Source organism: Aulonocara stuartgranti, assembly GCF_965226115.1.
Source record: "Aulonocara stuartgranti genome assembly, chromosome: 15".
Classification (NCBI taxonomy): domain Eukaryota; kingdom Metazoa; phylum Chordata; class Actinopteri; order Cichliformes; family Cichlidae; genus Aulonocara; species Aulonocara stuartgranti.
The window spans coordinates 22083402-22366786 of NC_138951.1; the positions used below are offsets into that span (position 1 = coordinate 22083402).

At 39.4% G+C, this 283385-nt stretch overlaps 22 protein-coding genes and 7 long non-coding RNA genes across 54 annotated transcripts; 16 read left to right on the forward strand and 13 right to left on the reverse strand.

Moving 5' to 3' along the window:
* Window positions 1–218: 218 nt before the first annotated feature.
* Window positions 219–20885, reverse strand: LOC309689080 (uncharacterized protein). Of its 5 annotated transcripts, none has more exons than XM_082505245.1 (9): window positions 20743–20885; window positions 2111–2446; window positions 1690–1962; window positions 1530–1553; window positions 1279–1365; window positions 1147–1193; window positions 804–860; window positions 604–678; window positions 219–519 (listed from the first exon to the last, which is right to left on the reverse strand). In XM_082505245.1, exons 1-9 carry the CDS (start codon window positions 20801–20803, stop codon window positions 409–411), a joined length of 1071 nt encoding a protein of 356 aa, XP_082361371.1. In that variant the 5' UTR covers window positions 20804–20885; the 3' UTR covers window positions 219–408. The 5 variants fall into 5 exon arrangements, with proteins under 5 accessions (XP_082361371.1, XP_082361369.1, XP_082361370.1 ...); XM_082505243.1 differs by having other exon boundaries at window positions 2111–2449; XM_082505244.1 differs by lacking the exon at window positions 20743–20885 and adding an exon at window positions 2648–2790.
* LOC309689079 (uncharacterized protein) lies at window positions 15949–30807 on the reverse strand. 4 transcript variants are annotated; one of them, XR_014271242.1, is made up of 11 exons: window positions 30539–30806; window positions 29988–30332; window positions 29587–29865; window positions 29251–29421; window positions 28692–28778; window positions 28485–28513; window positions 28208–28264; window positions 27997–28065; window positions 27734–27875; window positions 16805–16912; window positions 15949–16369 (listed from the first exon to the last, which is right to left on the reverse strand). XR_014271242.1 is itself a non-coding variant. In XM_082505241.1 (10 exons), exons 1-9 carry the CDS (start codon window positions 30597–30599, stop codon window positions 27759–27761), a joined length of 1203 nt encoding a protein of 400 aa, XP_082361367.1. In that variant the 5' UTR covers window positions 30600–30807; the 3' UTR covers window positions 15949–16912; window positions 27734–27758. The 4 variants fall into 4 exon arrangements, 2 of the variants coding, with proteins under 2 accessions (XP_082361367.1, XP_082361366.1); XM_082505241.1 differs by having other exon boundaries at window positions 15949–16912; window positions 29599–29865; window positions 30539–30807; XM_082505240.1 differs by having other exon boundaries at window positions 15949–16912.
* Window positions 30808–32223: 1416 nt separating this feature from the next.
* LOC309689082 lies at window positions 32224–34163 on the reverse strand. The gene is made up of 4 exons (XR_014271244.1): window positions 34079–34163; window positions 33335–33424; window positions 33209–33237; window positions 32224–32923 (listed from the first exon to the last, which is right to left on the reverse strand). It is a non-coding gene; the product is annotated as an uncharacterized lncRNA (long non-coding RNA).
* Window positions 34164–35109: 946 nt separating this feature from the next.
* On the reverse strand, window positions 35110–36364 carry LOC309689818 (uncharacterized protein; the record flags this gene model as incomplete). Its single annotated transcript, XM_082506481.1, has 4 exons — window positions 36127–36364; window positions 35580–35924; window positions 35227–35457; window positions 35110–35144 (listed from the first exon to the last, which is right to left on the reverse strand). The coding sequence occupies exons 1-4, from the start codon at window positions 36185–36187 to the stop codon at window positions 35110–35112; spliced, it is 672 nt and encodes a 223-aa protein (XP_082362607.1). The 5' UTR covers window positions 36188–36364.
* A 1447-nt stretch (window positions 36365–37811) lies between these two features.
* Window positions 37812–41993, reverse strand: LOC309688609 (uncharacterized protein). Of its 3 annotated transcripts, none has more exons than XM_082504464.1 (7): window positions 41756–41993; window positions 41209–41550; window positions 40808–41086; window positions 39671–39793; window positions 38927–39016; window positions 38801–38829; window positions 37812–38511 (listed from the first exon to the last, which is right to left on the reverse strand). In XM_082504464.1, exons 1-7 carry the CDS (start codon window positions 41814–41816, stop codon window positions 38434–38436), a joined length of 1002 nt encoding a protein of 333 aa, XP_082360590.1. In that variant the 5' UTR covers window positions 41817–41993; the 3' UTR covers window positions 37812–38433. The 3 variants fall into 3 exon arrangements, with proteins under 3 accessions (XP_082360590.1, XP_082360591.1, XP_082360589.1); XM_082504465.1 differs by having other exon boundaries at window positions 40820–41086; window positions 41209–41553; XM_082504463.1 differs by having other exon boundaries at window positions 41209–41553.
* A 6469-nt stretch (window positions 41994–48462) lies between these two features.
* On the reverse strand, window positions 48463–51373 carry LOC309690069 (uncharacterized protein). The gene is made up of 7 exons (XM_082506919.1): window positions 51304–51373; window positions 50178–50276; window positions 49975–50091; window positions 49736–49822; window positions 49561–49622; window positions 49197–49262; window positions 48463–49095 (listed from the first exon to the last, which is right to left on the reverse strand). The coding sequence occupies exons 1-7, from the start codon at window positions 51362–51364 to the stop codon at window positions 48958–48960; spliced, it is 630 nt and encodes a 209-aa protein (XP_082363045.1). The 5' UTR covers window positions 51365–51373; the 3' UTR covers window positions 48463–48957.
* A 4051-nt stretch (window positions 51374–55424) lies between these two features.
* Window positions 55425–57107, reverse strand: LOC309689258. Its single transcript, XR_014271313.1, has 4 exons — window positions 57025–57107; window positions 56771–56799; window positions 55858–55926; window positions 55425–55741 (listed from the first exon to the last, which is right to left on the reverse strand). It is a non-coding gene; the product is annotated as an uncharacterized lncRNA (long non-coding RNA).
* Window positions 57108–57329: 222 nt separating this feature from the next.
* On the reverse strand, window positions 57330–58497 carry LOC309688610 (uncharacterized protein). 2 transcript variants are annotated; one of them, XM_082504466.1, is made up of 3 exons: window positions 58447–58497; window positions 57964–58296; window positions 57330–57857 (listed from the first exon to the last, which is right to left on the reverse strand). In XM_082504466.1, exons 1-3 carry the CDS (start codon window positions 58481–58483, stop codon window positions 57517–57519), a joined length of 711 nt encoding a protein of 236 aa, XP_082360592.1. In that variant the 5' UTR covers window positions 58484–58497; the 3' UTR covers window positions 57330–57516. The 2 variants fall into 2 exon arrangements, with proteins under 2 accessions (XP_082360592.1, XP_082360593.1); XM_082504467.1 differs by having other exon boundaries at window positions 57964–58254; window positions 58447–58490.
* A 12784-nt stretch (window positions 58498–71281) lies between these two features.
* LOC309689252 (uncharacterized protein) lies at window positions 71282–73849 on the reverse strand. Of its 2 annotated transcripts, XM_082505543.1 has the most exons (8): window positions 73784–73849; window positions 73261–73569; window positions 72849–73127; window positions 72573–72719; window positions 72348–72437; window positions 71967–71995; window positions 71591–71653; window positions 71282–71501 (listed from the first exon to the last, which is right to left on the reverse strand). In XM_082505543.1, exons 1-8 carry the CDS (start codon window positions 73842–73844, stop codon window positions 71388–71390), a joined length of 1092 nt encoding a protein of 363 aa, XP_082361669.1. In that variant the 5' UTR covers window positions 73845–73849; the 3' UTR covers window positions 71282–71387. The 2 variants fall into 2 exon arrangements, with proteins under 2 accessions (XP_082361669.1, XP_082361670.1); XM_082505544.1 differs by lacking the exons at window positions 73261–73569; window positions 73784–73849 and having other exon boundaries at window positions 72849–72867; window positions 72993–73130.
* Window positions 73850–90380: 16531 nt separating this feature from the next.
* Window positions 90381–100738, forward strand: LOC309688733 (cysteine-rich protein 2-like). The gene is made up of 8 exons (XM_082504670.1): window positions 90381–90683; window positions 95116–95210; window positions 96839–96896; window positions 96986–97117; window positions 97888–97956; window positions 98104–98198; window positions 99445–99502; window positions 100089–100738. The coding sequence occupies exons 1-8, from the start codon at window positions 90422–90424 to the stop codon at window positions 100151–100153; spliced, it is 834 nt and encodes a 277-aa protein (XP_082360796.1). The 5' UTR covers window positions 90381–90421; the 3' UTR covers window positions 100154–100738.
* Window positions 100739–108183: 7445 nt separating this feature from the next.
* LOC309689027 (proline-rich nuclear receptor coactivator 1-like) lies at window positions 108184–114168 on the forward strand. Its single transcript, XM_082505161.1, has 2 exons — window positions 108184–108814; window positions 111352–114168. Exons 1-2 carry the CDS (start codon window positions 108479–108481, stop codon window positions 111820–111822), a joined length of 807 nt encoding a protein of 268 aa, XP_082361287.1. The 5' UTR covers window positions 108184–108478; the 3' UTR covers window positions 111823–114168.
* Window positions 114169–117938: 3770 nt separating this feature from the next.
* LOC309688611 (uncharacterized protein) lies at window positions 117939–123378 on the forward strand. Of its 4 annotated transcripts, none has more exons than XM_082504469.1 (5): window positions 117939–118456; window positions 120297–120614; window positions 121773–121865; window positions 121953–121981; window positions 123269–123378. In XM_082504469.1, exons 1-5 carry the CDS (start codon window positions 118336–118338, stop codon window positions 123347–123349), a joined length of 642 nt encoding a protein of 213 aa, XP_082360595.1. In that variant the 5' UTR covers window positions 117939–118335; the 3' UTR covers window positions 123350–123378. The 4 variants fall into 4 exon arrangements, 3 of the variants coding, with proteins under 3 accessions (XP_082360595.1, XP_082360594.1, XP_082360596.1); XM_082504468.1 differs by lacking the exon at window positions 123269–123378 and adding an exon at window positions 122401–123045; XM_082504470.1 differs by lacking the exons at window positions 117939–118456; window positions 123269–123378 and adding exons at window positions 119984–120073; window positions 122401–123045.
* Window positions 123379–126609: 3231 nt separating this feature from the next.
* On the forward strand, window positions 126610–132646 carry LOC309688734 (uncharacterized protein). The gene is made up of 2 exons (XM_082504671.1): window positions 126610–129654; window positions 129834–132646. The coding sequence occupies exon 1, from the start codon at window positions 127224–127226 to the stop codon at window positions 127959–127961; it is 738 nt and encodes a 245-aa protein (XP_082360797.1). The 5' UTR covers window positions 126610–127223; the 3' UTR covers window positions 127962–129654; window positions 129834–132646.
* Window positions 132647–150079: 17433 nt separating this feature from the next.
* LOC309689257 lies at window positions 150080–171735 on the forward strand. The gene is made up of 4 exons (XR_014271312.1): window positions 150080–150543; window positions 171235–171352; window positions 171469–171602; window positions 171709–171735. It is a non-coding gene; the product is annotated as an uncharacterized lncRNA (long non-coding RNA).
* LOC309689254 (uncharacterized protein) lies at window positions 153028–164248 on the reverse strand. Of its 4 annotated transcripts, XM_082505547.1 has the most exons (9): window positions 164203–164248; window positions 162296–162510; window positions 161904–162171; window positions 161590–161759; window positions 156690–156789; window positions 156231–156595; window positions 155874–155942; window positions 155619–155765; window positions 153028–155510 (listed from the first exon to the last, which is right to left on the reverse strand). In XM_082505547.1, the coding sequence occupies exons 2-6, from the start codon at window positions 162502–162504 to the stop codon at window positions 156482–156484; spliced, it is 861 nt and encodes a 286-aa protein (XP_082361673.1). In that variant the 5' UTR covers window positions 162505–162510; window positions 164203–164248; the 3' UTR covers window positions 153028–155510; window positions 155619–155765; window positions 155874–155942; window positions 156231–156481. The 4 variants fall into 4 exon arrangements, with proteins under 4 accessions (XP_082361673.1, XP_082361672.1, XP_082361674.1 ...); XM_082505546.1 differs by lacking the exon at window positions 164203–164248 and having other exon boundaries at window positions 153028–155765; window positions 162296–162631; XM_082505548.1 differs by lacking the exons at window positions 161590–161759; window positions 161904–162171; window positions 162296–162510; window positions 164203–164248 and adding an exon at window positions 158244–158369 and having other exon boundaries at window positions 153028–155765.
* Window positions 164245–166871, reverse strand: LOC309689262. Its single transcript, XR_014271317.1, has 3 exons — window positions 166772–166871; window positions 164473–164538; window positions 164245–164268 (listed from the first exon to the last, which is right to left on the reverse strand). It is a non-coding gene; the product is annotated as an uncharacterized lncRNA (long non-coding RNA).
* A 307-nt stretch (window positions 171736–172042) lies between the features above and the next one.
* Window positions 172043–173715, forward strand: LOC309689260. The gene is made up of 3 exons (XR_014271315.1): window positions 172043–172327; window positions 173081–173199; window positions 173518–173715. It is a non-coding gene; the product is annotated as an uncharacterized lncRNA (long non-coding RNA).
* Window positions 173716–173987: 272 nt separating this feature from the next.
* On the forward strand, window positions 173988–179363 carry LOC309689255 (uncharacterized protein). The gene is made up of 5 exons (XM_082505550.1): window positions 173988–174225; window positions 174654–174754; window positions 174845–174866; window positions 175221–175273; window positions 178435–179363. Exons 1-5 carry the CDS (start codon window positions 174216–174218, stop codon window positions 178879–178881), a joined length of 633 nt encoding a protein of 210 aa, XP_082361676.1. The 5' UTR covers window positions 173988–174215; the 3' UTR covers window positions 178882–179363.
* Window positions 179364–179483: 120 nt separating this feature from the next.
* Window positions 179484–187858, forward strand: LOC309689253 (GTPase IMAP family member 9-like). Its single transcript, XM_082505545.1, has 2 exons — window positions 179484–179755; window positions 186789–187858. The coding sequence occupies exons 1-2, from the start codon at window positions 179731–179733 to the stop codon at window positions 187712–187714; spliced, it is 951 nt and encodes a 316-aa protein (XP_082361671.1). The 5' UTR covers window positions 179484–179730; the 3' UTR covers window positions 187715–187858.
* Window positions 187859–194427: 6569 nt separating this feature from the next.
* LOC309689548 (uncharacterized protein) lies at window positions 194428–199376 on the forward strand. Its single transcript, XM_082506066.1, has 10 exons — window positions 194428–194541; window positions 195261–195596; window positions 195721–195990; window positions 196154–196243; window positions 196563–196673; window positions 196802–196891; window positions 196983–197011; window positions 197427–197483; window positions 197573–197647; window positions 198456–199376. The coding sequence occupies exons 1-10, from the start codon at window positions 194487–194489 to the stop codon at window positions 198570–198572; spliced, it is 1230 nt and encodes a 409-aa protein (XP_082362192.1). The 5' UTR covers window positions 194428–194486; the 3' UTR covers window positions 198573–199376.
* Window positions 199377–201017: 1641 nt separating this feature from the next.
* On the forward strand, window positions 201018–205693 carry LOC309689423 (uncharacterized protein). Of its 4 annotated transcripts, none has more exons than XM_082505817.1 (9): window positions 201018–202560; window positions 202654–203110; window positions 203192–203521; window positions 203641–203880; window positions 204468–204554; window positions 204656–204684; window positions 204793–204849; window positions 204945–205029; window positions 205216–205693. In XM_082505817.1, exons 2-9 carry the CDS (start codon window positions 203050–203052, stop codon window positions 205341–205343), a joined length of 1017 nt encoding a protein of 338 aa, XP_082361943.1. In that variant the 5' UTR covers window positions 201018–202560; window positions 202654–203049; the 3' UTR covers window positions 205344–205693. The 4 variants fall into 4 exon arrangements, with proteins under 4 accessions (XP_082361943.1, XP_082361944.1, XP_082361945.1 ...); XM_082505818.1 differs by having other exon boundaries at window positions 201018–201472; window positions 202815–203110; XM_082505819.1 differs by having other exon boundaries at window positions 201018–203110; window positions 204945–205013; window positions 205203–205693.
* Window positions 205694–206187: 494 nt separating this feature from the next.
* LOC309688942 (uncharacterized protein) lies at window positions 206188–208798 on the forward strand. 2 transcript variants are annotated; one of them, XM_082505037.1, is made up of 6 exons: window positions 206197–206491; window positions 206675–207010; window positions 207138–207404; window positions 207556–207654; window positions 207827–207916; window positions 208006–208798. In XM_082505037.1, exons 1-6 carry the CDS (start codon window positions 206428–206430, stop codon window positions 208011–208013), a joined length of 864 nt encoding a protein of 287 aa, XP_082361163.1. In that variant the 5' UTR covers window positions 206197–206427; the 3' UTR covers window positions 208014–208798. The 2 variants fall into 2 exon arrangements, with proteins under 2 accessions (XP_082361164.1, XP_082361163.1); XM_082505038.1 differs by lacking the exon at window positions 207138–207404 and having other exon boundaries at window positions 206188–206491.
* Window positions 208799–210472: 1674 nt separating this feature from the next.
* On the forward strand, window positions 210473–214240 carry LOC309689654 (uncharacterized protein). 2 transcript variants are annotated; one of them, XM_082506222.1, is made up of 8 exons: window positions 210473–210824; window positions 212501–212599; window positions 212707–212767; window positions 212869–212946; window positions 213098–213187; window positions 213271–213296; window positions 213891–213959; window positions 214066–214240. In XM_082506222.1, the coding sequence occupies exons 2-8, from the start codon at window positions 212588–212590 to the stop codon at window positions 214159–214161; spliced, it is 432 nt and encodes a 143-aa protein (XP_082362348.1). In that variant the 5' UTR covers window positions 210473–210824; window positions 212501–212587; the 3' UTR covers window positions 214162–214240. The 2 variants fall into 2 exon arrangements, with proteins under 2 accessions (XP_082362348.1, XP_082362347.1); XM_082506221.1 differs by lacking the exon at window positions 210473–210824 and adding exons at window positions 211467–211616; window positions 212030–212365 and having other exon boundaries at window positions 212501–212767.
* Window positions 214241–217512: 3272 nt separating this feature from the next.
* LOC309689849 (uncharacterized protein) lies at window positions 217513–220025 on the forward strand. 2 transcript variants are annotated; one of them, XM_082506508.1, is made up of 7 exons: window positions 217513–217599; window positions 218335–218670; window positions 218798–219064; window positions 219221–219337; window positions 219476–219565; window positions 219638–219666; window positions 219877–220025. In XM_082506508.1, the coding sequence occupies exons 1-7, from the start codon at window positions 217545–217547 to the stop codon at window positions 219943–219945; spliced, it is 963 nt and encodes a 320-aa protein (XP_082362634.1). In that variant the 5' UTR covers window positions 217513–217544; the 3' UTR covers window positions 219946–220025. The 2 variants fall into 2 exon arrangements, with proteins under 2 accessions (XP_082362634.1, XP_082362635.1); XM_082506509.1 differs by lacking the exon at window positions 219221–219337.
* Window positions 220026–224697: 4672 nt separating this feature from the next.
* Window positions 224698–225501, reverse strand: LOC309689819 (uncharacterized protein; the record flags this gene model as incomplete). The annotated part of the gene is made up of 2 exons (XM_082506482.1): window positions 224698–224887; window positions 225138–225501. 2 exons carry the CDS (start codon window positions 225499–225501, stop codon window positions 224796–224798), a joined length of 456 nt encoding a protein of 151 aa, XP_082362608.1. The 3' UTR covers window positions 224698–224795.
* Window positions 225502–244041: 18540 nt separating this feature from the next.
* LOC309688972 (zinc finger CCHC domain-containing protein 12-like) lies at window positions 244042–247765 on the reverse strand. 2 transcript variants are annotated; one of them, XM_082505075.1, is made up of 3 exons: window positions 247599–247765; window positions 247457–247523; window positions 244042–246932 (listed from the first exon to the last, which is right to left on the reverse strand). In XM_082505075.1, exon 3 carries the CDS (start codon window positions 246343–246345, stop codon window positions 244684–244686), a length of 1662 nt encoding a protein of 553 aa, XP_082361201.1. In that variant the 5' UTR covers window positions 246346–246932; window positions 247457–247523; window positions 247599–247765; the 3' UTR covers window positions 244042–244683. The 2 variants fall into 2 exon arrangements, with proteins under 2 accessions (XP_082361201.1, XP_082361202.1); XM_082505076.1 differs by lacking the exon at window positions 247457–247523.
* A 225-nt stretch (window positions 247766–247990) lies between these two features.
* On the forward strand, window positions 247991–258106 carry LOC309689424. 2 transcript variants are annotated; one of them, XR_014271361.1, is made up of 5 exons: window positions 247991–248152; window positions 248229–248270; window positions 255931–256218; window positions 256337–256595; window positions 257570–258106. It is a non-coding gene; the product is annotated as an uncharacterized lncRNA (long non-coding RNA). The 2 variants fall into 2 exon arrangements; XR_014271362.1 differs by lacking the exons at window positions 247991–248152; window positions 248229–248270 and adding an exon at window positions 255097–255821 and having other exon boundaries at window positions 255898–256218.
* LOC309689425 lies at window positions 249908–250854 on the forward strand. Its single transcript, XR_014271363.1, has 3 exons — window positions 249908–250002; window positions 250094–250123; window positions 250536–250854. It is a non-coding gene; the product is annotated as an uncharacterized lncRNA (long non-coding RNA).
* Window positions 258107–266187: 8081 nt separating the features above from the next.
* Window positions 266188–272987, forward strand: LOC309689251 (uncharacterized protein). The gene is made up of 8 exons (XM_082505542.1): window positions 266188–266771; window positions 266848–267168; window positions 267292–267564; window positions 269692–269778; window positions 269880–269908; window positions 270093–270149; window positions 270245–270313; window positions 271019–272987. Exons 1-8 carry the CDS (start codon window positions 266609–266611, stop codon window positions 271109–271111), a joined length of 1092 nt encoding a protein of 363 aa, XP_082361668.1. The 5' UTR covers window positions 266188–266608; the 3' UTR covers window positions 271112–272987.
* Window positions 272988–283385: the final 10398 nt, after the last annotated feature.

Here is a 283385-nt window from a genome sequence, read left to right on the forward strand (position 1 = left end):
GAAAAAGTCAAAAGACAAACGTGCTACTGAGGTCTGGTAATGTTCATGAAAATGCTATAAAAAGCTCAGTTTACACAGTCTTTTAACTATCACTGGCTTTTTTTACACAAGTTTCTGCTTTTGTTTCTCTATTAATTACAAGAAAGTAAATTAGCAGCACTGCAATAGTTCTAAATTCCAGTAAAGCACAGGAAAGAGCACACGTGTAATCCAATGTATTTAATTATTCATTAATTTATTTATTTTCCAAAACCATAAACAACAAATAAACAAAATAGACAGTAAAATAAACTAGATTTATTTTATAAACCCTTCAGTATACCCATGTAATGTTGAAGTAGACGATATAACTCTAAATATAAGATCCAAATAACAGTATTAAAACATGTAATCTTTAAATACAGTATCTTATTTGGTGATGGTGGAATACAGGTTGCTGGGATCAGTGGAGACTTCAAGAGAAGCTGAGGGAGCTTTCACTGTGCTGTATGTCACAGTGGTACCTTCATCATCGTGGACCTAAAAGGAAAAATGACACAACAAATTTTACCCAACACAAAACCTCATCATGCTGTGAATAATGTCACTCTCATAAACACTTACCTGAGCACTGGCCTTACTGTTGGCCTTCTTAGTGTAGTTGATGGAAGCATAGTTAACACCATCCTCAAGATCATCCTACACAGTGGACACAACAGAATGACACCTTTAAATAATTATATTAAATCGTTATCATCATATATCGAACAAAGATCATAGTTACTCTGAGAGTAACTATAACTCCTGATACTGTTTGATCTCACCATCTCCTGACTGTTTCCTGGATCAGACTGAATCTCAGCTGGGTTTAAACCTAATCCCTGCACAAACACAGGTAAGTAACATATGAATTACATATTTTATTCCATTACATACGTACATAAATATCAGTCCTGGGTTTACTACTACACCCAGGACTGGTAAAACATTAGAATTAGCTGTATTACGGAGGATTTAACATACTGATAGGCAGCTGTTTGTGATGTTTTACTTTGTTTATTTTACTTTGTTTGTTTATTTACTTTGTTTTTATGTTCATAATTGTATGTTCACATTATCTATTATGCCCATGTTTTTTACAGTAAAGCCATTGCCATCTTTACTTACTTCAGTGTTTAAACCAACAGCATTGTCTTCCCTTTGTGTTTTTTTCCCTGAAAAGAAATTTAATTTTCACACTGAAGTCTAAACTTTATTAAACAGTTGTTGGTGATATGTTTAATCTGGAAATGTTCGCACCTTTCATTTTCTTCCATATGACGAATGCTACAATAATTAAGAGTGCTACTAAACATGCAAGAACAATAATATACAGCAATGATGAACCTGTAAAACAAAATGATAATGTTAATGTGGTCACTGGTGCAGTTATGATGAGCTGAAAGCAACAAATTGTAGCAAGAGACTGAAACACACTGAGAGTTACTGAGCAAGGTAAAAAATGAATGATAAGACAAAGAGATGGACAGAAAGAAATATTTTGCCATTACCTCCATCTGATGATTCATCCCCATCTGAACAAATACACAAATTTAAAAAGAAGAGTGTGTTCACGTAATACAAACTTTGTTATCTTTACAACAGTCATGACAAAAACAGGTGTGATATTTCTATTTTGTGTTATTGTGTTATTAAAGTTAATATTCTCACCTGTTGTCCCACCTGAGGACTGACGGCTGAAAGGAAACAGCTGCACTTTCCCATTGTTCATATTCATCACATTACACTTTAATGACTCAAAAAACTTCTGATTAAGGTGAGATGTTGTAAATGTCACAGTGGCAGTGCAGCCTGGTGGTGATATCTGCATGTCTGAGGATTTCTCTTCACCCTCATAGATCCACTGTACTGTGTGTGTACATGGATCATACTCCAACACAGAGCAGGACAAGATGACTGTACCATTGTTCTCATCTTCAGTCACTTCAGTCGTACAGATGGAGACATGTTGAGAGAGAAAAACAAACAATAAAGATAATTAGCTTCATCACTGTGGTCATACTTACTGTAACATTTTAGTTTGTTTCTCTAACAGGACATTTTGATGTGAAAGGATGATGTAAATACTCACTGTTGATGATGGACAAAGAAGAACAGGATTTTCCACAGCGTTGTTGGTCTTGTGATGTGTAGTGTCTGCAGGTGTAGTGACCAGCATCATGAACTGTGATGTTCTTTATGACCAGAGAGCAGTTTGCTGTAACACTCAGTCTGTCTGATGTATTTTTGTGCTTTTCTTCAATCAAACCAAGATGAATCAGCCTGACTGTGTCAGCAACATACAAACGTCTGAAGATCCAGTCAGTTCTGTTACACTCAGGCTGACCAACTGTCACATTTTGACAAGGCAAAGTGACCTCATCACCAAGTCTGATCAGGAATGTGGGGCCATGTTGTCCAGTCACTGCTGCTGTGGAAAAGAGAAATACATTTGGAAAATAAACTGTAACATGGATATGACTGTGATGTTCATAGTTAGTGTGAGAATTAGCTCACCCCTGGTTTCAAAGGTTCAACAGAAAGTTGCAAACAAAACATGGCTGCCTCAGTTAGAGGATGAATGATGTAACATCAGGTTATTCATTTATAACGTGTTGTGTGTTCTTACCTTTAAACTGAAGCGTCAGTATCAGGAACAGAAACATTTGAATCCATCTGAACTCAGCCATCGTGCTTCTCCGTCTCTCTCAGTCTCTACTCTTGCTCTCACGTTCACAAGTGAGGCAGTAACAAAGATGACTACAGCACTGACTTCCTGCTCACTTCCTCATAGTGACATCAACAACACACTTGCTGGATGAATTTGGTTCTCAGTACGGAAGATCTCTAACTTGCCTGTGACGTTTAAACATCAAATATATGAAAAAGCTTTTCCACATTCTACGTTTATTCGATGCAATTTGCAAGTTTTTTGTTATTTCAGTACGTCACAGGGAGGACTCCAGTAGAGGAGAATAGAGGAAGTTAAACGTGTGAAAACTAAGAGCTGAAATAAATGTTTGCATGAACGCATCTCTTCTGTAAATGTAGTTTATTCTGCAAAAGCAGAAAGTGTGTTTGATCATGTTTCTCGCAGCACAAATTAGTTTGTGATGGAATTCAAGTCTTTACGTCCACAATGAAGCATAGTGATACTGCAGCAGTCACCACTTTGAGCAGCTAGATAAAAACACAGATAAGATGTGTTAGTGGTCTGAGACCTTTTGGCACCTCATTGCACCAATGAAGTCATTTATTTCTGAGAAATGAAGGGGAAGTGTTTTGTTGAGACGGTTGGTACAACAGCAGCAGAGCTCTGGAGGGTTGAGCCTGTAATGATGACCAGATAAACACCAGAACCACAAATGGTTAACACACTGACGAGTTTCTCACTGGACTGTCTTTAGACTTCCCACCATCTTAAACACAACACGCCTGTTAATGTTGTTTCGAGATGTTTTACTGCAAGTGGTTTTTGATTTTTGTGAAACTATAGTAACTTAATTTCAAACTATGAGTAATGTTCACATGAAGCTCTGTTCCTGAATTACGCCTCGGTATGATTTGTTAAAACACAACAGTTACATTAATTACGGGTGCATTTATATGTTTTAGATAAATATCAGAGCTCATCACAAACAAATGTAGCCTCATCAGCATTAAAATAAAATAAATACACAAACAAATGAATAACTCTGTCATTATTATTTTTTATTTATCAATATATTCAACTAGAGTCCTGTTTAATGTATTATTTTATTGTTCCTGTGCTTTAATCATGAAATAATTTAGCTAGTGAACAGACCGTAACATCTGATTGGCTACATGCACTTTAGGGCGTGGACCTTCCCTCATAGTAAACCTTTGTATTATTGCTGTTTCTGTGTCACTAAATACACTGTGAAGAGTTGTTAGGCGCAGAGTGAAGAGGTGTGATCTTTAAATATCCGGTTGATTTGCCAACATAGAGCCTGTCTGAAAAAAATCTCCAGTGTTCTCGGAGATGTCAGGTCCCGTTAGTGTAACAGCTGCCTGGCTCTGCTCTGCTGCGGTCAGCTGACCTCATGATGTCCGCGGAGAGCAGCCCGCTCCTGGTGTTCCAGATGAACCGGTGAGGGTGAGACAGATGTGCTGTGGACTCAACTTTTCAGGAGCTGCTACTAAAGTAAATACTGAGAATACTTTGTGCACAAACAAACAAACAAACAAACAAACAAAAAAACATTTCTTAGGATGCTTTAAAGACGACAATCCTCACAACTAAACTATGGCGCCATCTATGGCAAAGTGCCATTCACTACAGCTAGATGAACCTGTGACACATCTGGAGCTGGTTTCATTCTAAGCTGAAAACTTCCTGTTTCATGTTCAATACATCAGACATGATCTTTGTATTCTGCATTCTGCTTTTATTTACTGCTGCATTATAAATGGTCTATAAAATCAATCAACACAAACATCTAAACATTCTATTCAGATTTTTACAAAATCAAATATATTTGTTTAATAGTTTACAGCACGCTGCTCATTTTTCTTTTTGGATGTAGACACAAAATCAGCTCAGTTTCAAGTACAGGTAGAATGCATTCATTACAATGATTAATGGAAGTTGAAATAAAATTTTTCAACCATGTGTTAATTATTATTATTGTTATTATTATTATTATTTGACTATTATGTGAAGGTGACAAGGTTCAGTTAACTTTGCAGCTTTTTGATACTAAAATTACCCTAATTTCAGTAGATAAAACCAAAAACATACATGATGACTGTTACGAACTTGTATGTCCGTGTGTTTGTTTGTGCAGGTGCTGTGTTTTTGTCTATGTTAATTCAGCTCTGCCAGGGCCCTGTTCCGATTGGTGCGTGGACTTACTGCCCCGGCGTGATTGGATCCAGCTGGAGGACCCGCCCAATAAAAGGAGGCTGGAGCGCTACAGTGGGAGAGGTCCTCGCATTTCTCCTCATCACCCAGCAGTAGTCCTGTGGTAGCCGCTGGCTGCAGTATACGTGCGAAAATTGTGGAAGTGGAGTGGGTAGGGGTGAGCTGCCGTTTATTTTGATCACCCGTTTTCTCCTGTTTTGAGTTAGTTAAGGAGGTCAGACTCTGTCTTTATTTTTGACTTTGTTTTGGTAAGGTCAGGGGTGCGGGATTTGTGTAGGTTTGTTTTGTTTATTGTTTTGGCCTTGGCTCACCCTGAAGTGTTGACACTCCCGTTTTGGTTCTCTTTATTCACATTGTAAATAAATCACCTCATATCTAACGGATTGGTTTCGTGTGACTGCTTGGGTCTTGGGGGGGAAGCGAGTGCCTCGCTCATGTTATGGCCTGGCCCTAGACGGGTCGTAATAAAAACAGCTGCATAGGTCGTGTCTGGTGAACTGAACATGAAACAGGAAATTCTTTTTGCTAAAATCTGGTCATAACTAATCGAGGTGTGGATGTTTCACAGGTTAAAGTGATTGGACTGTCACTGCCACTGACCTTTTAAAACTATTTCACAGTAATGTGCCTTTTATAGCTGAGCATCCTACCAGTGTGCTCATAAAAATGTAAATGTATTTAAACAGAACAGGCAGTTAAGTATTTCATGTGATACTTTTATAGTAAAACATAATAATGAGGGCAAAATGGCAATAAAGCACACAGTGAAGTTAAACTCTTGTCATCAGTTACATTGCTGTCACAACCCATATGGAAAAGAAATAGTGAAAACTTATAAAAGACTTGCATAAGATGTGGCCTACTTCATATAATGGATCATATAAAGCTTATATGATTTACTCATGAAAGTGGCCACTTTCTCATTACTTTCATATATTGTTTTAGTAAGTATCCAAAACATACACGTTTCATTTATATGATTTTTCAAGCAATCTTATATCTGTTTTCACTCTTGTATGCTTTTCATACAAGTTTCACACAAGACAGATACAAACTTTATAAGATTTATATATATATATATATATGTCTTTTCCATATGGGAATGTGAGCTGTCCACACACAAATGTACACACATGATAGAAAATGCTTCATAAATACTTTCAGTTATATTTTCACGAGTTATAACAAAAACAAGTTGTTACAGATCACATAACGCAGAGTGACGGATGATTTAAGAACTATCAGTCATTCGGACTCTGACAGGTAAATGATGCATCTACATGTTCATGTTAGATGAAGGTGAGATCAAACTGTTTCATTCAGATTTATATGCAGGTTAGAAATTACATTTGCTTTTTGATTATTATTATTGTTAAACAGAAGAAGTGGACTTTAAAGCAGGCTGTAACACTGGAATCAGGTTGAGAGTTTTATGACAAAGACTTTGAAAATGCAGGCGAGGGTGAATGGTTCCAGCTGCTGGGTTTGGTGAGTGGTGGAGGAAGAGCAGGCAGTTATTCCAGAACTGAGTATTTGATCAGGAGGAGGAAATTTAAAGAAATTTAAGATTAGTCAGAGGAGAAAACAGGAAATGCAAAGAAGTCAAGGTTCTTCTATGGAGACTGAGTGATGCTACAGACACACCTAACACAACAATCTAGAAATGACTGAGTGGATGAAAGTGTGTTTAAATGGCTGTGATTAGGTATTTGAGAAAGATGTAGCTGATCAGTCTCTCTCTCACAAACACAACATATGGAGAGACAAAAAGAGTAAAAGCAGAGGGAGAGAGACGGTATGTAAAATCCTCATCTTACTGGATGAAAAGTGGAGTGTAAGGACATTGAAAATATTAAAATGATCTTGTGAGTCTGTGTTCTTCACATATAAAATGTGATGAGATGATCTTCAGCAGAAGTCACCTTGTTTCTTTGCTGAGTTGATGTTAATGATCAGTGGAGTCTGACAGAAGCAGAAGGGTCTCGAGAGTTTTCAAAGGTCACTGTACCTTCATCTTCATCATTCTGCACCTGTGGAAAACAACACAACACACTTTAGATTCTCTCATATAACTGATATTCATATGTTTGGACTGTTTGGAGTTTTCAGGTTTGTGTCTGCATCATCTCCGTACACAGATTATTTTTTCTTTAGAAAACCGTCACCCCCCCCAAAAAAATTATTTCCTGAGATAACATGTAATTTCACTCTAACAGTGAGCACAGTGTATTCTTCTCTTTAGTCTTCTCCTGTGTGTATGTTCACAGTTCATAGGAACAAATAACTGCATTTATCAGCTGCAGCGACCCAAAAGCAGACTCTACAAAACAAGCAGGCAGGATTTAACATGACATATTTACACGTGGTTGACAGCAGTCCAAGAGTACAAAGCTCCAGTGAAGACAAACAAAAAACAGAATCCCACTTACTGAGAACACACGGTAGAAAACAACAGAATACCTGAGAAGGAACAAAGAGGAGATAAATACACACAGGGAAAACTTGTGGAAGTGGAGATGCGGTACGGATAAACAGACACAATCACAGACAGGAAGTTTAACTGAAGCACGAGATTAACAAAATAAAACATGAAGTATATAAACAAGTAAATACTTAATGCAGAGATGAAGACTTGACTAGATACAAGAGAACACAGAAAACTAGGGCTGGGTATCGTCTCTGATTTCTTCTATTTAAGTCGATTTGAATCAGGGAAATTTTACCTCAGTCAAAATTGTTACAATTCTGACCACTTATCCATATTTTTACATCTATAAACAGAAAGCTGACACTTGTGAGACTTTATCAGAAGTGTAAGCATCACAGCAAATGCCTTTGTGTCCAAGTAACTGAGGATAAAACACAGAAAAACATGAAGGAGAGTTTCCTGGCCTGGCTAAAAATATTCTGCAATAGAACACAAACTGAAGAAAACCATGAATCCGCATATGAACATTACCAAATGCTGCTGAAGTGAAGCAGAGCAAAGTTACAGAGGTATTAATAGGGACACAGCTAAGCATTTCGCAATTTGGCAGAATTTTAAAAAGTTTAAATTTCTTCTGTATCGAACACCAGAAATGTGGCTTTCTTGTTGGAGGTCATTTTTGAAAAGAAAACCAACAACAACAACAACAACCAAAACAGCGGCCGTCAGCACTGTACACAATGGTAGGCTGGTGCGTAATAAGCAAACGAATAAAGCAGAAAACAGAGATTTGAGATGGGAAACACTGAGAGAGAGCGAGAGAGAGAGAGAGAGAGAGCTGTGTAGGAAGTGTGATTTTATCGTGGTGGGAATTAATAACAATATTTATCAAATGTGAAGCGTAGTTTGTATCTTCTTTCAGTGAATTTTGGTCAGAAAGTAATGAAACCTGTAGCATTAGAATCTGTGAGCCGGCGACGTGTGAGAAAGCTGACAGCTCGCTGATTCTGATGTTTCAGGTCCGCACTTTGTGTGGAATCCATTATCTGCTCTCATTTACTGTTTTTGCTGTGTGGTGGTTGTTGAAATTAAAGTTTTAACCTGAGCTTCTGGTGTTTCTGGCAAAATACATTTAAATTTAAAAAGTTATTTAGGATTTTAATGAATCGATATCACGTTATTCAAGCTAAAATCGATTTTAATTGGAAAATTGATTACTGAAACCCACCCCGACACAAAACACAAAACACTTGGAAACAAAAAACTCCAAATAGATTTAAATGTTGTTTAAATGTAAACTTGTGGAAATTCTTTAAAATTATCTTTATGTTGCATCCAATAAATTACAATTAAAGAAGATTTCAGAATCCAAAAACATAAAAACCATAATCATGATCAATTATCTGAATATTCAGTGTTTATACTCACAGTTCTTTTTTCCTTTTGCGGTTTGTTTACTAAAAGAAAAAGAGAGAGTAAATTTCAACTTCATCAACGCGTCTCTGGTATAAAAGTTTAATCTGTGAATGTTTTCACCTTTAGTCTTTGCCCACATGTTGACTGTAACAGCAGGTATTAAGAGCGCTGCTAAACCCACAGACACAATGATGCATCTCAACAATGATGGAAAATCTGAATCTTCAGGTTTTGTTTCAGATTTTTGTTTTATGGAGAAAAAACAAAGATTTCACATATTATAAATACAGACAGTGTTATAGGTTGTAGTGAGTATATGTTTTGTGTGTTTACCTTTATATTTGCAATATTTAAATATCATTACAAAGTCTGGAATTGTTCTCACAAAAATAAACACTTAATATAAACATTTAGTACACCTTCAGCTGTACAGCTCCAGCAGAACAAATACAGATTTTTTAAAAAGGTGTTCTTTTAGAAAAAGCTTTGTTACCTTTAAAACAATAACGATATTGCTGCTCTGTGTCACTGTGTGTTATTAAGGTTAATATGCTCACTATATGTCACACCTCACACATTACACAGTGATAACTCAAAAAAGCAGATGAAGGTGAGATGTTGTAAAGGTCACGGTGGCAGCGCTGCCTGAAGGTAATATCTGCATATCTGCGGATTTCTTTTCATTTGTTAAACTCCTTTAGTTTTCTTCCATGTGATGAATGATGAACAATTAAGAGTTTACTAAACATAGAGGAACAATAACAGACAGATATAATGAACCTGTAAAACCAAATGATAATGTTAATGTGGTCACTGGTGCAGTTATGATGAGCTGAAAACAACAAATTGTAACAAGAGACTGAAACGCACTGAGAGTGACTGAGCAAGGTAAAAAATGAATGATAACACAAAGAGATGGACAGAAAGAAATATTTTGCCATCTGATGATTTATCCCCATCTGAACAAATACACAAATTTAAAAAGAAGAGTGTTCACTTAGGACAAACTTTGTTATCTTTACAACAGTCATGACAAACACAGGTGTGATATTTCTATTTTGTGTTATTGTGTTATTAAGGTTAATATTCTCACCTGTTGTCCCACCTGAGGACTGACGGCTAAAAGGAAACAGCTGCACTTTCTTACTGTACTTATTCGTCACATTACACTTTAATAACTCAAAAATCTTCTGATTTGAGAGAGAGCCAGGGACACAGAGAGCCGGGGACACAGAGAGCCGGGGATGCAGAGAGCCGGGGATGCAGAGAGCCGGGACGCAGAGAGCCGGGGACGCAGAGAGCCGGGGACTGGGGAATTTGAAAGGTAAATAAACATGCAGACAAGACTGACTAGGGAACGCAGGAAGAGATGCAGGGAGAAGAAGAAGATAAGAAAGCGAACTGACTAAACTAAAACAGTAGACTTTAAACTAACATTTGATACAAAAATGTGTATATATAAATTTATATCAGTTTATGGAGAACATGATTCAAGAAATCATGCACCAATGCCCATGAGTACCATTCACAGAGAGTTGGGGAATGGCTGCAATCACAGCATTGTAAGATGGTGACAGATGTACTCTTAGGCCCCCTCCTCGATTCAGAGATGATATTTCCCTTTTCACGTAAATGACCTCCTTGACTCTGCGATCAAACCAGCGTTCCTCCCTGTCTTATCCTTGAAAGACTGTCCACTGGCCTATAGGTGTGAATAGACTTCAGTCCTGGCCTGACGAGGTAGTTCTTCTGTGTTGTGCCATCCACTTCGCCAGAGGTTGTTTGGTTTCCCCGATGTATAATAGATCATATATATAATATATCATAGAAATCCTCCTGGCACTCAACAGCACTATGGCACTATGTTATAAAATATGCAAAAACTGGTCCACCTCTAGGATCCAGTCCCCTAGATTTCATCTGAGACAGCTGCACTCACCTCCTTTAAACATGCATTATAAACAGCAAAGTGTTTTCTTTACCTCTATCACTGATACAATATCTGTTGTGCTAAAACAACCCAGCATGTGTGGAGGGGAGTAGGTGGAGCTGGATAACATGCAGTGAATGTTTTCAAATATGAACTCTGCAGGCATGGACGTGCACGCTCCGGTCCGTTGATTCTTCATGTTTCCAGTGATTGGCCAAATGGAAAAAGAAAAAAATCCACCTCAGCGTAAACTGTACATTCAAGTCATTTATTTCAGTGCAACTGTAAAACTGCAAACACACACAGCATGTAATTAAATAAATAACATGTGCTGCACAGAGGTGTGCAGGACTGTATTTAGCAGCCAGCCGTCATCTCTGGTCAGACTGGATCGGCTGTTTGGAAGGCGTCATTGTTGACTTCAGTGCGGAGTAGATGACCCCTGGCTCTGGTGAAGGATCTGAACAAAAACACACAGATTAAAGAAACTTTTAAATTTCAGGTGATAAAAACTTCTGGGACACATCAAAAAAATAACTGCACACGCAACATTTTCCACAAAGAAAACATCCACTGAAGTGTAACAGAGCCGGGACACTTTTAGTCTTGTACTCACATGAATCCTCACAAAGATCAAGACAATATATTCATTTTTTCACTGACTTTGGATTTGATAAAGTAGATCAAATTAACCCTTTAAAGAGACTCAGATTCGTTAGCTTTGACTCAAATGAACTGTTTTCATAGGCCCTGGCTGCTGGGGGTTTCCCATGATGCACTGAGAGTGACTTACTCACTATGTGTGTATAAACCTCTCTGCACTTAATTATCAGTTATTATTAATCTCTGACTTTCTTCCACAGCGTGTCTTTTTTCCTGTCTCCCTCCCCTCTCCTCCAGCCAGTCACCAGAGACTCCCACCCCTCCCAGAGCCTGCTTCTCGTGGAGTTACTTCCTGTTAAAAGGGAGTTTTTCCTTCCCACTGTCTAAAAATGCTTGTTTATAGAGGTTGTCTGATTGTTGCTGTTTTCTCTGTGTTATCCCTGGGGGTTTTTTTTTTTTTACCTTGCAATATAAAACATCCTGAGGTGAATGTTGTTGTGATTCAGCACTATATAGATAAAACTTAATTGAAATTACATTATAGAGCTCACAGTTGAATCTGACAGGACAGTAAACTGGTTTAAATAATGGAAGAATCTCATCACTTTGTACATTTCACGCTCTACTTTTAGAGCAGAATGTCAATAATAAACTGCTGCTTATTTCTAAGATTCATTTTCAGTCTAAGAATATAAAACTATTACAGTTACTATTACACTCTGTGTCATAAATGCAGTTATAACATCTGTACCAAATCAAACCCTTGAAAATTCAGTGGAGCACTTTAGGGACGTGTTGGATTCACATCATCAATGTACAGCAGCTGTGTGATGCTATCATCTCTATATGGATGAAAACCTCAGAGGAATGTTGTCGAGCACCATGCTGAGTCTGTGAAGGATTAAGACAGTTCTGACGGCAAAAGTGGGACTGATCCAGTAATAGCAAGGCGTACCTAATAAAGTGGCCAGTAAGTGCAGTGCATAAAAATAAGAAAAAAAAAGAAAAAAGAAAAAAAAGAGAAAAAAAAAAATCTTCTGATTAAGGTGAGATGTTGTAAATGTCACAGTGGCAGTGCAGCCTGGTGGTGATATCTGCATGTCTGAGGATTTCTCTTCACCCTCATAGATCCACTGTACTGTGTGTGTACATGGATCATACTCCAACACAGAGCAGGACAAGATGACTGTACCATTGTTCTCATGTTCAGTCACTTCAGTCGTACAGATGGAGACATGTTGAGAGAGAAAAACAAACAATAAAGATAATTAACTTCATCACTGTGGTCATACTTACTGTAAGAGTTTAGTTTGTTTCTCTAACAGGACATTTTGATGTGAAAGGATGATGTAAATACTCACTGTCGATGATGGACAAAGAAGAACAGGATTTTCCACAGTGTTGTTGGTCTTGTGATGTGTAGTGTCTGCAGGTGTAGTGACCAGCATCATGAACTGTGATGTTCTTTATGACCAGAGAGCAGTTTGCTGTAACACTCAGTCTGTCTGATGTATTTTTGTGCTTTTCTTCAATCAAACCAAGATGAATCAGCCTGACTGTGTCAGCAACATTCAAACATCTGAAGATCCAGTCAGTTCTGTTACACTCAGGCTGACCAACTGTCACATTTTGACAAGGCAAAGTGACCTCATCACCAACTCTGACCAGGAATGTGGGGCCGCGTTGTCCAGTTACTGCTGCTGTGGAAAAGAGAAATACATTTGGAAAATAAACTTTAACATGGATATGACTGTGATGTTCATAGTTAGTGTGAGAATTAGCTCACCTCTGGTTTCAAAGGTTCAACAGAAAGTTGCAAACAAAACATGGCTGCCTCAGTTAGAGGATGAATGATGTAACATCAGGTTATTCATTTATAACGTGTTGTGTGTTCTTACCTTTAAACTGAAGCGTCAGTATCAGGAACAGAAACATTTGAATCCATCTGAACTCAGCCATCGTGCTTCTCCGTCTCTCTCAGTCTCTACTCTTGCTCTCACGTTCACAAGTGAGGCAGTAACAAAGATGAATACAGCACTGACTTCCTGCTCACTTCCTCATAGTGACATCAACAACACACTTGCTGGATGAATTTGGTTCTCAGTACGGAAGATCTCTAACTTGCCGGTGACGTTTAAACATCAAATATATGAAAAAGCTTTTCCACATTCTACGTTTATTCGATGCAATTTGCAAGTTTTTTGTTATTTCAGTACGTCACAGGGAGGACTCCAGTAGAGGAGAATAGAGGAAGTTAAACGTGTGAAAACTAAGAGCTGAAATAAATGTTTTCATGAACGCATCTCTTCTGTAAATGTAGTTTATTCTGCAAAAGCAGAAAGTGTGTTTGATCATGTTTCTCGCAGCACAAATTAGTTTGTGATGGAATTCAAGTCTTTACGTCCACAATGAAGCATAGTGATACTGCAGCAGTCACCACTTGGAGCAGCTAGATAAAAACACAGATAAGATGTATTAGTGGTCTGAGACCTTTTGGCACCTCATTGCACCAATGAAGTCATTTATTTCTGAGAAATGAAGGGGAAGTGTTTTGTTGAGACGGTTGGTACAACAGCAGCAGAGCTCTGGAGGGTTGAGCCTGTAATGATGACCAGATAAACACCAGAACCACAAATGGTTAACACACTGACGAGTTTGTCACTGGACTGTCTTTAGACTTCCCACCATCTTAAACACAACACGCCTGTTAATGTTGTTTCGAGATGTTTTACTGCAAGTGGTTTTTGATTTTTGTGAAACTATAGTAACTTAATTTCAAACTATGAGTAATGTTCACATGAAGCTCTGTTCCTGAATTACGCCTCGGTATGATTTGTTAAAACACAACAGTTACATTAATTACGGGTGCATTTATATGTTTTAGATAAATATCAGAGCTCATCACAAACAAATGTAGCCTCATCAGCATTAAAATAAAATAAATACACAAACAAATGATAACTCTGTCATTATTTTTTTTTTATTTATCAATATATTCAACTAGAGTCCTGTTTAATGTATTATTTTATTGTTCCTGTGCTTGAATCATGAAATAATTTAGCTAGTGAACAGACCGTAACATCTGATTGGTTACATGCGCTTTAGGGCATGGACCTTCCCTCATAGTAAACCTTTGTATTATTGCTGTTTCTGTGTCACTAAATACACTGTGAAGAGTTGTTAGGCGCAGAGTGAAGAGGTGTGATCTTTAAATATCCGGTGGATTTGCCAACATAGAGCCTGTCTGAAAAAAATCTCCAGTGTTCTCGGAGATGTCAGGTCCCGTTAGTGTAACAGCTGCCTGGCTCTGCTCTGCTGCGGTCAGCTGACCTCATGATGTCCGCGGAGAGCAGCCCGCTCCTGGTGTTCCAGATGAACCGGTGAGGGTGAGACAGATGTGCTGTGGACTCAACTTTTCAGGAGCTGCTACTAAAGTAAATACTGAGAATACTTTGTGCACAAACAAACAAACAAACAAAAAAAATTTCTTAGGATGCTTTAAAGACAAAAATCCTCACAACTAAACTATGGCGCCATCTATGGCAAAGTGCCATTCACTACAGCTAGATGAACCTGTGACACATCTGGAGCTGGTTTCATTCTAAGCTGAAAACTTCCTGTTTCATGTTCAATACATCAGACGTGATCTTTGTATTCTGCATTCTGCTTTTATTTACTGCTTCATTATAAATGGTCTATGAAATCAATCATCACAAACATCTAAACATTCTATTCAGATTTTTGCAAAATCAAATATATTTGTTTAATAGTTTACAGCACGCTGCTCATTTTTCTTTTTGGATTTAGACACAAAATCAGCTCAGTTTCAAGTACAGGTAGAATGCATTCATTACAATGATTAATGGAAGTTGAAATAAAATTTTTCAACCATGTGTTAATTATTATTATTGTTATTATTATTATTATTTGACTATTATGTGAAGGTGACAAGGTTCAGTTAACTTTGCAGCTTTTTGATACTAAAATTACACTAATTTCAGTAGATAAAACCAAAAACATACATGATGACATAAAAACAGCTGCATAGGTCGTGTCTGGTGAACTGAACATGAAACAGGAAATTCTTTTTGCTAAAATCTGGTCATAACTAATCGAGGTGTGGATGTTTCACAGGTTAAAGTGATTGGACTGTCACTGCCACTGACCTTTTAAAACTATTTCACAGTAATGTGCCTTTTATAGCTGAGCATCCTACCAGTGTGCTCATAAAAATGTAAATGTATTTAAACAGAACAGGCAGTTAAGTATTTCATGTGATACTTTTATAGTAAAACATAATAATGAGGGCAAAATGGCAATAAAGCACACAGTGAAGTTAAACTCTTGTCATCAGTTACATTGCTGTCACAACCCATATGGAAAAGAAATAGTGAAAACTTATAAAAGACTTGCATAAGATGTGGCCTACTTCATATAATGGATCATATAAAGCTTATATGATTTACTCATGAAAGTGGCCACTTTCTCATTACTTTCATATATTGTTTTAGTAAGTATCCAAAACATACACGTTTCATTTATATGATTTTTCAAGCAATCTTATATCTGTTTTCACTCTTGTATGCTTTTCATACAAGTTTCACACAAGACAGATACAAACTTTATAAGATTTATATATATATATATATGTCTTTTCCATATGGGAATGTGAGCTGTCCACACACAAATGTACACACATGATAGAAAATGCTTCATAAATACTTTCAGTTATATTTTCACGAGTTATAACAAAAACAAGTTGTTACAGATCACATAACGCAGAGTGACGGATGATTTAAGAACTATCAGTCATTCGGACTCTGACAGGTAAATGATGCATCTACATGTTCATGTTGGATGAAGGTGAGATCAAACTGTTTCATTCAGATTTATATGCAGGTTTGAAATTACATTTGCTTTTTGATTATTATTATTGTTAAACAGAAGAAGTGGACTTTAAAGCAGGCTGTAACACTGGAATCAGGTTGAGAGTTTTATGACAAAGACTTTGAAAATGCAGGTGAGGGTGAATGGTTCCAGCTGCTGGGTTTGGTGAGTGGTGGAGGAAGAGCAGGCAGTTATTCCAGAACTGAGTATTTGATCAGGAGGAGGAAATTTAAAGAAATTTAAGATTAGTCAGAGGAGAAAACAGGAAATGCAAAGAAGTCAAGGTTCTTCTATGGAGACTGAGTGATGCTACAGACACACCTAACACAACAATCTAGAAATGACTGAGTGGATGAAAGTGTGTTTAAATGGCTGTGATTAGGTATTTGAGACAGATGTAGCTGATCAGTCTCTCTCTCACAAACACAACATATGGAGAGACAAAAAGAGTAAAAGCAGAGGGAGAGAGACGGTATGTAGCTCGACACGGGAGGTTTATGTGAACATGGCAGGAAACACTGTATGATAAAATCCTCATCTTACTGGATGAAAAGTGGAGTGTAAGGACATTGAAAATCTCGTGAGTCTGTGTTCTTCACATATAAAATGTGATGAGATGATCTTCAGCAGAAGTCACCTTGTTTCTTTGCTGAGTTGATGTTAATGATCAGTGGAGTCTGACAGAAGCAGAAGGGTCTCGAGAGTTTTCAAAGGTCACTGTACCGTCATCTTCATCATTCTGCACCTGTGGAAAACAACACAACACACTTTAGATTCTCTCATATAACTGATATTCATATGTTTGGACTGTTTGGAGTTTTCAGGTTTGTGTCTGCATCATCTCCGTACACAGATTATTTTTTCTTTAGAAAACCGTCACCCCCCCCCAAAAAAATTATTTCCTGAGATAACATGTAATTTCACTCTAACAGTGAGCACAGTGTATTCTTCTCTTTAGTCTTCTCCTGTGTGTATGTTCACAGTTCATAGGAACAAATAACTGCATTTATCAGCTGTAGGGACCCAAAAGCAGACTCTACAAAACAAGCAGGCAGGATTTAACATGACATATTTACACGTGGTTGACAGCAGTCCAAGAGTACAAAGCTCCAGTGAAGACAAACAAAAAACAGAATCCCACTTACTGAGAACACACGGTAGAAAACAACAGAATACCTGAGAAGGAACAAAGAGGAGATAAATACACACAGGGAAAACTAGTGGAAGTGGAGATGCGGTACGGATAAACAGACACAATCACAGACAGGAAGTTTAACTGAAGCACGAGATTAACAAAATAAAACATGAAGTATATAAACAAGTAAATACTTAATGCAGAGATGAAGACTTGACTAGATACAAGAGAACACAGAAAACTAGGGCTGGGTATCGTCTCTGATTTCTTCTATTTAAGTCGATTTGAATCAGGGAAATTTTACCTCAGTCAAAATTGTTACAATTCTGACCACTTATCCATATTTTTACATCTATAAACAGAAAGCTGACACTTGTGAGACTTTATCAGAAGTGTAAGCATCACAGCAAATGCCTTTGTGTCCAAGTAACTGAGGATAAAACACAGAAAAACATGAAGGAGAGTTTCCTGGCCTGGCTAAAAATATTCTGCAATAGAACACAAACTGAAGAAAACCATGAATCCGCATATGAACATTACCAAATGCTGCTGAAGTGAAGCAGAGCAAAGTTACAGAGGTATTAATAGGGACACAGCTAAGCATTTCGCAATTTGGCAGAATTTTAAAAAGTTTAAATTTCTTCTGTATCGAACACCAGAAATGTGGCTTTCTTGTTGGAGGTCATTTTTGAAAAGAAAACCAACAACAACAACAACAACCAAAACAGCGGCCGTCAGCACTGTACACAATGGTAGGCTGGTGCGTAATAAGCAAACGAATAAAGCAGAAAACAGAGATTTGAGATGGGAAACACTGAGAGAGAGCGAGAGAGAGAGAGAGAGAGAGCTGTGTAGGAAGTGTGATTTATCGTGGTGGGAATTAATAACAATATTTATCAAATGTGAAGCGTAGTTTGTATCTTCTTTCAGTGAATTTTGGTCAGAAAGTAATGAAACCTGTAGCATTAGAATCTGTGAGCCGGCGACGTGTCCGTGTACGTGGCGTCGGGTGAGAAAGCTGACAGCTCGCTGATTCTGATGTTTCAGGTCCGCACTTTGTGTTTACGTCTTTGTGTGGAATCCATTATCTGCTCTCATTTACTGTTTTTGCTGTGTGGTGGTTGTTGAAATTAAAGTTTTAACCTGAGCTTCTGGTGTTTCTGGCAAAATACATTTAAATTTAAAAAGTTATTTAGGATTTTAATGAATCGATATCACGTTATTCAAGCTAAAATCGATTTTAATTGGAAAATTGATTACTGAAACCCACCCCGACACAAAACACAAAACACTTGGAAACAAAAAACTCCAAATAGATTTAAATGTTGTTTAAATGTAAATTTGTGGAAATTCTTTAAAATTATCTTTATGTTGCATCCAATAAATTACAATTAAAGAAGATTTCAGAATCCAAAAACATAAAAACCATAATCATGATCAATTATCTGAATATTCAGTGTTTATACTCACAGTTCTTTTTTCCTTTTGCGGTTTGTTTACTAAAAGAAAAAGAGAGAGTAAATTTCAACTTCATCAACGCGTCTCTGGTATAAAAGTTTACTCTGTGAATGTTTTCACCTTTAGTCTTTGCCCACATGTTGACTGTAACAGCAGGTATTAAGAGCGCTGCTAAACCCACAGACACAATGATGCATCTCAACAATGATGGAAAATCTGAATCTTCAGGTTTTGTTTCAGATTTTTGTTTTATGGAGAAAAAACAAAGATTTCACATATTATAAATACAGACAGTGTTATAGGTTGTGGTGAGTATATGTTTTGGGTGTTTACCTTTCTATTTGCAATATTTAAATATCATTACAAAGTGTGGAATTGTTCTCACAAAAATAAACACTTAATATAAACATTTAGTACACCTTCAGCTGTACAGCTCCAGCAGAACAAATACAGATTTTTTAAAAAGGTGTTCTTTTAGAAAAAGCTTAATAGGTTAATATGCTCACTATGTGTCACACCTCACACATTACACAGTGATAACTCAAAAAAGCAGATGAAGGTGAGATGTTGTAAAGGTCACGGTGGCAGCGCTGCCTGAAGGTAATATCTGCATATCTGCGGATTTCTTTTCATTTGTTAAACTCCTTTAGTTTTCTTCCATGTGATGAATGATGAACAATTAAGAGTTTGCTAAACATAGAGGAACAATAACAGACAGATTTAATGAATCTGCTCAATGTGGTTATGATGAGCTGAAAACAACAACTTGTAACAAGAGACTGAAACACACTGAGAGTGACTGAGCAAGGTAAAAAATGAATGATAACACAAAGAGATGGACAGAAAGAAATATTTTGCCATTACCTCCATCTGATGATTTATCCCCATCTGAACAAATACACAAATTTAAAAAGAAGAGTTTGTTCATGTAGGACAAACTTTGTTATCTTTACAACAGTCATGACAAACGCAGGTGTGATATTTCTATTTTGTGTTATTGTGTTATTAAAGTTAATATTCTCACCTGTTGTCCCACCTGAGGACTGACGGCTGAAAGGAAACAGCTGCACTTTCCCATTGTTCATATTCATCACATTACACTTTAATGACTCAAAAAACTTCTGATTAAGGTGAGATGTTGTAAATGTCACAGTGGCAGTGCAGCCTGGTGGTGATATCTGCATGTCTGAGGATTTCTTTTCACCCTCATAGATCCACTGTACTGTGTGTGTACATGGATCATACTCCAACACAGAGCAGGACAAGATGACTGTACCATTGTTCTCATCTTCAGTCACTTCAGTCGTACAGATGGAGACATGTTGAGAGAGAAAAACAAACAATAAAGATAATTAACTTCATCACTGTGGTCATACTTACTGTAAGAGTTTAGTTTGTTTCTCTAACAGGACATTTTGATGTGAAAGGATGATGTAAATACTCACTGTTGATGATGGACAAAGAAGAACAGGATTTTCCACAGTGTTGTTGGTCTTGTGATGTGTAGTGTCTGCAGGTGTAGTGACCAGCATCATGAACTGTGATGTTCTTTATGACCAGAGAGCAGTTTGCTGTAACACTCAGTCTGTCTGATGTATTTTTGTGCTTTTCTTCAATCAAACCAAGATGAATCAGCCTGACTGTGTCACCAACATACAAACGTCTGAAGATCCAGTCAGTTCTCTTACACTCAGGCTGACCAACTGTCACATTTTGACAAGGCAAAGTGACCTCATCACCAACTCTGATCAGGAATGTGGGGCCGCGTTGTCCAGTTACTGCTGCTGTGGAAAAGAGAAAAACATTTGGAAAATAAACTTTAACATGGATATGACTGTGATGTTCATAGTTAGTGTGAGAATTAGCTCACCTCTGGTTTCAAAGGTTCAACAGAAAGTTGCAAACAAAACATGGCTGCCTCAGTTAGAGGATGAATGATGTAACATCAGGTTATTCATTTATAACGTGTTGTGTGTTCTTACCTTTAAACTGAAGCATGAGTATCAGGAACAGAAACATTTGAATCCATCTGAACTCAGCCATCGTGCTTCTCCGTCTCTCTCAGTCTCTACTCTTGCTCTCACGTTCACAAGTGAGGCAGTAACAAAGATGAATACAGCACTGACTTCCTGCTCACTTCCTCATAGTGACATCAACAACACACTTGCTGGATGAATTTGGTTCTCAGTATGGAAGATCTCTAACTTGCCTGTGACGTTTAAACATCAAATATATGAAAAAGCTTTTCCACATTCTACGTTTATTCGATGCAATTTGCAAGTTTTTTGTTATTTCAGTACGTCACAGGGAGGACTCCAGTAGAGGAGAATAGAGGAAGTTAAACGTGTGAAAACTAAGAGCTGAAATAAATGTTTGCATGAACGCATCTCTTCTGTAAATGTAGTTTATTCTGCAAAAGCAGAAAGTGTGTTTGATCATGTTTCTCGCAGCACAAATTAGTTTGTGATGGAATTCAAGTCTTTACGTCCACAATGAAGCATAGTGATACTGCAGCAGTCACCACTTTGAGCAGCTGAACATGAAACAGGAAATTCTTTTTGCTAAAATCTGGTCATAACTAATCGAGGTGTGGATGTTTCACAGGTTAAAGTGATTGGACTGTCACTGCCACTGACCTTTTAAAACTATTTCACAGTAATGTGCCTTTTATAGCTGAGCATCCTACCAGTGTGCTCATAAAAATGTAAATGTATTTAAACAGAACAGGCAGTTAAGTATTTCATGTGATACTTTTATAGTAAAACATAATAATGAGGGCAAAATGGCAATAAAGCACACAGTGAAGTTAAACTCTTGTCATCAGTTACATTGCTGTCACAACCCATATGGAAAAGAAATAGTGAAAACTTATAAAAGACTTGCATAAGATGTGGCCTACTTCATATAATGGATCATATAAAGCTTATATGATTTACTCATGAAAGTGGCCACTTTCTCATTACTTTCATATATTGTTTTAGTAAGTATCCAAAACATACACGTTTCATTTATATGATTTTTCAAGCAATCTTATATCTGTTTTCACTCTTGTATGCTTTTCATACAAGTTTCACACAAGACAGATACAAACTTTATAAGATTTATATATATATATATATGTCTTTTCCATATGGGAATGTGAGCTGTCCACACACAAATGTACACACATGATAGAAAATGCTTCATAAATACTTTCAGTTATATTTTCATGAGTTATAACAAAAACAAGTTGTTACAGATCACATAACGCAGAGTGACGGATGATTTAAGAACTATCAGTCATTCGGACTCTGACAGGTAAATGATGCATCTACATGTTCATGTTGGATGAAGGTGAGATCAAACTGTTTCATTCAGATTTATATGCAGGTTAGAAATTACATTTGCTTTTTGATTATTATTATTGTTAAACAGAAGAAGTGGACTTTAAAGCAGGCTGTAACACTGGAATCAGGTTGAGAGTTTTATGACAAAGACTTTGAAAATGCAGGTGAGGGTGAATGGTTCCAGCTGCTGGGTTTGGTGAGTGGTGGAGGAAGAGCAGGCAGTTATTCCAGAACTGAGTATTTGACCAGGAGGAGGAAATTTAAAGAAATTTAAGATTAGTCAGAGGAGAAAACAGGAAATGCAAAGAAGTCAAGGTTCTTCTATGGAGACTGAGTGATGCTACAGACACACCTAACACAACAATCTAGAAATGACTGAGTGGATGAAAGTGTGTTTAAATGGCTGTGATTAGGTATTTGAGACAGATGTAGCTGATCAGTCTCTCTCTCACAAACACAACATATGGAGAGACAAAAAGAGTAAAAGCAGAGGGAGAGAGACGGTATGTAGCTCGACACGGGAGGTTTATGTGAACATGGCAGGAAACACTGTATGATAAAATCCTCATCTTACTGGATGAAAAGTGGAGTGTAAGGACATTGAAAATCTCGTGAGTCTGTGTTCTTCACATATAAAATGTGATGAGATGATCTTCAGCAGAAGTCGCCTTGTTTCTTTGCTGAGTTGATGTTGATGATCAGTGGAGTCTGACAGAAGCAGAAGGGTCTCGAGAGTTTTCATAGGTCACTGTACCTTCATCTTCATCATTCTGCACCTGTGGAAAACAACACAACACACTTTAGATTCTCTCATATAACTGATATTCATATGTTTGGACTGTTTGGAGTTTTCAGGTTTGTGTCTGCATCATCTCCGTGCACAGATTATTTTTTCTTTAGAAAACCGTCACCCCCCCAAAAAAAATTATTTCCTGAGATAACATGTAATTTCACTCTAACAGTGAGCACAGTGTATTCTTCTCTTTAGTCTTCTCCTGTGTGTATGTTCACAGTTCATAGGAACAAATAACTGCATTTATCAGCTGTAGCGACCCAAAAGCAAAAGGCTAATGTCAGACTAAAAGACCGGATTGAAGTGCAGCGATTATTAATAGAAGCTGAAATAAGGCTCATATTTTCTTGCATTAATATTATTTTACTATTACCCTCCTCTTTATTTTCAGATATTTAGATGTGTCATACTTGTTTATGTTAGCTTTTTTGTTTGTTTTTTTGTTTTTGTTTTTTAATTAAAACTGACGTTAGAGTATTTAAATGCAGGGAGAATAGTCAGAGCATTTTCAGCCAGAATAGAAACATCTGGATCAGCAAGTTGATACGGTTTGTTGAGATCCTGAAGACTGATGTCAAACATGCTCCAAAAATGTTAAAATTGTAAACTCCATTGTAAAATATCAGCTGTCTCTTAGCTGTTTTGTAAGTCTACTAGGTTTAGGAAGTTCATTTTGGAAGTCTAAGTTCCAAAGCTAAGTCTACTACAGGGAGTGCAGAATTATTAGGCAAATGAGTATTTTGTCCACATCATCCTCTTCATGCATGTTGTCTTACTCCAAGCTGTATAGGCTGGCCCTTCTGCCTGCTGTCCATCAGGATATATCCGTTAGGTTTAGGTCAGGTGTCTGTGGAGGTCAGGCCATGTGACACAGCACTCCATCACTCTCCTTCTTGGTCAAATAGCCCTTACCCAACCTGGAGGTGTGTTTGGGTCATTGTCTTGTTGAAAAAGAGGACTAAGGAGGACCCTGAAAAAGAGGTCCAAATAAGCACAAACCGGATGGGACAGCATGTCACTGCAGGATGCTGTGGTAGCCATCCTGGTTTAGTTTTAAATAAATCCCCAACAGTGTCACCAGCAAAGTACCCCTACACCATCACACCTCACACCACTGTGAAGCACCTCCATGCTTCACAGTCGGAACCATGCATGTAGAGACAATCCATTCACCTTATGTGCTTGGCACAAAGACATGATGGATGGAAGCAAAGATCTCAAATTTGGACTCATCAGACCAAAGCACAGATTTCCAGTGGTCTGATGTTCATTGCTTGTGTTTCCTTGCCCAAACAAATCTCTACTGCATCTTGCTTTTCCTTAATCATTGTTTCTTAGCAGTGTCGTGAAATCGATCAATGTAGAGCAGTGTCACAAACCACGGAGGCCCCAGAAAAGTGCAATCAAACGCTGAGTTTATTAACAGCTCGGAGAAAACATCAACATATGTCTTCTGACCAAAATACATGTTGTGGATACTTATAAAGCAGTGGGGTACACGCCCCCATGGCCTCAATTACAGATTAAAATAGGTTCCAGACATTAGTCACAGTTAATGGTACATCTTGTACATCTTTAATGGCTATAAACAGACATAGAACTTCTCATTTTGATAACACCTTCCATACAAGGTAATAATCTCAAGCCCTCAGAGTGTCTGAGGGCTGGTTATCACCTCCAGTCATCTGTTACCAAGTAGAATAAAATATAGTAAGACACCAAATGAGTTGAGGCCTCAGGCCGGACACATTCCTAGATTATATGTATTATATGTACTGCAAGCATGCATTGCAGTTATCCTTCTATGTTCTAGTTTCCCTCAGCATGTATCACCTGGACAGTCACGCCAGTGAAGCTTAATGAACCGAACATCAACTCAAAATAAGCGCAGATATGCAATGTGTATAAAATACTTCCAACCGTACTTGTAATAAAAGTTAACATAATGGAAGGATCCTCAAATGGACATCTTTAATCAACAACTTTAATGCAGTATCAATACTGTGAGAAATATTATTAAATGGAATAATGCTGTAAAGAATGTTATTAATGCAGTTATAATGATGCAGATTATATGTCAGCAATAATAGAATTTCTGTATCTCCACAGCAGCTATTTGACAATAAAGGCCTGGTTTACACAGTCTCCTCTGAACAGTTGATGTAGAGATGTGTCTGCTACTGGAACTTTATCTGGGCTCTAATCTGTGGAGATGTTAACTTGCAATTTCTGAGGCTGGTAACTCAATTCATCCTCAGCAGCAGAGGTAACTCTTGGTCTTCCTTTCCTGGTGTGGTCCTCATGTGAATCAGTTTAGTCTTAGCATTTTATTGTTTTTGCGACTGCACTTGAGGACAGATTCAAAGTTTTATCAATTTTCCTGACTGCATGCTAACTGTCTGGTACATTGTTTTCATTTGTCTTTTTACTGGAGCTTTTTTGGATGTGTTTTCATTAGAAAACATAAAAGACAAGGAGAAACTATTTATAGATTATATGGCAGTTCTGCAGCACTACATACATATATCAAAAATAAATAAGGAGTTTATATTTACACTGTGGCTTTACTGCATATATTAAATATTGCACTGTAATGATGGTAATTTGCATAGTCTGTGTATAGAGCGGAGTAGTCAGCGCATGTTTAAGTTCAGGGTGGTTATGGCTTTTGGAAAGAAACTATTGTTGAGTCTGTTAGTCTTTGTACTTTTGCACCCATACTGCCTCCCTGAGGGCAGCAGGTTGAACAGGTCAAAACCAGGGTGGGAGCTGTCCTTGATGATGTTTGTTGCTCTGCTGAGGCAGTGTGAGGTATAAAGGTCCATCAAGGAGGGAAGGGGGCAGCCAATGATCTTCTGTGCTGCCTTAACTACTCTCTAAAGACCTCTCTGTCTGCCATGTTGCAGTTGCCGTACCTTACTGTGATATAGCATCTCAGCAGGCTCTCAATGGACGAGCAGCAGAATGTCAGCAGCACGTTTGAGTCCAGGTTATACTTCCTGAAGACCCTCATGGTAAGTAAAGTGAATTGCCAACATTGTGCTGTCCTAGTAACGAGTTCCTCTTCCGTTATCAAACTCTCTCTTTGACAACATCAACACGAAACTGTGCAAGAGGAAGTTGTAAAAATCTTAAAAATAAAGCACCTAACCATCCATCTATCTATTCTCTTCTGCTTATCGTTATCAGGGTCTCAGGGAGGAGATGGAGCCTGTCCCAGCTGTCATCAGGTGAGAAACGAGGTACACCCTGGTCAGGTCACCAGTCTGTTGCAGGGCTAAAACACTTAACTGTCTTAAATTAAAATTTAAGAAGTTTAGTTAAATGCTTTCATTATTGCAGCTCTTTTGTAGAAAGCTTTTGTGAGCACACATGGAAACAGAGCAAAAGTCAGTCTCATTACCCTCAAGAATTTATCTTACTCACTATCAAACATTGCAATACTGCTGCAGTCACCACTGCTAGCAGCTAGATGAGAGCACAAAAAAAGATGTGTTAGTGATCTGTGGGCTGATGCTTCCTCATCGCACTTCTGAAGTTTAATTTTATCTTTTTCTGAGAAGTGAAGGGGGAAGTGTTTTGGTCAGAATGTGGGTACAACAGCAGCAGAGCTCTGGAGGTTTGAGCCTATCATGATAACCACATAAAAGTCAGAAACACAAATGGTTAACACACCCAGTAGTCTATAAGAAGCGTCTTTAGGTCCTCATCATTTTTCTGGAGTTTGCTAAATTGCTAAGACTGAATAAATGTTCACTACAGTTCAAAATTCAGATTAGCAGCAGTTTTTCTTCATACAGCTTTTAGTGAATCAGGCTAAACAATACTTAACCACTGCCTTTAATGTCCTGTTTTCAGTCACATTGGTTAATGTGACTGAAAACTGACTAAAAACATTTTTGTTTCTATTAGTTTTAGTGTTCTTACTATTATAACCAACAATGAAAAAAGGAGACTGGCCATGTGTTGGATTTATGTAAGCATCTTTGTCATATTTAACACCTCATTTTAAGTTGATTGTTTAAGTTGCTGCCAAAGCAAAGCATCTGTGTTTATCCAATGTCCACTATTAAATTAAATAAATCCAACATTATCTTTTTTCAGTGAACACTTCAATATGTGCAGTTGTAACAAAATGACACAGGCTCTAAAGTGGTTTCTTCTTAAAATGAAGAAAGTATCTGGATCCTTTATTTAAAGCATTTATTTACAGTGGCAAAAAAAAATTTATTAGTACTTTTTCTTCTTTTTGTCCGCACTGTTCAGGATGCATTTGAAGCTGCGCCTTAGACAGTAATGATGTCATGTACTGTGATAGGATGCTATCAGCTAAACTTTTATGACCAGCAGCAAACAGAAAAGGTTTCTTGGAATAAAACGTCAACACATACCCCTCTGGCAGAAACAGTTTAGGTCAAAACAGAAATATATATGTGTGGTAACATGTCTGTTTTTGAAACATAAATGATTTTCAGTTTGGTGTCTGTAGCTCAGGTGTTAGAGCAGGTCAGCTACTAACCAGAAGGGTGGTGGTTTGATCCCAGTCTGCTCCAGTCTGCATGCCAAATATTCTTGGGCAAGATACTAACCCCATGTTGCTCTCCGATGCTTCCATCGGAGTGTGAATGAGTATTAATGTTAGATAGGGAGCACTTAACTGCTTGGGTGAATGAATTTGTTGTATAAAGCACTTTGAGTGCTCTGAAAGAGTAGCTATATAAAAGTGTTATATAAGTCCATTTACCAAAACAATATTATGTTATTAGTTCAAAACAACCAATACGTAAGACAAAAAAAAATAACCCATGACTTTTCACATTCACTCTCTCATCTAAAAAGTGAAACAGCATCTACCATATCTCTTTTCATGAGCATCATCCTACTTCTTTACATCATTGATGGTGGAATAGAGGTGGTTGGGATCATCTCCAGCAGAAGAGGAAACAGCTTTCACTGTGCTGTAGGTCACAGTGTCACCTTCATCATGACCACGGGACTATAGGAAAACATTACAGAACAAAAAAAAAAAACCATTACAGAGCAAGACAAGACATAAGGCTCTTTGAAAATCATGGTCTTACTGCTAACATCATCCCCACAAATATTAAAAATCTCACCCGGGTTTTACTCCTGGTCCTCTTGGGCAAGCTGATGGAGACGTAGGAAACACCATCATCAGCTCCAGCCTACACAGTGAAGACAAAATAACATCTGCTCAGTAATGTCAGTTTAGTTTAATGCAGTTCAGTTCTGGCTGTATTGACTTTTCTGTTAAAATGAAACAAATATTTAGTGCAAATTTATACTGAGATTAGTGTGCAACCTCACCCTGGTTTGATTGGTTCCTGGTCCAGACTGAGTCTCTGCAGCGTTTAAGCTCAGTCCCTGCTCACAAACAGAAGAGTAACTGTGTAAAGATCTAAATGTTACTTAAATAGTTAAACATTGTCAGTGAGGAGCTGATTCAGCTCACTTGCAGCTTTGTCAGCTGTTCTGTTTCTGATGGTAAATCCTGTATTTTATTTAGTCATTTAGAGGCATGAAGTCACCTCTAAAAGTTTATTAGCTCAATCTCATATGAAACAATGGAACTATTTGAACTCACAGTGTTGCCGACCAGCTGCCCTTCTTTTCCTGAAAAAGAAAAAAAACAAAAAAAAACCCACTGCGATTAGTTTCACATTAAAAATCCATTTTTTGCCTGTTTGCTAACGATCCCAATCTACAAAATAAGAAATCTCTTCAATTCACCATTTTCACATTCTTAACATTAGTTATATTATGTTAAACTATAATCTGGGGATGCTTTTACCTTTATGTTTCTTCCATCTGATGACCACAACAATTATTAAGAGTGCTGATAAACCAACGGGAAGGATAATGAGCCATAATAACAAACCTGAAAAGAGAAAGGTACACCTTGAAGCTGTGAACATACATTTTCCCGTAGTGACCACTTCCTGTCAGCGCTCACAGTCTGTAGGCCTGTGTGAAAGAGCTCTAACTAAATGTCCACCCAAAGCCCAGAGTCCACCTGACATTCAGACTTTAAATTTTAAAATCACAACTGTCACTGAATGTCTCCACCCAAGTGTCAGTCGGATATTCAGACATTTGCTGTTGATTTTGACTTTGTGACGTTTTCACCTAAAGAAATGTAATTACAAAATCAAATAAAGAATGATTGTAAGAAAAAAATAAACACCAAGCTGTTTTTAAAAGAATAGATAATGTGGAGAGGTGCAATATGTAACAATCAAACCAGTCAAAGCATCACTGTGAGGGGATTTGAACACATTCTTAACAGTTTATTGCTCGACAACTTGAATTTAAAGGGTCTGAACAATAAAGCAAATTTCAGATGTCTCTACCTTGTGAGGATTTTTTTGATTCTAGAGAAGATTTTGTTGATCTCATTGTTGTTGTTGTTGTTCTCATTGTTGTTGTTGTTGTTGTTGTTCTCATTGTTGTTGTTGATCTCATTGTTGTTGTTGTTCTTGTTGTTGAGGTAAATTTTGCAGTCGTTGATTTTGTGTTTTCACCTAAAGAAAGAAATGAAATAACAAAATAAAACAAAAGTATTCAAATAAAAAAACCTGCAAACTACATTTACAAAAACAGATAATGTAGAGCGCTGCTATAATTAATAATCATGTGAGTTAAACACGTCTGCTCATCACTGTGAAGCGATTTGAACATAATCTCACCTGTTTTCTCACCTGAGGACTTGAGTTTGAAGGGAAACAGTTGTTCTTCTTTAGTGTGTTTATCTGTCACTTTGCACTTCAATGAATTATAAAACTGTGACTTCTGATCACGGTGAGATCTTTTAAATGTCACAGTCACAGAGCAGGAACCTGGTTTGATCTCCACGTCTGATATTTTCTTTTTACCCTCATGCAGCCACTCCACTGTGTGTCTACAGTGTCCATGTGTCAGCACAGAGCAGTTCACAATGACTTTATTGTTGTTCTCATGTTCAGTCACTGGTGAAGATGGAGATATGGAAAGAGAAAAACAACAGAGCATCATCACTGTAATAAATACTGCTGTAATATTTCAGTTTGTTCCAAGTTTGAACTAAAAACATTATGATGTAAATACTCACTGTTAATAACAGACAGATTAATCATATAGTCTGAACCTTCTTGTTGTCCTCCTCTTGTTTTGTACTGTCTGCAGGTGTAAAGACCAACATCCTCAGCTTTGACCTTCTTTATAAGCAGAGAACAGTTCGCTGTAACACTCAGTCTGGTGTATTCAGCTTTAGCATTTTCATTAATCTGTCCATGAACAACCAGCTCTACTGATCGTGTCTGTCTTGAATCAGTGAATTCCCAGGTAGTATAGCTGCAGTCATGTTGACCATCTATCACATTTTCACAAGACAAAGTGATGTCATGTCCAGCTCTGGCAGCTCTGAAGGAGGACAAAGTCTGTCCTGTTGTTTCTGCTGAGGATAGGAGAGTGAAATGTGACAAACTATAACATGAACACTGCAGTTAGATTAACAGTTAGTTTAAGGATTATTTTACATCATTTATTTCTCATCTTTTCTTTCCAAGAGTCCAGAAAACTCAAAGTTACAAAGCAAACACGTCTCTCTCAGTTAAAGGAAGAACAGACTATTGTGTGTGTGTGTGTTCTGTGTTTCCTTACCTGTAATCTGAAGCATCAGCAGCAGGAATGAAGACATTTGAATCCACATGACTGCAGCCATCGTACTTCTCTGTCTGTCAGTCTCTACTCTCTGCTCTCACATTCACAAATGAGACAGTCTCAGACATGAACACAGCTTCAACTTCCTGCTCACTTCCTCATCAGTGGTTTACTCTTCATCACTTGTTCTGAATTAATTTGTTTTGCTGCCTTCAAATGTTATTGTCCTCCCTCTCTCTTTATTCATAAAATGAATAATTGAGCTTTTAACAAGAATGTGTGTTGATGCCCACAATGAAACATGTTGATACTGCAGCAAACACCACTGCAGCAGCTGGATAAGGAAACAGATAAGATGTGTTAGTAGTCTGAGGCCTGAGTTTTTCTGAGAAGTGAAGGGGAAGTATTTCTGTGAGAATGTGGGTACAACAGCAGCAACGCTCTGGACGTGTGAGCCTCTAAAGTTGACCACATAAACATCAGAAACACAAATGATTCACACACTGATGGACTAACAGAGCTGCCTTTAAGTCCTCACCATTTTATTTTTGCTGAGCTGTGGATTCGAAAACACACATTATATGACACACACGAGTAAAGCTTTGAACGTTTTTTTGAATTTGCAAAACTACTTAGACTGATTAAATGTTCACAAATGACAAATGTTAACACACTGATGAGAGAGTGACTGTCGTTATTGTCGCCGTCATTTTGAACGTGTGGAAAGTTGATTTAAATCAGTCAGTTTTTAGAATACAAATTCATTACATTAATTTCAAGGTGTTTTAATATTGTGTGAGTATAAGTTGGAATCATCTGATAGGAACAGTGAGAGGAGATGAATTTGTTTGTTATTTAGACAAATGTCAGCAGTCAGTACAAACAGAGGAGCTTAAACTAGTAGAGTCAATGTTTTATATGGAGATGAAAGAACAGGAAGTTATACTGGGGAGAATAATAGAAGCACACTTGTACTGTGGTCAGCACTGCAATGCTGTGGTGTGTGTGAGGTGTCAGAGAGAGACAGCACTACAAAACACAATGATAGTCATCACAGCTAAAGTGTAACACATAATGTTAATGGTTTAATGTGGAGCAACAAAACGTGGCTCCTCATCCCAGCTGAACAAGCGAGGGAGAGAGAGAGAGAGAGGAAGGCACCTTTTGATAGGATGAACCTCGTACACTATGTGCACATCTGTGCCACATCAGTAATCACTCAGTCTTCATTAAGGTTCAGTCTTCCCTGGGTGACTGTGATGAGGACGTGGTCAGTCTGTCCAGTTCTTGTCAAGCTCCAAGTATGTGTTTTTCATTTTTACATTGATCTGGAGGTTACTCTAATAATAAGAAGATAATCAAATATTTTTTTCTCTCTTCAATTAAAAGAAGATTCATTTAAAAACAAAGAAAAAATGTAGTTTGACTTTCCCATTTTCTTGTTTTCTCTTGACTACATTTCACATGTCTTGGTGATTTTATGCGACGTAATGAGAGACATGGAGCCTGCGAGGAAGAGAAGGTTCTGTTTATTCCCAAACAAAAACCAAATAGAACAACCTTATGTGTGTTATCATTTTTATTTTACCCATTTATTAGTAAATTTATTCTACATCTCAGGTCAAAACATACATAAAAACACACTACACATACATTATAATATTTTATATATAAATGTGCCTGTCAACTGGTTTATTTCCTTAACATGTGGAGGTAGGACCTCACAAACTTTATTCCCAACCTATTAAAGGATTGTGTTGTACATTAATTTGAAGAATGTTTTTTTTCTTTCTTTATTTTGTTTACAAATATCAAGAAGTAACAAGAAAAGAGAGACCACACCCTGTATATGTTTAAACAGAACAGTTTATGATATCACACAAAAGCTGTCAGCTGAGCTCTGTAGAGTGAGCAATCATGATGAAACAGTTGTAGATTCAAGCTGCTCTTCAAACTTTTGTCCACCAGATGTCACCAAAGACGACTGTGTGCACTTCAGAAAGCTTCATTTAGACGTCACTGCCACCTGTTTTTCTCCTGATCTGTTTGACTTGTCACCTCTTGTGCAGTTTGCTTAAAGGGTTTTATTGGCTGAGTGGATTGTTCTGTGATTCCTCTGTGTACATACATCGATTATCATGAAAAAGGAATAAATGATTATTTGAAGTTATTTTTCTTAATAGTTGAAGCTAAGTGCACAAAGAAAAGAATTTTGCTCCTACATATGAGATAAAATCAAAAAGTAAATGTCAGGAAATATTAAACATATGATTCATTTTTGTGATGAGTTGATGTTGAAGTTGTTGATCAGTGGAGTCTGACAGAAGCAGGAGAGTCTGCAGTGTTTTCATAGTTCACTGTGTCATCATCTTCATCGTTATGCACCTGTTTAAAACAATACTACACACTTTAGATTCACTCTTTGAAATGCTACTTTTGATCAGCTCTCTGATGGTTTATCTTATTATTAATTATTTATTATTTAGTCTCAAAATTCTCCACATTTCTCAATAAACAATAACAGTAACAAAAAAGGTTATAAGTGTTTCTGCAACCTGGTTAAAACTGTGTATTCTGTTTTTTTTTTCATTTGTACATCCACAGTTAAAAAAGAATACATATCACTAACGTGTTGTTTGCTCTGTGAAGTTATAACAGAGTTAAACTCACAGTGTTTCCTTCCATCTGTGTTTTTATTCCTGAAATGACAAAAATCACAAAAGAGAGCTGAAATAATTAACCTGCAAGTTTATCAAAGCTTTTCTTGTATAAACGTTTCATCTGTGAAGTTCTCACCTTTGGTTTTTGTCCACATGTTGACTGTAACAGCAGATATTAGGAGTGATGCTACACCCACAGACACGATGATGCATCTGAACAGAAAACCTAAAAACAATGAAACCATTTAGATTTCAGCTTTTTGTTCTGTGAAAAGAATAAATGCTGTGATGAAAACATTCAGTTTTGATATTTTTGTTATTAGATTAAAATATTAAGCCTGCTCTTAAGACCGATAATCAAATACATAAATAAGTTAAATGTCCTTACAAGGCACTGAAAAATATTTTTATTTGCATTTAGTTTCTTTTTTAATTTTTCTTTCTTTTTTTTTCTTTCATTTATCTCAAATTGTTTGTGATGAAACAAAAATATAAAGATGCTGAAAAAGTGATGTTGATCAAGGTTCACAGAATTAGAGTGATAATCTGTTTTTGTAGGGACAAATCTGCCTCAGTGGTTTCTGGCTGTAACTTTGTGAGATCACTTGCAAAGAGAGCGCTGCAGCAAAAACCTCCTGGTGATTTCTTTGGTCACTCACAGTTTTCATAAAGACAAACAGAAGCAAGCATTTGCAGACATGTCTGCATCTTCTATGGAAACTATGGCCAACTGTGTTAACCTGCTAGTGACCAAAGCAATCACAATGAGGTTTTTCAGTACAGCACCATAGACTGATTTGAACACAGTCTTAACAGTTTATTGCCCGACAACTTGAATTTAAAGGGTCTGAACTATAAAGCAAATTTTAGATGTCACTACCTTGTGAGGATTTTTTTGATTCTAGAGAAGATTTTGTTGTTCTCGTTGTTGTTGTTGTTGTTATTGTTCTCGTTGTTGTTGTTGTTGAGGCGAATTTTGCAGTCGTTGACTTTTTGTTTTCACCTAAAGAAAGAAATGAAATAACAAAACAAAAGTATTCCAATAAAACAGCCTGCAAACTACGTTTACAACAATCCGGTTGTTCAGTCTGACGTCACTAGCCGTGTCTGGACCTAAACTCCACTGCAGGTCCATATATCAAACGATCACTATGGCATTACTGAGAGTTGAAAAACTGTCTAAAGTTTTCATCTTTAATAAAATGATCAGTGTTCTGCTCTACCAGGTGTAACAATTGAGTTTAACATCCAGGCATCCATGAAAACTGAATTTATGACATTTAACGGAGTTAGAAGTTAGTAGGGAATTAGCTCGCTAGCTTCTATCTAAATACAATATAGCATGTCCTGACTGCGGGGTTTTGGAAACAAATTAAAACGTACAGCTCTGCTATCACTTCCAACATAAATGAAGACAGAAAACTAAACAGCAGTGACGTTTGTAGGGTTACTGAAGTTGGGCTAGCTGGTATATAATTATGTGCTACGTGACCGCTAGCGACACAGCTATGTTAGCATAATATAAACAAGCTAACTTTTTTCCACTCGATAAAAGTTAACGTGAGTGTTCTCGGTGGTCAGGAACAAATGTAATCGCATGGCAGGATGCTGTAAAAGGACCAAACTTCAGCCAGGAGAACAACTGAGATAATCCATCCACAATACGAGGTTAGTCATTCATATACTGCTTCATGTGCTGGGCTGTAGTTACATCGTAAGGTTTTAAAAACTGAGCTTAAATAAATGATTAGCGGTAATAAAAGCCGAGGGAAGTCAACAGTGATCACTGACTGTTTTAGGAGCTTTTTGAGATCAAATAGAAGAAAATACATAACATTAAACATGTTAACAACACAAAAGCCATATTAAACGCAGACTACTTTAGGCCCGGAAGTAGGATTCGTCGCGTCATCACTGAACAACCCGATAGATAATGTAGAGCGCTGCTATAATTAATAATCATGTCAGTTAAACACGTCTGCTCATCACTGTGAAGCGATTTGAACATAATCTCACCTGTTTTCTCACCTTTAGTGTAATCATCTGTCACTTTGCACTTCAATGAATTATAAAACTGTGACTTCTGATCACGGTGAGATCTTTTAAATGTCACAGTCACAGAGCAGAAACCTGGTTTGATCTCCACGTCTGATATTTTCTTTTTACCCTCATGCAGCCACTCCACTGTGTGTCTACAGTGTCCATGTGTCAGCACAGAGCAGTTCACAATGACTTTATTGTTGTTCTCATGTTCAGTCACTGGTGAAGATGGAGATATGGAAAGAGAAAAACAACAGAGCATTATCACTGTAATAAATACTGCTGTAATATTTTAGTTTGTTCCAAGTTTGAACTAAAAACATTATGATGTAAATACTCACTGTTAATAACAGACAGATCAATCATAAAGCCTGGACCTTCTTTTTGTCCTCCTCTTGTTTTGTACTGTCTGCAGGTGTAAAGACCAACATCCTCAGCTTTGACCTTCTTTATAAGCAGAGAACAGTTCGCTGTAACACTCAGTCTGGTGTATTCAGCTTTAACATTTTCATTAATCTGTCCATGAACAACCAGCTCTACTGATCGTGTCTGTCTTGAATCAGTGAATTCCCAGGTAGTATAGCTGCAGTCATGTTGACCATCTATCACATTTTCACAAGACAAAGTGATGTCATGTCCAGCTCTGGCAGCTCTGAAGGAGGACAAAGTCTGTCCTGTTGTTTCTGCTGAGGATAGGAGAGTGAAATGTGACAAACTATAACATGAACACTGCAGTTAGATTAACAGTTCGTTTAAGGATTATTTTACATCATTTATTTCTCATCTTTTCTTTCCAAGAGTCCAGAAAACTCAAAGTTACAAAGCAAACACGTCTCTCTCAGTTAAAGGAAGAACAGACTATTGTGTGTGTGTTCTGTGTTTCCTTACCTGTAATCTGAAGCATCAGCAGCAGGAATGAAGACATTTGAATCCACATGACTGCAGCCATCGTACTTCTCTGTCTGTCAGTCTCTACTCTCTGCTCTCACATTCACAAATGAGACAGTCTCAGACATGAACACAGCTTCAACTTCCTGCTCACTTCCTCATCAGTGGTTTACTCTTCATCACTTGTTCTGAATTAATTTGTTTTGCTGCCTTCAAATGTTATTGTCCTCCCTCTCTCTTTATTCATAAAATGAATAATTGAGCTTTTAACAAGAATGTGTGTTGATGCCCACAATGAAACATGTTGATACTGCAGCAAACACCACTGCAGCAGCTGGATAAGGAAACAGATAAGATGTGTTAGTAGTCTGAGGCCTGAGTTTTTCTGAGAAGTGAAGGGGAAGTATTTCTGTGAGAATGTGGGTACAACAGCAGCAACGCTCTGGACGTGTGAGCCTCTAAAGTTGACCACATAAACATCAGAAACACAAATGATTCACACACTGATGGACTAACAGAGCTGCCTTTAAGTCCTCACCATTTTATTTTTGCTGAGCTGTGGATTCGAAAACACACATTATATGACACACACGAGTAAAGCTTTGAACGTTTTTTTGAATTTGCAAAACTACTTAGACTGATTAAATGTTCACAAATGACAAATGTTAACACACTGATGAGAGAGTGACTGTCGTTATTGTCGCCGTCATTTTGAACGTGTGGAAAGTTGATTTAAATCAGTCAGTTTTTAGAATACAAATTCATTACATTAATTTCAAGGTGTTTTAATATTGTGTGAGTATAAGTTGGAATCATCTGATAGGAACAGTGAGAGGAGATGAATTTGTTTGTTATTTAGACAAATGTCAGCAGTCAGTACAAACAGAGGAGCTTAAACTAGTAGAGTCAATGTTTTATATGGAGATGAAAGAACAGGAAGTTATACTGGGGAGAATAATAGAAGCACACTTGTACTGTGGTCAGCACTGCAATGCTGTGGTGTGTGTGAGGTGTCAGAGAGAGACAGCACTACAAAACACAATGATAGTCATCACAGCTAAAGTGTAACACATAATGTTAATGGTTTAATATGGAGCAACAAAACGTGGCTCCTCATCCCAGCTGAATAAGCGAGGGAGAGAGAGAGAGAGAGGAAGGAACCTTTTGATAGGAGGAACCTCGTACACTATGTGCACATCTGTGCCACATCAGTAATCACTCAGTCTTCATTAAGGTTCAGTCTTCCCTGGGTGACTGTGATGAGGACGTGGTCAGTCTGTCCAGTTCTTGTCAAGCTCCAAATATGTGTTTTTCATTTTTACATTGATCTGGAGGTTACTCTAATAATAAGAAGATAATCAAATATTTTTTTCTCTCTTCAATTAAAAGAAGATTCATTTAAAAACAAAGAAAAAATGTAGTTTGACTTTCCCATTTTCTTGTTTTCTCTTGACTACATTTCACATGTCTTGGTGATTTTATGCGACGTAATGAGAGACATGGAGCCTGCGAGGAAGAGAAGGTTCTGTTTATTCCCAAACAAAAACCAAATAGAACAACCTTATGTGTGTTATCATTTTTATTTTACCCATTTATTAGTAAATTTATTCTACATCTCAGGTCAAAACATACATAAAAACACACTACACATACATTATAATATTTTATATATAAATGTGCCTGTCAACTGGTTTATTTCCTTAACATGTGGAGGTAGGACCTCACAAACTTTATTCCCAACCTATTAAAGGATTGTGTTGTACATTAATTTGAAGAATGTTTTTTTTCTTTCTTTATTTTGTTTACAAATATCAAGAAGTAACAAGAAAAGAGAGACCACACCCTGTATATGTTTAAACAGAACAGTTTATGATATCACACAAAAGCTGTCAGCTGAGCTCTGTAGAGTGAGCAATCATGATGAAACAGTTGTAGATTCAAGCTGCTCTTCAAACTTTTGTCCACCAGATGTCACCAAAGACGACTGTGTGCACTTCAGAAAGCTTCATTTAGACGTCACTGCCACCTGTTTTTCTCCTGATCTGTTTGACTTGTCACCTCTTGTGCAGTTTGCTTAAAGGGTTTTATTGGCTGAGTGGATTGTTCTGTGATTCCTCTGTGTACATACATCGATTATCATGAAAAAGGAATAAATGATTATTTGAAGTTATTTTTCTTAATAGTTGAAGCTAAGTGCACAAAGAAAAGAATTTTGCTCCTACATATGAGATAAAATCAAAAAGTAAATGTCAGGAAATATTAAACATATGATTCATTTTTGTGATGAGTTGATGTTGAAGTTGTTGATCAGTGGAGTCTGACAGAAGCAGGAGAGTCTGCAGTGTTTTCATAGTTCACTGTGTCATCATCTTCATCGTTATGCACCTGTTTAAAACAATACTACACACTTTAGATTCACTCTTTGAAATGCTACTTTTGATGAGCTCTCTGATGGTTTATCTTATTATTAATTATTTATTATTTAGTCTCAAAATTCTCCACATTTCTCAATAAACAATAACAGTAACAAAAAAGGTTATAAGTGTTTCTGCAACCTGGTTAAAACTGTGTATTCTGTTTTTTTTTTTTTTCATTTGTACATCCACAGTTAAAAAAGAATACATATCACTAACGTGTTGTTTGCTCTGTGAAGTTATAACAGAGTTAAACTCACAGTGTTTCCTTCCATCTGTGTTTTTATTCCTGAAATGACAAAAATCACAAAAGAGAGCTGAAATAATTAACCTGCAAGTTTATCAAAGCTTTTCTTGTATAAACGTTTCATCTGTGAAGTTCTCACCTTTGGTTTTTGTCCACATGTTGACTGTAACAGCAGATATTAGGAGTGATGCTACACCCACAGACACGATGATGCATCTGAACAGAAAACCTAAAAACAATGAAACCATTTAGATTTCAGCTTTTTGTTCTGTGAAAAGAATAAATGCTGTGATGAAAACATTCAGTTTTGATATTTTTGTTATTAGATTAAAATATTAAGCCTGCTCTTAAGACCGATAATCAAATACATAAATAAGTTAAATGTCCTTACAAGGCACTGAAAAATATTTTTATTTGCATTTAGTTTCTTTTTTAATTTTTCTTTCTTTTTTTTTCTTTCATTTATCTCAAATTGTTTGTGATGAAACAAAAATATAAAGATGCTGAAAAAGTGATGTTGATCAAGGTTCACAGAATTAGAGTGATAATCTGTTTTTGTAGGGACAAATCTGCCTCAGTGGTTTCTGGCTGTAACTTTGTGAGATCACTTGCAAAGAGAGCGCTGTAGCAAAAACCTCCTGGTGATTTCTTTGGTCACTCACAGTTTTCATAAAGACAAACAGGAGCAAGCATTTGCAGACATGTCTGCATCTTCTATGGAAACTATGGCCAACTGTGTTAACCTGCTAGTGACCAAAGCAATCACAATGAGGTTTTTCAGTACAGCACCATAGACTGATTTGAACACAGTCTTAACAGTTTATTGCCCGACAACTTGAATTTAAAGGGTCTGAACTATAAAGCAAATTTTAGATGTCACTACCTTGTGAGGATTTTTTTGATTCTAGAGAAGATTTTGTTGTTCTCGTTGTTGTTGTTGTCGTTATTGTTCTCGTTGTTGTTGTTGTTGAGGCGAATTTTGCAGTCGTTGACTTTTTGTTTTCACCTAAAGAAAGAAATGAAATAACAAAACAAAAGTATTCCAATAAAACAGCCTGCAAACTACGTTTACAACAATCCGGTTGTTCAGTCTGACGTCACTAGCCGTGTCTGGACCTAAACTCCACTGCAGGTCCATATATCAAACGATCACTATGGCATTACTGAGAGTTGAAAAACTGTCTAAAGTCTTTCATCTTTAATAAAATGATCAGTGTTCTGCTCTACCAGGTGTAACAATTGAGTTTAACATCCAGGCATCCATGAAAACTGAATTTATGACATTTAACGGAGTTAGAAGTTAGTAGGGAATTAGCTCGCTAGCTTCTATCTAAATACAATATAGCGTGTCCTGACTGCGGGGTTTTGGAAACAAATTAAAACGTACAGCTCTGTTATCACTTCCAACATAAATGAAGACAGAAAACTAAACAGCAGTGACGTTTGTAGGGTTACTGAAGTTGGGCTAGCTGGTATATAATTATGTGCTACGTGACCGCTAGCGACACAGCTATGTTAGCATAATATAAACAAGCTAACTTTTTTCCACTCGATAAAAGTTAACGTGAGTGTTCTCGGTGGTCAGGAACAAATGTAATCGCATGGCAGGATGCTGTAAAAGGACCAAACTTCAGCCAGGAGAACAACGGAGATAATCCATCCACAATACGAGGTTAGTCATTCATATACTGCTTCATGTGCTGGGCTGTAGTTACATCGTAAGGTTTTAAAAACTGAGCTTAAATAAATGATTAGCGGTAATAAAAGCCGAGGGAGGTCAACAGTGATCACTGACTGTTTTAGGAGCTTTTTGAGATCAAATAGAAGAAAATACATAACATTAAACATGTTAACAACACAAAAGCCATATTAAACGCAGACTACTTTAGGCCCGGAAGTAGGATTCGTCGCGTCATCACTGAACAACCCGATAGATAATGTAGAGCGCTGCTATAATTAATAATCATGTCAGTTAAACACATCTGCTCATCACTGTGAAGCGATTTGAACATAATCTCACCTGTTTTCTCACCTGAGGACTTGAGTTTGAAGGGAAACAGTTGTTCTTCTTTAGTGTGTTTATCTGTCACTTTGCACTTCAATGAATTATAAAACTGTGACTTCTGATCACGGTGAGATCTTTTAAATGTCACAGTCACAGAGCAGGAACCTGGTTTTATCTCCACGTCTGATATTTTCTTTTTACCCTCATGCAGCCACTCCACTGTGTGTCTACAGTGTCCATGTGTCAGCACAGAGCAGTTCACAATGACTTTATTGTTGTTCTCATGTTCAGTCACTGGTGAAGATGGAGATATGGAAAGAGAAAAACAACAGAGCATTATCACTGTAATAAATACTGCTGTAATATTTTAGTTTGTTCCAAGTTTGAACTAAAAACATTATGATGTAAATACTCACTGTTAATAACAGACAGATTAATCATATAGTCTGGACCTTCTTTTTGTCCTCCTCTTGTTTTGTACTGTTTGCAGGTGTAAAGACCAACATCCTCAGCTTTGACCTTCTTTATAAGCAGAGAACAGTTCGCTGTAACACTCAGTCTGGTGTATTCAGCTTTAACATTTTCATTAATCTGTCCATGAACAACCAGCTCTACTGATCGTGTCTGTCTTGAATCAGTGAACATCCAGGTAGTATAGCTGCAGTCATGTTGACCATCTATCACATTTTCACAAGACAAAGTGATGTCATGTCCAGCTCTGGCAGCTCTGAAGGAGAACAAAGTCTGTCCTGTTGTTTCTGCTGAGGATAGGAGAGTGAAATGTGACAAACTATAACATGAACACTGCAGTTAGATTAACAGTTCGTTTAAGGATTATTTTACATCATTTATTTCTCATCTTTTCTTTCCAAGAGTCCAGAAAACTCAAAGTTACAAAGCAAACACGTCTCTCTTAGTTAAAGGAAGAACAGACTATTGTGTGTGTGTTCTGTGTTTCCTTACCTGTAATCTGAAGCATCAGCAGCAGGAATGAAGACATTTGAATCCACATGACTGCAGCCATCGTACTTCTCTGTCTGTCAGTCTCTACTCTCTGCTCTCACATTCACAAATGAGACAGTCTCAGACATGAACACAGCTTCAACTTCCTGCTCACTTCCTCATCAGTGGTTTACTCTTCATCACTTGTTCTGAATTAATTTATTTTACTGCCTTCAAATGTTATTGTCCTCCCTCTCTCTTTATTCATAAAATGAATAATTGAGCTTTTAACAAGAATATGTGTTGATGCCCACAATGAAATATGTTGATACTGCAGCAAACACCACTGCAGCAGCTGGATAACGACACAGATAAGATGTGTTAGTAGTCTGAGGCCTGCTGTGCATCATTGTATCTATGAAGTCATTTTTTTTCTGAGAAGTGAAGGGGAAGTATTTCTGTGAGAATGTGGGTACAACAGCAGCAACGCTTTGGAGGTGTGAGACTCTAATTTTGACCACATAAACATCAGAAACACAAATGCGCCTGCTTTTGCACTGGTCACACACTGATGGACTAACAGAGCTGCCTTTAAGTCCTCACCATTTTATTTTTGCTGAGCTGTGGATTCAAAAACACACATTATATGACACACACGAGTAAAGCTTTTTTGCTTTGAATTTGCAAAATTACTTAGACTGATTAAATGTTCACAAATGAGAAATGCAGCTTGTGGGGATAGGTTAATCGGTTAATCCAAATTGCCCATAGATGTAAATGTGCAAGTGAGTGTGAATGGTTGTCTGTCTCTGTGTGTTAGCCCAGTCGACAGACTGGCGACCTGTCCAGGGTGTACCCCGCCTCTCGCCCTATGACAGCTGGGATAGGCTCCAGCCACCCCCGCGACCCTGAAAAGGATAAGCGGAAGAGAATGGATGGATGAATAGTTTTATGGCAGCACCCTCTGGTGGTCTTGAAGCAAACTAAGACATGACATCTCTGGTGTCCCTTACTTTTGTCTGCTGGGGGAGCAGGATTGGATCTAGTGATACATACAGACTGAGTAAGCCGATTAGGACAGGCCTGGAGAAAGAAGAGAAAAATACAACCTTGTACAAACCATGCTTTTAATAAAAAAAATAAAAAAAATGCACAAATAGTAGTTATTAATACAAAAACGTTTTCACATGTTATTTGTTTGTCTGTATTCAGTCTCATTATTAGCCATGATGGAGAGTTAAACATATTGCAGGTAAGACCATGACATTCAGATTTAATGTTGTTAAACTTATTTTGACATACGTTTTGAGATAAGTCTTAAAAGTACATTGTTTACCTTATTTATTATTGATTTACTTTAATCAGATTTGGCTGGTATTGTATTTAAACGTATGACTCTCACAGTATGTTTATTTAACTGCCCAAATAAATGGTGAGGATATGGCCACAGTGGCTGCGAAGCAAGAAGTTGTTTTTTCATTGTGAAGCATAAATAAACATACCACAAAACCCCTAAGGGAGGAGCCATATTTGTTTTTTGTGTTTGCACGCACCATTATTGATGGTAACTGTGATATTTACAAGACGAAGCTTGAGTATTATTACATACATGATAAGGATGTAAGCATGTTAGCCTACAACACACAAACTCAAGTGGTGTTACCAAGATAGTTGCTGACTGGCAAGAAAATTCTGGAAGAAATCTGGTTACATTCCAAAGCACAAATATAGAAAAAAAAAACAAATATGAAGATGTAATATCTGTATAAAATAGACTTAAAGGGTTTTCCCCTTTGAGAACTAGCAATAAGCTCCGTGTTTGTTAATGCTCCCTTGCAAGAGCTTAAATTAACTAAAATTCAAGTTTCTGTGTGTCTCAGATTTTGTTAAAAAATTTCTAACTGGTTGTTCTTTGAAAATACCAATACTTATGATAAAGATGGCATTTAAAAGAATAAACATTATCATGCTAGCAATGTGTGGTCAGATGCAAACTCTGTTTTCCCAACTTTTTGCATTGATAACACACAATAAACATTAAGATGAATTTAACCAGCATAATTATTTTATTTTTAGGGAGTTATGTGCAGTGTTCAAAAAATTGAACAGGTGTTATATGAATAATTATCTGCAAACAAAAGCATGACTATCAGAGTTACAGGCATTTTAATTCATCTGCTCTCAACTATCATGTTTCTTTGTCCCTGTTTTTGTCTTTTTTTGTTTCACACTCATCAATGACAGAGTTTGAAATGTTGCTTCTTTTGCAGACTAGAACAGTATGTACTTCCTGTGAATACTAAGGTGTGACTTCCTCATCAGCACGTTTGTCTTTGAACATTTTATTTTTAGTCACAAAGGGGTGGATAAAGTCAATGCAAAAAAATAAAAAATAAATTACATCTGAGAGAAAAATACTTAACATTAAATGCTTGAGATCCAATATAATCTTTTATTTTATCTTTTACTCATACCATTTTAATGTGGCAAAGAAGCATCACTGACCAGCCCGCTCAGAGCAGCAGAGCTCTGATCTCTTCTTCATTGTCACCACTAAGACTTCAGCCACCCCAACTCTGACAGAAAATAGTTGAATCTGATGTGTTTTTGAGGTCACTTGTTTGATTATGAGGAAGAAAACTTCCAGCAGAGTTTGGACTGAATGTTTAGTTGATCTTGCTAAAAAATGGGCAGGCCTTCAGGAAGGTTTGTTTACCTTCACCAGTTTTTGTCTGTGGTCAGATGATCATATGCATTTATTTGTGCATTAATAACTGTCTACCTTGGTTAAAAGGTGTTTAAGCATAAAGTGAACTTAAAGTCTAGTGGGACTGTATATGAGAATGCATAAAAATGTCTAGAGCGATCAAACTTTGCACAGAGAAAGCAATATTTATTTAAGTATCAGAGGCATGGTGCAATGCTCGCATTATGTCAGCGTCCTTCCTTTTTCACCATCTCCACCTGTAGAGGGAGTCTCAGCTTTCTCAGTAGCTTCATGTCTCATAATATCATGTCTGTTAAGGCAGACAGCATGGAGATGAGAGAGTGTTGTGCCCTTAAACAGGGGAAATAGTGAGGAGACGTGAAAGAACGGCACAGACACGCAGCTCTCACTCTCACTCGTCTGTATTGAGTTTCAGAAGCAATACAACCAAAACAATATTCTTATGGATGCACTCAGTCTCAGGACAACTGTATCCAAACTAAGTCACTATTGTTCGCTGCATTAGCTGATGAGAATACTTTAGATAACATGAACTGTAGCATTAGACAAAAACATATTTTTAACTCGCACATGTTAGCTGACACAGTCACCAACTTTCCACAGCAATCAAATAATACTTTAAGTACTGCATGTCTTTCAGTAGTTAACTTATACAGATAGTAACAGAAAAATCTTCACACAATATGGCGGAGTAATAGCGAAAACTAGCATACGCAGCAACAGAGATTAACTGGAACTTCTCAGCAAAATAGTCCGCAATTCACATCTTTCACTACAATGAACAATGATAACAATGTAATAATCAACAGTAACACACATTTATACAGATTTGTGCATGACAGTTACCTTAAACAGGGGAAATAGTGAGGAGAGGTGAAAGAACGGCACAGACACGCAGCTCTCACTCTCACTCGTCTGTATTGAGTGAAGGAGGAAGCGCGCGAACCCACCTACTGGAGCCCTGAGGCATTAACAATGGATCAACGCACAATCAACCCAGGCAAAACTTTCACTGCTTATCTCCCTCTATATTCCCACTGCATATTCTATTCGAAAACATTCAAAGCAACAAATAAAACATTAATAAGGGCATGACATGAAATGTAAGGAACAGAGATGTACAACTTCAAAACTAATCAAATTTATGATCCACCACAAGAGCGGATCCAAATGCAGACAAAGGGGGGTGGAGGTGGACATTAACAAAAACTGAGCAGTTATTTTGGCTGAACAAGAAAACAAACAAAAGCAAAGAATGACTAAAATGGAGGTAACTGTCACGGCTGCCGAGGCGAGCCGTGTGGAATAAATGAGGATCCAATCGCAGGCAGTCGTGGAGAAGTGAAGGTGATTTATTGAACACAAAAAGAATGTGGACAAACAGCAAACGGGGCTCGAACTAAACTAAACTGGGAAACAACTAAACTACAGAGCACAAACCTGAATGAAAACGAGCAGAGGAGGATGACGATGAACAGCAGGGAGAAGACACGGTGGAAACACAGACTGACACTGAGTAATACAGACAAACCGGCAACAGGCAGGAGAACACACAGGGCTTAAATACACACACCAGTAATCAGGGGATGAGAGACAGGAGGGCAACACAGCTGGGAGGAATCTGGGCTGACGGGACAGGGGAAACGTAAACTGATCACACTCACATACGACACGGACCTTCACAATAAAACAGGAAACTCAGACACATGGAACCAGACAAGACATTGAACTAAACAGACAGATTCACAAACAGATGGGGTGACACCATAGACAGACAGATACAGACGCAGACCGAATATAACACAGAACTTAAACAATCATCATCTAGAAAATGATAACAAACTAAAAGCGCTGGGTCACCGACCCAGGACCATGACAGTAAAAAAACATATACAATAAATGGTACATTTACTGTATGAACCGACAACAGACAGATCAAGACAGAGGACAAATACACAAAAGGGTAACAAAGAAATGAGAACCAGGAAAGAAAAACAGCTGGGACTAATCACACACATACTCATTTTCATATCTTAGTACCATCAAAACTGAATGCCTAATTCTAACCCTCAGCCTAAACCTAACCGCAACCTAATTGTAACCCTGACACTAAAACCACATTTTGAGCCTCAAAAATGCCTTCAAATGCACGCGCACACACACACATGCACACACAACACTGCGAGGAAGCAAAACCAAACACACTAAACACATGACGAGGAACTATCAAAATAAAACAGGAAACATGAGACACAGACTGAGAGGCAGACTTGACGCTGGATCTGGGGCTTGGCTAGACGCGACACATGGAACAGACGGGAGGCACAGAGACAGAAACCAAGAGACTAGAAATCACAAAATACTAAAGAATAACTAAGGGAGCCAAGAATACAAAAGACTAAAGCATGAAAATCCACTAAATTTTAGAATATTAATAATCAAAACATAACCACTGGGTCACCATGACAGGACAATGACACAGGTGAAAATGTGACAGGTCATCTGCGCCTGCTTTTGTTTATTTGATTAATCAATTTCAAAACTGCACTGGTCTTCATTAATTCAGACTTAATAATTGTCATTTGCTGTTTAGTAAAGTAATTTCTTGATCTGAAATAGCACAGAGGAAGTCAAACATATCTATGAACTCTTTTCTTTTATAGACCATGTGCAAACAGGCTCTTGGTATATGTGACATAATGGTACTTTACCACACTGGGTATGGAACAGATGAGTCTGAAGGAGAGTTAAGCAGTACATGACCAAAGTAGGCCCTCTGAAAATAACCAGATATGCATGACTTTAACGTGACATAAATTACATGATTATTTATGAGATCTGTCCCAAACAATAAGCATTTTCTAACATATATTGTCACAGATTAGGTTTCTGAGTCTTTATTGTTCTCTTACAACCAGAAAAGTTGCTGTGTGTCTTGTAAAATTCTAAAATTAAAAATTAGAATCATAATATATCTAAAGTAAAATGATATACAGGTATGCAGTGAAATGTCAGAGCTTAGTACAAACAAGAGAGGTTTAATAATAGTGATGAGATAACAGGAAGGGGAAGTGGCAATAATACACGCAGCTTTTACTGCTGCTGATTTATCACTGCTCTGCTCAATAGAGTCCAGTCTTCACTTCAGAAACCACTCTTCTCTTTCACAAGTCTTTTTCCGCCCAGCTGGTAAGTTATTTGAGTTTATTAAATCAAGGACAGCACATGAGACAATGATACACGATAAAGCAATGCAACTGTTGTTTTGTACAGAGGTTTTCTAGCCAAAAGCTAGTGTCATACCAGTTGCCTTGTTCCCAACATCGCCACTGACTGCTCTCAAACGTGCCACCCATGCTCCAGAGTCAGCTGGTGTTTGCATAGTTTCAGTGTTACAGCCTGCCTCCTACATCAGCCTGCTCCAGTATCAAAGTCACAGCTAACCTTTGCATGTTTAGCTTTTAAGTTCCTGCTTGGATCAACCTCCCAAGCTTCTGATCCAGAGTCGTGACTGGACACAACCTTTCCAGTGACAGCATCTGAACCAGAGCTAGTGCTTCTCATTCTTTTACTCCTAAGATGGATGAGGCCTCAGCCATCTGATTCCCAACCTGTGACTGCCTGCCCATGCTCTTCTTCAGTACCATTGCTCTGAAGGGTTTCGCCTCTTCTGTTGGCTTCCTAGAAGCACTCTGCTTCAACAGTCTCACTAAATAGTTCTTTTACTCTCCTCAGCTCAGGTTTTGTTACATTGTGAATCATGTGTTTATTTATTTGTAAGGTAAAACATCAGTATAAATTAAACTAAGTCATAGATGTTATACTTTCTGGTTTTATATGCAGATAGTTAGGTGTTCATTTGTGTTATAGCAGCTTAATGGAATGTGGAAAAGCAGGGATGTTTTTGGGGGGATTTTTTTACATTATATTTTATTTTTTCCACAAAAAACATCTTAATTAGTAGATGCAAAACTTACAAAACTTACAGTTGGAGTAATAATTAATATTATATCATAGACACAGTTAGATCAGGTAATTCAATTGGACTTAAACAAGTAAGTTTTTGTTACATTTCCAAAACAAAGTAACAATATTAAAAAGGCAAAGAGATATAAAATATTGACTTTGCCTACAGTACATGAGCACACAGTATAAAACGTTAACCTCAACCTCTAGAGGGAGTGTCAGTGGTTTCTTTGTTTCACTACCTCGAAAGCTTGGTGCTGTTTGTATTCATGATTGTACATTAAGAGCAAATTTTTTCACAATTGTATACCAAAGAGATCACTATCATTGACATATGATAGATATTAACAACAACTCAACTTAAATAAAAGGTGGGAAACTTTAGCCAGTGTGTCGATCATGTGTGTCATCTTATCAAATGCAGGTCATTTTTTTCTTTCTTTTTTTTTTAGTTAAAGGAAAATGTAAAAATGTTTTTCACATATTTATCATATAATGCAAACAATCAATCATAAAAAAAATGTAACCTTCAGGCTGGAACGTGTTTCTTTTGTTTGTTGATGGTGGAATAGAGGTTGCTGGGATCAGTGGAAACGCCAGCAGAAGAGGAAGGAAATTTCACAGTGCTGTAAGTCACAGTGTCATCTTCATCATTATCATTACAGACCTGGAATGAAATATGATGGAGCACAATTATTTTTTTCTGACCTGTGACAGAAGTTTAAAATTCACGATCTTAATGTTAATATATTCTTTTGAGAACCTTACCTTGGCTTTACACTTGGACCTCCTGATAAAACTGACAGAGACATAGGAGACATCTTCAGCATCAGCCTGAACAGTGAAGACAACATATAGACTGCTCACTAATGCATATGCGGAGTCAGTTTGACAGGTATCAGTCCTTTTGGGGTTTTTCTTGTCCTATTTGTCTTTCATCCATTCTTATAAAGGATAAAAATACATTTCAAAGAATAAATGCAGTAGCTGTGAGAATAATGTCTGTTCACTTTGTTCTGACTGGCTGCTGGACTGGGTCATATCAGGGTTTACACTCAGTCTCTTAAATATGTGCAAGCTGTTCTCATTTTGGGACTTTAAATAAGGGAGTCTTCTAAAAGTAGCTACATACATTTTTTTGGCAGCTGCGTTCACTCGCCACCTTAGTCGCTTCTTCCACCTGTGTTTTGCTTCCTAAAAAAAGATGAAAATACAAGATAAAAGTAAACAAACTTGAGTTTAGAATTTCAAATCCAAGGTTCTCAATTATACTTTCAACTATAGCTGTCATTTTTTTTCTAACTCACCGTTAGGTTTATTCCATGTGTTGATGACTATAGCAAGTATTAGTACCAGAATTCCCACAAGAACAATGATAACCCGTTTCCAAATTTCTGGAAAGAAAAATTAAAACCACAATCACTGGTAATGTTGAGCTTTGGATGCTGTGAGCAATAAAAAGCTTTATGATGGAGCCACAGCTCGAGTCTACAGTCTACAGTTCAGACCTTAGGCTTAATAAAGGTGCAAGCGATGCAGTCAGTACCTGATAAAGTATTTCTTTCAGTTGTTCCAGTTGTTGATGTAGGTTGGCTTGATGGTGATACAGTAGGTGCATTTGTTGATTTTGATGTTGTGGGGATTGGTGTTGTTGTGTGGTCACCTTAAATAAAATAAATGTATTAAAAAAAAAACTTTAGTTCAGCTTTTATTGCCCAAATGTTGACTGTAACAACAGACAGGTGCTACCTGATGAAGTCCTTACTGTTCCATTTACTGATGTAGGTTCAATAATACTTGTATTTTTTGATGTGTGTGTTACTGTCTGTGTTGTTGTTACATTGTTGCCTGAAACAATAAAAAAAATGCAGACAATTAAATAAATACATGCAACAAACTGTCTGACATTAAATATTACCGTGGCAGAGGTTTGGTCCCTGGCTCAGCTGCAGAGAAGGAGTGAGGCAGTGAGGTCAAGGGAGCAATGCCAAGAGGCTGGAGGGACAGACTGGAGAGCTAATTTAACTGATGAGGTTTCTCTCTTTATATATAGTGAAGCCAGAGACCTGAGAGAGGAGTGCGCACTGATAACTGACTGGGAAGTTATTGAACTGTTTACAGAAACATCTAGCCATATGTGTGTAGTGCCTTGATAAACACTCCCCAAGTATACAAACATACCAGTGTGTCAGATCTATGATTACAATTACATATTAATGTTACAGCTACAGTAGCCAAAAGGTGGTGCATTATTTAACTGGCAAATTATTACTTTATATTTTTAAGATGGGGAAAAAACATTTTCAATAACCAAAAAATCATATTGTAAATCAAATACGTCGAGCAATTATATACATCAAGTTGAGGTAGTTCATCATAATTTCTCTGTTATCTCAGCTCTAACACGTAAACACTGCGTGGCGATAAGTATAAGGACGTTGAAAAAATGGTGCAGAAAGCTGCAATCTGTAAGATGGAAAAACCACACAAATGTGGAAGAGTGGATTTGTACAAAATGAAACAGATGGGAGTGGATAGATGCAAAGTTATCAGTGGTTACAGACTCGTTCAATAAAGAGTATTTATGTTGCATCACAAGACAGCTGATCAGTTTGTTTCACTAACTCATCTAAACAAGGCTTTTTGCAGAGAGTATAGCATCCGTGGCAGTTTGTCTTCAAACAACAACCGTAATCTCCACTTTTTGACTTTTTTTTTTTCAAAAAAATCCAAAATCGATTATCAACTTGAATCTTGAAATTCCTTTTTATCAAAATCATCAATATTTTTTCCTTAATGTGGCCATAATACTCCTTCATAGGTAAAGTCATATTACATGTTGATGCAATATTTGTATTTTAATATGTGTCCTTACCTTTACACTGAAGTATTAGTAGAGAGAATAAAAACACTTCAATCCATCTGAATAGGACCATGGTGCTTCTTCTGTACTCATACACACTAATGACACTGCATCTAAAGATTTGACTTGTTAAAGATAAATACTTGTGCTGTGTGGGGTTTGCGAGGTGTCACTTCCTGCTAGTGACTTCATTCTCCTCTGTCACATCTTGGCCAACAATAGATTATAGGAAGTCAAATGTGTGAAGATTGTCAGTTGAGATAAGTGTAATGAGAAATGCAGCTCTCTTTTATTTCTCTTTATTTTGTGATTATTAGAAAAAAAAACACAACCAGGTTTCAGTGTGATGTTTGAGAATGCATATTAACTGACATAAAGAGTTCATTTATTCTGCCACCTAAATTTAACTCCTAATATCATTGATGCAAAACAATGATGCCATCAGAACAAGTGTCAGTAGTCTGAAACCTCTTTAGAAGTCTGATGTCATTTTCTCTGCGTACCAAAATAGGTGTTTTGTTGAGAATGTGGCTACAAGAGCATTTATTGAGATAAACATCATGATAAAATTACAATTTTCCCATCATACTATGTCCGTTTATTTTGTTGTGAAAGTAAACTTTTGCAAAAATTATTTCTTCAAGACAAAATAAAAATCAATAAGCAAATAAGGTCAAATGCAAGACAAATGCTAACACCTGCTGCTCTCTGGCAGCAGCACCATGCTCTCCCTTGTTTTAAATGCACTTTAGAACAACACGCAGCAACACTACACATGAGCAGGAGGAGGGAGGTATGCGGTCTTCACACACCCCCGTTCTCTGCTAGCCATCGGGGCGGGGGGGCTGGGAGGAGATGTTGGCTGTCCGATTGGCCTCCCTGCTGCTGCGGAGCCTGGGACGGTCTGCTTGCCTCCACCCCGGGGGGAAGGGTAACATCTCTTGGGTCTGGGTTCTGTTTCCCCCTCTGGGGGCGAGGGTACCTGGACCCGGGGTATAGAGTATGTTTGGGGAGTGTGATTGTGTGTACATGTCCATTTATGTCAATCCTTACGTTGGGTGAGTGCTGAGTGTTTGTATATGTGTGCATGAGGGTGGGAATGCATGTTTGTGTCTGTGTGTGCCTGTTTGTCTGTGTCTATATGTCAGGTCGGGTCTTAGACTCCACCTCTCTGGGAACTCCCAGGCCCTCCAAGGCCTATCTCCCCTCACCACACTCCCTGCCGGTGACTGATGCCCTCAGGGGTCGGTGCATTGGTGGTTCTTGGTGTCCGGGGCTGGGCACTCAGGTATGTACCGGCTCACTCCCGGTGGCTACCTGGCGGGGCCTGGCGCCTGTTGCTCGGTCAGGCCTCTTCCGGGGTGCGGGGGGCCCTCGGGCCTCCGGCCTCTGGGCCTGCGGCTCGGTTCACTCTGGCACAGCTGGGCGGGCACGCCGGTGCAGCCCCCTCTAGCTTCTGCTCGGTGGCTACTGGATGACGCCTCGTCTGGGGATCCTCAGCCCTTCCCATGAGGGTGGCACGGATGCCCCTCCGGTGGTCCTCCTTGGGCTCTCGCACTCTGGGGCCTCTGGATGTCTGGGGCCTGGATCTCCTCCATGCCTGCTTCACGCCCTGGGGGACGGGGCTATGGCTTGCTACATCCTCTTGCAGACCATTACATGTGGAAACCATTGGAATACAAGCGCGCTGATCCACACAGGTATGCACACGGGTGTTCACTGCTCGTAGACTTAAATTACACCTTTCTTGGCTGCTACTTCAAAGCACATTGTGCGCTGTCTGTCCTGCGTGCTGCACAACAACATTGAATATTTAGTATTTACTGCTGTTTACACTTAGCTAGATTAATGCGATGGTGTTGTGTTTAGTATGTTGCTTTGGTTTTTTTTTTTGCTTGTTTTCTATTCTTCTTCTCTCAACAGGTGATCCAGGAGTTTTTATTTTTTCTCCCCCCCTTTCTCACTGTCCCTCTCCCCTTCTGTTTTTCTTTTCCTTCCTCTTTCTCTCTCCCTTTCCTATCCCTCACTCATGTCTGTCCCGTCTGTAACCTCTGAAAATAAAATATAATAAATAATAATAAATGATAAAAACAAAGGTCGATCAAATGGACCAATACGGCAATGCCACGATAATCCATTTGGCAAAGTAAATCCATTGGGTATCCTTGTTGGTCTTCAGACAACAATTCTGATGGCTAAAGAACCAAATGGGACAGGCAAAAAAAAAAAAAAAAAGAAAAAAAAATGCAAGTCAAATACCAGGAGACGGAGCAGGTGACAGATCTGGGGGTTAGGAAGTTCAGGGCATTTGAAGGGTTTTACGTTGCAATATAAAGCACTTTGAGGCAACTGTTGTTGTGATTTGGTGCCATATAAATACAACTCAACTGCACTGAATTGACCTGGAGGGGGGCAGGCAGAGCAGAAGAACACTTCAGGGGGCCAACTTGAATGCGGGGAAAGTTAGGAATTTTGTTCCGAGGATCAAAGCTGGAGCAGGAAAAATGTCTTTACAATAAAGAGGGTTTAATATAATAAAAAGGTTCTCTACACACCAGAGGCCTGGGAGCTTTAAGGGGTGTTTACCTCTGACATAAATTAGTCACTATGAGGTGTCACTTCCTGATAGTGACTTTAGTCTCTTCTTTTGGAGCTCTCCCTCCACCTTCACCTTCTTGACTAGAGAATGTTGTGGTGGCAGATTTCTTTTCTCATTTATTAATCACATATTTAATCAAATCACATTAGTTATAGTAATATCACTTTCTCTCTTTACTATAGTAAGAGCACTCCTGTCACTAGTTTGCATGCATGGGGAATGTTAACACAGTGAGGCCATTGTAATGGGAGACGTTAAACAGATGGTGAGACTCCTTCTGTTTATCAGGGATGTAAATCCTTAGGTGACAGCCAAGCAGAAAACAAGGTCATAATTCTCTCTGTGAGGGAGAAGGTATAGCCCCCCCCCCCGTGAGAGGGGCCCCGAGAAACACTAGAAACTTATGATCACTAAACTGAGACAGACCTGTTTGTCTGTTTATGTTGCTGTCAGATGGTTTGTTAAAATAAACATTATGTAGAAATCTAACTTATAGCCATCCATTATCTTCCTTCTCAGGGTCACAGTGCTGCTGGAGGCTATCTCAGCTACCAGAGGGCAAGAGGTGAGATCCAACCTGGACAGGTTGCCAATCTGATTGCCAGCCTTATTTTACATATAACTTAACTTTGTTCCTTTTGCTTGTTTTTTTGTTTTGCATCTTAGCCCGGTTTGTAAGTGTAGGATGCTTTGACATTGAAGCTTCTAAGAGTACAATATCCAGTGATTATACACTTGCTTTTTATTGTGGAATGCAGATTTTACCTTTTCCCACCAGGGGGCAGAATTTGTCTGTTTCCCACTAGTTACAGGGCTGTTATGGCGTTGTTTTTGTGTCACTATTCTGAGCGCACGTAAAAAAAAAATTGAGCGCACGTAAAAAAAAATTTGCAGGTGCAAGTGTTGCATTTTCAGGAGAAATTTATTTTGAGCGAAGAAAAGCTAAATTTGAGTGAACAAAATTCATTGCTGCGTGCAAAAAATGTATTTCAGTGTTTGCTATTATCCACACACACACACAATAGCAGCCCCTCTCGCTCAGTTTTTGCACTTGCGTTCGCTCGCAATGTGTTGCTCGCGCGCTCAACATTTCTGCCCGTGCTCGCTCAACTCTTACTGTACACCATTATATTTGTGCCACAAAACCAGAATCCCTCGCCTCAACAAGGAAGAGATGGCTAAGATGGAGATAGAGACCCAACAAAGCAGTGAAATAAACAGTTACTTTTTGATTGTTTAATAGTGGTTATGTTCAAAGCATGCCAAACAAGAAACATGAAACAAGATGTTTTTTTCTTTTCTGAGACCTATTTAGTTTTTATTGTTGTAGATGTAAATAACACAAAAATATATTGAAAGCCATAATTTTATTTCCTAATGCTGAGGACCCAATATATTCACATTCTCTACCTCTAGAGGGAGTCTCTGCTCTGTGGCTTTATGGATGATGGAGGTGATTTGCAACTGCTTTGCTCTATCAACACTAAAGCAGGATGTGTTTTCATTATTCAGTGTAGAAAAAAAACAGAATTATCCTTTAAAAGTTGCATTAAAGAAAGATTACATAATATAACACTGAGATAAGTAAAGACAATTGTCAGGTTGTTAAAAATCATTGTTTTACTACTTAATAATAGCACTAGCCCCTTTAATTTAGATCTAGATCATCGGTAACTGAACAATCAGGCAACATTCAAAGCATTTTTAAATATGTTGAGTGAACATGACTGGATTTATTTCTTTGATTTGTTGACTGTGGAGGAGACGTTGCTAGGATTAAACTCCAGAAGAAGACGAGAAGGCTTTCACAGCTGTAGGTCACACTGTCACCTTTATCATCACCACCTAGAGCTTAGAAGAAGAAATAATTCTATACTTAATAATACTTAAACAATAATAATAATAACAACAACAATAATAACAGAACTGATATTAACATCCTCACTGTAACCCATCACAAAGCTTACTGTGCCTTCTTCTCTGGTGTTCTTGGTGTAGCTGATGGAAGCCAAGGAAATGTCATCTTCAGGTTCAGTCTACATAAGGACGATCACATAAGGATTGCTAACACATTAATCCAAACCTTGATTTAAGTATTAAAGTATTTTGCACATAGACACAGTTCAGAGAATGTGAGTCTCTGCCGTGTTTAAACTCGGTCCCTGCACACAGCTTATAAAATTAAGTGTAGGTATTCTGCTGAAACTTGAATATATGCATTTCGTGAATGGTTGGAGAGTGGTTGTTAGGAGTTGCTGGCATCGGATAATATGACGTTTTTCATAAAGTGGTATATAGTACTGCACCAAAAACCTTCTTACAATTGCTTTGGTCACTAGTAGGTTCCTGCTCCCATGAGCAATTTGGATAGAAGACAACAATTAGCTAGCACTTGCAAACTACACTTGCAAGTGGTGGTAAAAATATGAAAAGAGCACACAAACCGGGAGCAGAGAATGTTCTCTGTCGAAGTAAAAGCTGCACCTTTTGAAATGTGTACTTTATAGTTATAAGGCACAACTTTTCATTTGAAGGTGGACACTCTCTGATGGCAGTTTCCATCGCACTTTTAAAGTTTCACTACATGTCAGAGAGTAAATGGTGACTGCTTGTAGACAAGTCAACATCTTCCATGTGAAATATGACTGAAATTAACACACTCCTTTTCAACCAGTCACAAAGTGACACAGACAACTACAGGCCCGGTTTGTTCATTTTTAGATTCTCCACATTAAATCAACTTTTTCTGTAAAGTTTTACTTTCACTATATTAAAATTTTTTATTTTCCTAGGGTCATACAGGTGTAGAGAACTTAACAGACAATCACCAAAACTCAGTTTTTTATTGAAGAATCAGAATGATCAATGGATGAAACTCACATTGTTCTGTCCATCCATTTCCATGTTCCCTGCAAAGAAGAAAAAATTGAGTTGCGCTTCTAGTTCTGAGTCTGTGTTCTTATAGTTATTATAGAAAACGGTGTTGTCTCAACTGATTAAACTGGTAAAGACTGGTTGTCTAATTTAATAATCTAAGACTTGTCCACATAACTTGAACTTCATCATGTCATGAGTCAGCAAAACACATTAAATTTAACAGTTAAAACGCTGATTTACATTTGTCCTGTTCTCACCTCTAGTTTTCTTCCTTGTGATCATCACCACAGCAGCAACTAAGACTGCTACTAAAGCAGGAAATATAATATGCTCCCATGACCAACCTGGAAAGAAAATTAATCCATGTTGAACTTACTTTTAAAAAATCTAAGGATTAATATTTATTTTTACTGACACATAGTTATTTTTTTTAAATCATAGTGGTGATGAGTACAATTTTAGCACTTTTTTTGTATTTCCCTTCTGATGTAGCCTATTGCAAAATCTAATTATCATGAGTGATCCTGTTTTCATTACTGTTTTTTAATTATTCTGCCTCCGGTGCTGGATTTGGTGTCACTATTAACTTTTTTGCTGTTGTGGATTTTTTTGTTGTCATTGCATTCTCACCTGAAAACACAAAACAGCAGCCAAATCAAATCTGTACAATGAAAATGTGTCTTATGTTCCTTTTCCCCAATCAATGGCAAAAACATGCAGAATATTATGGCTGAAATGGCTGTTTAAACTTAAAAAGATTTACAGATGAAGCTTTTTTTAATGATACTCTTTACTTTGAGGTAATAGCAGCTTGTTTTCTCACCTGATGACTGAGAGCTGAAGGGAAACAGCTTCACTTTGTTACTGGACTCATCTGTCACATTGCACTTCAGAGACTCATAAATCTTTGACTTCTGATTAAGTTGAGATTTAAATGTCACTGCTGAAGAGCAGGAACCTGGTAATATCTTCATGTCTGTATAGATGTTCTCTTCACCCTCGTAGAGCCACTCTACTGTGTATGTACAGGGTTTATATGCCAACAAGGAGCAGCTCAAGATGGCTTTGTTACCGTTGTCATGTTGAGTCGCTGGTGAAGACAAAAGATGAGAGAAAAAATAGTTTAATCACAGTATTGAATATTTTAATGTTTCACGCACAGTTTGAGCTGAAAAAATTATGAATGAAATACTCACTGTTAATAACGGAAAGATAGACATCAAACTCTGAAACTTCATTTCCTGATTTGATTTGTCTGCACGTGTAACGGCCAGCATCCTCAACTGTGACCTTGTTTACAACCAGAGAACAGTCTTCACTAACACTCAGCCTGGCTGACTTAGCTCTAACATCTTTGTGAATCTGCCCATGAGTGGCCAACTCCACTACTGCCGTGTCTGTTGAACCACTGAAGGCCCAGGTAGTACTGTTACAGTCATCCTGACCATGTGTCACATTTTCACAAGGCAAAGTGAGGTCATCACCAACTATGACAATAGAGACAGATTGAAGTAGATGAATTGTTGGTGCTGAGAAAAAAAAGAGAAATATGACAGATAAAGATCACAAATGTGACTTGGCGCAAATTTAGTTTGAGGATTATTTTTGATACGAAACAAGTTGGTCTCAAATGTAGTCTCATTGAGTCAAACAAAGTTGCCAGCAAAACTTGTCCTTACTTGTAAACTGAAGCATCAGAAGCAGAAATACAGTCATTTTAACGCTCCCGAATTCAGCCATCTCTTTCTCGTTCTCGTGCTCACTAATGACACAGTCTCTTGTATTTTCTTAAAGTTACACACAGCTTCTGCTTTATGTGGTTTTTGAGGTGTTGCTCTGTCATAGTGACTTTAGTCTGCCTCTTGCACACCTATCAATTGTTAAAAAATATAAATTTTTAACCAAATTTAGTGTACGTATGAGTAGAGAGACAGTTTTTCATTTAATGTTGTTTTTCTCATATTTTTAATGCATTTTCACAGTAGACAGTGGTGCGTTTTTACCTCAACGGAGAATCTAAAATTAGAATCATAAATGGCATTAAGATAGAGTATACAGGGGAATATGAATATGACAATGTAGTATTATTTTCATATAATTCATCAGCATTAAAAACTGAAATGTTTGCAATGAAAAGTAGGCATCCTGTAGCAGCTACCATGCCACAGTGGTGAAACACAGATAAGATGCTTTTGTGGTCTGCGACCTGCTGGTTCCTCATTGCATGAAGAATTCTTTGACGTGAATGGGAAAGTGTTTTAGTAAAAACAGGGATACAATAGCACCAGAGCTCTGGGCCCTGTTTTAGGGCTTTTATGTGTCTGGGTAGGAAGATACTATTGTGGGTTTGTCAACCCTTGGATGAGGTAAACTCCAAGTTCCAGAGAGAGAGTTTACTTAAACTTTGAACAACTTAGTCCCTCGTTGGCAATTTTTCTTCAACAACCTCTGAGCTCTCCCCTCCTTCTGCATTTGAAAAAAGCTGAGTGATGCTTTATGTCATTTCCTCATTCATAAAGTTTCCACCAACACAGAGTACAAAAAGATAGGTTATACATACTATTTATTGCTTTTATGCTCTGTGTTAACATGAGTAAATGGAAATTGTATCATATCTCCTTGTTTATTTTTAAAACTTTTTAAATGTTAAACATAATGTGTTACCTTGTATCATATAACTAAATATTACTTTGTGTTTAACAAATTAGGTTACCCACATCTGTTCTTTTTAATGTTTTAGTGTAAATACTCTCCCATGACTGAAAATGATATGTTTGACAACTTTACTGTGAGATGGTTTTTGTGCATAATACACTGCAAGACGGAAGACATATTGCACCCACATTCAAATATATGACACAAACTTACATGTATGAAATGATCCTCTCACTGATGTGCTGACTTTCATATTTATTATTTACATGTCACTGTATTTAATTTAGTAATTTAAAAAAATGTTGTCATAATGTCATTGTATTTAAAGTAAGAGCTGGACGTAATATTTTGTTTGTGGCAATGCCACACATACACTAAAAAATGTGGCAGTACTAACTCACTGATTAGTGGCTCAAGACAAGAACATGACCGACTGAGTGCTTCAGTGGACTGTCCTCTGGTTCTGGTACAATACATTTTTGAATTTTCAAATAGTCATTAAAGTATTAAAAAAATCAAATACAGTATTATCTTTATTTGAAAATACAGAGTATAGTTGCTGCCTTCTTATTTGTGACTGGTAGGATGTGATGCCCCATGACTGGCAGAAGGTGGTGGCAATGGTGCAAAAAGCCATGTCCCAGCTTTTTTATTTTCCTACATCTGTGATCATGAAGATGTCGTGATGGTGTCTGAAAATGCTGAAGGCTTCTCCCTCTGTCAGACTTCACAGAATGACTGAAAACTTCAACATCAGCTCACCAAACCAGTACAAGCCCAGATTTGGATGTTTCATACTGTCAGTATGACATGTAACAAAGTGTAAGAATAAATGTTTGTGTACTCAACCATTTTTTCCTCTTGTTAAGAAATAACAAGACAGAAATGAGTTTCATCAGTGTAATTATTTTTAAAATATCCATTTTATGTTCTAATAGGACACAATGAGAAGCAATGATGATGTTAATACTCTCAGAAACAGACAGAAGAACAATAAAATCTAATCCTCAATGCCCTTTCTGTAGGTTCAGTGATCGCCATCATAAATCTTGAACCTTGAATCAGACACCCACTTCCAGTCAGCCAGTCAATTCCGCTGCTGTGTTTCCTTGACTGAAGTCCATGATATTATTATGATAGTTATCCTGACCATCAATCTTACTTTTTGTCATGTGACTGGCAGAATGAATGACCCATTCGCAAAGCAGTGAAAAAAGTTCACTCCAGCACTTGCAATGTAATTAGATGATTACAGTTCATTTATAGAACGAAGAAAGTTGTGGAGAGGAGAAGCTGTACAGCAATACAGCTTTTGAGTAGTAGAGTAATGGACAACATTTTTGGTTTTATTGCACAAAAGGATATGAGTGCGATGGTAAAGTGGAAACAGCATCCAGGACAGAAACAGCCACATTATACTGCTAACAGAACTATGTTTCTTTGGTTGTCTGTTAGTGACTGACAAACACTCATACACAAATATCCATTTCACATAAGTATCTCATTTTATTGCATTTTCAATCTGGGAATATTTTCACCCTCTCCACCTCTAGAGGGAGTCTGTGTTATCTCGGTGGCTTCATGTACGATAGTGCACAAGAAAAGAAATCATAATCCAGTCATATATTTCTTTGGTTTGTTGATGATGGAATAGAGATCACTGGAAGAAGAATATCCAGCAGAAGATGAGGAAGCGTTTACAGTGCTGTATGTCACAGTATCATCTGCACCATTACAGGGTACCTTAAAGAAAACATGAATAAGAAATTCCTACCTTAATTAATCATACATGTCAGAAGTTTTGATAGTTATGATTTGGATGCCAACATCTTCATTGTAACCGATTACAGATCTTACCCTGGCTTTATTCTGGGTCTTCTTGGCAAAGCTGATGGTGGCATAAGAAACACCGTCGTCAGGTTCAGCTAGAGCTGGGCGATAGAACGATAACGATATGTATCGCGATATAACTTTTACTCGATAGAGAAATTAAGCTATCGCGATAGACCTCGCCGCTCTTGTTCTCTTAAAAAAAAAAAAAAAAAAAAAAAAGGTCAGCCGATCCAAATTCAGTAGCGCAGAGCCGAACCAATCACAGCCGCAGCGTCACGTCGCGTGACTTGTTACGTACAGCACAAGTGCCAAGCCGCACGTGTGTTTGTTTGGGAAGCAGCCAGCGGGTAATGGAGCCAGCGTGTAATGGAGGAAATGAGTGTGCCGACTAGAAAAATCAACCGAGCGTGACCGAAGAGAAAACAGATGATGGTTCCAACGCCGGAGAGATTGTCGAACGGAAGAGCCATAGAAGTTCCGTAGTTTGAAGGTATTTCGGCTATTTCAAGTCTGACAAAAAACAGAGTAGCGTGCACTGTAAATTGTGCCGAAAGCAAGTCTGGAAATACAATAAACTGGTGCATGCGTCACACTGCGCCACGTTATTGTTTCGGTGAAATGAATTTCTACAATACTGTTAATTCTACTCTCTGCAGTGTTTAAATGCTTACATATACACACAGTTACTGTCCCTCCACACATACGACTCGGTTCTGCTTCTGTGCCCCAGCTTTGTTTACTTTTTCCCACCGAGGCTTCTAGACTTCTGATTGGCCAACATTTCTGCACGGTTAGGAATCTAGCGCCACCTGCTGCTTTGGCATGTTCATAGCAGCGTTTTCCTTCATTTCTGGCTTTATGTGTGGACGGGATTATTTTTTAAAACGAAAACGTTAAATCTCCGTTTTCAAAAATACCCGTGTACGTGTGGACGTAGCCTCAGTCTCTGACTGGAAGCGCTAATTCGTCATTCGGCTTTTGTCAGACTAAAGTAACTGTTAAAACTGTTTGAAAAGCTCAGCTATACAACAAGGAGAGATTGAGAATTTCCTTTTAGTTCTCAGTTTATTTGATATTGACAAAAGTTAGTCAGTTTTGTCTGTTCTTCTGTAAAACAAACTAAGATTTATTTTTAGAATTAATATTTTGTTTCTAAGTGGAATTGACAATTTAGTCTGTTTCGTTTGTTCTATTTTGAAACTTAAACGCTTTAGCGGCTGTCTTTTGTGTAGTTTGCAATATTTGCCTTTATTTATCTGAAAAAGTCTCATGTTCCATAAGTACATCTACCCTGTTGAACTTATTATGGGAAATAAATATTTAAAAACAAGCTGCTGATTATTTCACATTTTACTTGTGAGCAACGGCACATTTAAATCTTACAAATATAGTTATTTGGCTTATATCGTGATAGATATCGTTATCGCCTGAAATGAAAAAAACATATCGTGATATGAAAAAATCTCATATCGCCCAGCTCTAGGTTCAGCCTATAAATTGAAGACATTATAATGGATACAAAATTATTTTGAATTCAAAACCTTTGTCAAGCACTGGGGTTTTTTTAAACAGACATGTTAGAATGAACAAATACAGCAGTAGGGATGGGTATCGTTTAGGTTTTATCCGATACCAGTACCAAACCGGTACTTTTGAAGCAGTGCCGGTGCTTAAACGGTGCTCGAACCGGTGCTTAAAGAATCAAGAACCTTTCATGTTTAGCTGTTTTTTGTAAAAAGATAACAATGTTAGCCTTTTCTGCAGCTATAGGGTATATATGGTATCACTCTTGGTTGGAAGCAGTGCTTAAACAATGGGGAAAAAAAACACCAACTTTGTCCAAAAACCTCTCATGTTTAACTGTTTCCCACTTTTTCTTTGGTCATTTTAGCCTTTTTGGCCAGGGTGAAGGGAGCATCTGCCATCAAACAAGAAGACAGCCACATGTAACTATGACAGTGTTTGCTAGTTCACCTTACATGCATTCATTTAATAACGTGGTTAGCCTACTCAATGTAAATTACACACGAACAACATTAAGCTACTCACACAGAGAAGAACGGCTGCTGCTGCCATCATCATCCGTCATCATTTCTGCTACACTGGCAGGGCTAGGGGCCAGGACTCTCCTCTTCGGGTGCATGTTGCTAACTCCGGGTCGATAACAGGCACCACACCCGCAGTAGATGTGCACGGTGTGAGGTCTCGCAGCAAGCTATCAAATACGTGCATTTCTCAGCCTTTAAAAAAACGCTATGCGTCACCAGGTGTTTCATCAGATTCGAGGAGTTACCTCCTTTGCACAGTGTCACCTTAAAGCACTTGTTGCAGGCTGCTGAGTTTGCATCTTTTGCTGTGAAGTACAGCCAGACTTTGACCGCTTCACCTTGGGCAGCTAATCTGTAGCTCTGCTCTAAAAGAACGTACGTACCTGGGCCCGCCTACTACACTTGCAAAGGTAAAATGATTGGCTAGAATCCAAAGTGTGTGACATCTCAGGGAAAAAAAAGCACCGAAATGAAGCACCGAAATGTGCCCTGCTTTTCGGTCTGGGTACCGTTTATGTCAGAACCGGTGCCAGATACTGGTACCCATCCCTATACAGCAGTAAGTGTAACTTTGAACTGGGTGTAGTGTGTGTGATCTCACAGTGTTGTGACTGGCTTCTGAACCAGACTGAGCCTCTTTGGGGCTTAAGCTTGGTTCCTGCACAGGCACAGAAACATAGGTGACTCAAATTATGCTTTTTCTGCTGTATATGCAGTCCCTATAAATCGGTTTTTGCGACAGTACAAATATTTAGTACTAATAAACATTGTAGTGTTTAAACTCACCTTATTTCCTTCCTTTTGTTCTTTATTTCCTGGAAAAAACAACAGATATGACATAAGTCAGACACAGAAGTGGGTTTCAGACACTTGCACAAATGACTGATCAGGTGATCTGCTGATCTCACGTCTTTGCCTGCTGAAATTCAAACTATGGTCAGTTGCTAAGCTTTCTCAGTTGTATTTATCATCAAGCCATAAACTGTTTTCCTCAATGCAAAGTCAGCAAAACATATCAAACATGAACGCTGAAACATCCAATATTTTTATACAAAGATCTACACAATGATACAGACAAAAGATGAAACATTTAACTTTTTAATTTTAATGTTTAATTTGTGAATGGTCCTACCTTTCATTTTCTTCCATGAGATGATCACTATGATAATTAAGAGTGCTGATAAACCCACAGTCACATAAACATACCACCATGACCAACCTGGAACACATGGACGCATATTTGGTTTAATTATAAGCAACAGTTTGAGGTCAATTATAGTTTTTACGTTTTCTCACCCGAGGACGGAGGGCTGAAGGGAAACAGCTGCACTCTTTTGTCTTCATCTGTCACTTTACACCTTACAAACAGTAATTCAGACAAAATTGACTTCTGATTAAAGTGAGATGTCTCAAATGCCACATTGGAATTACAGGAACGTGATGAAATCTCCATGACTGAGGATATATTCTCTTTACCCTCGTAGACCCACTCCACTGAATGCCTACAGCCTTCATATGAGAACACGTAGCAGTAAAAGATGACTTTATCATTGCTTTTTTGTTCAGTCACTGGTGATGATGGAGATATCGAGAGATAAAGACAACAACAGAAACATTAGCCTCATCATTTTAATGAATATTTTTGTAATATTTCAGTATGTTGCTCAAAACAAAACACATTAACTTGACAACACTGATATACAAATACTCACTGTGAATAACAGAAAGATGAACAGGTGAGTCTTGTTGGTTTCCTGATATGAACCGTTTGCATTTGTACAGACCAACATCCTGATCTGTGACCTTCTGAATAACTAGAGAACAGTTTGCTGTAACGCTCAGTCTACCTAACTTAGCTCCAGCTTCTTTGTGAAACTGATCATGTTCAAAGAGTGTTACTGTTTTTGCACTTCTTAAATTCATGAACATCCAGGTTGTACTGTCACAGTTACGCTGACCATCTACTGGATTTTTACACGGCAAAGCGACTTCATCACCATCTCTTACAATAAACGCTAAATGTTGCCAGGTTGCTGTTGCTGAAATAAGAGAGACAGAGACAAATTTGATCAACAAACTGATTCAATTCAATTCAATTTTATTTATATAGCGCCAAATCACAACAAAAGTCACCTCAAGGCGCTTCATAGATACAGAGAAAAACCCAACAATCATATGACCCCCTATGAGCAAGCACTTTGGCGACAGTGGGAAGGAAAAACTCCCTTTTAACAGGAAGAAACCTCCAGCAGAACCAGGCTCAGGGAGGGGCGGCCATCTGCTGCGACCGGTTGGGGTGAGAGAAGGAAGACAGGATAAAAGACATGCTGTGGAAGAGAGACAGAGGTTAATAACAGATATGATTCAATGCAGAGAGGTCTCTTAATACATAGTGAGTGAGAAAGGTGACTGGAAAGGAAAAACTCAATGCATCATGGGAATCCCCCGGCAGCCTACGTCTATTGCAGCATAACTAAGGGAGGATTCAGGGTCACCTGGTCCAGCCCTAACTATATGCTTTAGCAAAAAGGAAAGTTTTAAGCCTAATCTTAAAAGTAGAGATAGTGTCTGTCTCCCGAATCCAAACTGGAAGCTGGTTCCACAGAAGAGGGGCCTGAAAACTGAAGGCTCTGCCTCCCATTCTACTTTTAAATACTCTAGGAACAACAAGTAGGCCTGCAGAGCGAGAGCGGAGCGCTCTAATAGGGTGATATGGTACTACAAGGTCATTAAGATAAGATGGGGCCTGATTATTTAAGACCTTGTATGTGAGGAGCAGGATTTTAAATTCAATTCTGGATTTAACAGGAAGCCAATGAAGGGAAGCCAAAACAGGAGAAATATGCTCTCTCTTTCTAGTCCCTGTCAGGACTCTTGCTGCAGCATTTTGGATTAGCTGAAGGCTTTTCAGCGAGTTTTTTGGACATCCTGATAATAATGAATTACAGTAGTCCAGCCTGGAAGTAATAAATGCATGAACTAGTTTTTCAGCGTCACTCTGAGACAGGATATTTCTAATTTTAGAGATGTTGCGCAAATGGAAGAAAGCAGTCTTACATATTTGTTTAATATGTGCGTTGAAGGACATGTCCTGGTCAAAAATGACTCCAAGGGTCCTCACAGTGTTACTGGAGGCCAAGGTAATGCCATCCAGAGTAAGAATCTGGTTAGATACCATATTTCTAGGCTTTTCAGGGCCGAGTACAATAACCTCAGTTTTATCTGAATTAAGAAGCAGAAAGTTAGCGGCCATCCAGGTCTTTATGTCTTTAAGACATTCCTGCAGTTTAACTAATTGGTGTGTCTGGCTTCATGGACAGATAGAGCTGGGTGTCATCAGCATAGCAGTGAAAATGTATGCTATGTCTTCTAATGATGCTGCCTAAGGGAAGCATGTATAATGTAAACAGAATTGGTCCTAGCACTGAACCCTGTGGAACTCCATAATTAACCTCAGTGTGTGATAAATTGACAGGTTTTTTTTAAATACAGTACTTAGTGTGAGGATAATTTTAAATCCACTGCATTTTACACATTTCTGTCTCAGATTTGGTTTACAGTTTAAAATTATTTATGTCATGCATATCTTTGAAAGCAAAAAAAAGCACATTCAATGTATTAAATATGCTCTTGATGTATTGAAATGTATTTGTAATAGTTGCCATTAGGATCAGAGCCATCAACCTGTTTCAAAACCTGCGATTCTTTCATTTAATGCTCACCATACATGTTTGGGACTGAGCCCTACACTTATTTACGGTCCTACTTGTTTTTGAACTGAACTGAACAAACATGCCCCACTGAAGTAAAAGAGAGTAGGTTTCCAATAGATATCAGTGTCTCGTCTCTGTGAGCTGATGGATTTGAACATTTCTACAGAGATCAGGACACAATGAAAACATGTCTGGTTGTCTTTTCTACACTCAGAGCAAAAAAAAAAAAAAGTCTCTAAAATGGGATCCAGGTCCTTTATACAAAGATGGGTTTTAGTAATATGATTACATGTAAACATGACCAGACAGTTTTTGCTTAGTTGCTGCTGTTGAGAAATAGTCTGAAAGTCAAAAGAAATGAAAAACAAACTGATGTCTCACCTTTAGATTTCAAGATTCAAGTAAACAATAACAGCATGGCATTTAAGCATATAGTATTTAATGATGTAACACTAGAATGTTTGCAATTTAATGTGTGTCCTTACCTGCAAACTGAAGCATCATCATCATGAAAAAAGAAATCTTAAACCATCTGCTTGGAAACATCGTGCCTTTTGGTGTCTCCTTGTAACGCTCACTATGCAGTCTCTGAGAGTTCTTCTGAAACACAAATGCAACATGTGCTTCTTGTGGTCTGTGAGGTGTCACATCCTCATAATGACTTAACGTATGCGTCTTCTCACGTCATTCACTTAGCCAACATGAGATTACAGGAAGTCATTTAATATTAATGCAGAGACGATCAGCTGAGATAAGTTGTTCACAGAAATGCAAATCCTTTTCTGTTAGACTGTGTTATTATTAGAAAAAAGAAGAGTCTTTGAGATGTTTAACATGGAGCATAAACCCCCCCAGTCCAACATGGTGACATCACAGTAACTTGGAACAAAGACAGACAAGATGCGTCAGTGCTGTGACGCGTCTTGTCTGTCTCTGACATAACTTTCTCCCCTACGTAACCAACACACAAATGATGAAATTAGCCAGCCGCTGCTGGTCTTTCTGGAATTGGAAACCCTACCTTCGCCTTGGGGAGTGAAAATATGAACATTACTTTTATTAATTTTTTTAATGCACAAAAGCAGAAGAGAATTATAGTAAAGTAGAAACTTCATCCAGAACAGAAGCAACAGCATTATGCTGCCAACACAACTTTGGCTCTTTGCAAGCTTCTGCACTGACAACATCCAAATGCAAAGCTAACCAGGAAAGCAGAGTGATGATAAAGCTGATTTTATACCCAGTCCCAGCAGCCAGACCCTGGACTTCAACCAAAGCAGTGATGAGGAGTCAGGCTTGCAGCCTTGTTTACCTCTTCATGTTTCTAAACTAAAATCACTGAAATGTTTTTATCTTTTCTTTGCATTGTTGCCTTTGTTTTATTCCTAAAATCTAAAACAAAGAGTGTATCTGTGCCCCCATTTGGATGGGTATTTGTGTTGGTGTGTGTAACCTATAAGTTCATGCTGTTAAATTGTGTTAATGTTACAATGCAAAACAAGTGGTGTAACAAATTTCAAAAGTAATGCACTGCAATACTTTTTTCTTTAAAGGAACAAGCAAAATGTGCAATACATGACTTTTCTTGAGTAAGGACCCAAGTAATGGTGATTAGACATTTTAAAAAAAAGCTGTGAAGGCTGAAGTAAGGCGCTCTGGCAGCGATTGGGCCCAACAAAAATATCTAGCCCACAACATCAGAGAAAAACAACAGTAAGATGCAAGAGACAGGAAAAAAGAATAAAGATGGCAAGAAAAATATATCTATTTCCTGTGAGTAATGAGGTGTCACTTCCTCACGGTGACTTCAGTCTTTTTCTTCTGAACTCTAACATTTGTTGAATAACCTTTTTAATCTAACATAATGATAATATAATGATAAAACTGAGTGTATGCCAACCCCAGCCCAGCAACCAAATCCCGATCGTCCACAGGTAACAAATCAATCACTCGTATAACAGTGCAACATCCAGCTCTATCTGTACATGTTTCTACAGTAGAATTACTCTGCGTAGCTGTATTAGGATCGGGATCTGTGTGAGTTTGTGGGACTGTAGCCTTAATAATTGGTAGCTTAGATTATGTTACGGGTTATGTAAAAGTAATGTGATGAGAACTGTAACAAATTACTTTCTCTGGTGTTTAATTACATTACATTAATTTTTAGACAACAGTACTGTGTAATACATGAGTGACAAACCCGGCACTAGTCACTGACCTATGTTGACCAAAAAAAATAAAATTACCAACAAACTACACACCAAACTTTGACTTTTGACCAAAGAAAAATGTTAATGCCACAGCAGAAGCACAGGAAGTAGGTGCTATCTCCATTTGTCAGGGTATTTTTTCTTTACCCTCATACACCCACTCCACAGTGTGTCTACAAGGCTAATGTGTCCTCACAGAGTGGTGACTTTACCATTGTCCTTTTGTTTGGTCAATGATGGTGACGGATATTTTGAAAGAGAAAGACATTAAAAGGAAAATTAGTCTCAACACTGTAATCAATATCAATATAAAATCTCAGTCTGTTGTTCTAAAAACTTTAAGACACTTTAAGACACATTAAGATCTAAATATTCACTGATAGATGAACATGAGAGTCTGATACTTCCTGTCTTCCTGATATGAACTGCCTGCTGTTGTAATGACCAACATCCTGATCTATGACCTTGTTTATAAGACTCAGTAAGACTCAGAATGAATGATTTAGCCCATATTCAAAGAGTGCTACTGCTGTTTATCCCCTTAAAGAATTCAAGATCCAGACAACACCATCAGAATTATGCTGAACATCCTTTACACTTTAACAGGGCAACGTGGCTTCATCACCAACACTTGACAGTCAAAGATAAAAGTTGTCCTGTTGACGCTGTTGAGAACAAGGAAGAGAACTGTTACCAATAATAATATGACTGCTTCATGGATACTTAATATAAGGACCATTTTAAATAAAATTTTGTGTCTCAGCTTTGGTTTAAAATGTACAATTATTTCTGCTGTATATACAGCAAAATCTGCAGACAAATCAGTATAAGGAAATAACACAAATCCATTTGAATGTAAACGTACTTCTTACGCTCTCCAGGTCGCCTCTCTAATGACACATCTCTAAACCTTTTTTGTAAAGACATATAAAAATACATCTGTTTCCTCTGAGTAATGAGGTGTCACTTCCTCACATTGACTTCAGTCTTTCTCTTCCAATCACCAATATTTGTTGAATTAGTTGAGATCACCTGTTTGTTACAATTTAGAGTTAAAAGTAAAAATTTATTTTTTATAGTTTGCCTATTCTAAGCTTGTGTACTTTAGTATTGTGTTATTGTGCTATTACATGTACTCCTGTGTGGTTAGTGACAGAACAGGAAGTTGGAGGTGTGAAGATTCTTAGTGAATTGTCAGGGACCAAGCAATAAGGCATAGAGGACACAGATGTTTAATTCAAAAATAGGCTTTTATTGACCCCAAAACATGAAAGATAATTAACAAAGCCAAATAATTAAACAAGCAGAACAATAAGAGAGACTGATTTCACTTTAATTGTGTTAAGCTTTACACTGATATAAACTTGCATTGTTGTGGTACTAATAATAATAAACAATAAAGACAAGAATGACAAAAACTCATTTAAGTAGCAGATGTGAAAATTATCAAATTATTTTTAACAGAAAAACTAAAATAACAAAGCAGCTAATTCTACAAGACCTTCATTTTTAGGTGATGTTTTTCACACTGTCCACCTCGAGAGGGAGTCTCAGCTCAGTGGCTTCATGCCTGAAGATCTGATATTGTCTGTTCCATCACCCCTAAATCGACTGTGGCTCAGGGGTTTGGGAAGCGCATCTGTAACCGGAAGGTCGCCGGTTCGATCCCTGGGCTCTCTGTCCTGATCGTTGTGTCCTTGGGCAAGACTCTTTACCCTACCGCCTACTGGTGTTGGCCAAAGGGGCCGATGGCGCGATATGGCAGCCTCGCTTCTGTCAGTCTGCCCCAGGGCAGCTGTGGCTACACCGCTTGCCTCCACCAGTGAATGAATAGTGGGATTGTAAAGCGCTTTGGATCCCTTGAAAAGCGCTATATAAATTGCATAAATCCAATCCATTATTTTTGTATATGAACTACAAAACAATTTTTCAGAAATTATATCAAATAAAGACTGCATAAGCTAGCAATGAGATAAGATGAGCTGCATCATACCTTGTGCCCATGACCACAGACAACAAGTTTCAAGCAGTTACAAAGTTAGATTTCCTATTTTAGAGCATGCTTATAGCCCTGTTTACTCTAACCTGCATCTTAGTTGATGATCAGTCAGTCAAAATATGCAACATTTTAAACAACGTCATACATGCAGTAAGTAATATCTTATTTCTTTGGTTTGTTTACAGTGGAGTAAAGGCTGCTGGGATCACAGAAAACTCCAGAAGTGGAGAAAGTTTTCACAGTGCTATAGGTCACAGTGTCACCGTCACCTAGAACCTAAAAGAAAACATGAAAGCTAAATTCCACATACCTTATAATTTAAAACAACACATACTGGTCATGATTTGGATAGAAATATACTTTACCTGGGCTTTCGTCTTACTCTTCCTGGTGAAGTTGATGGAAGCATAGGAAACACCAGGTTCAGTCTGCAATATTATGACAATCAGCTCATCAACTGTCAGCTTTCAAGTATTTGTCTTCATTCACACAGACACATTTCACACAGCACATACAGCAGTGAGTACTGGGCGTAGTATGTGACCTTTGCAGGGTTGAAGTTCTGCTCTGCACAAATACAGGACAGCGGAGTAAGAATCTCACAGTTTTCTTATTTATTTTTGGGCATCGGCTATTTTATATTATCCCCCATGAATCCTTTGTTGCTGCAACTACTTATTTCTACACTACATGTTATACTCACATTTACATAAAGTATTTTATTATTAGTGTTAAACTCACTGTGTTTTCTTCCCTTTGCCTTTTATTTCCTGAAAAGACAAGACAATCATGTTTAGCTTTCGTACTGAAAATCCACAGTTTCAGTTTTGTCTCATTTCTAAAGCAAACAAACAAAAACAAACATCTAACACATGGCAAAACCACAACAGTCAAAAGGAGACAATTACATATGTTACATTTATCATCATGATTTTGTTTCCGCACGTCTTCAAATAGAAATCTCAATGATCAGTGAAACGTTTGCAGATGTGCAACACCTGTAAACAGCTGTCTGGAAACTGCCTTATACATGAAACTCTCAAAATGAAACATATTTCTACACACATTGAAAATACACAATTAACGTTTTTAATTTACCTTTCAATCTGTGATTGGTCTCACCTTTCATTGTCTTCTGTCTGATTATGATTACAGCAATCCCTGTGAGTGTTGCCAAACCCACAAGAACAACAATGAACCACCATGACCAACCTGGAAACAGAATAAAAATCAGCGCAGTCGCTGCCACTGTGAAATGAGCTGGATGTTGTAAGCCTTGTGAGACACACTGAATCAAATGAATTCTATTTCAGCTCTGACATTCGTATTTGTGGTTTTAGTCACTACCTCGTTTTTCTTTTCTTTTGTTTGGAAATGTTATGTAACTTCCATTTGATGTGGTTCTGTCCTCTAAAGTAGTCTCTCCACTTCTTATAGCTGACGTTGGCATAACTGTAGTTGTTGATTTTGTTGTTGCTGTTCTTTCATCTCCACCTGTACAATGAGAATATACACCATGTTGCTTAAGTAGTATTCTTTTTAACACTGCTGTTATATTTAAAGTCAGTTACATAAGATGAACATATATTTGTTGTAATTATGAATTTCAATTTTAGTTCTCACCTGTTTTGTCACCCGAGGACTTCAAGGTAAAGGGAAACAGCTGTGCTGATTTAGTGTCTTTATTTGTCACATTACACTTCAATGACTCATAAATCGTCTGCTTAAAGGTAGATGATCTAAATGTGACAGTAGAACTGCATTCACCTGGTGATATCTCCATATCTGAGTTAGATATTTCCTCTTTACCCTGATACAGCCACTCCACTGTGTAACTACAGTTTTGATGTGGGAACACATTGCAGGACAAGATGAGTTTATCATTGTCCTTCTGTTCAGTCACTGGTGATAATGAAGATGAGAGAGAAAGACACCAAGAGAAAAAAAATGAACATTACTAATTATAATTAATGTAATGCTTCAGCAATTTTTTAAAGACACTTTAAGTTAAAAACATTAAGATGTAAATACTTACTGTGAAGCAAAAATAAAAAAACCAAAGAGTCTGAGTGTTGGCTTCCTGATATGAACTGCCTGCAGGTGTAACAACCAACATCCTGATCTGTGACCTTCTTTATAACCAGAGCACAGCCTGCTGTAACATTCAGTCTGTCTGCTTCTTTCTGTCCATGTTCAAAAAGTGTTACAGTGTTTCTTTCAATGAAGTCATTGAAGAGCCACTCAATGTTGTCACAGTTATCCTGACCATGTTTCACATTTTCACAGGGTAAAGTAGCCTCATCATCAATTCTGACAATCAAAGATGAATGTTGCCCACTTGCTGCTGTTGAGAGAAAGAAAGAGAAATGTGACCAGCAAACTCAGAGTACGGCTGTGTTGTTCATACTTTGTCTAAATATAATCAGTATTTAGTTACAGTAATTAGTTACTGATTACTTTTTTCAAGTAACTTGACCAACACTGCTGAGGACCATTTTAAATAAACACCAGCTTTTGTCTCATCTTTGGTTTAAAATCTATGTCATTTGTATCCTTACCTGCAACCAAACAAATCAGTAAAAGCAGATTATCCATCTGAATCCATCTGACTGTAAACATTGTGCTTCTTCTTATTCTCTTGATCTAATGACACATCTCTGAAGATTCTCCTCAAAGATATCTAAAAATAAATCTGTTTCCTGTGAGTAATGACGTGTCACTTCCTTTTAGTGACTTCAATCATTTCTTCCAGTCAACAGCATTTGCTAAATTAGTTGCGATCATCTGTTTAATCTATCACAGTTTAAAGTTAAACATTAACACGTTATTATTATTGGATACATTTGTTTACTCTAATCCTGTGTAATTGAGAATTGTGTTATTATGGGGTTAGAAATGGCAGTTGTGGGGTTATTAATAAAAGAGGGAGTTGGAGGCTTGAACAGCGTAGTATTTTTAGAAAAAAAACATTAACATCGTGATGTTGTGGCACTGTGTGTCATGGTCTGGAGTCTGTGACTGCGTGTTTATGTTTTAGTTTATTTTTATTCTGTGGTTTTGGTTACCTTGGGTGTTTGTACTCTTCTGCTTCATGTTCCTATGTTCTGTGTCCCCCAGTCTGTGTTAGGTTGGTGTGTTATGTCATTACGTGTATGTGTTTCCTGTTTTACTTTGAAGGTCCGTGTCTGATCTCAGTGTGTCAATTTACTTTTCCCCTGTCTCGTCAGGTCGGATTACTCCCAGCTGTGCCCTCCTTTTGTGTCTCATTCCCTCGTTATCCTTCTGTGTATTTAAACCTCATGTCTGCCTTTGTTAGTTGCTGGTTTGTCTGTGTTGTTCCCCTCGGTCTCCCTGCGTCTCGCCGTACTGCCCTGCATCTTCATTCTGGTTTGTTTTATTAGTTTTGCCCAGTTTAGGTTTACCAGTTTCATGTTCACCCACCGCTTCTGTTTGTATCTTAGTGATGGGCAAATGAAGCATTGAAGCTTTTCATCCAATTGGTTCACCCCAGCGCAAAGCTTCTTGAAGCTTCATTTGCTCTAGTAGGACATCTACTGGAAAATGCAAAAATATTAGTTGGCATGAATTTGAAGAGTGTGGCCTTTTGCACACAGCCTGTAAATGTCAACAACAAAAGGAGTGTGTAAAACATGTATATTGTAGTGATGGCAGTATACTTTGTATATTTATACTGGCAGTATGGAAAATGATCATTTGGAAATGCTTAAAATGGAAATGATCATTTACTGTGAGGTGAGGTGTGGTTGGGGTGTGGACAGTGGTTGTGCTTTTGTAACGTTGAGGTATGGACAGCTACACACTGAGGCGTCAGTCCTGCCCATATTTTATTCAGTAAAAACTAAATTTTCACTGCTTTTATAACCTTTAGTGGGGAGAACATAGTTAGGATTTAATGATTTAACAAATCTTTTGAATCCTTTGTCCTCCACAATGCTAAATGGCTGGGAGTCCTCAATCACCATGCTAACCAGGTCTTCATCTATTTGAGATTGTTCTCCTGAGGAAAGACAATAAAGACAAAGCACAAATATAAATATCACACACGTAACTTATTACAGCTGTATAATATTGTTATATCATTTAGTAACATTACTGCATGCTATATTATCATGGCATTTGATGGCTCACCTGGTCTTGCTCCACATTCGGTGTTCCCCTTATTCTCATGCAAAGCTCTGTAGTGCCTAAGCATGGATGAGGTGTTGTTGTTATATCCCAGCTCCCTGGCACATAGCAAACACTTCACCTTGTACAAAAGTAAAGACAGCTTAACATTAATTGTACTGCACCATCAGTATTATGAAAATACATCTTCTGTAGAAATTTACATACCTTGTTGGGAGGAATAAGATCAAAATGTTCCCACACAGGGTGTAACGTGCGGTGGAGATGAAGCCAGCCGCGGAGGTGTGCAGGTGGATAGCGAATGAGCAACAGCTTCTGACTTTCCAAAAAGTACTCATTTATTTACAATATCAAAAATAAGTGCTACCTCTACCACACATTACTGAAGAGCACACTAGTCCGCATACACACGGGAGCATCCATTACAGGAGGAGTGCGAAGAAGAACAAAAAGGGGGTGACACCAGTCGTGAGACAGGAGGCGCCGCCATGTGGTGATACACTGCATTACGATAGCAATAGTTACATAGTCCCCCCTGGTGAGAAAAAGGCTGTCCTCAGCCGTACACAGCTGAAAAAACACACACCACACCTAACAGTACCCTATACATAGAGGTTACAGCTAAGATTGGTGCACACACACAGGGCAAAAGACCATTTAAAAATGAAATTGGTGAAAATAAGACGAATATGTACAGTGGAAAATCAGTCTTCTTAGTTTTTTCACTTTTTCCTTTTTTTTTGTTTTTAAAGTAAATGCCAAGAATGAACCTTAACGCACTAAAGAGCCATAAAACTGGATTAAGTAGAGCAAACAGAAACATCTACATATCATGACTCAAAGTAGCAATGCAACAAGACAGCATCAAACAGGTTTAACCAGAACATTTCACTTCAGATCAAGCCTGGTTGTGCGAAAATCATTAGTCCATCTTTTGTTGCTCCAGCCAGACGTAACTCTGGGGCAACGTCTGGGCCTGAGATTGTAATGTCCACCAGCAGCTGGGTGCTGGACAGATCTGGGTGAAACACTCTCTGGAACAGCGCCCACACCAGATGAAGAGTCAATGTCCGGTAAATCAAAGGGGAATGGCTCAGAGCCAATGTCAGTGTCTGCAGGGGGGCCAGGGTGGGCCTGAGAGTCAGAGTTCAGACCCTCTGCGGTCTCTCTCTCGGCAGGCGATGAAACAGAATGTTCTTTGGAAGTGAGAGAGTCCCAGGTATGGAACGGTTGCATGTTCACAACATGATAAACACCTGCATCCACACCGGAGTCCACCCAAGTGAGCCTGTAATTAACATCACTGAGTCTCTGAGATACACACAATGGTCCCTGAAACAGTGGTGCAAGTTTAGCAGTAAAGTTAGACTGAGCATCTGACCTGGGGTGTGTCTTAACTCTCACAAGGTCACCAACACGAAACGTGGCATGTCGATGTCTCAAGTCATAGTAATGTTTTTGTCTGTCATGGCTATAGTCCAAAGCTGCTTTGGCGTGGTCGTGAGCTTCCTGCAGGGAGGCTCTCAGAGTCTCAGGGTAAGGCACACCCGGTTCATCAACACCTGCTGTAGAAGGCTGAGTGATAAGGTCAAGCGGGGTGTCTAACTCACGACCATAAAGCATCATGGCAGGAGTCAAACCTGTACTGTCATGAGGGGCGGTGCGCAGAGCAAAGCAAATCTGAGGGAGAAACTTGTCCCATGATGTGTGCTTATCACCTACATAAGCGCGGATTGCAGTTTTCAGAGTCCGGTTGACGCGTTCAGTAGCATTTGTCTGAGGGTGATATGCCGTAGTGAGTCTGTGCACCGAGCCTAATGCAGAAACAACATGTTCAAAAAGCTCACTCACAAAAGGAGACCCTCTGTCAGAAATCAGGTAAGTGGGTGTACCATGTCTAGCAAAAATGTCAGTGACGAATTTACCAGCTGCTACCTGAGATGTAGCTTCTTTGACAGCACTGGCTTCAACCCATTTAGTCAAATAGTCAACAAACACGATCAAATAAGCATTACCAGTGGGGGTGCGGGGAAGTGGCCCAACAAAATCCACACCCACATACTCCCAGGGTTTCTGGGGGACAATGGGAACCATAAGACCGGCTGCTTTTTTCTGACTTGGCTTGGTGAGTTGGCACACTGAGCATGAAATCACATAGCGTTTCACATCAGCTGCCATTTTGGGCCAGAAAAACCTAAAACGCAGTCTAGCCAATGTCTTAGAAACACCCAAGTGACCTGCTGTGGGGTGGTCATGGTAATAGTCCAGCAAGGTGCCTCTCATGGAAGTAGGGGCAAACAGTTTCAGCTCTTTCAAAGGGTGCAAAGCACATGTGGACTTGGGTTCCCTGTGATACAAAAGAGAGTCATACACAACATACTGTAACAAGGTGGCATTGTCCGAGCTGTTCAGAGAGTCTGCTTCAATGTCTCTGAGGAGTGGACCTGTGACGTGATCGTCTAACTGCAGCTGTCTCAATTGTGAACGGTCAGCCAGAATGACGGGGGGCAGAGTACGAATGTCCAGGCTGCCCATAACAGCATGATCTGGTAAAAGATCAGTCGGCCTGTCACAGGTCAGAGGCAAAGGGTTGCGTGACAGTGCGTCGGGAACTTTGTTTCCTTCAAAGTGTCCATGGCCCTTCGACAGCTGTCGTCCCAGTGGAAAGCATTGTCCTTTCTGGTGATGGCGTGAAGAGGTTCGGCATGGCGGGCATAATTCTGAATGAAGCGTCGATAATAGCCAGTCAAGCCAAGGAACTGACGGACGTGTTTCACTGAGGTTGGGGTATCAAACTCCTTAACCGCCTTTACTTTGTCTGGATCGGGCTTAACACCTGATGATGTGATGCGGTACCCGAGAAAGGTGAATTCATCGAGGCAGAATTGGCACTTTTTGAGCTTCAATGACAAGCCAGCAGCCTGGAGTCTGCCCAGCACCTCCTCAAGATCCACTAAGTGCTGTTCAAAGGTAGGTGAGGCGATAACAATGTCATCCAGGTAGACTGCGCACGTTTTGTAAATGAGGCCAGCAAGCACAGAGTTCATGAGTCTCTGAAAAGTTGCAGGTGCGTTGCAGAGCCCAAAGGGCAGCACCCGAAACTGGAAGAGACCGCAGTGAGAGATGAAGGCAGTTTTAGGCTTCGAGTCCTCTGCTACAGCAACCTGCCAATAGCCTCGCGCTAAGTCCAATGTCGAGACAAACTTTCCTCTTGCCAGAAAGTCCAAAGACTCATCTACACGAGGCAGGGGATAAGAGTCTTTTCGGGTAACTTGGTTGAGCCCTCGAAAGTCCACACAAAACCTTGGTTCCGTGGCCGCTCTATTTACAATGACTACAGGAGCTGCCCAAGGGCTTGTGGAAGGTTCAATGATGTTGTCCTTCAACATTTGTTGTACTTGTTCTTCAATCACACGTTTCTTAGCAGGTGACGTGCGATAGGGTGGGAGATTGACAGGTGTTGCATTGCCAGTCTCTATGGCGTGCTCAGTGAGAGCCGTTCGACCAAGTTGACCATCAAACAAGGAGCTAAACTTGCTGAGCAGATTGAGTAAAGCATCCTTGTTGTTCTCTGAGAGACTTGCTTCAGACAGTTTGGCTGTTAAGTCTGAGCGAACCAAGTCCAAAGACATCAGTGTTCCAGGTGAATGTGAGTAATCATTTTGAAGGTCCTCTTCATCGTCTGCGAGTGGGCAGGGGATGTCCTCAATGTAGACGGTTCTAGTGGGAATGTGAATAGAAACAGAAGCTCTTGCCATAAAATCCATTCCCAGAATGAAAGGAGAGGACAAATCTGGTATTATTGCAAAACGCTGGTAAAAGTTCTTGTTCATGAATCCAATATTGAGCCAAATAACACCGTCAGGGATACAGGGAGCATTATTGGCAAGGTTAACTGCAGGACCATTCCACTCACTTGTGTTTCTAGGGTGAGAGTCATTTACTTGAATGAGATCTGTTCGTACAGCCGAGAGGGAAGCACCCGTGTCGAGGGTAGCATCCACAGATGAAGCATTGAAGTTCACTTTCGTTCTTAGTGGGGTATTCCAGTGGACTTGTGAAAAATTGTCTTCCAAGTGTCCAAGACTGTGTCCACCCTGTAGTGAATCGGGCGTGTGAGGCTCCGTTAGTAACTGGGGGAAGGTTGGCCTCTGTGAAATGTCCTCCCCCCCTGTAGTTTCCCGACTGCCTGTATTGTGGCTGGGATGTGGTGCTGCTTAATTCCACCTTTTCATGGCCAGGGTCAGAGGGGCCAGGTGCCGGCAATGGCTGGACTGGGCCATGCCTAGCGGTGTTCGAGGCTCGTTGTGGCAAATGAGGTTGGGTGTTACAGTTTGGGCAGGTGCGTGTGGTGAACCCTGGCTGAGAGCATTTGAGGCAGTAAGGTTCAGGCTTATAGTTGTCTTTGCTACATAAAGCAGGCTGTGGTCTTTGTGGTCCAAGCACTGAGTGAAGCTCATGAGCACGTAGCAGCAGGTCCATTACAGAAGTGACATTAGCGCCATACAGGGCAACTCTGTATTTTTCAAGAGCATGTTTACTAATTAGGTCGATTCTGTCTTTTTCAGGTGGAGGACTCTTCAGTTTGTCAAACTCACTCAACATGTGGGCAACAAAGGTTGGGAGTGGTTCGTCCTGAGCCTGAACACGATCTAAAATTCCTCTCAGGATGCGTTCTTGGTTGTCGGAGGGCAGAAAAACTGTCTTAAACAGTTGACAGAATTGAGCCCATGATGTGATGTGGGAGCTCAATGCCTTGAACCATTTCCTGGGCTCTTTTGCAAGAAAGTGTGGCAGTTCGTTTAGCAATTGCCCATCGGTTAGGTTCAATGAGGCTTTGTATGTGCCAACTGCATTTAACCAGTCCTCAGGTTGCAGTTTGCCGTCCCCAGCATACACAGGAGGCTCCAGTTTTGCGTGATGTAAAGCTGCCGCAATCACTCTGGAAGTGCTGCTGAGCTCAAGTGAGTGAGATGGGAGAAAAGAATTTGTAGGTTGAAATGGGTTGCTGGGCAGGAACGGATTGGTACTGTTGGTGGGTTCAGTTTTGTCTCTCGCAGAAACATGAGGTGTCGATGTGGCCATTGGGAAAACAGGAGACTGTGGGACTGCAGGAGGGGGAGAGCTCCCCATTGTGAGTTGGTCCCACTGCCTTAGTAAACTCTGCTGTATGTTCAGTGAGTCACGTAAACAATCACTAAGCTTATTCACCTCAGTTCTTAACTCCACCACTTGTTGGCTAAGGCTAGGAGTCACATTTTCAACTATCTGGCACATAGGTAACGAGGTAAGTTCCATGTCTGAGTCAGAGTCGTCTGGGCAGTGTGCCATTGTGATTTCAAAAAAATTAAGCCGCTCCAGGGCACAGTGTAGTTATTGATATAGTAGTAAAAGAGTCAGATCAGACTAGAAAGACAAAAATGCAGAGATTAATTTTAAATCGTTTCGTTATACTGAGCCGAAGACCAGCACCAACGGTTGTAGTCGGCCAAGTTCTCACTTACATGTGCTACAGTCAGTCTCAGCAGAGGGAAAGGGGAATGGAAAGCCAGCAGAAATGTTCATGTCCAGGCTCTCCACAGAAGAATTAATCCTTAGAAGACGAAACCAACAGCACGTCCAAATAACAAATCCACGGAGTCCATTCGCGTCGCGGAGTCAGCTTCTCTCTTTTTCTTTCTCCCAAGCAGAGCAGCGGCACACCGCGGTATCCAGAAATTAGTCGGGTCCCACCTGAGCTGAGGCTGCGGCCATGGCTGGAGAAAACGTCCGAGCGTCCGCAAAACTTGGGGGATTTCCGAGACAGTTCACGTGCTAGAAGAGAAGAATCCTCGGCGGGATGCAAAAATCGTCTGAAGTCCAAGGGGAAAAAGTTCGGGCGCCAGTTGTAACGTGCGGTGGAGATGAAGCCAGCCGCGGAGGTGTGCAGGTGGATAGCGAATGAGCAACAGCTTCTGACTTTCCAAAAAGTACTCATTTATTTACAATATCAAAAATAAGTGCTACCTCTACCACACATTACTGAAGAGCACACTAGTCCGCGTACACACGGGAGCATCCATTACAGGAGGAGTGCGAAGAAGAACAAAAAGGGGGTGACACCAGTCGTGAGACAGGAGGCGCCGCCATGTGGTGATACACTGCATTACGATAGCAACTGTTACAAGGGGAGGACATCCTCCTCTTCTTAGCTGGCTCCATTCTCTCCTGACTTTCTCTCCTCACTCTCATAAACCTCCAAACTGTCTCCAAACTCTCACTAACCGCAACTCTCCATCAAACACCCACATTTTGAATGAAGTCTGAGGGGTTTGTATCGCTGTCATAGCTCGCGGCAAAGTTCGAACCACTTCATGAACCAGTCACATGGTACAGCCGGGCAGCGAGGCTTCAGACGTCATCATTTTCAGCTCCTCCCATAAATGAAGCAAGCCTCGATACACGCATCGCGGAAACGCCCCCTCCATTACTCGACACACGCTCCGAAGCCTCGATACAGAACGTCACATCACTATTGTATCTACTCCTGTTCAATAAATACTCACCTGCACCAGAGCTGCCGCATTTATGGAAACAGAATATGGAAACAAGTTTGTTTCTGTCGATATTAAACTATTCATAATGAGGCACTTGAGACAATTGATGTTTGTTTTTCTTTACTTAAAATTTTATTTTTGAGGTTCATGTTGGGATTCTCTTCAACTCTCTGTGAATGGTACTCATGGCTATTGATCAGTGGGTTTTGGTCAGTGGTTGTTGATCAATGGTCATGAGAATTTGCATAATTAAGATTAAGGAACTGACCTCCCAGCCCATTGTTGTCATGGTCCCCGTGTCTGCCCGGCTGACTCAGGTTGGCTACATATGTTTCTTGTTTACATGTACCTCTCTCACGCTTGCCGTGTCTTGCTAGGGCAAAGCTCATTGCGGGCTCCTGCCCCTGGCCCTCGCACCTGAAGTTAATCACACACCTGTGGCTCATCACCTAAACTCATCCACTACTTAAGGCAGTGGCTGGAAACATCTCGTCGCTGGACTATTGAGTAACCTCGGTAGTAAGCTCCGGAGTACTAGTCTCTTGTTGCCTTTTTGTATCGCTGACCCTTTGGATTAATCACTTGTTGTCTGTAAACAGGAATTCCGTTTCCCTGGAACCCTTGGTGTGCGGGCTGCTGGTGTGCTGTGTTTTTTGTGAAGTCCCTCGTGTGTGAAGAGCTCCTTTCCCGGATTTCCCTGTGCCCTGGATTTCCCCCGCCCTCTCACTTGTATATATTTGCACCTGGTGTTGTATAGTAATAAACGGAACTGTATTCTAGCTGCCTTGTCTGCACTTGAGTCCATCCCACTTCGTGACAATTGTTCCTTCAGTGGGCTGGTTTCAGTCACTATGCAAATTTACTGTTTATAAGATTTGGGGAAACCTGCAGTCAGCTGAGACTGAAGAAGTCACTTGGATGAGTGAAGAAACGTTTCTCCCACAAAACGCTACGTCCAGATGAGCAGAATCAAGTTTTGGAGATTTACTTTCCTGCATGATTGAGAATGCATCAAGACCTGTTATCAACCATTTCATAACAACAGAAATATGTTTATATGTTCAAAAAGGGGGACCTAGTGCTAGAGCAGCTTTCATCAGAGTGTTAACACTCAATTTCTTGGCAATTTCTGACAAGAAATGCACTCTAGAAATTGACAGCCACATTAGGGCCATCTTATATCTTCACTAGTAACTTAACATCTCCAACTTTGTCTTACGTCATTTACCAGACCACTGCAAATGTTTGTGTTTAACCCTAAATTGTGATACATTAAATGGATTATTTCAACTAATTCAACAAATGTTGGAAACAGAAGCAAAGTGACACCTCCTTACTCATGCAACACAGATATATCTTTAGATGAAATTTCAGACATGTGTCATTAGAGTAGAGACTGAACCCACATAGCAAAATTGGTATGGCCCATTGATGACCCTTTGGTGGCCCAGACCTGGTTTGCCAGATGTGGCCCACACATGGGCCAGCACAAGGCCAGTTGCAGACACACTGGTGGTCTTGTGCTGGTCCATGTGTGGGCTCTGGCCCCAGATGTCAGCCTAATGTGTACCTTACTCAAGCCATGAAATAACAACATGTGCCGGAACATAACTGTGCAAAAGCACCATGACAAAACTCTGTTCAGACACTGAATGGACTGATTCTTATATAGGACTTTTCTACTCTCCCAGATTACTCAAAGTACCATATGCCACACTCACCCAATTACACACTTTCTACAAACCGAGTGCTTCCTAACTACATTCATACACATTCACACTCTTCACATGCAGACTGGAGGAGCCAGGGATCGAATCACTTACCTTCCAATCAGTAGGGGACCTGCTCTACTTCCTGAGCTACAACCACCCAGTCTTAACTGTAAGTAAACCCTCACTAGGTTTTGGATAAAGTGTACACTCACAAACCTGTCAAACCTGCGTTTGAAACGCTGGCTGCAATATTTGTTGCAATACTATATGTTCCCATGTTCCTATGTTCCTAAAATAGGAACATAGGAACATAAATAGTGCCATCATTGCCAGACCTGGCCCATATCTGGTTAACATACACCCTACCATCACACCAGTCAGCCAGAAGTGCCAGCTTTATTAGCACTTTTAATTCTTATCCCTACTTTTATTTTTTCATGTCTATTTAAGTGCTATTTATGACACTATGTTTGCACTGAAGCACCGCAGCAATTTCCTAATGTTGTAAACCTGCTCAACATTTGGCAATAAACCCCTTTCTGATTCTGATTCTGATTGATGCCGGATCCAGGGAAGACCTGTTTTCTATGAGCCTGGGCCACATAAACCAAACCATAATCGGGCCAGATATTGCATGCCATCACATAAACAGTGCCATCTACGCCAGGCCTGGCCTATATCTGGATGACGTACCGCTTACCATGCCAGAAGTCAGCCAGCAGTGCCGGCTTGACACCAGATATGGGCCAGACCTGTCTGCTATGTGGGAAAGAGAGAATGCACTATCATCACATTCCGGTGAATCCAGTGTATTTATTTCTTTATATATTTTTCCATTTAATGATTTTGAAAATTACACGTAATGGTAAATGGCCTGTATTTATATAGCGCTTTACTAGTCCCTAAGGACCCCAAAGCGCTCTACATATCCAGTCATCCACCCATTCACACACTGGTGATGGCAAGCTACATTGTAGCCGCAGCCGCCCTGGGGCGCACTGACAGAGGCGAGGCTGCCGGACACTGGCGCCACCGGGCCCTCTGACCACCACCAGTAGGCAACGGGTGAAGTGTCTTGCCCAAGGACACAACAACCGAGACTGTCCAAGCCGGGGCTCGAACCGGCAACCTTCCGATTACAAGGCGAACTCCCAACTCTTGAGCCACGATCGCCCGTAATGAGAGATACAGCACACATTATTTTAAAATTTCAACCAAATATGAGACACAAACTGGTAAAAACTTAATTAATTTGCTGGTAAAATATCTCTTTCATTTTTGACAACAGCAGCATCTGGGAAACAGTCTTTTTTCACTGTTTAGAGATGGTGATGAAGACTCTTTGCAGCGTGATGATTGCTCAGCATAACTGCAACAGTATTATATGGCTCTTCACTGAGTTTAGAAATAGTACCACTCTTTGGACATGGGCAGACTGACAAAGGAGCTGAAACTAAATCAGACAGACAGTGTGTTAAAGCAAACTGTGGTCTGGTTACAAAGAAGGTTACACATCAAGATGTTTGTCAGGACAACTACAGACAGTTCATGTCAGGAAGACAACAAGAAACAGACTCCCATGTACATCTTTCTATTGTTTACATCTTAATGTTGTCACCTCAAAATCAAACATGAAAAGTCTACTTTAAATGTGCAGCTAATAAACTTTAAAATTTGAAAAAGAATAAATAAAATAAAAATTAAGAGCTTAAATATACAATACAATCTGATAACAATACAGCTGCTGCAGAAAAATCAGCAGTGTCACTGTGCATAAGAAGAAAAGTACTGTACAGTAGTTTACTCCTAAAAACACTGTATGGCTAAAACTAGAAAATACCTGTGGCAAGTGTAGCTTATGTGAAGCCAGGAAGGAAATCTATGAAAAATGCAGAGATTTTAAGTCAACAGAATTCTTGGTATTACAGCTCTATCATTAAGACAAGGGGGGATCTGAGGAATTACAATTGTTATTGCATAAACTTAATTTTTAGATGTGCATATGACAGCTGTGGTAGTGTTTAAGAGTGTGAGAGTAAAGAATATTTAAAAAAAAATACAATTCAAATGTAGACTTTATGAAAATTTGATGAAAGGTAAGTACAAATGGGTGTATTGTTTTAGAATGATATATTAATTACTTGCTCTGTTTGTGTTTTCTTTTCCAATGCTGCCTGTCTTTTTGTACATGAACACTGAATGTTCTTGAATAAAAATATCTATTTTGGACTTGTTCCCAGTTTTCTGTGCCCTGCGTCTGGGTCCTCACCCCTGTGAAACTGCTAAAAATACTTCAGAAAATGAAATGAGAGAGTCAATGCCTGCTTCAGAACCTTGTTTGGTAAATATTAAAACACAATTACAGTCAATGAGACTTGATTCGATCCTTCAGTTTTACAACACTCCACAGTCACAGACATTTCAAGCATTCAAACTGTCATCTTTATAATCAAAACATCTAAATAAGAGCAGAACAACTCAGAGTTCAACCTCAGGGCAGCTCTAGAGGAACAGATGGACTTCAGTGTCTCGCTCAAGGGAGCAGGAGTGAGAGTTATTTCAGCAGGGTAAAGCATCATTTACCTAAATGTCCAAATGTCTCACTTAAATTAAAATCTACTTTTCTCACTGTTAGACCAATGCAGTTACATCTGTTAAAGCAAGGAAGTCAAATATAATTAAATTATTGAGATATTCTCAAAATTAAGAAAGAATCTGATCACAGTTTTCTATCCATTTCCTGTCCTGTTAGTGTTTGGGATTTTTTTGTTTGTTTGTTTTCTAGTATAATTTATGGTATTCTGGGGTATGTCACACTAGTAAAGCATCCACTTCTTGAGAGAATTGTTCTGTATATGCTTACAAATGCAACATTCAGCACTTGAAATTAAAAATACTTGTGTGTCTCAATTTATGTTTATAGAACGGACAATATACATACACTACAAAAAACCCAAGAAAATCACATCTAATTTTTTTTTTTTGACAAATAATGTCTACCTGAATCCTTGGAATGATGGGAAATACAAGATTTTAAGGCAGTTTCACCACTGATCTCAAAGTTGTGGCGCGAGCAAATAACAACTTTCTGTGTCAAGCTGATTCGACTTGCATGTCAAAAAGCTCTACTGTAACTGCAATTTGGCCCTACTCTCTTCAAATCACAGTGTGCATACTGTGTCAAAAGCTGTGGATGAAGTCGTGTTTCACATTTTGATCACTGATAAAAAGGTGTCACAGGTTTTCACTGGATGCACCTGTAGATGAAGGAGGAAATTAATAGGAAACTCGAGATTTTGATTTAACAGCTCCATCATCCTTTTTTTTTGTTTGTTTGTTTTACAGATCTCGTCAAAGAAGCAGATCCAATGTGAACTATATCTGTTTCCTCCAGAATATTATCCAGAGTATTTGGATGATCTATCTTTAAAGTCATGTTGCTATTGCAGAATGTGTTTTTCATTGTTTCATAGCAACACTTGCACCAGTGGTTACTGTGTTTTGTGTTTATGTTAACAGAGAGCTGCAAAAGTAAATTCAAATAGTGTCCCGTGAGAAATAACACAAATGCTCATCTTAAATTTACTTTCCTCCATAAAAGTAACAAAGTGTCACTGACTGGTGATTTAACCCAGTATTCCTGTATCATAACTTTTAGTTTCTTTTTCTGGACCCCCTTATATAACACAATTGTAGAGTAACACATTCTAAAAATCTCTGTTTCTATCACTTAGTTAAACAAATTGTAGTCCTTTTATTTTTAACAACGTAACAGCAATTAGCTACAAGCTAATTCTTTCTTGTTTTTCTTTTCTTTCTGTATTGTGCTGTATTATTCTCTTCTTGGTGTTATTTTTGCTCAATTAAATTACCTGAACTGGACCTTGCTTTTAATATTTAAACATTAAGCAAAATCATCATCCTTTAAAAGCCAAATGAAGCCACGAGGGCTAACAGTGATGCACAGCTGCCTATTTTTTTGTTGGCAAGTAGTTGCAGACTATTAGTGTAGTTATATTAATAAAATACTGTTGTACTTATTAATGTGTTTATTCCTTGCCCATATTGCACTTGGCAAGCTGAACAACTTGAGCAAGGGTCCAAACAGAGTCAGGAGTCCCACACTTTTAAAATAAATTATATCTCCTAAAAACAATCAGGTTGTCCTTGTGTAGCTTTCATACACATGAAATGCAATATGAGAGCCTTTTAGGTTGATCAGAGACAGAAGCCGCTTCAGAGCTGAGCCTCTGCTTCACCAATGACATATAGTTAATGTGGATATCTGTGCCAAAGGTTTCAGACAGACGCCATCCGTAGGTGTTTATTTTAAGATTAGTGCATTCCCAGGCCCCATTTGGCTCAAGACCAAATGTACTAACCACAGACAAAAAAAACCTGCTACTGTTTCCATCTTTGCTAAAGTTTATGTGTGTTTACACTACGTGTCTGCCAAGGAGACTTAATAAAAAAAGTTTTACTGATGCAGTTTTCTGGTTGAATATTCTCTGCTCACTGTCTCCTAATGCTTTATTCATTTTATGTGGGTTTCAGTAAACTGAATTAAAAAACTTGGATGGGTGGGTTCAGGTGGTGAATGGCTGGGACTGGTTAGCCACCACCATTTTGTCCGTCTGTATCTGGAAGTCCCACAGGATCTTAGCTCGGTCATTCTCCATCACCCTTCGGGGCATCTCCCATTTTGACCTCGGGACTTCCCGGTTATACTCGGCACAGATGTTCCTGTACACTATGCCGGCCACTTGATTATGGCGTTCCATGTATGCCTTGCCTGCTAGCATCTTGCACCCTGCTGTTATGTGCTGGATTGTCTCTGGAGCATCTTTACACAGCCTGCACCTGGGGTCTTGCCTGGTGTGATAGACCCCAGCCTCTATGGATCTTGTGCTCAGAGCTTGTTCCTGTGCTGCCATGATTAGTGCCTCTGTGCTGTCTTTCAGTCCAGCTTTGTCCAGCCACTGGTAGGATTTCTGGATATCAGCCACCTCCTCTATCTGCCGGTGGTACATACCGTGCAGGGGCCTGTCCTTCCATGATGGTTCCTTGCCTTCCTCCTCTTTCTTGGGTTTCTGCTGCCTGAGGTATTCACTGAGCACTCGGTCAGTTGGGGCCATCTTCCCAATGTATTCTTGGATGTTCGTTGTCTCATCCTGGACTGTGGTGCTGACACTCACCAGTCCCCGGCCCCCTTCCTTCCGCTTAGCGTACAGCCTCAGGGTGCTGGACTTGGGGTGAAACCCTCCATGCATGGTAAGGAGCTTTCTTGTCTTGATGTCAGTGGCTTCTATCTCCTCCTTTGGCCAGCCTATTACCCCAGCAGGGCACCTGATCACGGGCAGGGCATAGGTGTTGATAGCCCGGATCTTGTTCTTACCGTTCAGCTGACTCCTCAGGACTTGCCTGACCCTCTGCAGGTACTTGGTGGTTGCAGCTTTCCTAGCGGCCTCTTCATGGTTCCCATTTGCCTGCGGGATCCCCAGGTACTTGTAACTGTCCTCTATGTCTGCAATGTTGCCTTCTGGTAGTTTTATCCCCTCTTTTCTGGCTACCTTCCCTCTCTTTGTTAACATCCGACTACACTTCAGAATTTTATATATATATATATATATATATATATATATATATATGTATATATATATATTCAGCTGGAGCTTTCTTCCTGTTAAAAGATAGTTTTTCTTTCCCAAGTTCTTGCTCATAGAGGGGTGTTATGTGACGACTGTTGTGAATGGCACTACGTAAATTAAAGTGATCTTTTATGCTGCATTTATTTTAAACAGCATTGAAGGATAGCTATTTCACTTTTCCCTCTAACTGCAAATTATTATTAGTTACGTTTGAACTCAAAGATGTAACATCAATGTGCAACACCTGGGTTAGTTGATCTTGAGATAACTTAAATATTGAGACTATTGATGGCACTCTAGTGCAGATGGAAAATATCAAACGCCTGTCAGCAGCTGGTTTGTTTAGTAGAACTAAGAGAAAGATACAACTACACTGTCAATGACTTACCAAGCATTTAAAGAAATATCATCCTATTACATTTTTTCTGTATACACTGTGTTTTTATTACTGTTTCTGTTTTATTTTTGGTTATGTTGCATAGTGTTCCATATCTTCATAATAATATGTTGTGTCATTTTGAGACATTTAATATTCTAAATTTGCCACTTTGTGAGGACAATTTTCATATCCTGGTGATTTCTCTGAATTTTTTGCCCTTTTCTGTCTAAAATAGTCAAATAATTTAGTGTTGACATTTTATTCTTAACCCCACGTAAAAGTCGTTTGTCTGTCAGCTCCCTGGTATCTCTGGGCCAAGAATGCGGAGTAATATACTTGGGAGCTGCGGAGCATCACTTAACATTCCCTGTGCAGAGCTATGCTGTGTAACCTAACAACCACACAGGGGAAACAAACAGAACTAAAAGGCGACACTGATTAATGCAGAAGAGCTAACTTTGCTAGGATATCAGATTAACCAGATTTCCAAACCAGAGGCTGGCACAGCAATGTATATATGTGCATATGGGTTTACAATAATTAATGGAGTAGAACGTGTGCAATAAAAACTTTCTTTAATGCTCTCTTGGTTTTTAAAAGTGTAACTAGAGCCTTGGGCTGATGCTGGTACTATATTGAGAAATTTGAGTGGCAGCAGTGCATTCAGCAGATGTTCTCTGGAAATGATGATAATGTAAAAAGCAATGTGATAATTTGGCCGAGGCTTTTTTTTTTTTTTTTTGAAAAAGCTTTTACAGGATATGCAGAGGCATAAATGTACATTTTTGTCTGGTGGGTTGCGAGCTGCATGATGTCACCCCGAGGGCGGAGTTATACAATTGAAAGAGAAGAAGCAGAGGGTGGATGTGAGGCGCAGTCTCATCACAGTCACCGCCGCCGTCAGCATCATCTGAGGTGTGTCTGCGCCGCCGGAGCTGCAGACAGACAGAAAGGACCAACAGAAAAAGATCCTGTTCCTCTCTTTACACCGACCATGGCGTCAAAATGTCCAAAATGCGAGAAAACGGTGTATTTCGGTGAGTGAGCAGCCGCTGCAGAGGCCGCCCAGCATCATGATTCTAACAGATGCGATGACCGCTGGGTGGGAGTGTTATAGTCAACCGGGCGGTGGTTATAATATGAAAGACTGACAGTGCAGTATTCTTTAAATCGACTTTTACTTATAATCGATAACGTGTTTTCTCGGATACAACATAATGAGAATTTGCGGATACATCACTGATTTTAGAGCTCTACAGAAGATTTCCACCCATTGATCAAAATGGGCATTGTTTTGTTATAAATAGGCTTATCGAGTCTCCCACACACAGAGAGACATAACTATTTAAGACACTCATTCATCCTGTTGGATGATTTTTATTTTTATTATGTGTTAGGTGGAAACAATGATTAGAATCGTGAATTTTACACAATAAATAATTCATTTACACATATGAATTATTTATTGGTAGTACATTAAAAATGCATTCACACTAAATCACTCATTATTTCCTTTACCATTTGCACAGAACAAAGAGATTTTTAACTGGAATCCTTTGAGGTTTTGTGTGATGTTATCTTGTGGGCAAACTAACTAATAGAGTCTGTCTTTATATTCATCGATCACATTCTTGCATCCTTTTTATTGGACCACACATTTACCGTGTTGTCTATCTTTGTTGGGGTAATAACAGCTGATCAGTCAAGCCAGTATTAGTCAAACTAATTATATACAAGTGTCACAACATAATCTCCACATCAGTGATATTTATATTTACAGTGTGAAAATGTTACTGTCGTGTCACTGAGTCAAAGTACTTTAAAATATACAGTATGAATATTATTTGTCTTTATACAGTGGCATATAAAGACAAAGTGACAGAGGATGCCTTATACAGTGGCATCCTCTGTCACTGTATGGGGCATAATTTCACCCACGTAAAGGCATGTAAATTTATTTATTTATCTATTTTAACCTGTCAAATTTGATTTAAAGCTTGAAAGTCTTTTACAGAATATATCAAAATAAGCATGTAACTACATTACAATACAAAACTCTGGGTCCTAAAAGCAGTCCAACAGAATGTCAGAGAAATTCACAGCTGAGTACCACGGACACGTTGCCAGATTGGATGTGAAATCAAAGTGACAGTTTTTCTCTAAAACTGATCCAAAAATTCCCCAGATGGTGAATCTCAGAGTCCAACAGACAACTGGTGAATATCGACACAACCCATATCAGGCAGTGATGGGTTCACTATCTTTGGATAAGATTACAGGGAGCCATTAACAGACCTGTAGTCATAGCCTCAGCTGTGTTTTCTGACAGCTTGTGAAAAATCCTTTTTATGTTGGCTTTTAGAAGCAGGTAGGATGAGTTTAAGCGTGTTAATCCCTGGTTACTGGATACTATATTCACTTGATAGTAAACAATACTGTCAAATAGGGTGAGGTACTATGATACTAAGGAGTTAATTTAACATCTATTTTTAGCTTCTTCTTTTTTCCATTTTGGTGCAATGCCATATGGCATGGTAAATAATTGATTGATTTGCCAATTCGTTTTATGGATCAATATTCTTTTTGTTCTTTCCCCTTCCCCATTTCTCTGGAAAACAACAGCAAAACCACACCCTGCAGGCTCAGTCAAACTGCTGCTCTCTCTCTCTCTCTTTTGAAACTCTGCAGGAAATTAGAAGCTTTAAAAAAAAACGAGGTTCTGGCAAAAATGTATTCCTCCTAGAAGTGGATACTGTTGTTTTGCAGGGGATTTTATTACAGTAGAGATAGTTTAGCCTTTAGGATTTCTGGATGCAAAGTTCTCGATAGCCATAAAGAAGATGATGCTCGAGACACGGAGTCTATAATGTGATTTTTAAATAATAAACTGAGCTAATGTGATTTCTTCAGTAAATTCAGTTCCTTGAGTAAGAACCCAGAAGAAAACCAATGTTATGCTGTGCAGACTGGAGCCCTTCACCATCCAGGCATATTTCTGTGTGTCGGTGGGACTTACTGTCAGATATCACACTGACAGGGAGGCCAGGCATTGAGTCTAAACAGGAAGTGTCATGTTGTATCAGTCTCAGGGTATCAGCTGAGATATTTTGGGAGGAGGACAAACAGATAAGCAACTGTCAGTGAATTTCTCGCTCCCTCTGTCCATCCTCCTGTCTTTTAGACAAAAAAGTCTCTGTGACTGAAACTGCGGGTCTTAAAAAGGGGGTTATGATGTTTTTCTTTTGACTGAACAGAGTAATATTTGTTTTCCCTCTTGACTCACACTGTATGTATTTTTCCCTTGCAGTCACATAAATAACTGGGTAGAAAAAAAAACAGTTCAGTCATGACCGCTGTAGTCCACAGAAGACAGCTCTTTCCATCTATGATAATTTGGTGGTACAGTGTGGTACAGCTCTGTCCTACCATAATGTGCAGAAATTAAAAGTTGGTGGTGGAAAGAGCAACAGCAAGACCCCCTGTACAGAGCAGAGCAGGTATCACATGACCATGGATAATACCTTAATAAGGAGCAGCATGAACGGGAAGAGCATGGGTGGAAGTGGGTTGCAAAGTGACTTGGACAACAGAGTAATTTGAACACACTGTACTATGTGTTATGTTTGCAGCAGGTGTCATTAACTTGCACTCTAGTTTCTGTGATTTCCAACTTGTATTTGTGTCCATTATGCTAAAAGGGATTGCATTCATTTCCAATTCAGTATTTTCATTAAAGGGCTCAATCAAAGTGGCTGTGCTGGATTCAAAGTTGAAAATGATTGTTAACTATCTTATTCTTGGCCTCGGTGAAGTCCTTCACTCCATCCTCCATGTGAAACAAGTTGTTTTAGTTCTTCTCTCTTTATGCCAACTGAGTGGTGTTAGACATGTCACACATATATGTGTGAAAGTTACTGCAGTTTTTGCTTTGTGTGTATGAGTTCCACCTTCGTTAAACACAGTTTTAATGTTAAAGGACTAGTTGGTTGTCAGTTTTGTGGGTTTTTGATATGGTATATATTCACTACTCTGTGGTTTTAAGCATTAAGACTGGAAACAGAGGAAAACCTCCAAAAGTCCCTGCTGTGCTAACATTATCCAAAGATCATCCATTATCCAGACAGGAAAGAGATCAGTTGTTTGATCGACCTCGCCAAATTTTAAAAAAGGTATTTTTTAAGACTTCACATTTAGATTTACCTTCAGATTAAGGTAACTTTAGTATGTGAAGGGATGGAAGAACAGACAGTAGCTCTATTAAAAAAAAGGAATAAATAAGAAAAATGGAAATGTCTGAGTCACCACACTGCCCTTTAGAAAGCAGTGGAAAGAATGTGCTTCAGGCTGATATGAACTCATAAGTGCCCATTAAATGTCGTCTGTCACTTCGACCGTCACTCGGCTGTTATAATTCAGAATACATTAGTGCTTATGTTGTGTATTCAGGTTGTGTCAGAAAATATAATTGCTACTGTACTTCACATGCTGACACACACCCCCACAAAAACCTTAATAACAGTGCATATCATTTCTTCCAAAGGTTGCTGGACCCATATGTGAAGGTTGATTTCATGGCAAAAATAGCTACTTTTTGTATCAAAATAACCTTTTTTTTTTTTAGGACAAAATGTTTCTTTTTCTCATAGAAAAGATGGGTTCTGTTCAAAGCAGCAGCAAAAGGATCCTGCCTGTGGAGGAGTGTTCGCACTGGTGCACAAATAAAGCACAAAAAGAAAGAGAAAAAAAAACGTTTTCCCCTTTCTCTGCATTCAGTGGCAACGCTCTTTTCTAAGCACTAAAGCACTGACCCATAGAGGATGGCTCTTTCTCAACAGTCACTGCATTTATTTTGTAAAAGTATGACTCAGACTTCATTGAGTGCACTTATAATCAGATTTTATTAACATATTCCCTCTGTCAAGAGTGCCATGTGATTGGTACTGTATGATTTGTTAGTTTGTTTATTAGTTTTCAGGATTACTCAAAAGGTTATACACAGATTTGAATTCAAACTTTACCAGAGTTATAAACTGATCCAACTTAAAAGTAAGTAATATTTGTTAGTGTGTTAGTGGGGGCAGAACTGTAGTGCCGCGGTCAGAGCTTCACACCAAGAAGGTCCTGGGTTTGAATCCAGCCTTCTGAGTAGAGATTGCATATTTCTTTTCCTTTGTGGGTCTTCTGGTTGCAGTGGGTTCTTCCCAAAATTCAAATAATCTAAATTGTTTATAGCGTCCCCGCCCACTCACACACACACACACACACACACACTACCAATGAATTATTGCAAACTAGTCCAGATATCGTTTTGGATCCAAAGACTTATATATGCATGCTGTGACAAACTTATGACTTCATTAACTTCATTATATTATAAGAAATTCCAGGACTAAGTCCATTTATTTTATGTTTCATAAACCAAAAGCACGATATAACATCAAACGATCTTTGTCTCTTCCTGTCCCACAGCGGAGAAAGTGTCATCTTTAGGGAAAGACTGGCACAAGTTCTGTCTAAAATGTGAGCGCTGCAACAAAACTCTGAATCCGGGAGGCCATGCTGAGGTAACAGGATGTGAAGAGTGTATATGCTTCATTTTCCTTAAGCAGTTATGATTTGTTTTTGTTTTATGAAGTGCAAATATTTCATGTTCAAAGGTTATGTTGGTAGGCTACATTGCATCAACATAATAAACCGTGACTGCGAACAATAATGTCCCATGCACTCTGAGGCTGTAAGCTGTTTGAGATGAGCCTGGTTTGATGGTAAAATACAGACTTTTTGAAATCAACCAAAAAACCTGATCATTTAACATCAGCAGAAAGTAGCTGGATTTTTTGGACAGTTACTGTGCTGTCTTTGAAAACACGTATGTACTGTGCAGGAAAGTCAGTACCTGTGTATCTTCAGTGCGTCACTCCTCCGAGAAACCTGGAAGCGCCTGTACTTTACTAAGGAGTTTAACATTGTCTGACATTGTTGTAGAGAACCATAAACCAGAAGGCGTAAATCTCAGAGACAACAGGGTTTCACACATCTTAGTGCTTTGATGAGATGGCAGTTTCAACTGTTGATTAAAGAAAATAGACTTGAATCGTGGTTATGTGCATGTAGTGCAAGTTATATGAAAATGAGTATGCTTAGCCTAATCATGTTTAAATAAGCTCGAAGATTTGTACTCTGTGTCCCCCTTTAATCATTGTTATAATGCATTTATATTCACATATGACAGCTCATCATCATTCACAATGCATGATGTTCTTCAGTCTGTTCAGAACAAACTCGGTACAAAATTAGCTGTACATAAAATTAACAGCTCAGCAGCCTGTTATTTAAAACTCATCAGACTTATCAGATTAAACTGTTTGTGGCTCTTGCTGTGTTTTAATTAGATTTTAAGAAGGAAGGGATGTACTGAAAATCACAGATGAGCTGACAATGGTATTCATTGTACGCTGCTAAAATGCATTGATTTAGTCAGTGAGAGCAACTTTATTGTCCATTATCTCCGTATTTTCTTCACAGTGCTTCATTTTGGCCTTTATTGTTCAAGTTCAAGTTCAAGGTTCTTTATTTGTCACATGCATAGTTATACAAGTATAACACACAGTGAAATGTAGTCTTCAGTTTTTTTGGTCTTGTCATGTGAACCACTTTGACATGCATATTTGCTTGAAAGGTTCAATTGAGTTTAGCTGAAAAACACATCCTGTGTGAATGTACATTCCTGGGATGACTGAAAAAACTCCACAGAGTATTTATATAAACGATGACAGTGTCTAGATGACAAGGAGCATTACTTTTACTGAATCAGTGAGGCTTATTTTATGTCTAAAAACAAAAGTGAGATAAGGGCTTTTATTACCATAAAAATAAATGGTTAGACAAATTCAAATGCCTTCAAATGCAGTCCAAGTTTGGAGGATTATGTGAATCCACACAGACTGAAAACAACAGTTTATATAACTGCCGTTTTTTTTTTCTTTTTTCCGTCTGGTTCATAATATTAACAGTTACAGGTATAGCTTCAGTCCATTTGTATCTGCTTGATTTTTTTTTTTTATTAGTATTTAAGGTCAACTGGAATCACAATTTCCCCGAGGGAACCTCCCCAGGGGTTAATAAAGTTCTATTCTATTCTATGTGTTAAGAAATGGATGTTTCCTCTGTCTGTCCCCTTTACACTGTGCAGCATGATGGAAAGCCTTATTGCCACAAGCCATGCTACGCCACCCTCTTTGGACCAAAAGGTGGGGTTTCTCCCTGATGTGCAAATACAGACGATGAACACAGATTCATAAAACTTAGATTTATGAATTCTACCATTTGATGTTTTTAGGTGTAAACATCGGTGGAGCTGGATCCTACGTGTACGACAATCCTGTCAACGAAGCCCCTGCAGCCGTTTCCTTGGAAACAAACGCCAAACCAGAGGAGGAGAAAAAAGCCCCCGCACGGGGACCAGTGAAGGGTGAGAAATATGTGGAGCAGAAATAGAAAAACTGTCATATGGAAGGAGGAGAAACTCAGTGCCTCTGTGGCAGGATACAGTTTAATTCAGGTTTGGAACAGCAAACTAAAGAACACAAAAGGAATAAATGAGCCCCAGATATGTTTTAGGGAAAGTGAGAATTAATGGAGAAAACTAAGGACAGAAATATGAAGAATCAAAGCTAAAGTAAAAATATCAATTAGTGCCGTAATCCTACAGCAAAGTAATGCATTTACGGGCACTGACATGAATTCATTTTCGTTTTCATTTATTTAATTTTACATGTTTTATTATTATTATTGTGACATTTTTAAACATTTTATGTTTTCCTGTGTATTTTCCCAGACATATTTATTTCTGTAGCCATTATTATTATTTTTATTTTGATGGTCTACACGCATGTGTCTTTAATTATCTTTTTGATGGTTTGTTCAGAAAGTGGTGCAGTCCATGTTCCTGTTGGTGCAAAGGTGCTGATCTCACTACAGCAGATTGATCATTACATCTCAAACTAGAGAACTGAGGCAATCTCTAATGCTGCAAAAACTGGCAGGATTAAATTACCTTACTTCATACCTATAATTATTTAAAACAATATTGTTTTCAGTTAGTTTCTAGGCTTCTGGCTTTACGGTACAACTAAAATGATGTAAACCACAAATTCTATCTAATGGCGTTTATTTAAATCACTAAATATCTGATGTAGTTACTATTAAGTTTTTTTGTTTAATTCATTGTAACTTTTGCAGCTGCAAGCTTCTCATCTTTCTCTGGAGGCCCCAACATCTGCCCCAGATGCAACAAGACAGTGTATTTTGGTGAGCAGAATGCTGTTTCATATTTAAATTCTGCGACAAGCATGTATTTGTCCTACATTTCTACATAAGCATTGGAAACTGTCTGTTTTAGTCCTCTGCTCGGTGTAATGACTGTCTCTACCATGGTCCGTGTTTCTGTCTGTGCAGCTGAGAAGGTGTCATCTCTCGGGAAGAACTGGCACCGGCCTTGTCTGCGCTGTGAGAGATGCAATAAGACTCTGGCACCGGGCAGCCATGCAGAGGTGAGAGATGAGTCAGTTTGCAAAGCTGGAAATCAGAGTATTAGTAAAAATGTTAGTGTTTTTGATTAGATACACAGACAGTTACTCTAGTCATATTCAAAATGTATTCGTTTAATCAAGAAAGATCTCAGAGTGTGAAATCGTTGAACACAATTGTAATTTTCACAGAGATACACAACATCTTCGTCTTTTCTCTGTCATACAGTCATGTATTGTGTTTTCTTTACTGACTTAGATTATGTCACAAGATAGAAAAGGACACATTATCACAAGCTCCAGCTACACATTATGATAAATCTCTGATCTCCATTTTTCAATTTATTATTATGCCAAAAATGTTTAGTGAGTTTCTCTTTTTTTTCAGGTTGTTTTTATGGCTCCAGATTATTTTAATTGTACTAACTTAACATCAGTGCTAGTGATGGCATTTTGCTGTTTTAAAATGCACACAATGAGACTGTAATTATATGTGTGTAACTGTGGGTCTAGTCAAGGCGTCATCATGGGTGAAAGACAGAGTCAGTTCCTAGATGTTCTACAGGTAGATTGTCAAAAATACACATATAGTATTTGAGTCACATAAGAAAATGTTTTAGTTAATTCAGCCAAAGAATCAATAAACTTCTAACATGGTGAGACATCAGTGTCTGTCTGTTCACCGACAGTTCACAAGAGTCACAAAATGATCCCCTAATGGCTTTACACCCAAAGCATTCTGAGGGTTAAGATCCCATTTGTCGTTTTATAATCAGTAAACGTGAGCCGTGATGGCTCATGAACCGGATGAGCCACTACATCACTGACATTCATCTTCATGTAATCATCTTTAATTTGTATAGCTGTAATTCAAAGGATTTAGTCTGTCAGGCTAAAGTAAAGGTGAGGTGTAACATCTCTGTGGCCACATCCCCATCCAGTTATTGTGCCCCAGACACGAGTTAAAAATAAGCTGAGCCTGTCTAGTGTTAAAATTCAATCCAGCCATCACATGATGAGATGTTGCTGAGGTGTAAAATGTGTTTGTTGCTGAATTTGATTGATGTCAGTTAATAGAAGCTGTTTATATTTAGCATATTGTGTTCTGGGGTTTTCAGCTGGTAGAAAAAAGAGAAAGCAGATAAATGTTGTAGTTGTTTCTATCTCATGTACACTGAATGTTGCTGAGAGTTAAGGTAGAATGAAACACTAAGTGAAAACATTTTCAAATATGGAAGAATTGAGAGGAATGGTTTTCTCTGTGTTTCAGCATGATGGGCAGCCTTACTGCCACAAACCATGCTATGCTGTACTGTTTGGACCAAAAGGTATGTAATCTGAGTATGGGAGGGGGGGACTGGGCTGCGAGGAAGGCTGGTGCTGGACTGTTTTTTAAAACAATGGCTCAAACCACTGTGTCCCACAAAAATCTGTAAAATATGTTAATTTAGTGACATAAATACATCTGAGGCAGTCGTATTAGTCAGCTTTCAGGGTAGAAATAAATACTCACTGTTTTATGACCTTGAAGGATCAGATTCAATGTGACCTATAATACCAATATCTATGTCGATGTGAAATGTATATGAAGAGAAAAAAAACTGTGTGAGGATTTAAAAAGTCTAGTAAATACTATAATTGACATGGACAGCTAGTTAGTCTTTATTATTTAGTCTACAAGGCTGGAAAACTTTGGAAAATCTTAAGCTGTGTCTGTGTTATCATACTCCAGCTCCATGTTATTATAGCAAAGAAGGATACAATTATATGGAGTCGATGTTTGTATTTTTCAGGAACCAATCCCAAAACCTTTGCAAAGTGAACCATAACCAGCCAAATGGTTATTTCGTGTTAATGTATGTTTTTTGAGTGAACAGACCCTTTAAATTTAAACGTCTGGTCTACCCTTCTCAGGCGTAAACACCGGAGGTGTCGGCAGCTACATCTACGACGATCCTGAAGCTGAAGCGCAGTCTTGAGCTCTGAAGCTGCTTCCAGCACGCAGACAGAGAAACGCCACCAGGACCCTCTGTGTCTCTATGATTTGCCTTCAGTGGTCATTGTGACAAATGATATGTACTACACTCACAGGGATGGAAACTTAGATGTTTATGTTGTATTTGTATATTGTTTATATATCTATTTTTTGTACCGAAACAGGCCTTTAATATGTCCTCCCATGTGACTTTCAGATTTGCCTTTGAGTTTCTTGGTTCTCTTTGCCAAATAATTATTAGCCTGTTACTATAGTGAATGAAGGCTCCTGTATTCTTTTCACTCTGGATTAGTAGATTTTTGACTTTTGTGCACTTAAAACATGTACTGTATGAAAACAAACAAACAAACAAAAAAAAGTACCAGCCCTCCAGTTTATAGTCAGTGTTTTTTGAACAAGTTTGTCTTGGTTCTATAAATACGAATGATAGCGTAGTGAAGATATACATTTTACAAAGGAGTGCATTTTAACGAATGCCATTAAGGTGATTTTGAGGGTTGCTGCAAACAAGAAATGATCTGCTGTTCTTCACATTTTATACAGTAAAAGTGTGTGATAGCAAACCTGAGTTCATTGTTACTGTGTTTCTGTTCGCAGCAAATATGGTGGTTGGGGCCTGTGTGAGTTTCAGATTTTATGGAAACCCACACAGCTCACAGTGGGAAGCCAACTGCAGACCCCTGTACTGGCATGAGAGGCAGGACAGATGGGCACCAGAGGGGCAACACATAGTGCGGGCTGCCCACACTAAGCAGAAAGGAGTCCACAGTACCGCTATGCAGTGTACTCACAGTATGCCCACGCTCTAGGTCTGGGCTGCCATACTGGGGACCATCCTTGGCCTCACAGTGTAAGGCCCACCTGTGCTCCCTGGTACATTACAACCAGCAAATGGTATGAAGTCTGAAAAAAAAACCCACTACTTTCTGCTGCTCTCTTGTTGCACCACATATTTCATTTTTACATGGATGTCCTTCTTGTCACAAACCCCAAGCATTTATATATTTTTCCAGTCTCAAATGGACATTTGGTTTGTCAGGTCAATGTTTGAACTACAACACCATGGAGGCTTTGAATCAGTCGCCTTCTTTCAGCTTCATTTTTCTGACAGTGTAATATAACATTTGGTTCCATCTCCTCCACACTAGTCACATCTCCCTGTATGGCGTTTCTTTAATTATTATTAATGTCCTAGCAAACATGTCTGCACAGCGCCACACTGGGCAGGTGTGGGTGAACTGTTTGCTGGATACACACACAGTCTATTACGAAACAGTCATGTCAAAGGGGAAACATGATTTAGTTGGTTAGCCTTTTATTCTATAAAGTGTTAAAAAGAATTTCAACCAAAATTTGAATTGTGTCTTCATGTTGCTTGTTATGTGTGACCAACAGCCAGAAATGCCATAAGAAAGGCAAGGCAAGTGTATTTATGTAGCACAATTCAACAACAAGGTGATTCAAGGTGCTTTACAGAGACATTAAAAAACAAAAACAAATAAAAAGCATGATTTAAAATTGAAAAAAGAAAAAAAGAAGGAACAGTAGATAAAATCAGTAGTTAAATGTAAGTTTTGAAATTTAAGCTTAAAAGTATGGATTTGGTGTTTTATTCAAAAGCAGCTGAGAACAGGTGAGTCTTCAACCTGGTTTTAAATAAACTGACTGTTTCAGCTGATCTGAGGCTTTCTGGGAGTTTGTTCCAGATATAAGGAGCATGAAAGCTGAATGCAGCTTCTCCGTGTCTGGTTCTGACTCTGGGAACTGATAAAAAAAACGGATCCAGGAGGATCTGGGTCAGGAGGTCGCTGAAGTATTTTGGTCCTAAACCATTCAAAGCTTTATAGACCAGCATCAGAACTTTAAAGTCTATCCTCTGACGGACAGGCAGCCAGTGTAAAGACCTCAGAGCTGGACTGATGTGGTCCACTTTTTTGGTCTTAGTGAGGACTCGAGCAGCAGAGTTCTGAATGAGCTGTAGTTGTCTGACTGATTTTTTAGGTAGACCTGTAAAGGTGCTGTTACAGTAATCAAGCCTACTAAAGATGAGTGCATGGACTAGTTTTTCCAGGTCCTGTTGAGACATCAGATCTTTTATCCTTGAAATATTCTTGAGGTGATAGTAAGATGACTGTGTTGTTTTAAGTTTAAAAAAACAGTCAAACTGCTTCCATCACTACACCCAAATTTCTCGCCTGGTTTGTGGTTTTTAGATGTATAGATTGAAGTTCTCTGGTGACCTGTAATCGTTTTTCTTTGGCGCCAAAGACTATTACCTCAGTTTTGTTTTTGTTTAGCTGGAGAAAATTGTGGCACAACCAGTCATTAATTTCCTCAATGCATTTACCAAGAGCCTGTACAGGGCCTCGGTCTCCTGGTGACATTGTCTTTTAAAGCTTTGAATTGTGATGCCCCTGCTTACATTTATGATCTTTTAGAACCCCATGCTCCCTCTCACAGCCTGAGATCTTCTAATCAAAGGCTGTTGGTAGTCCCTCGAACATATTTTAAAACCAGAGGTGATAGATCTTTTAGAGCGGTGGCCCCCAGGTTGTGGAATGCTCTCCCTCCATCATTATATTGCCTTGATTGTATTTATTCTTTTAAAAAGCAGCTTAAGACTCATTTATTTAGATTGGCTTTTAATTAGATTTGTGCTGCGTGTTTTATTATTAATGTATTGTATGTATTTCTGTTTTATATTACTGTGAAGCACGTTGTGGTTTTTATCCTGTGAAAAGTGCTATATAAATAAACTGATTTGATTGTGATATATATTTGTGTGTCATCTGCATAGCTGTGATAGTTTATTTTGTTGTTCTTTATAATCTGTGCCAGTGGGAGCACGTAAATGTTAAACAGAAGGGGTCCCAAGATGGAACCTTGGGGAACTCCACATGTGATACTTGTCTGCTCAGATGTGAAGTTACCTATTGATACAAAGTATTTCCTGTTTTCTACATATGTTTTGAACCAGTTTAGTACAGTTCCTGAAAGACCTACCCAGTTCTCCAGTCGTTTGAGTAATATGTTGTGGTCAACTGTATCAAATGCTGCACTGAGATCCAGTAAAACTAAGACTGACATTTTTCCACTGTCTGTATTCAGACATATGTCATTAAACACTTTGGTCAGAGCGGTTTCAGTGCTGTGGTTCTGTCTAAAACCTGACTGGAAGGCATCATAGCAGTTATTCTGTGTTAAGAAGTAATTAAGCTGTTGAGAAACTGCTTTTTCAATGATCTTACTTAAAAATGGGAGATTTGAGATCGGCCTGTAGTTGTTCATTTGTGTCTTGTCAAAATTGTCCTTTTTCAGTATAGGTTTAATTACAGCAGTTTTTAGTGGTTCTGGAAACACACCTGACATTAAAGAAAAGTCGACGATCTGTAACAGGTCTGACTCCAAAGTCTTTGAGGCCTTTTTGAAAAAACTTGTTGGCAGGACATCTAAACAGCAAGAGGAGGAGTTCAGTTAACCTAAGATGTCCTCCAGATCTTTACTGTTAATAGGGTGAAACTGTTTCATGGTGTTTAAACAGTTTTTCGGTGGACACAGTACATATCCTGGATCTGCTGTTGATGTACCAATTGCTTGTCTAATCTTTTGGATTTTGTCTGTGAAGATTTGGCAAAGTCATTGCAGGCCAATGGTTGAATGAAGTTCAGCTGCCACTGACACAGGAGGGTTTGTTAGCCTGTCAACTGTAGCAAATAGGACCCGAGCATTATGACTGTTTTTGGTGATGATGTCAGCGAAGTAGGACCTCCTTGCACTCCTCAGTTGTAAATTATAATTGCGAAGTATCTCTTTATGATGTCATAGTGAACCTGGAGGTTTGTTTTTCTCCATCTGCGCTCAGCTTTCCTACACTCTCTTTTTTCTTTTTTCACCAGTGTGGAGTTTCTCCATGGAGACTTCTTCCTTCCAGAGAAAACCTTCACCTCAATGGGAGCAATAGTGTCCATTACATTTAACATGTTAGCATTGAAGCTATTGACGAGCTCATTGACTGAACCCCTGGACAGGTCAGGTGTTAATGGGAAGACCTGGTTAAAGATCTCACTACTGTCTTCAGTTATACACCGTTTTGTGATCACTGCTGTTGATATATTTGTGTGGGCTGAGATTTTACTTTCAAAGAAAACACAGTAATGATCAGACACGCCCACATCAGACACAGTAACCTTTGAAATGCTCAGGCCCTTGGAGATCAGTAGGTCAAGAGTGTGTCCTCTATTATGTGTGGCCTCTGTTACATGCTGAGTCAGCCCAAAGTGTTACTCTGGTCTTTAGTCCCTTTGTCCTGAGGGTTGTCCACATGGATGTTAAAATCCCCGACAATAATTACACAGTCGAAATCAACACAGATCACAGACAGCAGTTCACTGAGATCATTAAAAAAGTCTGTGCAGTATTTGGGAGGCCTGTAAACATTAAGAAACACAGCTTTGGATGGGGCCTTCAGCTGTGAAGCCACATATTCAAAAGACTGAAAACTTCCAGGAGATAGCTGCTTACATTGAAATGATTCATTAAATAGGACAGCAACCCCTCCTCCTCTCCTGCTCACCCTGACCTCACTGATAAAACTGTAGTTAGGGGGGGGGGGTCATCTCGATGAGAACAGCTCCACTGTTATTTTGGTCCAACCAAGTTTCAGTTAAAAACATAAAATCAAGGCTGTGCTCAGTGATTAAATTATTAATTAAAAATGTTTTCCCAGCTAAAGATCTAACGTTTAATAAAGCCAACTTAAGTGTTTTAGAGGTATTACTTGTCCCCTCGTGTTTGGGAGCAGTCTGTGGCACACAAGGTATGTTTACTATGTTTAAAGATCTTTTAGAGTGCAGATCTCTGTGTTTTGACCAGGCCACATGTCTCCTGTCACCTAAAAGTACAGAACTTTTAAAACCTTCTAGTAAACAGGGTCCCAGCTTCTCCTGGGAAAAGTCACCACTGCCATAATCCTCGCAGCCCGGACCCTTCACACATCACGCATCAGACTGCGGAGACAGGGCATGAAGGTGGTAAGGAGGAACTAAGGGGGCGGGGCTGGGCAATGTAACTTTGATTGCACTGTTGAGGGCGGGGCTTGGTGACAAACCTTTGGCCGCTCTGGTGGGGGGTTTATGGGGGACAAAAAGGGATTGGGCTGGGGGGTAGATCTAAGCCCAGCATTGACCCGCTCCATCATCTCTTCAGTGAATTTCAGGTGTGGGGAGGAGGGAGACAAGGAGGGGGAGGAGGGTGATGGCCTGTCAGGGGTTTGGGGGAAGGTCGTGGTCCCTGGTCCTGGTCGTTGGTGTTGTTGAGAGTTGGAAGCAAATAGGGACCCCTCTTCTTACCTCTGATGTCTCTCCTTTCTGAAGCTCTTCCCGGGTGGGGGCAGATGAAGATCCTCGTCAAGGTTTCTGCTGGGCTTTGTCTGTTCTTGCATAGTGACAATGAACTCAGGTTTGCTATCACACAAGTGTCAAATCCTTGCAGTGCAATTACTGTAACTGACATTTTTTTTGTCTTAGCTGATTATTTGAGAACTAAAATGTTAGCTTTTAAAATTAAAAAGACCAATCATAACCTGCTTACAAGCAAAGAACACATTCAAATCAAATCAAATCACTTTTATTGTCACATCACATGTGCAGGCACACTGGCACAGCACATGCGAGTGAAATTCTTGTGTGCGAGCCCCACAAGCAACAGAGATGTGCAAACACAACAACACAAACAAGCAAAATACAAGAATGGCCAACCTGAAACTAATAAATATATGTACAATATATAATAGTGTATGCATTTCTGGATGTGTATACTGAATATTTTCCTACGTGTGTGTGTGTGTGTGTGTGTGTGTGTGTGTGTGTGTGTGTGTGTGTGTGTGTGTGTGTGTGTATACACATTTTTACAAATTAAATAGTAAAAAAAATAAAAATAAAATAATAATAATAATAATAAAATATATAAAATATACAGAGTTGAATATGTGCAAAACAAGTGGCATTTATATACAGTATGGAGTGCATAATGTTGAAGTTCCAGTAGTGAAGCTGAGGTGTCTATGACGTGTTCAGCAGTCTGATGGCCTGATGGAAAAAGCTGTCTCTCAGTCTGCTGGTACGGGACCGGATGCTGCAGAACCTCCTTCCTGATGGAAGCAGTCTGAACAGTTTATGGCTGGGGTGACTGGAGTCCTTGATGATCCTCCCCGCTTTCCTCAGGCAGCGCTTCCTGTAGATGTCTTGGAGGGAGGGAAGCTCACCTCCAATTATCCGTTCAGAGCACCGCACTACTCTCTGGAGAGCTTTGCAGTTGTAGGCGGTGCTGTTGCCATACCAGGTGGTGATGCATCCAGTGAGGATGCTCTCAATGGCACAGTGATAGAAGGTCCTGAGGATGCGGGGGCTCATGCCGAATCTTTTCAGTCTCCTGAGAAAGAAGAGGCGCTGCTGCGCCTTCTTCACTGTTTTGTTTGTGTGTACTGACCACGTAAGATCCTCAGCCAGATGTACTCCAAGGAACCGGAAGCTGCTCACTCTCTCCACAGCAGCGCCGTTGATGGCGCTGGAAAAATGCTGGAAAAATATTAGCAGTACCATGAATTGAAATGCATGTATTCTGTGGTTATTGTGTAGTCATTTTTCTCTCTTGCGTTAGACTTCTTGTTGAGGTCGTGGGTATATTGAGTATATAGGAGGAGATGTACTTAAATTATTTATTTTGTTGTTTATTTAATACATAAGCAGACTTAAGTCAATAATGTTAAACTGTGTCCATTTAGATAATCCTAGATGCACGCTACATGGCGTTCCACAAGGATGTCAAACATTTGTTTTTAGGTGTTATTAGCTGCACCAGGAATCCCCATAAACCGTACATATGTACATCTGTCTAAATATAATCTTACAAGTAAAAGAAGTAACTTTAAAAATATACAATCAAATATAACAAGGGTAGTCTAACAGGACATAAAAATAGAGCACTCAAAATTCCTCACGAAATCTCACAGGGGTTGTTTTGCTCACTCTTGAAAGCTGCTCCGGCTAAGGAAAGTGGGCGCTCATGCAGTGCAGTTCATTTCTTTACCACAAGGCGTCACTGACGGACCGTTAAAGGTATACCTTTAATTAATTCGGTTTGTTTTTTTTCATTGTGAAATATTTAAAAGCTTATCTATTATTGACAGGGGTTATATAAATTAATAAATTAATATGTGTCTTCATCCATAGTATTTCAAACACAGTGATACAGAGAAGACTTTAATGAGATCGGAGACCTCTTATTAATCAGAGAAATTAATGTTTGATGTCTAAATTTCAGGAAGAAGGAAACTTCAAGTCAGACATCCCCCAAGAACATCAGAGCAGGGTGCAGGTTTCTACAGGTCCGTTTGTAGTCTGTCACATGACAACAACAAACAGCCTACTAACTGCACTGGCAACATAAGCCCTGCCCACTGCAGCTGAAATTATTTATTTTGCTTTTCTTATATTACATTAATGCTCCGCCTTTGAAAGACATAACCAAATAAAAAAACAGAGGAACTCAGAATAAAACGTCACTGGCAGGATGCGGTCTGACACGCCCCTTACTGGAAACACGGACCCCGGAAGTAGCAAAACATCCAGTTCAACAGACAAATACCGGAAGTTAAGGAGATTTTCTGCAAAATATACCAATATCTGCACTCCATGTCACCTTATGTTATGATTTCTACCGTTCTGACTTTTCCTCCAAGTGTTATTAAATGCTGATACTTAATTATTACATTAATATTGTATTTTATATGGGTTACCAATGTTATTAGATTTTTTGGTTAAAATATTAATTTCATCATTTCATTATTAATAAATTAGGGTGGGGTGTATACGTTAAGGGTCAAAAATCAAACCTTTCTCGCAGAAATTCTCGTTTGAGTCTGAATGCCCTTTTGTACTTTGACGGATGCACAGTTAGTCGTTTTGCTTTGAAAGGTTCTACCGGAAGTGACGTATTTTATTATGGGTAACTTAAGCTCTCTGCCACTTCTGCTTTGACAGGCTCATTTTGCACGACGTGTCATCCATTGTTTAGCGGCAGCAATAACTGAAAAAAACCTTTTAAGTTTCCACACTGGAGCTTCCGTTGATATACTTTAACGTTAAATTCGTTAAGTATTTGTTTTCTGTGTGAGGGCAGCTCGAAAAAAGGAAAGCGAATTATCCACTTAGCTAATTGGTAGCTAACTGTTAGCCTGTGACGTTGTTAGCTAAAACAACAGCCGCGGAGGAATTAGACAGCCTGTTTATGTTTTCGCCACTTCAGAGACATGTTGGACGGATCTACCGCTTATGGCGATGAAGCCAACATCGGCAACGTCGAAAATAACAACCCGATATCGCTGATTTCCAGCAGCGATGTGACGAACAAAACGAAGCAGGTTCTGCTGAAGAAAGGCGGAAGGAAGCTGCGGAACGCAGCGCCGCTGCACCACCACAAACCCCCGAGAAACTGCCCCAACAGCCGCCTGTCGGACCACCACCACCACAGCAACAACAACACCCTGACGGCCTCGACTGGTCACAGACCCGCATCTCAGGTCGGAACCGAGCCCGGTGAGACCGTGCTCACCCTCCATCCCCTCAAACATGGAGCCAGGAAAGAGGTACAGATTACAGCTGCACTGCAGCTCTGCACGGGCTTGGTGCTGAACTGACAAGTAAACCTGTAGCAAGTTGAACAAAGGCTATTAAAACCATAATGGGAAAATAAACTATGATCCACAAAGTGTATGATCATATCGGTTGCCTTCAGAAAGTACAAAACGTCTAATAAGCTTTAATATATTTTATTTTAAGGTTTGTTTCTCTGGCATACTGTTAAATTTGGTAAAATTGGTTGTTCATTATATTTTATAATCCAAACATTTAATGAAAATTCAGTGTCTACAGCCATGTGTATATTAAAGTATTTGTGTAGAAGTACATGCAGACTCATGTAAAAGTACACGTAAAGATACCCATACAAAACTAATTGGGCTGAAACCCAGTTGTTGTGCCTGAGGCGTTTTTAACTGACGCAGTTACCACTCTTTCTCCTGAAGGTGACGTGAGTCGAGTCTTTGTTCCTCTTTCACCCGCTGATTAGCGAGGAAAAAATGTTCCCAATTACGCATGGATGGCAGGCTTGTCTGTCAGATAAATGCAGATGGGAGAGTCCACAAAAAAGACAATGAAAACATGTTTTTGGTATAGGAAGTGTATTGCTTTAACAGACGGACTTTTTGGCGTTAATATAAATGTGCAATGTTGTTCCTGCTTATTAAAAATGTTTGGTTCCTGCCTAAGCTTTGTTTGGGCCTCCACCAAAGGAAAATCACCTGGACTGTATTAGCAACAGTTTTAATCATATTTTCCTTCAAACTTCAAACTTTCGTTTTACTCAAGCTAAATTGTTTCTGTTACTTATAGTAACACAAACTATCAAAGCGGATCAGTTGTGGTTAAATGGCTTGTTTTGAGTCAGGAGAAAACCTGCATGTTTAAGAATATCAGAAAACAGGGTGTTGCTGTGTGTAGCAATTTGACGGGGTGGGTGAAAACAAGTATGAAACTGTTCAGTCTATCGCAATACTACGCCCCCAAGCTTATCAGGTTATTACAAAATAATGACATCATCTAACTGGCAGTGGGTCTTCAACACACCCGAGTCTTTTGTATTTCTTTTCCTTTTTCTCTTTGGGTATAAACTCTGTTTCTACACTGTGGTTATACTCTGATAGTGAAATGTAAACACCCCCCCCCCCCCCCCCCCCCCCCCCAAAAAAATAAAATAAAATAAATAAATAAATAAATCAGGAGTCTGTAACAGTCAACAACTGGATTTTTATGCAAAACATTGGTGTCAATAAATTCGTTCCTTTAGACATTACCATGCCTACATAAACAGATGGGAATTTGGATATGCAAGCACAGAAGATAATAACAAATGAGGAAGGTTTGAAGCGTCGACGAGTAAGTCAGTTTCTCCAAAAGTGAAACCTAAACTACAGGCTGTGTGTTTGTCTCAGCAGCTGTGAGAGAAAAACTGTTCAAGCAGAAAAGTTATAATTGTACACACAGATGAGTCCAAATGACTCATAATGTTGATGTGTAAATACCGGTGGTAGAAATAAGCAACTTTTTGACATCAGCTTTACCACATAAACCTAAAAGATGATAATGTGCGACTTTTTTATATACATAACAGTGGAACCCCGGCTTAGGAAGACCCCATTTAACAAAAAATTCAAGTTACGAAGGCACTTAACAACAATATTTCTGCCCGTGGTACAGCAAAATGCCCGCGTAACGAAATAGATAAAATAGAAAATTTTAAAAAATTAAATTAAATTCCATAATGTTATGTACATGTACACGTGTGTATGCATGCATACGTATGCTTTCTTCAACCTCCGCCACCTCCTCCTCCACCAAGAACTTTGTCTTCAGCCAGCATCGCCTCACTCAAAAGGCGATGGAAAAAGGTGCTTTGACTTAGGAAAATTTTGACTTACGAAAGACCCTCTGGAACGAATTAATTTCATAAGTCGGGGTTCCACTGTATTTTGTTTTCAAAGCCAAATGTTTCCAGATTTTATGATTGTAGCATTCAGTAATTGATTAAATGCTATTTAAATTAAGTGATAATTTTGGCTCCTAAGGCTGATTGGAGGGGGGTGCGGGGACAAAAGTGATTAAATGGTTAGCCATGTTGCACTTATTTCCTATTCATCACGTCTCCAAATTCTTGTTTTTGTTTAGCTTGAGCCAAGATGCCGAAAGAACCTTTAAAACCCAAGATTTTATCTAAACGCAACTATGCTGATATTTTGAGCTTCCAACTATGCATTTAACCCACATTTTACAAGCAACCTCACTCTGGAAATGTTTTTGTAAGGTCAAAAACATCCCCTACTGTGGTCCCTACACTATGATTAATAAGACAGCCACTGTGACATCATGATGACATCAGTTAACCACAGTGTTAACATTTTGGTCACTGAGATGTGCGTGTGTGTTTTGGAGTAATAAATGACCATATCTAGACAAGAGGGTGAAGTGTCAGTTACTAGCCAAGTCTGCAAAGAAGCAGACGTCTGCCATTTAGTTTAAATTTCAATGAATATTAATCCAGTTTTATTTCAAACTTTGTGTTTTGCAGCTGCTGAAATTTAAAGGTGGCAGATTGGAGCGAGGGGCTGCACAACCAGGGGGTCAAGCTAACCGCAGCCTGCCTAAGCATGATCAGACCAACCATAATGTGAACACCAGGAGCCACAAGCCCAAGCAGAGCCAAACACCTGGTGTGGCTCACCCCACAAAGAAGAAAGATAACAGCACACCTAATAAACCCACCTCCGTCCATCAGGCTCAAGAGCAGAAAAAGCCCCTCCACCCCTCCAACAACGTAAAGATTGTGAATGCACTGCCTGCTGAAGCTGCACCTGAATACCTCAAAGATGGTGAGAAGGTCTATGCTGGAGCTAAGTTCAGTGAGCCACCCTCACCCAGTGTCTTACCGAAACCGCCCAGCCACTGGGTCGAAGAAGATGAGCCTATTAAGAGCAACCAAAGCCGGGAGCAAATGACTGTTCATTTGAAGTCACTGCTGAAGGTTCAGGATGCATCATGACCACAATTTGGAGTTTCAAATCAGAGCTGACCTATAGTGTCTGCTCTGCGATTAACCTTTAATACCCACAATTGGAAAATTAAAATGGAAAGTTAAATGTAGTTTGGCCCTTTTAACACACTGCAATACAATGTAGGGAGTTTTATTCACTGTAGTACAATTTCCCATTAGCCAACATGCTGCCTGCATTTGTGAACATTTTGTGCACGTTGTGTTGTTGCTGGAAATCTGACTGACATGCTGTGTATGTCAGATGTTTATCAGATACTTCCTGACTTCTGGTAAGCTGATAAATGACTGAAAGGTTTTTTGTCACTCAGTTAGTGAGATTGTGCAAAAGTGATCTGAAGTCGCCTCCAGCAGCAAAACAATCAGTGTCTGATGTTTACGTCATGCAAAGTGATGACGGCACTTTCTTTGTGAACACTTTGGAAATGGCAGCCATGTGTTTGACTTTTTAAAGCACTTGTGTAAATGTACATAATCTATTGTAAACACACATTTGTGTATATTTTCTTGTTATTTTAACTGAGATTCTAGTTTTGTTACTGAGGTTTTTCCAGAAAAGAGAAAAAAAAATAGTCCCCCTGCGAACTGAGGCACTTTGTTACAGCTTCATCAGCATGAGGCACAGTGGATGTAAGAGACTGTTTTCAGTGTAAATCAGTTAGAGCAATCAGGAAGGGCAGGACACCTTGTTTTGATGTTCCAAAGCTTGACCAGCCACTTTGATGAATTCACCAGCCAGCTTAGAGCACAGGAGAGGACTTCCACGTTCTGGCAGTGTACCTTTCAAAAGGCTTGGAAAGTGGACTAATCAAAAATGGGGGGGGAAAAAAAGAAAAGGCATGACCTTAAGTTACAGCTGCTAGCTGAAGTTCTTTCCCTTCCCTCAACACGGGTCCAGCTGGTGGAGAGTCGAGAGTCAAATCAGGGACTGTGATGCTGACGGGGCTGTTGAAGCCTCAGTGAAAGCAAGATAATGACGACGATGTGAAAAGTCGCACAAACCAGCTGCTGCAGAAAGCCAGTATCCTGCATCCACACCAAGTGCTTTTTCTTTTCTTTTTTTAAATTTATTGCACTGATATAAAAAGTGTGTACACTTTAAGTTTGCTTTTTCTTTGTGTCCACCGAGCACTTAGCCTTTTTTCTTTTTTGTTCTTCTTAATTTTTTTTTTGTCCCCACACCAGAAAACTGTTTACAAAACAGTATCTGAAGTACATCTACACATTAATGTTTCAGGGACTTCATGGCAGTAAAATTAAAATAACAATTTTCAGTTTTGTTGTTTTGTTTTTTTGACAATCAGTGATGTAAAATTTTGTTATAATGAATCAGTAACTCAGCTGTCCTCATTTTTATATGAAATGCCAGGATTAGAGTGAGTTGATTAAATAATTTGTTTTGAAGTCACTATATTGAAGGAAAAAAAAATCCCCAAGCATTTGTTGTTTCTACCTCCTGAAATCTTCTAAAGACATTTTATTGTTTCGCTTTTGAATTTGGAAAATTGTAAATTGGATGTTGAGCTACTATCAGACATTTTATCCATGGATGAATTGGTCATTCCTGCTGCCTCAGACACTGGGAATGATTGATTTGTGCTATTATGTGGTAATAGAGGCAGGTAAACATGCAGTAAGTGAGGATGTCTAAATGAGGAGAGAACGGAGTCACAGCAATGTTTGTGTGCTATGTGTTATTTGCTGAATAGAAAAAAAAGAACAAAGTATGTTGAAAAGAGATTAATTTTTAAAGTTTAGCTTTTTCAGTGAAAGCAAGGACATAAAGGAGAAATCGCTGTTGTACACACACATCACAATGTTTGCACACTTTAACTTTTTACAGATGTTTAAGGCTCACTTGGACAAAGTCAAGTTTTTTTTTTCTTTCTTTTTGTATGACTTCTTTTTTTCCTAAAGGGGACTTGATTTTCACTCACATGCTCATGCCATGTACCTCTTACCTGTATTTGTGTTTCTTACACACATGATTGTTTACCAGGAGTGAAGTATGTGTTAAAGTTAATACAGGTCATCTTATGATTATGTACCATAAGTTTTTTTTTTCTCTCACTTTTTTAACTTAATTAATTTTCATGGATGCAGGCAGTTGCTGGATCTTTTTCTTTGACCTCTGTGACGTCGCTTGAATGGAAAATTGTATTAATGTAGCAAGAAAAACTGCCCATTTCATTGCAGTGTTTTAAAATCATTTCATTCCATTTATAAGAATAAGCATAAAAATTTGTCCATGCCACAATTTGAGAATAAAAGGTGTTTATTTTATAAAGTCTTTCATATCAAAAATTTAAAATGCAATTAAAAAATTGGTAACCCCTACTATATTGTTTGAGTATTCATTACAGGTGGAGTTATTTTTGTGAAAATGGGACATAAGGGAAATTGCAAGACTATTGTGGCAACTTTTACCAGAATAAGGAACTATCACATCATCATGGCATCATTACTCATTTACAGTGGGGCAAAAAAGTATTTAGTCAGCCACCGATTGTGCAAGTTCCCCCACCTAAAATGATGACAGAGGTCAGTAATTTGCACCAGAGGTACACTTCAACTGTGAGAGACAGAATGTGAAAAAAAAAATCCATGAATCCACATGGTAGGATTTGTAAAGAATTTATTCGTAAATCAGGGTGGAAAATAAGTATTTGGTCAATAACAAAAATACAACTCAATACTTTGTAACATAACCTTTGTTGGCAATAACAGAGGTCAAACGTTTACTATAGGTCTTTACCAGGTTTGCACACACAGTAGCTGGTATTTTGGCCCATTCCTCCATGCAGATCTTCTCGAGAGCAGTGATGTTTTGGGGCTGTCGCCGAGCAACACGGACTTTCAACTCCCGCCACAGATTTTCTATGGGGTTGAGGTCTGGAGACTGGCTAGGCCACTCCAGGACTTTCAAATGCTTCTTACGGAGCCACTCCTTTGTTGCCCGGGCGGTGTGTTTTGGATCATTGTCATGTTGGAAGACCCAGCCTCGTTTCATCTTCAAAGTTCTCACTGATGGAAGGAGGTTTTGGCTCAAAATCTCACGATACATGGCCCCATTCATTCTGTCCTTAACACGGATCAGTCGTCCTGTCCCCTTGGCAGAAAAACAGCCCCATAGCATGATGTTTCCACCCCCATGCTTCACAGTAGGTATGGTGTTCTTGGGATGCAACTCAGTATTCTTCTTCCTCCAAACACGACGAGTTGAGTTTATACCAAAAAGTTCTACTTTGGTTTCATCTGACCACATGACATTCTCCCAATCCTCTGCTGTATCATCCATGTGCTCTCTGGCAAACTTCAGACGGGCCTGGACATGCACTGGCTTCAGCAGCGGAACACGTCTGGCACTGCGGGATTTGATTCCCTGCCGTTGTAGTGTGTTACTGATGGTGACCTTTGTTACTTTGGTCCCAGCTCTCTGCAGGTCATTCACCAGGTCCCCCCGTGTGGTTCTGGGATCTTTGCTCACCGTTCTCATGATCATTTTGACCCCACGGGATGAGATCTTGTGTGGAGCCCCAGATCGAGGGAGATTATCAGTGGTCTTGTATGTCTTCCATTTTCTGATGATTGCTCCCACAGTTGATTTTTTCACACCAAGCTGCTTGCCTATTGTAGATTCACTCTTCCCAGTCTGGTGCAGGTCTACAATACTTTTCCTGGTGTCCTTCGAAAGCTCTTTGGTCTTGGCCATGGCGGCGTTTGGAGTCTTACTGTTTGAGGCTGTGGACAGGTGTCTTTTATACAGATGATGAGTTCAAACAGGTGCCATTCATACAGGTAACGAGTGGGGGACAGAAAAGCTTCGTACAGAAGACGTTACAGGTCTGTGAGAGCCAGAGATTTTCCTTGTTTGAGATGACCAAATACTTATTTTCCACCCTAATTTACGAATAAATTCTTTACAAATCCTACCATGTGAATTCATGGATTTTTTTTTTCACATTCTGTCTCTCACAGTTGAAGTGTACCTCTGGTGCAAATTACTGACCTCTGTCATCATTTTAAGTGGGGGAACTTGCACAATCGGTGGCTGACTAAATACTTTTTTGCCCCACTGTAACTATAAATATTTTATCATATTCACACACACACATTAGTTTTAGTCACTGTGTGTGGTTTTTGGAGTAATAAACAACCATATTTTGAGACGAGGTTGAAGTGTGAACTTACCAGCCAAGGCTGCAAAGAAGCACACTTCTGCCCTTTAGTTCCTATTTCAATGAATATTAGTCCAGCAATAGAATAAAAGACACTGACTGATGGTGTTAACATAACACATTACAGTATGACCTGAAAATTAAAAAGTCCATACATATGACCAAGGGCAGTCAGAATCTGCAGACCATACTTTACTTCATTCCTTTTATGAATTCAGAAGGATACCGGGATGTGCGCTGGTGAAGATACAAAATCTCAAATTTTGCCCATTTTACCAATGTAACAAATCCTTCCAAATATCCCTGCATCCAGACTCATTTAAGAAGTTAACAATTTTTAAAGTAGGCCACATCCTACCCCTAGTAAACTATTTATAAATCCTCAGTCCCGTGACTAACTGCAGGTGACTAATATTAATATCAATAGTAATATTAAATCTGATGCATCTCACAGGGATTTAAATGCATTCATCCTGCTGATGTGATTCAAACTTGATCAGACAGCTGAACCTTACTAGTTATTTTGAACAAATGTCTATTCTTGTGAAAGAAAAAAAATCCTCCTAAAATAAGTAAGCAGAGCTTGTGTTATCATTGCATGGCATTGTGATTTTACTTGGCCTAGACATTTGCAAATACTTTCGAAATATGAAAACTGAATTCATATAAGTTTTAATGTTTTATTAACTCAAATAATTAATAAATGCAATGTTTTATATGTATATTTATTTATCTGTCTAAAGAGTTTAGCAAAAAACAAAAGAAACAAAGAAAAACGCCAGTGAGCAGTATTACTGTTCATTGGGACCAAAAGTGATACTGTTCTGTTATCACTAAAAGTTGTGAAATGTTGTATCACTAAAATATCATTCTGAGTCAGTTTATTATTCATTATGTGTTTGCAGCACCCTCTGTGGTTGCTCCAAGTAATGCACTTTAGAAACGGCTTTATTTTGAAAAACTTTATTGAACAGGAAGTCGGCTCAGTCAAGAAAAGCGAGTAAGCAAAAAGAAGGGAAACATTTCGGCACTGGTGATGTGCGATACGACTGATTTCCTTTCCGATCTGATACCAAGTAATATTCAGGGTGGTATCGACGATACTGATCCGATACCGATACTTTGTACAAAAACTTATTTTATTTATTGTATGAAATTATAGCATCATAATGATTACAGGACATCAGATTACTTGTTCTTATCACTTAATAATGCAGAGTTCATCATATAGAAATAAAAAAACTGAAGTTGTGCGCTACTTGAACACCTTGCCTGCCTGCAGCACTAAAGGACTCTGTGAGAGACGTCTGTCTCGCCCTAGCAGCACCTGTCCCTGTCCTCCTCTTCAGTTCACCTCAACATACGCGCCTCATATTCTGTGATATGATTTACTCTGAGGTGTTTGACAAGGTTAGTGGTGTTGCCACAACCATACATGCCAACCCTCCTAATTTTTCCGTGAGAATACGGAATTTCAGTGCCTCTCCCGAAAATCTCCCGGAGCCACCATTCTCCCGAATTTCTCCCGATTTTTCACCTGGACAACAAAATTGAAAAAGCATATCGCAGAATTCATTGTGTTGCCCAGCCAATTCCAGTTTCCAACAATGACGGCAGCTACTTAGTTTTAATATTACTCTTATTTCTCTTTCTGGGTCGCAAAAAAACTATTAACATATTTTCAAGTGTAAACCGACACATCGTCTTTAAACCCCCGCGGTCTTTCGCTACTTGGGTTAAACAGCGCCCGGTTATATTTTAGATAGCAAGGAGCAGACGGCAGAGTTTCACTCCACCGAGGGAGCCTGTGACGTACTACCCGGCTTTCTTTAGACCGCAAAGGCCGGGTCCTCAGGTGGAAGCAGCCTCTGAATTTGGACACCATCGCTGTTTCCGGGCCGGCCAATAATAACGGTGACATTTAACATATTTTATCCGATAAATAAACCCTGTAAAATGTATTTATCCCCCCAACAGCCCTTTGGAATGTCTCCCTAGTATGGCCACAACACCTCACTCTTGGAGCACTTTTTTGCCACATGTATCGCAAACCACGGCTCAGCTGTTTGTGGAGGTAAAATAAGTCCGCACATGACTCCAATTACGCTCAGCCATTGTTGTGAGTGCGCACGTCAAGGGGCTGCGAGACATTTATACAGCCATATTTCGCACATGACTATGAAAGGTGGAAGAGGAAGTAGTTCCTTTGAATGTAGACAATCCGAATGTTATAGTTTCTTTCCACTGTGTTCCTGTTAATGATGAACTACAAATTTACTCTAAATTACTAAAATATCTTTATTTTAATGTGAGAATTGATTCATAAATGATTGGTATAGGAGGAATCGATATTTCAGGATCGATCCGCACATCACTAATCGGCACACAGTTTGGTGTCCTGTTGGAGAAAACACTGTCCACATCTTCTGTTTATGGTTGTATCGCTGGTATGTACTTACAGTATAAGTTACAACTTTGTTTTTGTACAATATGTTGTCCGCTAATGCAGTATTTGGCTGTAAAGCTAGTCCTTTTGTTAAGCTAGTTACCTGCGATTTTGGAGGTCGTCTGGGATAGCATCAGTAGTAGTTTGAAAGGTTTACATAATTATACATATGACATATGCTATGTAGTAGCAGGGTGATATATGAATGCATATTATGCTGTACATATATATATATATCATGACTGTATTTTTTGTCTTGTTTTTAGTTTTACCCTTTTGAATGTCAGTAAACCTGTTGACAATGCTCATCAGTCTTCAGAGTGACCTTTATCTCAGCTTATGATACAAACTAACATCATATTCAACTAGGCTACCACAAACCCAAATCAAATTCCGCCTTTCTAAAGTGTAAGACAGGTGCAACTTTATAAGCAGAGAAAAGCCCATTAAGCACAGATCGATATCTGAATATATCTACCCTATATCATTATTTTATCGCTAAAGTCTTATTCCTAAAGCCATAAACTAGTTTCATCGTTTTTAAATTACAGTATCTGCATTATTTTGGGTTTGAGGCACTGTATCTGGTGAACAAGTCCTGTGAACAAGATGAGCCACACCAACCGTGGATCCACCTGAATGGTGACGTTTACTGGTGCTAACTAGATTAATAATTACATTACAGCATCACAAAGGGGTAAGGGGATTGCCTAGGTTGTCTATTAGAGTTTCTGATACATTTAGGTAAATTAAATCAAATTACTGTCTTCTGTTTATTATTAAATTCCTATTTTATCAGGTGGGAGCAACATGTCATACTGGACAAAGAAATCTCAAATATTAATAAAATGACCATAAACCATCTATTTTAATACTCTATAATATAATACAGTTAATTTAATATAGTATAAATTTAAATCCATCTCAGACAGCATTAAACAATCACCTGATGTGGGAATATAAGTTGTTTTTGTACAAATGTATATTTTATGGGGGGAAAAAAGACATTTAATTTATATACTGTAGTAATACTGAGGATACTTGCCTTACTTGCCTAATCGTCAGCCAGTTCATCAGTGTCTTAACCATTTTATGTTCCGTGTTTGTGTGATGATTATTAGACCTTTCTCACCACATTCTCACCAAAAACACTTCCCCTTTAATTCTTAGAAAGGTTGCCAAAGAGCTGTAATGAGGAACAAGAAATGGTATGATATACCTTCTTTCTCATAGCAGTGAATAACTAACTGTCTGCTCTTATGTGCTTCCTTTTTGCTAATTTATTTATAAATATACTGTACATTAAAGAAAAAAATCAATTTTCCAATAGTCACACATTCAACTTCCCAGTCACGTTTATCTGGTGAGTCCTTGGTGAGGGAATATAAAATTAAATGTAAGCATTTAAATCAGCAAAAACGTGAGAAAAACTAAACTAAACTAAAATCTCTGAGGTAACAATGAGGAAGTGACTCACTAATTACAAATTACAAAAACTACAAAAAGTCTTTAAGAGGAACCAGTTCAGAGAAGCTGAGAGTGGCGAGTGATGGAACAATGGTTAAACTTAGATGGAATAAAATATCGTCATGGCTGATCCTGATATTTCAGGTTGTAGGTAAGGATACAGAACTCATTTTTAATGGCAATAAAATATATCTTTAGCAATAATATGTTCATTTATGTATTGTGGCAACTAAATGGGCTCTGTTGTTTTAATTGAGTATGAGATACATTGATAAACTTCTGTTGGATATAAAATCATATTTAATCTGATGGTTTAAAAAAAGATCTGATTTGTAATAAGTGTGTTTTAAATTTCTCTTCAATTTTCTCAATAGTATCTGGAAATGTAATATCCATTTTAAAGAGAGTTGGGGATGATGTCATTCTGCCTTGTCTGAATGTGATCGATGACCAGAATAAATGTGACAAGACTACATGGACCTTTTTCTCAAGAGATCAACCAGCAGTAGAGCTGATCACACTTGGGCAGATTGGTGAAGAGGCCAAAACTAAATCAGACAGACTGAGTGTTACAACAAACTGTTCTCTGCTTATAAAGAAGCTCACAGTTGAGGATGTTGGTCGTTACCGCTACAAACATTGCACATCAGCAGTAAAACCAACTCAAGATTTTGATCTTTCAGTTCTCTCCAGTGAGTATTTACTTCAAACTATTCTCTACTCAGATTCCCTTTTCATTAGAACAGAAATTGAAACATAACAGTTATCATGGTTACATTAAGATTATCTGTTGAGTGGATTCTCTTTCTTTCTTCGTGGCTCAAGAGTTGGAAGTTCACCTTGTAGTTGGAAGGTTGCCGGTTCGAGCCCCGGCTTGAACAGTCTCGGTCGTTGTGTCCTTGAGCAAGACACTTCACCCGTTGCATACTGGTGGTGGTCACAGGGCCCGGTGACGCCAGTGTCCGGCAGCCTCGCCTCTGTCATTGCGCCCCAGGGTGGCTGTGGCTACAACCTAGCTTGCCATCACCAGTGTGTGAATGGGTGGATGACTGGTTGTGTAAAGCGCTTTGGGGTCCCTGGGGATTAGTAAAGTGCTATACAAATACAGGACATTTATTTATGATCTTTCTTTTAGCATTTAGGTATGAACAAAGAACCGAAAGCACAAAGCAAAGATGAAAACCAGAACCAAGCGATTGTCACTGTGATTCGACTGTAGAAACATGAACAGGTAGAAACGGAGACTGGAGCCTGACTCCTATTCACTGCTGTTGTTACCTGTTGAAGTTCAGGGTCTGCCAGACACTCAGCTTTAAAGTGGACATGGAACACTTCAGGTATAAAGACTAATTTAGACCATGGACACTGTCTGTGTAGCTGGTTTTATGAAATAAGAGCTTAAAGTTAAGATTTTAAAAACATGTTTAGTGCCATCTTCTGTCAGTACAAAATATCTATAAGCAAGATCGATAGGCAAGCAGACTAACAATTCCAACTTTTCATTATTGGAGTTCCTAAATTTAGTATAATAACGAACAATTCTGACCTTGAAAAAAATATAAAGGAAGAACATAAATAAAACCTGAACAGTTTGATGAGAAGCACAAAATAATAAAACCAGTTTATGGATATATTACACATTATCTATTCCCAGATTTGAGATAGTCAAATTCAAACCAAATTGTCTAAAACGTAAGATATAAGTAAGATATAGTCAACAAAGGCAACGATTTTCAGAGTGTTGAAAAACATTCTCACAAGGTAAATAGGATGTTAGTTTTTATTAAAATGAAGTCCAGCAAAATTGTTAGCTGGAAGTAAACAATATCATGGTTTTATTCTCTTTGCAGCTTCATCCTCTTCAAGGTCCATTATCATCCTTGTAGGTTTAGCAGCACTTATAACAGCTGTGGTAATGGTCAACACATGGGCCAGAACTAAAGGTATGTTTAATTATGAGACGTTTTAAAAGATCTCAATTCTTAATAATAATCAAAATAGAATTTAATTCTTTTTTTTCTGTTTTTTAGGGAACAAAACACAGATGGTTCAAGCAACAGTATGTGGAAAACTCAGTAATTTAATATTCACATATATCTCTTCAGATAGAAAAGGTCATGACTGGAGATTAGACCACCTTAAAAACACACACTTGAAAGTTTGGTCTTGTAAAGTGGATGGGTGCAGTTGTTAAGGTAGAACCAATAGCTGCTGTAACAGGCTACACTACACTACAGACTGACAGGAAAACAACACAGAAAAAAAATCTAAAGAGCACAAGTGGATGCACACACACACACACACACACACACACACACACACACACACACACACACACACATGATAAGCTAACATTATAAGTTAAACTTTAATTAAATCAAAATTAAAGGGTTATAATAGAAATCATAGACAATTAGAAAGACCAGTCTGATCATTTTTATTTATTTATTGACTCATTGACCTATTTATTTTTCATAGGTGTCCTATAATAAGGATAAAGATGAAGTTGCAATACACTATGAAACCACTGGAGACTCTGCTGTTTCTGTCAGACTTCACTGAGCATCGCCATGGAAATTATCATCACACCACTACACCATCCACAACCACTATACCCTCTACAAAATGTCTTGTTATGAATTAGTGAAACAACCTGATCAGCTTTCTTATTGTGTCTTGTGATACACAATACAGCCTCTTTACTGCACATTTGACCTTCGGGCCAGATGCAGCTTTCTCTTCAACGTCCTTATGCTATCACCATGCTGCTTTTACGTGCTTAGAGTTAGAGAAATAATTTCCTTCTGAAGTATGATTTCACCAACTCATCCACACAATGCATTTTGTAGAGGGTATAGAATTTGTGGCAGTTATTTGTCTTCAAACAACAGCTTTAATCTCAATGTTGTATTTAGACTTTTTTTCAAAATGTTATTTCAACTTCATTCTCGAAAGTGTTCTCCCTTTAGTCTAATTAAATATTTCTTTTCTTTTTCTTTTTGAATTTAATGACAGTCACATCTCGCACTAAGAAGTTCACTTTGGGTTTAATGAGATTCTTAATGAGCTGTGAATAATGCTATTATGTAAGTTGTAAATAAAATGTACAAATATTCATTTTGAATACTTTTCTTCCCTTTCTTTTAAAGGTAAAGATGAAGAACAAATATATTTTTTATTTTTTTACATTTATTTCTTGTATAGCTCCTTTCAGCCACTAGGGGACCTCAGTGTGTAAGGATATACCCAGTCCCTTGTTTACCACAAAAGCATAACATGGGCCATGTACAGAAGAAAGTAAGACATTTTTTTGTTTTGTTTTGTTTTTGTCTTTATAAATTTATAGTTCGGTTTATGGTTTCAACATCCCAAAGTCAGTAACTGGTTTAACTGGTCATATCAAGGTGGGTATCGACTCAATGAATGAACCAAGATTCTCCAACTGCTGACATGAAATAGGCAGTACTGGCAGCACGTAACCAGTTGCAAACTGCACAGGGAGTGATGCTGCATTTTTAATGAAGATGAATTTGTAAGTAGTATGAAAATACGTTAGAAAAAAATCAGATGTTAAACACATGCAGCCAAAGCAGTAGATGAGTGTAAGTAATAGAAAAATTATTTCATATTAAAAAAGCACTGTATGGATATGGTTTAAGCACAATTGCAAATTTCACCAAAATAATATGTTTAGATGTTCGTAGGATGGTTTTCCTCTTATTCTTTCAGCTGCATCCATTATAATATTAGATGCTCTGAAAGCAAGTAAAGAATAATAAGTCCTATGTACAGTGCTTTAGAAACATATCAATATATTAAGACTGGTTAAACTTGAAGTTCTCTAATCACATGTTGTACTACAGATCCCTGACCCCAGTTTTACAATTTGCTCTCCTGCACATACACCTGCAGCCAGTTCCACTTTCCTATATTGTTTGCCTCATTTATCTAGCTGTATTATGCTTTTGTTGTAATTCATTTCTTGCATGTTTCCTTGCATTTAACCACATGAAACCACATGGCACCTGTTTGTGTTCATATGTGTCCTCCATGCAGCTGTTCTAACACATCTGTAAACATCTGGCTGAGGCCAGGGCTGTGCACGATGTTCACCTATTTGCCATGGCTCAGGTGGGGGCAGGGCACTCAACTTTCCTCACCCTAGACTTAAGGACAGATGTTGGGACATGCCGTGCCCTAGCATAGGAGCGGTCCTGATGTCGGTCGACCTGGGTGGGAAGGCTAACGCTGAATTGGTTGCTGAGCTGCTGCTGTGATAAGCCTTTAGTGTGGAACTGCTGCTGCTGTGATGAGATTGATGAGCGGTGTTGCTAAGGACCACGTTTCCTTTTAGACCATTTGGATGAAGCGGGCCATGACTGTCTCAGCCTAACCTGCTCTTATTTGCAACACTTAAATACTGTTTACTGACTAAACTATTCTCTGGAATGTAAATAAAGAACAAGATCTATATTTGTATTTGTTGACCTTATATCAAATTTCCATATAGACAAGGCCACGAGCTGCATTGTTGTTGTGAGATTGTTAAATACTTGTACACTTAAACATTATTTGTTAGAACATAGTAAAATGATACAGCTGTCATACTGAGAAGCCGAAAAGCTGAGCTACTCAGCTAACCTTTTCTTCTAGCCTCAAGTAAGGAAAACATTATTAATATAGTAACTTTTCCAGATGTACTGACCATAGCAATTTTATTTATATAGCACATATCATTATACTTAAACTCAATGTGCATAATGCAGTAGATAAAAAAGGGGTTAAGATTTGCATGTTTATAGTGTCTTAAATGTCATAGTGTTTAAAGTGCAAGCACATTTGTATAGCCTTTCTTCACTGCTGTATTGTGTTTCTTCCATTATAGACACCACTGATTTGTCTGCAGCAGCTAAAAAGTCAACAAAACAAAGTAAGTGACATTAAAATGAAGAAGAGAAAATGAAGAAGTAACATCACTCATCAAATACAAACATAAATAGTCAACATCTGAGGAACTATTCAGTGAATTGTGCAGACAGTCTTAAAGACAGAGCAGTTCTGATACTGTTTGAAATTGAAGATAAGATATAACAGAGAAAGAGACACATGTTGAAACAGGTGGGATGGAAAGAGATTGTAGTACTCCCAACTTACCTCTCATTACATCTGAGAGAGGGTAAAAGGTAAAACGGGTGTATTGCAATAGAGTCCGTCCGATGAGGAGTGTGTGTGTGATTGTCTGTCCTACCGCACTACTTGTACAGTAGAGGATTGTAGTCCATCAATGTGCAAATGAATGTGCAAGTACCACTATGAAAGCATGAAACTCATAAATCTTACAACACAAAATAAGTATTATTAAATTAGTAAAATTAGTATCCGCAATAAAGATTTTTTCATACATTGTATACATTCTACCACAGGCAAAGTTGCCTCCATTTTTATAGTTTTTATTAATATTTTGTAATAATTTATTTGTAATAACCTATTCTGTTTTGGGAGTGTATTTTTATGTATTATATTATACATACACATTAAAAGTGAATCTCTGTCCAAAAAGTGCACTCAGTTTACTTTTTACTCACTATGAGCATCATTCATTATTCTCCCCCAGTAATTAAGGGCAGGATATGTATTTTTTTTTTTTTATTCCAATTCATTCTTCTTTGGCAGCATTTAAATAACCTTGATCAGATTTGATGGTTTTCTTACAGACTTTTCAAAAAAGTGTTTTGCTTTTCTTTCACAAATGTGGGGATTAAATTGTGTTAAAATGTACAAAACAGTGATGTCATGTTTTGTGACGAGGACCCAGGCACAGAGAGACTTGTTGAATTTAAGAATCTTATGATTTAATAAAGAAATTTGCAGACTTGCACAGAGATGGTAAAATTATGATGACTGATAATGGAGATGAAGACAACAGACGATGAGGACAGGGAGGAACAGGGGTTTAAATGCACCAAAGTGACAGTCAGAGAGAACTCGGGACAAAATTTAAGGATGCAGGGACTGACAAACAGATTTATCTTGCCTGGCTGGGCTCTGATCCTAGAATCGCCCCTGGTCTTTACGCTGTCAGCTGCCTCTTCTTCTCTCATTCTCCCCCCTCCCTCTCCTGCTGCTACTTCAATCATGAAACTGATCAATGATCAGCTGATCGGCGTTTCTGCCGCAAGTCCCATCTCTCTTGCTTGTTTATCTCCCGCTTTGCGCCAGAAAGAGGAAACTAGCAGAGGTCGCGTTAAACAGCAGAAGCGCCTTTAAACTTGATAAGCTGTTGTTAGAATTTATTTAATATTATTTTCTAGTATCAGCTGATGTTTGTTGGAGCCACGGCTGTAAAAGCTGCTGGTCATCCAATCCAATCCAATCCAACTTTATTTATATAGCACTTTTAAAAACAACAAAGTTGACCAAAGTGCTTTCCAATAATAAAACAGAGATAGCAGTTAAAACCATACTTTAAGCATACAATGAAATCAATAAACAAAACAAATATATAATTGAAAAAGAAGATAAAAATAAATCAACATGAGTAAAATAAACAATAAGATATACAATGAATAAGATTAACAAAGTAAAAAGATTAAGAATGACCAACAGCTGACTAAAAACTGACTACAAACTGGCTCTGATAACACTCAGTCTCACTTGGTAAATTTCATTCATCTTCCGCCCCCCTCCCATGTGGTGTAGTCATGATATCGCTTTGGTTATCTGGTGAGAGGGAAACATGAAGATGAAACCAGGAGATGTCCTTACTGAATCATCAGAGCTGAACAGGTGATAGAGAAACAGGTTTACCTTTTAGGTGACATGAATGGTGTCATGGTCCTGAGTCTGAGGACTCTGTGTTTTGTGTTTCTTTATATTCTTCTATATTCTTGTTTATTCTGCCGTGTCTTTTGTTTAGGTTTGCTATGTGTTAGTGTGTTGTTTCATGCCTGCCTGTGTTCCCTCTGTTTGTCCATGGTGTCACTGTGTCTGCTCGTGAGTCTGCCTGCCAAGTTCAGTGTCCGTTCTGGTTCTCTGTGTCTGTTAGTTTCCTGTTTTATTCTGAGAGTTCATGTCTCATGTCAATGTGTTCAGTTTTACCTTTCTCTTGTCTCGTTAGCCTAATTTCTCCCAGCTGTGTCTCCCTCCTGTTGCCCATTTCCTAATTACTCCCCTGTGTATTTAAGCCCTGTGTTTTCCTGTGCTCCCTGTTGTGTTGTACCTGCAACTTGCTGTGTGTTCATGAGTTCCAGGCCTCCTGCACCTCAGTTTAGAGTTTTGTTTGCTTTTGTGAGTTTTACTTTATGTTGAAGTTTTGTTCCAGCAATAAAGCTGCATTTTCAGTTGAAACCTCGTTTCCTAAGAGTCCTGCATTTTGGGTCCACCGCTCCTGCCTGCCTGCCATACAGCCAACCATGACAGAACGACGTGACCATAACCTGGACCCAGCAGGCTCATCTCGGGAGAGCGATCTCACCCGCGTCATGGGCCTCATAAAGCGAATTTCCCACACGAAGGATACTAAGGCAATGGCGATTGGATTAAATGCTATCGGAACAATCCTCGAGGGAAATCCACATCTCCGCCAACTTAAGGGATTTATGAGCTTAATGGACGAGCTGCACGAAGCCCAGGAGGTTCTTCAGGCTCGGGAGCTAGCAGTCTTTGCTCGTTTGCAGTACTCCACTCTGAGGCCTCCGCAGCAACCACAGCAGCAGACGGAGCTCGCCACGAAGCAGTGTGAGCTCCCTGCAACACAGCAGCAGCCGAACATGGAGCTTTCTGCGACACCACAGCGATCGCCGCGGCAGGATATCAACCCCTTGCCGTGGCCACAGAGTGAACTACTGACTCCGGTCTGCTCCAACTATCGCTCGCCAGCCTCTTTCCTTGCGGCCATATGGTTGCAGGATGAAGAGTCTGCCTCTCCGCCATTGCCGTTCTCCTCTGCAGTCTGTACTCCCACTTCCAGGAGGAAGCACCGGAGCCATCACCATTCCTCGCTACAGCCGCACTCTAGCACCTCCAATCAGCAGCTGTGAGTAACCACGACAGTTCTTCCCGCACTCTTTCTGGGCATAACAATAAAACTGACTGTTTCTTCTGCTCCACCTGAGCCTGTTAACCCCGTATCAGCTATCCCTGAATCAGCTAAAGCTGCGGCTTCCACCCCAGAGACAATTAACCTAAGCTCTGAGAACATTAAGACTGTTTTATTCTCTGAACTGCCACCTCAAGAGACTGTTCAGTGTGCGCCCAAATGTTTTTTTTTTTTTTCTTGGACTGCAGACACTCATTTAAAGACCTCAAGTGGTAATGTTGCAGATATTGAAACATTCTTCAGGGCCTCCCCAGAGTCTGAGTGCCCTCCCTCAGCAGACCCCGGACCGCTAGAGGCTAAAGAGCCAGCATTTCCCGAATCATTTAAAAGCTCCACTGAGGCAGCTCGCTTGGCTGCTCCGGCCAGCAGCTCGCTTGGCTGCTCCGGCCAGCAGCTCGCTTGGCTGCTCCGGCCAGCAGCTCGCTTGGCTGCTCCGGCCAGCAGCTCATATTTCAGGACAGCATCAAGTAGCTCAGGGCCCGAGGAGCCCGTCCAGCCTCCTGCCTTGTCTGCTGACGGTTCTGGCGAGACCGTTCAGCCACCACCATCTCCACCACCTGCAACTTCCACACCACCAGCTATGTCAACTGGGTCACCAACCTGGTCGGCCCCCCGACTGTTTGACTTATGAACTTTTGTGCCGGCAACCTCCGGGTCGGCCTCTCGAACTGTTTGATCTGCTTCCCATGCTCCAGTGTTTTGGGTATGGTTGCCTGCCACACAGCCAACCATGACAAATGGGTTGAAGGAAAGCTATGAACTGTTTCTGAGAGACAACTTACACCAGGATCCTTTTCTGTGTAGCTGACAGCTGGGAACTGTGCAGGGGTGGGTCTAGCAAAGTTTTGCCAGGGGGCCAGGTAGAGCATTAACAGGGAAAGGGGGGCACAAAGAAATACTTTTCTTTCTTATTCTCATTTAAAATTTCTAGCTTTTAACAAATAATTATCTGACTCTTCCAACTGTTTTCATTCAAAGGCTTTATGGTTTTTCCTATAACACCTGGTAGGCCGGTCTCTAGTCAAAATGTCCGGGCTGATTTTGTTTTGTCCCAGTCCAGCCCTGTTTATAGCACACGTTGACTTCACAGTATATTTCGTGCATGCTTCATAGCCAATGTATCTGTAAGGCTGACCTGTCAGTCCCTCATGCCAAAAAGCAATTAAAGCAAAGTATACTTAATGACATGAACCTGGTAAAACTAGCAGAATAGTAATATATATTTTTTAAGTTGTTGTAATCAGCAAGCACAGGAAAAAATTACACTTTAAAACAGCCCATTTTTGAAGTTTTATGACTGCTCAAAGTACTTTAAGATACTAAAAGATACTCTGAAAAAGATCGACTTAAAAATATACTCTTACTTGTCATGTTTTCTAATCGCAACACAGACACGCAGATGAGAAGTGATACGGCCTTTCTATCATGTCTTTCGAAGTGTTATCAGTGTGGGCGTGGTTAAACAGGAAAAAGTTGTGTGCAAATGTGACTTGTGGCTTAAATCGCTTATTGCATATACTAGGACACTGGTGTGAATGTATTTTTAAAGCTTGTGTAATAGAAGAAATAAAAGAGACAGTGAGGAACAATGATTACAGTCTTTGTGTTTTGGATACCAGCACTTTGGTTTACAGGTAAGGATCCATTTAAAAGACATAACAGAAATATACAGAAAGTTCTACCTTCAAATGTTACTTCATAACATGCAGACAGGCGTGCCTAAAAATGCCTAAAGATTAGAGTCATTATATTGTTACTGGAAAATGTGACTATGTCAGACAACTCATGAATGTAATTCTGCTTTATTTCACAGGGGTATAATGAGGAAGATGATGAAACAGTGAAGCAGGAAAATGCCCAGCCTTCTGATGAGGGCTGAACAACATCAGTGTGCTATATATTTGCACAAGAACCTTTAAAACAGAAACTCATTTTAACTCAGTATAAATTTGGGCAGCATTTAAGTCCTAATGCAATGCAGTAATCGTATTTCACTAAATATATTTTCTGTTATTAGTTATTAAAACATTTCTATTTTTGGACCAGAAAAGAACAAGAAGAAAAAAACCAAGCAAAGCAAAAACTACTGGTGTCCCTCAATCTGTAGGTGTAGAGAATAATGGTACATAATCAAAATATTACGACCAATACATGACAAAACAATTCAGGCTGAGGCACTTTTATTCCTTGATTTGGAAAAGGAATAAAATGCTCCTATTTAAGTAGGCAATGGGCATTAATAGATCTTCATACCCTGAATGGGTAAACTGTCTTAAAGCCTATTAACATATTTTAAGGAACCCAATGGATCTTTTTGCCTCTGTGGCACTCCAAGGCACAGCCTAGTTCTTTAAAAAGCAGTTGTACAGAATATCTGCTGATATTCACCAAAGCAGCTGTATCAAAAAATATCTCTCCATGTACAAATGTCAGAATGGCGATGGTCTGCAGAATGTATCTGATAGGTTTGTAGCTTGAACCCATCCGCTGGAACGTTGAAGACAATATAATTACACTGCAAAGCAAGACACAAGTAGGCAAAGTTCTTCATGTTACTCATGCATGAGGGAGTCCTGCCTGGAGCCAAGTGTCGTTCCACCACTTGACCTCCGTCAGACTCTCAGCCAGGCTCCCCATAGCACTCCTTTTATTGTGGTTACATGAATATGCATAGGGTCATTAACATATAGCATCTTACATAGGTATACATGTAAACAAAGAATACTGTGTGTGTGTGTGTGTGTGTGTGTGTGTGTGTGTGTGGGGTCAGAGTGTGACCCCATAAACGACTTCCTTAACCTGCTGGTCTGGAAAATCCAACAGTTCATCTAAACAAAAAGCACTTAGACTAGAACAGACGTAGCTACATTAATCCTACCATAAAACAATAAGGGAAGGTACGACCTCTCTCGTGCTCCCAGGATGTGGGTGTGCATTCTAGTGTGGAATACACACCAAGCCTTTGCAGCCTGCTAAAGATCACACAACCTATCACTACACAATTAATTATACACCTCTAAGCATACATGGTTAAATATTTCTAAGCATAAATGACAATCAACAATACAAAACCTAACAGTATCATATGCAGAGATGGGCAGTAACGTGTTACTTGTAACCCCTAAACTTCCAAGCAAGCACCGCGTGCGCTACGACGTAATGGGAAATTCACAGAGAAACTCGCGGATTCTTCAACTGACCGCTGCGGCACACCTGCACCAGGGCAAACATCCGCCCACCCCACTCCTGCTTTACAGGTCAAAATAGAGCAACAGGACCGCTAGTCTTTGACTTTATTTATTTTCTGCTGTGTTTTACTTGCATCTATTTGAAAGGGAGAGTGTAAACACAAAAAAATATTTTATTTTATGTGCTGGAATGTGTAGAAAATAGGTTTAAATATTAAACAAATTTCTTCCAGTCAGTGAATGTTGCATATAATTAAATTTTTGCTTGATGCATAAAGTTAAAAGGTTAAAACTAATAAAACAAGTTTTAAAAAGAGACTTTTCCATTTGATTACATTCTGTATGATGGATTATGCAAAAAAGTAGAATTGGGCTGAAAGAGCTATTGCTTTATCATCTATTCAGGTTGTAAATCGTGTTTTTAAAAAGTAACTAAGTAATTAATTACTTTTGAAAATAAGTAATCAGTAAAGTAATGGGATTACTTTTTAGGGAAGTAATCAGTTACTGATTACTTTTTTCAAGTAACTTGACCAACACTGATCATATGTGCTCACCTGTCTTAACCTTGACATCAAATATATCAATAATAAATATTTGTTATATTTTTATATTTTATATTTTGTGCTTTATATCCATTCGTGCAAGCACTTCGACATGTAAAGGTTAATATAATTTAGACCTGAGTTGAGGAATTTTTCAACTGTAAAAACTTGAACTTATTTTTATGACTGTCAGTAAGAAGTAGTTGGAAATGAATTAGGGGAAGTTTTTGTAAGGCATGTTTTTAAAGATGTGCTCTAATGAGCTTTGAGTCTTATAGTTATAATATTTTAGCATAACGCAATTTGCAAATAAAGAAATGCTTAAGAACTCTGTTGTTGTTTTGTATCTTATGTTCTTCCAGTCAGGCCTCCTATTTCCATTCTTAAACTTGTGTGTCATTTGAATACAGCCACTTGCCTTTTCACCTCTTACTTTTTAAAGCCATTTTAGAGCTTTTTACAGTTTGATAAATGATTCCACTTTTGAAAATGTACTGCAGTCCCAAAGCAAAGTTCCTTGTTTGGATCTTTGTTTTGTAGGTAGACAATGCTTTCAGATATGGAAAGGGAAAATCTGTAAGTTTGAATTAAATGTTACTCAAACTGTAGCACCGTACTGTAGTGATGTGGGAATCTCAACAGTATTGAACATGGCGGCACGTTAATGATTACAAACATTTTTCAGTCATTAGTTTTCTCTGCCAGCCTTTAAGGTAATAAAACAAAAATCGAGCTATAATTTCATAAACTTCAGCACTCTGGAGTACAATAATGAAGATCTGAGAAGTATTTCGTATAAAGACATGGATTCCCTTCAGCAGCAAAGGAGCTACACCCACCAAAAAAAACTGCCTTGACGAATTCCCAAGAGCAGCCTCTACATCAGGGGTGTCCAACTCAGAGGCGGAGCCAGACATTTGAAACACCCGGGGCTTAGCCCAAAGAGTAGTATTCATGTGGGATTTTTTTTTTTTTTTTTGGGGGGGGGGGGTGTAGAAATGACTGAAAGATTAATAGGCTCTGTTCAAAAAAGAATGACTTCATATAGGGAAAAATATATATCACATGTGCAGGACACCTTAAACTAGTTTTTTAATTAAGCAGCAAGGCAGAACAAGGTCAGGGCTGCATCAAGACACGAGGACTAAACCCCAATTCAACCAGACCCAGAACTGATCCAGAATTAAAACAGGACTACAACAGTTCAAAATCAGGACTACTGAGGACTTAACCAAGACAGAACCAGAATCAGAACTAGATGATAGTAGCACTAAAAATCATCATAGACCTGCACTACACTTATTTTTTAATTCTACCAAAGTCCACTATTTAGATTGAGAAAAGTTTATATAATTATTTAGCCTTGTTGTGCAAACAAGCCTGCAGAACTTAATAAATACAGAATTTGAAAAATAACAAACCTAAAAAGAAACACTAGGTACGAGATACATGAGGACCTGTGATACGGTGATACTTTTGGTAAACAACCATTTGACTAACATGTGTGTCTCACCTGCTCTTGTTCATCTGTTCTGTCCTCGTTCTCCTCTCTCTCCCTCTTTGTGCTGACAATCATCAAATATACAGTTGAAACCAGATATTTACTCTTCAGATAAAAACACTTTTTTAATTGTAACATCAAATCAGACTAAATGTTTATTTTTTTAGATTGATAAATATAAAAACATATTTGTTAACTTTAAGAGTAAAGAGAGAAATCGTCTGTATTTCTTAATTGCAAATGGCACCAAATTGTATTCAAACTTGAGCCACACTTATGGAGCTCCACAGTTCTTTTTCTGGTGTTTTGGTTGATATCTCTTGATTTTCCCATGTCAAAGAAACAGGCTCTGTGTTTTGCCTTATATGCATCTACAGCTGTGCCACCAATTTACTCACATGGACTCTACTAACCTATCAGAAGCTTCTTCAGCTCAGAATGGAATCGTCTGGAGTTTCTTATTAATTAACAATAAACTTAGTGTACATGTACTCCTAAATTTGATGAAAGTGATAAAAATAGCTCTGTCTCTCTTTATTCTGAAATTTAACTAATTCAAAAGATATTTCAATATTTATCTAAAACAAAAGTTTAATCTAAATTGATGTTGTGCAGTAAAAATGTTTTATGTTTTCTCCCTAAAGTGTAAATATCTGGTTACAAATGTGAATATCCTGCTGTGTACTGAAATCCCTCTTGTTTTGCATACAAATATACTGAACAACATACAAAGCATAATATATAAAATAACATTTACCTGAGTTTTTTCTTTGAAAGAAGCCTCGAATGTCCATTCTTATGTTTCAGTACATAACTGAAACCGATTTAGTCGGGGAGGGTAAGAACTGAAAATATGAAATAAACACACGTAAGCTAAGACTCTAAAAAAAAATAGCATTTGTTCGGCTTTTCATTTTGCCATTTGTTGATTCACTTGAAGAGCAAGTAACGTAATATTGGTCAAGTGATCAGTTTCATATCAATCTTTCGTGATGCACCGTCATATTTACATTATTTGTACGGTACGAATGATTTACTTTGGAACCTGCTCAAACTTAAGGTCTCCTTAGTATGGCTGGCTCCGTCTCTCCAACAGCGCACTGACGGGCAGCAGCTGCCCCGCCCCCTCGCTCAGTCGCTTAGTGCCTGAGCTTGGATCATACCAATATCAGGGGGGGATTCACGCACAGTCGTAAATTCCCACAGTGTGCACTATGTGCTTCGAATATTGTGTGTACTTTTTGTTTTATACAGTTGTCAGCCAGGCATCTAACTATGAAAAAATTACACTCCAAAAGACCCCGGGCTTCTGACAAAACAACCCGGGCTTAAGCCCCGTAAGCCACCCCCACGCTCCGCCCCTGGTCCAACTCCAGGCCTCAAGGGCCAGTGTCCTGCAGGTTTTAGATGTGTCCTTGATCCAACAAAGCTGATTTAAATGGCTAAATTACCTCCTCAACATGTCTTGAAGTTCTCCAGAGGCCTGGTAATGAACTAATCATTCGATTCAGGTGTGTTGACCCAGGGTGATATGTAAAACCTGCAGGACACCGGCCCTTGAGGCCTTAAGTTGGACACCCCTGCTCTACATACACCAGTGATAAGGTGGACTCGGAATCTATAGATAAGGAATTGTCCAGTTCTGACACATGCCTGTCCTTACTGGAAATTCTCTACAGTGGAAAACTCAGTGGAGTTCAGCCAGCAGCAGGTGGAATCACTTTTTGCAGAAAATGCAGACCTCAGAGTTGGTAAATTCCCTCACCGAGACTCTTGGAAGAAACTGTGATTGAGGGATGATGGACTACTTGTTTTAAGGCATCCTGGAGAAAGCAGGAGAAGACCCAGAAACAAAGATGAGAGAGTTCATCCAGACTTACCTGAAACTCCTGGTATAAAACAGCAGCTTTCATAGTGCCTTTCATGTTGCATATTTAATGTTTCTGATATCCAAATATTTGATGCTATTAACTTTTTTTTTTTTTTTTTTTTTTTATCTGTTTTCTTTTTTATTTCATGTTTTATTTTTTTAATATAGATGAAATCAAGAAATAGCGGGGGTATCTTTGTAGTTACATGCAGGAAATAAAAATAGGTCAACAATACAATTTGAGTTCAATTTAAAGGTCTTATTTTCAGGATAATGAATGTTTATGAGCAACACATTTCCAGGGTAAAGTGTCATCAACAGAGATGATAATGTCCTGTAACAAGGTCTCAGTCTGGCCTGTGTCATGAATTTGATCAGAATGACCCACAGTATCCTTACCTGAACCATTATGGACTCTTCATCAAAGCAAAGGATTAAATCATGGAAAGTTTTGCACTCAGTTATTGTTTTTTTTTTTTTTTTTTAATTAAATGACATCAGAAACAGCAGTATGCGACATTACGTGATGGCAGAGCTTCAGTTCATCCTTTGTCATTTTTTTTTTTTTTTTTTTTTTTTTTTTTAATAAATAGGACAGGGGGAATGAATGAGAGAGAGAGGGGGAGAGAAAGAAAGAAAACCAAAGGGGAGAAGAGACGGTGAGAAGGGGGGGGAAGAGAGACAAAAAAAAAAAAACTCCTGGGTCACCTGTATGGAGAAAAAACAAACAAACAAACAAACAAACAAACAAACAGAGGAGACAGCAAACAACAAAGAGCAACATAATAATAGAGAAAACAAAGCACCATCACAATAAACTAGCTAGTCATAGATATCAGTATTTACTAAGTAATAAACGATATTGTGCAGCACGCAAGATAGACAGCGCACAGTGTGCTTTGAGGCAGCAGCCAAGAAAGCTTTAGTCCGCGTCTGTGAATACCCATGTGTGCATACCTGTGTGGATCAGCATGCTTGCATTCCAAAGGTTTCTCCATGTAATGATCTGCTAGGGAGTGTGGGGGGGCCACAGCCCCGTCCTCCAGGGTGTGAAGCGGGTATGGAGGAGATCAAAACTCCAGACATCCAGAGGCCCCCAGAACACAAGAGACCATGGAAGACCAACAGAGGGGCAGCCGCGCCACTGTTCCAGTAAGAGCTGAGGAGAGTCCCAGATGAGGGCTCACTCAGCAGCCGCGGAGCAGAAGCCAGGGGGGGTTGCAGTGACGCGCCCGTGAGCTCCGCCGGCCCCCAGCTGCGCCTGAGTGACCGAGCCCTAGGCCGAGAGGCCGGGGGCACCCCACCTCCAAAGGGGCCCGAGCGAGCCCCAGGCCCCAGGCCCCGACAAGCGGCCGCCAAGGAGTGAGCCGGTGTGTACCCGGACGCCCACCCCCAGACACAAAGAACCACCAACACACCGACACCTGAGGGAGTCCGCCACCGGCAGGGGAAGTGGTGGTGGGTGGAGATAGGCCTCCAAACCTTGGAGGGCCTGAGGTGTCCCCAGAGAGGTGGCGTCTGATACCCAACCTGACATATAGACACAGACATACAGGCACACACAGACACAAACATCCATTCCCACCCTCATGCTCTCATATGCACTCACTCCACACTCAACCAACGTGGAGACAGACATAAAGAGACGCTGTACACACAATCACACTCCCCAAGCGTACTCTACAAACCGGGTCTAGGTACCCTTGCCCCTGGAGGGGGGAATTGCACCCAGACCCAGGTGGTGTTACCCTTTTCCCTGCGGTGGGGAGAGGCAGACCACCCCGACTCCGCAGCAGCAGGGAGGCCCCACACCCCAGACCGCAGTCGGACGGCCAACTCCTCCTACTAGCCCCCCCGCTCCAGCAGGCCGCAGAGAATGGGGGTGGGAGAAGACTCTTGAAGTTCTCCAGAGGCCTGGTAATGAACTAATCATTCGATTCAGGTGTGTTGACCCAGGGTGATATGTAAAACCTGCAGGACACCGGCCCTTGAGGCCTTAAGTTGGACACCCCTGCTCTACATACACCAGTGATAAGGTGGACTCGGAATCTATAGATAAGGAATTGTCCAGTTCTGACACATGCCTGTCCTTACTGGAAATTCTCTACAGTGGAAAACTCAGTGGAGTTCAGCCAGCAGCAGGTGGAATCACTTTTTGCAGAAAATGCAGACCTCAGAGTTGGTAAATTCCCTCACCGAGACTCTTGGAAGAAACTGTGATTGAGGGATGATGGACTACTTGTTTTAAGGCATCCTGGAGAAAGCAGGAGAAGACCCAGAAACAAAGATGAGAGAGTTCATCCAGACTTACCTGAAACTCCTGGTATAAAACAGCAGCTTTCATAGTGCCTTTCATGTTGCATATTTAATGTTTCTGATATCCAAATATTTGATGCTATTAACACGATTACTGCAATACTTGATTAGAAGGGGGTAGATCAACATTTTTGATTAATTGACTTTGTGGGGGAACTGTCAACCCAGGAAGTTCCTGTTGTCATCATATTAGCTTCCTGTCCTGTTCTCATCATAACAACTGCCCCCTGCTGGCTGAAACAATGTACCTTCAAACTTTCAGCACTGTTAACATATTGCCATCTATCACTTTTACAGCAGCAGTCACTTTGTTTTGCAAAAATGTGAAAGATTATTAGGAAAAATTTACCTAAACTAACACTCCCTTCAGTAGTTCTAACGCAGCAATAGTAACATTGCTTGATTTGGGAAGATTCACTAACATTAAAAAAAAAAAAATCAGACAGCGTGTCTTAGACAGAGAAGGTCACAGCTGAGGATGCTGGTCTTTAAACCAGTAGAAAGTTCAGGGACAAAAAGAAGATCAAGAGATTTCTGCTGTTATCTGTGTGATTAAGAGTCAAAATGTTAATTGCTCAAAATATCTCATCATGTCATAATAAATGCGTCATAACTTTTGCACTGTCCACTTCCTGCTGTGACAAAACAAATTTCCCACGTGTGGGACTAATAAAGGTTATCTTATCTTATCTTATCTTATCTTAAAATATCCATCATCCAGCAGTTCTCTTCTGATTATTCTTATTATTTTCTTGGGTCATAATACAATATCATAATAATAATCTCTACATTGAGGTTTTCTGAAATGTTTTATCCTTTTTTTTTCCTTCCACCAGGCACTGAATATATAAAAAAAAAACATTGCAGTCATGTTAACCCGCTCTATTCTGAAATGCAAATACAAAGTTAAGTGGCTGTATGAGGATATATTAATTTTTTTTTTTAAAGATATGAAGACTGCAAGAAATCAGTTCTATTTTACTCTGTAACTGTTGACATGAAGAAGATGCGTATAGAAACATGATAGTTGAATTCGATTGGATGAAAATATTTTCATTAATAAAGTAAATGCGGTATGAAAAGGAAAAAAAAACAAAACGCTTGGACACTGCTAGCATGGGGCGCCCACACAAACTCAAAGCAAGAGATAAAGCATAGCTGAATATGTTTCCAAACCAACTCCATTCTAAGCCAAAGACTAGAAAATATGGTGAAGCATATCTTCCTTTTGGTTTCACCTGCACAAGTGCCGAGGTAGGTCTCCCCTGCAGAATTGCTTTTCCCTTCATGGGGAGCACGGGCTGGGCTCTCCAAATCACGGACAAACAGTATCCCACATTCTTTTAGTTCACAAACACTTCTTGTAATGACTAACTACTCATGACATTTTGGAGATGTTAGCTCTTTATATACAGTAAAGTTACAGTGGGATACAAAGGATACAAATAATATCAGGCTGATCCTGCCACGATTTGTTCCCTCGGTTCAAATCACGGACTAACAGTATCCTACAGTTGTTTATGTTTTTAAACCCATTTTGCACAGAGAGGCATTTTTTGAAAAATGTATTGATAGCAATGTTGAATATTATTACACAGGAAAAAAACAACTACACATAAAATAATTACACCGTGACGCCTCTGCCTTTGTAAATGGAGGGACAGTAACTGCATGTGTATATGTAAGCGTGTAAACCTGCAAATAGTCAGATTAACAGTATTTTGTCTCTATCTGCCATTCTGTAATTCATCTCATGTAAACAATAACGTGGCGCACAGTGTGATGTGAAAAAAGTCACATACCTTTGACGTCGCGTGACGAACTCTGTATTCCTCGTCCACACGGAAAAGTAAAAAAGGAGTTTTAAAAAAATCTCAGTGGACGAAACAGCTGCGTTTTCAAAAAAATTCCCGTGTAGGTGTGGACGTAGCGTAAAACAGTTAGTAGTGTATTTTATTACTACCTGTAATTTATTGCAGTTTACTTGTATTTGTTAATTGTTTACTAAATGTTTGAGGTGTGAAATAAACAGCAATGGAGCAAAATATGGTTGTGTGTAGTTGGAGGATGTGCTTGTGCGTGCACGCGCGTACATTTTTCTTGAAGAAAAAGGGGGGCCTAGCAAAATAGTTTGGGAACCGCTGAGCTAACTAATGTCTGTACAACAATGTACACACAGTGTGTGTGAATAATGTGTGCGAATAAGAAAGGTAAATCTAGCTTACAGGCAGAATAAAGAGTAAGCTCACAGACTTATCTACAAACACGATGGATTAAAGAGTAAAATGTTTTGCCAGGATTTTGGGTTGATTAATAGGCCTCATTGAGCAGTGTGCAAGTCTTCAGTGGATTTTGAGATATATTTCCTGTAATTGTTTCAGGAGTGAAGTGTATCGGTTTCATAACTTCAAAGTGGTAGTACAAACATCTAAATCAAAGTTGGTTGAATTTAAAGATTTTTATTTTTGTGGACTGTGTACTGAAAGGAACAGGTGTAGACTGCACATTAGTGATGTGCGATACCACTGATTTCCTTTCCGATCCGATACCAAGTAATATTCAGGGTGGTATCGACGATACTGATCCGATACCGATACTTTGTACAAAAACTTATTTTATTTATTGTATCTCAAATTATAGCGTCATAATGATTACAAGATTACTTGTTCTTATCACTTAATAATGCAGAGTTGTGCTATTTGAACATGTGGCCCCCCACCTTCTTCAAATCCAACAAAAGTGGTATCAAACGTTTGTGCTGGTTTGTGCTGCAAAAATTTTCGTTTGTGCTACCATCATTTTAAAGATATTAATAAAAATTTCTATAGGTCATCAGAGGTCAACCAGCCCCCCCCCCCCCCCCCCACACATTAATTAAATCAAACAAAATGGGTGTCAATCAACTGTGCTACGTTTGTGCTGGTTTGTGCTGCGAAAATTGTCGTTTGCGCTGCCTCTGTTTTAAAGATATTAATGAAAATGTAAAGGTCAATAGGTCAACCAGCCCCCCCACATTACCCAAATCAAACAAAATTGATGTCAAACGTTTGTGCTACGTTTGTGCTGGTTTGTGCTGCTAAAATTGTCGTTTGTGCTGCTATCATTTTAAAGATATTACCAAAAATTTCTAGAGGTCATCAGAGGTCAACCAGCCCCCCCCCCCCCCCCCCCCCACACACACACACACACACACATTAATGGAATCAAACAAAACTGGTGTCAATCAACTGTGCTACGTTTGTGCTGGCTTGTGCTGCTAAAATTGTCGTTTGTGCCGCTTTCATTTTAAAGATATTACCAAAAGTTTCTAAAGCTCAACCAGCCACTTTCTTTACTGTAAAGAAATTGAGAGATATTAACCAGCATTGGATATTTTTTTCTTATGATCACACTCTTAAACCTAGTAATCAAACTGCTATAACTTATTTAAAAACTAGGTTAAATATAGCATTTAAAATAATTAATGCATTCGGTTGGAGAAAAAACTTTATTTGCTGGTAACAAAATACAAAACTACGAGAACAATGTAGTATATATATGTCCTGTTAGAAAAGGTAAATACATGGAACTGTCTGAGCCTCACAAGTCTAATACAATAACTGAAAAATAACAGCTATTTCCATCATCTAACTCACAAACTAGAAAAGGACTTTCTTTCATGAGATCTTGCCATCATTCCTTTGTGTAGAGCACAGCGTGCGGACATACGCTGGTGTTTTCAGATGCTATGGTTACATCCTTTCTTAGGTCATCATACATCTCCCAGATGTACGGGGTCCTGTTACAGAATGTCAGATAATGCCCGAGTGTTTCTGGTGTTGGGCCCTCCTGAAATGTAATGACTGCTTTCAGTGTGAATTTCTCTCCTTGAAGTAGCAGAGTGGATGGGAATTCAGTAAGCAAAAACCTTTTTGGACTGTGAAAACTGTGCTCCAGAGTTTCTGTAGAGCATTTTCCAAGGTCTGTGTCAATCCATACAAGGTCTCTCAGGGTGAAACTGTGACAAACAGTCCCTGTGCAAAGTTGCTTTCCTGATGAATCTGTTTTAAATGCTGTTGGAGATGCATCAGGACTTTCGATTGGTCTTAGGCATGGCGATGCTGGAAGGTTGAGCCCTTGTTCAACAGCAGACTGAAGGTGAGCTATGCCAGAAGCTGAGAGGACTGACAGATCAATGGAAACAAAAGGTATTTGCCTTGTGTTTGGTGTGTAAAGTTTGCAGTACTGGGAGGAACACTGTCTTGTGAAGTGAACACTTGGATTTTCCGTCATTGTTTTTTGAATTACTGTGGACACATGGCATTGTGCATCAACACGATGAACACCAGTCTTCAACTGAACAGGGCAGAATATTGAGCTCAGCACCTCTGCCCTCAATGAATAGGCATGTTGAGTGACACCCTTTGAAGCAAGGGATTTCACAAGCTGGAATACTTTGTTCTCCTCTGAACTATTCAACATGTTTTGAGCAGTACGACTGTCACAGTAAGCACAGCACAGACTTTGACAGAAGGCATCAAAGGCACAGGTGTTCAAGGGGAGAGGTATGAGGTCAATTTCCTCTTCTTTGGTGGAACTGCAAGGCATCTCCAGTTTTCCAAAGCTGCTGTTTCTTCAATGTCCATGTCTGTGTCAATTTTGGGCTCCTGAGAGGGGTTATCATCCACTTCCTGCTCCACAAAGGCTTTGTGTGGATACTGACGCTTCATTGTACCATCCTGTCTGGCAACCTCTGCTTCTTTTCGTATTTGTTTTGCAGAACAGATCCGCATGTTCCCTTCAATAAAACCAAGATGACGTGCAATGAATTTATCTATCCTCATAGGGAGATTTTCATGCTTGAACAGACCATGTTTAATGTTCTTGAACTCTGCTTCAACATTAGCTGAAGTTGCAGTGAGTTTTTCGCTCTGAAATAGGGGAACCATTACTCCAGTCCAGAGTGGTAGGTATCCTCCCAATCTAATTAGGTGTGGGACGAGCTCAGGTAGATAGTGCATAGTCTCGATCACCATGCTCTTCAGCATGGCACCTGCTCCCCTCACAAATATCTGCCACCCACTGCCTTAAGTCAGTGTTTATTTCTGTGCATGGATCCAATCTAATGTCTTCTTCTTCCTTGTCATCAGAAACAGCCATAGTCTCATCTGCAATTTTTCTTTTCAGATTTGATTTGGACACTTATGACATAATGGGGTTTCCAAAACTGTCACAGCCTTCTGTCTCACTTAATGCCACAATAGCAATGCTGCGTATTAGGACCTTTGCTTCTTCCAAGGATTGGGACTTGACAAGTTGTGCCATTGATCGCATGTAGAAATCCCTCACCCGATGAGGCTTTTTTCTCAAACAGTCCCACTGGCAAATCATTTTGATTAAGTGTGCCACATCCACTCTGATGAAACATGGTGGTAGTTTGTAGGATTTTTTCCGAAGCAAGACACCAAAGCATTCATTAATGTAGCTCTTCAAATCTGAATGATGTGTTAAAGCCTTAACTAAAGCACCAAGTAAAGCTAAGGAGAAATCACAGATGGCCTCCTTTGGGATTGGTGCTCCAGCATGAATCCATTCCGATAACCATCTTGTGATTGCCTGGACATCATGTCTCTCTGACAACATTTGCACCACTGGAACGTGAGAGTTGTCCCTTCCTGTTAGCACACCTTGATACAGGAAGATATTTCCAGACAAACCATTAGGCCTGAGAAGCTTTTTTACAACTGAGCCAGTCGCATCAAAGGCGACTATGGGGTGCTTTTCAGTCTTGTACATCAGCATTTGAGTGTGACTCCAGTAGTGACAGAAGAACTTGTCTAATCCAATGTCCCAAATGCTTACACTGTGAGGGGAACTGTATTTTAATGAGTGGAGAGACAGTATTGGGTTTTTATGAGCAACTTCTAGTTGATTTTGTTTGTGTTTGGCTTTGCACAGAGTTGTCAAATTTGGTAGATGGCTTGGCTCTGGATCACCAAAGTCCATCAGCTTTGCTGCCTCTGATGCTCTCCACACATGGGGCTGCAGTCTGCCTTCACAAAGTTCTTTTGTTACTTGTGCCCTCAGACTTCCGGACATGGCTCTCTTAGAAAAGCCAGTGTGCATGCATTCATCCGTGTTTGCCATTACACACTTCAGCACCATTGAGCAGTGATTTTCAGGTTCCTTATCACATGTAATGTACAGCTGGCCACTACACTCTTTGCAAAAGTCTCTGATTTTAATAAAACAAGATACAGTTCTGGGGTACACCTTGGCTCGTTTAAAAGTAATGGTGCATGTACTTTTAACCTCTTTCCAGATTCCCTGGTTTACAACATGAGTCCATGTACCTGGCTTCAAAATTGTGTATTCCCTTTTCTTGAAAGTATTCTTTTTGTATGTGACTTTATGTGGAATCATATGTATCCACTGTTCAAATGGGAGTTCCACATTGAAAGTCTTGCAGTCTTTGTTTTGAAAAGGAGAGCTGGTGTCCCGTTTGGATCTTTAGCCATCAGAATTGTTGTCTTAAGGCCAAGAAAGATGCCAAGCGGATTTATTTTACCAAGTGAATCATCATGGCCTTGCCAATACTGCAATTTTGTCCACCACTGATTTCTTTGGCATCTGTCAAGCAAAAATTAAAAATGTGATATATTACTGCTCAAATTTGGTTATAACTTTAATTCTACATCTTTAAGTGGACATAAAATTACTTACTTTGATACACTGTTTTGACGTAGTAAATTGAAGTGTTGATGATTGCTGTTGCTCATGGGATCTAGCTTAAAAATGCAAATAAGACAGCTAGCACATGTTTTCTTCAACTGTTGTTTTTTTCTCTCAGAAGAAGAATGTGTATGATAGCACCCCCTGGTGATCACAAACCAAACACAGGTCGCTATGTTTGGGTTTTTTTGGCAGAGTTTATCAGTTTATCCTTAACACGATCTAGTTCAAAATTCATTTGATCGGTATAAAAATGAATTTAGTCAATGTTCAAAGCTCATCATTAAAATACTTGTAGATAAATCCAGACTCTGTTGAGATAAATCTGTGTCTGTGTCAATCCCACACGTGTTTAATAGCCCACTCATTTAATAGCCCTTTGTGACCATGGCTACAGAAGTTTTACTCTTGCAAAAAATATAGGTCGGCCCTTTCAGGTAACATTGACAGTTACCTAAGATTCACAGTTCTGCAGGCTGTTTGGAGCCTTTGAGTTCAGATTTGCTCAATCACTGAAGTGCACTCCTGTGTATGTTAATTTTATACAACTTGCTCATGACAGCCCACATACAAATGACAGCACTTTTGTTAATATTAGCATTTGACTTAAAAGCTACAGTTCACATATTATTAGTAGGGGTGCAACGATATTCGTATCGATATTGAACCGTTCGATACAGTGCTTTCGGTTCGGTACGCATATGTATCGAACAATACAAAATTTGTAATTTATTTTATCAACTTTCCTTCTGACGATGCTGTCTGTGTTGAGCGCTCAGTGAATCTGCGTTCGACTACTCCGCCTAGGCTACACTGTCGAGCGCAGATCCACTGAGCGCTCGACAGTGTAACGACACAGACAGCATCGTCAGAAGGAAGAGCGCAGGGAAAGCTAGCGAGACAGAAGTTAAGCTCTCCTTGCAACATGGCAAATTGAACGTCCCCCACCCTCATTCAGATCTGGCGTTTGGAATTATTTTGGTTTTCATGTGATGTATGACCCTGAAGGTAAGCGCGTCATGGACTAAAGTAAAACAGTATGTTGGATGTGCCACGCAATGCTCAATTACATGTGTGGGAACTAGTGTGTTAGCGCAGTTAGCTCGTTAATGTGTTGGCTGTCTAGCCCCATGCACGGGGCTATCAGGGGTAGCTCGTTAACGGAGATTTGCCGTGTTGTGGCGTTAACGTCATTTCAATGAGATTAACCTGAAAGCACTAGTGGGAACACAACGAATATGACTGCACATTTACATCATCCTAGTGCAAAAACAACAAGCATGCATGCTACAAACTTTAGCCGAGTCATTTAGACAGCCGTTAGCACATGAGTCTCCTTATGGGGACCTGATATGTTTAATATGCTGCTGAGAATATAGCCCAGAAGAAGCGTATAGTATAGCTTTTATTTTGGAAAGAGCCATTTCTCTGTAATAAACTCTCTTTTCCAAAGATGCATGATTCTTCAATCAGATACAGGGCTCGCAATATCGCTAGCCTGACGTCCCGGGGCTAGCGATTTTTCCAGTCGAGCCACCAAAATCTATCTCTGTCCTGCCCGTCGGGTTATTGTAGGAAGGAAAAATATATGTCAATGCTTTTACATTTTTTCGGAAATGTAGCTGGGTAATTATGTCATTGGCATCGGTGAGCCACTGTCAATATGTGACATATTGAAATCGCGTTTGAATTTGCGCTTGTTTTTTTGCTTTCACTTTGCAATCGCGTGAACTGTGTATAGAGAGCGACAGTACTGATTGGTGAGTGATGATAATTTGCGCACCAATTCCTCTGACATCGTCTTATCAATCGTTAGCTTACTATGCAAACATGACAAGTGAAATCTCCCGCAGCTTAAACATGTGAGAGGTTGATTGCGCAGAGAATCGCTGAGCGTTATGTGAGTGCGTGTGTAAAAGCAGCAGGATATATATTTCAGTTCTGCTGAGCCAAATAAGACAGGTCAGGGTGAAGAAGTGACAGCCAAAGAAAAGCTTACCACAAAACGGAGAAGTTATGACAAATGAGACTATAAGGCAAAAAGAAAGTGCAGCTTTATGGTTTCATGGACAAAAGAATTTCTGTGGCTGTGATATGATGAGCTATATAACCAGGGCTGCACATAAGTGGTCCGCAGGTGCGCATTCACTGTCAAAATAAAAAACACGCACAAGGGTTAGGGTTAAATTTAAAAACTGTACTTTTGAGTTAAAATATATATTTATAATTTTAATAAATGACAAATTAAAAAGGCGTGAACATTTTTTTGTATCGAAAAAAATATCGAACCGTGACACCAAAGTATCGAACCGAACCGAACCGTGAATTTTGTGTATCGTTGCACCCCTAATTATTAGGTTAATGTTTTAACAACCATTAGCATTTTAGCATATACCCTGCTGGTAGCACACTAGATGGAGTAAGGTAATGTTAAGAAACATGGTAGTCAGTGATCCACAACCAGCTTATTGGCTCAAAACACCTTATCTAATTATAAACGCACCTACTGGCATGCCCCTTTAAATTTCTTCATAAATGTTGTTTAATGTTATTATTACGGCAGCACGGTAGTTAGCACTGTTGCCGCACAGCAAGAAGGTCCTGAGTTCAATTCCACCATCACGTCAGGGTCTTTCTGTGTGGAGTTTGCAGGTTCTCTCCCCGTGTTTGCGTGGGTTCTCTCCGGGCTCTCTCCAAAGGCATGCAGCTTGTGGTGATAGGTTAATTGGTTAATCCGAATTGCCCATAGGTGTGAATGTGAGTGTGAATGGCTGTCTGTCCCTGTGTGTTGGCCCTGTGACAGACTGGCAACCTGTCCAGGATGTACCCTGCCTCTTGCCCTATGACAGCTGGGATATATTCCAGCACCCCCTGCGACCCTTAAAAGGATACGCAAATGGATGGAATTTTATTAATATATTTAAAATAATAGCACTACAAACAGCACTACCCTTTGACGTTTGCATTTTCATAAATATCTTTAAAACAGAGGCAGCACAAATGACAATTTTTGCAGCACAAACGTAGCACAAACGTTTGACACCAGTTTTGTTCGATTCCATTACTGTGGGGGGGCTGGTTGACCTCTGATGACCTCTAGAAATTTTTATCAATATCTTTAAAATGAAAGCGGCACAAACGACAATTTTAGCAGCACAAACCAGCACAAACGTAGCACAGTTGATTGACACCAGTTTTGTTTGATTCCATTAATGTGGGGGGGCTGGTTGACCTCTGATGACCTCTAGAAATTTTCTTGAATATCTTTAAAATGATAGCAGCACAAACGACAATTTTATCAGCACAAACCAGCACAAACGTAGCACAAACATTTGACATCAATTTTGTTCAATTCCATTAATGTGGGGGAGCTGGTTGACCTTTTGACCTTTACATTTTCATTAATATCTTTAAAATGAAGGCGGCACAAATGACAATTTTTGCAGTACAAACCAGCACAAACGTAGCACACACGTTTGACATCAATTTTGTTTGATTTGGATAATGTGGGGGGGCTGGTTGACCTTTTGACCTTTACATTTTCATTAATATCTTTAAAATGAAAGCGGCAAAAACGACAATTTTTGCAGCACAAACCAGCACAAACGTAGCACAGTTGATTGACACCCATTTTTTTAAATTTAATTAATGTGGGGGGGCTGGTTGACCTCTGATGACCTATAGAAATTTCAATTAATATCTTTAAAATGATAGCAGCACAAATGAAAAATTTAGCAGCACAAACCAGCACAGACGTAGCACAAACGTTTGATACCACTTTTGTTGGATTTGAAGAAGGTGGGGGGGGCCAACTTCACTCACATCCCTGTCCTCCTCTTCAGTTCGTCTCGACATACGCTCGTCATATCGGAGAAAAATAAAAAATGTAATCCGATCCATTAAATATCACGAAAGCACCTCACAAAACTTGCAACACGCCGTAACTCGCCTCAGAACGTTAGCACGTCGGAGCAGTGTGGTCACGTGATAGAGCGGCTGTGGCATGCGGGACCTGTCGGTGGTCTGGATAGCATGTGGAGCTTCGCTAGCAACCCGGCATTTCATCTCCGACAAAGTTATCCCCGAGAGAAGTAAAGCAAGTGTGTAAGTCCATCTCTGAATGTAAAGCATTCCTGCGTTAAGCTTAACAACCGATTTATGGAGCGACTGCCTCTTCTCTCTTCCTCCCTCTCCTGCTGCTACTTCAATCATGAAACTGCTTAATGATCAGCTGATCGGCTTTTCTGTCGCGAGTCCGTCTGTCTTGTTTGTTTTTGGCCCACTTTGCACCAGAAAGAGGAAACCAACGGCTGAACAACAGCAGCACGTTTAAGCTTGATCAGCTGTTGTTAGAATTTATTTAATATTACTTTCTACACCAGGATCTTTTTCTACGTAGCTGACGGCTGGTAACTGTGCAGGGGCGGATCTAGCAAAGTTTAGCCAGGGGGGCTGATAGGGCATGAACAGGGGAAAGGGGGCACAAAGACATACTTTTCTTTCTTATTCTCATTTAAAATGTCTAGCTTTTAATAAATAATTATCTGACACCCAAAGTTTTAATTTGATGTAAAATGAATAGAAGTCAATTAATGTATATAGTGACTATTAAGTCTAATATATATACCCTAGTAAGCTATAGTACTTTTTCCTTTGGGAAGGTACCATCTGTGCAGTCTGCAATTTTGTTGAAGAAAGATGTTGAATCTATTTAATATTTCTTGAAAAAGAATTAATTTCTGTGCATTTTTTTTTCACACTGCATCAAATTAAGGTTGATTACGTCAATTAGGCATCATGAGGTGGAGCATGAGGGGTGGTTCCCTATTTTTATTTATTTATTTTTGTTGTTGCTGGGAGTTGTAACCCTATTAGTTAGGTTGCTTAATATTTACGCTAAGTACTCTTTAAAATACCAGAATAGGGAGGATGGTGTAGGTTTAAGTTTATTAGATTGATCAGTATTGCTGAACTATGAAACTTTTTTTTGCATACAGGTATAACAGAATAGCTTTAGTGTAGTTGTTGTTTTAAACTTGAGTATGAACTTATACAAAATGCAGCAAGATATCTAAAAAAAACAATTTTGTTGATTAAAAAACACTATATCTGATTCATATCGGTATCGGCAGATATACAAATTTATGATATTGGTATCGGTATCGGATATAAAAAAAAGTGGTATCGTGCCATCTCTAATAATAACGGTGACATTTAACGTATTTTATCCGATAAATAAACCCTGTAAAATGTATTTAACCCAGGCCCCCCCCCCCCACAGCCCTTTTGAATGTCTCCATAATTCTGAGGTCTCAAGGTTGGCAAGTATGGCCACAACACCTCACTTTTTTGCCACATGTATCGCAAACCACGTCTCAGCTGTTTGTGGAGGTAAAATACGTCCGCACAATTACGCTCAGCCATTGTTGTGAGTGCGCACTAGCGGCTGCGAGACATTTATACAGCCATATTTCGCACATGACTATGAAAGGCGGAAGAGGAAGTAGTTCCTTTGAATGTAGACAATCCGAATGTTATAGTTTCTTTCCACTGTGCTCCTGTTAATGATGAACTACAAATTTACCCTAAATTACTAAAATATCGATATTTTAATGTGAGAATCGATTCTAGAACATAAATGACTGGTATCGGAGGAATCGATATTTCAGGATCGATCCGCACATCACTACTGCACATTTGAAATCAGTCCACACATCCATGCCACTTAGTTAACTGGTCTTTTTTCCAATCAGGATCAAGCCAGGAAGCAAAATAGTCTGAACCAGTCTCATGCAAGAGACTACAGAGCAGAATCTGCATTCTGGAATGGCAATGGCAGTCAACTGAAATTCATATCCAACTCGCACCACACACTCAAAAAGATGACAAGAAAGCAATAATGGGGACACAATACTGCCTTTCTTACCTGTTTGTGCTGCATTAAAGGAGAAAAAAAACACAATGAGAACATGATACTACATTACATATAGAAACAGAAGTATATTCTAAACAGAAGTATAGAATTAAAAAAAGACATACTAATAAAAATATTACGTAGGCAGAACTCAATTTTTATCAATTTGTTATTAGAACTCAATTTAAGTAACTTACCAGTACTCTTCATGCAAAAATGGTGATCAACTCAATTTATTTGAGTTTTCTTTACTTAGAAAAGCTAGGTAAGCTGGAAATGTTGCTTCTCAGTGCGGAAGGATGAAACGATGTGGTTTGAAAATGCCACATCACTACTGTCCTCCTCCCTAGCACGGATCAGTCCACATGTTCATGGGGCCAGCATTTTTTCTGGAATATGTTGAGCAAACCTGGAGAAGCTTCAGCTCAAGAGATTATTGTTATAATTGCTGTGGATCTTTACCTGATACACTGACTTGGTGAGTACACTTTTACTCTTATTCAAACTGATTTTGTGGCTTCTCTTAGTTTAGCACCAGGTTTATAATCTTGCTAGCTAATTAGTGTCAGCCCAGTGTTGCTGCTGCCGCTGGGCTTAAAAATGAACACCACAGCCTTAAAAACCGTATAAAAATATGTCTGTGAAATTTTATGTTGATTGTTTGAAATGAAAAAAGTGAGATACAAGCCTAGACAAACGTTTTCGGTAGTGATGTGCGATACCACTGTCACGGTTCTGGGTCCGTTGGACCCAGTATTTTGAGTTTATTATATTTTGGTTTAATTCTGCTTCATGGATTGTTTTCTTGTTCTCTTGTAGTGATAATGATGCTTATTATTAGTTTCTTTTTTCTGTTTATCCGTGCTTAAGGATTTGTGGTTTCATGTATTGTTTGAGTTCCATGTATGTATTCCATGTTATTTTGTCTCTCAGTGTCGAGTCTGCGTTCTTGTTTAGTAATTCATGTTTCCTGTTTTATTGTGAAAGTCTTTGTCTTATGTTAGTGTGTGCAGCTTGGTTCCCCCACGTCTCGTTAGCCCTGATCTCTCCCAGCTGTGTCCCCCTTCTGTTGCCCATTCCCTCATTACTACCCTGTGTATTTAAGCCCTGTGTTTTCCCGCGTCCACACGTGTCGTACCTTCAGATTATGCCTCTGTGTGTGTGTGTGTGTGTGTGTGTGTGTGTGTGTGTGTGTGTGTGTGTGTGTGTGTGTGTGTGTGTGTGTGTGTGTGTGTGTGTGTGTGTGGGGGGTTTCTGTATTCACTTCATGTTTGGTTCTCATGTCAGCAATAAAGCTGAGGTTTTGATTTACAATTCTGTGTTCGAGTCCTGCGCTTAGATCCTCCTCTCCGCCTGCCCGCACACAGAGCCCTGACAACCACTGATTTCCTTTCCAATCTGATACCAAGTAATATTCAGGGTGGTATCGACGATACTGATCCGATACCATACTTTGTACAAAAACTTATTTTATTTATTGTATCTCAAATTATAGCGTCATAATGATTACAGGACATCAGATTACTTGTTCTTATCACTTAATAATGCAGAGTTCATCATATAGAAATAAAAAAAACTGAAGTTGTGCACTATTTGAACACCTTGCCTGCCTGCAGCACTAAAGGACTCCGTGAGAAACGTCTGTCTCACCCTAGCAGCACCTGTCCTTGTCCTCCTCTTCAGTTTGCCTCAACATACACTCCTCATATTCTGTGATATGATTTACTCTGAGGTGTTTGACAAGGTTAGTGGTGTTGCCACAACCATACATGCCAACCCTCCCGATTTTTCCGGGAGAATCCCTAATTTCAGTGCCCCTCCTGAAAATCTCATGGAGCCACCATTCTCCCGAATTTCTCCCGATTTTCCACCTGGACCAACAAAATTGAAAAAGCATATCGCAGAATTCATAGCACGGCCCAGCCAATTCCAGTTTCCAACAATGGCGGCAGCTACTTAGTTTTAATATTAATCTTATTTCTCTTTCTGGGTCGCAAAAAAACTTTTAACATATTTTCAGGTGAGAATGTAGCTGTGTAAACTTCAAATATCTGAGCCGACCGACACACGTCTTCAAACCCCCGCGGTCTTTCGCTACTCGGGTTAAACATGATATATAAGTCACTTGATTAAATTAAATTAAATTAAATTTAACTTTATTAATCCCTCAGGAGGGTTCCTCCGGGGTTTTCACACAGCTGAATAAACATCAAACAGAAAACTAATTAAACAAAGTGTGAGACGGTCGAGAGTTTACGCCAGCGCCCGGTTATATTTTACATAGCAAGGAGCAGACGGCAGAGTTTCACTCCACCAAGGGAGCTTGTGACATACTACCCGGCTTGGTCGTTGGTACTTGCTGGCTTGTGTAGCCTCTAGGTAACAAAAGCTCAACACTGGGCCTAACATTCTGGAGCACTTCTGTTGTATTTTGTATGTGCTTCTGAGTTTGTACATGTTTTGGAGTTTTTACGTGCTTCTCAGTTTTACGTGTTTGGAGTTTGTACGTGTTTTGGAGTTTGTACGTGTTTTGAAGTATGTACGTGCTTTGTCTCTAGGGGCCACCGTAAATATACTTTTAGTTATTCACTCCACATAAAATGTAATAAATAAATCATATAATAGAAAAACCAACTATTCAAAGTTCAACTTTTAACTACTTAAATTTTCAGCTTTTTCCTTTTAAACAAATTTAAATGAAACAACACAAAACGCTGCAAACCACAACACAATTAAATATAAATTAAAATATGAAAACAAAAAGAAGATGCATATTCTCTGTCATATAGGCATAAATAAACTTTCTGAATCCTTTATCATCCTTAACTGAAAATAGTTGTGGGTGATTTCTATACCTTTGTAGGCTACGTCCACACGTACACGGGGTATTTTTGAAAACAAAGATTTTCCGTTTTCGTTTTAAAAAATAGTCCCGTCCACACGTAAACGCAGAAATGAAGGAAAACGCTGTTAGGAACATGCCAAAGCAGCAGGTGGCGATATATTCCTAACCGTGTAGAAATGTTGGCCAATCAGAAGTCTAGAAGCCTCGGTGGGAAAAAGTAAACAAAGCTGGGGCATAGAAGCAGAGTCGTATGTGTGGAGGGACAGTAACTATGTGTGTATATGTAAGCATTTATACACTGCAGAGACTACAATTAACATTAACAGTATTGTAGAAATTCATTTCACCAAAACAATAACGTGGAGCACAGTGTGACGTCAAAAAAGGCGCACATCTTTGACGCTGCATTTTCTCCGTTTTTCTCGTCCACACGTAAATGCAAAAACTGAGTTTTAGAAAATATCCACTCTGGCCGGAGTTTTTAAAAATATCCGTTTTCAGTCACCAAAACCGGCGTTTACGTGTGGACGATAGGTGCAAACGCATAGAAAAATCTGCGTTTTCAAAAATACCCGGGTACGTGTGGACGTAGCCCTAATGTGACGTTGTTGTCCCTGGCTCTCTTCCTCTTTCCCTCCCGCTCTGTTCCTGTGCTACTGTGAGTGTAACTACCGCCCCTTCCCCCTCTGCCCAGCACAAAGCACAAGGCTCGCGTGCGGAGTGAAGCGGAAAAAAAGTGCGAGAGAGCAGGGTGAGAGAAGGAAGAAAAAAAAAAAAACACAGCTCGCGATAAGAAGCCGGCTCGCGTCGTTCACGTCAAAGATCCGCCTCTAAGAGCCATTTCGTTCGCGACCGACACATCTGTCTTCTTCTTGATATCAAATATATCCATAATAGGCATTTCAGTATTTTATACTTTTTATTATGGTTTCCTGAAACACTTCTTTTTTTTTTTTTCTCCCATGAAAGTTTATTGAATTACAAACACTACATTTGGCACATTTAGAAACTAAGATTATCAGAACACCAAAAAACTCATTATCAGATACGTCACCTCATGAAAGATGAAGCTTTGTAAAAGCTTTAAAAACAAAAAAACAACAAAATGATGCAAAATAGTAACTGTAATAAAATAAATATTTACAATCATAAAAAGAAAAGTCCCTGATTAGATTTTACTATATGACAGTTAAATATTACACAAAACAATAACAGTCAGGTGGCTGGGGAAAAAAGCATCAGAGTCACTTGTTTCATGCAACTGCACTTTGTGGTACTAAGGTAGAGAAGTCAGTAAAACCAGGTGTCTATTTCTATAACTGAGCAGTTACAGACTCTGCCATGAATCATTTTATTGTGATAATGCTCAACCACTTGAAAGGCATTCTCTCTTTTGCATCACTGAGCAGATACATGAAAAATTATAATACAATTCTCCTTTGTGAGTTGGCACCATGTCTGATAATTTAGAACTTAAACGATACAAAACAAATGCTCTAAGCCTTAGAGCATTTGTTTTGTATCATTTCAGTTCCCAATCCCCCAGAAGACCTTAGAGTCTAAGGTCTTCTGGGGGATTGGGAACAGAGAACTGAAAGTACACAATGAGATTTCAAACCATTTCAGCTTTTTGTGCCCACAATCATTAGTGTCATTATCCCAAAGAAAGAAAGAAACAAAACCCTGAACCATGCCACTCAGTTTGAATTCTTCAGTTAGGCTGCAGGACTGTAACAGCGTTACGTTTCCGTAATGGTCCATTTGATTCACCTTTTATCCTGAAACACTTCTGTAAGTTAGTTCCTTCACACATATAAACCTTTTTTTTTCAGCTGCAAAAGCTTGAACTTGTTCTATTTAAGAAAAAACTCTTTTAAAATGAGTTGAAGTTAGGTTTGTTGTAAGTCATGTGTTTGGAAAATTTAATATGTGCTTTACTGATGCTGCTCAATGTCTTAGCAGACATTTATTATGTTTGAAAAAAATCTAATTTGCAAATAAAGTAATGCCTAACAAATCTCTTGTGGTTGTGCATGTCTTCATTTTAAAGTTCTGGTGCTGGTCTATAAAGCTCTGAATGGTTTAGGACCAAAATACATCAGTAACCTCCTGACCCAGTATGGACCTTCCAGATCCCTCAGGTTATCTGGATCCGGTTTTTTATCAGTTCCCAGAGTCAGAACCAGACACGGAGAAGCTGCATTCAGCTTTTATGCTCCACACTCCCAGAAAGCCTCAGATCAGAGCACCAAATCCACACCTTTAAGCTTAAATTTCAAAACGTACATTTTAACTACTGATTTTATCTACTGTTTTTTTTTTTTTGTTTTTTTTTAATCGATTTTAAATCATGCTCCTTTTATTGTTTTTGTTTTTTAATGTCTCTGTAAAGCACTTTGAATCACCTTGTTGTTGAATTGTGCTATATAAATAAACTTGCCTTGTCTTGCCACTGAAGGAACAATAGGCTGGAAGGTCAGTTCATTGATCAATAATATACAAATTGTCATGGGCCCTGATCAAAGACCTCAGAAACCTGCAGTCTGAGACTGAAGAAGTCACGTGGATGAGTGACGAAACGTTTCTCCCACCTGAAAATGCTACATCCAGATGAACAGAGTCAATCTTTTGGACCACCTATAATTCTAAACATTTTGTTAAATGACATTGCTATTACATGTTGGTACAAACATATGGATTCTCCATACCTCAATCTTAGTATAGGAGGTCGTCTGGAGCTGTACACCATAGGCAGAGTGGTTTACTTTGACATGGGAGACCTTTATCTGATCTCCCACATGAACATTGTCAATTGATGCCTCCCTCCACAAGGAGACAGTCATGGTATGCCCATCCTGAAATCACAAACATGACAGAATGAAAGATTTATTCATTAACTAATACAAATCTCAAATATGCCTATTTTCACCATTTTCAATACTACACTTTAGTTGCACCATTACCTGCTTTAGCTGGAGCGTTCGTATAGGCACCTGTTGTTTGCCTGCGAAAACCTTCCTCACTGCAGAACACTGAAAATTCAATTAAAATATAATGTCAGTTATAGTGATTGCATAAATCTGTGTGTGTACATCTAGGTGCTTCTTTCTTGACTTACTACATCTATTATTTTATTATTGTTGTTAATGATAAATCTACAACCATTTACAAAATAATAGCGGTTGATCTTGTTCTCACAATTTTGTGTTTGTTTGACAACAACAACAAAAATTATTATTTTTACTTTTAAAGACAAAAAAGTAATGGTTTCTTTGAAAACCTAAAGCAGTATCAATTCTGATGGAACCACAAATATTTACCTGCAGAACCTCCCCTTCCACTATAATAAGCCCTCCAAACGTTGGGCTCATCTTCAGTGGTGTTGGCTGGGGAAGGTGAATCAAGAAGCTCCTCTGCCTTTGTGATGAGGGCCTCTGTGACTGCAAGGGCAGGAGCTTTAAAGAACTGTGTCCTCGCCGTAATGTTGATTAGATAAGGGGGAGCTTGGCCCCTCAGCTCATGTCCCCTCATCATGGAAGACATGCCCTCTTTGACTTTGGATGAGAATTCTTCAAACAAAGTAATTTTTTGCCACTGTCTCTCCGTCAGTGATTGTTGCCACCGTATTTTTTTTTTTGGTTAACAGTGGTTTGACCCCTCCATCTTGGATATCCCAGCTGATCACCTGATAAATACATAAATAAAGAAATGTATTTCTATGATCTTACTCCTGTGTGTCTGTGATTTGATGCTATACAAATAAAATTGAATTGAATCACCTTTAGCTGGTCACAAGATTTTAACACCCGGATGTGAATGGGTGGGGGCCTGAAGTACGGCGTCTCAGGCCGGTTATTGGTCAATTTCATTAAGGCCATTCTGGGGAAAAAAAGCAAAAGAAACACATTAACAGGTTCATACATTTCTGCTGGATCCAGTTCTGATAGAATAGAGTAACACCTGTTGCTTTTATGTTGTCTCTTCACATTTTGATATGAAACAAACACATTAACTTCCTCAACCCCAAGTGTGTTTCTGAGGTTCCTGCTTGATATTTACATACGCGAAAACATTTCAATATTTCTGTGAAAACACAAATTATCTTTACAAAATGTTGGTCTGACAATTAATTTAACGCGTATGAGCCTTAATAAAATACATACAAATATTACAGCACATGTAAGTCTATCCAATTCACTTTGGATGGAACGCAGAAAAAAAAATCACAATTTTCTTTTCCACACTTAAGTTTTTCAGATAATAAATAAAATAATTATTAATTAAAATAATACTTGAAAATAGGTTACAGTGGACAATAGAAAACAAGGAATCATCATAGGAAGATTATCTGAAAAAGGAAGTGAAAAACAGCAACATTACAGATATCTTACTGAAGACCTAGTCAAAGATTGCCTGCCTGCCTGCCCATCCCACACACGGCACGGACGCGCGCACACACACAAACATAGTGCACCTGCTTGGTCTCTGTGGCTTTAGTTCATATTGGCTCCCCTTTTTAATCATTTGAGCCAATAGAATTATAGAATTACTGTCCCTGCTTTTAGGTCAATCCCGCCCTCCTTAACTGGGCAGAAAATGGCAATATTTTGACCAGAAACAGCTCTGTGGGAGATGACCACTACCCTTTGCACCAGGCAGTGAAAACATTGGGGCTGAATAGATTTCTGTTTTATATATGTTCCTGTCAACTATTCCTCCTGTCTGCTATGTAAATTGTCTTCCGGCACAGTACAATTTCATGACAATACAGGGCTATGAATACGATAAATACTTAGCTATACTCCTATTGGTTACTCAGCTGCTGTATAGAGTAACTGGGAAAGTAATTGGCTTGCAAAGCTGGGAGGCGGTTGCCAGGGCAGAGTGCCAGCCTTAAGCAATTTTTTCATACTAACAGCCCAAACTTAACGTCTTAAAGTTTATAAAACTGTTATAGATCTGGAAGATTTGTCTGATTCTGTAAGATCTTAATATTTCATAAAAAAAACAGATGCCAGTTTCATGAATACATTCAGGTGGTTTTTTTCAATTAAATATCCCTGAAACAATAAGTTCATCAAACTATGACACCTACAAATACATTGCTATCAATACTAAATGTGAATTTATCAAAAGTGATTTTTTTTCTTCGAGAGAAAAATGAAGATACACATATATAAAACATTCATAGGCCGAAAGAAAAGTCAGGCCAAATTTTAGGGGTCTTTATATTCACAGGAACTTAAATGGCTAGATCTTTTATCTTTCACTACATTATTTGTTGTACATAGTACAAAGGCACTAAAAAAAACCGCTCCAATATCAATACTTACGTTTTATGTTCTTAATACCACTAAGAGTAAAGTAGAAGAGATGACTGAATGACTGTGACTGGAAGTTTCTTCAGAAAGACCAGGAAAGGGACCGCTGGTCTTTTATGTTACAAATTGTGATGTAATCTGTTGCCACCCGCCTGATTGGCTAACTATGATTGTTGTGTTTCCCAATTGTACTGCCTTGTGTTGATTTTGTCTCTTTACTTTAGGGCGGTTTTTGTTGGTGATCAGACCCGATTCTTGTCTAATTTGAATTATGAAATTATCAGTACAATTTTATAAGTCTCAAACTTACAATTTAAAACGTATAAAATTACTGGTGTTTTTTATTTTTTATGTAGTTATTTTTTTTAAGTTCGAGTCCTAAAGCCCTGCATGTATTTTTTAGATGAGCTTTTATTTTGAAAGTGGCGATCTCTTTTCCTGGTGTCATGGGGAAGCACGCCCGACAGATCCACGTTACTGCTAGTCCCTGTTTTGGCAAGCCATTAGTGCCAAAAATTGCCACTTTTCTAACCCGTTTGGTTAAGAAATGGCGTAAAAAACGCCTTTTAATTTAATTGTTCCGACAAACGCAGCTTTTTACGTCACTCGGATGGCGCCCTGAACGCACCATCCGAGTGACGTAAAAAGCGGCATTCAAAGACAGACGGAAACACCGTTTTTTGCCTGCAAAAAAAAAACAGAAAGAACTCACAGGACACTCTGCAAAGTTCAAAGCTGTAGCTGTAGCATAAACAACAACAAACTGGGACCATTTCTAATTCTGTCCTGGGGTTTATACAGGTGCAGTCATTTGTAAAGCTATAAATAAACCGAGCAGCTTCAAGATCATTTTTGCTCTGGCAAGATGGCAAGACGGTCATATTCACTGCTTCAAGCACTTGACTATGTGATGCGCTCAGAAAGCGAAGATGACGAGGAATCCTCTGCATCTGAAGAAGAGGCATCTTCTTCAGTCTCCTCAGAGAATGACAGCATCACTACCAGTGATGAGGATTACCATCCAGTGCCCGATTCCTCTTCTTCAGCAAGTGAGAATGATACAGAGACAGCAGTCGAGGCAGAGCGGCTAATGGCAGAGAAGGTAGGAGAAGCGGCAGAGACCGGGGCGCCGGTGGCTGAGTGGATGTCTCGTTCTGGGAATATTGAGTGGTTTCCCACTGCTGAGGAGACCATGCGCTACAATCCAGTACCCACTAGTATCACTCCAGGGCCCACCCTGTACGCAGTTGCCCGCATTAGCACCCTGAGATCTGCATTTGACCTGTTTGTGACAGAAGAGATCATTCAGCTGCTGTGCACCCACACAAACCTGTATGGGAGGCGAAAGTGTGAGGATTGGAGGGATGTGGATGATGTGGAGATGAGAGCCTACATCGGAATTTTGATTCTAGCTGGTGTCTACCGCCCAAGAGATGAAACAACGCGTGGTTTGTGGGCTGACAAGACCGGACGGGCAATATTTCGTGCTACAATGCCCCTCTACCGCTACTCCCAGATCAGTGCTAACGTCCGCTTTGATGACAAGCTCATCCGCCCGGGACGTTTCAGGAGCGATAAGCTTGCTGCATTTCGGGTCCTGTGGGAAAAGTGGGTTGCTCGTCTCCCCCTGCTGTTCAATCCAGGAGTTGATGTGTGTGTCGATGAGCAGCTGGTTGCATTCAAAGGTCGATGTGGATTTCGACAGTATATGCCCAGCAAGCCTACAAAATATGGCATTAAAATCTGGGTGACCTGTGATGTGGCAACCTCCTATGCCTGGAAGATGGAAATTTACACAGGAAAATCACCTGGAAGTTCCCGGGAAGTTAATCAGGGAATGAGAGTTGTGCTACAACTGACAGAGGGGCTTCCAAGGACACACTGTCACTTGTGACAACTTCTTTACTTCATTCAGCTTGGCAGAGGAGCTGCTCAGAAGAAAACTAGCTCTGCTTGGCACAATCCGGAGAAACAAACCAGAGCTCCCTCCCCAGCTTGTTCAGCTGCGACAGAGGAAGATTCTTTCATCTCTCTTTGCCTTCACCAAACCATGGCAGTCTCCTACATGCCCAAGCGAGGGAAGAATGTGCTTCTTTTGAGCACAAAGCATAGGGAACCAGCAGTCAGTGATGGGGAAAAGAAGAAGCCAGCAGCAATCCTTGACTACAATAGGTGTAAAGGTGGAGTGGATAACCTAGACAAGGTTGTTGGCACCTACAGTTGTCGGAGGAAAACCAGTCGCTGGCCACTGGCTCTGTTCTACAATCTTCTGGACGTCTCAGCATACAATGCCTTTGTCCTGTGGAAAGCAGTGCATCCTGAGTGGGAGTCCACCAAAACCTACCAACGAAGGGTGTTCCTGGAGGAGCTGGGCCATATGCTGGTGACTCCAGAAATTGCAAGATGGCCTTGTGCCCCACGCTCAAAAGCAGCCGCTGCTATTGTTGCTGAGATACAGCAGTCAGAATCAGAGTATGACCCACAGCCCATCAACAAAATGAGGAAAAGGTGCGAACTGTGTATAAACAGAAGAAGAACGGCAACCACTTGCTCCAGCTGTGGAAAGAGTGTCTGCAAAGATCGCGTGCACACACACACATACACACACACACACAGAAAGAGCATTATTTTGTACAAACAAGCAATAAAAGGCCGTTTTTGGCATGACTAACAAAGTGGGAGTTTCTTTTTTTGGGGTCATTACTCACAGGAATAATACAAAATATTAATATTAATAATAATAATTTTTGTTACTGGCACTGACCTGCAATGATTTAAAAAAAAAAAAAAAGGTTTCGTCATTCAACTGCTGAAAAAATGTGAACTTTATTGCCCCCCAAAAAACATAGTAGTAACATATAATTTGACTGGTATTCAAAGGGTATAATTTCTGAATTTGAATTATATTTTGGTTTTCATGACTAGGACTGGTTTTCATTTAAAAAATAAAGTTGGTCTAAGTAGAAAAATGTTTTAATATAGAATAATTTTATAGTATTCTGTAAATGTAAACAAGGGGTGGCCATTTTTGGCCACGAACAAGCTGAGAGGGAGTTTTTGTTTTTGCTCTCTCTGCACTAAAATAACAATGCATTATAATCAATGTTGATGTGAATCAATTATATGCCCCAGACTCTACTATTAATAATACAAGAAATTTCAGTAGCAATGCAATTATATAAAATTGCGAGATTTGAGTTTGTCGTCCAGCTGGTGCAGTGGACAAACTGGTGTTTAAAGGGTTAAAAAATAAAAAAGTAATAATTATTTTATATTTATGGAAAGAACTGAAGTTACTTTAAAACTTTATGCAGAAAAAATGGCAAAAAAACCCATAAAAATAATAAAAATTACAGACCTAATCTGTAGGTGGCCACTTTTGGCAAAATGAGATACAATCTCGCCCCTTATCCTCTTAACATCTAGTAGTGTGGCAGTGTAGATGTCAGGGATACCACAGCCTGCAATCCAGTCCCCAAGGTGACTTTTCAAGTCTGCCAGGTCTTCTGGGGTGCTGCAGTTGGAAACCTTGAAAATCAGGCACCTCCATAAATACATACGTTTAAAGCATTCACTAAGTGTACTTACATTTTGAGACGCTCCACTGATGAGTTAAGCTATGCATTGTGTTTCATTGAATTTAATTACACCTCAGCATGCACACAGCTTTACCTTTTCTATGTTCTGTTTGATGTCTTCATCCATGAAGACCTCTACATCGAAGTCATCAAGAGATGTCTTCTGGCCACACATCATACAGAACAGGTGTCTGTTGATACACCGTGGCCCTGGCCCATCGTGTGCTATCGACCAAGCAATCAGTTTACCAGCCGTATAAAACTTGTTGCTTGACAGCAACTGCTGACTATAGCTGAACAACAGACTGCCAGGCTTCCCCTCAAAAATCCCTAGGGAATTCTGAGTTTCGACCATAAGTAAGCTGCAGGAAAACGTAGTAAAAAAACAAACAAAAAAAATGAGTCAAATTGTGATTTCATCTTTGCAACAACAAAAAACACATTCACGCATTCTATTATTGTGTGAGAGAGATGGGAATGGGTTACCGAAAAAATTCCCGCCTTGGGCCTCCATAATCATCGGCCATTTCACCAACAAATTCAATATTTGGCAATTTATGCCAGGCAAAATATGACTTAGAAAGTGCCATGCAGGCACTATGTAGGATTTTCCTTTGTCGGGCTATTATTGTACAATAATTGCTGGTGTCAAGATGCGTTTCCTGGAAATCTTTCAACACAGTCACAAGGTCCATCTCGTCCTGAAGAAAAGGGGGGGAGAAAGGTCATGACTACATGAAACACATACACAGCAGTTCTGGCAGTGTTGTTCATGAGACATACATGTGAGTCATTTTGTTCAGGGGAAGCCAGGACTATGGAAGCCCGTTTCTGCCACTAAAAAAAAAAAAGGATCCATAACTCAAAATTTCGAGTTACTTTCTCGAAATTTCGAGTTATTTTCTTGAAATTTCGAGTTATTTTCTCGAAATTTCGACATATTAACTCAAAATTTTGAGAAAAGCAACTCGAAATTTCGAGTTAGCGCTGCCAATCAGTAATCTACGTAAATGACGTCATTTCCATGTTACCCGGAAGCTGAAGCCCTCAGCTACAAATGCTACAGCTAAGCTACCGGTATTACATCCAGTCGTGAATGCACAGATTGCTGAGTGTTTTCAGCCTGGCTTCACAAATGATGAAATCCCTGTGTTATTAGCTGAATCACATGGTGTTACTATCAGCAAACATACTTTAATTTGTTGGGATCCGTTTTTGAGTGCGCGGTCCTGCGCCATATGCTTCCGGGTAACAAGAAAGCGACCTCATTCACGTATATTTTTGATTGGCAGAGCTAACTTGAAATTTTGAGAAAAGTAACTCGAAATTTCGAGTTATGGATACTAGCTTTTTTTTTTTTTTTTAGTGGCGGAAATGGGCTTCCATACAGGACAGCCTCATCCAGGTCTGATACTTCTGACTCTGCAGAGTCGATGTAAAACTCTTCCCTAAACAGAACAAATGCATTTGATTTTTTTAATATCATGTATATATACTGAAATGGAATGACTCATCTGATCAAAGAATCTGATTTCACATTCTTTTACTGTATAGATACAGCCACTTAAAATGGCCATGTGGTCCTTGATTGCATCTGTTGGAGCCATTTGTATTTTAACAAATTTCAAAATATTAAAATATAAAGTTTGTTGTTAGTTTACTTCTATTTTTGGGTTAATCATTATTTATTTGTAGGTTAATGCTCACTTCATTGTTTTGTTGTTTATCTTATCAAGTCAGCCAGGAAGAATTTCAGGGCTATTTTTGATAACTTAAGAGACTGGTATAAGACCAGCATGCACTGAGATGGGCCTTTTGTTTTTTGGGGGTTTTTTTGTTTTTTTTTAATTCGAGAGACAAGCAGCATGAAGCAACAAAAATGGATCTTGTTATTGGTTGCCAAAATGGATCAATAAACTATACAATGCAACTTTCAAGTTTTGACAGTGCAGTTTTCCCTGCGCACAAAATATTATCACAGGGCAGCAGTGTCTTCTTTTACTTTTTTTGTGAAACATAAGGAACTGCCACTACAGTGCCCATTTACTGGGAATAGTTTGGGTGATTTGTAGTTCCAAGTGTCTGAATGGTCAGGCTGACTAAAGTGTTATCGATGCATTTTCAGCAATTAAAAATACCAATATCACGACATCAACATATCTGAAAAACATGAAAAAGCAAAACAGAAACCGAATGAGGCAATTGAACCATTGGTCTATATTCAGAGCACATAAATGTTATCAGTTCAATACATGCAACCTTTAAAATTTTAATATTCGCTGGTCTCACCCCGTATATTGTACTAATTGAGTGTCTATTTACCTATGGTGTGTGCTTTATAAGTAACAGTTTACACTTAAGTTTTGGCATGTTGTTCAACAACTACCACTTGCCTGTTAACCTCTGGTTCCTGGAGACCATGCCTACTAGAATGAACTGTATGGTTTTCATGCAGACCACTGCAAAGCAATAGCAGAAATATTTCATAGCAGGAAGAAGACCCCAATGCAGATATTTATTGATCTAGACTACACAAAATGATCCAAGTTATAATAATGATAGAATTAGTTTGTACAACAGTTGTTTTACCAAAAAAATAAATAAAATTGTGCAATAGTTTAAGATTAAAATTCCAACTCATAAACAAACAGAGTGCCATTTACCTGAAAACCTCTGGCTCCTGTACATTGTGCCTGCCATGGTCTGGTGTCTCGGTGTCATGCAGCACACTGTAATATGGTAAATATTGATGATGAGAGGGTGTAATGCATTTATAGTGCTACAGTCCAAAGGCAGTTGTCAAACACTTTCATTGCCATTTCAGACTGCACAACTTCTCCACCAGTTGAGTCCTCATTGGCTTCTGTAATCTAAAACACCAGAGTATTTAAATATAAATGAAATGGAACAACAAATGACAAACAAGAACAGAGGACAAGTCAAAGACAAGAACCAAAACAGCCACACTTAAAATGAAGCAGCGCAGCGGCTTCGCTCATGCGCGATTCATTTGCCTTTTGGACGCACAGGTGTGAACGTCTCATGCCCTGATAGCAGCTGGGGGAGGACTATCCTCCGCCTGGGAGCGCTTTGGCACGGGTGAGGTGCCCACCGCAGCACCGCTGCTTGTTGAGAGTAAGCGCGATACGTGTTTTCACGTCAAAAAGTCGTCATAAATAAGTCTCCAGTAATACAAGAAAAAGTCGCCAGATTTGTCGCAAGTCGCTTTTTAGAAAAAAAGTCGCTAAGGGGGTCTGAAAACTCGCTAAATATAGCCACAAAGTCGCTAAGTTGGCAACACTGCAGATGAATGTCTCAAATCCTTTGGGGAAAATCACAGCATTTATTATTCTGAGCAGTAACATGTTAAAGATGTCTTATACAATACTAGGGTGACTGGAGCGCCACTGAGTTACAGTAATAGTGACAATTATGCCATATCAGCCACCCCAGTGGAACATTTGAATACCTTTGGACGGATATAAAGATTGGAGCGACCCAGTAGGTTTCTTGCTCTAATTTCTTGGGGCATCTCTTCTTCAAGAGGAAGAATGAGCCGCTGTCCATTCACTTTGCATAGATCGAACTGCAAAGGTATGTATGCAATATTGTCCCGTAGTGCCTGCCTGAATTCAGTGGCATTTAGGTTTACAGGAACGACCACCCGAGTAGCAGGAGTGGCATCTGTAATCAAATTTAAACCAAATTAGCTGGCAATGCCATTTAGAACTTTCCCTAAAAACGGAAAAGGGTAAATTGTCACATTGTAGTGTCTCAACATCAACTTATTGGTGCAAGGAAATAAAGATTACAAAAGTGCTAAAAATCGAATGCCAAATTCTACAATTTGTAAACAACTGACACCATGATGTAATTCTCTTTTTTCAAACCCATCACTCCAAATAATTAATATGAAAATAAATATTGATGAGTTCTTCACATTCCTTCAAAGGAAGAGTACCCAGCCACTGGTACAGATATGTAGACAACACCTGGGTCAAAATCAAGACACAAGAAGTGGAATCCTTCACTGCGCACATTAACGCTGTGGATAAAAACATCAAGTTCACTAGGGAAGACACAAAGGACAACCGTTTGCCTTTCCTGGACTGCGCCGTGCACATTGAAGAGAACGGCAAACTCAACATCGAAGTTTACCGGAAGCCCACACACACGAACCAGTACCTCCTGTTTGACTCCCACAAACTTGGAGTAATTAGGACCCTACACCACCGGGCAGAACATGTTCCCTCTAAGCCTGAAGGAAAAAAGAAGGAACACACACATGTAAAGGAAGCACTCAAAACGTGCGGCTATCCTAAATGGGCGTTCTTAAAGTCAGCAAAGAGGAACAGAAAAGAAGATCAGACACCAGCGAGGATAAGAAGGACAGACGCAACAACATTGTCATCCCCTATGTAGCCGGTGTATCAGAAAAACTCAGGAGAGTTTTCTCCAAGCATGACATCCCGGTGTATTTCAGACCCAGCAACACGCTCAGACAAAAACTGGTTCACCCGAAAGACAAAACGCCAAAACACAGACTTAACAATGTGGTGTATGCTGTACAGTGCAGCGAGGAATGCCCAGACCTCTACATCGGAGAGACCAAACAGCCACTTCACAAGCGCATGGCACAACACAGAAGAGCCACCTCCACAGGACACGACTCAGCAGTCCATCTGCATCTTAAGGATAAAGGACACTCTTTCGAGGATGCCAATGTTCACATTTTGGACAGAGAGGACAGATGGTTTGAAAGAGGAGTGAAAGAAGCCATCTATGTCCACTGTGAGCGACCATCTTTGAACAGAGGCGGGGGTTTACGACACCAACTCTCTGCCATCTATAATCCAGTTTTGAGTTCCCTTCCCAGACGCCTTAACGCCCACTCACATCCTGGGCCATCTGATCTCAGGAATTCGCATGATAAGGTGGGGCCAGGTTTCACAATGAACACACCCGAAACTCTGGCTGATTGGGACCCACACCCAGTTTCACACCTTGGCTCAGGCGATTAGAGGATCATCAGGGGGTCCTTTTGTCCTTCTGTGGGGGGATACTCCCACTAGGTTTATATCTGGGACTCTCCACCATTTGACCTTAGAACTGAAGAAGCTTCTCGGATGAGAGGTGAAACGTCTTTTTTTTTTTTGCCTGTCCCGTTTGGCTCTTTTGCCATCAGAATTATTGTCTAAAGGCAAAGAAAGATGCCCAACGGATTTACTTTACCAAACTGACCATCCCAGCCTTGCCATAATGGTCCATTTGATTCACCTTTTATTGTTTATTTTATTTTCACTTGTTGAATACGGGACAGACTTGACTGGGGGAAAGAAGGGGAAAGAGAAACAGGTGAGAAGAGGGACGGGGGAGAAGGGCAAAAAACAAAAACCAACAGAACGGGCAGAGAAAAAAAAGCATATATCGATCACCTGGATCACCTGTTGAGAAAGAAAAAAGAAAACAAGCAGAAGAGAACAAGAGTAATAGAATAAACAACATCACAATGATATATGGGAATATGACAGTAAATACTAAATATTAAACATTATTGTGCAGCACATAAGATCAACAGAACACAGTGTGCTTTGAGGTAGGAGCCAAAAAGGGTGTAGTTTGTGGGTGTGATCACCCGTGTGTACACCTGTGAGCATGGACGCGCTTGTTTTTTTAAAAGGTTCCTTCATGTAATGATCTGCTAGAGGGTGTGGGGGGGCCACAGCCCCGTCCTCCAGGGCATGAAGCAGGTATGGAGGAGATCAAAACTCCAGACATCCAGAGGCCCCCAGAACACAAGAGACCAAGGAAGACCAACAGAGGGGCAGCCGCGCCACTGTCCCAGAAAGAGCTGAGGAGAGTCCCAGATGAGGGCTCACCCAGCAGCCGCGGAGCAGAAGCCAGGGGGAGTTGCAGTGACGTGCCCGTGAGCTCCGCCGGCAGCCAGCTGTGCCTGAGTGACCGAGACCCAGGCCGAGAGGCCGGGGGCACCCCACCTCCGAAGTGGCCCGAGCGAGCCCCAGGCTCCGATAAGCGGCCGCCAAGGAGTGAGCCGGTGTGTACCTGGACACCCATCCCCAGACACAAAGAACCACCAACGCACCGATGTCTGAGGGAGTCCGCCACTGGCAGGGGAAGTGGAAAATCCCAACACAACAACGAGTACAAAGAGTTTACCCACGCTTATTTACCCACGCTTATTAGCACAGAGAAGCATAGCTGATGCTGTAGCAGTGGGACGGAAAATAGTTGGGCATTTTAAACATTCCGCCTTAGCCTACTCCCGCCTCGAGGACATTCAGGGACAGCTCAACCAGCCAATAAAGAGACTGCAACAGGACGTACAGACGCACTGGAACAGCACGTATTACATGCTCCAGTCCCTCATTGAGCAAAAGCGAGTGCACGAACTCCCTGACTATCTCACCGCTCACCAATGGGCTCTTGAGCAGTGAGCAGCTACGACGCACTAGCCTCTGATGTCATCCCAGCTGTGACTGTGCTAGTGAGACTTCTAAACAGAGAAACAGACGAACAAATTTAAAATTAAATTTTGTTTTTTTATAATTATTTATTCAGTAATATGTTGCATACAACATGCTTTTCATTTTAAATAAATGTTCTTAATTCCAAACTAGTCCCTTGTTTGTTTGTTTTTTGTTAAATTATAAGACTAAAGCTGTTACCTGCAAATTTAAATCATGTTTTTATTAAGTACTCGGTATCGGCGAGTACTGAAATGCAAGTACTCGTTTCCAAAAAAGTGGTATCGGTGCATCCCTAGCTTGGACGCACAAGGGGCGTTATATTTCCTGAAACCATGATGTTATATATATGACTCCTCATTTATTGTTCTGGAAAGATCGATGCTGTTTGAGTGATCGTGCTCGGCTTCCCACATATATGTGTTTCAATAAAATCATTGTTTTGACGCACAATGGACCTCCAGTCGTTTGTCTCTTACCTCAAATATGAATTCAGGACACTCTCCGTCGAAATGCAGCGCTCCGTTTAGACATGACTGTCCATAAAAAGTCCGCCAAAAGGCTGGGCAGATATATATATAGATATATAGATACATATATAGCATCCCGAAAATTCAAAGTACGGCGGGAGAAGGTACATTGTTTGTGATTGGATCAGCAAGACTGAAGGTTGTGGGGTTTTTGTTTTTTTTTATCCACCCCTTACCACAACCTGTGATCAGAATTTGTGGTAACCAATCACAGTTAACCTCATATTTGTGTTGTGTGATGCGAAATCTCTGCACCAACAAAAAACACATTTGACCGTAAGTACCCTAGTTAATCTCAATTACTGTTCGACTTTGCTAACTAAAAGCTAAGCGATGATTCCGAAACATTACTTTGTCCTTTTAAGCGCATGTTACATGTTAGCTTTGTAGTAAGCAAAAAAAAAAAAATCATGCTAACCTTGGTCCGTTAGGAATGCCATTTTAGGCATGAGGCATGTTAATAAGGTCTTTAATATGGTACTCAGTTTAGCCACTTTATATTATTTAAAATACGGTTTTATAACACTTGTTACATTAGCCGGATTAGGCTACACGGTACTGCACTGCCATCCCAGATAGCAAGACGACATTGAATTGATGTTGATTTTTTCATCTGATCCGTAGTTATGGTCAGGGTTGAAATGTTAATGTTGTAAATAAACTCCTTCCTATCTAAAATATAACAGGATACCAGAGTATATTCTCCAGCATCTCACACTTCTGATAATCAGTCTGCTTGACGTTTATTCAGCTGTGTAAAAACTATAACTTTAATCTCAGCCAAACAGATTTACTCAGGAACAAATAAAATACTAAAAAAAGCCAAACAATATCATCTTTAACTTATCTAAGTGACTTATATATATTTATCCTGAGTAGCGAAAGATGGCGGTGGGTTTGAAAACGATGTGCCGGGAGTCCGGTGTTCTCACGGGCTCTAGTGAGCCTTGCTATCGAGCTATCGAGCTAGTGGGTAACAGACGTCTCCGAAAACGTCGGAGTGCTTTTGAAAATATGTGGTGTCTTGATAAACTGAGCAGATATTTGAGGTTTACACAGCTACATTCTCGCCTGAAAATATGTTAAACGTTTATTTTGTGACCCAGAAAGAATAATAAGAGTAACATTAAAACTAACTAGCTGCTGCCATTGTTGGAAACTGAGCAGGGCTGCGCTATGAATTCTGGGACAGAGCTTCTTCTTCAGGGTTTAACGGCAGCTGGCATCCTTGTACATGCAGTGCTGCCATCTTCTGTTTCCGTCCGTTATTACACTCTTAAATCCTACTACTTATTCCTGTGTCTTTTGTGATCTTACAAAGCTTCAAACGATGTTGACAATTTTGATAGTCGACGTAATCGTGACTAGTCGACTAATCGTGGCAGCCCTACTGCAGACTGAAAGACAAACTCCATGAACTGAAAACTGACCTTAAATATGAGTGTGGCAAATCCACAGTGAAGAGAGATAATAATACTGATTATTTTAAAAAGTTCCTAGAATCCAAAACTAATGCACAGAAAGCCACAAGGTAGACAAACAAAGTGTACAACTTGAAACAGAACAACAGAGTAAAGAGCTGAGGAAAGCTGAGGGCTTAAATACTTGATTAGGGAGAGAGGACGCAGCTGGGAGAAACAAGACACAGGTGAATTGAATCAAACAAGTATGACCAGTGGAAGCAAAAGCAAGTGCACAAAAGACTAGACGTCAACAATATAAAGTAGTAACCAACTAAAGATAGGACACAGTAATGCAGACTTTGCACTAGGAACACAGAATGGCAGGAGAACAGCCTCAACGAGTAAAGAAATGAATAATAAACAGTATATGCAGAAAATAAAGAATAAAGTTAAAAGACAGCATGGTCTTCAAGAACCCAGAGTACGATACAAAAATGTCGTTTTATTTAAGTGAACAAAACAATGTAGACCATTTTCATTTTGTTAATAAGTTGGAAAAAAAATAAAAACTAATGACAGCATTTAAAATAAACAAAGATAAATGACATAGATGGGAACATTTGACAATGGATTTGTAACATTATCAAAACTGATTTTTCAGATATGCAGAGTAGAAGATGTGGAGATTCAAATTTTTAACTTGGGTGTGTGTTTGAAATATGAAAATATTGGTTGACATCGTTGACATACTGTTATTAAAGATAGAAATATGTATGAAACGTAGATTCAAAAGCTCTATTAACAGAACTATAACCTGTTAGAATCTGACATTTATTTCAGATGTATTCTATAACTGTTCACAGTCCCAATACTTACAGGGATGACAGAGTGTTTCCAAAAGTGCTCAGTCACAATTTTCAGAAGACTAACATGAAATTTTTGATTTATTTAAATATATAAACCTGTTGAAAGTAATAATTTCAATTTTTGTCTTTGTGGGATCACAGTACAAAGTATGGCCTGGAGGATATTCATCTCAAGGTGCAAGAACATTCTTAATGACTGCACACGGCGGCTGCTGATGGACATTGTTGGGCCAGATGTGCTACAGTTAGCGTTAAGGAGGTATGATCAAAGCATGATGGAAAACATCTAACATTTTAACTTGCATAAAATGTTTAAGGGGAATATGGCCTGAAAATATAACATGAATTAAGAAGTAATTTTTTGATATCTTTGAGGTTGGAGACAATGCAGAGAAGCCTTCGGTGGGCAAGAGGAAGACTGATCAGTGTAACTGCAGCAGATCAACTTCTGCGTGACTTGGCTGAATTGATTCAGGAGGTTGAACTGTCTACTCAGCATGGCCAACAAGGTAAGCACATATTGTGTCGATTCCTTGACTCATCAAAAGTGTGAAATAAATTATGACTCTGTCTTAACCTATTTTCCAAATACACCAAACGCTTATATATTTTCAGGCTCTTTTGGATACCAGGCACCAGAGGTAGAGGTAGATCCCTTTACCTTATCACTCGGGAACAGCTTTCATTCCTGAAGTCATGTGGATTCACTGCACCTCAGATGGCTGATATTTTGAATGTTTCACTTCGTACAATTCGAAGACATCTACGGTCAGTGACTTTTGAAACCAGTGTGACTTTGTGACACACACTCACTGTTTATTCAAATTAAATGGTATTGTGAAGTTGTAAAAATTTGTATATTTGAATGTGCACTAACTAGTGTGTTGTTATGGTAGTAATAAAATACTCGTGTTTTTTTGTCTTATTTCAGACAGTATCATTTCACCCGTGCATCAATGTATGCGGAACTGACTGACAGTGCCTTGGATGAACATGTGCAGGACATTGTCGCTGGCAATGAACAAATTGGTCCTGAGGCTGTCAGAGCCTCCCCGCGAGTACGTGAACTACGTGAACTACGTGAACAGCGAAGGAGGGTTCGAGCAAGCATGTTACGAATAAATCCTGGAGCAGCTGCCCTTAGAGCAGTTTTGCGGAGACCAGAACGAAGAACATATCAGGTTGCAGGTCCAAACTCATTGTGGCACATTGATGGAAATCACAAGCTGATAAGGTAACCAAGCACACTGATTTGTTGAACACCTATTTTGACCAAAGTGAAATTCCGCATTACATCAAATATAATTGTTGAACAGTAAGACACATCCAATAGAGCCAGGCCCTGGGATGGGCAGTCCTCTAACACAGCGGTCCCCAACCCCTGGGCCTCGGACCGGTACCAGTCCGTGAGTCGTTTGATGCCGGGTCGCGAGAGTTGAGGCTCAGGTGTGAAATGTATGGTTTTCAGGGTTTTTATCGGTTTTCAGCGTTATTTTGTTATCGTTTTTATCGTTAACTCGGTTTTCCTGGGTCTTTTCACGTGTGTTATGAATAAATCTTCTTTTTTTCAGTACCGGTACTAGTTTTATTTTGTTGTATTTATCCGCAACACCTTAAAGGCCGGTCCGTGAAAATATTGTCGGGCATAAACCGGTCCGTGGCGCAAAAAAGGTTGGGGACCGCTGCTCTAACACAACTGGTTATGTTTAAAGGGGAAAATGAGAGAACACAGACAGCGTAAGCAAAATACAGAGAAGAATTCAAACTTGACATGCAATAGTGCCAAGAAACACACAATTAAGAGTGTGTGTTTCCATTGTTTCAATAACAGAAATAAGATTTTTCTTCTTATGGACCACGGTTTTAGGTGGAGGATAGTCATTCATGGGACTATTGACACTTAGAGTCCCAGAGAGCAGCCATTTGGCTTTTCTACCTTTTAAGTAAAAATCATGTAGACAGAAATGACTGGTACATATCTTTATAGGAGGGACTTTTTTAGACACAGTGTGACAAACAAGAAGAAAACCCAAGAGACACAATGGTGGAATGCAGAGGGATTCAAATGTTTTCTTTCTCTAATGGTACTTATACTTCAATTATCAGGTAAGGATACGTGTACATTTACAAGTAGAATTTCAAACTTTTACTTGGTTGAAAGAGATGTAAACACAAAACGTTTGCCCAAGTTTAGAGTGTCTTCGTCGCCAGGGAGAAACCACTTTCAGTTTAATTAAGTGAAAAAGATTGAATTAAAAAAGATGCTATATAGTATAAGTATCATTCTATTTAGTCATTCAGGCCCCCCTCAAATAATTTCTTTGTCAAAATGAGAAATACTATTTAAAAACTGATGTATCTAAAATTATTATAATCATAATCATATTATATAATCATTTTTGCATTTGTTTCTGATTTTACCAGCAACAGAAGTTCAGGACTCTGTCCTGTCAGAGTTGGAGATAAAGTCACTTTGTCTTGTGGAAATGTGAAAGATGATCAGGAAAAATGTAACAGCACTACCTGGCTCTTCACTACATCTAGAAAGCTGAGCGCAGTGACACTGTTTGAAAATGGGAAGATGCATGCAAATGCTAAGAATAAATCACCCAGACTAAGTGTGACTGTAAACTGTTCGCTGGCGATAAATGTCACAGCTGAGGATGTTGGTGATTACACCTGCAGAATGTTCAACAAATCAGGAAAACAAGAAGGTCCAGGTTTTATAAACAGACTCTTTCCTGTTAACAGTGGGTATTTCCATCATAATACTATCAGCTCAAAACGGCTCAGTTCAACATCATATTACTGTAAAAATCATAGTGAGGACTGCCGAAAATTCTCCTTATTTTTTCTTTTCTTTTTTCATCAGTGAGCGAACGTAAAGAAGGCAACATGGTGACCTTGACCTGCTCTGTGTCAATGTATGAGCAATGCTGATACACAGTGAAGTGGCTGTATGAAGATAAATCCACTGATAATAATAACAAAGGCTTGAAGACGTCACAGTCTGCCTGCTCAGCCAGTGTGACATTTACAACTTCTCATAATGTTTACACATCAAAGAATTATGATTTATTCAAGTGCCAAGTGAAAAATGATGATGATGACAATATGAAGGTATGGAAAGAGGTGAGAATTTGGTATTTGTTTTGATTCGTTTCTATTTTATTTTTTTAATTTTAAAAATATTGCAGTTCCTGTACTCCTGTGTACTGATGACTCTCTATATAAGTTAATGTGGTCATTGGGCTCTTCGTCTCAATTTGCAATCCAAGTAATTTCCATATAGAATAATCAGTATTGATATAAACTCTGCTACTGTCCTTCCAAGAAATTCAAATGTTGTATTTTGACACATTTCCTATTAAAAGTTAATGTTCTAAGTCACATCTAAGTCTTACATCATGTTGTTGCTCAACAAGAATCTCTTTACTCACAAGAAGATGATTAAACATTTCTTTGCCTGGAAAAAAACAAAACAAAAAAAAGTATTTTATTTTTAGCCAATGAACAGAACAGAAACTGAAATTTTTTTTAAATGTTGTCCTTTTCTTCAGAATGGGGGAAGGTGATTGCTGCGTTAGTGGGTGTAGTAGCACTCCTAATATGTGTAGTTCTTGTTATATCCATCCATCCATCCAGTGGAAGAAATTTAAAGGTAAGAGCCTCCACAAGATGAACCTTTTATAAATAAAAATATCTGAGCAGCCTGAAGACTCTAAGTGGGTTTCTCTTTTTCTGAAAACAGATTGCAGACCAGGGAAATCACTGTAAGTTTTGCTTTAATTATAAGCTTGTTATAGGCTATGACTGCTAAAGACTTTTTGTATCCCAATCTGGGATAAACTAAGCACATGCGAACTTAAAATTGTATTTTATCTTTTAATGTTTTATTAAATTAAAATAAATTCAGCAATTTTTTTCTTTTAATTTATGATGATATCCAATTTCTTTTTTAAAAAGAGAAGAAGAAAACAGAAAAATGACCTTATACTGACTCAGTCTGCTTTCACAACTATTCAGCTCTCTGTAATAGCAAAGAGTTATGCACTGCTTCCTCTCTGAAGTGTGGAATCAACCCAGCAGTCATTATGTTGTTGTCTCTGTGTAGGCTGATCCTGAAGATGCTGTTCGCTATGCCTCCATCACCTTCACCAAGAGTACTACTAAAACTTTGGTAACCTTATTGTTATCAATTACATGGACCGGGCAGATTTATGTACACTTTGCTTTTACATAGCTGGGCCCCCTTTTTGCCTTAATTCTTAGTGGCAAACATTCCTCATGAATTTTGATTCATATTTAAATGATAGCATCACACTGTTGCTGCAGAGCCTTGATGACATCTCCCACTCCACCACATCCCAAAGGTGTACACTGAACCCAATTTCTTATTCTAGAAACAAATGTGAGGTGATTTGAGCTGGATAACATGGCACATTATCCTGATGGAAGCAACTATCAAAAGATGGGTACACTAAAAAAAGAAAAAAGACATGGTCAGCAACAACAGTTTGGCTTTGGCATAAAGAAAAGGCCCAAGATCACAATATCCCTCACATCAATATACCCACCACCAGACTGAAACAGGATGGTGCCATGCTTTTGTTTAAACCAAAGTCCCTGCTTTTCAAATTTAAAAGCAGAAATTAAGACTCTTTAGAACAGGCAACATTTTTCCAATTTTCTATTTTTGTTTTGGTTACTTTGGTTTTAATAATTGGTTATTTGAGTTACTGATGCCTTTCCATCAGCTAGACGCAAACTGGCCTTTGACCTCTCATATCAACAAGGCCTTTTGCTCAGAGAACTGCTGCTCAGTGGAGTTCCTCTCTTTTTAATGACTTTTGTCTATAAAGGAAAATCCTAGTGCATCAATAGTTTCTGAATGGCTCAGAGCAGCCTGTCCGCCACCAACAATCATGCTACATCAATTAAATTACCTTTCTTTGCCATTCTGATGCTCAGTGTGAAGTTCAGGAAATCACCTTGACCATGTCGACAAAAAACTACTACATTATTTTAGCAAATGCACAATTGCTGACATATGATTATGTGATTATTTGCATTATTGAGCAGTCAAACAGGTGAGCCTAACAAAATGGCAAGTGACTGTATACATTATAAAACTAATCACAATGTAAATTAACTTCTAGGTTCTGGCAAAAAATGGCAGAGATGAAGATGAAGCAGTTGCCTACAGTATGGTGAAAGCTTCCCCCTGCTCTTATCCCAAACCTCTAAACATCTATGCTACCATCAACAGCTTGAAACAATAACAGATTTGTGTGAAATTGCAGAAAGAGACATACTTTTGCTGTGTCTTTTGCTTAAGTATTAATATTTCTTTACTTATGATTTGATATTTTTCCTGCAGATCTGTTGTTTGGAGTTTAATGAGATATTCAATTCCTCTTATATTAATGCAAAACATTTCTGACTACACATAACAATCCACACAAATCCATACTGCTTTTTGGATAAAGCTGCTATAAGGTTAATTTGCTCATAAATGGAGCGCTTCGCTCTCATTCTGTTATGTCAGAAACAAAACAGAGTGATCAGAGACAATCACAAATAAGAGGCTACACAACAAAATCTACATATTACAAAGCTGGAAAAGTAGCACATATAAGGCATTTTGAAGGACAATAACATTTATACTTTATTCCAAAAAGTCTCAATAAATCTTATTCACTTGTACTTGGATCCATTCAGTCCTCGTTGCAATCCTATTGATTTGTTTACCTGTTTGTTTAATGACAGGTCACAAAAGTGGAATGAACTTCGGGTTGCAAATGTTTCCCCTTAATATTACCGAACCTTTTTTGACCCAAGACAGTGAAGGTTGTGTTTTAGGCTTTACTGATATTTTAGGTTTTAAATTTAGGCTTTTTGTATTTCTATACTTTCTTTCTTTGAATTTTCATAATTTTACTTCAAGTTTAGTGGTATACTCATTTCGTGTAGTTTCATTGTGTGTGTTGAGTGTGTGTATGAAATCTTATATAAGATTGGGGAAACCTGCAGTCTGCTCAGACTGAAGAAGTCACTTGGATGAGTGACGAAACGTTTCTCCCACTGAAAACGCTACGTCCAGATGAACAGAATCAACTTTTGGAGATCCCAGAATTCATGCTTTTCAGGTGTAATAATAACACTGTTTGTTAGTAAGTCCTAACAGTATTTTTTATTTAATTGTTAATATTTATTTTTTATTATTATTTGTTTATTTTAATGCAAAATGAAAACTTATACTCCAATCAGTTGAAATATTTGTAATATTTTAAATATGTAGACATTTATGAAAGTTGGATGTATTACAGAAATAATGAATGAGCTGTTTTATTTAAACAAATCAATAAACTGATGTACTTTTTCATGTTTAAGCTTGTTATCTGATAAGCTGTTGTTAACTGATATAACAGTAATTTGGAGAGGTTAGCTACTTTGATTCCCAGTTACTAGCTACACAACTGAAAAGAAAAATGTCATCTCTGAAAAGTTATGTGTCACGGCTCTGGGTCATTTTGACCCAGGATTTTCAGTTTCCTATATTTTTCTTTATTATGGTGGTATCCTGATTGTCTTGTTATGCTTCGTTGATTATTATTATGAGTCTATGTTTCAGTTTATTCTGGTTTAAGGTTTTGTCCTTAGGTTTTGTGTCATGTGCCCTCGTGTTTAGTGTAGGTTTAGTTCAGTGTCAAGTCTGCGTCTTTGTGAATTGTTTCTTAACAATGGGGTATTTACCTGCCACTACTGCAGCGAGAGAACGTGACACTGATGACAGCTGGGGAAACTTAATCATAAATTCTTGTTGTCAAGCGGTTACAAGAAATCCTCAGAAATTTAAGGCTGGCCCTATTTTTTTTTTTTTTTTGACAGATTCAGTGGGACAGGTGTATGCAATGGTTCCACCAGCTCTGTGTGGAAAGCCCACATGTACAAAAAAGCTTTTCGTTGTTTGCCTTGTAAAACGTTTTCACAGTGACAGCAAGTTTTCCATGGGTACACTGAAGAGTAATTGTGTATAATCTGCCTTATAATGTTAACAATTTTATTTCTTTAATTTTGTCTGCATTTCAAGTTGAGTCTTTAACAGTTTTACGTTCATGCTGCTAGCCCAAAAACATTGAGTAATCTTGATCCTTCAGCTTTACAATTTCATTGAAATGTATAAAGTTTTGTAGGAAGTAGACTGTGGAAGAAAAGAGCTATGGCAGAACGCTCTGTTGTAATCCATACACTGAACCATAACGTAACAACCCCCCCCCCCCCCGCCCCCTTCCCCCCGCACGCACAAAAGTAAAACATCACTATTTCCACGTCTCGCAGGTTGGAATGAAGGCGGAGTCAACTGTCCCTGCCCGGTGCGCGCTCCTGACGCAGGGGAATCAAATTGTGTCGGGAGTTGGAGATAACGACCTTGGTGCACCCTGCTGCCCTGCAGAGAAACATCTCCTCAGGGTCGTGGCTGCCCTCATGGCGTTATGGGTCGCGCGGTCAAATGGTCCTCTGGCAGCATTACTACTACCTCCCTCGCTGCGTCAACCAGCTGGTCCCTTCACAAACATCAGCGAAAAGGTGGGCAAGCTGAGACACACTAACAGAGGCAGCAGCCGCAGTGCCCACTCCTCCTCGGGCCGCCTTTACCGTGGCCCGAAAGACTCAGGAATGCCCGGGAGTCATCTCCCTCCCCAATTTCTCCTAAGGACTGTAAAAATTCAAACAGGCTACTTATGGACGGCTGTTTACATAAGGCGTGAGCAAAGGAGGGGCTGACGTTACTGAAAATACACGGTGTCCTGACTATTAGGTCAAATCTGTGAATCACATCTGTCTGACTTTAAACTGTTCAAATTCAGCAGCTGAACTGATGTAGTGAAGATTTGTTTTTTACTTACTGTAACTTTAAATACTGAGGTAAACAAGAAAATGGAAAACAAGTGTACAACAGCTCACCTGCTGCACCTACTAAAAGCCTCAAGGGAAAAGGCGCCAGAGAGCGAAGGAGAGCAGAAACTTCAAAGATAAAGGAGGGTGGAGAGGGAAGGGAACGGGCTCTTAAGTATTTACATACTTTGCCTTTATTTTTATCTGTTTAATTATAGAGTGATATACTTTCATTGTGAATAGAGTTGGGGACAATTAATACTCGTCTCACACCACGCTTGCTGAGGCGTTTTATGATATCACTACATCTATTTTATTTTACATATATCATCTCTAAACACTGTAATATCTCCCCCAAGTCAGATTTGGAAAATGGATTTCTCGTTTACAGAATCTTTTGTCTATTCTGTTCCTGTGTGTGAATAAATAACAGCGAACCTTTGACCGACTAATAGATGAAGAAGCCTAAATAAATCACAGGGGGTGATCATCAATACTAAGTCGGATTCAGAGAAACGGGTGATTTTTTGAGTCTCTGACTTCCTACACTGCCATACCGGGATTTGGAGGGCAGCTAAGTTATTTACTCCACCTCTTGTTTGTGTCACTTGGGGAGGAGTTTACGGTCAGACTATATTACAGCTCTTTCAGTGAAACGAAACTATTCAATGTCACCCCCAGAAAGTGAACACACTTGATCAACTGCTTAGGAAATAACAAACAACAAAAAACAAAAACATGGCTGGCAAACCTGCATTGGAAGGTGAGTACTTTTATCACTTTCACGCTCATTTAAAATTAATTTCTATAATAAACATCTCAGAATTAAAGCACGGGGCGATCTCTATTTTATTAGTTTTCTTTAAGAAAAGAAGTATCCAAGGTTTAAAAAAAAAAAAAGAGAGAGAGAGAAAAAACGGCAAGGTTAAAATTAAATCATAAAAGGTATGTCTCCATTGTTTTTAAGACTTCAGTCCAGGCTATTACTTTTCAGTCTAGCTTCACTAATGGCAGTTGCCCTTAACAAAATGGCTGCAGGTTGAATGTCGTTTCCAGAATGTGTGGCTTGCAAATAGCGCATGAACTTGGTCTCTGTGTGGCCATTTACTAGAGATTTAAAAAAGAAGAGAAAAAAAAAAAAAAAACTTTACTAGAATTTCTGATTTACATGTCTCACATGGTCCTCTTTTAATTTTTTTTTTAAGTTTGTTATGCCCATTATATCTTTGGACAGTTAGCCACCACATAACCCACCTGTTTTGAATGCAGTTTGTTAGACCTAGAGCTATCAGCACAGGCACCTTAGAGCCACTGATAGTAGGTTGGACCTGATGGAGGGATGCTCTGTTGTGAGTTGGAGTGTTTCAACTGTGAATTATTTTGAAAGGTTCCAGTAAAGACTAGACAGATTTGTTTGTTACACTGGAATAATATATAAAATAGAGTTTAGGATGCAGCTGAAATGAATATTAAAAACACATAACTTGATCGTTTCTGAAGACAACTTTACATCAGTCTTCAGAATATCCACAAACAGCACTAAAATCCTATATCATAATATTCTTAATAACAGTTTTAGTTAAAAATGAGCTGCTAAAACAAGTATAACATGTGTTCTAAAAAATAAAACACTGAAATAAACTAAACGACACAAGTTGGACACCACATCAAACGAAATGTGTCTCACGTTTTACTTTGTCTGAGACGTGGGACGTGAAAACGACATGTGGGGACTCACATGTTCTCAGCAGGTTTTCGTATAATAGCTCATTGTTGAATGAAAGACTCTATTGGCCACATGCAGGTTGCCCCGCAGTGGAATAGAAACCCCCCCGACTTACGCACACAACATAGACATCACATGGGAATACAGGTCGGAGATCGGCAGCGTTACAGGAAAACACTGAAAAAGTACACAACAATGGGAAAGTAGAAGAGGAAAAAGAGACCTATACTCATGCTGGGCACCTATGGGAGGACAGCATGAGAACAGGAAACAAAAAAAACTCCTCTGCACAGAGAGCACATAAATGTCCACAGTACAACATTGGAGCACGTGACAAGCCACAAGGTTGGGTAGGGGGTGAGGAGAAATCCGAAGGAAACACAGCAGTCATCCTGCACAGCGCTACCATTCCAGCGCGGCACACAGGAAACAAGCATTTTGAAAGGGAGGGGGATGAGTGCGTGCTTATCAGTGTAAGTATATGTGTGTGCGCGTGTCCAGAGTTCAGCTGAGACAGTGTCCTCCGCCCTATCAGGCTAAGTATACAGTCTGCCAGCCAACCCATGTGGCCTTGCATGGAATGGGAAGAATAGTCAACACACAGTCGTTATCTGGGAGCTTTTGTTCGGCTCCAGCCTTGGGCCCGCAGCTGGCGCCGTGGTGTCTGCATGTTGATGTTGTTGATTTTTCTTTTATGCGAGCAGCTCAGGAGAATTTCAAAGCTGTTCTTAACACTCCGACACTGGTCTCTCAATTTCCCGTTGGAGAACCGCGAGCCTCCCCATGATGGTATCAAACTTCCGTCCCGTGGTGTTGTCATTCTTTTGATTCTGAGACCCCACAACTGCAGTGAGCCGTTCTGCGATGTGTTCCAACTTTCGCTCAAGGGTCTCATTTTGAGCAGGCCTCTCTTTGATGTATCCCAATATACGCTCAATGGTGTTATTTTGAGTCTTTACGGCAGCTGTAAGCGTCTCCAAGGTGTTAACCATGCTGCGTCCGGTGTGAGAAGTCGCACCTCGTCCCATCGTTTCAATCTCCAGCGGGCAGCCTTGGGGGGGGGGGGTGTTTGAATTAATTCTCCGATAAGCCAGGGCCAAGCCAGCTCCGATCAGATATCTTCAGCGTCCTCGATCGACAGTCCCGCCAGGCACATGATCCTCCATTTCTGCCACCCGTCCATCGTGTATCCGGCAGGGAATGTCCCTCCAGGGCACTCGGGCTCTCCCAAGCCCAGTCTTCTTGTTGAGAAAAGGGTGTCAATAGCATTCAGAGACCAGTTGATCAAATCCATAATTCTCTTTTAGGTTTTAGAGAACGACAGTGAGAGACTGTTCCAGGGAAAGTAATACACACGAGACAGGACAAGGACACAAGAGGCTAAGCAGGGAAGATAAGGGGAAGGAGGAGAGGAGAAAAGTGCGACCGCCTTCGCCAAGAGCCAAGAGAGGAAAAAAAAGTGCTTTTTGTGGCCTTGTGTAACCACAGGGATAAAAAGAAACTGATCTGGCTTTCATATTCAGTGCACAGCAATCCAGGAAAAAAATCTGTTCTGGAAAAAAAAAAAAAAGAGCAAACAAAGTCATGTCACTCTGAGCTCTACCCAAAATATTTGAATCTTTGTGTCTAATTCAAACCTTACTGTCTGGGGTTTTTTTTTTTTGCTTGTTTTCTCTTTTTTCTTTCTCAACAGGTGATCCAGGTGATTGATATATGTATTTTTTGTCTGTTTGTTTTGTTGGTTTTTGTTTTTAGCCCTTTATCACAGTTCCTTTTCAACGCTGTTTTTGTTTCCCTTATTCTTTCTCCCCTTTCTTTTCCCCAGTCAAGTCCATCCTGTATTTAGCAAGTGAAAATAAAATAAAATAAACAATAAAAGGTGAATCAAATAGACCAATACGGCAAGGCTGGGATGGTCCATTTGGTAAAGGAAATCCGTTGGGCATCTTTCTTTGCTTTTAGACAATAATTCTGATGCCAAAAGAACCAAACGGGACAGGCAAAAAAACCAATAAATAATAATAATTCAAACCTCAGCTTCAGAGCATTTCCTCCATCTGTCTGACACATTTTTTTAGTCTAACTACTGCAACTGCAAAAACTCCTGCTGTTTACATGAACCAGTTATAGTTACTGTACAGGGTTTTTGTTTTGGGGGGGGGGTTGCATAAAAAAATATTAATTATGTTTTAAAAAAAAAACTAATGAAAAACTTGCTAAATCTCCTCTCTCAATACCAAATTGCTTATTCTGCTGTTAACTCTAGTTTTGAGCTTCTGGTACTTCAGGTGACGATAATCATTCATAAGACTAGTGCCTGTGCCATTGGGCAGTTTCAAGCTGCATCACTATTTGGAATAAGTCCTACTACCATCTCCAAATTGAAGGCTATGTCAGAGACAGGCCATGAAGTGGACATCCCAAGAAGATCAACACTACAAGAAGATCACCCTGTCAGCACTTAGGAACCATAGGCAGAGTTCTACAGATTTGTAGTCAGGGTTTGCAGGATGATATGCCAACTTTGTTTTGAAAATGGTGACATGATAGAAAGTGCACAGGATGGGTACTGGGGATCCTGCTTTCCTCAGTTTACAGAAGAAGTAGAGGCATTGCTGTGCTTTCTTGGCCAGTGATGCAGTGTTGCATGTTCAGGAGAGGTCCTGTGTAATGTGCACACCCAGAAATTTTTGTGCTGCTCACCTTCTCCACAGCAGCACCATTTATTTTGAGTAACCAACTGATTCACCTTCTTCCTGTAGTTTATCTCATCAGTAGGGATGGGTATCGTTTAGGTTTTATCTGATACCAGTGCCAAACCGGTACTTTTGAAACGGTGCCGGTGCTTAAAGTAAAGTAAAGTGTGCGTGTTAGTCCCCATGGGGAAATAGTTCCTCTGCATTTAACCCATTCACCCAGTGAAGCAGTGGGCAGCCATCAATGCAGCGCCCGGGGAGCAGTGTGTAGGGACGGTACCTTGCTCAGGGGTACCTCAAGGTAGCCGTTCAGTGGAGTTGAACCCCCGACCTTCCGATCATGGGGCCACTACTCTACCTACTGAACTATCCCTGCACTTAAACGGTGCACGAACCGGTGCTTAAAGAATCAAGAACACAAACTTTGTCCAAAAACCTCTCATGTTCAGCTGTTTTTTATAAAAAGGGTTATCCCCTGCAGCTATAGGGCATATATGGTATCACTCTTGGCTGGAAGCAGTGCTTAAACAATGGAAAAAAAAAAAAAACAAACTTTGTCCAAAACCTTTCATGTTTAACTGTTTTCCACTTTTTCTTTGGTCATTTTAGCCTTTTTGGCCAGGGTGAAGGGAGTATCTGCCATCAAACAAGAAGACAGCCGCATGTAGCTATGATGATGTTTGCTAGTTCACCTTACATGCATTAATTTAATAACGTGGTTAGCCTACTCAATGTAAATTACACACGAACAACATTAAGCTACTCATGCAGAGAAGAACGGCTGCTGCTGCCATCATCATCCGTCATCATTTCTGCTACACTGGCAGGGCTAGGGGCCAGGACTCTCCTCTTCGGGTGCATGTTGCTAACTCCGGGTCGATAACAGGCACCACACCCGCAGTAGATGCGCACGGTGTGAGGTCTCGCAGCAAGCTATCAAATACGGCGCATTTCTCGGCTTTTAAAAAAACCCTATGCGTCGCCAGGTGTTTCATCAGATTCGAGGTGTTACCTCCTTTTCACAGTATCACCTTAAAGCACTTGTTGCAGGCTGCTGAGTTTGCATCTTTTGCTGTGAAGTACAGCCAGACTTTTGACTGCTTCGCTTTGGGCATTTTTAATCTGTAGCTCTGCTCTAAAAGAACGTACGTACCTGGACCCGCCTACTACGCTCGCAAAGGTAAAATGATTGGCTAGAATCCGAAGTGTATGACATCTCAGGGAAAAAAAAAAAGCACCGAAATGAAGCACCGAAATGTGCGCTGCTTTTCGGTCTGGTTATTACCGTTTATGTCAGAACCGGTGCCATAATGGCACCGGATACCGGTACCCATCCCTACTCATCAGTGTTACTAATAAGACCCACCACAGTTGTATTATCTGCCAACCTAATGAGGAGGTTATTGCTGTAGTGCAAGGTGGAGCCAAGAATCAACATTGTGTAGACAGTGGCGTGTCCAGCGGGGTGGCCTGGGGGGATCTGGACTTTGACTGGGCCATTCTAACACATGGATATGTTTTGTTTTAAACCATCCATTGTTGCCCTGGCTTTATGTTTAGGGTCGTTGTCCTGCTGGAAGGTGAACCTCCGCCCCAGTCTCAAGTCTTTTGCAGACTCCAAGAGGTTTTCTTCCAAGATTGCCCTGTATTTGGCTCCATCCATCTTCCCATCAACTCTGACCAGCTTCCCTGTCCCTGCTGAATAGAAGCACCCCCAGAGCATGATGCTGCCACCACCATATTTGACAGTAGGGGATGGTGTGTTCAGAGTGATGTGCAGTGTTAGTTTTCCACCACACATAGTGTTTTGCATTTTGACCAAAAAGTTCCTATTTTCATCTGACCAGAGCACCTTCTTCCACATTTTTGCCGTGTCCCCTACATGGCTTGTGGCAAAGTGCAAACGGGACTTCTTATGGTTTTCTGTTAACAATGGTTTTCTTCTTGCCACTCTTCCATAAAGGCCAACTTTGTGCAGTGCACGACTAATATGGACAGATTCCCCCACCTGAGCTGTAGATCTCTGCAGCTCGTCCAGAGTCACCATGGGCCTCTTGGCTGCATTTCCGATCAGCGCTCTCCTTGTTCGGCCTGTGAGCTTAGGTGGACGGCCTTGTCTTGGTAGGTTTACAGTTGTGCCATACTCCTTCCATTTCTGAATGATCGCTTGAACAGTGCTCCGTGGGATGTTCAAGCCTTGGGAAATCTTTTTGTAGCCTAAGCTTTAAATTTCTCAATAACTTTATCTCTCACCTGTCTGGTGTGTTCTTTGGACTTCATGGTGTTGCTGCTCCCAATATTCTCTTAGACAACCTCTGAGGCCGTCACAGAGCAGCTGTATGTACTGACATTAGATTACACACAGGTGCACTCTATTTAGTCATCAGGCAATGCCTATGGGCAAGTGACTGCACTCAGACCAAAGGGGGCTGAATAATTACACACACCCCACTTTGCAGTTATTTATTTGTGAAAAATGTTTGAAATCATGTATGATTTTCGTTCCACTTCTCACGTGTACACCACTTTGTGTTGGTCTTTCATGTGGAATTCCAATAAAATCGATTCATGTTTGTGGCTGTAATGTGACAAAATGTGGAAAAGTTCAAGGGGGCCGAAGACTTTTGCAAGCCACTGTAGATGTTTTAAGGCTGTAAAACCCCTCACTACACACTTTATACACTTTTCTCAGACAGGCACTTTTCTCTCTTGTTTAAACACCCTCGAAGTTCAACCCTTCGTAGAAAAATAAGTCCAGTATTATGGAATGAAACCAAAGATTAAACCCTGTTTTCAGGTGCAGGACATGGGAATAGAGCAGCTGTGAGAGAATTCAATATTAATGAATCAATGGGACAGAAGTAGACGAAGCAAGAAGAACGAGTTGAGTAAAGTTTGACTTATCTGACTCTTTTGTTTCGTTTAATGCGCCTCATAACCTGGTGTGCCTTATGGTCCGAAAAATACGGTAACTTTTAGCTTCCTTTAGCATGTCAAAAGATCCAACTTTTTGTGCGTTGGTTAGCATCTTCCTCTGCCTTTTGAGTGCTACCGCAGGTGCCTTTGACGGTACAGCACTTCAGAGTCACACTGCTAGCGATCGAAGATTTATGTAAATTTGACAAGCTGAACGCATTCTGTACTGTACAGGAGACATGGCACTAGGAGACTGATTGACAGTTGTTTACAGCCAATCAGGATGCCGAACACATTTGTGTGGGGGGGAAAAGAAAAGAAAAAGCATGCAAAATTGCAAAAAAAAAATCAGCGAAAGAGCAAGACCTTGAAAGGTAAACTCTGTTATGGCGAGGGACCACTGTAGATAAAATAAACTGATGGGGGTAAACAGGTAACATCATTGTGTTCTCTCACAGATCTCAGGATTGTACTTGTTGGGAAAACTGGAGTTGGGAAGAGTGCAGCAGGAAACACCATCTTAGGAAGAGATGCTTTTAAATCTGAGCTGACTTCTTCCTCAGTGACAGAAGTGTGTGAGAAAAAGATGGGAGAGTTTGGTGGCCTTAAACTGGCTGTAATTGATACACCAGGACTGGGTGACACAAAACAATCTGAAGAGCAGGTGAGGAGAGAGATTGCTCGATGCATGTCCTTTGCTGCTCCTGGGCCACATGTTTTTTTGGTTGTGCTCCAGCCAACCAGATTCACAAAAGAAGAACAAAAATCAGTGAAAATCATTCAGACAATATTTGGAAAAGAGGCATCACGTTACACCATGGTACTGTTTACCCATGGAGATGAGCTGAAGAAAAGACATTCCTCCATAGAAAAATTAATTAATGAGAATCCAGATCTCCGCCGCTTCATCAGTCAGTGTCACAGAAATCATCATGTTTTTGACAATGATGACAGAGATCCCTCTCAGCTTAAAGAGCTGCTGATGAAGATCAGTGCAATGAATAAACTAAATGGAGAAGGCTTCTACACCAACGAAATGTTCCAAGAGGCCGAGAGAGCCATAAAACAAAAGATTAAAGAACTTCTGGGAAAATATCCAGACATGAATCCTGAAGAAGCAAGAAGAAAGGCAGAGGAAGACAACTCCTTTATTCAGGCTGTTCTAAAGGGTGTTTTTATTGGAGCTACTGCTGGAGGTCTAGGTTTAGCTGCTGCTGGTGCAGCTGCTGCTGGAGTTGCTGCTGCTGGAGCTGCTGCTGGAGCGGCTGTTGGAGTTGGAGTTGGAGCTGCTGTTGGAGCTGCTGTTGCAGCTGCATATGCCGGGGTTCCCAAACAAGATATATATTTCAGAGTGAAAGATGAAACAGGATGCAACATACAGTAAAACACAAAGGATTGCAGTAATTAGTTAGATCATTCCAGCCCTATGAAAAATTTAGATAAACTTTAAACTATATTTCATAAATATTGTTTATTTTTCCTGTTCTGTCACCATATTATCTTTATCATAAGGCTGATTGCTGCTCAGATACAGATATAGATTAGCATCTTGTTTCATTAATTATTTTTATGATTTTTTTGTCTGCAGCCCTTGACATGTCCTTATGTTGTATGTCAGTAGAACACATTATCCACACTGAACCTTTTAATTATGTTCCTATATTCAAAAGCAATAACTGATTGATAACTCTGTGTGTGTGTGTGTGTGTGTGTGTGTGTGTGTGTGTGTGTGTGTGTGTGTGTGTGTCACTTTGTTTGCCACTGATGGACTCAAAGGTGATCAAAGCAAACAGGCTGGAACAGGCCGGACGTTTGGTCAAATGTGCCCCTCTGGATTATTAAGTCTAAAAAATGTTAAAGTGATCCTTTTAAAATAAATTACATCAAGAGAAAAAGCACATGCTGTCTGAAATGCTTTTTATTGTTATCTGCTGTTTATAAAATGAGCTATTATGTGCACAGGTGGTGAGCATACTGATACACTGGTGTAACGCCACCTGATGACCTGTGTTGTTTCAGGCTCACGCCTCAGGGTGGTGCTGGTGGGGCAGGAGAGAGTGGGGAAGAGTTCAGCGGGAAACACCATCCTGGGAAAGAAGGCGTTTGACTGTAAGATCAGTTCCAGCCCAGTGACTCTGTGTAGTCAGAAAGTAGAAGCTGATGTTCAGGGTCGCAGAATCTCTGTGGTCGACACTCCTGGACTCTTCAGCACTCGGTTGTCTATAAACATGGTGAAAGCAGAGATGTTAAAAGCACTCAAGCTGAGCTTTCCAGGTCCTCACGTTTTCCTCCTCGTCCTCCAGCTCGGAAGATTCACCAAACAAGAGCAGGAAGGGCTGAAAAGCCTGCAGACAATGCTGAGTCCTGACGTTTCCAAACACACCATGGTCCTGTTCACATATGGAGACCGACTGAAAAACACCATCGACATAGAGAAGTTTGTCAGCAAAGACAACAACCTGAAGGAACTGCTTAAAAACTGCAGCGGTCTGTACCACGTGTTCAACAATGAAGAGATGGATGAGAGGCTCCAAGTCCACGAGCTGCTAGACAAAATAGACTCCATTACAGATGGAGGACATTTGTACTATCAGGGAAGCTTTGAGTCAGAGAGATCGATCAGGAGTTTCTATGTGTATTGCTGGGGTTTAACGCTCCGGGTTCTTAGACAAATTAATTACATGGGAATATTTAACATCATCCGTTTCATCTTCACATGGTGGGAGACACATTTCGAGTGAGATAAAACTGTAAAATGAGGCAGAGGAGAGAAAGAACACAGGATGACGGCTGAGAAACAAAGGACAAAAACAGGAGTATGTGACAGGAGGAATGTTTTCATCAGTCCTTGATACCCAGAGGTCACACATCCACAGATTTTGTTAAGCACATATCTAGATTAGAATCATAGCTGGGTGGAGTCTATTCCAAGTGACAGAGTTGTTGATGAAATCTGAAATAAACTGAGATAGACACAACCAGGTTTTCTTGATGAGTTGTATTTACCTTTGGGTCAAACAACAGCACTGAGAGATTAACAGTAGTCTGCATGTTTTTGACAAAGAGAGACTGTAAACCTAGATTAAAAAAGAAAAAAGAAAGAAACAATTTATCTCTCAGAATCCCGGGTAATGACAGATATCTTGTACACAGACATGTGGTACATCTGTAAGATTACTGTCGCCAAGTAAGAGTAAGAAAACAGGTAAGAATAACCATTTAAAATCATCTAAATGACATTTTTGAAGAAATGTACTGTTTTTCTATTTTGATATCTACTTTTTCCTAAACTGATTTTTGTTCGTGTATTCATGTCACTCCTTTATATGCAATGTTTTATGTTGCTTGTATCTATGTAAGTGGAAGTAGCTTCAAACTGATATTAATAAGTAGCTCTTAATATCATTGCAAGGCAAGGCAAGTTTATTTGTATAGCACAATTCAACAACAAGGTGATTCAAAGTGCTTTACAGAGACATTAGAAACAAAAACAAATAAAAAGCATGATTTAAAATTGATTAAAACAAGCAAGCAAACAAACTAACTAAATAACAAACAAACAAACAAACAAACAAAACAGTATGTAAAATCAAAACAGATAAAATCAGAACAATAGATAAAATCAGTAGTTAAAAATCAGTAGTTAAAATGTTAGTTTGAAATTTAAGCTTAAGGATTGCAATACAGGATTAGCCAATATTCATTATTAAGGAAGAAGATGCAGATCAATAAAACAGTAATTTGATGATGTAGCCCGAGTTGTGACATGTGCTGCCTCTTTTTCCCCCTCTTATGTTAATTTGTTTTAAACAGAACATAAATCAGCAAACAGATTTCTCTTGTTTGTGTTATATTGTTTGCATGAACTGAAGAAGCATCTTAGATGAGAGTTGAAACATCTTTAAGGAATTTTACATCCAGTCGCTTTATTTCCAAGCTCCTTAGACTCTTGTTTACATTCTTTACCAGACTGGTGGATGTTTATCATTGTGGCTGTGGGTTTAGCACTCCTAATAGCTGTTGTGGTCATCATCATCATCATATACAAAAGAGTTAAGTGTCAGAATATTACCAAGCAGGATGGATTAACTTGAATTTTGTTTGTGGAAGCAAAAGTTGAGTCCTTGTCTTGTCTTGTCTTGTCTTGTCAGGGAAACCAGCAAAAATGGATACAAACACTGTGAGTTTTTAAAGTAGACTTATTAAATATTTATTACATTCTTTCTTTGTGGACCAAGTGCATGCTAACTTGACCTTTAATGCACTTATTTTCTGAAGTGACTTGGACAAGGTTGTCTACAAAATGAATAAACTGTAATGACAAATATACCTTTATAATCTCATTTTGTTGGGTAATAATCACTAAAAGCAGAGTAATGGATGCCCAAAGATCACAAAATGTAGACTTGTCAGATGGTATTGATGTGTGAGAATGCCATTTTGTTTTTTAAAGGTGTGTAATAATGAAAACGATGGAGCAGTAAACTGTCAAAATGTCTGCTCTTCTGATGGAGTTTGACTGACCGTGCTGCTTCTGTCAGACCCACTGACCAAAAACATCAATGTCAACATCGACTCTTGTTTTGTAGTTGGACAACCATGTTAACATTCATTTTATCTCTTAGTTAGAACACCTCTGTGCAAATTATTTTTTGTTCAGTTGTTAAAACCTATGTGTTCTTGTTATGGACAATTTTAGTTGACTCCAATGTTGAGGTCTGAAAGGGATGATAGTGCTTTTTTGGAGCACCTGACCAGCTCCTCTTCAGCAATTTATTTTTTGCCTCTGTGGAGCTTTCATTGACACCGTGATTTCTTCAGAATGGGACTGGTAACACTGGCTATAACTCATGCTAGTTTGTCTTTATATCAACTATATCAGTAATAAATGTATCTGTTTTATGCTTTACATCTGTTCCTTTGCATCTCGTATTTGTTGATGAGCTTATTGGGCTTTGAATATTAGTGTACACACATAATGTAATATGCAAATAAAGAAATAAACAGTGTTGAATAGTCTCATCAGGATGCTTTCAGAAAGAAAACTTTCAGGGATCACTAAACAGGCAACACTCAAATGCAGGACTCGATCATAGAAGCTCAGGCCATTTATTTACATTAAATTAGAGTTCAAATAGAAGATCAACACTAGAGAAGTTCTTGGTTTCTACAAGTTAGTGTTTTCCACAAGTCCACACAGATTCTCTTCTAAGAACACAAACCAGCCCACTGCTCTCCAGCAAGAGTTTCTCCAGCAGAGAAACGAGCAGAGCAATCCAGCAAAGATGGAACAACTCCCTTTTAAATAAAAATAGAAGTGGAACATAAAATGAGGAAGTGACTAAGGAAGTGAAATGTTGGATTTTTCTTAGTAGAAGCACTATTTTAGTCTTACTGACCGTAAGACTGATTGTAGTCTGAGGACTAATTTCTGGGGGGGATGCATCTGCCTATGGCCCAGTGGCTGACAGCGTGGACAACAACTTGCTCCTGAACACCGTAAAGACCAAGGAACTTGTTGCAGATGACATCCTGCCAGTCACCATCAACAGGGTCTGTATGGCAAGAGTCTCAGACTTCTGCTTCTTGGGAGTCAACAGCAGGAAGGACCAGACTTGCCAAACACACACTACTGAGGTTGTGAAAGAAAGAAAGAAAGAAAGAAAGAAAGAAAGAAAGAAAGAAAGAAAGAAAGAAAGAAAGAAAGAAAGAAACTAGGGGAGACCGGGGATAGTTGTAATGTGGGTCAGTTGTAACACTTCCAATTTCTCCAATCAGGGCTAAGTTTCAAATGATGTGACTCATCCTGTGCATGCCCAATTCAGTTCTGCTATCACATGTGAAAAATCAGCACATTTTGTCAAACACAGACAATTTAACATGAAAAAAAGTAATTTGTATGCCAAAAAGTAAGTTTTTCTACTTTATTTCAATTTGTAATAGCATTATCTGCTTTGCAGTTAAACTCATCAAACTTAAATTATGTTATTTGTATGTCTATGGGGATATATTCTGTGTAGGTCTTTAGTGCTAATGCTTTAGCCGTTGGCTGTAATGTTAGCTAGTTCATGGCTATAGGAGTCTGGGTCAGTTGTAACAGCAACAGTCTGGGTCAGTTGTAACAATAATGCAGATGTTACAACTTACCACACTATTACTTTAATTTATATTAAACAAGTTGGGGCAACGACATCAGCAGAGAGACGTTCACTGGTCGCATTTGTATATGCGGTTAATGCCATTGGCAACACAATTCCTCCACTGTTTGTGTTCCCACACATACATTATGCAGACCACTGTGTCAGAGATGGACCAGTAGGAAGTACTGGTAGTGGAACTAAATCAGGATGGGTGCAAGAAACAGATTTCCTCATCTTTCTGAAGCACTTTGCAAACCACACCAAGGTAAGCCATGATAAAAAGTAATGGAATTGCGATGCTGGTGAACAACTACATTTTTTCAGCTTCATTGTTATGTTTAAAATTGGTGCAAGAGCTGTAGGTTATAATGCCCACTGAGCCAATGAGGCCAAACTCAAGGAAAACCAACCAAAATGAATGAAATATTCAGTTGCAGAAAATTCCATAACTTGTCTTTTTTGGGGGGTTGGAATATGTTCAAAAGCTAGATGTCTGCATTCTGTCACAAACACACAGAGCTACATAAATGGATGTAAGTGCATTCATGTGTTGAATAAACAAAGATTACATGTTAATGTTTTGTTAGTACCCTTATTTCATTGTGTTACATTTCACCCCAGGATATGTTACAACTAACCCAGACTATGGGGTTAATTGTAACATTTCACTCTTCGTGTTTGAGACCATACCATGCAATGGGTAATTGTGCTGCAGAGAAAATAGCTGCACTATTTAATAGCAGAGACATGTAAATACTTTGCATTACATTTTGAATCCACTACCTTAAAAGAGCTCCAATTTACAGACAGAAATGTCAAAAATGTTACAACTATCCCCGGTCTCCCCTACTTTCTGAGGGTTCTCAGACAGAACAACATCCCTGAGAAACTGTTGGTGTCCTCTTATCGCTGCCGGGGCCGGTCCGTGAGTCATTTGGTACCTAGCCGCGAGAGTTGAGACTCAGGTGTGAAGTTTATGGTTTTCATGGTTTTTATCAGTTTTATCATTATTACTTTTTTAAAATAATTTTTATCTGGGTTTCCCTGGGTCTTTCCCTGTGTGTTATGAATAAATCTTCTTTTTTTTGGTACCGGTACTGGTTTTATTTTGTTGTGTTTATCCTCGACACCTTAAAGGCCAGTCCGTGAAAATATTGTCGGACATAAACCGGTCCGTGGCACAAAAAAGGTTGGGGACCGCTGGCCTAGCAGATAGTCAGCTGTCCTCTCCCCTCACTTGAAAAATTGCACAGCTCCCATTGTCTCAAGAACATTAATCGAATCCTTCAAGACCCAGCTCACCCTGGTCATGTACTGTTTGAATGTCTACCTGAAACTAACAGACTAAGCAACAGATTTTATCCCCAAGCAAGCCATCACCATGCTGAACACTACTGAATTAGGCAATCAGATCCAATACAGCTTTCATGTACAATGTAACATTGTTACAACACAATCTCAGGTTTACACATTTGATGCTACGGTTACCACTGGTCTTTACATCAGCACCAGCAAACAAGGTAAATCATTGAGAACACAGTCTTGATCACTGTCATCAGCATGGATTCTGTTGTTTAATAAACACTGAAGCAATATGCAATATGAGTTTGCACAAGACAGAATGTCACACTGCACAATGTAATGTCATTGCTGGTACAAGTACATATTTCTATATATGGCAGTGGACAGGAAGTGTGCTGTGGCTTCAGTGGAGATAAACCTCTACAGCACATATTTTAATATCCTGTAGATTTACTCTAATTTACCTCCATTAAAGTAAGTAAGACTGCTGTCTCAGTTTGGTTAAAGAAGGATGTATGTTCATTTTTTCTTTCATATCTACACGTTTGTAAAAACTAAGGGAATACATATGACCTATCAACATTAAAAATAACCACAGCGTGAATGAAGAGCAGACAGGAAGTAAAGAAGATAGACATTTGTCTTTGACAAGTACAACAGAGTTCGCAAGTTGCAGTTGTGACAAGATGAGAAGGAAAACCAGAACAAAAGGCGATGATTGATCACAAATTATTCAACATTTCTCTATTTTTGTTGCTTCTTTATTCAGGTAAGGTAACCTTTACAAATACTCTAAAACATAATTTTTACTTAATATCAACAACAAATTTTAAAAATACATTTTCAGATCTGAAAATAAACAAAGACACTGCATATTAGAGTAAAGACTTTATTTTAGTCCAGTCTCATTATTTATATTTCTTTACTTTTTAAATCAACAGTAATTGCACAAAATGATGCGATTTATGCGAAATATGAGAACTGTTTAGGTAAACCACCCTAAAAAAATTTTTATTTCATGTATTAAACCACAAAAAGCATATAAAGTGCTTTGAGAACTCAGAGTAGAAAAACGCTATATAAGAACTAGCCCATTTACCATTTGATATAATATATTTTTGGCCACTGTGACCCATGGGACACTGTTTTCCCTACTCAGCATTTCTACTTCAAACCAGGCTCACAGTGCATTATGCATAATGCAACTGTAGGAAAGGAAGATCTACACGTACCTACAAGTATTAAAATGTTTGGGGGGGGGGGGGGGGGGGTGCTTCTGTTTAAAGGTAAAGATACATTTAACATGTAACAAATTTTTTCCAACTTCTTTTCAGATTTACTTTATTCTGAAATCTTTATGTAGACAGCTGTGCTTTTGTTACAGCAAAACTGAGTTTGGTGCACACATTTTTTCTGTGCACAAGAATGTAAATTATCTGCATTTGCACAAGTAATGGTAATATTTTTGTTTCTCTTTCATGTTCTCAGGAGCACTTAGTGAAGATCTTTCGCTTGCCTTCACTGTCAGAGATGGAGATAAAGTCACTTTGCCTTGTAAAAATCGGTTCAACATTCATCACAACTGTGACACTATCACCTGGATCTTCACTGATTCAAGAGGCACACCAGCAGTAGAGCTGGTTAATCTTGGACAAATCAAAGAAGAAGCCAAATCAGACAGACTGAGTGTTACAGCAGAATGTTCACTGGTTATAAAGAAGGTCACAGCTGAGGATGTTGGTCGTTACACCTGCAGACAGTTTAGAGGCAATCCAGGGAGACAGCAAGGTCCAGATGCTGTGGTTTATCTGTCTGTTGTCGTCAGTAAGTATTTACACCACAATATATTTTAGTTCAAGTGGTGTCATTGGAACAGCATATTTTCATTATATATGAAAATAAATATGTGTTCTTGCTTCGTTTTTCTCTTGCAATTCATCTTCACCAGTGACCGAAAAGAAGAACGCTGATGAGGTGACTTTAAGCTGCTCTGTGTTGACATTTGATCGGTGTAGACACAAAGTGAAGTGGATCCATAACAGAAGAGATCTGGATAGAGATTACTCAAATTTAAAAACATCACAGTCTTCCTGCTCTGCTACTGTGACATTTCTGAACCTTACATATGGTCACATATCAAGTTCTGACTTTAAGTGTAGCTTAAAAAGAACAGAAAATAACAAAGAGCAGCTTTTTACCTTCAGCCATCATTCATCAGGTAAGAAACCAGGAGAGGTTCTGAAGAGCTTATTAAATGAATTCACATTATTTTGTCTAAATACCTAAGATATTATCTTGTTTTATTAATCTGAAGATTTAATCGACTGAATATACAGAAAGTTTTCTAATGAAAGGGCCACTGAATTTTGTTTTTTGTTCAGGTGAAGAAACAAATACAGCAACAACAGTTAAATTAGACACAGTGACTACAATAAAAGTGCTGGAAATGGATGGTTCAACAAACTTACCAGGTAATGTCAACAATATTCTGTATCAATTTTTCAGCAAAGTCTTTTTCTTTCTGAATTTTAGGAGAAAATGTTAGTTGTTGTTAGTGAATGAGCAAAGTTTAATCAAAAGTCATTAAGACTGGTGTTAGTAATGACTTCATTTATGGGTTTTAATTTACAATATTACATATACAAAGCAAACTCTTACAGCTTCCTAATGAGTAGTTGCCAGAGTTTTGTTTCTTTGTTCAGATGAAGATACATAAACAAATCATTTAACTGTTATAGAACATACAGAATGAAAGATCCTTTCGATTTTATTCTTTTGTTTTTGGTGAAGAAATATATGCAGCAGCAACAATTAAATTGGAAATAATGACTGAATCTGGCATTAAAGGAGGTCTGACAACAAAACAGCTGGAAATCATGAATGGTTTGAGAAAATTACCAGGTAATGGCAACAATATCTCTCTCTTTCTACAGACTTCAGTAAATATTAAAGGCATGCACTGATATTTCAGATCATGTACTTAAACATACATTTAAAATATACTTTTCATGTTTTCACTCTCTTCCCAGACTGGTCCTGGTACAGGCTTGCCATTGTGGCCCTGGGTTTAGTAGCACTTATAGCAGCTGTTGTTGTCGTCAGCATCTGGATAAGAGCTGGTGGGATTTATTCACATATAAACAGAAAGGTTGATAAACCTGGATTCTGTTTGTGGAAGTTAAAGTTGACTCCTTATTTTCTATTTTTTAGGGAAAAAAGCACAGATGGATGAAAACATGGTGAGTTTATTAATCAGAATGAAACAGATAATTTTAGATTTTTTCCTTCATTTGTGCCACGAGAACAACAAAACAGCACGACACATTAGGACAAGACAGATAATAAATAGAAAATTAAGCTGGAATGTCTGCAATAAAACAACCTTTCCCAATAACACAAACATGTCGGATTATACAGAAATTTTAGAGCTCACAGTTCTCCTCATGAAGAGGCGGCACTCATCAGGATCAAAACACTAATTCATGGCAAACCTGATAAAAGCTCACATAAGGATCAATGAATATCCATATCTATGCCATATATATATATATATATATATATATATATATATATATATATATATATATATATATATATATATATATATATATATATATATATATATATATACACATATTTGCCTGTTTGTTTCAGGAACAGAATTTAAACTCTGCAGTAACTTCGTCTGCTCCAGGAACCATTCAGGAATCTGTGAGATCAAACATGTATTTGTTCACTTATATGTTGAATCTGCATTTTATACATTACTGAGCAGTCTTTATGTTGTCTTCACTGTGCAGGCTGATCTTCAAGATGTTGTTCTCTACACCTCCCTCAGCTACACTGAGACCACCTACAGCTGTCCAGGTCTTCAGGTAATTTGATTGTTAAGGTTGCGGGGTTTCTCCTCCTACTGATCCCTGTCAGTAGTTACTGCTTACCCATTGGTTTTAGGGCACATGGCTGGAAGATCTGGCGTAGTTATTGACCTGTCTCCTGGAGTATCCTCTGGTGCAACACGTTCTCACTCTTTAAGCAGAGGAACCCTGGCCAAGCATCCATATATAGTAAGGAGTAAGAACCTTGTTGCAGGGCGTGGTCTGCAGTGCCTCTGCAGGGGTGGTGGATGCACCTGAGTGGCAACACACCTCGCCAATTTAAAGTGTGGGCTAACTCCTGTCGTGGTTGTTGGTGTGTCAGGCTGTGCACAAAGAAACTGCAGCTAAGGGTTTGTACAGCAACCAATGAATAAAGATAATGCAAAGCATGTTCATGTAGTGGGGTCTGCTGTGGTTACATTCCTAGACGGCCGGCCTCTGGCTCAAAGCTTTTCAGTGAAGTGAAAATATTGAACATGGACATTTTTGTGTTTTTCTGAAATAGTTATGTTATGGTGTGCAAGAGGAAATTATTTATGTTTGATTTAAAGAAAAACCCTTGGGAAATTTTGACAAAAATTTTACATTTCATTGAGAGGCTAGTAATTTTGTCCTTATCTGTTCATATGTAAAAACAAAAAATATTAAAATAAAAAGAAATTGGCTCACAAGAGGAGCCGTAGAGAGTAGAATTCTTCTTGGGAAAGTAAATGTGTTTGTAACAAAAAGTTTGTTAAAGCTCCCAGACAGGGCAGGTTAGGAAACAAAAAGGAAAAAAAGAAAAAAGCTGTGTATTCTTTTTCAGGTTCCCCATAAAGAAGATGAAGAAGGTGAAGCTTTGACCTACATTATATGTTCAGTCTCTTCTCCTGGACCTGCTCCCAGCAACCTCTATGCTAGCATCAACAAACCAAAAGACTAAAAAACAGGAAAAAACACAGAATCTCTTTTTCTTTGATAACTTCTTCTTTCTTTCCATTCTTGTGTAATGAAAGACGGTTTCTGTTTTGTTAAAGTTCCCAGGATTTAACAACAGTGATAATATAATCTGTATTTTAATTTTTAATTTCCAACCCAGAATGTTGCACTATATTTTTTCATAGATTGTTTATTGCTTTATCAGTGTACATATATGTGTTTGTATATCTGCAGTTTAGGCCTGATGATTTTATGATATTAAAAAGTGTTTTTCCATTATGTAAAATCCCAAGCAGCCAATAAAGGCTCCAGCACGTGAGTTTTATTGTCACGGTACAGGGTCTCTGACCCAGTGTTTTTGTTGGTTTTAGTTATGTTCTTTGTTTATTGTAGTTCATGTATAGGTTTCCTGTTACTTTGCCTTCCCTGTGTCCCGTGTCTAGTTACCCTTGTCTCCATGTTCCTTCTGCCTCCCCAGTGAGTTGTGTCTTTTGTCACTCCTGTCTCTCTGCTCCGTGTTCAGTTTGTTCAGTGTCAAGTCAGCGTCTTTGTGTTATATTTCCTGTTACTGTGACGTTCCCTTGTCTCATGTCAGTGTTTGTGGTTTTGCTTTGGTCTTTTCATGTTTGATTACTCCCACCTGCACCTTGCTCCTGTGTCTCATTCCCTCGTTATCCCTCAGTGTATTTAAGCCCTGTGTTTTCCTTGTTCTGTGTTGTGTTGTACGGTGTGTGTTTACCTGTGTGCACCTCTCTGTGTGCTTAGTAGGGATGGGTATCGTTTAGGTTTTATCCGATACCGGTGCCAAATCGGTACTTTTGAAACGGTGCCGGTGCTTAAACGGTGCTCGAACCAGTGCTTAAAGAATGGAGAACACAAAATTGGTCCAAAAACCTCTCATGTTCAGCTGGTTTTTTTTGTAAAAAGATAACAATGTGTGCCTTTTCTGCAGCTATGTGGCATATATGGCATCACTCTTGGCTAGAAGCAGTGCTTAAACAATGGAAAAACACAAACTTTGTCCAAAACCTCTCGTTTAGCTGTTTCCCACTTTTTCTTTGGTCATTTTAGCCTTTTTGGCCAGGGTGAAGGGAGCATCTGCCATCAAACAAGAAGACAGCCGCATGCAGCTATGATGATGTTTGCTAGTTCACCTTACATGCATTAATGTAATAACGTGGTTAGCCTACTCAACGTAAATTAGCTACTCACGCAGAGAAGAACGGCTGCTGCTGCATCATCATCCTCATCATTTCTGCTACACTGGCAGGGCTAGGGGCCAGGACTCTATTCTTCGGGTTTTTGGGGGATGTTGCTCCGGGTCCGATAACTGGCAACCCACCCGACGTGCACGGTGTGAGGTCTAGCAGCAAGCTATCAAATACGGCGCATTTCTGGGCTTTTAAAAAAAACGCTATGCGTCGCCAGCTGTTTAATTCTTGGTGTTACTTCCTTTGACAGTATCACAGTATCAGCTTAAAGCACTTGTTGCTGCTGAGTTTGCATATTTTGCTGTGAAGTACAGCCAGACTTTTGACCGCTTCGCCTTGGACATTTTTAATCTGTAGCTCTGCTCTAACAGAACGTACGTACCTGGACCCGCCTACTATCCTCGGAAACGTAAAATGATTGGCTAGAAGTGTATCACAGCTCAGGAAAAAAAAGCACCGAAATAAAGCACCGAAATGTGCGCTGCTTTTCGGTCTGGCTACTACCGTTTATGTCAGAACCGGTGCCATCATGGCACCGGACACCGGTACCCATCCCTAGTGCTTAGTTTATTTTTCCAGTGTAGTTTTGTATTGTTTCTCCCAGCCAGCAAATAAAGCTGTGTTTTTTTGAGTTTGCTCTTTGCCTCTGTGAGTCTGCATTTGGGTCTTCTCTTACCAGCACACAGCTAGTTCATGACATTTATTGTTATGTTTTGTTTATTTTAAATAAAAATTGGTGTGTATATATATATATATATATATATATATAATATATATGCAAATTCATTGCCTCAAGCAAATAAGCAATGTTTGCTTAAGATAACTACATTAGGACAACTTATCCATTCATGAATTACATTTTTGTCATATTTTATATTTGTATTTTGAAAACAGTAGCGATGTCAGCTACCATTTCACACACTTCACATGGGATTTTGTTGGTTGAAGGACCCTAATAGACTCTAGAATTGTCACCATAAGCGCTGCCTGTCTGTTTCGTACGAGCATAACAGTTCAGGCTCGGCTGTGTTGCATGTGCGTCAAGAAAGAAGCAAGCATGAAGAAAAAGGAAGTGTACCTAATAAAAGAAGGAGGAAAGGAACAAGGTTTATCTGGCAAAAAATAATACATTGGGAAATAAAAATTAGCAGAAAAAACTTGTAAGATTTCATTTTATTTTTCTGATTCTAAATGTTTGGTATTGACATCCAAACCATTATAAAGGCCAAAATATAATCTCAGTAAACAGATGAGTAGATTAATAAGTGTAAGTAAAAGCAATAATAATCTGCCATTAAATGTTTTTATTTTCCATAGTTTGTTCCAATAACGGTATAAATTTGTCTTTCTTTTTTTCCACAGTGATTAATTTGCCTTGTTGCCATTTTTATTGACTTCAGCAACATTGTGCAGGGGAATTAGAGCATCCATTTGCTGTTGCTATATGTGAAGTTAGCCTTAAAGGCAACTGATGACGGGCTTTCTGTCTCCCATTCAGTTATCCACTCATCTCTCTTAAAGTAGAACAATCTTGACTCAGGATAAAGAAAGAAAAACTCCAGACGTGTGAACGGCACCTCCTCACGACACATCCCCACGTTAACAGTACATCAATCTGACTCCGCTCCCTAAAGACTGCGCTTCAGCTTCTCAGTTAAGCTTGTATGTAGTGAAAAATCTACCGTCTACAGTGGTGAGTGATTATATTAAACAAGGGTTTAAAGATTGTGTGTACTTTTTATAAAGAGGGTTAAGAAGTGGATGTCAATGTTATGTGACATGAACAAGTTTCCATTAGAGCACTGAAATACCAGCTGTTTCGATATTAAATTTGCCTTTAGGAATTAATCTGTAAGTGCTTGAAATGTAAGCTTTATTTAACGTTGTTTTGTTGTTGTTTTTTCCTAAAAGAATTATCCGGATTTTAACATACGGATAAAAGGCACTACTGTTCAACGGAAATCTTCATTTTGTGGGCTATTTACTGTGGCATCATTTAATTTGAGTTTTAGTGGGAATTTTTTGTATTTAACTTACGTTAAAAATGGTCAAAGTAACTTACTCTTTTTAACGATATTTGAAATGGTCGCTAGCAGTTATGTTCTCGCCACTGCCTGTTACCATTATGGGTGTAAAGTATGGAGGACCACAAGAGCCACACACATTGAAATAAAGGATTCTACTTAAATGATGAATTGTAGAACAAATTCTGCATCTGTGAATTCATTTTAACTAATTTAACCCTCTGAGGTCGCGGGACGCGTCAAAATCACATGACCAATTTAAGAGGACACAGCTACAAGATGCAGCACGTCAGAGTCTCCATTTCAACTTGGGTCAAAAGTGCGGAGTTCAAGCTATATACCAGTTTACCATGTCAGCCAATCAAAAAAAATGATAAGGCAACATGTGACATTTGGTTGTTTAGGGAGAAGGGGAAGTTTTTAGGGGTGACACCCGCAACGGACAGCGGGCGAGCGAAAGAAAGAGAGAGAGCGAGTTTTCATATGTGAGACATTAGTGACGTTTAGCGTGTTTGGAGGCTAGAGTTAGTTTACCTGCTCTGTTATGGTAACTGTCTTGATTAAAAAATATTGTTATATTTTTAAAAGCATATAAATTAACAAAAACATTAAAGAGTGTTTGAGAACGTTTATCCAGCCATGATTTGAAAGCATATAGCCCACATTTTAACAGACTGGTGTAGCAGTGAAGATGTTTAATCTGCAGTGAAAGTAATATAATAAAAGTCACATGTTGTACCAGCTGTTCCAGTGAAAGGTTTGTCCCATTAGCTTGTCTATATACCTTTTAAGTTACATTTCATCAAACAGTCCTGAGAATCCACACAAATGATCTTTTTATATATTACAGTCCAAAGTGAATGCAGATGGTCTCCTGCAGCTTTAAAATATCTAAAGGACACTGAGTGTGGAAACGATCTGTGTTTCTCTTTTTGGTCATCATTAAGTGCTAAAAATTCTGCTGCTGATGTACTCACATTCCTACTAAAAGACTTCCCTTTTGCTTCTCAGAGGAAAAACTATTTCAGAAATGCAATGAGGAACCAACACGTGTTAGAGCTAGAAAGAAAACATCTTATCTGTTACAGCTTGGACATCAACAGCAGATAGTTGTCCTCTTCACCTGGCCCTCTATATCAGCATAATATTAGCATAAATCACAGGAAGTGGACACAGCATCTCTACAAGAAGGACTATTTCAGAGATTAATTTTTAATGTGAGAAACAGGAAGGAGAAAGACGGAGAATGGCTGAATTCAGGTGGATTCAAATGTTTTCATCAGTGATACTAATGCTTCAATTGTCAGGTAAGAATATTTAAACGTTTATAAATGAGATTACAAAAGCTTAGTTTGTTGACATTATTGATTTTATTCTTTTCTTCACAGCAGCAGCAGCTGACTACTCTGAGTTTATTATCAGGAATGAAGGTGAGGTCACTTTGTCATGTGAAAATGTGACAGATGATCAAGATAAATGTGACAGAACTACCTGGCTCTTAAGTCAGTCAAATAGAGCCGTAGTAACACTGTTTGAAAACGGGAAGATTCACCAAGGGGTCAAAAATAAATCAGACAGACTGAGTGTTACAGCAAAATGTTCTCTGGTTATAAAGAAGCTCACAGCTGAGGATGTTGGTCAGTACACCTGCAGAAGGTTCAACAAATCAGGACAAAAAGAAGGTTCAGACTCTGTAGCTGAGCTGTCTGTTGTTAACCGTGAGTATTTCCATCATAATGTTTTCAGATTATTAGAACATCAAACTGAAACATTACAATAACTATAACTACAGTGATGATTACTGTAAATGTTATTCTTGTTCTCTCTTTTTTAACAGTAACTGAATATAAGGATGATGACACAGTGACATTGAAGTGCTCTGTGTCCACATATAAAGAATGTAAATACACTGTGAAGTGGCTCTATGGTAACAAAGACCTGAGGATGTCACAGTCTGCCTGCAGTGTGACCTTTGCAACATCTGATCACATTTACACATCCAAGAACTCTGAGATGTTGAAGTGCCAAGTAGCACATGGTGGAAACGTGCAGGAGTTTATCTTCAGTCAATCTTCTGGTCAGAGAAGGGATACGTAAACATTTCAGTCCTTACAATAACTTCATCCTGTTATAAACAAACAAAGAATATTTTTGGGGATATGATCATAGAAAAAGTGCTTGTATGATTGGGTGAATAAGGCGAGTTGTATAAAGCGCTTTGAAGTCAGGTAAAGTAGAAAAGCACTGCAAAAGAAGCACAATTTAACAGACTTCAGAAGCCCGCTCCTACCAACAGTCAGCGTTGGATTCTTATACACGATACACTTACTTCACTTCAGCAAGTTCCCAAAAATAAGCTGTAAAAGAAAACATCCTGTGGAGATGTATTAATGGAAAGAAGGAAAAGGGGAAGTCAGCTTAATGAGGCTGCTGTTCATTTTCTGTTCCAGTTTATAAAAAAGCTTATTTTTAAAAAACATTTCTGTCAGTGAAATAACATTATAACCAGAACAATATTTCTTTGTTGGTCATTTTAAGCAAATACAATGATCTTAACCGAGTAATTTTATACAACCTAAAACACATTTGATTTTTATATATCAGGATTTTAAAAAGACAAGAACCTGCAGACATAATGTGTTTAATGTTTTTCTTTTTCTTCAGGTGTGTGGAAGTTTATTGTTGTAGCGCTGGGGTTAACAGTACTCATAATGAGTGCTTTCATAGGCATCATATGGAAGAGAGTTAAAGGTGAGAGCTTTCACAAGACTGAGCTTTCATCACCAGGGAGACTGCAGAAACCAGGATGGACTTTCATTCTAAAAGCTTGAATTGATTTTTCTCTTTTTCAGGACACAAATCACAGATGAATGAAAATGCTGTGAGTTATAACACTTTCATGTTATATACGAGTAATCAGTCTTTCTTACTGATGTGATTATAGTCTGCTGTGTTTATGAGGCTTCTTTGTCTGTTTTATTTGTTTCAGGAACTCAGTTTAAACTCTGCAGTGACTCTGTCTGCTCCAGGAACCATTCAGGACTCTGTGAGCTCAAATACTTACTCACCACTTGTATTTGTTCTCCCATATGTTGAATCTAAGCATTACTGAGCAGTCTCTATGTTGTCGTATCTGTGCAGGCTGAATCTGAATACGCTGTTCCCTATTCCTCCATCAGCTACACTAACAACACCACCAGTAAAGCTCAGGTAAGCTGTCCTGTTGGTTATTCAGGTGATGTCAGTTAATAACAATAAAAATTCCCATGAAAGAGCAAGGTAAATGTTGATATCTGAGTGTTAAGAATAAATATTAAGATTATAATACTATTATCATATCTGCCTTATCCTACATTATTATGGTCTTAATTATTTTGTTTTTTGTGTATTCATTTTCAGGTTGTGGGTCAAGATGATGATGAAGATGATGACACAGTGACCTACATCACCATGAAAAGTCACATCACTTCTGCTGCACCCTCCAGTGATCCCAGCAGCCTCTATGCTGCCGTTAACAAACCAGTGAGAGACACGTGTTGACGAAACAGCTACAGCTCATACAAGCTTTCTTACGTTACACTGGTTATGGTTGCGCTCAGGCCCTTTTTAACCTGTTATTTGTATCAGATTGTGTAAAAATGTTTCTAATAGGCTTAAGTTCTCCATGTTTAACAAAAAGGATATTATACTGCTCATTTACATTTCTAACACAGAATGTTGCACTATGTTTTATCCATAAATTGTCTCCAGTTTGACAAAGTTCAGAATTTATTACTGTAGCAATCCCTTTATCCAGAAGGGGGTGCTGTATATTCTTTATAACAAAATGTGAATCAGTGGAAGAAATAATCTAACATCCTCAGACATAATAAAAGTCACATGTTACATCAGCTGTTTCTGCTTGCAGTCATTTAAACATCTATATCTCAGAACTGTTTGAGTGTGTGTTTCAAAGCTGAATTAGTTAATTATTCAGTATTCAACAATATAGAATCACAATGGAAAACAACAAACTTCATTTTTACATTGGGCTATACATCCTGTGATTAACACTCCTCTAAATCCCTGTGCTTTGTGAAAATCATCTCTTTGGGATTTATGATTTGTTCGTCTCTGTAAACTTTTCGATTGGACAAATGGGAGAGAGGGGTTTCACCCACTCAAGGTGCATTTCCTGCTACTCCCTCTACTCGACGCAGCAGGAAAACTGTTATTGCACCACACAAGGAAAAGAAAAAACAGGGTTTTCAAAGTGTGTGCTGCTTCTCATTGCAATTGTATCTGTGGCGTCTGATACGAGCCCTTTTGGTTTGGCGGTGTGCGTAAACTCTGAGCATTATGATTCAGTTTCTCATATTGCAGAAGTAAATAAAGTAAAGTGGACAGGACAACCAAACCTTACTTAACTGTCTAAGAGATTAATTTTAGGAGTCACTTTAACAACAACTGGCTGTTAATAAATGAGGAACATGGAAGCTGTGACAGTCTGGTTGTGTAAGAATAATGGCAGAAATGTGAGAAAGAAAGCTGAAAGTCATAATGAGGAAGTCATAGATCGAAAACTACAGGAAGAAGACACGCTTATGCTTTACAAAGCCTGAGAAGAAAGGAGAGACTGAGAGACATGATGGTTACATTTAGATGGATAGAAATGTTTCTGTTCTTTGTACTCATGCTTCAGTTTGGAGGTAAGGATGATTTTTACACTGTACATCGTCTTAGGATTTGAAAACTATTCTTCTTTTTAATTTTAGTAATATCATTTTTATTTAGCACACAAAGCTGTGGTGTTTCTGTGAACAATGAAAACTGAGTTTGATGCACTCTTGAAAAATGTAGTGTTAACATTTTTGATTCTGTCATGTTCTCAGGAGTAAATAGTGGAGATCTTTTGCTCTCCTTCACTGTCAGAGATGGAGATAATGTCACTTTGCCTTGTGTAAATCTCATCAACAATCATCACAACTGTGACACTACTGTCTGGCTCTTCACTGATTCAAGAGTCACACCAACAGTAGAGCTGGTTATTCTTGGACAAATCAAAGAAAAAGCCAAATCAGACAGACTGAGTGTTACAGCAGAATGCTCACTGGTTATAAAGAAGGTCACAGCTGAGGATGTTGGTCGTTACACCTGCAGACAGTTTAGAGGCAATCCAGGGAGACAGCAAGGTCCAGATGCTGTGGTTTTTCTGTCTGTTGTTAGCAGTGAGTATTTGCAACACTATATTTTGAGCTCAAACCATCCTGTTAGAACAACATGCTGACAAGTTACATTTTGAAAAAAGGAAACTTATATTTATTTGGTATTTCTCTTGAATTTCATCTTCACCAGTGACTGAACACAAGAAAGCTGTTGAGGTGACTTTAAACTGCTCTGTGTGGACATATGAACGGTGCAAACACAAAGTGAAGTGGATCCATATCAGTGAAGCTCTGGATAGAGATTACTCAAATTTAAAAACATCGGAGTCTCCCTGCTCTGCTGCTGTGACTTTTCTGAATGATGCACACAGTCATATATCAACTTATGACTTTAACTGTAGCGTAACAACAGAAGATAACAAAGAGCAGCTTTTTACCTTCAGCACTCAGTCATCAGGTAAGAAACCAGGAGAGATTCTGAAGAACTTTTCAAAATAACTTTGCATTAATCTGACTAATTACCTAAAATATCCGCTCATTTTATTGATCTGAAGCTTTAACTGACTGAATTTAGTTTCCTAATGAAAGGTCCACTGAATTTTATTCAGGTGAGAAATCAAATACTGCAACAACAATAAAATCAGAAACTACAACTGGAAACACAACAAAAGAGCTGGAAATCATGGATGATTCAACAAAATTACAAGGTAACCAACAATATTCAGCTTTTTTTTTTCAATATTTTATTTTAGAATGAAATGTTTTAATTTCAGATGACATGTTTTTTTTCCTCTGTATTCATCTACATTAAAAAAACAAAAACAATCAGAAAATGACATTTAAAATATTATTTTCATGCTTTTCATGCTCTGTCTCCAGGCTCATGCTGGTACAGGCTCATCATAGTGCCTCTGGGTTTAGCAGCACTTATAGCAGCTGTTGTGGTCATCAACATCTGGACAAGAGCTGGTGAGAATGTTCACACATAAGCAAGAAGGGTTGATAAACCAGACATGAAGCTCTGAAGAAGCACGGGTTTATGATTTTGTATTTTACAGGTGTGTAAAGATGGTGAACAATGAAAAAGTCCAGTCTACTGAAGTAGCTTGACCAACCCTCCAGCTTCTATCAGATCTCACTGATCAGCACATCAACAAGCTTTATATTTGCACGAGGAGCAGAAGCTTTTAAAAAGGGAATCGTTGTTTTTGCCTTAGTCACAGTTTGGACAACAATTTGAAATCTTGATATGATCTTTTTAGAACCACAGTGACTTTTCTAAAATACCTGCCTGCATCAGCGGTAAAAAGCTCTTTCTCCTTGTACTGTGTTTTTTGGAGGTGTACATTGTTTTTCATCAGTTTTCAGCAGGCAGGGGTAGCTTTTGGGGGTTTTCTGGACCACAAAAATAGAAACACGTTTGACATGTTGTTTTCTCTTTCTGCAGAAGCCTCCTGTACAGCATGGTTGTTGTAAAAAGAAATACACATACAAATATTTTTCTTTTACATCTGCATTTGCTGATCATTTCTGAATTTGAAAAACATGCTCTCACTATTATTTCCAAAACACTCCTGTTGGCACTTGGGTAATAGGCACTTGGGTAATCTTGGGTAATAGATTTCAAAGCCATTTTTCATTTCTTTCTTTCTCAGCTGCAGAAAGTTAGTTTAGAGTTTTGAGCTTAGTTTTATGAGCCTGAGCCTGGATACAAAGTCATTTGTATGTGGTCGAATCTGGTCTGCGCTCAAATGAGTTTTGATTGATGATGATGTAATCACACACACTGTTATCTTTAATGGATTTGAACATAATGCAATCTTTAAAATAAATAAAAATTCTAAGCAGAAAGTCTATTTTGCATCTCTCACTTCAGTCACTTTTGGTGTCTTGTTTCCAGTCTTTAATTCTCATGTTATTTTAAGAACAACCACTTCTACCTGTCCCAGTTCCATAAGTACACCCTATCTTCGTTCATTTCTCTCCTTTGAACTCTTTGACAACCCTTCCCAGCATCCTGTGACCGGTTTGTGCTTTCATGACTACAAATGTAAATTTGGATTGGATTTTTGCCCTATCCTGTTAGCTTCTCTATTTGACTTTAAAGTACATTTAAATATGCCATTCAGCCACAACTTTGAGACCTGCCTGTCACAGTCAGGCTGCAAAGCTGACTGTGTGAATAAAGGAGGTGAACCCAAGCGCAGACACTCTAAAACAAAACTCAAGCTTAACAGAAAGCGAGACGTTTATTAAGGCTGGTAAGACATTGCAAAACAAAAGGCAGAGGTGATGCTAAACAATAACCTAAACTGGGGAAATTAAAGATAAACATAAAAAACCCAAAACATGACGTGGATACGTGATACGTGACACATGATAGATGGAACATGGTGGTGCAAAGGACAAAAGACAACCTGACACTGAACAAAGTAGGACAGAGGACTTCAGTACACACAGAGATAATGAGGGGATGTGGAACAGGTGGGAACACAGCTGGGACAAATCAGACCTAACGAGACAAGGAACACTGCACATAGGACAGGGACTTTCACAGTAAAACAAGAAACAGAGTGGAATCCAGACATGGCAACACAAGCTTGACAATATGAACAAGAAGACAAGAAACATGACAGACTAACACAGATGACTTAAGTAAAACATAAACTAAACTTAAGGTAACCAAATGATAATCCTATTACATAACATATTTAAAGGAATAACTTAAAGACTCAAAGCACTGCCCAAAAGCTTATCTCCATCTATACAAGGACAAGTGACCTCTGAGGAAGTTAGAGGAAGCATGAATAAAAACATATCTGTGATATCTGAAACAACTCATTTGGACTGTCTGCAGTGTTTATGTGGCAGCTTTGTGTATCCTATCTCATGTCAAGGCTTTCATTGGGGAGTGTGAACATTTCATTCTGTGGATTGCATTGCTCTACTGAAAATAAATCTCTTGTAAACTGGAATAGAAGGTGATAATTTATACTTTGCATGTCCCACTTGTAGTAAACTTTTCCCCTAAAAAGCATGATTGGATACTGAAATGTTTAAACATAAAGAATCATTCATCTTCTGCAGCTTTAAAATATCTAAAAGACACTCTGTGGTTTTTTGACCTGTGTCTGGTCGTCATTAGTGTCATGGTCCTGACACTAATGAGTATTCTAAGTTTTTGTGTGTTTTGTATTTTGTTCCCTATTTATGCCTTGGTTCCTAGGTTATTTAGTTAAGATGTTCCTTATTTGGTTACCTCCTGTGTGTATCTGTGAGCCCTCGTCTCTCCTTGTGTTTTATTCCATGTTTTCCCCAGCCCGTTATGTCTGTGTTCTCCCCGTGCTCTCTCTCTCCTCCTGTCTGTACCTCTGTGTACTTCCTGTTTTACTTTGACAGTCTCTCGTCAGTATGCGTCATGTTGTGTTCACTCCTGCCCTGTCTCGTTATGATTATCTGTGTCAGCTGTGTTCCCCGTGTGCTCCCACTTCCCTCGTTAACCCTCTGTGTATTTATGTGCGTGTCTCCATCAGGTCAGTGTTGCGTCGTCAATGTCTCTTCCCCGAACCTGTGTGGCTTTCTGTTCCCTCGGGCTTTAGTTTATATTCCTGGTTTTGTTCTGTTACTTTGCACTTCTGCAATAAAGCAGCATTTTTGAGTTCAGTTCCAGTCTCCGTGAGTTTTGCGTTTGGGTCTTCTCCTGCCTCCACACAGCCAGTACATGACAATTAGAGGTTAAAACCTGCAGAGTTATGCTGGGGCTGTCGTATCCACATTTGCACCAAAGCACTTCCCCTTCAGTTCTCAGAAAGAGACACTTAAATAAGATGTAATGAGGAAGAAATGATGTACCAATGAAGTGACAACAGTTGAGCCTGTGAGTTTGTTGCCTTTGCACATCTATGCAGATTAATGTTTCTACCCTGTTGGCCTTACTTTCAGTCACGAATAAAAAAAGAGAGAATGAAATTTACAGTAATCTTCCAGTTTGTGTTTTAATGAGACAGTCTGAGCTGAAAATTATATGATTGAAATGTTTACTATTAACAACATAGGCATGAGCCACAAAAAAAAAAAACAATATGTTGAACTTTCTGAAAGTGTAATAACCAACACCCTCAGCTGTGAGAACAGTTTGCTGTTACACTTAGTTTAAATGTCTAAAGGACATTTAGTGTGTGAAGCGTCTGTTTCTGACGGTAACACTTCTACATTCTCACCAACTCTGCCCCTTCACTTCTCAGAAAAACAACACTTCACAGACACAGTGAGGGACCAACAAGTATCAGAGCAAGAAGACATAATCTTACCTTCACAAACGGACAGTGGGATTATCATAAGTCACTGAGCAACATTCGGCTGTCTGTTCTACGTGCTCGTTTTAGTTTTACAGGGTTTGATGGCCTGCAGTGACCTTTGACCTCTTTAATATTGTTTCGTTCCCCAGCCATTTTATAAACAACAGAAATTGTCAGAGAAAGGACTTCCTGAACAGTTAGCGTGAGATAGTGAGATAACAACCACAGGAACCGCCACAGGAAGCACAACTTTAAAGTCTGCGACTGTCATTACTGTGAGAAACAGGAAGGAGAAATACCGAGAAGCATGATGGCTGAATTCAGATGGATTCACATGTTTTTATCAGTGATACTAATGCTTCAATTAACAGGTAGGAATACAGATACGTTTATAAATGAGATTACAAAAGTTTACACTGAGGACATTATTATTATTATTATCATCTCAGCAGATTCTGAGTTCTATGAATGTATTACCTCACTAATAACAGGGAAGCTGATACACTTATTTTTCAGAAGCTCAAGAAGAAAATGAGAAAAGAGAGACTATGAGAAATGATGGTTAAATCGATTTAGCTTAAAGTGTTTTTATTGCTGTACCTGTGCTTCAGTTGGTAAGGATACATCCAACATGTGTATAAGAGAAAGATTTAAAAACATTTCCAGCTCAGTGCACTAGTGAAAATGAAAAAGATACAAATGCATACATGTGTGCATAACTGTGCAAAATTATCTGTGCTCTGACATGCAGTGTTACCTTTTTGATTCTTTGTCGTGTTCTCAGGAACACTAAGTGGAGATCTTTCACTCTCCTTCACTGTCAGAGATGGAGATAAAGTCACTTTGCCTTGTGAAAATGTGATGAAGAATCATCACAACTGTAACGCTATCAACTGGCTCTTCATTGAATCAAGAAGCACACCAGCAGTAGAGCTGGTTAATCATGGACAGATCAAAGAAAAGGCCAAATCAGACAGACTGAGTGTTACAGCAGAATGCTCACTGGTTATAAAGAAGGTCACAGCTGAGGATGTTGGTCGTTACACCTGCAGACAGTTTAGAGGCAATCCAGGGAAACAGCAAGGTCCAGATGCTGTGGTTTATCTGTCTGATGTCATCAGTGAGTATTTACACCACACCACACCAGACCACCAGTATTTACAAGCTGTGAACAACTAAACAATATGCTAACACCTTACTTTTTTTTTTTTTAAAAATGTTTGTTTGTTTGCTTTTTTCTTCGAATCTTCAACAGTGACTGAACAGAAGAACACTGATCAAGTGACTTTAAACTGCTCTGTGTGGACATATGAACGGTGTAAACACAAACTGAAGTGGATCCATGACAGTGGAGGTCTGAATAGAGATTACTCAAATTTAAAAACATTACAGTCGTCCTGCTCTGCTGCTGTTACTTTTATAAAGTCATCATACAGTCACATATCTAACTCTGACTTTAAGTGTAGCGTAACAACAGAAGAAAACAAAGAGCAGCTTTTTACCTTCAGGCCTCAGTCATCAGGTAAGAAACCAGGAGAGATTCGGTTGAGAAAATTACTTTCAACTGATGTGAGGAAAGAACTTTTAATTAGCTGAATTTGATCTTTTGTTTGAATGATGAAGATACAGTAACATCAGCAACAACAAGAACAACAAGAACATCAAGAACATCAAGAACAACATCACAGACTGATGACCCAGGTGATTTTTCTTTTTTTTCTTTTTTTGGGGGGGGGGGTTCAAAGCAATGATTGAATAGTTTTTTGTTAAGTCACATGCATGTCATATTTGCAACTTTTCTACCTCTTAGACATTGAACAGTAAATGAAACGCTTCAGATATTTGTGTTCAGGTGCAGCTCTGGTGTGGCCGTACATCCTCGTGGCTGTTATTTCAGCAGCACTTTTAATCTTTGCTGTGAAACTGATTGTACTGAAGAGAGGTGAGAGAAAATCCCACATTAAATATTAAAACTGAATCTTCTCTGTGGTCAAGTGTGTAATCCTGTTTTTCTTTTCTTTTCAGGGACCAAAACACAAGCCAATGAAAATGTGAGTTTAAAAATAATCTTTACTAAACATTTTAATTCTAGATCAGAAGTGATGCAGTGGTTGGTGCAGCAAAAGATCAAGAAAAGAAAAAAGAGGGTGCAAAATTCATTTTTGCTTTGATTTTATAATTATTAACTCCAAAAATGACCTCAGCCTATGTGCAAAGTCCTTTCTGGTCACAAAAAAGACCCTATGGTACTGGTAGTTGGACTTTTGTGTTGCATTTTATGTGTTTTATATCATTATCTATCTATGATTGTTGCAGATGTTTAAACACTCAAAAGTAACTGGAAGTTGCACTGATGTAATGCATATATTTATTCAGGCTTGACTTCAAATCCTTCAGTCATTTAGAAAATAATAAGGTCAAACTCACAACTTCTGCTGTTTGCATTTGTTCTTCAACATTATAAAACTAACTTTACAACATGAGACTGTGCAAGAGATAGATTTCAAACTGAAGGGAAGTGAACTGTTGCTGTCAAACTAAGCCAAAAGAAGTGGTAACAAATTTTGACATCGTTGGCAGAGACGGGTCAGTGTAGATCCTCCTGCATCTCAGAGGGCAGTAATCATGTTTTCTTTACTGTGTAGGCGGATCATGAAGATGGTGTTTCCTACATCTCCATCAGCTACACCAACAAGGCTAACAGTGAAAATAAAGTAATGCATATGATATGTTTCTGGTTTCATCAGTGCATTAGTAAATGATGTTTTCACTGTGTTGTGTTACATGTGGTGAAACATCCTGTGGTCTGTGTGCTTCCAGGTTCGGGATAAATGTGAGAGTGATGAGACAGTTACCTACTCCACTGTGAAAGCTTCCTCCACAGATCCCAGCAGCCTCTATGCTACCATAGAGTAAACAAAAAGGAAACTTAATCATCAGGTCATTGCTTCTGTGAAAAAGCTTCGTCCCTATAAGAATTATTGGTTTGCTCAGTTTAAAAGGAGGAAGCAGTTGTGTGAGTGCTTAAAGAGCAGAATTTGTAACATTTGAAAGGCTTTCAGTTTTATTTTATCTTTTGTTCAAAGTTTTGAAATGATGTACATAGATGTGTTTATTTTGCTATTTGCCTGTAAATTTTCTAAAACTGCAGTAATTTATAAGTTTAGTTTCATTTTTTCCATAAACAATTATTCAAACATTTGTGTCTCATTGCTCTAAGCATCAAAAGCAGGATTAAATGGAATCAGGCATCAGAGTGGGAGGATATGTCTTTACCTGTATGAAAAACACAATTTTACATGAATGAATGAGAAAGTTTTATTATGTTGGTTGCATTTCTCTACTGACAACAAACCTTCCCTCTGGTGAGCAGGTTTTTTCACAAAGGGCTTAAACTTATCTAAATGAAGAAATTCAGTTCAAGACACCTGAGATTGATCATAAATCAGGACACATACATATGAGAGTTAAAGTGAAAGGAGACAATATCCACTGCAAGTTTAGAATATCTAAAGGACACACAGGCTACACACACAGTGACATTAAACTGCTCTGTGTCCACATATGAAGAATACAAATACACTGTGAAATGACTATATAACAATGACAATGGCGTGTGGATATCACAGTCTACCTGCTCAGCTAGTGTGACCTTTACAACATCTGATCATATTTACCAATCCAACAATTGTTGGAGATTTTGAAGTGCAAAGTGACACATGGTGGAAAAGGTGGACGGTGGATGTTTTTCCCATTGACTGACTTGGAGAGTGGCCCAAAAAAGTAAATAACAGCACAGGTCAGTGTTGAACAGATTTAAGCACCTGCTCCGATCAAAGTTTAGTGTTGGATTATTTAGACCTTGATCAGATCAATAACATTGAACAAATACATTTATTTCATTACATGACAAGCTTATTGTCATCTGTGAAGTCAGTGAAAACAGTTGTTCAGTAAAGTTACAGTCATGACCACAACCATACCCAAGTATATTACTTTAACCAGGACTAATGAACTTTCCCTGAACCTGCAAACGTTTTTGGACCTTAGGTGTTTTTTTAACCACAAGGGTGTATAGACAAAATACAACAATAGGAAACCCAACAACAGTGTTTTCAGTTTGGAATTATATTGGATATTATATTATTTAGATTTATATATTATATTTTCTATTATATTTTCTGTTCTGTCTTTTTTGGATTGTTCTCTTTTATTTACAGTTTTATTTTTGTTGCCTGCACTTTCTAATAAATTTCACTTCCTTTGTATTTGCCTCCTTGATTAGTCGCAGCAGTGTTTGTTTTCCCATCTAGTTTACCTTCCTTCATTACCTGTTGTGTATTTAAACACACGTTGCTATTGGAGTGTATACTTGCTTAATCGATTAGTTGCGGCAGTGTTTGTTTCCCTTTCATTTCCTGTGGGTGTAACCACTCATTCTGTTCGATGCTTACTGTCTGTCTGCTTATGAGATTTCCTGTTGTATATTCAGCTTTGTTTGGTGGATATTGTTATCTGGTCCCTGTTGGTTTTTTCCTTGCCCCAATAAAAGTTTGGCTTTTGTTTTGGATACACACTTTTCAATCAACATCACTGTTTTGTTATTAGTTTTATGTCTACTGGAGTGTATAATGGAAGATGTTAGGCTGAAGTTCCCCATGTAACAACCAGCTTCATTTATTTTTGTAACAATTACTGTTGTCCAGAAGGGGGTGCTGTATAATAACTAAGCTACCAAATAGACACATACACTAACTGGTTTAAAAAAAACAATACAATAGAAAATGAAGAACTTTTTTTTCATATTTTATTTTTTCATAAATGAGTGTTCTTTATGTAAATAAGATGCCAGTGATGTTTCTTTAAGCAAAGCAAATTAAAATTGTTGCAGTCCAAAAGATGAAAAAATAAACATCCAAATTCAAACTCTCTCTGCTTAAGTATGTCATTAATCTGCACTCTGAAAAGTAATGGTGACATTTCTACTTCTCTGGCATATTCTCAGTAGATCTTTCTCTTTCCTTTACTGTCAGAGACGGAGATAAGGTCACTTTGGAGTAAAGGAAAACAAAGGAACAAAGGAAGCAAAACCCAAGACAATGCACACATGGAACATGTTGTGGAGGTTTTCCATTTAAATAAAGCCTGCAGACGAGCGGTGAGCGGTAGCTAACATTCTTTAATCCAAACACACAAAGAACAGAAAACCAAGCTTGTGGAGAGCCTACATGACCGCGGGGCAGGTCAGCAGAGTCTCACTGAGCCTAGCATGGCTCTCAGTTAAATACCTTCTTCAGGAACAAAAGGCAGTACACAGCTGTTTCACACATTAAGGTTCACACTCCCTTCACACTTCCTTACAACACCTCCACCATTTGTCTTACAGTATGGGTGTCAGACATGTTAAAATCCAGTGGCACCAAGGCATTATACAATAAAATAATGTGATTAATACATAAGTAAAAGAAATTCCTATACAAACACATGCTCAACAAAATAAGACAGGAAATGAGAAAGGTAAACAGGGGTGCTAGTTTCAGTCATTATGCAAATCCAGTGTTATAAGGATGGGGAAAGGATGAGACTAAAGCAGTCACTTGAATGAGTGGCACTGAAAATGTGAAAACCTGCCACTGCATCCACATGAACAGAACTAGCTTTTACACTAAGGGAGGAATAAAGCCAAAGCAACTAGGACCTGAGAACTAAATACATTTTTTTAGGTTGCAAGAAAGTAAAGCAATCTAAAATACAAAATATTCCCACTTATGTTTATTCTGGTCATTTGTGGATAACACCTCCCCCGCTCTGCTGCTGCTCATTAAAAATGAATTAAACAAGCTAAATCATTAAGAGCAAAGTCTTGCTTACCATCACCAACATGGATTCTGTTAAACACTGAACAAGCAATATGAGTTTGCACAAGACAATTGGTACAAATGCATACTTTGATATATGGCAGTGGACAGGAAGTGTGCTGTGGCTTTAGTGGAGATAAAACTCTACAACACATTATTTAATATCCTATAAAATTACTCTTATTTACCTCCACCAAAATTAGTAAGACTGCAGTGTCAGTTTGGTTGAGAAGGGGTCTACACATTTGAAAAACTGAGGGAATTCATATGATCTACATTAAAAAATAAATACAAGAAATAACCATAACATTGAAAATGACCACAGCCTGAATGAGGAGGAGACAGGAAGTAAACTAGATAGGCATGTGTCTTTGACAAGTACAACAGAGTTTGCCAGTTATAGATGTGACAAAATAAGAAGGAAAACCAGAACAAAACGTGATGATTGAACACAAATTCTTCAACATTTCTCTGTTTCTGTTGCTTCTTTTTTCAGGTAAGGAAACCTTTATTTACAACTAAAACCTTTTTGCTATTTTACTTAATCTCAACAACAAATTTCAAACACACATTTTCAGATATGAAAATTAATTAGCTTTGAAAACCTCTTCCTACTGTAACACTTTATCAGCATCTAACTTACTGAACAGATTATTGTTAAGATTAATAGATGCATGAAGTAGTTTTGAATAATTCACTGTCTTAATGATAGACGTCTGATATTGATAAGTATGTTCAGTTACAATAGTCACCAAACTCTTGTTTTGTCTCAATTATTAGGTGTAATTTCTACATCAATTTTCTTTTACCTACTTTAGCTTTTATGCTGTGATACTTTCTGTTTGCTTTCTGCATTTATTTTTATATTCCTCCTTTGGAGTCTTTGTGGAGCAAATCAGCTGAACTTGTTTTGAACTGGTTGTTAAGAGTAAGCTGAAAGTCTTTATGAGGACATTATGATTCACTAATTAAAGGAAGCTCTCCGTGTATCTAGATGTATTACAAGGTCTGTGTTTTTTTTATATTTGTGCTTCAGTTTGAAGGTAAGGATACATGTAACATGTAAGAGATTTTTTTTTCTTCTTTTGAGTTTTACTTTATTTTGAAATCCAAGAGAGCTGTGCTTTTGTTTGACAACCCAAATCAAGTTTTTTGTTAGTTCTTTTGTAATAAGAATGTAAATCGTCTCCGTTCAGACAACTATTGTTTTTTTTTTCTGTTATATTCTCAGGAGATCTAAGTGGAGATCTTTCACTCTCCTTCACTGTCAGAGATGGAGATAAAGTCACTTTGCCTTGTGAAAACATGATCAAAAACCATCACAGCTGTGACACTACCACCTGGCTCTTCACTGATTCAAGAGGAAAAGCAGCAGTAGAGCTGGTTAATCTTGGACAAATCAAAGAAACAGTCAAATCAGACAGACTGAGTGTTACAGCAGAATGTTCACTGGTTATAAAGAAGGTCACAGCTGAGGATGTTGGTCGTTACACCTGCAGACAGTTTAGAGGTAATCCAGGGAAACAGCAAGGTCCAGATGCTGTGGTTTATCTGTCTGATGTCATCAGTGAGTATTTACACCACAATATGTTGGAGTTCAAACTGTGTTGTTAGAGCAACATCATGAAACATTACATTTAGTGAAAAGAAATGTATTCATACTTTTTAATTCTTCTTGCGTTTATCTTCACCAGTGACTGAACAGAAGAGCAGGGATCAGGTGACTTTAAACTGCTCTGTGCAGGTACATGGACATTGTGAACACAAAGTGAAGTGGATCCATTACAGTGAAGGTCTGAATAGAGATTACTCAAACATAAAAACATTACAGTCGTCCTGCTCTGCTACTGTGACTTTTGTAAATTCTTTATACAGTCACATATCTAACTCTGACTTTAAGTGTAACGTAACAACAGAAGATGGCAAAGAGCAGCTTTTTACCTTCAGCCCTCATTCATCAGGTAAGAAAGGAGGAGAGATTTTAATGATTATGATAAAATTTTGAAAGTAACTTCACATTATTTGTTTATTTTAACAACTTAAAGTTTTAACTGACAGACAATTTATACAGACAATTTATTAGTGAAAGGGCCACTGAGTCTTCTTTTTTCATTTAGGTGAAGAAACAATTACAACAACAACAGTTAAATTGGAAATCACAATTGGAAATACAGTAAGAGCAGGTCTGGGGACAAAAGAGTTGGAAAGCATGGAAGGTTCAAGAAAATTACAAAGTAATGCCAACTTGTCCTCTGTATCATTTTTCCTCCGCTTTCTGAATTTCAGAATGAAAAGTTTGAGGTTTGTGTTGTGTGTTTTGCAAAGAAAAATACATTTCAAATATGCTTTTCGTGTTTTCTTTATCTTCCCAGGCTGGTCCTTGTACAGGCTCATCATTGTGGCTCTGGGTTTAGCAGCACTTAATGCTGCTGTTGTGATCGTCAACATCTGGATAAGAGTTGGTGAGAATAATCATATATGAACAAGATTTTGTTTGTGGAAGCTAAAGTTGACTCCTTACTTGGTCCTTTTAGGGAAAAAAGCACAGATGGAGGAAAACACGGTGAGTTTGTTAACTTTTTTCGGACAAAGTATACACAATAAATAGGCGATCACACTGAATTGTGGATAAAACTGTATTTTCTGGCTCATGAACAAGTAGAACCCATCAGGATAAAAGAAAATCTTTACTTTGTCGGCTTATTAGTCTGATTGTGCTAAATGCAAAATGCAGTTACAGTTTTAATGATGTTCATTGTTCTGTATTTTACAGATGTGCAAAGATGAGGTTGATGATGGAGCAGTGAACTATGAAAATGTCCAATCTTCTGATGAAGTTTGACCGAGCCTCCTCCTTCTGGCAGATCTCACATATCAGCACATCAACGTGCTGTATATTTCTTTTTACCTTCATACTCAACCTTTTAAACAGACTCGTGCTCTTGCTTCAGTCACAGTTTGGATAACGATACTGAAACTGTGATACTCTCCTACTTTGAAAACCAAAGTGACTTTTATAAAAATAACTTCCTGCATCAGCTGTAAAAAGCTTCTTGTTTTGTTTTTTGAAGTGACCAGTATTTTTAATGGTTTTTCAACATTTATGTGCTTTGTCTCAGAATCCTTGAGCTTAGTTATATCACTCTGTGTGAGGAAGAGCTGATTTAATCAGAACTACACATCTTTCTGCTTCCGTAATTACCCCCTGCTGTTCCCCCTTTTAGAAAGGCTGTCCTTCTATTGTACACGCGTAGTCAACGCATCAAAGAGGAGACTTCAAACACACAAAAACTAAACAAAAAATACAACTTTATTCATTTATTTTGTAATAATTTTGACTTGAATGTAGCTCATTTTCATTAGAAAAAAAGAGACTTGAGAGAAACACATTTTTATGAAAGTCAGGCATTTTGATTTAATATTCACATTTTGTTTTGATTGCCACACAATAGCTACACTTGTTCTAAAGGCTCACCAGCTTTTACACATTTCCCTGAGCGATGGCTTTCTCACAAAGTTTACACATGCAACCCGGACAGGTATTATGCCTTAAGTGTCACGGCTGCACAGCAGTCGTGTGGTGTATTGAAAAAAGGATCCAAAATGCAGGTACCGACTGGGGTGCGAGTGAGTGTTTATTTACAGCGGTGAGAAGGTGACAAAACAGGAAGAGCAGAGCGGGGAGTAAACAAACCTAAACTGGGAAAACTAAAGAACAAAACTTAAACCAAACACTCACGGGAGGAGGAGCGAAATGCACAAAGAGATGGCAGAGAGACGCAGAATGAATACCAGGTAACAGAATAATGCAGACTGACATGGAACTAAACAGACGACGCGACAGAGAGCACAGGAAAACACAGGGCTTAAATACACGGGGAGTAATCAGGGAATGGGCCACAGGAGGGAGACACAGCTGGGAGCAATAAGGCTAACGAGACAGGGGAGAGGTAAAACTGAACACACTGACATGAGACATGAACTTTCAGAATAAAACAGGAAACTAACAGACACAGAGAATCAGACAGGACACTGAACTTGACAGGCAGACTCATGAGCAGACACAATAACACCATGGACAGACAGAGGGAACACAGAGAAGTGGGAGCAGGCAGGCAAAGAACAGAAACCTAACAAATGGCAAAATCACAACAGAATACACACTCGGAATGAACAAAAGCATAAGGAAACACAAAACACTGAGTCCTCAGACTCAGGACCATGACATTAAGTCACAGCTGCAGACTGAGATTCTTGTCTCTGTCTCAGTGCTACTACACACATTTGATGGACTAACAGGTTGTTCCTTCATCTCTTCCATCAGGAACAGAGCCCTCTCTGCCAGGGAACTGCAGCCACCGCTGAACAGCATCATTCCCAAAGTCAACAAGCTTTGCAATAGCTTTAAATGTCTGCATTAAAATGGGAAAGTCTGACACCATTATCCTCAGTCAAAAATCCTTTTTAAGCTGCTGTTTTTCCTAGTTAAGCCTACTTTGTGTGCCCAGGGACATCCAATGTATATTAATAAACATATCTGTGACAAAAGGGATTCTGCTCTGTACAAAAGATTTTAAAAAAAAGTCAAAGTAAACATCTGTCATTTCCGCTATATACAGTATAGTATATAGAGAGACGAGACTACGAGGCTCCAATTACATCAGTGCAAAAAACCAAATAGATATAAGAACAGTAAGAAAATAGATATACACTTTATACACTAAATATAAACAAAAGTACGTCTTTGTGTTTCCATTTAAACAGAAAAAAACTTGGCACAGAAAACAGACAGATGAAATGGGATGGAGAAGGTGTACATAAATTATACAACATACCTGACAATATCACAGTAAATGTGCAATGTACTGTGCGAAAACCTGCACTGATCTGACCTAATTTCTTCCTCATCCTGATTCCTGACCTGGCTAAGGTGGTTCTGGCATCTGACAAGGATTCCTTCTAGGCGTCTCCCTGGTGAGGTGTACTGGCCGTGTACCACCGGGAGGAGGCCCTCGATCAGACCCAGGACCTGAAGGAGTTACCATGGATAAGCTGGAGAGGGAGGTCTGAAGTTTTCTGCTTAGACTGCTGTCCCCGCGACCCGGTCGCAGATAAATGAAATGGGTAGAGCAAGTTTAGTTTGTAAAGCATGCAATTGTTTCCATGCAGGAAATCTATAGCAAAAAGAAGAGATGAGCCCTTCGTCACAGATGGTGTGGTCACCTGCAGGTTCAAGGTCATTGCATCTCCAACCCACATCGATAGCCACTGTACTTGAGGGAAGTTTGGACAATGTTAAACACTTTCTTCAGGCAATTGTATTTGGATCACCTAAATCAGGGGTCCCCAACTCCAAGCCTCGAGGGCCAGTGTCCTGCAGGTTTTAAATGTGTCTTTGATCGAACACAGCTAATTCGAATGGCTAAATTACCTCCTCAACATGTTTTGCAGTTCTCCAGAGGCCTGGTAATGAACTAATCATTTGATTCAGGTGTGTAGACCCAGGGTGAGATCTAAAACCTGCAGGACACTGGCCCTCGAGGCCTGGAGTTGGGGACCCCTGACCTAAATTCATGACAGTAATTCAAGCAGAAATGCCTAGACGGACAAACAAACCATCCTTAACCTCCTTGGACCTGACGTCCACATATGTGGACATCACATTTTGGGTTATTTAGACCAAAAAACTCAACACATTCTTACCAGATAACACCAGCTACAATATTGGTAATATGTGTGTTGTTCAGCAGAACATTGTCCAGTATGTTGGCTGATATACTTTATTTACCTTTGAAAATAAAAGTTGATCTGATTTTAATGAATTACAAGGAGTGTTATAAATTATTATCTTTGAAATAAACATACAGTGCTTATATTAACTGCTGAATTAGAAAAAATAATGTGCTCTTAAAAACACTCATCTATTTAAAGACTACACAAGCTGTGTTAATTATAGTTATACCATAATCCTTTGTGTCAGCATGTGATGTTAAATATACATAAACAGTATGTGTTATCAAATGAAAGTGCAAAACTCTTTGTTAGGAATCTCTACCTCTGATAACAAGTTTCATGCTTTTTCTAACTGAAAAATGAACTGAACTATGCATGAAACCACAATTCCTAAAACATGGATAACAGAAACATGAAACTCAAATAATAATCATCACAAGCACAACAAGAGAACAAGAAAACAATCCATGATGCAAAATTAATCCAAAACATAATAAACTCAAAATACTGGGTCCAACGGACCCAGAACCGTGACAGCTACATAGTACTTCAGTTAGAGTCATTGACCTTTTTTTTTTTTTTAAACAATGTCCATATCTACTCCACTGATTAAAAAGGAGCATAGCCTCGAATGAATAGCCAATTATATGCCCCTTGTCCAACATTTAATGGTTCAATTCATTGCCATTTTTTCCCCATTCGCAGTTTTTTACATATATTTTATAAATTAATGTGCACAGTTTGTGTTGTTAGTATCTTTGTTAATTATCCCGTTTGTCTTTTAACCCTAACATGAAGCACTTTAGTCTTTCAATCAGTTTTTGTTTTCTCAATCTTATAGAATATTTCTTACACTTAAACACAAAACTTTAGGCTGCTTTGGGGATGAAGAGCCATACAGAGAGGAATTAGGCTAGTAACAAATGTGCAAAAATGACCCATACAACTCATGTGCAGTGATTTTTGTGTAACTATTATTAAAAATTGACACATCACCAACTAATTAAACATGAATGACTCAAACAGATTTTACACAGATGTGATGACTAACTGCTAAAAGGTTTTCTGTGGATACAAATGTCTACAAATATTTGTGACATTCTTTTCTTTCACTTACAGATTGGTAAAAAATGTGTGCACGGGTTACCAGACACACACAGGTTACAATATATTTGTGTGCAGTTTTAACATTATATAGTATATTGTTATTAAAAATTATCTAATTTAGTAGCCATAGCCACTACCTTAACAAAACAGACAGGTAAAGTGGCTATCAGGTAATTGCTAATGAGGAGCCAGGTTAACATTTATGTTAACTCTTCAATATTTCAACACTATTAAAACAGGAGCTTTACTCACTGCTGAAACCTCACTGTTTAGCTGCTAGTGAGGGGCGGGGCTGTGTGCCTGTCTGTGGTGATGTGTCAGTTGAAGGAGGCGCTGTTGGTCTTTTTAGTATCAATTATTATCTACTGACTTTTCTTTCTTTTAAAAATCCTCTTTTAAGACTCTGACTGTGCAGGCTTTGTTCAAGTGCTGTTGGAAAACTTGGACATCTGAGCTTTCCTGTGCATTTATGCATAGTGAACTGGTACTTATACAGAACCTTCCTATATTCAAGTTGAGCATTAAATAGCTTTCTACTACAAGTCATTATTCTACCAGTCACACACATTTCTGCAGTGCTCTAATCTGAGCATTTTTATCTGTTCACACACACTCACACTATAGCCTATAAAGGCAAATTAATGTTTTGGATAAGTTAAAGTAACAAGTTGTTCTTGTCAAGAGAATACAGCCAGTCCAAAATGTAGTGCACAGACCACAGAAGACAATTTCTGTCTACAGAGTGTAAATAGAAATGGTTGAATGAAGAAATCAAACAGTAGTTTCTCTGATAATCAAAGCAACAATCAACCAAAAGCTTCAGATAACTCATACTGACTGCAGTAAACAGAGTTACTTTGGAAGAAGAGAAAGTGGAGTGGCGGAGTCTTCATTGTTTTCTGTGCCAATGTGGAACAAACCTCTGATGGTTTTCAGCCATCCCTCTGCAGAGGAGAAACACAACAGTGAGTCAGATCACAGAGTCCTGGTAAATGCATGAAATCACATGACTCCGATTAAGGTGACTGCTCTGTTTATTTTCTGTCAAAGTATACATCAGTTCTTGTGTTTTTATCACACTAACAGCATTTTCATGTGAGGTCACTAACCTTCACAGAAATATAACTGTCAATATTACTAATGGACATGAATGTGTTCAGCAGGAGCTTTTAGGTCAAATTCTCTTATACTGACCATGAACCAAGAGCACCACCACTTGCTGCTCCAGGGTCTTTCCCTCATTGTCGCAGAAGGTGCAGATATAAACACCTCCATCTTCACAGCTAATATTTCTCAGAGTCAGACTGGCATTTCCTGAAGTCCGTGGGTCTTTCTTCATCTCTGTGTGGCGTCGGAACGATTTGTTGTTTTTATGATGCTGTGTCCGACCCTGCTCATATACGATTGCCTTGACTTCTTTATCTTGGATACGTTTCCACTCCACTATGATGTCCTCTCTCTTACATTTTTTGGATTCAAAGGGCAGCAGGACACTTTCTGCACCCTCTGTCACGTCCACTGCTTTGAGCTGGCAAACTGAGAGAGCAGAGAAGAACATCAACTGTAGCAAACAGCAGCAGTAAATCACTTTTTTTTTTTTTAAAGAAACGTCTTTCTATAATGTGGATAACAGCAGGCTGTGTGGCTTAGTGGAGATCACATAATCACCTATTACACGGAAGACTGGGAGGGGATAGAGATCTGTGGGAAGACTGTTTCAGGAAAGGCGTGCCAAAAATCTGTTAATCAGATATGTAAAAAAAAACAAAAACGAAAGAACCATAACCAATGTGTTAATTCATCCTATCATATATTCAGGTTTTATGTGTGAAGATAAAAGTATAGGATACATATAATGCCTGACTGGTGCTGGATTTATTGATATCTGACAGAAAATGTCTGTCTTCTCCATTCAAGCTTAAAGATGTCTTCTTTTTTTTTTAGTTTGAAATTTATTTTTTTTTCCCACTTCATTCTACATGTCTTTGACCTCTTGTAGGAGATTTTTATCAGTATAGCATTCCTCCATGAATATGTTTGCTTCTTATCAAGGGCAGCTTTTGTTCTTGTGAAGGCAACTGCACGGACAACATTCATAACTTGAGAAACAAAACTGTAAACAACATCAGTGAGGAACTGAAGGCAGAGCTTGTGGGTATAAATTAGTCTTCTTCCTTTAGGGGTCTCAAAATGGATCATCTGCCTCTTACAGCGTACACCAAACACCACATCTATAGCACTCTCTCTTGGCATGAAGTCCTACTGCTGCTCACTGATCAACACTCTTCTTCTTAGCCTAGCATCAACAACTATTTCCCATATCTTCATAGTATCGCTCTGTAGTTACTGAAGCTCTGCACATTTCCATTGTTCCTGAAAGTCAGTACCAGTACGTGTCATCAGATTTTAAATTGAAACTCTCAACATCCCCACAGGAGCTGGCCAGGTCTGCAACACACAAACACACACACTACCTGCAGTTTTCTTCATCCTTTTATATACAAGGCTCATGAAGACAGCAACAGCAGCAGCCAAGAGAACCAGGGGAATCAGGACAGCTGGGACAACTTTGACCCAGACTGGAGAAGGTCCTGTAAAAAACACAAGCAACCTGAACATCACCCACAGTAGTTTCACTTGTTCCAGCAGTATTTTAGATTTCTGAAATTTTAAAAAATGATTTTTTAGATTCGATGGGGAAATGTGGCATCCTGCAGGATTCCACTTTGGGACCTATTTTGTTTTGTTGTTTTGACTGCCAGCAAGAAAAAGGACTGGCATGTTTTTGTCTAAACTTCTAGCTTACTTATCAGACATGTATATTGTCTGTTTGTAAATTATATCGATGAACACTGATTTGTAAATTATTAAAACGCATTAAATGATCAAGATTAAATGTTCTGCTACTCTGTTTTTTTTTTCCTAAGGCTACTGTTTTGTTTTGTTTTTTACTTTTTATCACGCTTACCTCTTTTATTCAGAGGTAAGCATGATGACATCTTTTCTGGAGGGAACCTTCAATAAACGTTGCAGTTGGTTGAAAACTGTTTGTCAGGCTATTACTGTAGTTGGGTAGTTTTTTTCATCAGCTCTGGTCACTGTTGATGGGCAAAGACACTTTTCATAGCCTGACCTTTGACCTTCAACTGTACTTCAGTTGTGTTCCTGTCCTCTCCGAAGCTGCGGGTGGTGCAGATGTAGGTTCCACTGTCAGAGACTGTAGGGTTTCTCAGAGTGAGGCTCAGGTCTCCAGTCTGCAGGGCTTCCTTCTGGACTGATGTTCTGCTGGTGTAACGAGGGTTTTGGTTTATAATGTCATCGTGTTCCTTGATGAGAGTGTGGATGATTGCAGGATTCAGATCATCACGTCTCCAAACAACTACATCGTCTTTAAATAAAGGAGCAGGAACCTGACAGGGCAGTAGCGCAGAGTCCTCCCCCTCATAGACCTCCACCTCCACCCCTGAGGCATGCTGGGAAACTGGGGATACAGAAACATGTTCACTCAGTTTCTGTTCCACAGAAAACACATATTTAGAGGCGAGGAGATCCAGATCAGGCTCACTAACTAACAAACAATAAGTACATCCAGTTTTCTTGTTTCTCTGTCACTATAGGGAAAAATTTGTGTTTCACCTTATTTTACTTCTGTGTACTGTTGGTGTGTGTGTAACCTTGTAGTGTGCGGATGGAAAACAACTCACTGTAAGCTGTGTTAATAGTTATGATGCACGTTGTGTCTTCATCTCAGGCTGGTGCCTACATGACTGTGAGAAGAAAACTATCTGCATCTAATAAGATAAAGTCTGTCTGTACAAGTCTCTACAATCCAGTTTGGTTTCAATGCTCAGTTTGTTTTATTTTATTTTATTTTATTTTATTTTTTTTGGGGGGGGGGGGATTTCTTGCTTAATTTCTTTTTTGCTTCCATTTCGCTTCAACCTAAAATAGTCAAAATATTATAGGAATTAAATGTGTGGATGAATGAACCTGACTTTTCAGAAATGTTTCTTTCAGTATGAAAAATGAATGCAAAAATTAGAGAAGAACTGGAACCACTACAGGGCATTTACAACACTCGGGTCAGGAAGAGGGCACACAACATCATCAAGGACCGCACCCACCCACACTGTTCACACTCCTGCCATCTGGCAGCATTACAGGAGGGTAAAAGCAGGGACAACCAGACTAAAAACCAGTTTCTATCCACAGGCCATCAGGCTACTGAATCACTGACTGATTGTTGAACTGTAATTATCTTTAACCTGTAAATTTGCAATTTTGTACATTTATATACAACATAACACAACTTCATACAATATAAACATCTTATTATTGCATATTTATCATATGCAAACATATCACTTGTTTTACGTTATTTATTATTTTCTATGCTCAGAGTTACGTTTATTCTTTATTTTAGTTAGTTGCTATTTAGTTGTGTGAAGGGAACCCACAAATGAAGAATTTCACTTCTCTGTGCAACTACTGTGTTTTGCTGTGTACATGACAGTAAACTTCTTGAATCTTGAATCCAGGGCATATTTGGACAAACAAGCTTTAACATCACCCAACCTCACCCACCCACACAAGGTCCTTCCAGAGAAACTGCATTCTGCTACTTTTTCCTACTGTTATTCAAACCAATAAATGACCACAAATTCAGTGCTGAGACAGACTCTGACTTTGTGACGTGTCATGAAATTACATCAGTTCAATCACAAATAACAGTGATCACTACAGAGAAGTGCTTTTCTTGGCATGACATTACATTGCTGTCAGTGGATACCCAAGTATACTGCAAAAAACAGACTCTGCTGTCAGACAGAGACAGATAGAAAAAAGCATGCAAGAGCAGCAATGGTACAACAAAAACAGCCACACTGGTTTACAAAAGGTTTGTTCAGAGTGCAGCCAATAAGAATCAATAATGGAATCAGAACAGGTAAATTCTTATCAATTCCCATCTGTAAATATGATCTGGGTGGGTGAACTTCCATAGGAATCTTGAGCTGTTCTGATTTCCTGGGTCTGAAGAACAGTTGGGCTCTGTTCCAGAAAACAGATCTGACTTTTGGTTCCATGACAAAGATCAGTGTTGATCATTGTCTTACAGTATGCGGCTAAAGCAAACAGTGATCACAGTAATGTGCATTAAATGTCTCATTGAGGAGGAGCAGGCTGTAAACCTGTCTTACTGTCAAAACAGTCACAGACGTTTAATTATGAAGACAAAGCTGGAGAAAGTAATTCTGACTTCACCATGTTCACCAGAGTTCATGAGTAGAAGCATTAAAACGTGACCTCTGTTCTGTAGCGACTGACAATGCAGCCAACAAAAACAGAAATAACTCACTGAATTGCACACAACAGGGGAAAAAGTCTGGTACGTGTGAGATTTCCCACTATTTCTTGAAGTCAGTATGGCAAATACACTATACAGACAAGAGTACCACCTAAAAAAAACACATAGAGAAGCAGATCATCCAGTCTTTAAGGAGCTTACTTTGTGCACTATATACTGACCCAGCAGGCCTGTGCCAAATATGTATTTTAATAATAATAATAATAATAATAATAATAATAATAATAATACAGCTGATTTTTTGTATCAATAACTTCTCAGTAATTCTGAGCAATCATTTCAGTTTGTTTTTGAAGGTTTGATCATATGTAAGCCGTTCTCCGTTTCCCTCTCCTGTGAACAGCTGCTCTAAATCAGATACAAAAACCGGAGCGGAGCAGCAGGAGGGAGACAGAAAGCTCTTACTCCTGTTTAAACAGCTGATATATTTTTACACTAAACATCATGAATCAAGGACCAGCTGATCTTACTGTGAGCGAGGATCACAAACACCGGGACGAGCTTCATTTCCCACTACAATCGAATCCAGAACAAGCCGAACCGCTGCGCCGCTCAAAGCAAAAACAAAAAAGCAAAAAAACTTTCTCTTTCACTTTCCATTAGACTTTTGATCCCAATCCCAAGAGACTTAAAATCCCAGTGACTAATGGTATTGGCATAATAGCAATATTGATATGGTTTCACTGCATGTGTAGGCAGGGGTGGTAATATATTTACATTCATGCAGTAACACTTTTACAGTGGACATGAAACACTACATATATAAAAGTTAATGGTGCCCTGCTCTAAAAAACTGTCATAGATTTAAAACTGTCTGTGAACCTCTAGGATGTAAATTAGCATTTATAAACACAGTGTTTCATGTCAAATTTAAAATGTTAATGATATAATAAAATCTGTGATTGTGAATTATTTTCAATGTTTAGGAGTGGATTAAAAGATGCATTTAATTTTTGTGACACATCCATTATTAGGATTATTCGGTATTTATAGTGCACTTCTCAACACTGTAACAGGAGTGTATGGTAGCACAAAAGTCTACAGTTACACTTTTTCATTGGCTCTGCGGTTCAGTACGGCTGAGCTGAATAGACTGAAGCCTAAATGGTTTTCCTCCTTCATTATCAATAAAGCCTTTCTCTTATAGCATCTCTGACTGTAGTGTTTTCAGTCACAGAGATCATATTTACATACAGTGGGGCAAAAAAGTATTTAGTCAGCCACCGATTGTGCAAGTTCCCCCACTTAAAATGATGACAGAGGTCAGTAATTTGCACCAGAGGTACACTTCAACTGTGAGAGACAGAATGTGAAAAAAAATCCATGAATTCACATGGTAGGATTTGTAAAGAATTTATTCGTAAATCAGGGTGGAAAATAAGTATTTGGTCACCTCAAACAAGGAAAATCTCTGGCTCTCACAGACCTGTAACGTCTCCTGTAAGAAGCTTTTCTGTCCCCCACTCGTTACCTGTATGAATGGCACCTGTTTGAACTCATCATCTGTATAAAAGACACCTGTCCACAGCCTCAAACAGTCAGACTCCAAACTCCGCCATGGCCAAGACCAAAGAGCTTTCGAAGGACACCAGGAAAAGTATTGTAGACCTGCACCAGACTGGGAAGAGTGAATCTACAATAGGCAAGCAGCTTGGTGTGAAAAAATCAACTGTGGGAGCAATCATCAGAAAATGGAAGACATACAAGACCACTGATAATCACTCCTCAGCCTCCCTGGGAAAGTCTATGCCAGGGTGCTGGAAAGGAGAGTTCGTCCGCTAGTCGAACCTCGGATACAGGAGGAACAATGCGGTTTTCGTCCTGGTCGCGGAACACTGGACCTGCTCTTTATCCTCTCCAGGATACTTGAGGGTGCATGGGAGTTTGCCCAACCAGTCTACATGTGTTTTGTGGACTTGGAGAAGGCATTCGACCGTGTCCCTCGGGGTGTCCTGTGGGAGGTGTTGCGGGAGTATGGGGTGTCTGGCCCATTGCTACGGGCCATTCGATCCCTATACAACCGTTGCAAGAGCTTGGTTCGCATTGCCGGCAATAAGTCGGACTCGTTCCCGGTGGGTGATGGGCTCCGCCAGGGCTGCCCTTTGTCTCCGGTTCTGTTCATAATTTTTATGGACAGGATTTCTAGGCGCAGCCAAGTGGCGGAGGGCTTTCGCTTTGGTGGCCTGTGAGAGACAGAATGTGAAAAAAAAAATCCATGAATCCACATGGTAGGATTTGTAAAGAATTTATTCGTAAATCAGGGTGGAAAATAAGTATTTGGTCAATAACAAAAATACAACTCAATACTTTGTAACATAACCTTTGTTGGCAATAACAGAGGTCAAACGTTTACTATAGGTCTTTACCAGGTTTGCACACACAGTAGCTGGTATTTTGGCCCATTCCTCCATGCAGATCTTCTCGAGAGCAGTGATGTTTTGGGGCTGTCGCCGAGCAACACGGACTTTCAACTCCCGCCACAGATTTTCTATGGGGTTGAGGTCTGGAGACTGGCTAGGCCACTCCAGGACTTTCAAATGCTTCTTACGGAGCCACTCCTTTGTTGCCCGGGCGGTGTGTTTTGGATCATTGTCATGTTGGAAGACCCAGCCTCGTTTCATCTTCAAAGTTCTCACTGATGGAAGGAGGTTTTGGCTCAAAATCTCACGATACATGGCCCCATTCATTCTGTCCTTAACACGGATCAGTCGTCCTGTCCCCTTGGCAGAAAAACAGCCCCATAGCATGATGTTTCCACCCCCATGCTTCACAGTAGGTATGGTGTTCTTGGGATGCAACTCAGTATTCTTCTTCCTCCAAACACGACGAGTTGAGTTTATACCAAAAAGTTCTACTTTGGTTTCATCTGACCACATGACATTCTCCCAATCCTCTGCTGTATCATCCATGTGCTCTCTGGCAAACTTCAGACGGGCCTGGACATGCACTGGCTTCAGCAGCGGAACACGTCTGGCACTGCGGGATTTGATTCCCTGCCGTTGTAGTGTGTTACTGATGGTGACCTTTGTTACTTTGGTCCCAGCTCTCTGCAGGTCATTCACCAGGTCCCCCGTGTGGTTCTGGGATCTTTGCTCACCGTTCTCATGATCATTTTGACCCCACGGGATGAGATCTTGCGTGAAGCCCCAGATCGAAGGAGATTATCATCCATCCATCCATCCATCCATCCATCCATCTTCATCCGCTTTATCCGGGGCCGGGTCGCGGGGGCAGCAGCCTAAGCAAAGAGGCCCAGACCTCCCTCTCCCCAGCCACCTCCTCCAGCTTATCCGGGGGAATACCAAGGCGTTCCCAGGCCAGCCGAGAGATATAATCTCTCCAGCGTGTCCTGGGTCTGCCCCGGGGCCTCCTCCCGGTGGGACATGCCTGGAACACCTCACCCAGGAGGCGCCCAGGGGGCATCCTTGTCAGATGCCCGAACCACCTCAGCTGGCTCCTTTCGATGTGGAGCAGCAGCTGCTCTACTCTGAGCCCCTCCCGGATGGCCGAACTTCTCACCCTATCTCTAAGGGAGAGGCCAGCCACCCTTCGGAGGAAGCTCATTTCTGCCGCTTGTATCCGCGATCTCGTTCTTTCGGTCACTACCCACAGCTCGTGGCCATAGTTGAGGGTAGGGATCGACCGGTAAATTGAGAGCTTCGCTTTTACACTCAGCTCCCTCTTCACCACGACGGACCGGTGCAGCGTCTGCATTACTGCAGCTGCAGCCCCAATCCGTCTGTCGATCTCCGGCTCCCTTCTCCCATCACTCGCGAACAAGACCCCGAGATACTTGAACTCCTCCACTTGGGGCAGGAACTCATCCCCGACCCGGAGTGGGCACTCCACCCTTTTCCGGCTGAGAACCATGGCCTCAGATTTGGAGGTGCTGATCCTCATTCCCGCTGCTTCACACTCGGCTGCGAACCATTCCAGTGCGAGCTGGAGGCCCTCACCCAATGAAGCCAACAGAACCACATCATCTGCAAAAATCAGAGATGAGATTCTGAGGCCACCAAAGCGAAAGCCCTCCGCCACTTGGCTGCGCCTAGAAATCCTGTCCATAAAAATTATGAACAGAACCGGAGACAAAGGGCAACCCTGGCGGAGCCCATCACCCACCGGGAACGAGTCCGACTTATTGCCGGCAATGCGAACCAAGCTCTTGCAACGGTTGTATAGGGATCGAATGGCCCGTAGCAATGGGCCAGACACCTTTTATACAGATGATGAGTTCAAACAGGTGCCATTCATACAGGTAACGAGTGGGGGACAGAAAAGCTTCTTACAGAAGACGTTACAGGTCTGTGAGAGCCAGAGATTTTCCTTGTTTGAGGTGACCAAATACTTATTTTCCACCCTGATTTACGAATAAATTCTTTACAAATCCTACCATGTGAATTCATGGATTTTTTTTTCACATTCTGTCTCTCACAGTTGAAGTGTACCTCTGGTGCAAATTACTGACCTCTGTCATCATTTTAAGTGGGGGAACTTGCACAATTGGTGGCTGACTAAATACTTTTTTGCCCCACTGTATTAACATATTGAGCCTCATCAGGGGCATCACAAAGATGTTGTTCAAAAGGTGTAATCCAGATACCAACAGGAAACTTGACTACCAAAATACACTTTTCAGAATGCTCCAGCGCACGGCTCTCCTCTCCAAATTGTCATGAGCCGAGGAAGCGTGTGGTGTTTTTCCGCTCTCATCCTGTGTCTACCTGTGTCTGCCCTGGTTTCTCACCTGCCATCCATTGATGACAATGCGCTTAAGCCCAGCGCAGTCATCTATTCTCTGCCAGTTTGTCAGCTACCTCTGGTGGTAACCAGGCATTGTTGCATCCTGTTTCTGTGTTCATTCACTGTACTTACCTCTAGTTTCCTTGTCAAGTTGCCGCTTTAGTCACCTGCAGCTCAGTTATCTGGATGCTGGTCTCCTTGGTAAGATTCTCTGCATCTCTCTGCAACCCGCTGCATTCTTACACAAGGTTTAAGAGTGTTTCTGGGAATTTTTGACCATTTTTGAGGTCAGACATTGATGTTTGATGAAAAGTCCTGGCTAAGAGTCTCAAATTCAAATTTAAATTTCAAATTTCAAATTTTTATTTGTCACGTACACAGTCATACACAGTACGATATGTAGTGAAATGCTTGGACAACTGCTCGTGACCTAAAGAAAACAAAAAAGGAAAAGGCTATGAATAAGAAAGGAAATAAATATGAAAAATTAAAAAGGGTAAATTTAACTAGGAAGGAATAAAATATAAATTAAGGTTAAAAATGAAATAACTGTACAACACAAATTAGAATGAAGGGTAAATTTAACTGGGAGAATAAGATAAAATATATAAATTAAAGTTGAAAATAAAATAACTGTACAACAAAATACACAATACACAATATAGAACTATATAAGAATGTATGAAGAAATCTAAATATAAATAAATATATACACAATAACAGCAGCTGTACAAGTATTAACCGGAAATGAAGAATATAGTGACCAGTGTTGTGCAAAACCAAAGTCCAGAAAGTCCAGTGTGTGTGTAAGAACCATATGTGTGGGTCAGTACTGTGTGGTGGTGTGATTGAGAGACCGTATCGCCTGCGGGAAGAAGCTCCTCCTCAGTCTCTCTGTGTTGGTCTTCAGGGAGCGGAATCGCTTTCCTGACCTCAACAGAGAGAACAGTCTGTTGTTGGGATGGCTGAGGTCCTTCACGATCTTCCTGGCCTTGGTCCGGCACCGCCTGCTGTAGATTGAGTGCAGGTCAGGGAGCTCGGAGCGGATGGTGCGCTCAGCTGACCGCACAACCCTCTGTAGAGCTCGTCTGTCCTGCATGGTGCTGTTCCCGAACCAGGTTAAGATGTTTCCCGCCAGGATGCTCTCTATGGTGCACGAGTAAAAGTTCCCGAGCACCTTGGAGGGCAGTTGGAAGTCTCTCAAGCGTCTGAGGTGGTAGAGACGCTGTCGGGCCTTTTTCACCACGGTGTTGATGTGACAGGACCATGACAGGTCCTGCGTGATGTGAACTCCGAGGTATTTGAAGCTGTCCACTCTCTCCACTAGGCACTCGTTGATGACGGGGGTCTGGTAGTTCCTCTCCTGCTTAGTGCTGAAGTCCACTATCAGCTCCTTTGTCTTACTGACGTTTAGAAGGAGGTTGTTCCTCTGGCACCAGTTCTCCAGATTCCTAATCTCCTTCAGGTAGGCCGTCTCGTTGTTATCAGAGATCAGGCCCACCACGACGGTGTCGTCAGCAAACTTGATGATGGTGGTGGAGCTGGTAGTGGCCACACAGTCATATGTGTACAAAGAGTACAGCAGGGGGCTCAGAACACACCCCTGGGGGGCTCCAGTGCTGAGAGTGGTGGAGGCTGAGACATGTCCGCCCATCCTTACTGCCTGTGGTCTGCCAGTTAGGAAGTTGGAGATCCACTGACACATAGATGAGCTGAGTCCCAGATGCTCCAGCTTGGTGGTGAGTGTGGAGGGAATTATGGTGTTAAATGCAGAGCTGTAGTCTATGAAGAGCATTTTAACATAATTCCCCCTTCTAGTGTCCAAGTGAGTGAGTGATGTGTGGAGGAGATGAGAGATAGCATCGTCTGTGGAACGATTTGGACGGTAAGCGAACTGTAGTGGGTCCAGTGTGTCTGGTAGTGAGAAATGATGAAGTCTCTGACCAGGCGTTCAAAGCACTTCATCACTACTGAGGTGAGGGCTACAGGGCGATAGTCATTGAGAGAAGCAGGGTGGGGTTTCTTCGGGACAGGAACAATGATGGACTCTTTGAAGCATGTGGGGATCACCGACTGAGATAAAGAGATGTTGAATATCTCAGTGAACACAGGAGCTAGCTGGTATGCGCAGTCTCTTAGGATACGACCTGGGATGCCGTCTGGTCCTGCTGCTTTCCTGGTGTTCACTCTCTTGAAGGCTCTCCTTACTTCATGCTCGGAGATGACGAGCACGTTTCCGGTGCTGGCAGTATCTTCCTGTCTGCAGCCGTTAGCGCCGCTAACACTAGCATTGTTGGAGACCTTAGCTGCAGCCTCGAAGCGAGCATAGAAAGTGTTCAGCTCGTCTGCCAGAGTCACGGCCGCGTTCGTCATACCGGTTGTTGGTGCTTTATAGTCCGTTATTGTCCTTAGTCCCCGCCACAGGCTCCTAGAGTCACTCTGTTGGAGTTGTGACTCTAGTTTCCTCCCGTAGCGCTGCTTCGCCTCTTTCACCGCCCTCCGCACGTTATATGACGCGGCTTTGTACGGGTCCATGTCCCCCGTCATGAGTCCCGTGTTGTAGGCAGCGGTGCGGGATCTCAGAGTGTTGCGGATGGTTTTATCCACCCACGGCTTCTGGTTGGGAAACGTTGTGATAGTCTTTGTCTCCACGGTATCATCTGCTAGTTTCCCGATGAATCCCACAACCGCTTCCGTAAACACGTTGACGTCATCGTCGGAGCTGTTTCTGAACATGCCCCAGTCTGCGTCATCGAGTGCGTCCTGTAACGCGGCCACCGATTGATCCGTCCAGCGCGCGACCTTCCTCTGAACCGGAACTTCCTGTTTTAGCCTTTGTTTGTATTTTGGCATGAGGAAGATGGCGGCGTGATCAGATTTGCAAAACGGGGGGCGGGATTGTGCCTTGTAGCCGTCCTTGACCGTAGTGTAGCAGTGGTCCAGTGTCCTTTCACCCCTGGTGGGGCAGGTGATGTGTTGATAAAAGTTTGGCGCTGCGCGTTTGAGGTTGGCGCTATTAAAGTCCCCCGTCACAATAAGCGCAGCGTCCCGGTGTTGTGTCTGGTGCTGTGTGAGTGCCTCATGCAGCTCCCATAAGGCGGTGACCGTGTCCGCTTGTGGTGGAATATAAACGGCACTTACAATGACCGATGTAAATTCCCGAGGTAGATAAAAAGGACAACACATGATGGACAGTAGTTCCAGATTTGGTGTGCAGGAGCGTGTGAGAGGAACAACGTTCGCACTGTTGCACCAGTTGTTGTTCACCATTAAACACACGCCGCCTCCCCTTGACTTCCCCGAGTCCCGTGTCCTTTCCATGCGGTGAACCGAGAAGAACTCGGCCGGCTGGATGGCGTGGTCCGGCACCGCTGGGTTCAGCCATGTCTCGGTGAAGCAGAGGAGATTGCAGTCCCGAATGTCTCTCTGGAACTTTATCCTGGCCCTGAGGTCGTCAAGCTTGTTCTCCAGTGACTGGACGTTGGCGAGCAGGATGCTAGGCAGAGGTGTGCGGTGTGCACGAGCTCTCAGCCTGTTCCTGACGCCGGCTCGCTTCCCTCTAGGCCGCCGCCGCTTCCCTTTGTTCTCCCTCGAGATCTCACTCGGCCAGCTCGGATCCGGAGTTAAAAACTTCGAATTGTGAGTACATTGTATACCAATAGAAACAAGAGTGTCACTGTCATACCTAATGTACCCAATGGTGATGATTTTGCCGATTTAGAAACGCTGAAAACTAACTTAAAAAACAAAGACAAAGAAAAAGTGGTCGGAGCAGTCGTGACGGCAGCCGACCTCACCGGCGCCATCTTATGATCTATGATCTTATGAGTCTCCACTCTATTTCATCCCAAAGGTGATAAAGCTGAATAGAACATAGAATATGTCGCCATATAATCCTATAATATACACACAGCTGTACAAATTATCGTTTGCATGGAATATTCTAATTGTATTTTGTGATGATGGCAGATAACAAGATTCTGTGAATTATTCCATGCTTGTTTTACAGCATTGAAAGCACAGGCAGTGGCTATATTGTTATTCTTCATCACTAACTCCCTGAGTCAGGAGTGGGTAATTTGTGGACCTTGTACCTTTGTCAAAGTCTCTTATGAAAATAAACAACAATCTAATGTTACTTCTAGACCGTTTTCTGTTGATAGTAGACTTTCCCTCTGTTGAACAGTTTCTTTTATGCTGTGCTCTAAATGTGCTTGAGTGCAGAAATCCAGTTAAATTCACCTATTAAAAAAAAGCAAACATGCACACATTAAATTCAAAGTAAATGCAATTTATCTCTTAGTGTACCTTTAAAATGTGTAAAGGACATTTAGTGTATGACGCATCTGTGTTTCTGACTTTGCTCCGGCCATCATTAGAGGTTAACACCATCAGAGCTCTGCTGCTGTTGCTGTACCCACATTCTCACCAAAACACTTCCCCTTCATTTCTCAGAAGAAAATAATGCAATGAGGAACAAACATGTGTCACAGCAAAGAAATGCCATCTTAACTTCATGACTACTCTTAGACATCAACAGCCAATTTCTGTTGAAGTTTTCTCTTCCTCAGCATAAATTCTGAAAACGAAATAAGAACATATCCTGGTGAAAAAGTAATAAGAGCTACAAGTATTTACACAATCGCATTCATCATCTTCTCTTTTTTAAGGCACTGTAACACCTGCTTAGTATAGTAGGGTTAAACTTATAGACTAGATTCGAGAGGAGTAAAATAAATTTGAGAGAATTGAGTGTTGAACAGCCGGCAGATTTATTACAATGTTACAGTGGTGCAATAATCCAATGTAAACAGCATAGAAAATTAACAGAAGATCAACAGAGAAGAGCGCTCTTTTGAAAATAACAACAAAATAAAATAAAATAAGTAGTCTCTTTAGACCTGACTCCTGATGAGCAGGATATTGGGAGTTCAATAGTTTCCCAGAGAAACAATCCGTATGAAGTAAGCAGTTTTTGCTCTTGCTTATCTGAAATCCTGCGATTCGAAGTAATTCAGACTGTAGCTCTACTCCTGCATCCAGAACAGCTGGCCACACTGCTTTTGGATTCGCCAAGAGTTTTCACAGGGTCTGGCTCGCCATCCATATCCAGAACCACTTCAGATCCAGGATCACAAAAAACCAGTCTGCACATACAGTACAGAGCAATAAACAAAATAGTTCTTAACAGTTTTTCTAAATAAAATGAGATCTCATAAAGTTTTCAAAATCAAGTACACTGTTGTTTTAACATTGTTCTGTCTCTATGAATTCCATTTGTATTGCTTTACAGCATTACAATCAATTGTATTTATATACCCCTTTTTAAGGCATATGTAATCACATCATGAAATGTTTGTAACGTAACTAGTTTTAAATAACTTATTTACATGTATTAACCTATAACTGAAATGACAAAGTGCAGAAAAGGCACTGGACAACATTTATGGCTAAAAGAGAAGTGCATCCTGCATTAGTTTTGCACATTTGTGAAGATGCCCAATCAAATAGACAATAAAATAAAATACGACATTCCATTTCACACACGATTCAAGTACTCCGACTGGTTTTAGCTTTTTTTAGACAATACGGAATTCGCACTGTTGCAGTGTTTACCACATGTAAAATTAGCATAAGTTTTCCTGCTAACTTATCATCTCTAGTAACTCACCGGAATTCCCAAGAAACAAATACACGCTCTGCCTGGTTTTGGTCGAGAGTAAAACACATAAAGGCCTCTGAAAAGTACATAACTTTAAGTTAGAGACTGTTGAAAATACTTTATAACACTTATTTTATACCAAAAGACTCACTGTGTAGCTTGTTATTTGCTCTCGGTGTCTTGCTCCGTTTTGCCTAGCTTAATGCAGCAACGTGCTTTTGTTGCATTCACTGAACTACAGAAAATCAAAGTGTGTTCAAGGGGTGTCGGAAATAATATTACCAGGTAAAAACAAGAAAATACTAGTAACCATGTCTATAGGGGTTACACCCTCCCCCTTTGAATAAACATGAGTCCCTTCATGTACTTAAAATGTATCTAAACATCATAGATTTGAGTGTTTTCATAGCTACTAAACGACTCAAGAGCTTGGTTAAAGTTATCCAGAAATCGTTGTGCAAAGGATATAAGGGGTTGACCCAACTGGGGGTAATGAAACCGTCCTGGGGGTCGCTTTAATCTCTCAGATTTTCTCACTTGAGGTGTTTCAGGAGTTATTTCAGGTGTTTGTTCAGCATGTTGGTCAGTGATATTTTCACTATGCTCTGTGTTTTCTATCTCAACATCTGGTTCTCCTGGAACTTGGACATTATGATTCTCTCCCATGATGTTAGAGTGAGATTCCTCATTCAGCAGTTCAGGTTCAGTTTGATTTCCCTGTCCATGGTCATTCTTGTCCGAGATTGTCTCTATTGGTTGAAGCAAAGAGTTGTCACTTTCGAGCGTACATGGATCATTTTGAATTTCGGAGCTTGTTGTCTCATTTTGCACATGGGAATGGTTTTGAGTTTGGTCACAAATTCTGATAAACGTCTTGGTTTGGATTGAGGGATGACTTGAAATGCATTCATACTCCTCCTCAGACTCTGACATTTCTGTATCTTTAGGTTCAGAAGGGCTCTGCCGAGTCTTAGGTCGACGTGGAGGTTTGGGCTTTGTCTCAACCTCATCCTCAATGTCTGAGAGATCACCACATGCAAGTAAAAGGTCTCGATGAAGAGTCCTGCTCGGACCACCACCCTTCTCCGGTTGGACCACATACACAGGAACATTTTCCAGTCTCTTAACAACACGGTACACCATGTGTTCCCATTTATCGCCAAGTTTGTGTTTACTGCGCAAACGAACGTTCTTGACTAAGACTCTGTCCCCAGCTTGAAGTGTGGACTCTCTGACTTTTTTATCAAACCTGTTCTTGTTTCGCTCAGCAACTCTCTTGGAGTTTTCGAGTGCAATCTGGTAACTTTCCTCAAGCCTAGCTTTCAGATTGCGCACATACTGGGAATGGGATGTTGGTGAGTCCCCTGTAACTGGCAACCCAAAGGCAAGGTCGACTGGTAGCTTGGGTTTTCGACCAAACATTAGCTCGTAAGGGCTAAACCCGGTAACCTCACTCTTTGAACAGTTGTAGGCGTGGGTAAGAGGCTTGACAAAATCACGCCAATGAATCTTTTGCTCATCCTTCAGGGTGCCCAGCATACCAAGCAGGGTGCGATTGAATCGCTCAACGGGGTTACCTCTTGGGTGATAAGGACTGGTCCTTACTTTTTTAATGCCTGTGGTTGAGCACAATTCCCTAATCACATGTGACTCAAAATCCCTCCCCTGGTCACTATGGAGGCGTTCGGGGAACCCATAGTGAACTAAAAAGTTTTCCCAAAGGTTTTTGGCCACAGTGGTTGCCTTTTGGTCTCGGGTGGGCAAGGCCACTGCATATTTCGTGAAATGATCTGTGATGACCAACACATCTTTGGTACTCTTACTGTCGGGTTCAATAGAAATAAAGTCCATACACACCAATTCCATTGGGCGTGTGGTTTTGATGTTAACCAGTGGTGCTGCTTTTTCAGGCAAGGACTTCCTTCTAACACAACGACCACAGTTCTTGATTTTAGTCTCAATATCAGCACCCATCTTAGGCCAATAAAATCTTGCCCTCACTAGATCATGAGTCCTCTCCCACCCCATATGACCCATATCATCATGGAGCAGCTTGAGAACAGTAGACCTAAGAGAGACAGGGAGTACAAGCTGGTAAGTTGTAACTGAGTCACACTGTCGTTTCCTATACAGAAGGCCATTTCTCATTTCAAAACGTTTCCATTCTCTGAGCATCAGTTTTATGTCAAATGTTTCAGACCTGTTTTCGCATGGAACATCAGCACCAGATTCTAGTAACTGAATGACGTGGTTTATGCTTGGGTCAGATCTTTGGTGTTCTTTAAGCTCATGCTCAGAAAACAAGGGAGCAGCTACTTGACCAGATGTTTCAGCATCACTGTATGCATCAGGAATGGCATCAGCACTCATAGCCAAGGACTCAACCAGAATGACACAAGGTGAGTTCTCACTGTTCTCATTGAGAAGATGCTTATTACATATAGCTGCTACAGTGTCAGGGCATACACTGTTAGAGCTTGGAAGGGATCCGAGAAGGCGTGAGGTGAGTTGTTGAATCCTGTTTTCCTCTTCCAATGTCACACTATCTGCAGCCAGAGTTTGATGAGGCCTCCGTGATAGGCCGTCGGCATCCTGGTTAGCCTTCCCAGCTCTGTATTTGATTTGGAAGTTGAAGGTAGACAACGCTGCTAACCAGCGATAACTCGCTGCGTCAAGTTTTGCCGTGGTCAGAATATATGTAAGCGGGTTGTTATCCGTTACAACGATGAACTCGTTACCGTAAAGGTAATCATGGAATTTTTCGACAATGGACCATTTCAGAGCTAGAAATTCTAGCTTATGAGCTGGATATCTGGTCTCGCTTGGTGTCAATCCCCTACTAGCATAGGCAATGACGCGCATTTTACCATCCTGCTCCTGATAAAGAGCGGCACCCAGGCCCGTGGTACTAGCGTCAGTGTGCAGAGCATATTGGAGCTTTGGATCTGCAAACCCCAATACAGGGGATGATGTTAACTTCTCCTTAATGCATTCAAAGGCTGACTGACAAACAGGTGTCCATCTGTCTGCAAAGGGTTCTCGAGGATTGAGATATTTAGAAGTGCCTGTTTGTTTCTGGCCTTTTCTGAGAGGTGGATAGCCACATGTGAGATCGTTTAAGGGCCGGACTATCTTTGAATAGTCCTTAACAAATCGACGATAATAGCCTGTGAACCCTAAAAATGACTTCAGCTGTTTCAAGTTTTGTGGCACTGGCCAGGTCTTGATAGCAGCAACCTTTTCAGGATCAGTCTGCACACCATTTTTGGAGACAATATGGCCCAAATATTTAACTGATGTCTGGAAAAAGCGACATTTTTTCGGGGACAACTTTAAGCCATATTCACGAAGACGGTCCAAAACATGCTTTAGCCTCTGTTCATGTTGCTCGAGGGAGTCTGAGAAAACAATCAAATCGTCTAGGAAGACGAGTACCTCCTTGAGATTAATGTCTCCCATACACCTCTCCATTAACCTCTGAAAGGTGCTGGGAGCATTTGTGATGCCTTGGGGCATTCGATTGAACTCATAAAACCCCAGTGGGCATACGAAGGCTGTTTTGGCTTTATCCTCCTCCTCCATCTCTATCTGGTAATAGCCTGACTTCAAGTCCATGACAGAAAACCAGTTTGAACCAGATAGGGCGGAGAAGGTCTCTTCGAGGTTTGGCAACGCGTAAGCATCTTTTACCGTTTGCACATTAAGCTTGCGGTAATCCACACAGAGGCGTACCTCACCATTCTTTTTCTTGACTACAACGATGGGGAATGAGAAGGGAGATTCTGACTGTCTTATTACCCCAGCATCGAGAAGCATTTTAAGGTGTTTCCTGACTGCTTCGTAGTCATTTGGATGAATGGGCCGCGATCTCTGTTTTATAGGCGTTTCGTCTTTAAGCTTGATCTTATGCTTAACTTTAGTGGCATGGCCAAAGTCGAGATCGTGGCATGCAAAAACGTCACGGTAGGCACTAAGACTCTGCGTGACCCGACTTTCCCATTCCTTGGGCAGAGGTGAATCGCCAAAATCAAAGGTCAACTGGTCACTGGGTAATGAACATGAGTCTGCAGACAGGCTGCAACAGCCTGCAGAGTTTGCACTCGACGTGGTTTGAGTTTCAAGGACTTGGTCTGCAATGTGTAGTTCAGCAAGAACGCAGTTGCCAGGAAGGATGATGTCATGATCGGTTTCGTTTCTGATCCAAATAGGATGCTTGTAAGGACTTTGACGTGGCACTGTGATAAGGCAGCAATCGACAAAGATTCCTCCCGGAAGGGCTGAGGAAGTTGGATGCTCTACAACTGCCCATCTGTCAGTGGGTGGTGAATTTAGGTGGGCGTAACTCTCTAGGCAAACCCTTTCATGAGCTGGTATTACGTAAGGTGTGTTGCCCTTCAGTGTCATTAGTCCAAGCTTTCCTGTGCTTTTTGTTTCATGTCTATGTTCAAGGATTTTTAAAATCTGACTATAGCCATAGACAGCTGATGAAATAGGAGTATCCCTACAGTGTTCCTCATATAAAACATCAAGGGCATTTGTACCAATTAAAACTGGTAAGTCTGTGCTGGAACGTAAATCAGGGACAATGAGAGCTAATGTAGAAATTTGGGGCTCAGACTCAACAAACTCCTTTGGAAAGCCAATTGGAACTTCTACATACCCTAGATAAGGTACAACTTGTCCATTTGCACCCTCAACATCTAAGTCACTGATTGGCTGGATGGGAAGATCAGACAAATGTCTCTGGTAAAATGAGTGTGAAATAGTTGTTACTTGCGACCCAGAGTCTAACAAAGAATTGCAACTCACTCCAGCTATGTTGACATTAGCTGTGCACTTCTTGCCAATTAAGCCCTTTGGAAAGCTGGAATGACGCATACTTGTTTGTGCACAACACTTTTTTGTTGGGCGGTTTTGAGTGGGACTTTTGTCGCTTCTAGTTCCAGTTTGTCCCTCAACTGAAACAGGAACTAGTTTAAATCAGAGTCACATTGGTCTTCCCAAGCTTTTTGTTTTACCCTTAGCTCTTTCCGCTTGGCTTCAACAGTACTGGGATTCGGCTCATTGTCACAAGAGGGAGCTATATGGCCATCCTCGCCACAGTTAAAGCAGAACCATGGGCGAGGCTTTTTGTTTTTGCCAAAGCCTTCATTTTTCAACGGAGAGTTCTGTGTTTGTGCCTCCTTTAGCTGCTGTTTCTTTACAGCTTTTGGGAACTTTGCCTGAGGTTTCTTTGCAACCATGGTTTCCATTGAAGCTTTTAAGGAACTTAACTGTTCTTGCAGTTGAGCAATTTGTTTTTGCAGTTTCTTGGCAGATGCTTGAGCGGAGCTGTCAGTAGCAGCAGCAGCTTGAAACTCAGTGGTTGGGTAAACATTTAAAGGATTGGACTGCACCTTTACTTTTGAAATTCCCAAGTGCTGCCTCATGCGAGTTGACTTGGCTGCCTGCTTATCTTCCTCTGTTCGCAAGAGTAAAAGCAGCTCAGAAAAGGAGGGTGGACTGGATTTCTTTTGCTCTAGATGGAGGCTAGCGATTAGGTTATCATCCCAGCATCCCCTACAGAACTGCTTCAAAAGCTGCCGATCGAAATCACTAACTGGGACTCCTCCCCCTTTTACAACTTTGTCAAGGGTAGTCTGCAGCCTGTGCACATAGGCTGAAGGTTTTTCGCCAGCATTTTGGTTTGTACTCAAGAATTTTGCGAACAGCTCATCAACGTCATCTACAGTTCCATATGCAGAATCAAGCAAGCTCAAAAAGTCTTTGGGGCTGGACAAGGGACCCAATTGTTTAACAATGTTTGCAGCTGGCGGTAAGAGGCTATCAATGATCTTCCGTACTACTTGTCTTTCAGGAACAGAAGAATCTGCAAGATAAAACTCAACATGACTTCGCCAAGTGTCATAGTCAACCTCCGTATTAGGGCATGGAGTTTTTCCAGAAAAGGACCTGAATTTCGCAGAGCTTGGATAGGATTGGGACATGTCAGTACTTTTGACAATGTGCTCCACAATGACCCTCTGGACTTCAGGTGTGGTCAAGTGTTCAGGGTTCAAAATAGGAGCTGGTCTGTCAGTAAGGGAAGGATTGATGGTGTCAGTGGTCAGAGTGGGTGGGATAGTTTCACTGCTTGGTCGTCTCAAAACAGAACCAGGTATTAAAGGGACTGGGTCATCTACTGAAATGACCTTAGAGGGGGCTGTACCCTCCCTTTCCCCAGCAGAGGCCTGAAGTTTGTTAAGTTCACTAAGTAGCATTTTCTCATAATCTACCCCACTCACCTTAGCAATACCCTTTAAATTAGAAAGGTAAGACTCTGTAGTACTAGCCGTTAGCTTAGCACTGTAAATTGGGGATAAGAGTTGGATGCTGTGAACTACATTTGGGTCAGATGTTGTTCTGTGACAGGGTAGTTCACCCTGAATCGACTCAATGGCTGTGCCATACTCAAACTCAACTATAACTGTATCTTTAAAGTCAGGGTCAGAACTAGCAATTTTCACTGTTCGTGCAATAGAACCATAGTGTTGCAAAAACTTAACAACTTCTTCATCAGTCTCTGTACCAGAAAACCCACTGATTAGTACAGCATTTGGTACCTTGATACGTTCACGTTCAATGACATCCATGTTACTTCAGTGGAAAAATGTGCAAAAATTGTCATAAAACTGCCAACTGTGTGCCAATGATTGGATTAAAGGCATTAAATAGCCAAACTCCTCCTGGCTGGCTCGCCACTTTTATGTAACACCTGCTTAGTATAGTAGGGTTAAACTTATAGACTAGATTCGAGAGGAGTAAAATAAATTTGAGAGAATTGAGTGTTGAACAGCCGGCAGATTTATTACAATGTTACAGTGGTGCAATAATCCAATGTAAACAGCATAGAAAATTAACAGAAGATCAACAGAGAAGAGCGCTCTTTTGAAAATAACAACAAAATAAAATAAAATAAGTAGTCTCTTTAGACCTGACTCCTGATGAGCAGGATATTGGGAGTTCAATAGTTTCCCAGAGAAACAATCCGTATGAAGTAAGCAGTTTTTGCTCTTGCTTATCTGAAATCCTGCGATTCGAAGTAATTCAGACTGTAGCTCTACTCCTGCATCCAGAACAGCTGGCCACACTGCTTTTGGATTCGCCAAGAGTTTTCACAGGGTCTGGCTCGCCATCCATATCCAGAACCACTTCAGATCCAGGATCACAAAAAACCAGTCTGCACATACAGTACAGAGCAATAAACAAAATAGTTCTTAACAGTTTTTCTAAATAAAATGAGATCTCATAAAGTTTTCAAAATCAAGTACACTGTTGTTTTAACATTGTTCTGTCTCTATGAATTCCATTTGTATTGCTTTACAGCATTACAATCAATTGTATTTAAATACCCCTTTTTAAGGCATATGTAATCACATCATGAAATGTTTGTAACGTAACTAGTTTTAAATAACTTATTTACATGTATTAACCTATAACTGAAATGACAAAGTGCAGAAAAGGCACTGGACAACATTTATGGCTAAAAGAGAAGTGCATCCTGCATTAGTTTTGCACATTTGTGAAGATGCCCAATCAAATAGACAATAAAATAAAATACGACATTCCATTTCACACACGATTCAAGTACTCCGACTGGTTTTAGCTTTTTTTAGACAATACGGAATTCGCACTGTTGCAGTGTTTACCACATGTAAAATTAGCATAAGTTTTCCTGCTAACTTATCATCTCTAGTAACTCACCGGAATTCCCAAGAAACAAATACACGCTCTGCCTGGTTTTGGTCGAGAGTAAAACACATAAAGGCCTCTGAAAAGTACATAACTTTAAGTTAGAGACTGTTGAAAATACTTTATAACACTTATTTTATACCAAAAGACTCACTGTGTAGCTTGTTATTTGCTCTCGGTGTCTTGCTCCGTTTTGCCTAGCTTAATGCAGCAACGTGCTTTTGTTGCATTCACTGAACTACAGAAAATCAAAGTGTGTTCAAGGGGTGTCGGAAATAATATTACCAGGTAAAAACAAGAAAATACTAGTAACCATGTCTATAGGGGTTACAGCACCAAATACATCACTGTGACAAATGCACTGTTTGGCTGTGGTTAGTTATTCATTTTAAATTTACAGAGTCATTGACAGCCTGGTGTGACCGCTGACCTCTGTAATATTGTTTGCTTCAGATGCTGATTATAAACAACAGAAGATTAAGAATTGAAATTGTCAAAGTAAGGACTCTCTATATTTTTATGAACAGTTACAGTGAGGTGGTGAGATGATAACCACAGGAAGTCAGCACAGCCTCTACATGAAGCTCTGTTTCAGAGACTGTGACTGTCATTTTTGTGAAAAGCAGGAAGGAGAAAGACAGACAATGACGGCTCAGTTCAAATGGATTAAAGTCTTTTCATCAGTTTTACTAATGCTTCAAGTAACAGGTAAGAATACAAATACATTTATAAATGAAATTAGAAAAGTCAAGTTTACACAGTTGATTTGATTTTATCTTCACAGCAGCAGCAGCTGACTACTCTGAGTTTATTATCAGGGATGAAGGTGAGGTCACTTTGTCATGTGAAAATGATGATCAAGATAAATGTAACAGAACTCACTGGCTCTTCAGTAAATCAAACACAGCAACAATAACACTGTTTGAACACGGGAAGATTCACCAAGAGGCCAAACATAAATCAGACAGACTGAGTGTTACAGCAAAATGTTCTCTGGTTATAAAGAAGCTCACAGCTGAGGATGTTGGTCAGTACACCTGCAGAAGGTTCAACAAATCAGGACAAAAAGAAGGTTCAGACTCTGTAGCTGAGCTGTCTGTTGTTAACAGTGAGTATTTCATCATAATGTTTTCAGATTGTTTGAACATCAAACTGAAACATTACAATAACTATAATTACAGTGATGATTACTGTAAATGTTATTCTTGTTCTCTTTTCTTTTCTTTAACAGTAACTGAACATAAGGATGATGACACAGTGACATTAAACTGCTCTGTGTCCACATATAAAAAATGCAAATACTACACTGTCAAGTGGCTCTATGGTAACAAAGACCTGAGGATGTCACAGTCTGCCTGCTCAGCCAGTGTGATCTTTACAAGATTTGATCACATTTACACAAGAGTTCTGAGATGTTGAAGTGCCAAGTGACACATGGTGGAGACGTGCAGGAGTTTATCTTCAGGATTCTATCATTTGATCAAGAAACACATGAGAATGCAAGTCAGTTCATACAATAACTTTATCTGTTATAAAAAGTAAACTATTTTGTGTGTTTTAAGGTTTCATTTACTTTTTTTTACTTTGAGAGTGTCCTCAAAAGACATAATAGCAGCACTGTTCTGTGTTTAATCAGGCTTACGTTATCATGATAGAGAAACACTAGTCTTGTGTTCCTTATGAGCAGGCAGGGAATCTAATAGCTATTGAATCCCTGAAATCAGGCCGTGTGACTTAAGTGCTACTAACTGTTCGTACTCCTCGCTAGACCCCAGCAGCTCTTCTTCCCGAGGCACCACCACACAAAAAATGACTCTCTTTATCACTTCTGAGGGGTTGAAGGCTGCTGATCTAATATTTGCTCACATTGTTCTGTCATAATGGATTCAATGGGGGAGAGTGTGATGTCTGAGCAAAAAAAACTAAACACAATCTAAATAACAATAGAGATTAGCTCAACATATCATGGCGGACACTAAGTACTGAGACAATGACTAACATACGAACTTGACAGAGAAGGGAAGGAAAAAGAACAAAAGACTAAACCAAATAACCTCAAAACAGACTTGAGACTCAAGCTACTTGAACAAATGTTACCCAAGTACAAACAAACTAAGAACCACACGGAGCATTAAATACTACAGAGAATTCAAAAGTAAGTAAACCTGTATTCATAAAATTCAGCGCTTTCAATAACTTCATCTGTTACGACTATTAAACTATTCTGTGTGGTTTTAAGATGTCATTTGCATTTATACACTTTGAGGAATATCCCGCAGAGAGGTTGTAATGGGGGCAGAAGCAAAAAGAGAAGTCAGGTTCATGATGTTATAGATCTACAGCAACATAGATTTTATCTAAACATAACCAGAATCTTCCATTTGATTGTTGAGGGGGCTTTTGTTGAGAAAAGAACAGAAAACTATATTTAAAGTATTTTAATGTGTTTTTTATTTTCTTTCCAGGCTGGTGCTGGTGGAGGTTCATCATTGTGGCTGTGGGTGTAGCAACACTCATAACAGCTGCTGTGGTCATCCACATTTGGACAAGATCGGCAGGTGAGAACATTCACATTTAAATGGGAAGATTTGATAAACCTGGATATTCTCTGTGAAAGCTAAGTTTGTTTCCTTCTCTTGTCTTTTTAAGGGAATAAAAGTTCAGCCGTATCAAAATGAGGTGAGTTTTTGTTGCATTGAGCTAAACAAACTCAGAATGTGTTTTCTGTCTTTTTATCTCTGAAAAATGTTTACAGCTCTAATATTTGTAAATCACATTTTCAGTGGAAAACCAAAATGCATCTGCATGTTTAAATTTCCATATAGGAAAGATAATATAAAAAAAGAGCAAACTGAAGCTTCAGGTTCAGTTTTCATGTTGAATTCTTCTATTTATTCAATGCTCATGTTCATTATAGTTTAAATAAATCACATTTTGTGCCTAATGGTGTTAATGTAATGTCATGGATGTCTTTACAGTTTATCACTTTTAGTTTGTGCTACATTGATGCCCAAAGATCACAAAAGCTATATCATGTTGAAATCTAATGTCCAGAGAGTGAATGAGTTTGTCATCATGCTGTATGTCACAGGTATGTAATGATGAAAATTTCGACAGTGAAATATGGAAGTAGAAGATCTGATGGACACTGACTGATCCTTCTGCGTCTGTCAGACTTCAGTAATGTGATGGAAAATGTTAAGATTCTGTGCTTCTCTTTGTTATACAGGCCTAACTGAAATGAACGATGCATCTCAGTGTGTTTGTCTCCATATTATTTTGTAATACAAGACATACTCAGCTGCATGTAATGTTCTGATTGTATTCTGTGACTGTGGCAGGTAGATAAGGTGTTTCTATAAATGATTCGATTCTTGTTTTTATTCTTAATCTAAAGAAATACATACTGCTGCTGTACTCTGTGTTGTTGTTTGTCTTTGCAACGGCAAATAAAAAACCTCAGAAAATCTGTTTGTGAAGACTGATTTATTTCAAATTAACAGAACAAACTTGTGTCAGTGATTTCTGGGTTTGACTGGGGTCGACAAAGCAGCGACCAATCATTCTGGAAGGCAGCCTTTCCAGCCGCACAAGATGGGATTTCGAGATTACGTGCACCAGACTGAAGTAACTGGACATTTATAACCTTGGGAAAAACGTACAACACAACACGATATAGTAACTTAAATTAATAAGTGTTAATAGTAATAATAGTAATAAAATTATGAATAAGTGTATGTGTATTGCACACTGTTATTATTGCACATTAATTATTGTTGCACTTTGTATATATAAATATTTGCATAATTATAAAATATTATTATAGTTATTGATGTTACCCCCCCCCCCCCCCAGGGAGTCCAGGGAGGTAGCCAATCAGGTCAGCTGTTAGCAGTGATTGTGGGGCTATTGCCCTGCTGTAAAAGCTGTCCTTTAGTCTGTTTGAACAGGAATCTCCTGCCAGAAAGCAGCAGCTTAAACACCCGGTGTGCTGGGTGTGTACAGTCCCGTAGGATGCTGCGTGCCCTCTTGAGACAGCGAGTGCTGTACAGGTCCTTCAGAGAGGGAAGGATGTCCAATTATTTTTGGGGCCATATTAATGACCCTCTGAAGTGCCTTTTTGTGTGCGGTGGTGCAGCTGGAGAACCATACAGAGATGCAGTATGTAAGTACACTGTCAATGGAGCAGCGGTAGAAGACGAGCAGCAGCTCCCTCTTCAGGTCCATTGTTCTGAGGATTCTCAGAAAGTGGAGAAACTGTTAGGCCTTCTTTAAAACCACCGAGGTGTTTTAGCTCCATTGGAGGTCTGACTCTATGTCCACACACTCCCCATTGATGCTGACAGGCTGCAGCACAGACTTCCTCCTTCAGTGTTAAGGCTGAGGGCTGAGGAAGGATGAGGCCCCACTTTAACTCTCTGTACACGGTCTGACAGGAAGTCTCCGATCCAGCGGCCGGTAGTAGAAGGAAGTCCGATATCCAGCAGTTTAACTATCAGTCTGTCTGTGAGTATCGTATTGAAAGCAGAGCTAAAGTCAACAAAGAGCAGCCTGGCGTAACACCCTGTTGTTCCAGGTCAGAGATGGAGGTGTGGAGCATTGTAGGAATGGCATCTTCAGTTGATCTGTTAGCTCTGTATGCAAACTGGAGCGGGTCAAGTGTGGGTGGCAGGCAGGACATGATGTGTTGTTGGACCAGTTGCAATGTCACATTGAGGCTGCTAATGTTGGTTCTCTTTGGCAGTGGGACAATTGTGGCCGACTTTAGCGAGATGCAGGACTGAGACAGTGAAACATTGAAGATCTTAGTGAATACCCGGGCCAGCTGGTCTGCATATTCTTTTGGAAACCTTCCGGTCACCCCATCTTGACCGGCGGCCTTCCTGGGGTTCACTGACCTCAGTGTGCGCACCACCTCATAATCCTGCACCATGAGGCTTGGGCTGCTGCTGCTGTCCGATGTTTTAGCTGCTGCTGCCTCTGGTACCTTCACCTCAAGGCATGTGAAGAAGTGGTTCAGCTCCTCTGCAAGTGCCACATTGCCCTCAGTCAACGTGGTACTGCCAGGTTTGTAGTTGGTTAAGTGCTGAACTCCCTGCCATACTTGTTGTAAGTTGTTGTTGCTGAAGTGGTCTTCAATCCTCCACTTGTATGCTGCCTTGGCCTTTCTGATACCTTTTTTTTCAGGTCAGATCTGGCTGCACTGTACTGCATACCATCAACGGATCTGAAAGCAACATCACGTTGCTTCAGCAGGACCTGGATCTCTTTAGTCATCCAGGGTTTCTGGTTGGAATACACCTGGAAACGTTTATCCGCAGTGGCACTGTTGACACAGAAGTTAATATATGAGAGCACTGATGTTGTGTGTGCATGTGATGCACCTTCTGACAGGGTTTTCACAGTCTTTGTGGCTGGGGAGGCTCTCCTCCTAACAGGAGTGTATGCAGGGATTAGCAGCATGCACATGTGGTCTGACAAACCTAGATGTGGTAGAGGGGTTGCTCTGTAGCCTTTTTGGATGTTGCCGTAGGCTTTATCCAGTGTGTTTTCCCCCCTTGTTGCACATTTAATATGCTCTTCAAATCTGGGAAATACTGACCTTAAGTCGGCATGGCTGAAGTCCCCAGCTATAATGTACTGCACTGCGAATGAAATGGATAAATCTTCTCAGTGAAATTCTAGGTTTTATCTTTGTTTGGATCAAAACCTTGACTCTGCCCCCCAAGTGGCTCCAGCACATGGCACCATCGTGCCATGTGCTTTAAATTGTGATCTAAATGCATGGTGGTGCCAAACATTTTTTATACCTTTATTTAATCTTTTTGTGTTATTTCAGATATTACATTATGTGGAATAGAAACAAATAGAAATGCACAACATATACAACTGCTGTACCTGTCAGAGACAAAAAAATCCACACATACAGCAACTGGAACACAAAAAATGAGAAAATACACAAATACATTAATCAAAATTCTTCCTGTAGAGTGTGAGTGAGAGAGAGAGAATTCCTGCTTCCTTGTCACAAATGTACATGATAATGAGGACAGGAAGCTGCGGCGATGCCCCTCAGAAGCCTGGAAGCAGAAAGAGATGGAACCAGGACAAACATGCCATCCACAGCCCCCAAGAGTAACAAAGATCTGAGGCCACACATCCCAGGGACATCCATGATCCCATTCCAGCAGGAGAAGAATGGAGGCCCCAGATATGAGTCAAGAGTGGGGTCCCAGGACCACCCAGCACAAACCTGCCCCCGACAAGGGCGAAGTCCAGGCCAACCCAAGCCACCAAGGAAGCATACCAACAGCCATGCACCCCACCAACACGCATCTGCATCCCAGGGAGGGGCAAAAGCATCCAGCGCCAAGCGGTGACCATGTCCCACCTGGGCCAAGGTCCAGCAAGCCTAAGACCAACGACTAGCCATGCGCACACAAACACACACAACATTCATTCATTCACTGTCACACACCCACTAGTGGCACACAGAAAGACAAGGACATGTGCACACATTGACCCCCTCTCCTATGCCGCCCTGAACAAGCAGCAAGGATGAAGCCAAAGTGAACCACAAGACCCCCGTGAGTGTGAAATAACCATATAGGAAAATGCCTCCTCCCCCACCCCCCGACACACACACACTTATTGTTAAAGGCGTTATTTGAAGTTGATGTACAGCTAGTGCTTTAACATTTCCACATCCCTTTACCACTACTTCTTTTTCAAGTACACATCAAGCTCTGACAGTTCATTTTTGCTCCTCAACACTAACCTGAGTGTTTCAAAATGGTGGGAAACCAGTTCAGTCACACACTCAGTGTGCTAATCCTTTGTGGCTAATGAAAATTAACAAATGGGCTGCTGTCAGTGTGTGTGGGGCCAGTGTGCAGAGGATTTTCATTGACCCATCGGTCAAAAGTGTGTCGGCCAACTAGACAAATGCTCTTCTATGCCCTGCTCTTGTGAGTGAGTACTGCTCTTGCTTTGGTGTCATGACTTTTGCTAATTCACATATATGGACTTAGTGTTTTATTAAAATAAACAAACTTCTACTTTGTTTTTGGACATTGTGTGCTAACACTGTTACAACTTTCATTATCATCATATTATCAGTTTCACTTTTGTTGATTGTAGACTTTCACTCTGTCAAACAGCTTATTTTAAGCTGTGCTGTATATTAGTTTGAAATCAGAAATCCACTCAAATTCATCTGTAAAAGAAAAAAAAATCAGCAAATATACAAATACTGGTAAAATTCAAAGCAAATGCAAATTATCTCTTGGTGTACTTTTAAAATGTCTAGAGGACATTCAGTTTGTGGCAGATCTGTGTTTCTCACAGATGTTTGGCCATCATTAGAGGTTAACACCATCAGAGCTCTGCTGCTGTTGTGCCCACATTCTCACCAAAACACTTCCCCTTCAGTTCTCAGGAAAAAAAAGAGCAGTAAGTATTTACACAATTGCATTCATCATCTTCTCCTTTTTTAAGGCATCAAACACGTCACAAATAAGCTACACACTCATTTTAAATTTGCAGGGTTTTTGACAGTCTGGTGTGACCTTTGACCTCTAATTTTCTTTAGTTCATGTAGTTATTAGAAACAACAGAATGCTATGAAGGTGGTGAGATGATAACCACAGGAAGTCAGAACAGCCTCTCTACATGAAGCTCTGTTTCAGAGACTGTGACTGTCATTTTTGTGAAAAGCAGGAAGGAGAAAGACAGACAATGACGACTCAGTTCAAATGGATTAATGTCATGATCCGGAGTCTGCGACTCCGTGTTTGTTTAGTTTATTAGTATTCTGTGGTTTTGGTTACCTTGGGTGTTTATACTCTTCTGTTTCATGGTTCATGTTCCTATGTTCTGTGTCCCCCAGTCTGTGTTAAGTTGGTGTGTTGTGTCATTGCGTGTATGTGTTTCCTGTTTTATTGTGAAGGTCTGCGTCTTATGTGAGTGTTTCAGTTTGTCTCCCTACTCTCGTCACGTGATCACTCCCAGCTGTGTTCCCACCTGTATGTAATCTCCCTGTGTTCTCTGAGTGTATTTAAGTTGTGTCTTCTGTCATAGTAATTGCTGGTTCGTCTGTGTTGTTTCCCCTCGGTCTCCCTGCGTCTTCCCGTATGTATTTCTCCGGACCTCCCTGCATCCTCGTTTCTGGTTTGTCTTATTAGTTTACCCAGTTTAGGTTTCCAGTTTCATGTTTTGTCGCCACCGTTGTTTGTACTTACCCACCTCTGTGAATAAACACTCACCTGCACCAGAGCTGCCGCCTTTTGGTCCCTTTCTACAATTCCACACGGCTTGCCCCGGCAATCCGTGACAATTAAAGTCTTTTCATCAGTTTTACTAATGCTTCAAGTAACAGGTAAGAATACAAATACATTTATAAATGAAATTAGAAAAGTCAAGTTTACACAGTTGATTTGATTTTATCTTCACAGCAGCAGCAGTTGAGTTTATTATCAGGGATGAAGGTGAGGTCACTTTGTCATGTGAAAATGTGACAGATGATCAAGATAAATGTGACAGAACTCACTGGCTCTTCAGTAAATCAAACACAGCGACAATAACACTGTTTGAACACGGGGAGATTCACCAAGAGGCCAAAAATAAATCAGACAGACTGAGTGTTACAGCAAAATGTTCTCTGGTTATAAAGAAGCTCACAGCTGAGGATGTTGGTCAGTACACCTGCAGAAGGTTCAACAAATCGGGACAAAAAGAAGGTTCAGACTCTGTAGCTGAGCTGTCTGTTGTTAACCGTGAGTATTTCATCATAATGTTTTCAGATTGTTTGAACATCAAACTGAAACATTACAATAACTATAATTACAGTGATGATTACTGTAAATGTTATTCTTGTTCTCTTTTCTTTAACAGTAACTGAACATAAGGATGATGACACAGTGACATTAAACTGCTCTGTGTCCACATATAAAAAATGCAAATACTACACTGTGAAGTGGCTCTATGGTAACAAAGACCTGAGGATGTCACAGTCTGCCTGCTCAGCCAGTGTGATCAAGATTTGATCACATTTACACATCCAAGAGTTCTGAGATGTTGAAGTGCCAAGTGACACATGGTGGAGACGTGCAGGAATTTATCTTCAGGATTCAATCTTTTGACCAGGAAATAGGTGAGAATGCAATTAGTTCTTACAGTAACTTCATCTGTTATGAAATGTGAACTGTTCTATGTGATTTTAAGATTTCATTTACTGATTTTTACTTTGAGAGTGTCCTCAAAAGACAAAATAGCAGCACTGTTCTGTGTTTAATCAGGCTTACGTTATCATGATAGAGAAACACTAGTCTTGTGTTCCTTATGAGCAGGCAGGGAATCTAATAGCTATTGAATCCCTGAAATCAGGCCGTGTGACTTAAGTGCTACTAACTGTTCGTACTCCTCGCTAGACCCCAGCAGCTCTTCTTCCCGAGGCACCACCACACAAAAAATGACTCTCTTTATCACTTCTGAGGGGTTGAAGGCTGCTGATCTAATATTTGCTCACATTGTTCTGTCATAATGGATTCAATGGGGGAGAGTGTGATGTCTGAGCAAAAAAAACTAAACACAATCTAAATAACAATAGAGATTAGCTCAACATATCATGGCGGACACTAAGTACTGAGACAATGACTAACATACGAACTTGACAGAGAAGGGAAGGAAAAAGAACAAAAGACTAAACCAAATAACCTCAAAACAGACTTGAGACTCAGGCTACTTGAACAAATGTTACCCAAGTACAAACAAACTAAGAACCACACGGAGCATTAAATACTACAGAGAATTCAAAAGTAAGTAAACCTGTATTCATAAAATTCAGCGCTTTCAATAACTTCATCTGTTACGACTATTAAACTATTCTGTGTGGTTTTAAGATGTCATTTGCATTTATACACTTTGAGGAATATCCCGCAGAGAGGTTGTAATGGGGGCAGAAGCAAAAAGAGAAGTCAGGTTCATGATGTTATAGATCTACAGCAACATAGATTTTATCTAAACATAACCAGAATCTTCCATTTGATTGTTGAGGGGGCTTTTGTTGAGAAAAGAACAGAAAACTATATTTAAAGTATTTTAATGTGTTTTTTATTTTCTTTCCAGGCTGGTGCTGGTGGAGGTTCATCATTGTGGCTGTGGGTGTAGCAACACTCATAACGGGTTCAGTTTTCATGTTAAATTCTTCTATTTATTCAATGCTCATGTTCATTATAGTTTAAATAAATCACATTTTGTGCCTAATGGTGTTAATGTAATGTCATGGATGTCTTTACAGTTTATCACTTTTAGTTTGTGCTACATTGATGCCCAAAGATCACAAAAGCTATATCATGTTGAAATCTAATGTCCAGAGAGTGAATGAGTTTGTCATCATGCTGTATGTCACAGGTATGTAATGATGAAAATTTCGACAGTGAAATATGGAAGTAGAAGATCTGATGGACACTGACTGATCCTTCTGCGTCTGTCAGACTTCAGTAATGTGATGGAAAATGTTAAGATTCTGTGCTTCTCTTTGTTATACAGGCCTAACTGAAATGAACGATGCATCTCAGTGTGTTTATCTCCATATTATTTCGTAATACAAGACATACAGGGAGTGCAGAATTATTAGGCAAATGAGTATTTTGTCCACATCATCCTCTTCATGCATGTTGTCTTACTCCAAGCTGTATAGGCTCGAAAGCCTACTACCAATTAAGCATATTAGGTGATGTGCATCTCTGTAATGAGAAGGGGTGTGGTCTAATGACATCAACACCCTATATCAGGTGTGCATAATTATTAGGCAACGTCCTTTCCTTTGGCAAAATGGGTCAAAAGGAGGAGTTGACAGGCTCAGAAAAGTCAAAAATAGTGAGATATCTTGCAGAGGGATGCAGCAGTCTCAAAATTGCAAAGCTTCTGAAGCGTGATCATCGAACAATCAAGCGTTTCTTTCAAAATAGTCAACAGGGTCGCAAGAAGCGTGTGGAAAAACCAAGGCGCAAAATAACTGCCCATGAACTGAGAAAAGTCAAGCGTGCAGCTGCCAAGATGCCACTTGCCACCAGTTTGGCCATATTTCAGAGCTGCAACATCACTGGAGTGCCCAAAAGCACAAGGTGTGCAATACTCAGACATGGCCAAGGTAAGAAAGGCTGAAAGACGACCACCACTGAACAAGACACACAAGCTGAAACATCAAGACTGGGCCAAGAAATATCTCAAGACTGGTTTTTCTAAGGTTTTATGGACTGATGAAATGAGAGTGAGTCTTGATGGGCCAGATGGATGGGCCCGTGGCTGGATTGGTAAAGGGCAGAGAGCTCCAGTCCGACTCAGACGCCAGCAAGGTGGAGGTGGAGTACTGGTTTGGGCTGGTATCATCAAAGATGAGCTTGTGGGGCCTTTTCGGGTTGAGGATGGAGTCAAGCTCAACTCCCAGTCCTACTGCCAGTTTCTGGAAGATACCTTCTTCAAGCAGTGGTACAGGAAGAAGTCTGCATCCTTCAAGAAAAACATGATTTTCATGCAGGACAATGCTCCATCACACGCGTCCAAGTACTCCACAGCGTGGCTGGCAAGAAAGGGTATAAAAGAAGAAAAACTAATGACATGGCCTCCTTGTTCACCAGGGGCCTGTTCTTCGTACCTCGCTAAGTGAGTTAGCTGGATGAGATTGTTGACGATTTCGCGTGATCCTGGATCGTTCGGTTCCCCGAAGCCCATCCGGGACTTGCTGTCATAGCAACAGAGCCGTAAGCGTAAACCTGCTGGGGAGCAGGTTTACTTTATGTAAACAGGATTAGATCGCGGCCACGCAGGTATGCCCGCGTCATTCATACGAAAGCAACAGCGATATTCCACCACTGTTTCACCATAAATAAATAACATCAATGTAACTAAAGACAATGCAGCACCTGATCCATTTATTGATTTCACACAGGTCATTTCCTAAAAAAGGGAAATGTACTATTAACATTCTATTACATGTATGTGATTATTACAGATGTAATTCATATTTTAGAGTAGTAATTGTAAATTACTTCGTGTAATCAAGATGGGAGACCACGGCTATAAAAGCGAAGGTGGATTTGGGAAGTCTGTCGCAGTCATATCCTTTCCGTTTACGCGAGCAACCCATTGCGGAAGGTGCAAGATTGATAAGGAGAGTCCTCAGAATTCAGCGTATATTGCGGGACAGACAGGATCCTTTAGCTCAGCGCGACAGTGTGCTCATAGAGAGATATCGATTTTCCCCCGAGGGTATTATTTACTTAACCAACTTGTTGACGAGGGGGTGCAGGACCACCACCTGTCTTTTTTGTTGCTCTGTCCTTTTCTTGGTTGCTGTTATGAACAAACAAACAGATTATTTCAGGGTCTCTTTCCAAGAGACTAAAAGCAATATAAGTGATAAATATTACCATTCTGTAGAATATTCTTATATTTCACTTTTACCTGTTCCCATGTTCTAGTGGGTCCTGTCGTGGCTCTAATGTGACAGAGGATAAAATATAACATATTATAATATAATGTAATATAATATTGGCTAATATAGTGTAATATAATAAATCTACCCTACCGCCTACTGGTGTTGGCCAGAGGGGCCGATGGCGCGATATGGCAGCCTGGCTTCTGTCAGTCTGCCCCAGGGCAGCTGTGGCTACAACCGTAGCTGCCTCCACCAGTGTGTGAATGTGAGAGTGAATGAATAGTGGCATTGTAAAGCGCTTTGGGTGCCTTGAAAAGCGCTATATCAATCCACTCCATTATTATTGTTATTATTAAATTACTTACGAGTTTAATTTGTCAGCAACTTCCTGCCAGCCCTCGCTCCTTGCTTTTGCAGCCTTTGCAGTGTTCCCTTGCGTTCTGATTAAACTCTGAAACTCCTGAAATCCCTCACTCAAGAGTTCTTGCTCTGCTGCCGAAAAATACCGAGCCGAGCGCGCTCCGTCGACATTTTCGCCGACCAATCAGAGGGTTGCCGATCACTGTTTCTACTATCGATGCGTAGCCCCTTTTACGACACCCAGTGATGTCACATTACTGCGTCCAGCTGTACTAATCGTCAACAGCAGGTGTGTTCGGGGAACCGGATTAGCGCGCTCACGGTTAGCGCGATGGTTTGGTCTTGGATGTTTCATTTGATCTTGGATGTAGTAAGCGACGTACGAAGCACAGGGCCCTGATCTGAACCCCATTGAGAACCTGTGGTCCATCATCAAATGTGAGATTTACAAGGAGGGAAAACAGTACACCTCTCTGAACAGTGTCTGGGAGGCTGTGGTTGCTGCTGCACGCAATGTTGATGGTGAACAGAACAAAACACTGACAGAATCCATGGATGGCAGGCTTTTGAGTGTCCTTGCAAAGAAAGGTGGCTATATTGGTCGCTGATTTGTTTTTGTTTTTGAATGTCAGAAATGTATATTTGTGAATGTGGAGATGTTATATTGGTTTCACTGGTAAAAATAAATAATTGAAATGAGTATATATTTGTTTTTTGTTAAGTTGCCTAATAATTATGCACAGTAATAGTCACCTGCACACACAGATATCCCCCTAAAATAGCTAAAACTAAAAACAAACTAAAAACTACTTCCAAAAACATTCAGCTTTGATGTCTGTGAAGGTTCTCAGTCATCCAGGTCATCGTAGTCAAAGGAGCTTGCAAGGAAAAGTGTCTGGACTTCTTTAAGTTACTTGAAGACGTTTCACCTCTCATCCGAGAAGCTTCTTCAGTTCTAAGGTCAAATGGTGGAGAGTCCCAGATATAAACCTAGTGGGAGTATCCCCCCACAGAGGGACAGAAGGACCCCTGATGATCCTCTAATCGCCTGAGCCAAGGTGTGAAACTGGGTGTGGGTCCCAATCAGCCAGAGTTTCGGGTGTGTTCATTGTGAAACCTGGCCCCACCTTATCATGCGAATTCCTGAGGTCAGATGGCCCAGGATGTGAGTGGGCGTTAAGGCGTCTGGAAAGGGATCTCAAAACTGGATTATAGATGGCAGAGAGTTGGTGTCGTAAACCCCCGCCTCTGTTCAAAGATGGTCGCTCACAGTGGACATAGATGGCTTCTTTCACTCCTCTTTCAAACCATCTGTCCTCTCTGTCCAAAATGTGAACATTGGCATCCTCGAAACAGTGTCCTTTATCCTTAAGATGCAGATGGACTGCTGAGTCTTGTCCTGTGGAGGTGGCTCTTCTGTGTTGTGCCATGCGCTTGTGAAGTGGCTGTTTGGTCTCTCCAATGTAGAGGTCTGGGCATTCCTCGCTGCACTGTACAGCATACACCACATTGTTAAGTTTGTGTTTTGGCGTTTTGTCTTTCGGGTGAACCAGATTCTGTCTGAGCGTGTTGCTGGGTCTGAAATACACTGGGATGTCATGCTTGGAGAAAACTCTCCTGAGTTTCTCTGATACACCGGCTACATGGGGGATGACAATGTTGTTCGTCTGTCCTTCTTATCCTCCCTCGCTGGTGTCTGGTCTTCTTTTCTGTGCCTCTTTGCTGACTTTAAGAACGCCCATTTAGGATAGCCACATGTTTTGAGTGCTTCCTTTACATATGTGTGTTCCTTCTTTTTTCCTTCAGGCTTAGAGGGAACATGTTCTGCCCGGTGGTGTAGGGTCCTAATTACTCCAAGTTTGTGTTCCAAAGGGTGATGGGAGTCAAACAGGAGGTACTGGTCCGTGTGTATGGGCTTCCGGTAAACTTCGATGTTGAGTTTGCCGTTCTCTTCAATGTGCACGGCGCAGTCCAGGAAAGGCAAACGGTTGTCCTTTGTGTCTTCCCTAGTGAACTTGATGTTTTTATCCACAGCGTTAATGTGCGCAGTGAAGGATTCCATTTCTTGTGTCTTGATTTTGACCCAGGTGTCGTCCACATATCTGTACCAGTGGCTGGGTACTCTTCCTTTGAAAGAGCCAAGAGCCTTCCTTTCCACTTCCTCCATGTAAAGGTTGGCTACAATAGGTGACACGGGGGAGCCCATGGCACAGCCATGTTTTTGTCTGTAAAAGCCTTTGTTGTACTTGAAATATGTAGTGGTGAGGCAGAGGTCTAACAGTGTGCAGATCTGATCGGGTGTGAAGTTGGTCCTGTCCTCCAAGGAGCTGTCTTCTTGTAGTCGTTTTCTGACAGTCTCCACGGCCTCCGTGGTGGGTATGCAAGTGAAGAGAGAGACTACATCAAAGGACACCATGGTTTCATCTGGATCCAGGGTAAGTTTCTCTCCACCATTTGACCTTAGAACTGAAGAAGCTTCTCGGATGAGAGGTGAAACGTCTTCAAGCAACTTAAAGAAGTCCAGACGCTTTTCTTTGCAAGCTCCTTTGATTCAGCTTTGATATTAATGAATTTTTTGGGTTCATTGAGAACATGGTTGTTGTTCAATAATAAAATTATTCCTCAAAAATACAACTTGCCTAATAATTCTGCACTCCCTGTACTCAGCTACATGTAATGTTCTGACTGTATTCTGTGACTGTGGCAGGTAGATAAGGTGTTTCTATAAATGATTCGATTCTTGTTTTTATTCTTAATCTAAAGAAATACAGACTGCTGCTGTACTCTGTGTTGTTGTTTGTCTTTGCAACGGCAAATAAAAAACCTCAGAAAATCTGTTTGTGAAGACTGATTTATTTCAAATTAACAGAACAAACTTGTGTCAGTGATTTCTGGGTTTGACTGGGGTCGACAAAGCAGCGACCAATCATTCTGGAAGGCAGCCTTTCCAGCCGCACAAGATGGGATTTCGAGATTACGTGCACCAGACTGAAGTAACTGGACATTTATAACCTTGGGAAAAACGTACAACACAACACGATATAGTAACTTAAATTAATAAGTGTTAATAGTAATAATAGTAATAAAATTATGAATAAGTGTATGTGTATTGCACACTGTTATTATTGCACATTAATTATTGTTGCACTTTGTTATAATTATAAATATTGTTATTGTATTCATGTGCACACATTGACCTATGCCGCCCTGAACGAGCAGCAAGGATGAAGCCAAAGTGAACCACAAGACCCCCATGAGTGTGAAATAACCATATAGGAAAATGCCTCCTCCCCCACCCCCCGACACACACACACTTATTGTTGAAGGCGTTATTTGAAGTTGATGTACAGCTAGTGCTTTAACATTTCCACATCCCTTTACCACTACTTCTTTTTCAAGTACACATCAAGCTCTGACAGTTCATTTTTGTTCCTCAACACTAACCTGAGTGTTTCAAAATGGTGGGAAACCAGTTCAGTCACACACTCAGCGTGCTATAGTGATGGGTCGTTCGCGAACGAAATGGCTCTTAGAGTCTGATCTTTGACGTGAACGACGCGAGCCGGCTCCTTATCGCGAGCCATCACGTCTTTTTTTTTTCATATTTTAATTTATATTTCATTGTGTTGTGGTTTGCAGTGTTTTGTGTTGTTTCACTTTAAATTTGTAAAACGAAAAAGCTGAAAATTTAAATAGTTAAAAGTTGAAATGTGAATAGTTGATTTTTGTATTATATGTTTTATTTATTACATTTTATGTGGAGTGAATAAATAAAAGTATAATTACGGTGGCCCCTAGAGACAAAGCACATACAAACTTCAAATCACGTACAAACTCTGAAGCACGGACAAACCCTCAAGCACGTACAAACTTCAAAACACGTAAAAACACGTACAAACTCCGAAGCACGTAAAAACTCAGAAGCATATAAAAACTCAAAACACGTACAAAAGACAACAGAAGTGCTCCAGGATGCTGGGCGCAGTGTTGAGCTTTTGTTACCTAGTGGCTACACAAGCCAGGAAGTACCAACGACCGGATTTGGTGTGTGGTAGTAACGGGTAAATGAACTTTTTTTTTAAAATTATTTGAATATATATGAATGCTTGTGTATAAATACACAAACAACACACATATGCTTTCAATTGTGTCATTTAAGTGATCTAGTAGCTCTGCTTTGGAAGTTCAGTTCATGCTAGAAATGTGTTTTGGAGTTTGTACGTGTTTTGTCTCTAGGGGCCACCGCATATATTTATATATAAACATATATAAATAAAACCACTTTTTTTACATTAGTAATTCCTTTTGTGCATAATTTTATATTATTGTTAATAATAAATTAATTAAAGCAACAAAACAACCTGAAGAGCCGGTTCGGAGCCGAAAGAGCCAGCTCTTTTTAGTGAGCTGAACCGAAAGAGCCAGATCTCTAAAAAGAGCCGGAAATCCCATCACTAGTGTGCTAATCCTTTATGGCTCAGATATGTGGTAAACATTAGAGGGTTAAACCTCCAGAGCTGCTGTATTCTCACCAAACACTTCCCACTGACAAAAAGTATGTCAGTGGTGCTGACCACCCTTCAAACCTGGGCGATGAGATTATTATTTGATAATCTCATCGCCCAGCTGAGGAACAGTTTCATCAAGAGTCTCTCAGAGGACATACAGTGTAATACCTATATTGAATTTGCTGATTTTTTTTGCCTCCATGTTTATTAAAAAGACAAAACATAAACATTTTCAAACTGACTGAAACTAAATTGAAAAAGAATCGGGGTTAATACTTCCCATTCTGCGCCAGTGCACGGAGGCTTTTCATTGACCCATCGGTCAAAAGTGTGTCGGCCAACTAGACAAATGCTCTGTATGGCAGTTTACAAGTCCAGCCCTGTCCGATGCTTTGTATTGCACTTATGTATGGCTTGGATACTGCTCAGCCATGGAAACCCAGAATATGAAGATCTCTACACACTGTTCTTGACCTAATCTGAAGGCTACATGAAATTTGTAAGTAAGTAGCCATTGACTCTACCTCTGTGCCTCAGTGCGCTGATCCAATGTGTGGCTGAGTTGCTGTCATTCTCAATTACGTCACTTGTTACACTTGTGGCCATGGAAGTGATCAGAATACCAATAATACAAGGTCTTGAATGATTAGACCCCATCGTACCTTAATGACCTTATAATACCATATGACCACATTACAGCACTTTGCTCTCAGACTGCGGGCTTACTTGTGATTCCAAGAGTATTAAAAAGGAGAATGTGAGGCAGAGATTTAGCTTTCAGGGCCCTCTTCTGTGAAACCAGCTCACAGTTTGGATTCAGGACACAGATACCCTCTCTACGTATAAGATTAGACTTAAAACTTTCCATTTTGATAATGCATATAGTTAGGGCTGAATCAAGTGACCCTGAATCCTCTCTTAGTATGCTTGTTCATAGGAGGTCATATGATTGTTGAGATTTCTCTGCTTCTTGTAGACCAAGTTAGCTAAACAACCTGAAATTTCTTCAGAACCCAGATCACCCATCACACTGAACTCATCTTTATTTTTTCTGATTTTTTGAAATCATCACGAGTACATCAATTATGTGCCTTTGATGCTCCACACACACCTCTACTTATAGGACATTGGTGGCTCAAAGAACAAAATCCCATTAAACTGGTAGCTTAATAAGTGTTTGGGCTGGAGTCTCTTCTGTAATGAACACTAACCTGAGGGGAGCTATGGAAACTCAGTCATGGCAACTAGAATCCTCTTGCAGAGGAAAAAAAAGAAAGTATTTTCCAAACCAAAGCAAAGGATGGCTTCCGAGCCTGTGTTGGATCTTGTGCATAAATGTGTGCATTCACTCCACTCTGCCTGCCTAGTGTTTTATTAAAATAAACAAACTTCTACTCTGTTTTTGGACATTGTGTGCTAACACTCTTATAACTTTCATTAGCATCATATTATCAGTTTTACTTTTGTTGATTGTAGACTTTCCCTCCTGTTGAACAGCTTCTTTTAAGCTGTGCTGTATATTAGTCTGAAATCAGAAATCCACTCAGATTCATCTGTAAAAGAGCTCTGCTGCTGTTGTGCCCACATTCTCACCAAAACACTTCCCCTTCAGTTCTCAGGAAAAAAAAGAGCAGTAAGTATTTACACAACTGCATGTATCATCTTCTCCTTTTTTAAGGCATCAAACACGTCACAAATGACTCATTTTAAATTTGCAGGGTTTTTGACAGTCTGGTGTGACCTTTGACCTCTAATTTTCTTTGGTTCATGTAGTTATTAGAAACAACAGAATGCTGTGAATTAGAATTCTCAGGGAAAGGACTCTGAACGTTTTAACAGTTACAGTGAGGTGGTGAGATGATAACCACAGGAAGTCAGCACAGCCTCTACATGAAGCTCTGTTTCAGAGACTGTGACTGTCATTTTTGTGAAAAGCAGGAAGGAGAAAGACAGACAATGACGACTCAGTTCAAATGGATTAAATTCTTTTCATCAGTTTTACTAATGCTTCAAGTAACAGGTAAGAATACAAATACATTTATAAATGAAATTAGAAAAGTCAAGTTTACACAGTTGATTTGATTTTATCTTCACAGCAGCAGCAGTTGAGTTTATTATCAGGGATGAAGGTGAGGTCACTTTGTCATGTGAAAATGTGACAGATGATCAAGATAAATGTGACAGAACTACCTGGCTCTTCAGTAAATCAAACACAGCGACAATAACACTGTTTGAACACGGGGAGATTCACCAAGAGGCCAAAAATAAATCAGACAGACTGAGTGTTACAGCAAAATGTTCTCTGGTTATAAAGAAGCTCACAGCTGAGGATGTTGGTCAGTACACCTGCAGAAGGTTCAACAAATCAGGACAAAAAGAAGGTTCAGACTCTGTAGCTGAGCTGTCTGTTGTTAACCGTGAGTATTTCATCATAATGTTTTCAAATTGTTAGAACATCAAACTGAAACATTACAATAACTATAATTACAGTGATGATTACTGTAAATGTTATTCTTGTTCTCTTTTCTTTTCTTTAACAGTAACTGAACATAAGGATGATGACACAGTGACATTAAACTGCTCTGTGTCCACATATAAAGAATGTAAATACACTGTGAAGTGGCTCTATGGTAACAAAGACCTGAGGATGTCACAGTCTGCCTGCTCAGCCAGTGTGATCTTTACAAGATTTGATCACATTTACACATCCAAGAGTTCTGAGATGTTGAAGTGCCAAGTGACACATGGTGGAGACGTGCAGGAATTTATCTTCAGGATTCTATCATTTGATCAAGAAACACATGAGAATGCAAGTCAGTTCATACAATAACTTTATCTGTTATAAAAAGTAAACTATTTTGTGTGTTTTAAGGTTTCATTTACTTTTTTTTACTTTGAGAGTGTCTTCAGAAGATAAAATAGCAGGGAGTTGAGGTGCATGGTTGTGACAACAAATTCTTTGTTGAGCAGGCAGGGATATTGAATCCCTGAAATCAGGCTGTGTTACTTATGCGCTACTACTTCTTTGTACTCCTCGCTAGACCCCACCAGCCCTTCCTCACGTGGCACCACCACACAAAATATGACTCTCTTTATCACTTCTGAGGGGTTGAAGGCTGCTGGTCTATTATTTGCTCACATTGTTCTGTCATAATGGATTGCAAATGTGGAAAGTGTGGTCTGAGTAAAAAAACTAAACCCAATCCAAATAACAATAGAGATTAGCAAAATAAATCAGGAAGTAACTAAGTACTGAGACAGTGACTAACATATGAACTTGACAGAGAAGGGAAGGAAAAAGAACAACAGACTAAACCAAATAACCTTAACTAGACTTGAGACTCAAGCTACTTGAACAAATGTTAACCAAGAATAAATAAACTAAGAACCACACGGAGCATTAAATACTAAGATGAATTGAAAAGTAAGTAAAACTCTATTCATATAACACCTGTTAATAAAAGGATCACAAAGTCTTCACAATAAAAAACAAAAAACAAAAACAAAGCAAAAATAAGGTTGCCTAAGTGCACGTCCAAAAGATTAATATTTTCAGTTGTTTTTGTTGGAAAAGTCCACAAACTATCATTACATTTCATTACATGGTAAAAAATAATGCACTCATTTGCTGTCTGTGAAAAAATAAAATAAAAATAAATAAATGCCATTAGCATTTCTTAAAACTAAATTGTTTGTTTTGAAGACAAGAAATCCTGTAGATGTGTAGTAATGGGACAAAAGAAAAGAGGGAAGGTAGTTTGATGCTTTTCCACAACAACAACCAAATGTTGAACTTTGACACAAGAGGCTGAACTTCATATTCTACTTCCTACTAAAAGTCAGTGAAAACAGTTGTTCAGTGAAGTTACAATCATGACCACGACCATAGCTATATGTCAGGAACGAGCTGTGTGGCAGCAGTTGTACCCAAAATACAGGACTCAGAAGATAAAGAATAAACTTAAAAGTTTATTTATTACTCTTACAAAATCAAAAAAAGCAGGTCAGGAGCAAATAGTCTAACAACTAGAAACCTTCTAAAAAAATATACTCGAGAACATTTGTGCTGGGTGGTCCTGGGACAGGGACATAAGAACATTAGGAAGAACACGACAAACAGCAAAGGGAAACTGATACAACATATACATACAGCATAATGAAGGAACAATGCAAGAGGTGGAAGAGCAGCTGAAACCAATCACAGAAGAAGAGACAAGGGAAGCAGAACTAAATACAAAGCACTAGCAGTCAGAGACTATTGAAATAAGACAGCAAATAGCAAACAATGAGACCAGGACTAAGTCATATGAACTTGATACACAGAGAGGATAAACAAACATGGAGACAAGATCGGAGGGACGCAATTGGAATGCAAGTGGGAAAAACAACCTACCATCAACAGTCAGGGGACTAAAGTCACAGATAACAGGAACGTAAACATTAGACTATAAACAGCTCAAACATAAATCCCATCTCAAAACCAAACACACAGAATGAGCATAAAGAACTGTTAAACAGGAGCACAGCACTAAAGGCAAGAAATAAACCAAACAAACTTATATATGAGTTAAATGAAAGAAAACCAGTGAAAAGTAAGAAATTACAGAAAGCAACACAGAATACAGAACCATAATGCAAAGATGATCAAAGATATAAAACTAAAGAACATGAACATCCCAGAAACAACAATAAACCCTGTATTCAAGACTGAGCGACATGACAGCATGTTATTTTATTCAGGAAGGATGAACTTTTAATGAACTAAAGCAGGTTGTTTCCAGACCTTAACACAACCACAACAGTGTATAAATAAAAATAAGTATATTTGATTTATTATTTATTTGTTGATAGCTGAGTGTTCTCTTCTCTTTTACCTGCAGGACACTAAACAGACAGGAATCTGCAGCTGAAATTATCTTAATGCTTTTCTTTTTCTCCAGGATGGTGGATGTTTATTGTTGTACTGCTGGGGTTATTAGCACTGATAATAAGTGCTGTTATAGCCATCAGATGGAAGAGAGCTAAAGGTGAGAGATTTCACCAGCCTGAACTTGTATGAACAAATGGAATGAAAAACCAGAATGAAATTTAATTCTAAAAACTTGAATTGATTTCTCTCTTTTTTTAGGAAAAAAAAAGGAGACTAATGAAAATCCTGTGAGTTATATCATAATTTCTTAAACTTTGTTAGTGTACTCATACCACGGCCGTTCACTACAGTTACTGTGTTATATTTTTTATCATGAGGCCAGAAGATAAGTGTTTTTGTCAGCTTACCCAACTGACCTGGTGTGCTTACAGTCTGCTGTGTTTATGAGGCTTCTTTGTTTGTTTGATTCAGGAACTGAATTTAAACCCTGCAGTGACTCCGTCTGCTCCAGGAACCATTCAGGAATCTGTGAGATTAAATAGTTACTCGGCACTTGTATTTGCTCTCTTATATGTTGAATCTGAGCATTACTGAGCAGTCTCTATGTTGTCTTCACTGTGCAGGCTGCACCTGAATACCTTGTTCCCTATGCCTCCATCAGCTACACCAACAAAACCACCAGTAAAACGCAGGTAAGCTGTCCTGTTGGTTGTACAATTGATGTCAGTTAATAACAATAAATGAATAAGCTGGTTCTCAGGAGGATATTTCCTCTATTTTTTTAGGATTTTATTTCAGGATTTGTTGTTGTAACAACCCCTTTTTGTTCAGAAGGAGGTGCTGTATAAAAAATATACACTAAAACACAAGACATGGAGGTAATGAGTTGACATCATAACCTCCTGAGAACCATCCTAATTGATTAATGCCAACTCTAGATGTTACCAAATGAGGAACATGAGACCTGTGACAGCCTGATTGCATAAGAATAACAGCAGAAATGTGAGAAAGAAGGCTGAAACTCACATTGAGGAAGTGATATTACAGTATAATTACAGCAAAACATTAAATTATTGTGTCAATAACTCGTGAAGAAAAGAGATTGAGAGATATGATGTTTACATTCAGACAGATTCGAATGTCTGTGCTTTTTATGCTTGTGCTTTAGTTTATAGGTAAAAATAAAATGAACATGTTTATAACAGAAGGATTAAAAACGTCAGTTGGTTTTTCCAGTTTTATCGTGCGTTGTAAGTGTATAAATAATCTGTGCTTAGACATTTAACGGTCACATTTTTGTTTGTCTGTGTTGTTCTCAGGAGCACTAAGTGGAGATCTTTTATTCTTCTTTACTTTCTGAGATGTGATTATATTTCCTGTGTTGTGTGTGCTTCCAGGTTCGAGACAAAAATGAAGGTGAGAGAGTTACGTACTCCACTGTGAAAGCTTCCTCCATGGATCCCAGCAACCTCTATGACACCATCAAGTAAACAAAAAGCTTCTCATCTAAAAGAGCTGTTGGGTTGCTCAGTTGAAAAAGAGAAAGCTGACACGACAATTAAACAAACATATTGTTACATACATTTATTACAGTGTGTTGTGATACTATCTGCAGGTGAAATGAAATAGTTGCTCGGGAGTTGATGCCATGTCAGATTTGGCAGTGATGGAGGGAAAGTTTATCTTGTCTATATATGTTCTCAACTTTCATTTCGGTTTTTACATATTTGTCACATTTACATGTTTCAGATCATCAATAATAATATAATATAATATAATATAATATAATATAATATAATATAATATAATAATTGGACAAAGACAACCCTAGTAAATACAAAATACAGTTTTTAAATGATGTTTTCATTTTTAAGGGGAAAGTTTATTCAAATCTACTTTGGCAGTCGAGAGTTTGTGATAACTGAAAAAATTTTATTTACATCACTGTGAATGTTTTTTTTTTATTATTGTTTGCATAACGTGCTGTGTAACCCAAGTAAGGTTGAGCTGCAAGGCATGAACTGATGGCCAGACATTCAGGAGTTTCTGGTAGAGAGCAGAATTTATGGTTTCATCAATTACAGCAAGTCGTCCTAAAGGAGCAAAGTATCCCCACATCACTGCCACCACCGTGTATGATTGTTGGTGTGATGATCTTTCTATTAAATAATGTGTTAGTTTTATACCAGGTGTAACAGGTCTCAGATCTTCCTAAAAGTTCAACTGTTGTCTCATCAGTCCACAGAATAGTTTCCCAAAAGTCTGTGAGACTTCATGTTCTTTCTGGTCAGCAGTGGTTTTCTCATTGGAAATCTCCCATGTTTGCCCAGTGTGTTTCTTATTGTTGAATCATGAGCTCTGACTTTAAGTGAGACAAGTGAGGCCTGTGGATCTTTAGATGCTGTTCTTGGTTCCTTTGTGACAATGAGATGAGTTGGTGATGTGCTCTTGGAGTAGCTCTTTGGTCAGCTGGCCACTTGTGGGAAAGTTCACCACTGTTCCAAGTTTTCTCCATTTGTGGATATTGTCTCTTACCATGGCTCGCTGTACTCCCAAAGCCTTAGAAATGGCTTTGCAGTCCTTTAAAGACTAATAGTGACTTTGTTTCTCAGATGTTTCTTTAGATCGTGGCATGATGCGTTGCCTTTTGGGATCTTTTAATCTACTTCACTTTGTCAGACAGATGATAACTGGGAGTAACCAGCAGTTACAGTTAATTTTTAATTTAACAAGAAATTTTTAATTTAACATAGTAGGCTTGGGTGACTTTATTTCCCTTAATAAATAAAGACTTAATTTAAAGACTTAAAATTTTTCGTATTTACTCTGATTATCTAATATTAAATTTGGTTTGATCTGAAACCGATCCTATAGCTTTTTTATATGTTTGTTAAGTAACTGTCATGCACTGTATAATCTCAGGACTTTTCTTCTTCCTCTTTTTGAAGCACATTGAGCGTTTTGAGTAAAATGTAATAAACTTGAAATGACCAATATATGGAAGTAGGTATATTCATAATATTGTTTGAAGGGGAAAGCCCATTTTAGTGTTTTATCATTGAAACATTTGTGTAATGCAGTATAATAGTTAGCCATCAAGTTAGCATTAAACTCTAAATAGATACCCTTAACATAGACTATGCAGTACACACAGTGTATTTCACAGTGTCAGTCTAGACAATTAAAGAAATATAAGTGGTAAGAATGTTTTAATGTCTTTGTGTGATGTCACTGTAACTCTTTTTTTTAGTATCTCTGTGTTGAGCTGCTTAATTTGCATAACATCATTTATCTATTTTAATTTTGTATTCTGTAATATTTTACTTTGAATCTGAGTAATTGTGAATTAAAGAAATTGTTTTTAAACTGAGTTTGTGGCTCATTTTACCTGTATATTGGAAAAGTAACTAATCAAAGTCAAAGTCAGCTTTATTGTCAAAAACCATATGTACAGATCATACACGGGAATTTGAAATTCCTCAGCCCTCAGTGTTACAATAAAACGGCCTAAAGATAATCCATGTGTTTGAAGTTTAATTCTTACAATAACTTCATCCTGTTATTAAAAACAAAAAAAAAAATGTGTGATGTAATTTTAAGATGATGTCACTTCCATTCCTTTACTTGGAGAGTGTCCCCAAAAGATAAAACAGCGCTGGTCAGTGTTGAACAGTACCCTGCGCCTATCAGTGGTCGGTGATGGATTACTTTGGCTATGATCAGATCACTAACGCCGAACAAATAAAAGAAAACAGGCTAAAATAATAAGTATACTAAAGTTTTCTTTCCAAGAATAAGTAAAATTTAAAAAACTAAATTGTTTGCATTCAGTAGACAACATCATGTAGAGATGTAGTGATGTGTAAGAAGGAAAGAGGGAGGTAAGTCTGATGTTCCTACAGAGCAACAATCAGATGCTGGACTTTGGCGCAAGAGGCCGCTGTTCATATTCTGCTTTCTTCATGAAAATCAGTGAAAAGAGTCTTTCAGTAAAGTTACAGTGATGAATACAGTCATATTTTATTTTACTAGGAATAATGAACTTACCCTACGCCATAGTAAATTATATTTGATTTATTATTTATTTCCTGATAGAGCTGCAGGATTTTCAACGGATTATTTAAACAAAATAATCCTAAGAGGAAGGAGGTGAAGCACAAAATTAACAGATGTCAAGACTATCAGGAGAAAACACACCTCAGAGCACAATATTGTGAAGTGAACCGAGAAGTGAAGGAGAGTGCCAGACGGGACAAAAGACAATTTGTGCACAGTATGACAGAAGAGGCAGAAACAGCAGCCAAGCAGAACAACATGAAGGGAGTGTATGAGATCACCTGGACCTTGTCAGGAAAGAGTTTCAACCCAAGTAAGCCAGTCAAGGACAAGAGTGAGAAAACCATCACAAGGAACAAGAAACAAAGAAGAAGATGGGTGGAACATTTTGAAGAGATCCTGAATCCACCAACACCGCAAACAGTCCCTGACATACCACCAGCAAAAGAGCCCCTCTGTATCAACACCTGTCCACCAACCAAGGCAGAGATCACCAAAGCCATCAAGTCCTTGAAAAATGGAAAGGCATCCCCAACAAGGTGTTGACCAGAATCATCTTGGAGAGACTGAAGGAGGCATTGGACAAGAGACTCAGATCAGAGCAGACAGGATTTAGACAAGACAGATCATGTACAGACCACATAGCCACTCTGCGCATCATCATCAAGCAGTCTATTGAATGGCAGTCTCCCTTGTACACAATCATCATCGACTTTGAAAAAGCCTTCAACAGGGAGACCATTTGAAAACTGATGCAGCACTATGGAATCCCACAAAAGCTCAAAAAGATCATCAAACAACTATACAAAGACTCATCCTGCCAGATCACCCCCAACGGAAAACTGACCAACCACTTTGCAGTGAAAACCAGAGTGAGGCAAGGCTGCATGCTGTCACTGACACTCTTCCTGATTGTCATGAGAAGAACCACAGAAGGCAGCATTACTGATATCCAGTAGACCTTCACCAAACAGCTGGAGGACCTGGATTTTGCAGAAGACGTCAGCCTTCTGTGCCATAAGCAGCAACATGCACAGTCCAAGCTTACCCGGCTCGTTGAGGAGGTAGAAAAGACTGGCCTGAAGATCAAATTTAGAAAAACAGAGGTGATGCAGCTGAACAACCGACAAAAACATCCACTGCAGCTACAGGGAGAAGACTTAGTGGAAACCGACCGCTTCGCCTACCTAGGAAGTGTAGACAACAGCGATGGCAGCGCAGATGAAGACGTTAGGAGCCGGATCAACAAAGCAAGGCTTGCATTCAATGTCCTGGGACCCATCTGGAACTCCAAAGCCTTATCTCAGCGCAGCAAGATCCGCATCTTTAACACCAATATGAAAGGAGTCCTCCTGTATGGGTCCAAGACGTGACGGATGACCAACCCCATTACGAGCAAGATACAGATCTTCATAAACAAGTGCTTGTGGCACATCCTCAACATCCGTAGTGTTGGGGTTACACAAGACGAGTTAAGAAATCTGAATAACTTTGACTTTACTGACCACTGGTACTTGTTCTCTTATATGTTGATTCTACATTTTACACATTACTGAGCAATCTTTATGTTGTCTTCACTGTGCAGGCTGATCCTGATTATGCTGTTCCCTACACCTCCATCAGCTACACCATGAACACCGCCTCTAATCAACAAACCAAAAAGTAAGAAACATCTGTCACAGAATAGCTAAATTACAAGTGCCCTCATTTTTTTTTATATATATATATAATTGATAACTAGTTTAACTCTGTCAGATTGTATAAAAGAATAAAAAAAAGTTTAGTTTTAGGATCAAGTTCCCCACTTTTATTTAAAGTAATAATATAATGTTACGTTTTATTTCAACCCACTGTATTTCCATAAATACATTATACATCCATCTACATCGACATCTGCATACCTCACTTGTCTTCACGTAGTTACTTTTGTACTTATTTATTTATCTTTCATTATTTTTATCCTTATGTTTATCTTTATTTATCTTAATGTCTTGTCTTATTTTTATCCTTATTTATCTTGTTCCTTCAACCTAATTTGGCATTTGTTTATGGACAGCAAAGGAAGAATTTCATTGCACAGAGAAATGCTATTTCTTCTGTACACATGACAATAAACACTTTGAATCTTTGAATCTTGACTTTTGCTTTTGCCAGGTTTGTTGTTGTAACGAGTTCTATTGTCCAGCAGAGGGTGCTGTAGGCTCAAAATAAAGCAGGGGAGGTACCGATCTAATGTGATGCAACTGCTCTAAACACAAGCACACGTGACAAAGGCCACATGTGATATCAGCTGTTTCTGTTTGATAACCAGTCATTTAAACACTGAAAACAAACTGTCACTGTGTGTGCGTGCGTGCGTGCGTGCGTGCGTGCGTGTGTGTGTAAAGTATGAAAATAAAGTACCCTCATGATATATATTTTTGAATTTTGTATGATAATTGTGTGTAGTAATAAACCTTATTCTGTTACACTTATGTGAAAATAAATATAAATACATTCATTCAAGTTTGTATGTAATTACAGCAAAGTGTAGACAGGTTAAAAACATGTTTGGGAGTTGAATTAAATACACTTACAGTGGGGCAAAAAAGTATTTAGTCAGCCACCGATTGTGCAAGTTCCCCCACCTAAAATGATGACAGAGGTCAGTAATTTGCACCAGAGGTACACTTCAACTGTGAGAGACAGAATGTGAAAACAAAAATCCATGAATCCACATGGTAGGATTTGTAAAGAATTTATTCGTAAATCAGGGTGGAAAATAAGTATTTGGTCAATAACAGAAATACAACTCAATACTTTGTAACATAACCTTTGTTGGCAATAACAGAGGTCAAACGTTTACTATAGGTCTTTACCAGGTTTGCACACACAGTAGCTGGTATTTTGGCCCATTCCTCCATGCAGATCTTCTCGAGAGCAGTGATGTTTTGGGGCTGTCGCCGAGCAACACGGACTTTCAACTCCCGCCACAGATTTTCTATGGGGTTGAGGTCTGGAGACTGGCTAGGCCACTCCAGGACTTTCAAATGCTTCTTACGGAGCCACTCCTTTGTTGCCCGGGCGGTGTGTTTTGGATCATTGTCATGTTGGAAGACCCAGCCTCGTTTCATCTTCAAAGTTCTCACTGATGGAAGGAGGTTTTGGCTCAAAATCTCACGATACATGGCCCCATTCATTCTGTCCTTAACACGGATCAGTCGTCCTGTCCCCTTGGCAGAAAAACAGCCCCATAGCATGATGTTTCCACCCCCATGCTTCACAGTAGGTATGGTGTTCTTGGGATGCAACTCAGTATTCTTCATCCTCCAAACACGACGAGTTGAGTTTATACCAAAAAGTTCTACTTTGGTTTCATCTGACCACATGACATTCTCCCAATCCTCTGCTGTATCATCCATGTGCTCTCTGGCAAACTTCAGACGGGCCTGGACATGCACTGGCTTCAGCAGCGGAACACGTCTGGCACTGCGGGATTTGATTCCCTGCCGTTGTAGTGTGTTACTGATGGTGACCTTTGTTACTTTGGTCCCAGCTCTCTGCAGGTCATTCACCAGGTCCCCCCGTGTGGTTCTGGGATCTTTGCTCACCGTTCTCATGATCATTTTGACCCCACGGGATGAGATCTTGCGTGGAGCCCCAGATCGAGGGAGATTATCAGTGGTCTTGTATGTCTTCCATTTTCTGATGATTGCTCCCACAGTTGATTTTTTCACACCAAGCTGCTTGCCTATTGTAGATTCACTCTTCCCAGTCTGGTGCAGGTCTACAATACTTTTCCTGGTGTCCTTCGAAAGCTCTTTGGTCTTGGCCATGGCGGAGTTTGGAGTCTGACTGTTTGAGGCTGTGGACAGGTGTCTTTTATACAGATGATGAGTTCAAACAGGTGCCATTCATACAGGTAACGAGTGGGGGACAGAAAAGCTTCTTACAGAAGACGTTACAGGTCTGTGAGAGCCAGAGATTTTCCTTGTTTGAGGTGCCCAAATACTTATTTTCCACCCTGATTTACGAATTAATTCTTTACAAATCCTACCATGTGAATTCATGGATTTTTTTTTCACATTCTGTCTCTCACAGTTGAAGTGTACCTCTGGTGCAAATTACTGACCTCTGTCATCATTTTAAGTGGGGGAACTTGCACAATCGGTGGCTGACTAAATACTTTTTTGCCCCACTGTAGCACAGAAACTCAAAGTGTGTTTTCTATGTTTTCACTAATTTTCATTCCAGATACAGCAGGTCAGTGTAAACTTAATACTAACTGTAGCTCTTTATTAATAGGGAACATGAAAGCGGTTACATAAGAATAACGGCAGAAATGTAAGAAAAGAATGTTGAAAGTCATGATGAGGAAGTCATGGCTCCACAGTTACAGGAAAAAGATACATTTGTGTTTCAGAAGCTCAAGAAGAAAAGCGAGACTGAGAGACATGGCGGTTCAATCTAGATGGATTAAAATGGCTGTGCCTTTTATACTCATACTGCAGTTTACAGGTAAGAAATATGTACAATAGAGAAGGGTTTTTTTTTAAACTCTTCTTTCTAATTTTGCTTTATGGAATCTTTATGTAGCATAGACAGCGATGCTGTTTATTTCACCAAAGCAAACAAAGATTAAATGAAAAGTAAATACATGTTAAGTGTGTAACTTATCTGCACTCGTGTAATGTAACATTTTCGATTCTCTGTTATATCCTCAGGAGCACTAAGTGGAGATCTTTCACTCTCCTTCACTGTCAGAGATGGCGATAATGTCACTTTGCCTTGTAAAAACGTGATCAACAATCATCACAACTGTGACACTACCACCTGGCTCTTCACTGATTCAAGAGTCACACCAACAGTAGAGCTGGTTAATCTTGGACAAATCAAAGAAAAAGCCAAATCAGACAGACTGAGTGTTACAGCAGAATGCTCACTGGTTATAAAGAAGGTCACAGCTGAGGATGTTGGTCGTTACACCTGCAGACAGTTTAGAGGCAATCCAGGGAAACAGCAAGGTCCAGATGCTGTGGTTTATCTGTCTGTTGTTAGTAGTGAGTATTTGCAACACTATATTTTGAGCTCAAACCATCCTGTTAGAACAACATGCTGACAAGTTACATTTTGAAAAAGGAAACTTATATTTATTTGGTATTTCTCTTGAATTTCATCTTCACCAGTGACTGAACACAAGAAAGCTGATGAGGTGACTTTAAACTGCTCTGTGTGGACATATGAACGGTGCAAACACAAAGTGAAGTGGATCCATATCAGTGAAGCTCTGGATAGAGATTACTCAAATTTAAAAACATCGGAGTCTCCCTGCTCTGCTGCTGTGACTTTTCTGAATGATGCATACACTCATATATCAACTTATGACTTTAACTGTAGCGTAACAACAGAAAAAAAAAAGAGCAGCTTTTTACCTTCAGCACTCAGTCATCAGGTAAGAAACCCGGAGAGATTCTGAAGAACTTTTCAAAATCCTTTTAAACTGATATACACAATAAACACCTGGCTGAATTTTGTTCTTTTTTCAGGTAAAGAAGCAGTAACAGCAAAATCATCAACAACAACATCAGCAACAACAACATCAGCAACAACAACATCAGCAACAACAACATCAGCAACAACATTATACGCACCTAGTATCCCAGGTGAGTTTTGTCATTTGTTTGTTTTCTTTTCTGCTTTTCCTAATAATAACTGAATGTCAATCTATCATTTTTTAAAGCACATGTTGTTTTTTATTTGTTTTAAATTATCTCAGATAATTAAAATATTTAGTGTAACTAAATACTTTATATTTTTGTATTCAGGTGCAGATCAGGTGTGGCTGTACATCCTTGTGGTTGTCATTTTAGTTGCAGTTTTAATTGTGGCTGTGAAACTAATCTGTTTGAAGAGACTCAAAGGTGAGATAAATTAAATTAAATGTCTCTTAGTGAGAAATCTGAATAAGGCTGAATTTTCTTTGTGGAGAAGCATCTAACCTTGTTTGTTTGTTTGTTTGTTTGTTTGTTTGTTTGTTTGTTTGTTTGTTTGTTTGTTTGTTTGTTTATCTTTTCAGGGAACAAAATAGAAGCAAATGGAAATGCTGTGAGTTGAAATTTTTTTTTTTTTTAGACATTTTGTATTCTCTAGATGAGAAACAATGCAGCAAGATAAACAGTGTTAATGGTTTTGTATTAAAACTCACTGGTTCTTGCAGCAAAAGATCAGGAAAAGGAACGAAAGAGGGAACAAAGCATTTTTGCTTTGCTTTTATAGTTATTAATGCTTCAAATGACAACCTGCTAACTGATGAATTTCTCTCTGACTGCAAAAAAGATTATATTAAAGGCCTCAAATATGGTGTGTATTGTGTGACTGTTGTGTTGCATTTTATCTATTTAAACTCTGGATTTAAAAAAAAGTTTGTTGCAGATGTTTCAACGCTCCCATGTTATTTATACAGTGGGGCAAAAAAGTATTTAGTCAGCCACCGATTGTGCAAGTTCCCCCACTTAAAATGATGACAGAGGTCAGTAATTTGCACCAGAGGTACACTTCAACTGTGAGAGACAGAATGTGAAAAACAAAATCCATGAATTCACATGGTAGGATTTGTAAAGAATTTATTCGTAAATCAGGGTGGAAAATAAGTATTTGGTCACCTCAAACAAGGAAAATCTCTGGCTCTCACAGACCTGTAACGTCTCCTGTAAGAAGCTTTTCTGTCCCCCACTCGTTATCTGTATGAATGGCACCTGTTTGAACTCATCATCTGTATAAAAGACACCTGTCCACAGCCTCAAACAGTCAGACTCCAAACTCCGCCATGGCCAAGACCAAAGAGCTTTCGAAGGACACCAGGAAAAGTATTGTAGACCTGCACCAGACTGGGAAGAGTGAATCTACAATAGGCAAGCAGCTTGGTGTGAAAAAATCAACTGTGGGAGCAATCATCAGAAAATGGAAGACATACAAGACCACTGATAATCTCCCTCGATCTGGGGCTCCACGCAAGATCTCATCCCGTGGGGTCAAAATGATCATGAGAACGGTGAGCAAAGATCCCAGAACCACACGGGGGGACCTGGGGAATGACCTGCAGAGAGCTGGGACCAAAGTAACAAAGGTCACCATCAGTAACACACTACAACGGCAGGGAATCAAATCCCGCAGTGCCAGACGTGTTCCGCTGCTGAAGCCAGTGCATGTCCAGGCCCGTCTGAAGTTTGCCAGAGAGCACATGGATGATACAGCAGAGGATTGGGAGAATGTCATGTGGTCAGATGAAACCAAAGTAGAACTTTTTGGTATAAACTCAACTCGTCGTGTTTGGAGGACGAAGAATACTGAGTTGCATCCCAAGAACACCATACCTACTGTGAAGCATGGGGGTGGAAACATCATGCTATGGGGCTGTTTTTCTGCCAAGGGGACAGGACGACTGATCCGTGTTAAGGACAGAATGAATGGGGCCATGTATCGTGAGATTTTGAGCCAAAACCTCCTTCCATCAGTGAGAACTTTGAAGATGAAACGAGGCTGGGTCTTCCAACATGACAATGATCCACAACACACCGCCCGGGCAACAAAGGAGTGGCTCCATAAGAAGCATTTGAAAGTCCTGGAGTGGCCTAGCCAGTCTCCAGACCTCAACCCCATAGAAAATCTGTGGCGGGAGTTGAAAGTCCGTGTTGCTCGGCGACAGCCCCAAAACATCACTGCTCTCGAGAAGATCTGCATGGAGGAATGGGCCAAAATACCAGCTACTGTGTGTGCAAACCTGGTAAAGACCTGTAGTAAACGTTTGACCTCTGTTATTGCCAACAAAGGTTATGTTACAAAGTATTGAGTTGTATTTTTGTTATTGACCAAATACTTATTTTCCACCCTGATTTACGAATAAATTCTTTACAAATCCTACCATGTGGATTCATGGATTTTTTTTCACATTCTGTCTCTCACAGTTGAAGTGTACCTCTGGTGCAAATTACTGACCTCTGTCATCATTTTAAGTGGGGGAACTTGCACAATCGGTGGCTGACTAAATACTTTTTTGCCCCACTGTATATATTTATATTTCACGCAACTTAAAAGCTGCGGAGATGTAACGCATACACTAGACGAGTGATGCTTAAATTCTTCAGAGACCAGAATTAAATCAGTTCTTACATATTTATTTCTTCAGGGCCTGACCTCAAACCCTGCAGTCACTAAGTGTGCACCAGAAACCAGCCAGGAAACAGTAAGATTGCCCACACCACACCCAGAGCAGCTGTTGTTTCAATTTGTTCAAGAATGTGTAATTGCAGTAAGCTAAAAGTAGTAGTAACACTCTTCACTGTGTAGGTGGATCCAGAAGATGGTGTTTCCTACGCCTCCATCACCTATGCCAACAAGACCCACAATAAAAACAAAGTAATGTATATGATCAGAGTTTCAGCTTCATTGGTGCATTTATAAATGATGTTTTCACTGTGTTGTGTTACATCTGGTGAACTATCCTGTGCTCTGTGTGCTTCCAGATTCGGGGTAAAAATGACAGTGATGAAGGTGAGACAGTTACCTACGCCACTGTTAAAGCTTCCTCCACGGATGCCAGCAGCCTCTATGCTACCATCAAGTAAAGAAAAAGAGAACTTAAACATCAGATTGCTGCTTCTGTGAAAAAGCTTCTCATCTTTAAGAAAATTGGGTTTCCTCAATTTAAAAAGAGGAAGCAACAACTCAGCTGTGTGAGTCCCTGTAAATTGGCAGTAATTTATGAAAACGGATTTAAAAAAAAATAGATATTAACGTGTATAATGATATAACCGTTTTGTCTTATTTCCGTTAATATTTAAAGGGGAAATGAAATGGAATCATGGGTTGGGTCAGGGATATAAGACTTACAAGAACAGAATAAATAATGTTGCATGGAGGACATTTAGGAATGCAGTGCAGGAGGACATGCAGGGGATTGGTGTGACAGAAGAGGATGCTTGGGATGGGGCGAGATGGAGGCAATTAAGAATAAAAAAAGAAGAAGTAAAATGACTGAATGAATGAAACTCTGAAAATCAAAAGGCCATATGAATCATGTCACCATAAGGAAGTAAGAAGGAAGTTACATGCACACATGAGTAACACTGCAGATAGATTAGGCCTTTCTGTTATTTTGGAGACATTTCCATGAGACACAATGAAATGAGCGGTATGTCTGTTTCAGCGTGTTGTGATGCCACCTGCAGGTAAAATGGCATAATTTTTGTGGATTAATATTAATTTTTAATTTGGAATTCATAGGGGATATGTTTATCATCTGTCCTCATTATGCCTAAAATGAACACAGCAATATCAAATGTCTCAATTATTGCCTTAGTTGCTTTCTTTGTTGTTGAACAGCCTACAGAATGCACATTCACAGGGTCACTTATGATAGATCATGAAAATTAGTGACTATGGTCAGACTGTTTGGAATTCTATAGCTCTTTATTATTTTATTCTATTATTTCTATTACTAAAATGTAATAGTTAATATTAAAAGTCTCAGAATTAGCTTTAAAGTATGTTAGGGCTGCAGCTATCTTTCCATCAATTAATCGAGTGATCGGATAAGAAATGCTTTTGTTTTATTAATGGCCAATAATAATTTACTGTAAATTTACAACAATTTACAGTACTCTGTTTATAGTAACCATTGTCCATATGTAAATATGTAAGAAAAATTGTGCATGTTTCTGTTCTGTGTCC

Coding starts and splice junctions, on each gene's coding strand:
- LOC309688610 (XM_082504466.1), bottom strand. CDS start 58,483: ATGACTGTATTTCTGCTTCTGATGCTTCAGTTTACAA. Junction 58,297..58,446: donor TCTGATGCTTCAGTTTACAA/GTAAGGACAAGT, acceptor TTTTTTTCTCAG/CACCAACAATTCATCTACTT. Junction 57,858..57,963: donor CTATCTTTCCGTTATTAACA/GTGAGTATTTCA, acceptor TGTCTTCACCAG/CGACTCAACATGACAACGGT.
- LOC309688733 (XM_082504670.1), top strand. CDS start 90,422: ATGTACATTTTTGTCTGGTGGGTTGCGAGCTGCATGATGTCACCCCGA. Junction 90,684..95,115: donor CGAGAAAACGGTGTATTTCG/GTGAGTGAGCAG, acceptor CCTGTCCCACAG/CGGAGAAAGTGTCATCTTTA. Junction 97,957..98,103: donor CAACAAGACAGTGTATTTTG/GTGAGCAGAATG, acceptor CTGTCTGTGCAG/CTGAGAAGGTGTCATCTCTC.
- LOC309689255 (XM_082505550.1), top strand. Junction 174,867..175,220: donor TGCAGACCAGGGAAATCACT/GTAAGTTTTGCT, acceptor CTGATCCTGAAG/ATGCTGTTCGCTATGCCTCC. Junction 175,274..178,434: donor AGAGTACTACTAAAACTTTG/GTAACCTTATTG, acceptor CACGTCTCGCAG/GTTGGAATGAAGGCGGAGTC.
- LOC309688972 (XM_082505076.1), bottom strand. CDS start 246,345: ATGGATGTCATTGAACGTGAACGTATCAAGGTACCAAATGCTGTACTA.
- LOC309689849 (XM_082506508.1), top strand. CDS start 217,545: ATGATTGAACACAAATTCTTCAACATTTCTCTGTTTCTGTTGCTTCTT. Junction 218,671..218,797: donor TTATCTGTCTGATGTCATCA/GTGAGTATTTAC, acceptor TATCTTCACCAG/TGACTGAACAGAAGAGCAGG. Junction 219,338..219,475: donor AGGTTCAAGAAAATTACAAA/GTAATGCCAACT, acceptor TTATCTTCCCAG/GCTGGTCCTTGTACAGGCTC.
- LOC309689548 (XM_082506066.1), top strand. CDS start 194,487: ATGATTGATCACAAATTATTCAACATTTCTCTATTTTTGTTGCTTCTT. Junction 195,597..195,720: donor TTATCTGTCTGTTGTCGTCA/GTAAGTATTTAC, acceptor CATCTTCACCAG/TGACCGAAAAGAAGAACGCT. Junction 195,991..196,153: donor CTTCAGCCATCATTCATCAG/GTAAGAAACCAG, acceptor TTTTTTGTTCAG/GTGAAGAAACAAATACAGCA.
- LOC309689423 (XM_082505817.1), top strand. CDS start 203,050: ATGGCTGAATTCAGGTGGATTCAAATGTTTTCATCAGTGATACTAATG. Junction 203,881..204,467: donor TATCTTCAGTCAATCTTCTG/GTCAGAGAAGGG, acceptor CTTTTTCTTCAG/GTGTGTGGAAGTTTATTGTT. Junction 204,555..204,655: donor CATATGGAAGAGAGTTAAAG/GTGAGAGCTTTC, acceptor TCTCTTTTTCAG/GACACAAATCACAGATGAAT.
- LOC309689080 (XM_082505243.1), bottom strand. CDS start 20,803: ATGGCTGAGTTCAGATGGATTCAAATGTTTCTGTTCCTGATACTCATG. Junction 1,554..1,689: donor GTCCTCAGGTGGGACAACAG/GTGAGAATATTA, acceptor GTATTTGTTCAG/ATGGGGATGAATCATCAGAT. Junction 1,366..1,529: donor GGATGAATCATCAGATGGAG/GTAATGGCAAAA, acceptor TTTGTTTTACAG/GTTCATCATTGCTGTATATT.
- LOC309689252 (XM_082505543.1), bottom strand. CDS start 73,844: ATGTTTACAGTCAGATGGATTCAGATGGATAATCTGCTTTTACTGATT. Junction 73,570..73,783: donor ACTGATTTGTTTGGTTGCAG/GTAAGGATACAA, acceptor TTCTCTCAACAG/CAGCAAGTGGGCAACATTCA. Junction 73,128..73,260: donor TTTTTTATTTTTGCTTCACA/GTAAGTATTTAC, acceptor CATTATCACCAG/TGACTGAACAGAAGGACAAT.
- LOC309688942 (XM_082505037.1), top strand. CDS start 206,428: ATGATGGTTACATTTAGATGGATAGAAATGTTTCTGTTCTTTGTACTC. Junction 207,405..207,555: donor CTTCAGCACTCAGTCATCAG/GTAAGAAACCAG, acceptor AATTTTATTCAG/GTGAGAAATCAAATACTGCA. Junction 207,655..207,826: donor TGATTCAACAAAATTACAAG/GTAACCAACAAT, acceptor CTCTGTCTCCAG/GCTCATGCTGGTACAGGCTC.
- LOC309688609 (XM_082504463.1), bottom strand. CDS start 41,816: ATGGCTGCAGTCATGTGGATTCAAATGTCTTCATTCCTGCTGCTGATG. Junction 41,554..41,755: donor GCTGATGCTTCAGATTACAG/GTAAGGAAACAC, acceptor TCCTATCCTCAG/CAGAAACAACAGGACAGACT. Junction 39,794..40,807: donor GTCCTCAGGTGAGAAAACAG/GTGAGATTATGT, acceptor TTCTTTCTTTAG/GTGAAAACAAAAAGTCAACG.
- LOC309689027 (XM_082505161.1), top strand. CDS start 108,479: ATGTTGGACGGATCTACCGCTTATGGCGATGAAGCCAACATCGGCAAC. Junction 108,815..111,351: donor AACATGGAGCCAGGAAAGAG/GTACAGATTACA, acceptor TGTGTTTTGCAG/CTGCTGAAATTTAAAGGTGG.
- LOC309689251 (XM_082505542.1), top strand. CDS start 266,609: ATGATAACCACAGGAAGTCAGCACAGCCTCTACATGAAGCTCTGTTTC. Junction 269,909..270,092: donor AGGAGACTAATGAAAATCCT/GTGAGTTATATC, acceptor TGTTTGATTCAG/GAACTGAATTTAAACCCTGC. Junction 270,150..270,244: donor CAGGAACCATTCAGGAATCT/GTGAGATTAAAT, acceptor TTCACTGTGCAG/GCTGCACCTGAATACCTTGT.
- LOC309689654 (XM_082506221.1), top strand. CDS start 211,553: ATGATGGCTGAATTCAGATGGATTCACATGTTTTTATCAGTGATACTA. Junction 212,366..212,500: donor TTATCTGTCTGATGTCATCA/GTGAGTATTTAC, acceptor AATCTTCAACAG/TGACTGAACAGAAGAACACT. Junction 212,947..213,097: donor ATCACAGACTGATGACCCAG/GTGATTTTTCTT, acceptor ATTTGTGTTCAG/GTGCAGCTCTGGTGTGGCCG.
- LOC309688611 (XM_082504468.1), top strand. CDS start 118,336: ATGATTGGTATAGGAGGAATCGATATTTCAGGATCGATCCGCACATCA. Junction 118,457..120,296: donor TGTTTATGGTTGTATCGCTG/GTATGTACTTAC, acceptor TTTTCTCAATAG/TATCTGGAAATGTAATATCC. Junction 120,615..121,772: donor TGATCTTTCAGTTCTCTCCA/GTGAGTATTTAC, acceptor TTCTCTTTGCAG/CTTCATCCTCTTCAAGGTCC.
- LOC309689254 (XM_082505547.1), bottom strand. CDS start 162,504: ATGGACCTTGTGACTGTGTTGAAAGATTTCCAGGAAACGCATCTTGAC. Junction 162,172..162,295: donor CCAAGGCGGGAATTTTTTCG/GTAACCCATTCC, acceptor GTTTTCCTGCAG/CTTACTTATGGTCGAAACTC. Junction 156,790..161,589: donor AGTGGCCACCTACAGATTAG/GTCTGTAATTTT, acceptor TTTTTTCCCCAG/AATGGCCTTAATGAAATTGA.
- LOC309689079 (XM_082505240.1), bottom strand. CDS start 30,599: ATGGCTGCAGTCATGTGGATTCAAATGTCTTCATTCCTGCTGCTGATG. Junction 29,422..29,586: donor GTCCTCAGGTGAGAAAACAG/GTGAGATTATGT, acceptor TTCTTTCTTTAG/GTGAAAACACAAAATCAACG. Junction 28,066..28,207: donor CAGGAACCAATCAAACCAGG/GTGAGGTTGCAC, acceptor TTCACTGTGTAG/GCTGGAGCTGATGATGGTGT.
- LOC309690069 (XM_082506919.1), bottom strand. CDS start 51,364: ATGGTCCTATTCAGATGGATTGAAGTGTTTTTATTCTCTCTACTAATA. Junction 50,092..50,177: donor AACAGTAAGGACTTCATCAG/GTAGCACCTGTC, acceptor ATTTTATTTAAG/GTGACCACACAACAACACCA. Junction 49,096..49,196: donor GGTCCAAGTGTAAAGCCAAG/GTAAGGTTCTCA, acceptor ATTTCATTCCAG/GTCTGTAATGATAATGATGA.
- LOC309689253 (XM_082505545.1), top strand. CDS start 179,731: ATGGCTGGCAAACCTGCATTGGAAG. Junction 179,756..186,788: donor TGGCAAACCTGCATTGGAAG/GTGAGTACTTTT, acceptor GTTCTCTCACAG/ATCTCAGGATTGTACTTGTT.
- LOC309688734 (XM_082504671.1), top strand. CDS start 127,224: ATGTTGAAGTTTTGTTCCAGCAATAAAGCTGCATTTTCAGTTGAAACC.